This window comes from Eubalaena glacialis, chromosome 3 (assembly GCF_028564815.1).
Source record: "Eubalaena glacialis isolate mEubGla1 chromosome 3, mEubGla1.1.hap2.+ XY, whole genome shotgun sequence".
In the NCBI taxonomy this organism is placed as follows: Eukaryota; Metazoa; Chordata; class Mammalia; order Artiodactyla; family Balaenidae; genus Eubalaena; species Eubalaena glacialis.
In genome coordinates, this window is record NC_083718.1 from 187041924 (window position 1) to 187259026 (window position 217103).

General features: G+C 44.9%; 6 protein-coding genes and 1 non-coding gene across 9 annotated transcripts; 2 read left to right on the forward strand and 5 right to left on the reverse strand.

Annotated features, from left to right (window-relative positions):
• Nucleotides 1-4759: 4759 nt before the first annotated feature.
• Nucleotides 4760-143487, reverse strand: PEX14 (peroxisomal biogenesis factor 14). Of its 3 annotated transcripts, XM_061187107.1 has the most exons (9): nucleotides 143441-143487; nucleotides 126125-126172; nucleotides 91893-91977; nucleotides 32852-32980; nucleotides 15554-15639; nucleotides 12329-12431; nucleotides 11064-11161; nucleotides 7730-7821; nucleotides 4760-5967 (listed from the first exon to the last, which is right to left on the reverse strand). In XM_061187107.1, exons 1-9 carry the CDS (start codon nucleotides 143474-143476, stop codon nucleotides 5520-5522), a joined length of 1125 nt encoding a protein of 374 aa, XP_061043090.1. In that variant the 5' UTR covers nucleotides 143477-143487; the 3' UTR covers nucleotides 4760-5519. The 3 variants fall into 3 exon arrangements, with proteins under 3 accessions (XP_061043090.1, XP_061043092.1, XP_061043091.1); XM_061187109.1 differs by lacking the exon at nucleotides 32852-32980; XM_061187108.1 differs by lacking the exons at nucleotides 126125-126172; nucleotides 143441-143487 and adding an exon at nucleotides 92497-92596.
• LOC133088957 (large ribosomal subunit protein eL32-like) lies at nucleotides 132498-132888 on the forward strand. Its single transcript, XM_061187110.1, is given in 2 exon segments — nucleotides 132498-132793; nucleotides 132795-132888. Coding segments are annotated over 2 exon segments (390 nt in total).
• Nucleotides 143488-145178: 1691 nt separating the features above from the next.
• DFFA (DNA fragmentation factor subunit alpha) lies at nucleotides 145179-156725 on the forward strand. The gene is made up of 6 exons (XM_061187111.1): nucleotides 145179-145340; nucleotides 147621-147782; nucleotides 149420-149562; nucleotides 153744-153933; nucleotides 154154-154302; nucleotides 155243-156725. The coding sequence occupies exons 1-6, from the start codon at nucleotides 145202-145204 to the stop codon at nucleotides 155453-155455; spliced, it is 996 nt and encodes a 331-aa protein (XP_061043094.1). The 5' UTR covers nucleotides 145179-145201; the 3' UTR covers nucleotides 155456-156725.
• Nucleotides 155807-155879, reverse strand: LOC133089315 (small nucleolar RNA SNORD77). The gene has a single exon (XR_009700687.1). It is a non-coding gene; the product is annotated as a small nucleolar RNA SNORD77 (small nucleolar RNA).
• Nucleotides 156726-161605: 4880 nt separating the features above from the next.
• CORT (cortistatin) lies at nucleotides 161606-166902 on the reverse strand. The gene is given in 4 exon segments (XM_061184126.1): nucleotides 161606-161891; nucleotides 162918-163112; nucleotides 163114-163218; nucleotides 166888-166902. Coding segments are annotated over 4 exon segments (534 nt in total). The 3' UTR covers nucleotides 161606-161672.
• Nucleotides 166903-168143: 1241 nt separating this feature from the next.
• On the reverse strand, nucleotides 168144-178981 carry CENPS (centromere protein S). Its single transcript, XM_061184996.1, has 5 exons — nucleotides 178838-178981; nucleotides 175765-175888; nucleotides 174940-174973; nucleotides 170202-170268; nucleotides 168144-168517 (listed from the first exon to the last, which is right to left on the reverse strand). Exons 1-5 carry the CDS (start codon nucleotides 178889-178891, stop codon nucleotides 168377-168379), a joined length of 420 nt encoding a protein of 139 aa, XP_061040979.1. The 5' UTR covers nucleotides 178892-178981; the 3' UTR covers nucleotides 168144-168376.
• Nucleotides 178982-192126: 13145 nt separating this feature from the next.
• Nucleotides 192127-207536, reverse strand: PGD (phosphogluconate dehydrogenase). The gene is made up of 13 exons (XM_061184995.1): nucleotides 207415-207536; nucleotides 206741-206816; nucleotides 205863-206042; nucleotides 203489-203554; nucleotides 202703-202821; nucleotides 200928-200997; nucleotides 198131-198265; nucleotides 196327-196516; nucleotides 193621-193751; nucleotides 193264-193397; nucleotides 192742-192841; nucleotides 192475-192597; nucleotides 192127-192377 (listed from the first exon to the last, which is right to left on the reverse strand). The coding sequence occupies exons 1-13, from the start codon at nucleotides 207420-207422 to the stop codon at nucleotides 192258-192260; spliced, it is 1452 nt and encodes a 483-aa protein (XP_061040978.1). The 5' UTR covers nucleotides 207423-207536; the 3' UTR covers nucleotides 192127-192257.
• Nucleotides 207537-217103: the final 9567 nt, after the last annotated feature.

The following is a 217103-nucleotide window of genomic DNA, read 5'->3' on the forward strand; positions in this document are numbered from 1 at the left end:
TTCCTCCTGGCACGCAGCCCACAGGCTATTTACATAAATATGTTTGTAACAGACGCGAACATATATACTTTTTTCTGTCTCATTAAAATGTTCAAGTTGGAACTCGCCTATTGTTTGTGGATATCTCGATTCTGTTAAATAAAACAGTGACTAATTTATGGGATAAAACACAAGTTCAACAAATTAAAACCATTACTGGAGCTTCCCAGGCCCTCCCGCAGGGCCCGAGGGGAGGCAGGGAGCCAGGCCCAGAGCGCAGCCCGCCGCCGCCGCCGCCGCCGCCGCCGCCGCCGCCGCCGCCGCCGCCGCCGCCGCCGCCGCCGCCGCCGCCGCCGCCGCCGCCGCCGCCGCCGCCGCCGCCGCCACCGGCTGGGTGGGTGGTGCTAACACAGGGCTCCCTCTGGGCACTGCTGCGGGGCCGGGGAGACCCCCCCCAAGACTGCCCCCTCCCCAGCGGCCCCCAGGCCTTCTGGGGCCGGATGGACCTCAGCGGACCCATACGTGGTCAACAGGAGGCCCAGCCTAGATGAGGGCAGGGCCAGCTTCCAGGCTCGGCTCAGGACAAGACGGGGCGCAGGGAAGGGGGCGCTGGGTCTCAGGGCAGCCCTCAGCCGAGCCTCAGGGAGACGCGGGCCTGTGACACGTAAGCACGCTGCGCGCAGGCCAGCCCGTAGCTCTCAGTCCCAGGCACTGCCCACTGAGACCGTCCCCCGAGCCCACTGCGACCCCAGGAGGGCGGGGGGCCCGCCCCAGGGGTGCGGAGTGGGCCCAGGCCGCACCGTGCTTGCTCCCTGTGGCTTGTTGGGCTCGGTAGGAATCGCAGTAAAACATGTTTTCATTCCGGAATTTAATTAGCTGTGGTGGTGTGATGCTCCTACACCCCAACTGGGGCAAATTCAAGAGTTTTGTAACCTCTTGGAAAGAGCCCGAACCCGCGCTGAGCTCAGTCGCCTGCCCACCTCCCACACACCTGGCCCGGCTTAGGTGCTACCAGCAACTGAGTCACCCAAGGGAGTCGGGCCTCGGCATTCACAGCCCACCTGGACCCACCGCACCGGGGCAGTGCCCTCCGGGCGGCGTGGCCCGCGCGTCCCGTCACCCCGGGCACAGACAGCCTGTTGTTCTGCTTGCCTCCATGAGAGGTGGCCTTAGCCCAGGGCACAGGGGTAGTGGAAGTGCTGCTGCCCCCAGGAAGGCCTCCAGGAAGCAGGGCCCCTCGGACCAGCTGGAGTCCTGGGGACCTTGCCGGGAATGAACAGGGCCAGGCCTGTGCCACCCTCGCCGGGAGGAGCCGCTCCACCCTCTGCGGGGGGGCAGACAGGAAGCGCCTCCCAGGGTGCACAGCCAGCGCAGGGCCAGACCCAGAGGCTTCTCTTCCTGTGAGCCCTGCACCCACGCCACTCGGGGGAGACACCGGGACCTTGGAGAGTCCAAGGCTTCTTTCCCATCAAAGGGCCCCGAGGCCCTGCCCAGAGCCTCCCTGAGGCCCGGCTGCCACACCCTGGATCTACAGGGCACCCTGGAACTAATGCCCTGGAAACATCCTCCCAGAGCTGCCGGGCCGGGACGTGGAGGGCTGGGCACCTGAGTTTCCAAGATGTGTTTTAAAATGTGACCCCTTCACTATAAGGAAGATCCTCCCAGGATCTGTTGGGCAAGGAAAGGCTGCAGGCATCCTCATGAAATGATAATAAAATCTCATCTCCTCTTCCAGAGCAGTATGAGCTTTAAAGTGCTTGATGGAAGTAAACTATTAAGGTTTGTTCACTATTCAGGGAAAAGCACCCGACACGACACGGCTGGAGATTTAAACTCCTCTCTGAGTTCGAGCGTGTGCCTGGAGCCCAGGGCGGGGCTGGGGAGCAGGGGGAGGACGTGCCAGCTCTCGGTGGAGAACGTGGCGGTCACCCACCAGCACCGCGGGCACCCTGGAGGTGTCTGTCCTTGGCGGGGGGTGGCCGATCCCCGGGGTGGGAAACACCTGTGCAGCGTGAAGGAGCAGGGGCCAGGGAGGTGCCCGGACAGGGAGGGGTCAGCCAGGACTGGGTCCACCCTCAGGTGAACTGGAGCCACGGCAACCTTTGGGGTTTCACTGGCGCCTTCTTGCCTGCTTTGTGTGAGACTCCGACCCTCTTCTCTGGGTGCCTTGGCAGAAGCAACTTCAAGCAAACAGACAAAGAAACACTAAGGATTAAGTAAAGTCCTGAGAATCAGGTTGTCGGCCAGTCTCCCGCCTGCTCTTCCTCCGCCTCGGGCAGAACCTGTCTGGGTCTGGGGCAGAGGCGGTGTGAGGCGGGGCTGAGGCTGGGGTAGAAGCTGAGCCTGGGGCAGGAAGGGACAGTCACCAGAGGAGAGGGAGGTCCTGGGCCAGGCCGAGAACCGGCACCTCGCTGTCCTGGCTGAGCACAGCGGGAGGCCAGGAGAGGCGCCTTCTAGAGAACCCCTCTCCTCCCACCTGGTGTGAGCCCCCGAGGACACGCGCTTTACTTTCAGTGAGACAAGCCAAGTCACACAACACTGAAGAGGAACTTCCCGTTTTTATTAAAAGAGAGAGAGAGAGAAAGAGACAGAGACGACGTGTGCACACCTGTGAACCGAGTGGAGGTGGGAGAGGAATTCTGTATCCTCTAGCCCCTTCAACAGCGATTGGATGTTTTAAACAGCTGATGTGTGCTCCCATGGTATGAAAAAAGAGAACATTTACAAACTCAGCATCCCTTTCCCCTGACCCACAACGCTGCCCTTCCCCGCCAGGGTGTCCCAGGACACCGGCTGCCCGGCTCCTGCGGAAGGAGGCCGACCCGGCCGGGCAGATGGCCGGGCAGCAGCCTCGCCCGCTCCACTCCGGGGGCGTCGCAAAGCGCCGGGGAGCCGGGGCTGCCTGAGGAAGGACCCTGCCCAAGGCAGAGCCCACGAACCTCCCGGGGCCAGCTGGGAGACCTCGGGGGCCAGAGGGCCGTCCTGCAGCCTCTGCGCACTGGGCGAGTTCTTTCTTAAAAGACTCTTTACAAAAATACTTTGTAATTGAGTTTAATAATCTTCTCCCTTCCAGAAAGGGCCTGACAGGCGCTGCCTGCTGCTCACTTCTGCCCCATTCCAAATATTTTTACCTTATTTGGATGAAATGCATTATTTTTCTAATGAAAGGTTTTTTTTTCAAAGGGCTGTTTTCTCTCCGTCCAGCAGCTGCCTTTATTAGGCAGCACTCACGCCGTTTTGGGGAGGGGTTTTTCCCTCCCTGAAATCACGCCAGACTCTCCGTCCTCAAAAGCTGAAATCGGGCGCTCAGGACCCGCAGGGCAAAAGGCCCCCGGGCCCAGGTTTTCGTCCCTTTCTCCCGCAGTGAGTCCGGGGACCTGCGAGACAACCGACCCCCCAGGTTGGGGAAGACACACCCCACAAGGTCCCCCGAGTGCCCACTGCCCCGCGCCAGCAGCTCTGGCTGCGTCTCCGTCCCAGGCTATCTGCCCTCTGCCCCCCTCCCCCAGTCTGGTCCCATTGCAGGAGGGACCTCTGCAAAGTTAGAGGCCGCGAGAAACGGTCACCAAGTAGAGGGGGAGACCCCGAGACGGCCCACGCGGGACCCGGGCTTCCATTTCCCGAGGAGGGCAGAGCGGGGAAACCCCGTCTCCGGCCCCCGAGGCCCAGGGGTGCTTCCAACCGAGCCACCAGCCCTCTGCTTGTCATCCCAGGTCCGTCTGCCTGCCGGGCTCCTGGACGCTGGGCCCCTCGTCCAGACCAGGCTGGGAGCCCCTGGGGATGGAGAAACCTGGCTTCTTCGGTGATGGCAAGAGGCAGAGGTGACTCAACGGGGGGGGGGGGGGGGGGTCTCTGCTTGCCCCTAGGGAGCACGAGCCGGGACATCACGTGAGGTTATGAGCATCAAAGACAAAACCTGGGAAACCAGGCTGGAGGGCCGGATACTCAGAGAGTCAGGGCGAGGGCCCCCTGCCTGAGCGCCAGGAAGGAGTTTACCGCGGGAGCCCGAAAAAGGGGCCTGGGTAGGAGGGGTAACGTTTTCTGAGACAAAACAGCCCCCATGCCAAGTCTCTCACCCTCGGCCAGCGGCTTCCTCCCTCCCCAGGGCCGGGCGGGTGGGAGGCCAGCGCTGCGGTCAGGAGGCCGGGGCCTCCCCGGAGGGTACATACCCGCTGCAGCTCCACCTCCGCGGCGGCCGGGGTGCCTGCACTTTTTCTCCAAAGCCCGTGTCTACACGAGGCACCGGACGGGGCCAGGCCCTCTGACCCCCGCACACTGGGCCACAGCACTGGGGGCTCGAGGGAGCCGAGTGCGCCCGGGAAGGAGCGTCCCGTGCTGTTTTTCTGGGTTTAGCTAAATGCTGTGTGAAGGGTAAAGGGAGACAGGGAGGGTGAGAGGGAGACGAGACGGGGGAGGACGAGGGAACGAGACACACTCTCCTGGGAGCACATGCATCCATTTAAGGAAGGTGAGCTCATCACACTCCACACCAGGTCTGTATACAGTAGCGTGAGGTCCCTTTCCTCCTGGATCAGAACGTCGCCTCCAGCAGCCACTCGGGACCAAGGACGAAACCCTCCAGCTGTGGGTGAGCGGCTGCGACACCTGCCTTAGGGGAGAGACTGGCCGAGGGAAGCAGGTTCTGCCCCCATCAGGCCCACCGCAGGGCTGCCGGGCGCCGCCCCCACGTCCCCTCCCCGGGCCCACCTGGCGCGGCCTTGGCCGAGATCCACCCCTGGTCACGGGGTGCCGTGAGCAGACAGGGAGCCACAGGCAGGAATTAAATAGTGGCAACTCATATTTATTACAATTATATACAGTCGTATCTTATATTCTGAAACCTATACCTGATCACACAAAAGAACACGTGTTTGGGGGGCAGGGCGGGGCAGGGGACAGACAGGAAGGCCCTGTGCCTGGCTCCTAGTGGAGGTGGGACCACAACTCGCCACGGCAGTAGCTGAGCCACGATGCGGCAAGCGAATGGTCGGGAGCAGCGTGATGTCGTGGGTGGCAGACGACCGGGCTGCGGCTGTGACGGGTGCACAAGGGTGGCATCGTCTGGGCAGGGACTGGCTGGGGGGCCCAGGGGGCCCTCGCCCAGAGGGGAGCACAGGGCCGCTGCTTTTGGGATCACGAGAGCGCGGCCCCCTTGGTCACTGGCGAGAAGCAGTGAGGGAGCCGGGGCAGAGGGAAGGGACGGCAGACGCCAGGCCCCGCGGCTCCTCCTCTAGAGGGTCAGGAGTCAGGTAATAAAACTACCTCTTGTCATGCACGGCGTTAGGCTGGCTAAGACGCCCAGCAGACACCCCTGGACGGGACGTCTGTCTGGGAGGGGGCTGGGGGGGCTTGAGCCCGGAGAGTTCGGAGCCCTCGGCCTGACATGAGAACAAGGTCAGAGGCCTGTCTGTCTGCGGCGGGCGGGGTGGACAGGCTTCGGCCCTGACGCCGCCCAGGCCGGCGAGGCTGCGGCAGCCCTGCCCCCGCCCGGCCCCAGGCCACGCCCTGCACCTGGACCACCACCCCGGCCGGCCGGCCGCCTAGTCTCGCTCGCTCTCGTTGCTGGCGCCCTCGGGCCGCCGCAGCTTCTCCACCTGCTCGTTGATCTGCCCGTCCCCGCCCCGGCGGTCCTCCCTCTGCACCCCCAGGCAGCCCTCCTCGTCCACGCGGCTCACGTCCTCGTCCTCCTCGTCCTCCTCGTCCTCCCTCTTCTCCTCCTCGCCCTGCACCTCCATCCGCACCTGGTCCTTGACGTCCACCACCCCCTCGCCCTCCTCCTGGGGGCCCAGCAGGTGGTACGTGGCCGTGGAGCCCTCGGGGCTGTGGCCCTCCTTCACGGGCGAGGACGACGTGGACTCGTTGCTGACGGGCGAGATGTCACTGCTGCTGTGGTGGTTCACGGCCGCGGGGCTGGAGGGTGACGGGGACTTGACCGGGATCTGCCAGGAGGGGATCTTCGGGGCCGACGGGGAAGGGGGGAACTGCCTCCTGTCCGAGGAGGGAGAAGACGGCAGGGTCACCCTCAGCAGAGCCGCCCCCTCCCGACCCAGAGCGCTCACGGAGGCTGAGCAGCCACCCCAGGGCCACTGAGCAGGGGACAGGGCCAGGGGACAGGCTGGAGCTCCGCCGCCCACTCCCACCTCCCCTCCCTCCCCCTCCTCTGGAAACAAGGCCTCTTGGCCCGTTGAGGTGCGAGTGGCTGAGACGGAAGCCAGAGGCTCCGGGGCTGCCTGCAGAGCCCCCGGTCCACTCAGGGTGCCTCCTGGGGTCCCCTCTGCCTGGGGCCAGGCCCGCCCTCCCTGGCAGCTGCTGGACACTTGGCTCTGGGGGCCCTGCCATGCCCTGGCGCCCGTTCCCTCCCGCCCTTACAGCACTGTCCCAGCCTCCAGCCCTGGGGGGGTGGGGGCAGCGAGCAACGGTGGGGAGCCAGAAGCCTGGGAAGCCAAGACCCCTGGGCCTCCACTCTCACTTGCCTGTGGCCTGGGCAAAGGCAGGGGGTGGGGGAGAGCCTGGCCACTGGTCTCGGGGTCAGACCCAGAAAGGTAATGCTGGTGACCTAGCACTTTTCTAGAAAACCTCCGAGCTCCACACTTGACAGAAGAGCCAGTTCTCCCTCCCACTCCTGCGTCCCTGCCCTGCGTCCTGGGCCAGCAGCCAGCCCAGCCCAGACCTGGGAAGCCAGGTCCGCTTGGCAAGGGCTTGGAAACCAAGCTCGAGGACAGGCAGGATCACCCCTGCCTGAGCTGGGTGGACAAAGGCCTGCTGCCTCCTGGGCTGCCCACCAGACCACCAGCTCTGGCCCCGGACAGCCCTTCCACCTCAGACCCTGCCACGCGGAGCGCACAGTCGGGGCCTCGGCGCTCACCGTGTCCCCAGCGGACAGCCCTCTGGTGCCCCAAGCTCAGCCGTGCCTCTCTTAAGGCCACGCTCTTTTCCCCACAGACAGCCTGGAAGTGGGTGGCTTGGAGAACTAGGTCCTCTGGTTGGGACCACAAGACGCTGCCAGCCCCCATCACTGACCTGGAGTGAAGGCCGCCGCCTCACTCAGCCCCCACTAAACCCCAGGGCGCCCTGCAGGAGGGGCGGCCCAGGACACAGGACTTTCAGTTTTAAAAACAGACGGGCCAGGGCAAGCCCGGACAAGCTGGTCACCCTCCCGTCAGGGCTGCGCTGGTGCTGTCCCTGCGGAGGGACTGCAGAGTGAGACCACAGGAGCCGGGGCGTGGGGAGGCAGGCACTGCGTCTGCCTCTGCCTTGAATCGTAGGGCTCTTCAAACTGAGCAGGAACAGAGACCCCTGGCCTGGCCCTCTGGGGGGGACCTTCTCTGGGACCAAGCTGTCACTGGGAGGTCCAGCCGGGGCTGAGGACAGGGGAGGAGATGGCCCTATCTGGAGGGGTGGGGATTCTCTCCTCTGCTCAAGGCCCTGCTTCTCGCTCCAGCTGCCCTTGACTGGGTCTTGACAGGACCAAGTGACTGTATCTCAAAACTCGTGGGCACTACAGACTGTCACCCCAAGAGCGGGGAGGGAGGGGCCTACCGGGGAGGGAAGGTGGAAGCGCAAGAGATTCCCAAACTCAATGCCTGAATCACACAGCTCAATCTGGGGTGGGACGCACAGGGGCCCCCCCAGGGAGACGTGCCCCCCCCCACCGCCCCCAATGGGTGGCGGCTGGATGGGCCCCAAGAGCTCCCTCCCCCAAGGTGAAGTCAGAGAGCAGAACAGAAGCCCGCGCCTTTTCAGCTCCTACCTATTTAAAAGAAGCCCTTTCAAGGAGTTAATTTCCGACTTGAGTTCGCTGATGTTCTGGGACTCCAGGATCCAGTTGGTGGAAGTGGTGGCCTGAAAGTCACACAGGGGACAGAGGATCAGAGCGGCACCTCCTCCCACCCCTTGAAGCTCAGACTGCTGGGGTGGCAAGGAGGACCCCGGGGGGATTCCGTGTCCTGCATGCCAGCTGGGAACCCCCTTGGTTCGGTTCTGCTGCGGCCCATTCAGGGGTCTGCCTGCCTGGATCTCTGTTTAAGTGACGACTCCCTTAGAACAAACATTCCCACAAGTCTATTTGGATAGCTGACTATATTAGGGAATCATGACATGCATTCAGGTGTGATAGTGGCATCCTGGTTATGTAAAATAAAACATCAACAACAAAAGAGCCCTTATCTTTTATAGATACACACTGAAGTGTCTGAAGTATGAAATGATATGCTGTCTGGGATGTGCTTCAAAATCACCTGTGGGTAGGGGTACGGCAGGACGGGCCCGAGGCAGCGGCTGCAGCTGTGTAGCCAGAACATGTGGGCTTGCTGTTCGGCCCCGCCATTTCCAGGTGTATTTGAAACATTCCATTAAAACAAAACTATTAAGATAAATAAATTCCATCTCTACAACAACTACTCCCTCCACCTAAGTCCCTCTCCCTGCAGAGAGATCACACACACACACACACACACACACACACACACACACACACACACACACACACACACACACGGGAAACTCTGGGGCTGGGACAGGCAGCCACCTCAACCACAGGTACCAGGAGCCTGGTACCTGGAGCCACCTTGGAGGGTCAAGGGAGACACCCGAGCACCTGCCTGGCCCATCCCCCAGCTCTACTCTCAATCATGCCCAGAAGGCAGGCTTCGCCCAGGATACCCTTCCCCACGCAGCTGTAACGTCAGGCCACGCACTGGGCGCCGCTGTCTGCACAGCCAGGAGCCGAGGGCCAGGCCGCCCATCTGCAGCTGTTCTTTGGGATGACCCTGAAGGTTCAGCAGAAAGAACAAAGACGTCCTGGAGGAGGGCCCACAGGGGAAGCAGCCACAGGAACCTCAGACAAACGCCGTCCTTCCCCGCACACCTTCCCCTTTGACACTGCTTTCTATATAAACTTCAGACGACCACACCTTTGTTTGGCAATCTTGCTGGGATAGATGGAGAGGAGGTCCCCCAAGCGGCAGCTGCCTCGGCCAAGCTGCCTGCAAAGTGTTTACGGGCCAGTCCCAGGTGTGACGGCCTCGGGTGCGTGGGCCTCTGCCTCCGGGTACAAGGCCCCCGCCGTCTGCCACAGAACACCCGGGCCCTGAGCTCAGGAGAGCGTGGGGAGCCCCAGGCTGGCAGCACGGAGGGGCCCCGCACATTCCCACCAGCCTGCGGGGCTCTAAGGTGGGGTGAGGGGTGCTGTGGGTCCTACCTCGGCCGGCAGCCCGGCCCGGCTCTGCAGTGGGAAGCCCCCTCCGCGGGGGCTGCAGGCCTCAGGAAAGAGACCCCGGGCAGCCTCGGAACGAGCGCACACAGGCGCTCGGCCGCCCTCACACACATCCCCTCGGGGTCCCCACTCCAGACCACCAGACAGCGCAGACCCAGGAGCCACTGCTCTGGCCTCTCTGAGACCTTGAAAGCTATAGCAGCCCATTAACAAGGGAGCAATTTCCACTCACCGGCCTACAAAGGACTCAAATTTCCAAACGCATATGGTGCCAGATGCCAGGATTTAGAAATAAAATCTGACATCTGGGGCTTTTTAGCCAGTCTCTAAAAAACAGTTGTAGAAAACTCCCAGCCTTCAGTTTTATGTAGGTTTTTTAATTACTGAATGCTCTTCTTTTTAATTTTTTACAGTGCTGCAGTAGGGGTTTGGAAGCCAGATATAAAAACTTACATTACAGCTGAGAAAACACAGCTCAGAGTCTTTGGTTTATGGGGTAACCGAAGCCTTCACACAGATGGGTTTAGACACCAGTGAGCACGGCTCCAGCACAGCAGAGAAGGAAAGGGGCTGGGGGCGGGCGGGGGGGCATCAGAAAAACAAGCACGAGACACCCTCAGAGGCGGCGCTCAACCACCGACGCTACGCCGGGCCCCTCCCCTCCTAAAATGCAACATGTGGTCTTAACCTTAATGCTTAAGGTCTGAAAACAGTTTTCCAATTTCTGGAAAGGCTTCTGGCCACTGGCAGGCTGCCACTCCAAAAGACAATGGAGGAGAGGTGGTCGCAGGCCGTGACCGCCTCCTCGGCTGCTTTATGGGCCGCCCGCCCGACCGCGGGGAGCGTGCGCGGTGGCTGGCGGTGGCCACTGGCCTCTGTGGGTGGGGTACCCCACGAGAGGACTCTCGGGGACCCCCTTCACAGGAGCGCTGGCTCACACGGAGTCGTGCACTGGGGTGGGGCTTCCTCTGGGAGAGCTGCTCGGAGCGAGATCCTTTACAGCACGGCTGCGTGGAAGCAGCCAGAAAGCAACCTGGGAGGCGGGGATGGAGTGGGGAGGGCAGTGGACGCCCTGGAGCCACGGGACCACTGTCTCCCGGGCCCAGTCTGTCTCGGGAACACCCTGTCACACACGCACAGAACCCAGACCCAAAGCCTGCGATCCTGGGGCTGACGGGAGCCAGGCTCTGTCCTCAGTGGGGACAGGCAACGAGGGAGGTGCGGTACAGCTCCCTCTTACAGACAGGGGACAGCAAGTCGCTTGTCTGCGGTCACACGGGTAGCACGGGGCACAGGAGAGCCTGAACCCCGGTGGTCTGATCCTAGGGTCTGATGTTGCCAAGACAGCTCCAGATGTGCAAAGTGAGGCAAGGAAGCCACCTCAGTCGACCCCAGGTGGGTCTACACTCCTCTGGGGGTTACCGGATCCCGAGGCCGGGGTTTGGAGAACCCACCCAGGGCAGCATTTCAGCCCAGGGTCTGGGCACACTCCTCCCACCCTGTTCCCTGCAATCGCTCTTGGCAACTCCAGGACCTCTGACCTAACTTGCGGTGGAGACCATCCCGTGTTGACACTGGCCACCACCAGATCTGGGGCGTGTGCTGCCACGGGAGGGCCACAGGCACAGAGCTGCTTTTTCTCCCTCCTGTTGGGAGGTGACACGGAGACAGAAAGGACAGCCTCTGTCACTGAATGCCACACCACCCACACGGTGACCGCCTCCTGTCTCTACAAGGGCAGGGTCACCGGTGTCAGAAGAGACAACATCAGACCCCAGCGGACGCAGTGAACTGGGCACAAAGGACGGGAGTGAAGAGCCGTGCAGGGCAGACCCGGACCTAGAGGGACCAGAGGGTCAGGGACAAGTACCTTGGCTGTGGCCAGTTCGTGGGCGAGTTCCTGGACTTTCTGCTGCTGCTGAATCAGCAGCTCCTGGACAGAGGCTAAAGTCATCTGTAACTGAGTCACTGCGAGGAAAGAGCAGTTGCATCTCTGTTAAATGATACAGATTCTTCCTTCTGTCCACACACCTATAAGCTGCTGCATCTAATTTATCTGCAGACATTCCCCCCCGCCCCCCCGGCCCGTGCAATCCATATAATTCATCTGCACTCTGGGGCATCTACCTGCACTGTATCTAACCTCTAGTATTTCTACTTTATCTTTCTATTGTGTAGTTGTCCGTGGTCAACAGTATATCCGTCCAAAACCTCTCCCCTCTAATTATATCTGTTTATGATTCGCTTGGCTCTTGCAACTTCCATCCTGCCTGCATCCCCCATCTCCCGGGCCTCCCCACGCCACTGCAGAACTTATGGAAAGTCTCCAGTCCTGGGAGAGAGACAGCTCAGTCCACAGCATCCCGGAGTGGTTAGAAACTGCAAATCCCATTTCCTCACTGCTCCTTCCTGCCCTCCCCACCCAACCCAGAGGCTGCTGGAGCTCCCGGTCCACCGTCAGCCTCCAAGGAGACATGCCAGCAGGGCACGTGCTCCAGAGGGTTTCCGAGGGCTTCACAAACACGTCCCCGAGGGACAGACTCCTGCCTGGGACAGGCGGCTCTCTAGTTTGCCAGAGTTTTTAGATGCAGAGGCTCCATCTAGTAAACAAGTTTATAAAGGAGAAAACCACCTCTGGCGCGACAGGTCCCAGCTAATCTGGGCCATCACTGGGGCACCAGGTAATGAACGTGAGCCCCGTGGAGTCGATGACAGAGGAGGTGGCCGGGGTCCCTGGAGCCGCAGTAATTACAGCCTCTCTTGACCCTGTGTTGGATTCTTAGAGGGAAGGGGGAAAATTGCTGAAAACCCCCCTGAAAACCTCATAGAAGCAGAAATTAAAAATGAACTTTACAGCCCTTAGAAAGGCTGTCATTTTATTCCCCTTATTAATATTCTGAGGTTGGGAGCCTTTCCGTAAAAACATAATTAATTGAGGCCGCGCCGACAGTAAACAAGCAATTTCAAATTAAACCGAAATGACGGCGGCTTCATTTGCAAATGTGAACAGATTCTCAGAGCAGATAAATGAAGTCACCACATAAAGTGGAGACGGAGGGGAGAGGGGAGGGGGCAAAGAAGGGGCTGCTCGGAGAAGGCTTTGAGGGGTGACTTGATGGAGCCATTAATCTTTACCTGTCTGTGCCACGCTGCCACTCAGCTCTGAGAGACTCGCCTCCATCCTCTCCAGTTGCTTCCTATCCTCCCGGCCGCCCATGACGAGGGGTAGCAGGTACTTCTGCAAGAAGCAGGGTGCGCGTGAGGAATGGGTACGTATTTGGGATACTCTTCAACAGTCTCTCAGATTCTGCCGACCAACTTTCTCTCCGGCCAACCAACTTTCTCTCCATCAACCCTGGGTTTCGGAAACCCTACGCCAACACCGTAAATGAACAAGACATCCGAAAATTACGAGGCTGTGATTACAACCACTTAAAAAAAAAAAAAAAAAACTCTGTCTGAATCAGGACCAGAACCAGGGAACAGGGACACAAAAAGTCAATTTGACCCACTACGATGGAGCACTTTTTGGTTCCTTTAGATTTTTAAATGGTGCTATATACAATACTTCTGTGTCCAAAAATACTCAAAATTCTACTTTAAAAGTTGTATATCATAAAAATGCAAAAGGTTATACAAGAAAGTGATACCACTGGTGGCTTCCAGGGGGGAGTGGGAGGGAAGTTTGCTGTACACTTTTCTGAACCTTTAACATTTTGAACCACGTGAATGAATTCTCCATTCGGAAACAAACGAGTAAAAATAAACAAAAAAAATTATTCAAGAAACAAGATCAAAATCCACAACAGATTTGTGGGACCTTTGGCTCTTTCACTAGGAGGGGATAATAATATCGGTATTCCGAGGCTGCCTAAGGAGGTCACACCCATTCTTCTTCGAAAAGCCTTGATTCCTCAGAACAAGCTTCCTTCAGGTAAGAGTTAAATGCAGCCAGACTCTCCCAGAACTGAGACATGGGGCAGAAGGGGGAGCAAGGGGCAGAACCAGGAGAAACTGACCATGGGGGAAAAAGGAAGCTGACGCTGCAGGGCAATCTCCAATGTTCTGAGAATCTCAGAACATTCAGGAAGAAGGCAGACGGGGCGCAGCTGGTAACTGACTGCCTGCTTGGAGGTGTGAAGGGATAGAGGTGGGCAGCAAGGTGCCCGCTGGGAGAGCTGGACGAAAGAACATGGGCTCCAAACTCCAAAAGCTCAGGACGTGGTGCCCCCCATCTTAGGAGCGTGAGACCAGTCACCAACTTTACTGGGATGGCACCAGGGGTGGCACAGTGCAGGCTTGGCAGGTGTAGTAACTGGCAGGTGTGACCAAAGGAGACTTTGGTTCTTACTCCATTCGGGCCCCAGACAGGAAAAGACAGCAACTTCTCCATTAAGGCTTCTGTACTGGGGAAGGGAAAGGAGGTCTCTCACAAGGGGCCTGTCAGAGAACTCATTTCAAGAGCAACTCCTAAGTGAAGATCACTATTTAGCATACGTATAGAAGCATTTTCTATTTTGCAAAATGCTTTTCAACCATCGTGTGAGTTACTACCCACAGCTGAGCCGAAACTCATAAAATGGAGCCTTACGTTCCAGGTTGAAAATTTCCTAAGTATAAAAGTCAAGAAATTCTTACACGTGTAATGGACTAAAAATTCCATTTCCAAGATCAAAAAATGCCAAGGAAAGGAACACATACACTACCCCAGCCTAAATCTTTACATATTTATAAAACAAGGTGACAGCTTACCTCTCCTTTTTGTTTTTTAATTTAGCAGATGTTTTTTAAATTCTCTTGTCACCATCGTGACTGATCTTTCAACGTCTCTTCTTTTTTTAAAGCTGAGACTAAAGATCAGAGCTTCGTGGAAACAACTGATGATGATATCTCTGCTTTGCTCCAAGGGGAGCTATGCTTTCTGTCTCCACCAGATCACAGGCCGTCCAAGGGCAGCCATGTGACTATCAGGTACTGCTTAGTAGAGCTGGGACATTGATGTGAGAATCCTGTCTTAGCATATTCTTCTTCTTGGTGACTGTATGCAGTCAGTGGTTGGAAATAGGCTTTCAGCCCACAATGGCGTCAGAGGGAGAAGTCCAGGACCCAGAACTTCTTGTTTCTGGATTTCTAACGTGGAGATTTCCAACTTCAAGAATAAATGTTACACTGAAAAGATTATATTCTGCTACTACTCTGTCACTAGCTTTTGCACTTAAGTGAAAAATTAAGAATCCCAGAGTGCAATGCTGAAACACGTTTCATGTGCTAAAAGTTAAACATGGGGGGACTTCCCTGGCGGTCTAGTGGTTAGGACTCCGTGCTTCCACTGTAGTGGGCACGGGTTTGATCCCTGGTCGGGGAACTAGGATCTAGCAAGTTGCGTGGTGTGGCCAAAAAAAAAAAAAGTTACAACATGAGTCTGGATAGTCATTCAGATTCTTTTTTAAAAATCTCCAAATCAGAGATGGAGTCGCAGGTGGCCTCAGAAGGAAAGGGGCTTCTCTTTCCAGGACCAGCAGAGAGTAAGTCCTCCAGCCACTCTTTTACCTTTTGTCTCTGGGGACCTACTCTGGCTCTGCATCTTCTAAAAAAGACTCAACTTGCTTCAAATCAAAGTTAGTAGCTGGTAATTAGTATCTGATTAGTATCTGGTATCGAGGAAGTAAACGTTACTTCATGCCTGCAGCTCCGTTGTAAGCGATGAACTCTGGGATCCTGAGGGTTGACTACGAAGTCCATGAAAAACCCTAGGTTTACATGGATGCCAACACAATACAGAGGGGGAAAAGGTAGATCCTGTAAATACGTTCGTACTGAGATTCTCAAGGGCGTGCAGAGCGCTTCCTGTGTGCTGGGCGCAGAGCACTTTCCAGAGGAACACTGACTCTTTTCAGCATCACAACAGCCTCGTAAGGTAGATACTATTGTCCCCATTTCACACACGGGACCGCTGAGCCTGCGGTCACACAGCTGCCAAGCGGCAGAGCCAGGGCGCAACACAGGCAGCTGGGCTCCAGCGTCCATGCTCTTAACCGCACGTCATTCTGTCTCTCAAAAAGGTCTGGCCTGCTCAGTTCGTGCCAGGCACTATTCTAAGTACCCGATGTGGCTCGTGGATCGACGGGCCTCGTCACCCTGTGCAGCAGGGACTTGGAGGGGAGATGCCGAGTCCAGTAGATGAGGCGGGTCGGAACCAGCCAAGCGCACCCACCCGGGTGGGAGCAGGACCAGGACTTGACCTGGACGCCCCTCAGCGAGCGAGATCATCAGGGCGCTCGGCCTCTGCAGGCAGGCCCACTGCTGCCCCCGGGCTCAGGGCAGCGCCAAGGGGGTGCAGGGAGGGGCAGCTTAGCTTACCTTGTAGAGCTGGTGAAAGCCAAACGCTATCCCTGCCATGATGATGGCCAAGGCGCTGTAATCTCTCCACCGGGAACCCGCAGGACCTGAAGTCGGGGGAAAAGGCACGTCAGGAGAAGAGGCACTGGCGCCCCCCCGAGGCAGGAGCGCACGTGGATTCAGGCTCCTCGTCTCAGTCGGGGTGTGTGTCTCGTGCTCAGATGAGGGGTGAGCATCCGGATGCGGCTGGGCTGCGTCTCCCTCCTCCTCCCAGGCCCCTGGACTGTGCAGCTGCCGTGCGCTGGTGTCTAGAGGGGCTGAGGCCCGGGGTGGGGGGTGGGCGGCAGAGGCGATCTGAAGACCTAGGGCACGGGTTCCACTCTCGAGGAATAAAGGATCCAGTGAGGCTGCCATGAGCACACCTAGGCGTGCACGAATATATGTCCACACGCCCTCCTATGTGAGCTTGGAGCCACCTCAGAGCCAGGGCAAAGGCTGCATCACCTGTTTATTCAACCTTATGAAGCCCCGACAGGGTGCACGACAGTGTCGTAGGCACGGGTTACAGTGGTGACGAGAGCCCTGCCCTGTTCTGTTCTGCTCTCACATTGAGCCTGGTGGAGAGGAGACAGCCTACCAACGACCGAACGAGATGGCTCCAGACAGGGATCGAGAACACCGAACGGGACCAGGAGAGAGCGCGGATGGCAGGGCCTCGGTGGAGGAGGATGCCGAGACCTGTGTGGTCCCGGGCACGGCGTTCCAGGCAGGGGCCAAGGAAGTGCAAAGGCTGAGGCTGACCTGTGCTCAAGCAGACGGGGGAGCCCCTGGGCTTCACCCAGGGTGAGGGGGCTACTGCTGGCCAAGAGACAGCAAGAGCAGAGAGGGGAGCGGTGGGGGGAGCGGGGGGGGGGAGGTGGGAAAGGCTGGCCTGGCGGTGAGCCCACCCAAGGAACCTGGCCGTCATTTCACAAGCAGCGGGGTCACTGAAGGCTCTGAATCAGGGAGTGACGTGGTCAGCTCTGTGTTTTGGGAGAACATCAGGGAGCACCGAGGGCAGCTACAGGTGGGAGGCCGCGAAGGCAAGAAAGCAGGGAGAGGCTACCGCAAGAGGCCTCCAAAGGCAAGAGGGACTGAGCCCAGGACGGACCGTCTCAGGGGATCCGGACACGGGCAGCCGGTCTTCATGTAGGATCAGGCCCTTCGGAACACAAAGTCCCCTCCAACCCCTGAATGAACTTCTAGTTCCAGAGGAGGAGAGGAGAGTTTTCTACTTCATAACCTTCCCCATGAACTGTTTACGAGTGCTTTCAGGTCCATAATCTGATGTGACGCCCAGCGATTCTGTCAGGCACACGGGAAAGCACGAGCTCCACCTGGAACGTCTACCTGGAGCAGCCACGTCCAGGCCACCCAGCTGCCTCCTCTCAAGGGACCAGCCACTGGGCAGGGGGCGGCGGGGGGGTGGTGGTGGTGCATGGGTCACTGTTTCCAGAGCCATCAGTGGTGCAGGACACCACCAGTCTGTGGGCTCAGACCAGGTGCCAGGACAGTGACCCAGAAGGCACCCGCCCGAGGCACCTGCTGCGACAAGGACCTGGGATCTGGAAGTGGGTCTCGGAGAGAAGGTGAGGGAGGAAGAGCCACCGCACTCCACACGCGGCCGGGCGCCACATCTCCTCCGAGACGGACACCTGTGGCTCCAGCCGTCCCCCTCCCCTGGGCCTGCAGGTACCAGCCACGTCCTGGCGCTTCATGACCAAAGGAGCGCAGGAGAGGGGCGGTTCTTAAAGTCCTTGGCAGGATGTGAGCACATGGGGAGGAGGGGCTGCTGGCATGCAGTCTGATCGGGAATCCAAGTGGCAAAGACCTCCAAGGGGGCGAGGAGGATGCTCCCTCCTCCCTGAGCTGCTGAAGGGGGCTCTCAGGAGGCAGAGACGACAGTGATGGGAGAGCCTGGAAGACTGTCTCTCCCTGGCCACCCGACCCTGCCCCCGCCTGTGGATTCCACGCGAGTTTCCCAATGTGGCCCAGCCCAGAGTCTCCTGCACAGACTGTGATCAACTCCCTTCTTGAGCTTACAGTTTTTGAATAGGTAATACACACTCATGGTCTAAACATCACGCAGCAGACGTCAGTCTACTGCAAAGAGGCTTCCTCCACCACCAAGAACCACTGTGTTAATAGTTTCTTCTTTATCCTGCAGAGAATTTTTATGCAAGTATGAGGCAACACACATAGGCATTATTTTCCTTCTCTTTTCCCCTATTTCTCATTCTTCTTTTTTGCTAAAGCTGCATAATATTCCATTAAACCAATTCCCTATTGATGGACATTTAGATGATTTCCAGTCTTTTCCTATTTCACACAATGCTGCCATCAGTGAGCGTGTACATATGGCATCTCATGTACATGTACAAGTCCATCTGTAAACGTGAACTCCTAGGAGGCTGGGCCAGAGCAGTCTGAGATAGCCCGCCAAACTGTCCTCCACGGGGGCTGAACCAGTTCATTCCCACCTGTTTCCTCACAGCCACCCCAACATAATGCACACACACAGATTTCTGCCAGTATTAGAGCAAAACAACAGTACCTCCCTCTAGCTTTAATGTGCATTTACCTTATTACAAGTGAGGACTGAGCAATCTTTTCATCTGCATCTCCTTTTTGGTATACTGTATGTTCCCTACTTTTCTACTCAATTTCTTTATTAATTTCCTTCCTCAATTCATGGAAACTTCTTATACAAGAGGGAAATTAGCCCTCTGTCTGTGAAAGGAGTTGTAAAAATTCTTCCTAGTATATTTTTCTTTTGACTCTGCTTATGGTCTGCTTTTTGTGGCATAGAGCGTTTTCATGTTTACGTAAACTTATCGATCTATTCTTTTACGAGTTCTGGGGTTTGGGTCACGACGAGCCAAGACTCCCCACTCCTCTCCAGGGTTGCACAGTGACACTCAGGGTTCACATCTACACACTGTCTCCAGAAGGGAGCTCTGCTGCTTTGACCTGCAGTGAACACCCCCATCCGATGCGGAGCGACATAGAGAAGAGACCGCTGATCGTGAAATGGAAAACTCTGAGACCACTGAGGTAGACCTTTCACTGTGACCCTGAGAAGCCAGGAGGCTCCAGGTCCCAAGCAGGCACCTCTCTCGGCTCAGCCTGCTCTGCTCTGAGTGCCTTGATTCCAACATCTGGTGCAAGTTCATTTTTAGGAGGAAAAAGCGAAGACAGAGTAACCTTGCCACTTTTCAAAAGAGTCGCTGTCGATTGAAGCCCCACGCTGTTCCGTGGGGCTTCAATCCACACCCAGAACGTCCATCTGTGCTGCAAAAATCCCCAGAGAAAGTATTCAAAATGGGCACGTGTCCAGAAAGTTCTACTCACCAGTGACTTCTCAAATACCCACTAAATATCTTACAGGAAAACAGTTGCAACTGGGCTGAAAACTGGACCAGAACCCAAAGTTTGCTGCATCCTTCTTCTTTCCTGCAAACACACAGTGCATGCCTTGAGAAGTGCAGCCCCTCGTTCCGGGTACCAGAGCCGAGGCTGAGCAGATGCTGGCAGGTCAGGAGTCCAAGAACCAGGACCCCTCCTACAGCTGCTCCCCCCTCTCCAGAGCCTGACCTCCTCAAGCACCAAGAAACACCTGTGGCTCCCTGCCGGCCGCACCTTCACCCCCGCACTGCTCCTTGTTTCTGCCGTGCTCGCGTTAAGAGCATTTTATTGCCCCCTGGTTTTCATTATTAATGAAAAGGGACCAGAATGATCTTTCCTAAAGTTCAGAGAGTCTATAAAGACAAGAAGCTGAAATGCCATTTTACTCGTTTTGGAGATGTGTGATACAATCCCGTCTTGTGGCAAAATGAAAAAAGAGAAAAACTAAGACGGAGATAACTCTTATCCACCGCACGCCTTTCAAGGGGTACAGACCAGGGCAACTGAGAAAGCACTCGGCATGACCCCAAACTAGCTCAGACCCCAGCCACGACCACCGGGAGCCCTCCCTGCTGCCCACCCTGGGGCCAATTTTTTCCAAGCCCAGTGCAGACCCCCAATGAGGGAACCCAGGGCACCTCGGAGCTACAGCCTCTTGTCACTATGCTCCTGAATGTCCAGAAAATACAGTCAAGGGCAGAAAATAGGGCCAGCTGCTCTTCTGCTCCAGCTCAAAAGTAAGGGAAGTGGAATGAATGAGCTTTTCAAAAGCTTCAGTGCCTCTAGCCTGACAAGGACGCCCACCTGCAGACAAGGCAGACTGGGGGCCAAGCTGGCAAGAGGCCTGGTTCCACACCACCACCAGATGGTCCCAAAGACGGTTTTCTCTTCTCATCAAGCACAGACCATCTGACTGAAGGTGGCAGAGCTTTGCTAGATTTTTTTTTTTAATATTTTTATTATTTCACTTTTAAATGGTGAATTTTATGTTAGCTTTCTAGATTTAAAGAACCCAGGGGCAGTGAACATTGATACATCAGTCATAACAGGTGTCTGTCAGCGAGTTTCTCAGAGACACCAGCATAATAAAAATGAAAAGACTCAATAATTTTGACATTCTTAGGACAACAAGAGAAAAGGAAGAACTTGAGTGAAGTTTGGGAGGTGTATGGGCAGAGAAAAATGACTTAGAATATACAGAGAAGGCTTTAAGCAAAAAAGGGTGCCTTGAAATTGTGACATACAGAATGCGTTGCCTTGGGTGCCTGCCTACATTTTTCCACAGGCTTAGGAACAACAAGGTAAATAAACAAGTTCGTGAACTCACACCGTTTACCCAGGCCTACCTGTCAGCATCACTGCATGAAGAGAATCAGTAATCTCACTCATAGGATAGTTTTTTTGACTTCTCTTGTGTTGCTAATAATTGTGGCAATTCAGTGCTCGGAATAATCTCTCTACATCTTGTCACTTTGCCTATCTCGATGAGGTAGAAAAGAAAGACAACTCAAGTTTCATCAGATTTATCAAGGGTCTTAAAGATTTTCTAGCCCAAATCGCTCAATGGACAGATGGGGAACAAAGACTCTGAGATATTATGTATATGCCTGTAAGGTAACAGGTAGTTCGTGCCAAATTAGAACCTGGGTCTTCTGAATCCCAAACTAGCACACTTTCCACTGTTACACATGTATCATCAAAGGACCTTTAAATAGTAGAACTCTATTGAAGTACCACTCTCTATACTTCTGGCCACTTAAATAAAAATTTACTGAAATCCCCAAAAAACAAAAAACAAAAGATGAAGTACCCAGGGACAATGATATTTTTTACTGTCATTCAGATTCCAATTGTCTCCAGCACTCGCCCAACGGGCTTGACTCGCCAACTCGCCGAAAGGCCCAGCGCTTCACCAGCACCTCATGGCTGGCCTCTCCTGAGGAGGAACAGGCAGTCGGCTGCGGCGGCATTTGTCATCCTGCGTAACTGAGCATTTCTGGGACTGCCTTCATGTCTGAGGCTGCAACGATGTCAGAGGTCAGACTACTGTAGGGGGAAGAGCGTCAGGTTCTTCGGAACTCAACGCCTTCCTTACCCTCCCAAGGACGCCATCAACTAGCCTGAGCTCTGACAGTGTCCACAGGGCCTGCCTGCCCAAAAGGCTAGGGCTTCCAGTGAATCCATGGTGTATGGCAGCCGCCTCAGGGGCAGGAAAGCTGAACCCCAGGGCTCCCTAACCCTTCACCGAACACCAACTAAACCAACATTACTCAGTTCCTTTACTTGTATCTCAATCTACCAAGAGAGTCTCACCTAGCAGGCGAGAACAGACATCACCAAATAAGGACACACATGTGGAGCGGGAATCGCGCACACAACACAGCATGAAACCACCGACTCAGGGACTCTCGGACACCAAGGAAATCCCACAATCCAGTAAAGAGTCATCAACAAAAGAGAGCTGAAAGCGGTCATGAAATCATTCTGCTGAGACAATCTGGATCCAGTGATGTACTGGCTGACTACAGGGAGACGCTATCAAGTCCCTGGGGAGGCTGGCAGCCTGAGCACAGGGCAGTGGCAGACACTGGGCAAGCCTAGCTGCGGTCCCCTCCAGGCTCTTCAAGGCTGCAGCCGTGACTCCACACAGCAGTAGCTTCTCAAATCATCCCATCAGCTTTGTTCGCAAGGCACGCTGAAAACTGAATGATGAGAGGCGCATCCACAGTGAGGTACTGGAATAAAGCCAGTCCGCCAGATCAGTGCTTGTTACAGCAAAGGACTGCCAGGCTAAATGCACAGGGAGACTGGTGACCAGCTGAAAGGTACCACAGGCCGAGCTGTGGATGGATGGCTGGCAGCGGCCAGAAAGACAAACCGACCCAGAGCACAGCAACTAGTAACAGAGCAGCTCTGCTCCGAACAGAAGCACCTGGGCAGCCTGGAAGGCAAAGGCACCACAGCAGCCCAACAGAAATCACATCTGAAAACCCAAGGCCTGTCTTCACATGAACGTCCTGTGAAAGACGATTTTTTCCACTTCTCATGGGCTGCAATGCTATCAGCAGTGCCATCTTTAGGCAGGAAGGACACTGAGAGGCATATCCATATCCTCACTCACAGACTAAAAAATATGAGCTCTAATTAAACTGTAAGAATTCAGAAGAGTCCAGAAATGGACCCACGCTTGTGTGGTCAACTGATTTTTGACAAAGAAGCCAAGGCAGTTCTATGAGAAAAGGATAATCTTCACAACAATTGTGCTGGGACAACTGGATACCTGTAGGGGGGTAAAAAATGAACCTTGACCCTTTCCTTACACCATACATAAAACTTAACTCAAAATAGATCATACACCTAAAAAAAAAGAAAAAACTGTAAGAAAACAGAAAACACAGAAGAAAATCTTTGCAACCTTGGGGTAGGCAAACACATCCTAAGATACAAAAAGCATGAACCAGGGACTTCTCTGGCAGTCCAGTGGCTAAGACTTCGCCTTCCAATGCAGGCGGTGCGGGTTCGATCCCTGGTTGGGAGCTAAGATCCCACATGCCTCCAGGCCAAAAAACCAAAACATAAAACAGAAGCAATATTGTAACAAATTCAATAAAGACCTAAAAAAAATGGTCCACATCAAAAAATCTTTAAAAAACAAAACAAAAAAAAGCATGAACCATAAAAGGAAAAAAAATGATAAAATGGACATCATCAAAATTTTAAGCTGTTGCTTTTCAAAAGGCACTGTCAAGAAAATATCTCCATAAGCTGGGAGAAAACATCTACAGAACATATATCTGATAAAGGACCTGTAACCAGAATATATAAAGACCTTTTACAACTCAATAATAAAAAGACAAACAAGGTGATTTTTAAAAGTGACACTTCACAAAAGATACATGAATGGCCAATAAACACATGAAAATATGCTTGACATCACCAGTCATTAGAGAAACACAAATTAAAAGTACAATGAGATTCTACTACCTACACATTAGACTGGTTAAACTTAAAAACTGAGAATACCAAATGTTGACAAGGATGTGGAGCTACTGAAATTCTCACACATTGCTGACGGGAATGTAAAATGGCACAACCAGGAGACTTCCCTGGTGGTCCAATGGTTAAGACTCCACGCTTCCGCTGCAGGGGGAGAGGGTTCGATCTCTGGTTGGGGAACTGGGATCCCACATGCCTCGTGGTGCAGCCAAAAAATAAAAATAAATTTTTTTTAAAGAATAATATAGAAAAAAAGTTAAAAAAAAATGAAATGCCACAACCATTTTGGAAAATAGGTTTACAATATCTTACAAAGTTAAACATACACCTAACATGTGACTAAGGCATTCCACTCTCAAGTATTTACCTAAAAGAAAGGAAATATCTGTGCACACAAAGACTTATTGTACACGAATGTCATAGAAGCATTATTCATAATAGCCCCAAACTGGAAACAACCCAAACAGCCACCAATGGTCAACGGATAAACAAATTGTGAAATAACCATACATCGGAGTCACGGGAGTTAGCAAACTCTGCCCAGGTGGCCAAGTCCCACCTCATCCTGCTTTTTTTTCAGCTGTGAGCTCAGAATGGTTTTCATATTTTTAAAGGATGGGGGGTGGGGGGGTATATGTGACAGAAACGTGTAGTTCACAAAGTCTAAAATATTTTCTACCTGGATCAATCTCAAAAGCATTACGTTAAGATACAAAAGACTATGCGCTGTATGATTCCATTCACATGAAATTTTAGTCTTTCGTTATAGTACATGAAACTATAGTATTGGTTACACGAGGTGAGTTACAGTATGTACAACTCATCAAAGTGTACACTTAAAATGGATTAATCTTATTGTGTATAAATTATACTTCAAAATAGCTGATTAGAGGGCTTCCCTGGTGGTGCAGTGGTTAAGAATCTGCCTACCAATGCAGGGGTCACGGGTTCGAGCCCTGGTCCGGGAAGATCCCACATGCCACGGAGCAACTAAGCCTGTGCACCACAGCTACTGAGCCTGAGCTCTAGAGCCTGCGGGCCACAACTACTGAGCCCGTGTGTCACAACTACTGAAGCCCACGCACCTAGAGCCCGTGCTCCGCAACAAGAGAAGCCACTGCAATGAGAAGCCCGCGCACTGCAACGAAGAGTAGCCCCCGCTGGCTACAACTAGAGAGAGCCTGCGTGCAGCAACGAAGACCCAAAAATAAAATTAAAAAAAAAAAAAAAAAAAAAAAGCTGATAAGAAAAAAATTAAGAAGCCAGAAATATAGAACTGCCATATGAGTGAGCAATCGCACTCCTAGATGGCTACCCAGGAGGAATGAGAACATACGTCCACACACTTGCCCACACACGCCCTCAGCAGCATGAGTCCTGTGGCCAAAACTGGAAACAACCTAAATGTCCACCAACTGGTGAACTGACAGACAAAATGTGGTCCATCCACACAATGGAATACTAGTCAACAATAAAAAGGAAGGAAGTAGTGCTACATGATACAACACGGAGAACCTCAAAAATATGCTAAGTGAAAGAAGGAAGGTACGAGGGATCACGTACTGTATGATTCCATTTACCTGAAATGCCCAGCAAAGGTAAATTTACAGTGGTGGAAAGTAGCTTAGTGGTTGCCTGGAGCTGGAGGTAAGATTAACAGTAAATGAGCACAAAGGATCTTATTTGGAGAATGAAAGTGCTCTAAAACTGACAGTTCAGTAAAGTTACTAAAAATCATTTGATTGGACACTTGAAATGGCGGGTTTTATAGTATGTAAAATATACTTCAATAGCTTAAAAAAAATTTTTAAATAAGGCTAGAAACAGACCCATGTATATATAAACAATTGCATTTTGATAAAGGGACACAAAACTCACTGGGGACAGCATAATCTTTTGAACATCTGGTGGTGGCACAAGGGGACAGCCATTAGGGAAAAATGAACCTTGGCCTTCAAATTACACCATACACAAGTTAACTGATAGTGAATCACAGATCTCAACATAAAAGCTAACACTATAAAACTTCAAGAAGAAAACACAGGAGAAAATCTCTCCAACCTTGGGGTAAGCAAAGGCTTCACAGGTAGGACACAAAAACCATGAATTGTTAAAAAAAAAAAAAAAAAAAAAAGATAAATGGATGTCATCAATTTTTAAATCTTTTGTTTTTCAAAAGGCAACGTAAAGCAAAAGAAAAAGCTAGCCACAGACTGGGAGGAAATACTAACCATGCATACACCTGACAAAGAACTTGAATCTAGAACATATAAGAACTCTTCCAACTCAATAAGAAGAAGACAATTTAAAAAGGACAAAGATTGGAACAGACACTTCACAAAAGAAGATATGCAAATGGGCAACAAGCACATAAAAAGATGCTCCACATTAGTCTTCACAGAAATGTGAACTCAAACGACTGAGTTTCCACTACACACACATTAAAGCTGCTAAAATTAAAAAAACTAAAAATAGAACTACCATATGACCCAGCAATCCCACTACTGGGCATATACCCTGAGAAAACCATAATTCAGAAAGAGTCCTGTACCAAAATATTCATTGCAGCTCTGTTTACAATAGCCAGGACATGGAAGCAACCTAGGTGTCCATCATCGGATGAATGGATAAAGCAGATGTGGCACATATATACAATGGAATATTACTCAGCCATAAAAAGAAACGAAATGGAGGTATTTGTAATGAGGTGGATGGAGTTAGAGTCTGTCATACAGAGTGAAGTAAGTCAGAAAGAGAAAAAGAAATACAGTATGCTAACACATATATATGGAATCTAAGGAAAAAAAAAAAGGTCATGAAGAACCTAGTGGTAAGACGGGAATAAAGACACAGACCTACTAGAGAATGGACTTGAGGATATGGGGAGGGGGAGGGGTGAGATGTGACAGGGTGAGAGAGTGTCATGGACATATATACACTACCAAATGTAAAATAGATAGCTAGTGGGAAGCAGCCGCATAGCACAGGGAGATCAGCTCGGTGCTTTGTGACCACCTAGATGGGTGGGATAGGGAGGGTGGGAGGGAGGCAGATGCAAGAGGGAAGAGATATGGGAACATATGTATATGTATAACTGATTCACTTTGTTATAAAGCAGGAAGTAACACACCATTGTAAAGCAATTATACTTCAATAAAGATGTTTAAAAAAAAAAAGACTGAGAATACCAACCGTTAGTGAGGATACGCAGCAACCAGAACTCGTACGCTGCTGATGAGAATGTAAAATGGTACAACCACTTTGAAAAACAGGTTGGCAGTTTCTTATAAGGTGAAACTTACACTTAACCTCTGACCTAGCAATTCCACTCCTAGACATTTACGCAAGAGAAATAAAAACAGACACAGACTTGTACACAAATGTTTAAAAGAGCTTTATTCGTAACAGCTCAATACTGGAAACAGCCCAAAGCTGGAAGCCCATCAACTGGTAAATGGATAAACAAACCACAGTGCGTCCTAACCATGGAATACGGCTCTGTGATAAAAAGGAGGCAACTTCTGATATGCACAACTTGGATGGAGCTCAAAATCATGATGCTGAGCGAAAGAAACCAGGCGTGAGAGGGGACATACTGTGTGATTCCATTCACGCAAAAACCCCAGGAAAGATAAGTCTAATGGGCAGCAACAGAAAGCAGACCAGGAGTTGCCCCAGCGTCAGGGCGGGTTGGCACTGGCTGGGAACAGGTCACGGGGAATCTTCTGGGGTGCCAGAATGTTCTACAGTGATGATGGCTACAGGGCAGCGTACACTTGTTAAAACTCAAATTGTACAACTAAAATGGATGCATTACTTTATGTAAAATATACCTCAATAAAGCTGTTTTTTGTTGTTGTTTTTTTTTAAGTCTGTTCAGATTTTTTTTTTTTTAAAAAGAGAGAGAGCTAAAAGAAGTCAGCAGTGACTGAGAACAGTACCCAGCAGGGTGGGTTCTAAGTTCTCTCTCTGCTCAGTTAAGCAGCTGAGACCAAGGAAAGAAGCAAGAGGTAAGATTTCTAATTCAACTTTTTAAAGGTACCCTGTATTATTTGATACTTACAAAAGAATATAACATTTAGATAAGTTACAAAACATGATAATAAGATGCAATCCTAAACCCACCTACTTTACTGGTTAAAACTTTCCAAATACCATGGAAACTAGCCACATCTTCCTCTTCACTCAGAGGTAACCATTATCCTGAATTTAGTGTTAATTCCAACTCAAACTTTCTATGGGATATAAAAGCTGGGAACACGCCCACCAGAACAAGGATTGCATTTCTCAGCCTTCTTGCAGACAGGTATGGCCACGTGGTTGAGTTCCAGCCAATGGGGAGAAAGGGGAAGGGATGTGGGCGATTTCCAGGAGGTGTCCTTAGAAGGTGACTTGCCCTTTTCCTTCCTTCTCCCTGTTCTTGCTTGTTGGACAGCAGAGAGGACAGCCGGTGCTAGAGCAGTCACACTGGAACACAAGCTGGATGCCAGCCAGGTGTGAGGGACGCAGGGGTCCCTGAGGACCACAGGGCCAGTACGGCAGCCTGGACTGCCTATGTTTACTTAGAAAAAGAGTCCTTTGTTTTGTTTAAACCACTCTTATCTGTTGCAGAATCTTATACAACCAGCACAGGCTGCACTCAGCACAGCCATGATCCCAGCCACCACCCACACCAAAGGCTCTTCCAATGGTCTCAGAAATCCAAGGTAAGGATGTCTCCACTCAGCCTGTAACGCCTGCCCTCTTCAACATCCACACGTGGCATTTATTTGGCATCCACAAGGCATCACACTGGGCATTGCACAAAGCAAACAAAACGGACAGGTGCTGGCCCTTGACGAGCTGCTATTCCAAACCAGTCACATGGACAAAAGAAGAAAAATACCATTGCCTCAAAATTAGAGAAATGTTTCCTTCATATACAAACCAGTAACTTTCATGTAGCAAAAAGTGAGATTTGTGTGCTAAACCGACAGAGAAATGGAAGAGAGAGAGAGAAACGGGAGAGAGTCTTCCCTGTTTAGTTCTTGGTGGGAACAGAGAGGCTGTTCACAGCGCCACCTCCGTTCACACTCACCTCCAGAGTCACTTACACCCTCCCCACCCCCAGCTTCTAGATGCCTCCATGGACCTGCTTCCTCCAGAAGGCCTGGCCTGAGATCAGCACCCTGGGGGTTCCTTTGTTCTTAACTCCAGAAAGCTCTCACCATTCACACCATACAAGATGGCATGGGTTAGCCCTTGCTGTCCTGCCCCAAGCATGGGGCTTCCCTCTACATTAAACCGGGGCTTCCTGAGGCAAGGCCTGTCCTCTACTTCTGCGGCCTGCTCTACACAGAGCACACAGGAGGCCTCACTGACTGGCTACCTGGGCATCAACCCCAAGAGTTGATGGTATTACTCGGCAGCCTTGCAATTCTCAAGCACACGTCCACCATCATTTATTCATTCAGCAAGTGTTTCTGGAAAACCTGCTAAGTCAGAACCTTGGGCCATAGAATAAAAAAAAAGCCTCTGAGCTCAAGAAACTCACAGTTTAATAGGAAGTGAGTAAACATTTCAGTGTAGTGTGGTGGCGAGCAGGGGGCTGATCAAGGCAAGGGGAACCTCCATCCCAGTTGGAATGGAGGCATTTGAAAGGGAGTTACGGGCAGAGCATCTGGACACCTGTTGCATCCAGCACACACCCAGCGTGTCTTCTCTAATTCCCCACGCAGCATCTGCTCCGATGGTACAAATAATTTTAATATTAGTCCAAGAATAATACAGTCAAATAGGTAATACAGCCTCAAAAATAATTACACAATGCATTTCAAAGTAAAAAAGCCATGTGATTTTGACTGTCCTCCGTCAGGGTGATGACCTGGCGGCCACCTCCCTCGGGTCATCTCTTCTGACACTCCTATCCCATGTTGCAGCCGCTCTGACCATCACATGGTTTCACGTCCATGTGGCTTTGCTTTAGCTTGGATGCTCCAGTCCATCCTGTCTGGTCACTGCACCAATCATGCCCCAGGTCCAGTTAGGCAACTCCTGCTCTCTGAGGCGCCCCTTCACCTTGTCTGTGCCACCATCCTGGGCTGACCTCATAGCACTGCTGTGTTCCCTTAACTGTCTTCCCTACTGGACAGGAGGGCTGGAGAGAGAGACCAGCCAGGCCTTAATCGTCCCATCCCAGGGGTCCGGCACAGTGCCTGGCACACAGCAGGCATTCAGTAATCAATGCTCCCTCAGGGACCTAAGACAATCAAGGAAAAGTTTATGTTACTAAACAGGGCCAGAAGAGAAACAAACTGAGAAAGAACACACAACACTCTCTCAGGATTTCTAATGAAATGTCAAAGCCTTTCACCAACCTCAGACATTTACATCCTATTTTAAGAAGAGGCAACTGAAGCTGTAGGTCAGTCTCTGAAAAAGCCTAAATTGTTTACCAAAGACAGTGGGGGGGTGGGGTGGGGAATATTTAAGCCTAAGAAAAATTATTATCATACAAAATTCACACTGGTCTTGCCTGTATTTCAAAGCTACCTTGCTTTCTTGTCTCTCTGGAAGGAAAGAAGAAAAGTCATCTTAGAATGAATGAATCAGTCAAGCATTTACAAGGACTTTATGTTCAGGACTGTGTTAGGTTCTGCACATAGACACGCACACTGATTCCTGCTTCAAAGTCGAACAAAAAGAAACCAAAAGGAGAAACAGAAGATGTCAAATTTCCTCTTGCATCCCGGCCTGACTTTTCCTGAGCTCTACCCGACTTTCTTTTAAGCCCTGACAACTCTGGTTTATTCTCACACCAGGTGACACCAAGCTTCCCCTGGTGTCAACCTCCTCCCACTTTCACAAAGCCTTCTCTGACTTCTCGAGCCCACATTAATTTTTCTCTTTTCTGTATTCCTGTGGAGTTTCTTGTCTGTATAATTAATTTTGGCATTAAATCACAATGTCTTATATTATTATCTTTTTCTTAAGAGTTTATCTTATCTCTCCCAGAGAGCCTGTAAGATTCTTAAAGATCATGTTTTGAATCTCTCATGACACTGTACTGAGCATATAGCAGGTTCTTAATAAACTGATGAACTGGTACCATTTCTGGTAGGTCTCCATGTTCTCTTTGCTGACGCTGGCATTCACTAACATCTCAAGGTCAACCACATTCACCAAAAAGCAGAGATATCAAAAGAGGCACCGAGTGGGACACCTGCCACCAAGCAGGAGGGCGGGCAAGTCCAGAGGTGACGATCCCCGAGCACTGGCCTCCCAGGGGTGGTCTCGGAAAAGCCACGCTTCCGGGAGACATGAGTATTTGGGGCTGAGCCCAGAAAATCCCATTTTCTAGGCTTGGGCTCAGAGATGGAATGTCCTTAAAAAGCCAAGAAATGGGAAGGAAAGGGCTGCCTGAGCTCCAGATGTAAAATCTGCAGGAACACACATGAATGGAGGCCATAAATCCCTCCCAGGACGCAGACAATGCCTCGGTGATAAGCATGCAGATTGCACACCTAGTTCAGAAACTCCCCTGAGTTTGCTTGTAATTAAGGGGGTTAGAAAGGTAAAAAAAAATATATAAACCCAATTAATCATTTAAATACTTAAAGTCAGATTTTTCCCTCACTCCAGGATTAGTATATTTCATAACGCCAGCAGCAGACAGCCCTGGTTTTTACTGGGGTTCATTTTAGAGCATGTTTAAACTAGTCAGATTGAGTGATGCTTCCAGCAACTAATCGCATGTCAAATAAAAGATATTTTATGTAATAAATTACTGCTACAAGTAATTCAAATGTCATTTATCAGTTTTATTATCAGTCAGGCAAAGTCTTGTTTCTCTATATTAATCAAAATCAAGCTATTTTTTTTTTTGGAGTAGTTTTGACACCTCTTGGCAAAAGTACAGAAGTGAAGAGGTAGAGTCACCCCCAAGCTGAGAGGAGCGGGGTAACGGTACAAGAAGAATGAAGCTCGAGGGTGACAACTAAAAAACTCCAGGTATTTAAAATTACCATTACCATTGTTTTTATACTAGCGTCAAAGCAGGAAGGAGTCTGTCTCTAAGAAGACGTATTTTATTTTTAGGGCTGGGAGACTCTTAAAAATACTCCTACCTAAATACCTAAACTCGTAATGCTTCTTCTCAGAGACATCTGGGCAGGAGAGTGATTTAAATGACTGAATCGCCCCTCCCAGCCCCATTCTTTTGCCTCTTCAGAAAGACTAGCAGTTTAACCCTTTGTGCCCACTGAAAGTAGGCAAATGCATGATGCTTTAGGCCAACTCTGTGACCAACAGAACAATTTGTTCTGAGCAAGAAGTTTCCAAGTAGCGGAGAGACCTGTTTGGTATTAAGCCATGGAGGAAACAGCTGGAATAGAACAGATGTGCATTTTAGAAAATTCTGCACCCCAGCTGCCACTGCCCGTCCTCAACAAATCCCATCAAACCCTGGGCCCAAGGACACAACTGAAGAAAAAGTGTGGAGACTTAGCCTCTGGTTTAAAAGAAACACAGAGACTATGTTTAGTGACCCAAAGCGACACAATGGATCGAAAAGAATGTCAGCCAGGACGGAGAATGAGTCCCAGGCTGACAAATAGCTGCCACTGACTCAGCAGCCCCAGTATAAGGCTCATCACTGAGCACTGGTCTCAGAGGTCACACGACACCAGTGGTTTGTTAGACAAGGCGACCACGGATGAGATCAACTTGAGTTCGTGCTACTTGGCCTCACCCATTCAGCCTTTTCCAGAGAGCAAAAGAAAGGTGATATCTAAACGAGACCTGTGACACACAAAGCAGATTCTAACCTATTGCCTGGCCCCCGCGCTGTCTATACGGACAACTGCACTTCCCTAGCTGTGGGAAGGACGGCGAAGTGGGGGCCAGAAGGCAGTTCCAGGCCACGTGGTGGGGATCAAAACAAGTCTGGCATTTTAAATTGCGCCTTTTAAAATCTGATATCTGACACTTTAAAATCATGTTCTGAAAAAAAGAAAACTTCCGAGATAGACCATTAAAATGAAGACAATTACAGAAAAGGCATTTTGAAAGACAGCAGATCCAAGGCTGAAGTCTTATGTTAAACACACAAAACTGAGCAATTTTCCATTGCTTTGGAGTCAATTTTAACCTTTTTAGGTTTTTCATAAGTGACTTAAAGAAGGAGTTCTGCCTATATTTTGGAAGTGTACATTTATTACTAGCTTAAAGAAGCTTTATTGCTAAAAGTAGCTTCCATTTAAAAACAACAAAAACCTCTCATGGGTCACGTTCTCATGTAATAATTAAAAGCTGCATTCAAAAAGGACCTTCACATTTAATGTGAAATTCTCTAAAAGATTGCCACTACATAAATATACATGGTATAGCCAGGACAAGGAAGGAAGGAAGGAAGAAAAGGAGGGTGGGGCGAGGAAGGCTAGCCTAAATCTACTAATATTAACTTTAAAAGATAAAACTAGGAGACAAGTTATTTCAGTGCCCAAACAAGAATGCACCCATAAATCAGATGTTCATGTTCTTATTAGTGAAACAGTAACATGCAAAAAGCACTGATATAAGAAAACGGAAACTGAACCAATAAATACTTTTACAGATTCCTGCTTGAAACCAAAATACTTGAAACAATACAATAAACTCATTTATTCTGGTACCTTGTGTCTTAAACCTTTGTCACATACTTAAAAGTTCGTCTAGAAGAGGATTTGGGTGTGTCACACTCTTTTGGAAAAACCCAAGAGCCATCTCCTACTCCCAGCCCCCCCCCACCCCACCCCCACCCCCGTCACGCTTGCTGAGTCTGGGAGACGTGAAGCGCTGCCCTTTGGCCAGAGTCCTGAATCCCAGGCAAGGTTAAAGCCAGAGTTTGAGCGGGTGACTTACTATATGGCTGCGCAATGAGGTGAGGGGGCTGGACAGGCACCACCTGTGTGGCTGGGCCCAAGGACGCAGGCTCATCGGCAGCCGTGCCCGACTGCTGGAAAGCCAAATCAATCTCTTCATCCGTCAGCCCTGGGGGAGAAGAGGACATAACTGCAGGTGAGTACCTTTTGCCACTGTCCATGGCTGCAACGAAATCATTTGAGAAAAGACCTTAGAGTCACAGGATGCCTAGCATCCTGGTAAGTTGCTTCCCCGATTTCGGATTCTCTGGAACCTCTCTCAGCTGCAATTTAACCTTAAGCGACAGAATATTAGCCTCAACACTGCTTCCAAATGTGGCTCATTCAATTTCCTTAATTTATCCTTGAGTTTATTGCTGCTTTTGAAGTCTCTCCGTACTGCAATTCTCCATTCTTCCCCCGAAAACAGATACCATCAACTGCAAATGTGGCTCATTTTAATCTGTAATGGTGTTAAAAAAAAAAAGAGGGGAAAAAACTAACAATAATGCATGAAAACAGACAGGGAAACGAAAAACTAATTATTGGGTGAGACAACTAATTAGTCTAGATCGTTTCTGAAGACGGGAATAATTTGCTTTATTTTATGACAAATGCAGAAATAAAAAGAAAAATCAGGATTGACTGTGATTAGTATGAATGGGATATAGAATGTAAAGAAGAAAATAAAACAAGAAAACAGATCAAAACAAGGCCAGGCCCAAACTTTCAGATGATTATTACTCTAGACTATCATAGGCTGCCTATATCGCCTTTGGCTAGTTTTTCTTTTTCCTTTTTTTTTTAAAATCCTCCCAACACTCTAAACCACAGTGCACTTGGGACATCAGGAAATTGCAGGGCGCCATCTGCAGTGGCTATGACATGTGGAGAGGCTTTGCCCAAGGAGGAATAAAAGGCAAGTGAAAAACCCAGGAAGACGACATTTCCAGTGGGCGCACAGCTGGAATATTTCAACAGGTCGGAGGCAGACCAGGGACGCCGGCTCTGGGGGAAGAGGATGAGGGCACTGACCAATCCAGAGCATCTGCACAAGGAGTGGCGCACAGGTGTGAGAGAGACTTCCCCACAGGGCAGCTCTGTGTCGCAGGGGAAGCAACCGTGTGCACAAAAGTGCTCCAAGCGCTGCGACTGGGAGAAGCAGGTGGGAGGTCACTGCTAGTCTTTGCAAAAGAGCACTCTGGCCGGCCCGAGCTGTTCTGGGAATCCCGACATGCAGTCCAGCCACAACACAGAACTTTTAAACTACAGCCAAGAGCTCTTCCACATCGGGCCGGCAGCTCTCCATCAGAGGCCCGCAGCATGGTCTACCTGTCCCTGGGGGAGGTGAAGTACGAGGAGGCTCTGAGGGTCAGCATCTCCCAAATCATGGTGCCTCGAGCTCTGTGCCAAGGGGCTAGCCGGCGGAGCCCATTAATGCTGTAAGCACAGCACTGCCCCACACCACGCTGGCGTGTGAGTTGGCTGCAGCCGCCCCTCAAACTCTTCATGCCCCACCACAAGTGGTCAAGGGAGAATTCCTGAACTATTCTAAATGGCCCTGGACCCTCTCTTCTCCTCTCTGCACCGAGCACTCGAGGTCCCTCCCCACTTAACACTGCATCCCTTTCCCTCTTTGCCCTCAGCACACGACAGAGCCCGCCAGTGGTGGGCGAGGCCACACCCCCGTGGAGTCTCAGTGCTGCTGGGTCACCCGAGCAAGCGCACCATCCTCTCAACAGACTGACGGGGCAGAGGAGAGGCTGGCAGGGGGCAAAGAGGATCATTTACTGGCGCTTGACACCTTCAAATACAAGAGCTGAATTTGAATACGTGGGGCTAGCCAGGGGACGTTCCTCCTCCCTAAGCCCCCAGCTTGCTGCAAAAGGACCGCTTTACTGTGATGTCACCTCCCAAGGACAGGGGCAGGACAGACAGACGAGCCGGGCAAACACAGCGAACACGCTTCGCTGAGCAAATGCCTCCCAGACTCCAGCCCAGGTACTGACTGCCAGTCACTCCTTCTTGGCAGAAAGGGGAACCCCTTTCAGAGTTCTAGTAGGAAAGACACGGTTTTAACCAGTCATAATCAGCCACGAAAGAAGACAGTGGCACATGCGGCGTCAGCACGAGCTGCTGGTCACTGGTACACAATGGGACTTCATAAACCTGGTGGTTCGTGTGCCTTGTCAGCCACTGGCTGCAAATGAGGATAATTTTCCCAAAAGGAGCATTCGGTTGCATTCTCATTTTCCCTTTTGGCTCTTTCAAATATAAACAAGTACAATAATGTTTAACGCTGGGGAAATATACAGTAAGTTACAGGCTGTGCTGCAGCCCTGAGAGCTGGAGCTGGTTAAAGGGACAGGACTCCCTGACCACTGTCCTGCCCTCTGGCCCTGAGCTTTTACGAAGCCTATTTTCCTAATAAGACATGTTCCTTGCACTATTGCAGCCAAGCCCACTAGTGAAGCCCCAGTTTAAAGGGCATCAGCACTTCCTTCCAAGCTCTTGTTTTATACAGATCTTACCATTTGATGCTCTAAACTTACACTGGCTGGAATTCTGATATCCCTAGTTCTCTGAAGAGTCAGGATTTTGATTTAGTTACAGAAAATGAATCATTTTTCTTCTTTTTTAAAAAAATAAGCATTTTAATGATCTCACTGAATAAGATAATTTCAGAGCTGGGCCATTATCCTAGCATTGCCCTTATTTAACAGATTAAAAAACAAAAACCAAAAAACTGAGGGCTAAGGAGGGTGAAAACTATGCCTCAAATCATACGAGTAAAAGCCTGGTGATGCCAAATGAAACCCCAGCCCGGTGACTTCCCACTACAGCACAGAGTTACAACACATCAAAATGATGCCTAAAGTCTTCAATCTTGTTAAAGAAAATATGAGGACTAACTTGTCTTCCCCCAGCCCCCCCACCCACCGGCACCCCATCCATAGGTAAGAGCCAGTGAATGCTGTTTTGGGGCTATCCCAAAATAACACAGGAACCTAACACCTGGGTCCTATTTGCAAATGACACCTGGACAACTTTTTGAACACTACCAGAGTGACAAGGGTAGAGCGACCTCATCTCCTTCTAATATTCTAATCAAATAAATCCAAAGGCCTCTCACAGACTGGTGCCTACGCTTCCCTTAGTGGCCTTTTCCTCTGGAGTGTCCCCAGCTTCGGGAAGATTGACTCTACAAGACTCAAGTGATTCATCTGGGACTCACAGAGCCTGAGGTGGGGTGGAGTGTCATTCCTCTCAGAACATAGCAGGTATCCATCCCGTCACCAGCTCCTGGCGCTGAAAGGACCCTGCCTTCAGGGATGGGGTACTGCCTTAGGGATGGGGTACTGCCTTCAGGGACGGGGTACTGCCGTAGGGATGGGGTACTGCCTTCAGGGATGGGGTACTGCCGTAGGGATGGGGTACTGCCTTAGGGATGGGGTACTGCCTTCAGGGATGGGGTACTGCCTTCAGGGATGGGGTACTGCCGTAGGGATGGGGTACTGTCTTCAGGGATGGGGTACTGCCTTCAGGGATGGGGTACTGCCGTAGGGCCCACACATAAGACAGCCAGGTTCCCACCCACCGCCACTGAGATAAACAGTGGAGAACTTAGATTGAGACCTTGCAGAATCCAAAAGGTTAAAAGGAATAATAAAGGAAACTGCCAGTTGTAAGTGAATTATATTTGGCTCTGAAAGCTGAGGCACAGGCTATATTATAAAAGGCAGCTCTTTGCGTTGTTTACCATCACCCTGACTAATGCAGACCTTTTTTTTTTGTTTTAAATAATCTCATGCAAATTAGACACACACACTTCCTTCCAGTTGATTGCTATCTGCAAGGAATAATCTAACCGCAGAGGGACTGAGCAAGGGCTGAGCAGAGAAGAGACAGGAGGAAAGGGTGTCACCGTCCTGTGGCAGGCAAACCTCCTCCCCTCCCATCCCTGCCTCACATGTCCTTTAGCTGCTGCCTTTGGAAGAATTAGCCAATTTTAATAAAGCCTAAAATTTTCTTTTAGCACTAGCACTTTGCATTTAGATGTTCTCTCAGTAACTTCACCTCTGCTACTTGGTGATTCCAGGAGCTACCAGCCCCTCCCCCAGTCTGTGACATTGACAATTAAACTATGTTCTTGATAGAGAGCAAAACTAAGAAAGCCCTGCTCGGTTATTCCATCCACTCACTAGCTTTACTCAAGAGGAGGAGAAACGGACGAGGGGACTTGTCCAAGGTGAGCAGAGGAGCAGGATGCCTGCCTCTCTCATTTCACCTTGAAGACCACAGCTGCCTGATCTGCAAAGCCGCGCTCAATTCAAAGGGAGCCGTGCAGACGAAGACCCAGAGCCAGGACGGACTGCTAGTTCCCTCGGTTCTCTGGAATCTACTTCTCCAAACAGTTCCCTTTCCCAGGAGACTGCCCCTGTGTAGATGCTGGGCCAAGGACTTCTCTTCCATCACTTTCTCCAGGGTGGGATTCTTTTAAAAGAACAGAAACAAGAGAGCTACATTCTATTGATTAATAAAGCCCCGTGTTACTGCTGCAGCAGCTGAAGTCAACGGCCTCGGGGCTGCCACACCTGCTTATTTTTATCCTTCAGAAGATAAACAAAATTGTTTAAAGATTTCTATTAAAATGCAAACAAAACCAAACCGGTTGACTGTGTGAGCTGCAGCCAACTGGCTCACAGTGCCGCTGGGTCCTTTCCCACCACTCAGCTCAGACAAACTGGGCACCGGGAAGGGCTGACTTTTTTCTGTGGGACTGGCGGTGCAAGGGCTTCACAGAATAAGGAGTCTCAACGCTCTCTCCAGTGACCGCTGGGCACTGCCCCAGGGCCTGGCTCCATGCAGGGGAAGAAGAGAGATGACAGCAGACAGCAGTGTTCTCTATATCCCTCAGGTCAAACAACCACCAGGACAGCAGGGTTAGGAATAGTTTGGATATAAGCAAGGTGATGAATGCCTGACAGCACCTTCCGGCCCAGTCCGAGTATTATAATAAAAATGTGGAGTCTGACAGGAACTAGGGAACAGGGCCAGAGGGCCAGTGGCGACGGGCAGCAGTTACGGGCTGGCCACTCGGCCATCTTCCTCCCCCACCCCGTCGCTGTCCCTCTATTTACAGGACTTGGGAGATTCATCTGGGACGCAGGGAGACTGAGCAGGGGTCACCTCTCTCGGAACACAGCTAGTTATCTACCCAGGCACTCTGGGAGGAGATGAGGCAGAGAAGACAGCTGGCTAAAAATACTCCCCAAATTAAAAGAAAAATCAACTCTCTCAGAAAAGGTTAGGGGAGGAGAAAGGGAAAAAGTATTTTTATTTTATTTTATTAACATTTTGTTGGAACAGTGGAGTACAATAAGGACTCTCAGAGCCTCTAAAAGTCGTTGGATGACCTGTAGACCCCTATTTCCCAGTGCCTTGTATAAAATTGAATTTTTTAAACATAAATTACACGTAATGACGACACTGTAAAAACTAACAGTAATGGAAAGCTGTGCTGTATTTCATTAGCCTGTATTATTCCGTGCCACCTGATCCAGCCGGGCCTTGTTTATGAGTTAGTGTGTTAGCAGATGCCGATGGAAGCATTTGCTTCGACCTTGCTCTTCTCATTGGGGCATGAAATTACGACGGCAGCACCTTGATATTACAGCCATAAATACAGTAAACTGCAAATTTAAGCCAACGGCTCCTATTGTCTCTGAACATAAAGCTGATCGGTATTTATTTAAAAGGAGAACAAAAAAAATATTATATATCACCTTGTTTATGGGGCCTCCCCCACCCACTTTCTTGTCCCCTCCCCCCAGCCCCCCAACCTAATTCACTTGGTTAAAATATTAAGCAAATAAGCCAAATGCTTTCTTCTCTGCTGACTGACTATTCCCAAGCAGCAAAAACAGTTTTTGAGAAAACCAGTTCCAAATATCATCACCCTGAACGAGTTTTTATAAAAATTGATCTGATGGTGGGTCCCGGTTCCCACCATCTTGATGTTGATATGTAAACTCAAGAACAAGACTTGACACTCTCCCCACTCCTTAAATAAGGAAGTTCAAACAACAGGAGGGAAAGTTGCTGATGATGCCCTGAAACAGAATGTCCTCTCAGTATCCTTCTAAAAATCATTAGGCAGAAATGCTATTTCAAAAAGCAGCAGGGACTTCCCTGGTGACACAGTGGTTAAGAGAGAGTCCACCTGCCAATGCAGGGGACACGGGTTCGAGCCCTGGTCCGGGAAGATCCCACATGCCGCAGAGCAACTAAGCCCATCCTCACAACTACTGAAGCCCATGCTGCGCAACAAGAGAAGCCACCGCAATGAGAAGCCTGCACATGGCAACGAAGCATAGACCCCCGCTCGCCGCAACGAGAGAGAGCCCGCATGCAGCAACGAAGACCCAACGCAGCCAATAAATAAATAAATAAATAAATAAATAAATAATTTTTAAAAAAGGCAGCAAAACACTGCCTCATGCCACCTAAGGAAAGAAAGATATCTAATCAAGAATATAATTCTCATCTCAACACAGAGAGCTGGGAACCTCTCATTAAAACTTGCACCAATCCCTCCTTATCCCAGGGGACCATAAAGATATTATATCCTTTAAATACATTAAATGTGCAAGAAAAATAAACACAAAGACAAAAGGACACTGGATATCACCCAGCCACGTTGAGTATAAATCACCGAGTAAAAAGCCAGCGCAAAATGTACTGCACTGCTAGCTTAGGGACTGAGCAACCAGCCAGGCTTGGTCCACCGTCAGTCTAAAAGGGAAGGCAGCTCTGCTTTCCTAATGTCAGTGGGAGAGGATCTCTGTGCCGCTCAGAGAGGCAGAAGAGAGATGTAAACTCAGCCAAATCCAAGTTCTCAGGTTTCAAAGGGTTAGTGGTGAAAACGGCAGAACAGCAGCAGGCAAGCTCCGCAGCCACTACCGGTGAAGCATGCAGAAGGATGATCTTAGCAGAGCACTAAATGCAAGTTCTAGGGAGCAGTTTTATTCCAAATCAGACAGGATGGGGTCATAGAAGCCAGGGCCCAGTACTATCAATGACATGGCCAAATCAACCAAGATCAAAAGTTTTTGCACATTTACTTCCAATACGTTACTCTACAAGGTAGACGGACTCCCTTGGAGCCCTAAATTATTTCAGCCACACTCATTGAGCTTAGCTCCTTCCGCATAAGGAGGAAACTTCCCTATAAAATTTATTGAGCTTCTCCGGGGAGTAGTATAACTGGTGAACAAGACAGTAGTGAGCTGCCCCTCTGTGTAACACAAATTGAGATCTCTCATGTGAAAGACTGGGAGGGTTTCCAATCAGCATCTGTGATGTCTATTTTTACATCTATAGTCTAAAGGTGTTTTTTTTTTTTTTAATCCCTCTCTGCTAAATTAAAAACAAAAACAAAGAGGAGTTGCTCCTCATATTTGATCATCAATTCCAAGGCACGACAAACATTGCTGCCAGCTGTCCCGGACAGCAGCGTCTAACCCTGCAGGGTCCTTGGCAACAGGCGGGGAAGTCAGCCCTTCCCACAGTGCAGTGAACAAGCCCTAGCGAAAGGAACTATGTCTTAAAGACTGAGGAGTAGGATAATCAGGAATCACTGCTACTTGAATGCCAAAGGCCAGGAAAGCCAAACGTATGGTTGTACATATGTGGAAAAGGCAAGTAAATAAATACCTTTAACTATACTTGAAACTTGCTCCTTTTAGAAGAGGCAGTGAAGTTTTTTTAAAGAAAAAGAAAAATTCACCTTTGACAACCAAAGTAATTCAGATCTGAAAGAAAAGTTGAAGCTCATCTAGTCTATCTCCTGTTCTTTTTGTTTCCCTTTCCTTCTGTTTTACAGATCAAGAGAAGAGAACATGGAGAGGGGCAGTGACTTTACTCACAGCCATGGTGAGCCCAGGGGCAGAACCGGACTCCCAACACAGGGCTCTTTCTACTGCTCTGGAGGGGTCACGAGACAGCGGCCTGACATGCCTGCTCCCCACTCTGCTACCTGACACAGCACATTTTAAATAAGCAAACTCTTAGAACCAACCACCTCAAAGACGAAAAACGAAAAGGACATATGGAACATGGGGAAAACCAGGTGAAGGGTACATGGGACATCTGTGTTAAATAAAAGAATCTATGTATGCACACACACAAACACATCTATGTAGTTGTGTGTACATGCATAAAATAAAGACAGACAAGAAACAGGTAATACTGGTCCCAGATGGAGAGGAGACTGGTAGCTGGGGACACAGACTGAAGGCAGACTTTTCACTGTATATTCTTATGAACTGTGTCCCATGTGAACATATTTCTGATTCAAAAGAATAAATTAATTTTTAACAACAAAGAAAATAAGTGGAGGGAGAAAAAAAAAACCTTAATTGTGAACAAAATCACTTAGAATGGTTATCCTCATTTTCTGGAAGAGAAAAACCAAGACAGAAATAGGTGCAGAGACGCACCCAGGAGCAGGGATTAGAATGACATCCGCAGTATCTAATTTCTTGCTTAACCCACTGTGGCTGTACCCCCAGCAGCCAAGTACAAGGTGGCTTTTTTTTTTTTTTTAATTGTGTTTTTAAAAAGCAGGCATCTGTTCTATTTTGACACATCCTGGCTGCCCAAATGTTTCTTTCAGCTCTAAATATTTGCTTCACCAATGGAAATGTTTCCATCACTGCAACAAAACAAACATTTGCTTTGGGATGGTAGGGACAGCCATACGCCGTTTCATATGTTACTTGAAACGGCCTGATTTGGGAAACAACCCTACTGTAGGACGCAAACCTAGGTGGAGACTTTTGTTCCTTAAAGAAAACCCCGTCACAAGAGTTCCATGAACCAAGGTACACTCTTTGTCACTTAGCTGAATGCTACAAAAGTTCAATGTTCGTGTGGGGTTTTCTTTTACATCTTGAATCTTAAACATATAATCAGAAGGTTTGTTATCTGGCATTCAACTTACTTCTTGAAGTTTTAAGTTACCGTGCAGCTATCAGATTTTTTTTTAAGTCCTCATATTATTCTGATATGAACACATTAAAACATGTTATGTTCTAATAGGTCAATACATTATTTTGTCACCGCCTATTTGTGTAGCTCCAATGAATCTCGTATTGGTTGCTATTGTCAACATTATTAGTGTAGAGATAAATATTAAGTACTCAGCCATATCTATAAATATTTGAGTGCTTATTTTGCTAAGCAATGTGAGAGAGCCAAGACGTCATCTTCCCGATGACGGGAAGCTTAAATGGCAGCTTCCCTCCCCCCCCCCCAATTTCTCCCATTGGATGAGTACTTTGTCTATCTTCTAAGTACAATATAACACATGTAATATTATGATATGTAGACATATGATATATAATACACAGATATATCTATCTATTGATAAAAATAGCACGTCAACTACAGAAAACATGGAAAATAAAGGAAAGCATAGAGAAAATTTAAAAATCACTCATATTTCCCCTCTCCAACCATAATAACAGCCAAAATGGACTAAAACCAAGTGTCAAAGAGTTTTAGGAGCTCTTCACTTTTTTTTGGCTGTGCCGTGCAGCTTGCAGGAACTTAGTTCTGCGACCAGGGATTGAACCCGGGTCCCGACAGTGAAAGCGTCCTAACCACCCTAACCACGGGATAGGGAATTCCTGAGGACCTTTTTACATTTTTAACTCTTTGAATCCCAACACTACCCTGTGCAGGGCCATGGAGATGCACAACGCCAGGCCCCACGTCACTGTGTTTGTGGCATCGTGGACCCATGCAGCTCATAACCCAAGTGGCCACAAGTGTCAACAGTGCTTTATTCTCCCCGCCTCGCAGATGGGGAAGCGAGGCGCACGGACAGTAAAGCCACTCCCCGAAGGTCCTGGTGCCGCGGGCAGGGAGCAGGCTTCAGAGCCCAAGTTCTTCCTCACAACTCCACACAACTCAAGAGGAGACAGTCCAAATCTCTGTTCCAGTTGAAAGGGACACTGATATCCCTGACCTCTAGCATATCACTCACATGTATTGGTCAAGTTATTAAGACTGAATTTTTTCAAATTAAAAATGATTTTTGCATGAGAATACCCAAAGCTGGCAAGGGTGCTGTGGAAGAGCAAACTGAGCAGTTCCTAGAAGACAATTTGGCACTCTATCTCAAGAGTATTTAAAAATGTTCATACCCTTTGACGATTTTACTCCTAAGAAATAATAACATAACATAGTGTAAGACTAATATACGAAGATGGCTTGTCACCATATTTTGAATAACAGCAAAAAATGTAAACAACGTAAATGTCCAAAGAGAAATGATTAGACAAATTATGACATATTTCAGTAATGTAATATTATTCAACTGCTCACAGTCATATGAACAATTTTTGATGGCATGGGAAAATGCTTTTGATACATTAAGACATAAAAAAGCAGGTGCTGTTATATTCATTCATAGCATGATCTCAATTATAATACATTTTTAAAAAAGCACAAAAGGAAGCAGTTTTGCATCATTTTTAACTTAATCTGAATTCAACTTATACACGTTCAGAAGGAAGAAGTGAAGGAAAAATTACACTATCAGCGGTGGAGAGGGGTCTACACTGTCATTCAACAAGTGTTGTATCTTCAAGTAAGCATGAGACAGGAGGTCTGAATTTACTGTCCGCTCATCAGCTCATTCCCACACACCCTGGCAGTCTGAGCACCCTGCTGCAGGGTGTTTTCTCCCCATACATCTTGGCACCCCTATGCAAAGCCAGCCATGTCATCTGGTGTCAAACCAAAGGTCTAGTTCACTGTGAAGGAAACTGTGGCTACACTGGCCTTACTGAAAGGTAATACACCAGTCCCCTGCGTCACATCTTCCTAAGGGATTTTGGATATTCTTTTAAAAATTAATATTTAATAGATATATTCCCATAGTACAATTCTGTATTCTAAAATGCAAAAGAGTGAAAAGTTAAGTCTCCTTCCCACTCCTGTAACCAGGCCACCTAGTTATATCTTCCAGAGGCCACCACTGCTACTAGTTTCTTATATATCTTCTAAAGGTAGTCCATGAATATGAAAGTGCTTTCATATATTCATATATTTTATATATTATACATGCGTATGTGTGTATTTATGTGTACACATATATATTTCTAATACAAATAATAGCATGGTATAAATACTACTCTACACCTTGCTATTTTTAATTACTATATCTTAGAGAGCATTCCATGCTATTAGTATCTATAGAGCCCTCCCACTCTATTTAACAGCTATAAGGTATTCCATCATATGGATGTACCACAACTTAACTAGTCCCTTATTGAACTTTTACTGTTACAAACAAAGCCCCAGTACAATGCCTTGTATGTGCCATTTGTACACGTGCAAGTATGTCCCTGGAAGTAGACTCAAGACAGGTGCAGTTTAAATTTTGATAAATACTGACAAACTGCCCTTCTTAGAGGTTATTTCCCCTTACATTCCCACCAGTGTGTGCGTGTCTGTTTCCCACAACTTTGCCTACATGATCTTATCAAAGCTTTTTATCTTTGTCATTCTGAAAGGTAAAAAGATGGTCTCACTGTAGTTTTAAATAAACATTTCTTGGTGTTCTACAAACATACAGAAAAGCATGCAAATGTTAAGTGTACAGCTTAATGAATTTTCACACAGTGAGACATCCATGTAACTACCACTCAGATCAAAACTAGAACACTTTCAGGTGCATTCCTCTTGTTCCCTCCCAGTGGCCACTTAACTTCTAATACCACAGGTCAAGTTCACTTATTTTGGAGCTTTATATAAATAGAATAACACAGGAAGCAGTCTTTTACAAAGGGCTTCTTTCACTCAACATTATGCTTGAGAGATTCATCCACGCTGTTGCACACAACCATGGTTCTTTCACTCTAACTACTGTGTAGTATTCTTATATAGGATAAGAATGAACCACAATTTATCTATTTGTTTCCAGTTTTGAACAATCTATAATTAGTGCTGCTATCAAGATCCTTATACCTATATTTTAGAGGGGAACTGCTGGACCATATGGGGTATGCATATTATCAGCTTTAACAGATACTGCCAACAGTTTCCAAAGTGGTTACACCAACTCAGACCAAGTTACACCAACTTAGACCAAGAGTACATCCAACACCAAAGCTCTTCAGTTTTTTCAATTTTAGCCATTCTGGTGGGTGTAAAGTGTTATCTCATTCTGATTTTAATTTGCATTTCTCTGTTGACTAATGAGGTTGAACATTTTTTTTTATATTTACTGCCTTTATTGGTTGGGTACAGTGTCTTTTATATATATGTATGTATAATATTTATATACAACTATATAAATATGGTATATTTACCTATATATAATATAGAAAGTTTGTTAATTATATTGTTAGAATCTTGATTGTTTCGTTTGATTGTACTACCAATTATTGAGGATGATGTTTCAAAACTTTCCATTATGATAGATTTGTCTAGTTCTCCTTTCAGTCTGTCCATTTTTGCTTTGTGTATATTGAAACTACGTTACTAGGGACATACATACGTAGAAATGTTAAATCTTCCTGGTGGTTGACCATTCTGAAATTTCTTTATTTCTCACTCCACGTTTAAGTCTATCTTGTCTGATATTAGTACCAGGTTACTTTGGGTTAGTGTTTGCATGGTATCTTTCCCCATCATTTTACTTTTAATCCTTTGTCTTTTCATTAAAGGTGTGTTTGATGAATGGAGCTTAGTTGTGTGGTTTTTTTTTTAATCCAATCTTGACAAACTCTGCTTTTAATGGAGTATTTAGTCTATTTACATTTAATGTAAATACTAAAATTTTAAAGTTTATATCTTTCATCTTACAATTCGTTTTCCTTTTGACCTGTTTAATGTCCTCTTTTCTCTCTTCTTGCCAACCTTTTAAAATTCAGTTTTTCCCTCTACTAGCTTGTAGTCGAGGTGGGTTTTGATGGATTTCTCCACCATCAAGTTACTACCTTCCCTTTTGTAGTTGTTAGATAGCTTGGAGGCGGGAGATACCTGGCTATTTCTCTTTGAACTTTCACCCTCTAATTTTAGCACATGTCAGTAGATGATCTTGTCTGCAGTGATAATTACTGTGGTATTTGATGGGGGACCCTCAATTTTTAAGAGTAAAAAGGGGTCCTGGGCTTCCCTGGTGGCGCAGTGGTTGAGAATCTGCCTGCCAATGCAGGGGACACGGGTTCGAGCCCTGGTCTGGGAAGATCCCACATGCCGCGGAGCAACTAGGCCCGTGAGCCACAACTACTGAGCCTGCGCGTCTGGAGCCTGTGCTCCGCAACACGAGAGGCCCGCGCACCGCGATGAAGAGTGGCCCCCCGCTCGCCGCAACTGGAGAAAGCCCTTGCACAGAAACAAAGACCCAACACAGCCAAAAATAAATAAATAAGTAAATTTTTTTAAAAAATCAATCTTACTATTAAAAAAACAAAAAAGGGGTCCTGAGACTAAGATGTGTAAGAAGCAGTGCCCTAGATATCACCGTACATCCTTGACTTACTGAAGTTCCATATAAATGAGAAATTTACCACTTCACCAACAATTCTAACACTCAGAACACTTTCACTCCCTCCTACCACCTTTCGTGTTATTGCCATACATTTCAATCATACATGTATTTTAAACATTATTTTACACAGCCTATATTCATTTCTTTTTGCCCTTTCACCAGCCTATATTCATTTCTCTTTGCCCTTCCTGTATTTGTGTCTTCAAGTAGGATCATTTTCTTTCTGACTGAAAACTCCATTAGTGTTTCTTTCAGTGCAGGTGTGCTGGCAATGAATTCTCTCAGTTTTGTTTATCTAGAAATGTATCCTTCACTTTTGAAAAGTGTTCCATTGTGAAATAATTTCAGACTTAGAGAAAAGGTGCAAGAATAGTAGAAAGAACTCTCATACCTTTCACCCAGATTCTTCAAATCTTAAATTTATTACTTTGTACTATCACTCTCTATCAATCTGTCTACATAATTATTTTCCCTGAACTGTTTGAGACTAAGTTACAGACATGATGCCCCCTTTCCCCTAAATATTTCAGTATTCCTTTCCTGATTTGGGGAGGGGGGAGTACATGCTCGTACATAATCACAGTATAATTATCAAAATCAGGGAGTGAACATTGTCAAATTTACACCTGTAACTCAGACCTCTCCTCATACTAATCCATGTGTCCACCTGACACCTCCACCTGGACGTCTACTAGCGATCTCAAGGTTAGTATGTCTAACACTGAGCTCCTAATCTTGCTCCACCAAACTGCTCCGTTCCTAGTTAATGGTAACTCCATCCTTATAGTCACAACACCAAAAACCTTGGAGTTATCCTTAATTTCTGCTTCTCTTTCAGGCTCCAGATCTAACAAATCAGGATATTCCGTTGATTTACTTCCAAATAACATCCAGGGATCTGAGGACTTCGCCCAGCTCCGACCCTGGCTCTCCAACTGTCCATTCTTAACACGGGCATCCAGGGTGATCCTGTTAAAGCTTAAATCAGATTATATCACTCCTCTGCTTAAAACCCTCTGATGATTTCTCATTTTACTAAAAGTAAAACCGAAGTTCTCACATGGATCAATACTCACTTCCTGTCGATGCTGTGACCTTACCTCTCACCATGACCCACCCACCTTGCCTACACACGAGCCTCCTTTCTGTTCCTAGAATTTGCCAGACACGCTCCTTCCTTAGGCTTTTGCACAAATGGTTCCCTTTTCCCAGAACTCTTTCTCCCCAGAAATCTGCATGGCTTCTTGCTTCCTCATTTTCCTCAAGTTTTTACTCACATTTCATTTTAGTAGGGCCTTTCCAGAGCACTCCATTTAAAATTGCAACCGTCCAAGAACTCGCTATTGCTCTTACTCCACTTAGACTCGATTTCCCTTTTGTTGTTGTTTGCTAAATGTTTATTTATTTCTTTGGCTGCGCCGGGTCTTAGTTGCGGCATGCGGGATCTTTAGTTGTGGCACGTGGGATCTAGCTCCCTGACCAGGGATCAAACCCAGGCCCCCTAAATTGGGAGCGTGGAGTCTTAACCACTGGACCACCAGGGAAGTTCCTCGATTTACCTTTTATTCTACTTATTGCTGTCTCTCTTCTTCCCTGACATTAGAATGTAAGCTCAATGCAGACAGGGATTTGGGGTGATTTTATGCACTGCTATATTCCCAGTACCTAGAACAGTGCTCAGGTTCTATTGGTACCCGGCAGATGTTCAATAAAACTATGTAGAAAGAATAAATAAATAGAAACCTGATATCGAAAACACATAAAAGTAATGCTGCTAAGGTTTTGGGAGAGCCAGGTAGAGCATGGAGAAAACCCAGAGTCCCACCTTCTTGATCCCCTCTTTGCCCCTGAAGCATCTCTTTAGAACCTCCAAGGAGCCCCAGAAAAGAGCGTACAAACTGTTGCCATATACTCACCCTGTGCTAAGGCACACTATTTTGTTCTTCAGCCCATGACATGCTTTGCACTCTCCAGTCTTCTGCCCCTGGGGCTCCACCCACTGCAGTAGCTTTCTCCCAGGGCTTCTCGGAGCTTGTCAGTTGTTCTGGGTTATCTCTTCCACCACCAGAGCTTTCTCTGATCACCCCAGCCAGAAGCATTTTTCTACAGTGATTACTATCTATATAATATTTCTCTGGTTGTCAAACACAGCTGGCTTTGTAACCTTTCTTTTGTCTCGTACGGTTTTCTAATGTTGCTGAACTTCACTGTCTGCCTATTCTTTGCAGTTTCCCCCGAAGCCTGAAACACTGACTGACTTGAAATGGGCATGCACTGAGTATCCGTTCACCGTGTAAGTGTCAATAAAGCGTATTCGTTTTTAGCAGACTGCAGATTTTTAGTAACTCTAAAGAGGCACTTGTAACAATTAGTGAAAACCCTTTCTTTCTTTCTTTTAAAAAAGACTTATTTATCATAAAACTCATTATCACTTTTACCATTAACATTTAACATTATTTCTGAAGTTCTATCCCATGCAATAAGGCAGGACATAAAATTGAAATGTCTAAGAACTAGAAAGAAGGTCACAAAATAATCAACTGTAGACAATATGACTATATATCTGGAAAAATCAATTAAAACCACAAGAAAGTTTAATGAGATGGCTAGATACATATTTTTTAAAATTCAGAGATTGGTTCAAGATGGCGGAGTAGAAGGACGTGCTCACACTCCCTCTTGCGAGAGCACCAGAATCACAACTAACTGCTGAACAATCATCGACAGGAAGACGCCGGAACTCACCAAAAAAGATACCCCACATCCAAAGACAAAGGTGAAACCACAATGAGATGGTAGGAGGGGCACAATCACAATAAAATCAAATCCCATAATTGCTGGGTGGGTGACTCACAAACTGGAGAACACTTATACCACAGAAGTCCACCCGCTGGAGTGAAGGTGCTGAGCCCCACGTCAGGCTTCCCAACCTGGGGGGTCTGGCAACAGGAGGAGGAATTCCCAGAGAATCAGACTTTAAAGGCTAGTGGGATTTGACTGCAGGACTTCGACAGGACTGGGGGAAACAGAGACTCCGTTCTTGGAGGGCACACACAAAGTAGTGCGTGCATCAGGACCCAGGGGAAGGAGCAGTGACCCCATAGGAGACTGAACCAGACCTACCTGCTAGTGTTGGAGGGTCTCCTGCAGAGGCGGGGGGTGGCTGTGTATCACCGTGAGAACAAGGACACTGGCAGCAGAAGTTCTGCGAAGTACTCCTTGGCAAGAGCCCTCCAGAGTCCGCCATTCACCCCACCAAAGAGCCCGGGTAGGCTCCAGTGTTGGGTGGCCTCAGGTCAAACAACCAACAGGGAGAGAACCCAGCCCCACCCATCAGCAGACAAACGGATTAAAGTTTTACTGAGCTCTGACCACCAGAGCAACAGCCAGCTCCACCCACCACCAGTCCCTCCCATCAGGGAACCTGCACAAACCTCTTAGATAGCCTCATCCACCACAGGGCAGACAGCAGAAGCAAGGAGAACTACAATCCTGCAGCCTGTGGAACAAAAGCCACATTCACAGAAAGATAGACAAGATGAAAAGGCAGAGGGCTATGTACCAGATGAAGGAACAAGATAAAACCCCAGAAAAACAACTAAATGAAGTGGAGATAGGCAACCTTCCAGAAAAAGAATTCAGAATAATGATAGTGAAGATGTTCCAGGACCTCGGAAAAAGAATGGAGGCAAAGATCTAGAAGATGCAAGAAATGTTTAACAAAGACCTAGAAGAATTAAAGAACAAACAAACAGAGATGAACAATACAATAACTGAAATGAAAACTACACTAGAAAGAATCAATAGCAGAATAACTGAGGTAGAAGAACAGATAAGTGACCTGGAAGACAGAATGGTGGAATTCACTGCGGCAGAACAGAATAAAGAAAAAAGAATGAAAAGAAATGAAGACAACCTAAGAGACCTTTGGGACAACATTAAACACAACATTCGCGTTATAGGGGTCCCAGAAGGAGAAGAGAGAGAGAAAGGACCCGAGAATGTATTTGAAGAGATTATAGTCGAAAACTCCCCTAACATGGGAAAGGAAATAGCCACCCAAGTCCAGGAAGTGCAGAGAGTCCCATACAACATAAACCCAAGGAGAAACATGCTGAGACACATAGTAATCAAATTGGCAAAAATTAAAGACAAAGAAAAATTATTGAAAGCAGCAAGGGAAAAACGACAAATAACATACAAGGGAACTCCCATAAGGTTAACAGCTGATTTCTCAGCAGAAACTCTACACGCCAGAAGAGAGTGGCATGATATACTTAAAGTGATGAAAGGGAAGAACCTACAACCAAGATTACTCTACCCAGCAAGGATCTCATTCAGATTCGATGGAGAAATCAAAAGCTGTACAGACAAGCAAAAGCTAAGAGAATTCAGCACCACCAAACCAGCTCTACAACAAATGCTAAAGGAAATTCTCTAGGCAGGAAGCACAAGAGAAGAAAAGGACCTACAAAAACAAACCCAAAACAATTAAGAAAATGGTAATAGGAACATACATATTGATAACTACCTTAAACGTGAATGGATTAAATGCTCCAACCAAAAGATACAGGCTTCCTGAATGGATACAAAAACAAGACCCATATATATGCTGTCTACAAGAGACCCACATTAGACCAAGGGACACATACAGACCGAAAGTGAGGGGATGGAAAAAGATATTCCATGCAAATGGAAATCAAAAGAAAGCTGGAGTAGCTATACTCATATCAGATAAAATAGACTTTAAAATAAAGAATGTTACAAGAGACAAGGAAGGACACTACATAATGATCAAGGGATCAATCCAAGAAGAAGATATAACAATTATAAATACATATGCAGCCAACATAGGAGCACCTCAATACATAAGGCAACTGCTAACAGCTATAAAAGAGGAAATCGACAGTAACACAATAATAGTGGGGGACTTCAACACCTCACTTACACCAATGGACACATCATCCAGACAGAAAATTAATAAGGAAACACAAGCTTTCAATGACACAACAGACCAGATAGATTTAATTGATATTTATAGGACATTCCATCCAAAAACAGCAGATTACACTTTCTTCTCAAGTGTGCATGGAACATTCTCCAGGATAGGTCACATCTTGGGTCACAAATCAAGCCACAGTAAATTTAAGAAAACTGAAATCAAATCAAGCATCTTTTCTAACGACAATGCTATGAGATTAGAAATCAATTACAGGGAATAAAAATGTAAAAAACACAAACACATGGAGGCTAAACAATGCGTTACTAAATAACCAAGAGATCACTGAAGAAATCAAAGAAGTAATCAAAAAATACTTAGAGACAAATGACAATGAAAACATGACGATCCAAAACCTATGGGATGCAGAAAAAGCAGTTCTAAGAGGGGAGTTTATAGCAATACAATCCTACCTCAACAAACAACAAACATCCCAAATTAACAATCTAACCTTACACCTAAAGGAACTAGAGAAAGAAGAACAGACAAAACCCAAAGTTAGTAGAAGGAAAGAAATCATAAAGATCAGAGCAGAAATAAATAAAATAGAAACAAAGAAAATAGCAAAGATCAATAAAACTAAAAGCTGGTTCTTTGAGAAGATAAACAAAATTGATAAACCATTAGACAGACTCATCAAGAAAAAGAGGGAGAGGACTCAAATCCATAAAATTAGAAATGAAAAAGGAGAAGTTACAACAGACACTGCAGAAATACAAAGCATCCTAAGAGACTACTACAAGCAACTCTATGCCAATAAAATGGACAACCTGGAAGAAATGGACAAATTCTTAGAAAGGTATAACCTTCCAAGACTGAACCAGGAAGAAATAGAAAATATGAACAGACCAATGACAAGTAATGAAATTGAAACTGGGATTAAAAATCTTCCAATGAACAAAAGTCCAGGACCAGATGGCTTCACAGGTGAATTCTATCAAACATTTAGAGACGAGCTAACACCCATCCTTCTCAAACTCTTCCAAAAAATTGCAGAGGAAGGAACACTCCCAAACTCATTCTATGAGGCCACCATCACCCTGATACCAAAACCAGACAAAGATACTACAAAAAAAAGAAAATTACAGACCAATATCACTGATGAATATAGATGCAAAAATCCTCAACCAAATACTAGCAAACAGAATCCAACAACACATTAAAAGGATTATACACCATGATCAAGTGGGATTTATCCCAAGGATGCAAGGATTCTTCAATATATGCAAATCAATGTGATACACCATATTAACAAATTGAAGAATAAAAACCATAGGATCATCTCAATAGATGCAGAAAAAGCTTTTGACAAAATTCAACACCCATTTATGACAAAAACTCTCCAGAAAGTGGGCATAGAGGGAACCTACCTCAATATAATAAAGGCCATATATGACAAACCCACAGCAAACATCATTCTCAATAGTGAAAAACTGAAAGCATTTCCTCTAAGATCAGGAACAGGACAAAGATGTCCACTCTCACCACTATTATTCAACATGGTTTTGGAAGTCCTAGCCACAGCAATCAGAGAAGAAAAAGAAATAAAAGGAATACAAATTGCAAAAGAAGAAGTAAAACTGTCACTGTTTGCAGATGACATGATACTATACATAGAGAATCCTGAAGATGCCACCAGAAAACTACTAGAGCTAATCAATGAATTTCGTAAAGTTGCAAGACACAAAATTAATGCACAGAAATCTCTTGCATTCCTATACACTAATGATGAAAAATCTGAAAGAGAAATTAAGGAAACACTCCCACTTACCATTGCAACAAAAAGAATAAAATATCTAGGAATGAACCTACCTAAGGAGACAAAAGACCTATATGCAGAAAACTCTAAGACACTGATGAAAGAAATTAAAGATGATACAAACAGATGGAGAGATATACCATGTTCTTGGATTGGAAGAATCAATATTGTAAAAATGACTATATTACCCAAAGCAATCTACAGACTCAATGCAATGCCTAACAAATTACCAATGGCATTTTTTACAGAACTAGAACAAAAAGTCTTACAATTTGTATGGAGACACAAAATACCCCGAATAGCCAAAGCGGTCTTGAGGGAAAAAAACGGAGCTGAAGGAATCAGACTCCCTGACTTCAGACTATACTACAAAGCTACAGTAATCCAGACAATATGGTACTGGCACAAAAACAGAAACATAGATCAATGGAACAGATCAGGATAGAAAGCCCAGAGATAAACCCACCCACCTATGGTTAACTAATCTATGACAAAGGAGGCAAAGATATACAATGGAGAAAAGACAGTCTCTTCAATAAGTGGTGCTGGGAAAACTGGACAGCTATATGTAAAAGAATGAAATTAGAACACTCCCTAACACCATACACAAAAATAAACTCAAAATGGATTAGAGACCTAAATGTAAGACCAGACACTACAAAACTCTTAGAGGAAAACATAGGAAAAACACTCTTTGACATAAATCACAGCAAGATCTTTTTTGATCCACCTCCTAGAGTAATGGAAATAAAAACAAAAATAAACAAATGGGACCTAATTAAACTTAAAAGCTCTTGCAAAGCAAACTACAAACAAGATGAAAAGACAACCCTCAGAACGGGAGAAAATATTTGCAAATGAATCAACGGACAAAAGATTAATCTCCAAAATATATAAACAGCTCATGCAGCTCAATATTAAAAAAACAAACAACCCAATCAGAAAATGGGCAGAAGACCTAAATAGACACTTCTCCAAAGAAGACATACAGATGGCCAAGAAGCACATGAAAAGCTGCTCAACATCACTAATTATTAGGGAAATGCAAATCAAAACTACAATGAGGTATGACCTCACACCAGTTAGAATGGGCATCATCAGAAAATCTACAAACAACAAATGCTGGAGAGGGTGTGGAGAAGAGGGAACCCTCTTGCACTGTTGGTGGGAATGTAAATTGATACAGCCACTATGGAGAACAGTATGGAGGTTCCTTAAAAAACTGAAAATAGAATTACCATATGACCCAGCAATCTCACTACTGGGCATATACCCAGAGAAAATCATAATTCAAAAAGACACATGCACCCCAATGTTCATTGCAGCACTATTTACAATAGCCAGGACATGGAAGCAACCTAAATGCCCATCGACAGACGAATGAATAAAGAAGATGTGGTACATATATACAATGGAATATTACTCAGCCATAAAAAGGAACGAAATTGGGTCATTTGTAAAGACGTGGATGGATCTAGAGACTGTCATACAGAGTGAAGTAAGTCAGAAGGAGAAAAACAAATATTGTATATTAACGCACATATGTGGAACCTAGAAAAATGGTACAGATGAACTGGTTTGCAGGGCAGAAATTGAGACACAGATGTAGAGAACAAACGTATGGACACCAAGGTGGGGAAGCGGTGGGGGGGGGGGGGGGGTGTGGGGTGGTGGTGTGATGAATTGGGAGATTGGGATTGACATGTATATACTGATATGTATAAAATAGATAACTAATAAGAACCTGCTGTATAAAAAAAATAAATAAAAGAAAATTTTTAAAAATTAAAAAATAATAAAATTCAGTAGCACTTCTATGCATTAGTAAGAATTTAAAAGTAAAATGAAAAGAAATTCCTTTCACAGTAGCAACAAATTTACTATGAAACAAAATTACTATGAATAATCTTAAAGTATGTTAGATGTATATAAAGAAAATCTTGCAAAGAGAAATAAAAGGATATGGAAATAAGGGGGAAAGCCCTCTCAAACTAATTTGAAAAGTTTGACACAATTCCAGTAAAAATCCCAATTATTTTAAATTTTCTCAAAAGTTTTAAAAGCTTATCTTGTATAAGCACATAAGAATGAACAAATAAGAATAATAAGGAATGTTTGGTAGCTCATTCTGTCTCCTCTACTAGATATTTAGATATCCTTCTTTGTATTTATTTTAAAACTCGTTCCTCTAGGGATTACAGTATGCATTCGTAACTTATCAGAGTCTACTCTGAATTAATACTGCACCCCTTGGGCTTCCCTGGTGGCGCAGTGGTTAAGAATCCACCTGCCAATGCAGGGGACACGGGTTTGAGCCCTGGTCCGGGAAGACCCCACATGCCGCGGAGCAACTAAGCTCGTGCGCCACGATTACTGAGCCTGCGCTCTAGAGCCCGTGAGCCACAACTACTGAGCCCACGTGCCAGAACTACTGAAGCCCGCGCACCTAGAGCCCGTGCTCCGCAACGAGAGAAGCCACCGCAATGAGAAGCCTGTGCACCGTAACCAAGAGTAGCCCCCGCTCGCCACAACTAGAGAAAGCCCACGCGCAGCAAAGAAGACCCAATGCAGACAAAAATAAATAAATAAAATAAATTTTAAAAAAAATACCGCACCTCTTTACATATTAAGAACCTTAACACTATACATATTATATGTGCCAAATTGTATGCAATACATTTTATTAAGAATCAATTTCATTTACATTCTCTTCTGTCTTTGTGTTAGTGTTTTAATGTTCATCACAAATACATATATGTGTGTGTTATAAATCCAGCAATATCTTGTTGTTATTGCTTTTACATAATTTAAGAATAAAAATTAAAACTGTTTTATAGCTACTACCGTATTTAATATTCCCCATGCTCTTTATTCCTTCAAGATCCAAATTTCCATCTGGTATTATTTTCTCTTCAGTGTGAAGGTCTTCTACTGATATTTATCACAATACATGTCTGCTGGCAACAACTTCTCTCAACTTTCACCTAGAAATATATTTCCTCTTCATGTTTGAATGATATTTTCACTGTGTGCAGAATTCTAGGTTGACAGTTTTTTCTTTCAGCATTTTGAAGATATCATTCCATTGTTTCCTGGGCTACATGCCTTCTGACTGTTAAGTCAGCCATCATTCTGATCACTGTTCCTTTTATCTTTTTTATTTTATTTTTGGCTGCGTTGGGTCTTCGTTGCTGCGCACAGGCTTTCTCTAGTTGCGGCGAGTGGGGGTTACTCTTTGCTGCAGTGCGTGGGCTTCTCATTACAGTGGCCTCTCTTGCTGGGGAGCAGGGCTCTAGGTGCATGGGCTTCTGTAGTTGCAGCACACGCGCTCAGTAGTTGTGGCACGCAGGCCCTAGAGCGTGCAGGCTTCAGTAGTTGCAGCGCATGGGCTCCGTAGTTGTGGCTCACAGGCTCTAGAGGGCAGGCTCAGTGGTTGTGGCACTCGGGCTTAGTTGCTCCACGGCATGTGGGATCTTCCCGGACCAGAACTCGAACCCGTGTCCCCTGCATTGGCAGGCGGATTCTTAACCACTGCGCCACCAGTGAAATCCCCTTCTTCATCTTTAGCATCCAGCAGTTTCACTATGATATACCTAGATGTAATTTTCTTTGTATTTATCCTGCTTGGGGTTGGCCGTGCTTCCTGGGTTGCTCTGTGTGTGGGTATGTTTTAATCAAAATTGGAAAATTTTCAGTCAACGTTCTTTGAATTTCTTTTCTGCCTCATTCTTCTCAACTTACAGGACTGCAATTACCCATATGTTAAGCAACTTGATATTGCATCACAGGTCACTGAGGCACTGGTCCTATTTTTTCAATCTTTTTTCCTCTATGTACTTTAGTTTGGATGATTTCTATCAACCTGTCTTCAAGATCATTGATCCTTTCTTCCCTTGTGCCCAATCTGCTGTTAATCCCATCCAGTGAAAGTTCAGTGACAGGTCTGATATTCTTCAGTTCTAAGATTTCCACTTCATTCTATTTACATCTTCCATATTTCTATAGCAACTCCCCACCTCTTCACCCTTTCATCCATTTTTTAATGTATTTTTAACATAATTTTTCATTGTTATTTTACATTTTTTTTGCCTGTGAGTCTACTTCTATTGATTGACTTTTCACTCTGAAACAGTCACAGGTTCCTGTTTCTTCATCTTCACATATCTAGTAAGTTTTTATTTTATACTGGACATTGTGGATGACAGGCTATAGAGGCTCTGAATTTTGTTTTCTCCTTCTAAAGCACTGAGGTTTATTATAGTAGGCAGTTAAATTACTGGCAGATCACCTTGATCTGGGGCAGGTTCAGTTTTGTGCCTTCTTTCTTTTTTTGTGCTCAGTCCTAGGAAAAATGTCACAGTCGTACAATGTAGTGTTTGCTTCTAAGGGGTAGTCCTTCTGGGATTTCAAAGGAAAACCCAAGGAGTTTACCAATACCCCCTCTTTTTTTTTTGGCTGCGTTGGGTCTTCGTTGTTGCGTGTAGGCTTTCTCTAGTTGTGGCGAGCGGGGGCTACTCTTCGTTGTGATGCGCGGGCTTCTCTTGTTGCAGAGCACAGGCTCTAGGCACGCGGGCTTCAGTAGTTGTGGTGCACAGGCTTAGTTGCTCCACAGAATGTGGGATCTTCCCAGACCGGGGATGGAACCTGTGTCCCCTGTACTGGCAGGCGGATTCTTAACCACTGCGCCACCAGGCAAGTCCCTACCCCTCTAACTTGATAAGACTCAAACTCTGAGCTGCTGGTTGTTCTCCTGTGCCTTCAAACAATGTTTTAAAATATTTTTCCCAGAATTTACATTTGTTATTGGTGGGAATATTAGTCTTATACAAGCTAGTCAGTCAATACTGAAAGCCAGAACTCTAAATCAGAATAATTTTGAAAGAGAATGATAAAGTGAGCCTTGTTCTTGTACATATTAAAATTGATGATAAAGATATAGCAATTAAAACACTGTGGCATATAGTGTAAGAACATATAGGTCAAAAAAAAAAAAAAAAAAAACCAAAATAGATAACCCTGAAAGGGAACTTGTTATATATACTGTTATATTAAGGAAGCAAAACAAAGAAAAGGGGAAAATTACTTATTTATTTGAAGGACTGTTTTGGGGAAAGTGATAATGAAAGGAATTTCACTTCATATCACTTCTTTAATTTCAGGATTAAAGAGTTAAATACAAAAACATAAACCATAAAAATTAAAATAAAATGTGGGTGAATATTAACTTATCACTGGGTTTGTATTTGTGGGTAAACTATTAAATCTCTCTTGAGAAAGAACCTAGTTTCTTTCTCAAATGCAAGAAGATGATAAAAAAATACCTACCTCAAAAGGTTTTGGATTAATAAAATAAGGGCACTTAGCTCACTGCCTGATACATAATCAGGCCCCCACAAATGTTAGCTGTTGGTATTGTTCTTACTGTAATTATTATTGTTTAATAATTATAAGGAAGGAATCTCTTTCATAAAAATAATAGAGGAAATATCAGAAGATTGATAGATTTGATTATGTGAAAATGATCACTTTTATATATTAAAAAACATAAAAGGCAAGGAACAATGGGGAAAATGTTTACAAACATGACAAAGAATTAATATTCTTAATATATAAAGGGCATTTAAAAATCAGTAAGTAGGGCACTAATAGCCCAGTGGAAAATAAAGGATTGGATAAACATTTCTAAGAAGAAATAGACATATTTTAAAGGTTCAATTTTGTTATTAATCAAATAAATGCAAATTAAAACAATCTGAGAAAGTGGTCTTGTTGCTGCTGTTTTGTTGCTTTTCAGAGACCAGACACATTTAGTATATTGAGACAGATACTTTCAGACCCTGGTAAAGGAATTAGTATGGCTATTCGGAAAACTAATGCTACATAACCAGAGTCTTAAAAAGATCATACCCTGTGATTTAATACTTCACTTCAGGATTCTATTTTGAGGGAATATCAGACAGTGCTATTTGCCATTTTCCCCTAATTCCTATAAATAAAAAATAAGAAAGAAAGAAAATAAATTAAGTACTCATCTCAAGAAGCTAGAAGAACATCAGAAAAATCCAAACAAAGTAGAGGAAAGGAATTCTGTAGAAGAGTGTTTTAAATTTTCCAAGTGGCCAAATTTTTCTTGTAGGGCTTCTTATTGTAAATTTTAGTTATACTGCCTTATGATCATAGAAGGGGAGTTACATGATTTCTGCCTTTTGGACTTTATTGAGATTTTTCTTTGTGGCCAATTTACATAACTTTTTGTAAATGTATCATGGGTACTGAAAAATTGAATATTCCCTGTTTTATTTAAGATTTTATATATTTATATATGGAATGTTTATTAATGATGTCACCCAGTTATTTCATATTCTTATTTACTTTTTGCCTTTTATTAAATTCTGAAGTGTGTTAGTATCTTCAACTATGTGGTTTTAAATTCTTCTTATATTTCTAATAGCTTTTGCCTTATATACTTAGAATATTTTTAAGTGCATAAAGTTTCATGATTATGTCTTCTAGATGGAATTAACTTTGTAATGGTATAAATTGACCCTGCATTCTTAATACTTTCTAACCTGGAATTTCTAATCTGCCTAATATGAATACTGCCAACTCTGTTTTGGTTTGCATTTGCTTGATACACCTTGCTCATCCCCTGTTTTTAACGTTCCTATGTTGTTTTGGTTTAGGTGTATCTCTTATAAACAGCATAAAGCTGGCCTTTGTTTTTTCCTCAGGTTTTACTGAGTATGGGATCTGTCTTTTAATAAGGGTTTTTTTTTAATCCTATGAGTATTTATTGTGTTCACTGCCCCTAGTTTTATAGTTTGTTTGTTTTTCCTTTCCTGACCTTTGCTGATCTGATCATTTTTTCTTCCCTCTGAATGTGGCTTAAAAGTTCTAAATCCTATTTACCTCTAGTATAATAGTGATACGCCCTAATTTTTTTTTAATTGCAAGATAATAAACTTTAAGTATATAGCTTGAAGAATTTGTACATATGAATACACTGTGTAACCACCACTCAGATTGAGATTCAAAACATTTCCCAGCACCCCATAAAGCATCCCTTCCCATCTACACCCTCAAGATAACCACTGTGACTCTGATCATCAACATTAGTTTTATCTGTTCTTGAACTTCATATAAATGTATGTATTCTTTTATATCTGGCTTCCTTAACAGAATTCTTTAAGATTCATCCATGTAGCCGTACAGACTGGTAATTTATCTTTTTCTTTCTATGTAATATTCCATTGTGTGTCTATACCATGAATTACCCATTCTTCTGTTGATCGACATTTCCCCCTGGTTTTGGCTATTTTAAATAAAACTGCAACATACATTCTTGCATGTTTTTTTTCCTGGTTATATACACTCATTGCCTTTGGGTCTATATCTAGTAATGGAATTGCTAGGGCACAGAACAAGCACGTATTTAACTTTTGTGGAAAGTGCCAAACCATTTTTTCAAAGTGGCTGCACTCCCACCAGCAATGTATGACGGTCACAGCTGCTCCACATTCACGTCAACACTTGGTATTCTCAGTCTTTTTAATTTTAGCCATTCTGGTGGCTACATAGTGGTGACTTACTGTGGTTTTAAATTAGATTACTCTGATGAGTAATGATGTTAGGAATCTTTTTATATGCTCATTAACCATTAAGAAATGTTCTTTATTAAAATACCTGTTTAAGCTTTTTGTACACTTAAAAAAATTAGGTTATTTGGCTTTTTCTTCCTGCTTTCATTCTTTATATATTCTAGATATAAGACTTCTTTCAGACACCTATATTATGAATAACTTCTTCCAGTATAAGGTTTGTCCTTTCACTTTCTAACTGTTATCTTTTCATGAATAGAAGTTTTTTTTTATTTCGATGTAACCTTTTTTTTCCTTTTATGGTAGGGAGCTTTATGGCCTAATTAAGAAATCTTTGCTTACCTCATGGTCACGAAGATATTCTGCTGTGTTTTCCTAGAAGCTTTATAGATTTACCTTTCTCGTTTATATATGTTGTGAGGTAAGGGTCAAAGTTAATTTTTCTCACATAAGTATCTGATTACTCCAGTAACATTTTTCAGAGCAGTGGCACATTCTGTTAATTTATTTATTCATCAACATATAATTATAGAGAGCCTACTAAGTCAAACATTGTGCTGGAGTTGGAGATAAATCAGTGAACAGGATTAAAGCATCACTCTTGTCCTCATGGAATCCAGTGAGCAGTTTATTAACAAGTTCGGCCTGTCAGCTCTTAATTTCAGAAAATTCTTGATCTAAGGAAACAGCTGAGTAAAATCTCTTTAACTTATATCCAGTATCTAGCCACCTGACTGCACTAAATTAACTGAAAACTCCATGTTCTACTTCATTTTTTCCCAAATATCCTACAGATTGATGGTGGTTGAGAGATGGAGCACAGATAAAACTCACTCCTTTTGATATTTTTCTGATTATGAAAGCAATATTCAGAAATTGAAAACAACCGTTTAAACAGAGAAAAGTTGAAAAGAACCAGATAAGAAAAATCACCTACATGCCCACCATCTAGAAGCAATGAATATCTTGAACATAACAAGGAATCACACCATAGCTGGAGACTCTAAACTTATATATACAGTGAAATTTTTATAGTCAAAATTGCTCTTGAAATTTCCTTTTAAGGAGACCTCCAGTTGGACATGGCAGCTTGAACACATAGCTCTGATCCTGATTTTAACTCATCCTACATTAACATGCTAAAAGGGATTCATGCCCAGAGACCTTCCAATCAGTTTTTTAAGGCCTCTCTCTTAAATAACAGACAGCCAAGGAACACCAGACATTTGAGGGAAACCTTGAAATGACAATCAGAGCTCCAAGAACACAATAAAAAAGAACTCAGAGGAAACAGAAATTACTTAGAAAACAGAAGAAAATAATAATATTCTCAGAGAAAAAAAGATGTTGCATTCAAAAAACAAGAACAGAATGCTAGAAGAAAAGGAACATTCTGAGAAAAAGACATCACAATTTACTGTAAATTAAATATCTCAGCAGAAAAAAGCTTTCAAGAGAACTACTGGAAGATAAAATTTTCAGAGGATAACTATTGGAAGGGACTGTTCACGAAGTAGGGCAAAAAGAGACAAAAAGATGGAAAACAGGAAAGAAAAAGTTTTTTAAATATTTGAGGGTCAACCCAGGACACAACATCCAACTACCAGGAGTTCTAGGAAAACAGAACACAGAACACAAAGGAGAGGAAATTATTTTTAAAATAATACAAAACTGAAGGATATGGGTTTTCTAATGAAAGGGTCTACCAAGTGCCCAACACTGAATGGGGGGAAAAAAAAAAAGAAAACCTCCCTGATGCACATCACTGTGAAATCTCAGAATATGTAGAATAAAGATGAGAAGTAGGGACTTCCCTGGTGGTCCACTAGTTAAGAATCTGCCTTCCATTGCAGGGTACGTGCGTTCGATCCCTGGTTTGGGAACTAAGATCCCACATGCTGCGGGGCAACTAAGCCCACACGCCGCAGCGGAGAATCCCGCATGCCGCAACAAAGATTCCGCTAACCACAACTGAGACCTGACGCAGCCAAAAATAAAATAAATAAATAAATTTTTTAAAAAATGAGAAGTAAAGTTTTCAAAGGAAAATAAACAGTTCACATAGAAAGGATCAGGAATCTGAATGGCATCAGACTTCTCAGCAGCAACACTATAAGATTAGAAGACAATAGACCGTACCCTCAAAATTCTGAAGAAGTATTATTTCCAATCTAGAATTCTAAACCCAGCCAACCTAAAAATGACATACGTAGGTAAATTAAGAACATTTTCAGAGATGCTAGATCTAGAAAAGTTTACCCCTCATGCACACCTTAGGAAGCTTCTTGAGGGATCTGTTCCACCAAACCAAAGAAGCAATCCAAGAAAGAACAATGAAAAGAAGCCAGAAAACAGGAAATCAATCACAGGGGAAAGAAAAAAGGACTACCCAGAATAGTAGTGAAAGGATGACGGCTACACAGCACACCTAAAAAGCAAAAAGTTCAGACTGGAGCAGGAGGGCAAATGGCACCAAGAAAAAAAAAATAAGTTACTTGATATTTTTGACTGTACTGAGGGAAATTTTACAGCTCTGGCAGGAAGTCTGAAAATTAATAAGTGGCAAGTACCCAGAACACTAAGCAATCTGCCCCACCCCTCAAATAGTTAAAAAAAAAAAAAAAAAGCTGAATATTTCCTTAATACGATGGGGGGGGAGTGGTAAGGAGGGAGAGGAAGGGAGGGGAGAAGAGGGGGGAGAGAAAGAGAAGGAGAGACAGAGGGGGGTAAGCACTTGTATATACGTGAGTTAGCATCACCCTCCAAGGCTGACATCATGTTGTGGGTTTTTTTTACAAATTTATTTATTTTATTTATTTATTTTTGGTTATGTTGGGTCTTTGTTGCTGCGTGCGGGCTTTCTCTAGTTGTGGCGAGTGGGGGCTACTCTTCCGTGCGGTGCGCAGGCTTCTCACTGTGGTGGCTTCTCTTTTTGCAGAGCACGGGCTCTAGGCACGTGGGCTTCAGTAGTTGTTGCTCATGGGCTCAGTAGTTGTAGCTCACAGGCTCAGTAGTTGTGGCTCGTGGGCTCTAGAGCGCAGGCTCAGTAGTTGTGGCGCATGGGCTTAGTTGCTCCGCGGCATGCGGGATCGTCCCAGACCAGGGCTCAAACCTGTGTCCCCTGCGTTGGCAGGTGGATTCTTAACCACTGCGCCACCAGGGAAGCCCTGACATCATGTTTAACAGGGATTCATAAAAGCATGTCACTTACAGCAGAGCAAGGATGCTCACAAAAGCGTCACATTTATTTATCACTTTTCTGGAGGTATTAGCTAATGCCATTGGACAAGAAAAGAAGAGATAGAAACAGTTGAAAAGAAGAGGTAAAAATATTATTTCCAAATAGTACCTGGAAAACTAATATGAATTAACTGAAAAAAGAAAAAAAAACTTACTATAAGCAATGTAAGTATTCTGTTAGGTGCTTACATTCAAAATTAATATATAAAAATCACCTTTGAATTTAAAAACTAGATGAAAGACATAATTAAATAATAGATACTATTCAAAGTAGCAACAAAAGACAAAATATCAAGATAGAAATTTCAAAATAAATGGGCAAGATCTGTATAAAGACACCAAGGAATACTAAAGAAAACCTGAATAATTGGAAAGGATTACCTTATTCTTATATAGGAAGTGTCAATATTATAAAGATGTCATCTGTCTTGAATCAATATATAAACATAATGTGATTCCAATTTTTAAAACACCAACAGTCTTTATTTTTCTTTTTTAACTGGGCAGGCTAGTTTTGAAAATTATACAGAAAGTAACAAACAAGAAGAGCCAAGAAAATTCTGAATAACTGAAAAGACGATGAGGGAAGATTAACTCTAACACATAATAAAACATAAGATAGTGTGACACTGGTACACAAAGTGACAAACCAAACAGAGCAGACCCAAAGGAATCAAATGGAAACTCCATCACCGTAAAATGCGCTAATTCAAATTAAGAACTCAGTAGATAGGTTTAACATCAAACTGGACATAGCAGAAGAGAGTATTAGTAACTAGAACACAGGTCAGTAAAGAGAAAGAAGAGAAGAAGGATGGACAATACAGCATAGAGCACAAAAGATACATGAAACATGGGAAAATGCTCTAATGTAATTAAAATTGGAGTCCAAGAAAGAGAAGTGAAAAGGAGCAAGACAGAAACAATAGAAAGACAAAAGACATAATGGTCAATAACTTTATAAAACAAAAGGCAATCAAGCCACATATTCAAAGGCTCTATGAAACTCAAGCAAGATAAATGCAAAGAAAACCACCTTAGGGAAAATCATAGTAAAACTGCTTAAAAAAAACTGAGAGGAAAAAAATTTTAAAGCAGCCAGAGAAGAAAAAGACATATTAACTTCAAAGGAGCAATAGTAAGACTGATGAATGACAATGGAAGCCAGAAAATAATGAAATAACATATTTAAAGTGCTGAAAGAAAATAACTGCCAATCTAGAATTCTACACCAGTAAGAGTGTATTTCAAAAGTGAAAGGATTAGAAAATCAGCATTCAGCAAGCTTCATCATAACTGATACGAGGCAACTGATATGAGGATTCAGCAACCTTCCTAATAATTAAGAATCATTAACGGATCCTAAAAATAGTGAGTGAAAGTTGATGAAAAACAGGATATTTATATAGTTTCAAAGTATCTCTTCAAAAGACACTTAGTAATTACAAAGGGAAGAATATAACTTTAGAGTGGAGAAACCTGAGAGATACCACCTCAACCAACAGACCAAAGTGAAATCACCAACAGTGGAACAAATCAATGTCCTGTGCCTCCTGATACAATGCACTGAGAAAGACAGTATCACTTTTGCAGTATTCCTACGAAAAATACATGAACTAAATCTAGCCATGGGGAAACAGCAGACAAATCCAAACTGAGGTAAGGTACAAAGCTAGCCTATATCCTACAAAAATGTCAAGGTCATAAAAGACAAAGAAAGTTCCAAGTTAAAAGAGGCTAAAGAGATACAAAAATCATATGCAACTCATACAAGGACGGGCTGGACTGAGGACTGGAAAAAATTTTTGTTTGTTGCTATAAAGGACATTACTAGGACAACTGACTAAATTTGAGTAAGGTCTATAAATTACATAATAGAATTTTATCAACTTATTTTCCTGATTTTGATACACACACACACACACAGGTGTGTGTGAAAAGTGTACATGGAGGGAGGAGGGGGGAGGGGGGAGTGAGGGACAGGAGGAGGGAGGGAAAAGTGGGGAGAAAGAGAGAGAGTATATGAGGAAGCTAATGTTAACATTTCAGTAATCTGGGTGAAAGGTATATGGGAATTCTTTGCACTACTCTTGCAAATTACTTTAAAATATTATTAAGTATTAAAAGGATCATTTCAGAATATAAAAGCCCTTTAGAAAGTGAAATGAAGTCATTTTCAGACAAACAAAATCAGAGAATTCATCAATAGCTGACCTGTACTAAATGAAATACTAAAGGAGTTTTTCAGACAGAAGGAAAATGATCCTTGCTGGAAGTGTGGAACATGCAGGAAGGTACAAGGAGCAAAGGAAAGAACAAATTAAAAGAAATATTGACTACATAAAATAATAATAATGTCTTGCAGGGTTTGAAATCTATTTGGTACTAAACTGCATAAAATCCGACAGTAACACAAACGACAGGAAGCAGGTAAAGGGAACTGAAGTATTCTAAGGTGCTAGCACTGTTGGAAAGTGATAAGATCCTCACTTATAGAAGACTATGTAAGTAAAAAAATGCATACTATATGCTTATTAGGGAAATGCAAATCAAAAGTACAATGAGGTACCACCTCACATCAGTTAGAATGGCCATCATTAAAAAGTCTACAAATAATTAATGCTGGAGGGGGTGTGGAGAAAAGAGAACCATTCTACACTGTTGGTAGGAATGTAAATTGGTGCAGCCACTATGGAGAACAGTACGGAGGTTTCTCAAAAAACTAAAAATTGAGTTGCCATATGATCCAACAATCCCACTGCTGGGCATATATCCGGAGAAAACTATAATTTGAAAAGATACACACACCCCAATGTTCATAGTAGCACTATTTACAATAGCCAAGACATGGAAATAACCTAAATGTCCATCGACAGATGAATGGATAAAGAAGATGTGGTATGTGGGACTTCCCTGGTGGCGCAGTGGTTAAGAATCTGCCTGCCAATGCAGGGGACACAGGTTCGAGCCCTGGTCCAGGAAGATCCCACATGAGCAACTAAGCCCGTGCACCACAACTACTGAGCCTGAGCTCTAGAGCCCACGAGCCACATCTACCGAAGCCTGCGTGCCTAGAGCCCCTGCTCCACAACAAGAGAAGCCACCACAATGAGAAGACCACACACCGCAATGAAGAGTAGCCCCTGCTCGCCGCAACTAGAGAAAGCCCGCACGCAGCAACAAAGACCCGATGCAGCCAAAATTAATAAAAGATAAATAAATTTATTTAAAAAACACATTAAAAAAAAGATGTGATATATATGCACAATGGAATACTACTCAGCCATAAAAAAAGAATGAAATAATGCAATAAGCCAGAAAGAGAAAAACAAATACCATATGATATCACTTATACATGGAATCTAAAATAGGATATGAATGAACTTATTTACAAAACAGAAACAGACACACAAAAAAAATTATGGGGCTTCCCTGGTGGCGCAGTGGTTGAGAATCCGCCTGCCAGTGCAGGGGACACGGGTTCAAGCCCTGGTGCGGGAGGATCCCACATGCCGCGGATCAACTAAGCCCATGTGCCACAACTACTGAGCCCGCACGCCTGGAGCCTGTGCTCTGCAACAGGAGAGGCCACCGCAAGGAGAAATCCGCGCACCGCGATGAAGAGTGGCCCCCGCTCGCCACAACTAGAGAGAGCCCGGGTGCAGCAACGAAGACCCAACGCAGCCAAAAATAAAAATTAATTAATTTTAAAAACCCAAAAACCCCCACAAACTTACGGTTACCAAAGGCAAAAGGGGGTGGGGGAGGGATAAATTAGGAGTTTGAGATTAGCAGATACACACTACTATATATTAAATAGATAAACAACAATGTCGTACTGTATAGCATAGGGAACTATATTCAACATCCTGTAGTAAACCAAAATGGAAAAGAATATGAAAAAGAATATATGTACGTATAACTGAATCACTTTGCTATACATCAGAAACTAACACAACATTGTAAATCAACTATGCTTCCGTAAAAAAAAAGGTGGGGGGGGGGAGGATGCATACTGTAATCTCTAGGGCAGTAGTTCTCAAACCCCTTCGCAGTCTTAGAAAGTATTAAAGACCCCAAAGAACTTTAATTATGGGGTTTATTTTTTTAATTAATTTTTATTTGGAGTATAGTTGATTTTACAATGTTGTGTTAGTTTCTGCTGTACAGCAAAGTGAATCAGTTATACATATACTTATATCCACTCTTTTTTAGATTCTTTTCCCATACAGGTCATTACAGAGTATTGAGTAGAGTTCCCTGTGCTGTACCGTAGGTTCTTATTAGTTATCTATTTTATATACAGTAGTGTGTATATGTCAATCCCAATCTACCAATTTATCCGTCCCCCCACCCTTACCCCCTTGGTAACTATAAGTTTGTTCTCTACATCTGTGACTCTATTTCTGTTTTGTAAATAGGTTGCAGGTATCATGACACTTCAACCCTAGTTACTTCAGCATATGTCTCTTAAGATAGGACATTCTCCCACATACCACCACCACACTATCCCACCTGAGAAAAATTAACACTAGGTCCATAAGTCGTCTGATAAATATATTCTATACTTAAATTTCCCCAGTTGTCCCCAAATTTCTCTAGTAGCCTGTAATCAGGGGACAATTTGGGCTCATGCAGGGCATTTCATAGCTGTGTCTTTTAACTACAACCGTCCTCTTTCCTTTTTTTTTTTTTTTACACTCTTTACACCTTTTATTATTTTTTCTAACATCTTTATTGGAGTATAATTGTTTTACATTGTTGTGTTAGTTGCTGCTGTATAACAAAGTGAATCAGCTATATGTATACATATATCCCCATATCCCCTCCCTCTTGTGTCTCCCTCCCACCCTCCCTATCCCACCCCTCTAGGTGGTCACAAAGCACCGAGCTGATTCTCCCTGTGCTATTCGGCTGCTTCCCACTAGCTATCTATTTTACATTTGGTAGTATGTATATGTCACTGCCACTCTCTCACCTCGTCCCAGCTTACCCTTCCCCCTCCCCGTGTCCTTAAGTCCACTCTGTATGTCTGCATCTTTATTCCTGTCCTGCCTCCAGGTTCTTCAGAACCTTTTTTTTTTTTTTTTTTTAGATTCCATATATATGTGTTAGCATACGGTTGTCCTCTTGCCTTTTCTTGTCTTACTTGTCGTTGACTTTTTTGAGGTGGTCGGGTCAGTTGTTTTATAGAATACCATACATTTTGGATTTGTTTCACTGTTTCCTCTTGATAAGATTAAGAGTAAACATTTTTGGTGAGAATGCTTGATAAGTAATGTTGTGTACTTATTACTGCATCATATCAGAAGGTGAGAAATGTCAGATTCTTCTTATTGTTGATGAGGTGACTACCAGATCTCTCCATTGTAAAGGTATACGCCCCACTTTGTAATTAATAAGTAATCTGAGAAGTGTTTCTTTGAGATCATATTATCTTGTTAATCAACAACCTTTCATTCAGTGGTTTTAGCATCCACTGGAGATCCTTGCTTGAAATCAACTATGTCTTTGGCATTTTTAAATATTATGATTTTTCTAATTTTATGATTTCTTAAGCATTTATTATCAGTATCTTTAAAGAAGAGCTTTCTTACCTTCCCTCTTCTGTCTCTTGCTCTTCCTTTCGTTTGAGTATCACTATATACTCTTTATTTCAGAGGGTTACCACACTTTTTTTTTAAGGTTACACTCCATTTACAGTTATTACAAAATACTGGCTGTATTCCCCTGTTGTGCAATACATCCTTGTAGGCTATCTTACACCCAACAGTTTGTACCTCCCACTCCCCCACCCCTTTATTGCTCCTCGCCCCTCCCCACCCCCCAGTAACCACTAATTTGTTCTCTAAGCCAGCAGTGAGACATTATTTGCCTTTTTCACTGTGTGGACATTTACAGTGATAGTGTAAAAGCGGTGGTAGGGAAAACTACTGGCTTCTCACTGTATTTCCTGTTCCTGTGCACTTGCAGTCTAAAAAAAGCCCATTTCACTTAAGATTGTCTTTGATGAAAGAGTAAAAATGATAAATTTTATTAAACTTTGCCACTTGAGTATGCATCTTCTTGATATTCTGTGTGACAGAAAAAAGTACTTCCACCGTGTGCTGAAGTACCGTGGTGGGCCCGTACACACACCCAGACAAGCACTTGGGCGACTGTTTTGAGTTGAGCTGACCTAGCTGCTTTTTCCTTGGATACCAGTTTTACTTGAATGAGGGGCAGAGAAACTGTGATAAGTCAGACTTTAGTATTTGGAAGATATTTCCTCAAAACCGAACAAAGTGAGCCTACTGTTTCAAGGAAAACATACTGACAGTATTTGTCGTCAGTAATAAAATTAGAACTTTCAAATGAAATTAGAATTTTGGAAAACGTGTATCCACCACTGTGAGCTAGGCAGTTTCCCAATACTTAAAGAATTCTGATGAGATCGTGGTGATACTGAGGGTGCTTTTTTCTATCTTGTATAGTATGTGAACGTTTGGAAGCCGTGCATACCTTAGTGAACTGATATTTTCCTAAAATCAACGCAGGACTCTACAAAATTACACGAGTAAAATATACACTCAAAGTGCAAGACAGACAAAGGGACTTTAATGCAACAGGATATCCAAGTTTACTGATATGGTTTCAGATACCACATTGCATGATATCTGAAGTGTGTGTCTGTGTGTGTGTGTGTGTGTGTGTGTGTGTGTGTGTGTGTGTGTAAGACAGTGAGAGACAGACAGAGAAAGCAAATGTGGCAAAATGTTAACAACTGAGAAACTGGAGAAAGGTATCTGGGTGCTCACTGCACCATTCAATTTTTCTGTAAATTTGAAGTTGTTCAAAATAAAAAGATGGAGATAAAAATGAGGTTGGAAAGAGTATAAGCAGTCAAGACTTTATCCTGTAAGAAATGAAAAACTACCCCAAGTTTCTGTGCGGGGAAGAGACGAGCTAAAAGCAGAGCTCGGATCTTACGATCTGGTGGCAATGCACAGAGGGGACCAGACGCGGCGAGACTTCAAACACCCATGCCCTACCCGCAACACGCCACTGCTCCGTTGTCACATAATCTGTGCCCTGAGGACACAGAGGCTGCCGTTAGTATACCTGTCCTTGAGACGGGGATGTATCCACTTCTGTAGAACAAACAGTTACTTTGATGTCCCACAGTATTCATGTTTTATGTGCTCTTTCAGGCAAAAATGTGCCCTTTCCTACTCAGACCTTACACGGTTTGTAGGAAGGGCTGCAGTGGTGCGAGCAAACATGGCAGCTCCGATGATGAACCAGCGCCCCTACATTCCGCTCCCTGGTGGGGCTTTGTTTCACATGAGGAGCAGTGACTCTCAACATCTACTCATTAAGCTAAACTGGCCAAGTGACTTCTGGAAGCCACGTCCACTGTCAGCTCTTCTGCCTGAAAAAACAGAAATAACGTTGACTTTCTCCTCTGATACAAAGCCACTATGAGCATGTCAAACAATTTAGAGCAAAGAATAAATACTGGCCAATACAGGTGAAAAAGAGAGTCCCATGGAGAACAAGAGCTTTGAAAAGCCTAGGGATCATGATGATTATTTCTCTTCTATTTCTTTTCTATTTCTATGCCCTTCACTTCTAAATTAATGCTTTGAAGAGAAGGAGGTAATGAAATCAGACCCATTTTACTCCTTGGGCACACGTATTCAATTAATACTGTTCTGGAAGGCCCAGCCAAAATAATTATAAAGTCATGTAACACTGGAAGTGAGAAATATTACTATTTTTCACATGATATACTATTGAGAAGACCTAAAAGATCTGATAAGAACAATTAGGACTACTAAAGAGAATACAATGATGACTTTTAAAAACAAAGACATCAATAGCTTTCCTAAATATTAGCAAAGATCTGTTAGAAAATATAATGAAAGTCAAGGTCCCACAGCAACAATAATAAATAAAAAATACTTAGAATTAAAGGAAATGCGAACTTGCGGTTACCAGGGGGAAAAGGTGGGGGAGGGATAAATTGGGAGATTGGGATTGACATATACAGACTACTTTATGTGGAAGAGATAACTAATAAGAACCTAATGAATAGCACAGAAAACTCTATCCAATACTCTGTAAGGCACTATTTGGGAATAGAATCTAAAAAAGAGTGGATATATGTGTATGTAAAACTGACTCACTTTGCTGTACAGCAGAAACTAACACAACATTGTAAATCAACTATACGCCAATAAAAAAATTAATTTAAAAAACTTTTTTAAATTTTAGGGATTTCCCTGGTGGCCCAGTGGTTAAGACTCCGTGCTCCCAATGCAGGGCACTAGGGTTCGACCCCTGGTCAGGGAACTAGATCCAGCATGCCGCATCTAAAGATCCTGCGTGCTGCAACTAAAAAAAAAAAAAAAAAAAAAAAGAAAGAAAGAAAGAGAAAAGATCCCACATGCCGCAACTAAGACCCAGCACAGCTGAATAACTAAATACATATTTTTTAAAATAAATATTTTAAAATAATTTTTAAATAAAAATATTTAAATATAAAAAAATAAAGGAAATGCACAGCAACTATGCAAGAACTTTGTAAAATGTCACCAATGAAGAATAGGTTTTACTTTAAAGATACACCACATTCATGGAGGGAAAGACTAACACACTGCAAAGATGGCAATTCTTTCCAAAGTCATTTCTATTTTGAATCATAATCAAAATTTCAAAAGGATTTTATTTTTAATTGGCCATGGGCAGGGGTAGGGTGGGATCAAGAAGGACAAGAGGAGACGTGATAAAGTGATTCTAAAAATGAGTTTTAAAGTATACAAGAGCCAGAAAAGCCAGGAATATTCTAAAAAAGAACAATGAAGAAAGAGTACAACTTATAGTAACAGATAAAATGTGTCACAAATCTCTAGTAATAAAGACACTGCAGTATTAGCAAAACAAACAAAAAGTATATCAAAGAATGTCCTTGATCACACATCAGTATTTTTAAGAGTCTAGTACATGACAAGGGTGACAGGTGAAATGGGTAGGGGAAGACATAGATTGTTCAATGAATACTACAACAACCAGGTTGGTCCCGAGGAAAAAACTCTTATATTCCCTGTTGCTCTACTAACAACAAAACAAATTCCATAAAAGAAAACTAAAACGATAAAAGAAACAAACAGGCAAGTACTCTAAGCTCTTGAGGTCGGGAAGTTTCACTGCTTAACTGAAAGATGAAATCCTGAAAGCCGGCCGGCGGGACACCATGGAGCTGGAACTCACGCTCAGAGCACTGACCTTAGGTGCTGAGGCTGGAAGCTGCGGCAGCCTCTTTAGGGGGCTGTTCAGCAAAGCACAGGAAAATGAAAACAAGCCCATTTTCTTTTCCAACTCAAAGGATTTTACCCTATAAAGGTAATCCCAAAAAGTAAGAAAATACCCATTTCTCAAGGATATTAGAGAAGAGTTGTTATAATGGTGAAAAGTGAAAATAACTCAGATGTCCCTCACGGGGATGGGTTAAAATAAATTATGGTATATACTCTCAGCAGAATACCTGGCAGTGATCAAAACTGATGATAGAGATCTATACTTATGGATATGAAGTTATGTCTAAGACACAGCAGCAAGTGGAAAAAACAAAAAGGACGGGAAGGCAAAACCCAGGGCGATTTCCTAAATGACTTAAGGTAGTTCCAACAGAAGCCAAAAGGTAGGGAGCTCTAAACCTCAGCTTCCAGATTTGCACCTTCCCTCTGGCCCAAGTCACAGTCTCTTCCAGGTGACTCAGTCTCTCAGTCTATAAAATGGGGATAAAAAACACCAGAACCACTATCATCCCCTCCACTGCCCCCAGGGCGCTCTGAGGATGAATCGGCTGGTATCTGTGAAGGGTGCTGCTGCACTGAGCTATTACAGAAAATTTTCCATCAGGCTCATCAGCTCTTTAAGTTCTTAAGGAAAACTAAAGTTTTGATGAAATGCCCCAAAGACAAGCAAGCCTGGTAATAATGAACCAGGAGAAACACTGGCAACCTCCCCCGCTCCCCCGGCCCCGACTCAGGCGCTGAGGCAGAGTCCGGGTTTCATCAGCACTCCCCCAGGATGAGCTTAGTGCACACCACGCCTCTGGCCCTCCAAGGGGACGATTATCACACTGTAACCGGCATCCCCAGGGCTCCTTATTAGTATAATAGAAACCCTTCCTGCTGTCACAGGGACCACAGAGACTGGGAGCCTAAAAGGATCACATTTGTCTCAGCACTCCTCCACCCCCCAAGTCACCAAAGAGCACATCCCCTAATGAGGGGTGCAGGAACAGGTGGGCAGGCTCCCCTCTGCCACGCGGCAGCCTATCCTGTGGAATTCTGACTGCAGCCGCCAAGCTCTGAGAATATCTAGAGAGAAATGCAGCAGCTTCCAGAGGGGCAGGGCATGAACAATGCCCCAAACGCCAGCCAGGGGTACAGAAAGACAGAGGTTAAGCCACTAAAGCGGGCAGACAGGACACAGTGCCAATCTCTGTCATTCACATAAACCCCAACACTGCCTCACGGCACAAAAGGGACCCTGCCAACAGCAGTGAACACTGGCAGGGGACCCCTGTATGGAGAAGGTTGCCTGTAAGCCATCCCTTTTGCCCAGTGCTCTGCGAAATGTCCACCCTTCCCAAGTGCCAGCCCAACAAGCTGTAATGCTTTGTCCTGGAGAGTCTGTGCCGTGCATTCTCGAAAATTATTCCGCTTTCTTCCTTCCCCTAATTCCTGTGTCTCTCTTTCTCCGTCTGTCTCTCAAATCTATTCCTGTGAGTCCCAGAGGGCCAGAATGAAGCAAGTTCTACTGTTCTGAGGCAATGCCCAGCCACAGGTGACGCCGGGCTCTTCTGAAAACCTAATGAACGGGCAACGGCAGCTTGTGTGCTTCTTGACAGCACACAGGTGCTGATAAATATCGACCTCCAGGGTATTCCCGGTAAACACAGCCCCAGCCCTGCACCCACACGAGCACAAGCGCACGCACACACACACACACACACGCGCGCACACGCACAGGCACACACTCACACCTTCCCAGCTCTGCTCTCGCACCTCGAAAACAAATTATTTAACTATTCTCTTCCCTGAGGATTAGAGCTCTAATTTCAAACACACAGCTCCCTGGCTTGTCTCACACATACAGCATATTCTGATAGGTTAAATGCTGCCGTTTAATTACTGTAATGAGAGGTGCTTTTTTTGGGTTTCCTTAAAGATTGATTTTTCCCTGTCTTGTTTTACACTGAAAATCATTTTTAACATGTTTTTCTCTGTAATTTTCCCCATCCTTCTCCCCACTATGTACATAGGGAAGGAGGAAGGAGGAAGGAGGAAGGCTCTTTAGGTCAATGTCTTGAAGACTCTACCAGAGGTGAATGGATAACAATCCCAAAGGTCCAAACCATTCATTTAAAATTTTTTAAATTTAATATTTATTTACAGTTTTTAATAAAAAAAAAAAAGCAGAAGGAAGAGGCGAAAGCCACCAAAGCGAACTGCTATAGCGAGGGTCTCAGACAGAAATGGTCAATGAGAGACGAGGTAGGGCTGGTGTAAGTTGTTGGGGGAGGCGGTCAGTCCTGCAGGTGGTTTTAATGAGGAGGCGGGAGGGGTGAGACCCAGAGATGCTCAGCATGTGCTTTAAAGCAGCCCCAAATCAAGCAAGGAGGCTGTTTTCCGTGGAAAGGCTAGACAAATGAGCAAGGCGCCTACAGAGAAGAAATCTGCTTTCAGATATACTTAAAAGTATACAACCTATATGCTTTTCGAAACTGCAGATCACAATTCAGTGCCAACACAAGTAGACTTTGGCCCCAGGCATGGAACCGGATGGAGCTGCAAGGGCATCTAAGGCCGCAGCCCTTGGGAAGGAAGACTTCTCCAGCTACAGTGCCTGAGAGCCCTATCGGAGAGCTGGACCAGCGCCAGAGGAGGAGCCTGAAGAAGCAAAACGCTCTCCTCCATCCCTCTTACAGGTGACCTGGAAATTAGTATCATCTCCCAGGAAGTCGTTTCATGTACTAACCAGATCTTTTTCACCCTCACTCCTGTTGGAGCTTCTGACCGCTGGGCTCTCTGCCTTAGCTCCACACCTTTTTACCCCTCTGACTCATCGATCTGTAAGAGTTAAGGTACCGAGAAGGCCACCTGCTACCAGAAAACCAAGGCGCCTGCAGGGTCAGGTCATTGTAACCACCATGTCATCCAGTGTGCGGGGAGCCCCTGGAGGCCACATCAGCAAAGCCACCTGTCACGAACGAAAAGATCAGAGGGAATACATACAAACATGACAGAAATGGACGAACTCAGAGAAGAGCAAACAAGGAGTAGGTGACGGGGGGAGAAGCGGCTTTCGGGAGGATGTTTTCAGGGGCAAGTGGGAGCAGCAGCCCACGACGACCACGGTCCAATTCAGTGGGACCCTCTTCTTGGCAGGAGAGGCAGGTTTCACCAGGAAGCAGTGACAGGCTTCTCACCGAGAAGCCATTTCCAGATAAAGTAACACTTGCTTCACAAATGCCATCTTCTCTTTCTTTAGAGAGCCTCAGATTTCAGTGAAACCACTGAACAATGTCTATGTGGAGAGAGTAAGCCTACCAGTCACCCTGTGGAAGCAACTCTGAGAGCCAGGGGACCTACACTGCATAGCTTGACGATGACAGTGACACAGACTGACTGTGGTGCTCCGGCCGCAGAATCCCTGGCCACGTCACAGGGGCCTACAGGACTTCCCTTCCAGGCCTCCTTCCCTCATGCCATCTGACTCTGGGTCCAGCACTCTTCCCAGGCCTTCACTTGCTCTCCTCCAGGCCAGCTCCCCAGGCCCGGATTCCTTCCTCTCCTTCACTCCTTGATTCCATTCAGCCACCAATTCCTGCAGATTCTACTTCCTCACTCTCCCTAATTCATCATCCTCTCCATCCCCACAACTGCCCTTCTCACCTGGATTCTTGCAGTGAACTCCTAACTGCCCACCCTACCCAAAGAGCAAGCTTCCTGAAACACAAATAGGATCCGTTACTATGCCACATAAAACCCTTCAATGGCTTCCCCACTGTCCACACAATAAAATCCAAACCCTTGCGTTAACACATGTAAGTTCTGACCCTTGCCTACCTCTCCAACTTACCAGCCTCCTTCCTGATTCTCCGGATCACTTCTTCCTTGGAGATTACGTTCCCATCCCACCCTGGCGTGGATTAAAGTCACCACCACTCCCCAAACCCTGAAGACTACTAACCCTCTGGGAGGACTCCTGTAAGGGTAACCTCCTCATTTTTTAAGCCTTCCCTGCTAGTCCTCCTCACCCACCACGAAACTGATCACTCCCTCTTCTGGGCCTCTATACCAATACCTATTACAGCACCTGTAACATTTTATCACCCATCCTACACTTGTTTGCATACCATGGAATCTCACTAGACTTCTAATGTTAAACTTTATTTTTGTAATTTCAGTGTTAGCATAAATGTTGGGACATGAAGAAAATGTACATTTAATAAATGGTCAGTAAATGGATGGATGCATGATTTTTCCACTATGTGTCATACTGCCTCTGTATGCAAAATTGTCTGGGAACCAGCAATTTATACAAACACATGTATAGGTATGTAGATAATAGATATATGAAAAGGAGAGATAAACTCCAAAGCAAATGATTCTAAAAAGCAGATAACTTAAAAGCTCTGACGTTTCATTTTAAATATGCATTACAACTTCCTGATTGTGCTTCTGTTAGACTAACATTAAAATTAGTTTGCCTCGTGATCCCACACTGGTTGGAGAGGGAGCAGAGCTACAGAGAATTAAAGGAAAACTGGTTTAAGATTAAACTTTTGCAATGAATATTCACAAGTGAATAGCTGAGAACTAACTGTACCTGTATACTCTTGGTTCAGCATGAAATCCTTTTAAACAAATACCTACCATTCCCTCAAAACAAACAGTAATTATGGTAAGGCCTTGTGAGCATTCAGCATACACGATATACATTAACTGCCCTGGAACCACCTGGAAATAATCTCAAGGCCAAACCTGTGCCACTGGGGCAAGGCTTCCTAACGTGCCAGACTCCAGCGTTCTGTGCGCTGACATCCGAACTGAGCGAGGCGAGCGCTGCTCCGTGGAGGTCCGACTCCTGACAGTGGATCTTAAAGGTGAGGCTCGGCAGCTCAGGAGACAGTCGATTTAATCTGGTTAACATCGTAAAAAGGGACATTTCCACATGGACAGCAAGGACATGAATATCACGTGTGTATGGCAGAATTATAAACGCATTTTTGGCGAAATTCAATAAAGCTGATTCTACTGCATAAGGTCAGCAATTTACTATAAAAAATGATATGATTGCAATTTTTAATATAACCCATGTATTTGCTGCAAGATGCTCTAGAAGACTGTGTAACGTAACCGTTCGACCTCTCCGCCGGTGCAGAGAGAGCCCTATTTACCCTTTCCTGTCCTGATAAAAGGCCCCATACAGAACACCAGAGCCAACGGCATTCTCTAACAGAACCATCCCCCGCAAGTGCAAGCCTTCCTCTTCTCAAACATCAGGACGGACTCTCTGGGTTGTGCCCTTGTGGAAGGCAGCAAGAAGAAAACCTCCAGAACTAAATAAAACTAAAATTAAATTCATCTTCTATTCCTGATAATAGAAATGTATATGAAATGGCGTGGGCAAAATAATTTCATTTTTAATAATATGATTCTTCAGGGAGAGCACCCTGGTCCACATGAGCAGACGGTGCATTGAAATTCAATGACTCGGTGACGACAGAGACCCGTTCCTCAAATCTGGTGGACTTCCGTAAATCTCCACGCTCACATGCACATTTTTTGAGGAAATAACTTGGTTACTGTGAAGATTAAATGAGCAAATGCATGTGAGAATGCTTTTAAATTATAAAGCAGAATACATATGCTGGTGGTTATTATACAGGCTGTATCTATCATCTCAGGCTTGCTTATAAATTACAGTAACTGTATTACTAAGTAGTTCCTACTGTCTCATCACCAAGTTCTCTGAGGGCATGGACCACTTGTGTCCCAACTGCACTTAGCATAGCGCTCTGCAGACAGTAGACTAGGAATGCATGGTGAATACAGCTGAACTTGGTAACTGATGATATGAAAGATTCCAGATTGGGGGATATGAAACTCCAACAGAACCTTTTTTTTTCCAATGGCATCTCCAGATGGAAGCTGCTGAGAGGCCCCTCTTCTTTTCACTCACAACTACAGTCCCACCATGGGTTCCTGGATCAAGTCAACCTCCTTTCCTTCCTTGGTGTCTTTGAGCTGGCTGTCCCTCTGCTTTTGTTCTTCACATTCTAGTTTCAGCAACCCCCCCAAAGCAAGCCTTCCTCAGCCCTCCCAATATTCTCTGTCGTAGCACCTTGCTTACTTGTACAATTTTTCACATTTCACATTTCTGGGGGAGTCTGTCTCCACCCCAGAATGCTGCTTTATTTACCATTATAGTTTCAGTCCCAGGACCAGCACAGTAAAAAATATGCACTCAATAAATACTTGGATGGATGAACGAATGAATGGTAAAACTCTTTCAAAATCAGGTATTAAGGGCTTCCAGAGAACAGTGCTATTTTCTGTTATTTCTATTTTAGTACTTAGTCTCCTCTTTCCAGGACTGTGTAAAGGACAGCCTTTGAAAAAAAAAAAAAAAGTAAATACCAGAAATGAACTCAAAAGAGGTCATCATGAAACTCCGTATTTACTCTCTTCCAATTACATTCCGTACAAATTAGCTCCGTTTGTAAAAGTTAAACTGATTTTTTAAACTGCCTCTTCTTCAAACTCAACCTGTGTTCTTTCGGCCAAGACCCCAAATTTTGCAATTAGAATAATTTAATTGACAATTCTGTTTGTGACTCACAAAGCAGGAGAGGGTATGGCTTTGTTCTTCAGCTTCACAGGTTCACCACTGTCGGTGGCAAAAATATTTTTCTTGTTGGTTAAGAGTACAGATCCAGCTTGAAGCCAAAAACAGAGTGCAAGAGAGTCCCATTCCTATGCACTGTAGGTTTCACTGAAAAGATGACATTTATGTGGTTGTGATATTTAATTTATCACCGGGGGTCATGATTTTTTTCCCCTGAAATGCCATGATAAGGTAAACTTCAACTTTATGAATGAAAGCCTTTGCAATCATTTAACAAACTGAAAATCTACACAAAATTTAAAGACCACCATACTGCTAAAGACAATCTACTCAACAATCTAATTACAGAAAGATTACTTTAAAGGGCTTTAAAACTAAAAAGAATAATTAACAGTAAGAGACTAGAGCATTCCCAAGTCTTCTGACTGATGAAAGGGGTGAGATCTGAGAAGACCAGCTCCTATCAGAATGTTTTAGAAACCAAACACAGGTCTGTTTAAAGTTGGAATGGAAAAATCAGTACAGTCATTCAGTTCTCAGCGCAATTTAAATATAAGCTGGTGTGTGTGTGCATGTGTGTGTAAAAAGAGAGAGAAAGAGAGAGAGAACGAGAGCCCCATCGCTCTACTTACTGAAGACCTTTAGTGAGTTACCTCTACTTCAAAACTGGAAAGAACATAAAGCCGTTGACTGACCAACCCAGCAAGCCTACAATGAAAAGTACGTTTAAAATAAAAGCACGCTAACTTATGCTCCACAAATCAGATACTCTAATACACACACACACATTTAAAATAAAAGCACGCTAATGCTAACTTACGCTCCACAAATCACATACTCTAATACACACACACAGCAGCAGCAAATTTATTTTTATAAGGCATAGACTCAAAAATGTTAATATAACAATGGATTAGTGAATGAATACTATCCAAAGTTAATTAAAAATCTTTCTAATTATAGTCCAATCAACATAAAATATGTTTCAGTAGATGGCCTTAAGTTCTACCTTATGCTAAGTTTCAGAAGTCCCTCCCTACTTCCAACATTTTCCAGCAGCTCCAACAGACCCACGTCTCACGTAGTCCCTCTGGTGAAAACTCCGTTGCCTACCCTTAGCAGACAAATCTCATTAGAAGAACTCACATCCCCAAGTGAGGCCAGAAAGGAGGGATAAGTATTCTTAAAATCATCTCAGAAGGCCAGTGGTGATACAGAACACATCAATATTTATCTCTGGAACAAACTGGAGATACATCACTACTGCTTTTCTTAACAATTAAAGGCCCAGTTCTTCTCGAAAACAACAAAAACAGTTAACTAAAAAAGTATCCTTTCCTCCTATATATACACAGTTTGCTCTGTGTTGAATGAAATACTTTATATTTACACATAAACCACTGCCACCTGCTTCCAGACTGAAAACACGAACTCTCTTTTGGCTGACTCTTTCTGTTAGCATGGTTTGCAGCAAAATGAATGCTTCCCTCATTTTGTAGGCTGTTATCGAAACGGCTTGGAAAATACCAAGTTAAGCCTTCAGTGAGAAAGAGGCTTGTGATATAAATGTGCTGGCACCCTGTGTGGGGGCAATTATGTTGCATTTGTGAATCTTTTTTCTCCTATGGGTTCCTTTCCTCTGATCGCACTCAGCATCCACTCCCACCTCTTTCCAGTGGGACTTCTGATACCAGAGGTTGGAACACTAACAGCAACACTTCCCAGACTCCTCGGCTACTAGAACTCTGGCTGGGAGTTAGGTGCACTCACAGGTGATTCAGAAAGTGGAAATGAGGCAAAAGACCTGTACCCGCTGCATCTGAGGCTGCAAACACCAGGACATTGTCAAGCAAATACTGGAAACACCAAGGTTTCCTACTACAGTGTCCAATCTCTAGCCTCCAGCTTCGTTCATGAGGGTCAAGAGGCAATTCTGTCAGAGGTAGAAGCCAAGTTCATATTCCAAAGTCCTGTCGCTGTTTTTACGGATGTCAGGACACAATGACTGCAGTGGTGGCAGCGGTGACTTCCTGATCTCTAGAACACAGCAAAAAGGGTGTGCTCTTGAACTCAAAAGTTCCAGTGGTAGCCTCCTAATTCCCTACTTTCCTGGCTGAGCAGAGGGGGCAGCTTTCCCAGCAAGTTAGTCCTCCAGGGTCTGGAAGTCATTCCTGGAGGCCTGGCCTTGTGTCCACTCCTCCGGCCCTTTCATAAGGGAGTAAATGCCTAACTTCTTACATTAAATTCCTCTCTGCTCAGAATTCCTAGAGGCTCCTGTTGCATGAATTTTTATGATACCAACAAGTTTACCTTTTTAACATAACATTACAGCAAAATGATTATGGCCTATTAAGAATATACCTTCTAAGAGGACACACACTGTTGATCACTGTCAATGGTAATGAAGCCCTTATGTTAGTGCCCGGCACTCTGCTAAGCGCTTTTCACATTATTTTCATCTAATTCTTACAATAAACGTTCACAGTAAATACTGTCATTAACCCCACTTTACAGATAGAGAAACCACAGCACAGTGAGGTTAAGTATTTTACCCAGGGCCACACAGTGAGAAAGTGGTGCAGCTGGGATTTGAACCCAGGCAGTCTATGCCCTATTACATCCCAAGCTGAAGTATTTCAAACCTGACCTATTATTTAGTTACTCCAAAAGAATGCTTCCAAAGCCATGTGGTATTAATACTGAAAACAAATTACAAGTATAACACCTGCAGCTTCCTCTTCTCCAGGCTCAAAACGCTAGGTATACTCATCCACCACTGGTGAGACCACAAGATGGAATAACCACTTTTGAAAACAGTTTGGAAGTTTCTTAAAGAGTTAAACATATAACTACCATATGATCCAGACAGTCTACCCCTCAGTACTGGCCCAAGAGAAAAGGAATTATATGTCCCTACAAAGATTTATACAGAAATGTTAATAGCAGGTTTAACTTTTGATAGCTAAAAACTGGAAACAACTCAAATGTCCATCAACAGGTGAATGGACAAATTGTAGAATACCCAAACAAGGGGATACTATTCAGCAAGAAAAAGGAATGAACCACTAACACATGTAATAACATGGATGAATCTCAAAATAATCATGCTGAGTAAAAAAAAGCCAGACCAAAAAAGGGATGCATACCACACAAGTCCATTTATATAAAATTCTAGAAAATGCAAGCTAATCTACAGTGAAAGAAAGCAGATCAGTGTTTGCCTGGGAACCAGGGTTATTGGGGGGCAGGGGGAAGAAGAAAACAAAGGGGCATGAGGAAACATCTGGGGGGTGATGAGTATGTCCTTTTTTTTTTTTTTTTTTCCCCACACCGCGTGGCATGCAAGATCTTAGGTCCCTGACCAGGGATCGAACCCGCACCCCCTGCAGTGGAAGCGCGGAGTCTTAACCACTGGACCGCCAGGGAAGTCCCAGTGCGTTCATTTTCTTGATTACAGCAGTGGTTTCACAGGTACATATACATAGGTCAAGTTTTTTCAATTGTACAAATCAAATATGTATAGTTTACTGTATGTCAGTTACACATCAATAAAGCCTCTTAACACAATATAACAACCCTGAGGGTCACCTTCAGTCCCATCTCCTTCACCTCACACATCCCATCTACTACTGAGTGTGGCTTACTCCTTTTTTCTACCATGTCTGTGGTTCTGTCCTTCCTTTCCAGAAAGCAGATTGTATAGTTCAAAGAACTCTAGTCAGAAGACTTGGTCCTAGTTCTATTTCTGCCATTAATTTGCACTACTTAACCTTTCTGTGCCTCAGTTTCCTCATCTGTAAAATGGGAGATTTAAATCATGTATTCATTCATTCAACAAATATCTATTAACCTGCCTATAATCACGGAGATTACAGTGAAGAAGAAATTAACTAACATATGTGTTTTGTAAACCACGAAGTTCTCTACATAAATATGTTGTCATTTCTATTTCCATTTCTACTGCTACCCTCCACACCTAACAAAGGACTTGGCAGGAACTTCCTTGTAGTTGGTCTTATCATCGGCAGGCCAATTCAGTTTAAATACAGAGCCCAGAGTAATGTCCTCAAATAGAGTTTCACAGAGTTGCAACCGGTTCAGAAAGTGTTCTCAACTGTTATTTATAATACTGAGTTCTAACACTGGCTCCTCGCTCACTGCCCGTCTCACCAACCTCGGTTCTCTTCTTTTTCGAGGACCCCATGGGCCAACCCAGCTAACTGCACACATGTCTCTGCGTGAGCCTCCCGTCGCTAACGATGCCCTTCCCGCTCCTCTCTGACCATCTATATCCACTGCCTCCCTCAATGTCTAGGTCAAAACTGAGCTCTGCTGACCTAAGTAACTTTGAAAAAAGAGTGTTTTCGCTGGATTCAATAAGACTAAAGACAAAAGAACTGCATATAAACACTGTTTATATAAACACTAGAGTACTGGGTAAAGGCCTATGGGATAGCAATTCTGAAACCATTTTACAGGTATGTAGGATTGAACAAATAAACAAACTGTAGACTTAGGGAAAACTGACGTCCTTTTGAAACTTTCCCCAGTAAGTGTCTTCTAACTCTCGTCACCCAGTCACTTAACCCCTCGTTCATGAGCCCCTGACCCAGGCTGCTATGTCGCTGCTGAGGACGCCAGGAGGGTGAGACGTGGTCACCCGCCTTGAGGAGCTCACAGGCCTACCGAGCTTTATACTCCATGGCTCCCTCATCAGATTTTGCTGATTTCTGAGGTACTGCTATGTTTCATGGACAGACATGGAGAGGGTTGATAAGCACTCAGCATCCATTCCCACCTCCCAAGGAGCTTCTCGTCTGTAAAACAAGTACCTCATTTTCCTTTCATGAAGCCCTAATGTAATAAAGAGTACTCTGCACACACCAGGCACTGAATAAAGGCTGACCACCTAACCTATGGCCCAGGACCCACACACATCCAACTACGACAAAAGAAAACTAAGCCATACAGTGGACCCTTGAACAACACGGGTTTGAACTGCGCAAGTCTACTTACACGCGTATTTTTGTCAATACATACTAGAGTACTACACAACCTGAGGAGGGCTGAATCCATGGATGCTGAACCTGGATACAGAGGGCAGACTACAGGACTTGAGCTTCCATGGATTCTGGTATCCCTGGCAGATCCTGGAACCAATCCCTGCTTGGATACTGAGGGATGACAGTCAGCCCTCCATATCCAGTTTCACATCCACAGATTCAACCAACCATGGATCAAAAGTATTCGAGAAAAAAATTCCAGAAAGTTCCAAAAAACAAAACTTGAATTTGCCGAACACAGGCAACTACATCATTTACATTGTATTGGGTATTATAAGTAAAATTAGAGATGATTTAAAGTATATGGGAGGATGTGTGTAGGGTATATGCAAATACTATGTCATTTTATATGAGAGACATGAGTATCCTTGGATTTTGATATCCTTGGAGGTCCTGGAACCAATCCCCCATGGATACTGATGAACTGTACTTCATTTGAAAACAGGTACTAACTTTCAAGTTTCTGAAGCTTTCCATTTATTTGAATGTTTATTTTGAATCAAAAATTAAATTTATGAGCCCATATCCCTTCAAAAAATGGGAGTAAAAAAGGATTCTTCTAGAAAGAAAGCATTTTTCATGTAACCAGTGACCAGAATGTCCCCTCAGAATCCAAATCTGTGCTAAGTGTTAATAATAATTTGTTACACTGTTTTCTTTTTCTCTTATTAATTTCTGTCTACCGATAGTCATGTTTATATTAGAAAACAGTTTTATTTTCTTGGGGGGGGGACATGATCTCCTGAAATTTTAAGAAAACATATATGCAAGAATATTCACTGAGGCATTGTTTGAAACAACAAAAGACAGGAATCAACCTGAATGTCCACTAACTTGGGACTGACTCAAACATTAATCATGATACAGGAATACAATGGAATACTACACAGCCACTGATAAGAATGAAGCAAATCTGTATGTATTAATGTGGAATGAGTGCCAAGATACAATGGCAAGCATAAGCTAAAATGTGAAATACGCTACCACTGTATTTGAAAGGTGTTTATGTTAATAAATATTAACGTGCTTTTATATGGATAGATCTTTGGAATGATACACAAAAACTGTTCATAGCAGCATCCTCTGAGACAGAGGATGGTGGGGGAGACAGGAGCGAGAGATGACAGGAAGACTTCTTCTTCACTGTTTGAATTTTTGAAACCATGTACATATCTTACCTTTTCAAAAAAAAAAAAAAAAAAACCTTAAAAAATACTACTGTACATGACGGTGTCGCTTTGCTTTTCTTTGTAATATTGTTCCAGGCACAAAAGTTAAGAAAGGAAGAGTCATTCTTCATTTTCAGAGGAAATCTCAAAACAACTCAGTAAATCTAAAAGAGCTGGTTCCCCCTCCAATCTCCTCAGTGCTACTGTCCCCTCATCGCAGGGTGAAGTGTAGAAACCCACTTGACTCAGCCGTCTGGCAGGGAGCAAGTGCTACCAGCTCCCCCTCTGAATGGGGAAGCCACGATGTTCAGCTAGTCTGGCTGCTCTAGCTCTCATCCTGGATGCTGAGAAAAATCTGTGGAGTTAAGACAAGTTTGGATAACAAGGGAAGCAGGAAAATTGATGGGGGGAACACCAGTCAGTGTGATGAATAGGCTGGTCCAGAACAGCAGGTGACGGATATGCAGATGCAAGACTGGCAGGGAAGGAAGACTTCCGTTCACAACAGATGGATGGAGATGCTCAATCATCCTCGGGAACGCGTGCGGCTGCCACACACAGCCCTGTCTGCGCCGGCTCCGGCAGCCCTCCCTCGCCTGCAGGGCACAGCCTCCCCGCCAGAGACCCTCTGCACTGGACCCACGTCAGGGCAGGGCAGGGCAGGGCCGGGCCGGGCCGGGGGAGTGCGAGCGGGCAACGTTTGAGGAAGATGCCACTCGACGACGGCAGGCTGAACTCGCGGGGACCAACTGTTAGTGGACTTCTTCCCCCGGCTTCCAAAAACACCTGCTTTGTCTCTCTCGGTAGCTCTCACTCCTGAGTAAAGCTTATATGGCCTGAGGGGCTGCCCAGGACGTAGGAATTCCAGTGTTAAAACCAGGACAGCCCTGGGTAAACCAGAACCGATGGTCATCCTACTTACAGGCCACAGTCCTCCCCTTTTTCTCTCCCTCTTCATCATCAGTGAGAGAGAACCTAGATCGACCCAAGCTCCTAACTGAGCAGAAACCCCGCGTGGAGGGTCCCAGTTCCCTCCAGCCACCCAAAACTAGCAGAGAGCTAAGACACAGTAAGAAAACTCATCCAACCCCGTTCTCTTCTCAGAACGGGAACGTCTCTTTAAAATGTCCATGATACACAAGGCTCAATTACTCCCGAAAATACAGGAGTGAATCCACATCTTGATGCCACAATCCACATCTCTTTCACAAAGAATCAGAAGGGCCCGACAGTCCCTCACAGAGCCGACACTGTTCTTTCCAGCTCAGCCGCAGGAGTTTCCGAGGACGAGGAAACGGCCCGCCCGTTCAAGCATGGGGTGGTGGCTGGCAAGCTCTTCGTCCCCCTTCCCCGCCCCCTCCCCGCTATCCGCTGGACCCAAGCTCTAGAAAAAACAGCGTTATAAAAATACTCTGGCTTTACTAAGACACATTAAAGAATTAATTATAAAGCAAAGCTCAAGGAGAAAATTAATTTTAGAAACACATGAGGTTACAATTTTTTTTCCTGGAGATGGGGGAGGAAACACAGTTATTTTCGTTTTCATCCTGGGGGCACAAGCTGGGAGCTGTCCAGTCGATAACCTGGCCATCAGAACAAGGTTTGTAATTAAAAGGTCAGTGACCTGGAAAGCCAAGGCCCCACTCCCAGAGCTACTCAGTAATGATGGAGCTATTAAATTAAGACTGTTATGAAATCAATGCTAAAAAAGCTTTCATGGTAACGAGATTCCATTCAAGGACATGCAAACTACCTCATGAAATGGACGTAAATGATAAAAAAGAAAAGTAATAAAAGAGAGTTAAATTGAAATCTGTGTAAGAATTCACTCCCCCTTAAAATACTCCAGTGACAGAAGCCCTTCACCTCTACCCCACTACCAAGGTGAAGACCATCAGGTTTCTTCCTCAAGCTCATTTCCAGCAAGGAGGCAGTTTTGCTACGGGGGTTCCGCTTCCAGGAACAGAAGAAAGATAAGATCTTGTTTCACCTTTTAGAATAAGAAAGCATGGTGGTGTGTTTTATTTGTTTTGTTTTCCTTCACCCTCCCTCCACCCCGGACTAGTTATTAGATGAGGGAGAATACAGCCCTTTTCTTATACACTTGAGAAGGGCACAATAAGCCAAAGGGTCAGCCAGCACCACCCAGGCCCTACCATGCAGAATTACACAAAAAAGCAGATGATGCTCAGCTTTTTTCTAGAATCCTGTTTGGCAACAGATGTATTACAGGGGGCTAACAGACGACTCTGTCTTCTCCCCACCTCATCTACCTCTTTAACCGACACGAACAGGCATCGCTTCTACCCACCTTATACCCAGCCTGCCAAACGTGTCTGCAAGCAGACTGCCTCCTGCATTTTGTGGTCGGACAGGGTGTCAAGTCAACATAAGCCTACTGACAACAATGTCCAAGCCTCTAGCTTTCCGGACTGACCCTACTGCTGTTTTTAAGTTACTCCAACCTCCTGGATCGCAGCCTGCTGAAAGCCCCAGATGTGATCCCTGCCTGGCAAGAACGGCTTCTATATATAGACCAGTTCTATGAGGGCTTACACCCCACACACAGGCCAATTATCTTCATGTGTGGTTGACTCTGCAGTTGATGTCATCTGCAGAATCAAGCGGCTGGAAGGAAAACAAAAACACTTATTCTAATACTCTGAAGGTGAACAGCTGCTTTGCTCTTGCATCCAAAAAATTCCCGATAAAAGAAAGAAATGTTGTAAATTACACAAACTGGCAGTAGAAGCTTCAAAGAAAATGATAAATGATTCTAATAACGTCATGTTTCTCATTAATGACTCCATGTTCAGACTTTAAAGCATCCAAAAGAGATCTCGAAGAAACAAAAACAAAAAAACACTAACACAAAAGACCCTTGCAAACCAATGCTCTTCCATCCCTATCCCATCCACTGCCCCCGGCCTCCCCAGTCCCAAACTCAGAGGGCTCACATTTAACCTGTCGGTAACAGAGGGGACGAGGCCCCTGCTCGGGGCTGCGGCTTCACAATAAAACAAACTCAGCTGATGTGCCTAAAGTAACCCTCATTTTCCACTGAACTGACATGCACTACAGGGGCCTCAATTTCTATATTAAATATTAAATAATATTAAAAGAAAAACAAAATTGGATTTGCCTTTTCAGGAAAGAGATGTTTATTAAAAAAAAAAAAAGAAAGTCGAGATTATAATTCAAGACAGTGCTCCAATGCAATTCCCCGAAGCGACATTTGCTAGGAAAAGCCAAGACTACAGTAGCTGTGAGCTCGCCCGAAGGCAGCGCTCCAACCCACCACTGCAACGGGTCCTGTGGGGAGACGGGACCGGAGGATGCCAGGACCTTGGTCCCTCCCCTCAAGACACGCTCCGTACCCCCAAAGACCAGTGAGCCAACTCCCTTTCCTTCCCAACTGCTGTCAGGGACAGGGCAGACGCGCTCTTTCACAACAGCCCCTCCTCCCTCAACCCATCAGCGATGGTGCCAAGCTCCGGGATCGTGTATGCCTGACCCCAGGAACTGCCGGAAATGTGAAAAGTGAAGTTTAAATCCACAGGGGGCTCTTCTTCCCCAGATGCCGATCAAACCTTGGAATTCTCTGCCCAGGAAAGGTCCTGCTAGAACTTACCCTACTGGGATGCAACTCGGAAGCAGATGATTACTGACTGAAGCAGCGTTTTAGAGGATGATGGAGATGGGTGATTAAGTCCAGTGACTCCAGGTTTGAGTGTGGGGTAAACTCTCTTTAGAAGAAGAAAGGTAGGATGTCTCTCCAGTTTCCTGCTGCCTAAAATTCTAAAAACTCTAGACCACATTAAGGGTCGGGAAGGAATTCTGCCCGCTCTGTACCAACAAATACCCATCTCCTTCAGGTCTTCGCTGCCATGTCACCCTCCCTGAGGGACACCTTCTAATCACCCCACTGAGAAGTGCAACCCATTCCCACACAGCACTGGCTGCGTCTGCCTTCCCCTGGTAGAACTGAAGCTCTGAGAGGGCAGGGATCTTGTCTGTTCTGTTCTCAGTGCAGCGTAAACACTCTTAGTTGAATTAATTAATTGATTGCTGTTTTTTGGGGGTTTTTTTTTAAGGAGCAACAAATAATAACTGTACAGAACAGTTTCTACAGTAATTATTAGCCAACTAAGTCAAAAGAAGTATTATTTGGCCCAGAGTTTCTCTCTCTTTCTTTTTTTCTCTCCCTCTCCCAGTCAGGGATTTATTAAAATTAAACAGATTAGATGGAGCTCCTGATACTCAAACTGCTCAGCAAAGCCTGCAGTGGGGAAGTGCCGAGCAAACACCAGAGACATTTGTCTCTAAATTGCTCTAAATACCTTCTGCAAATGAAATTCTAACCCAGCTGCGTTTGAGAGAAAATGAGGAATAACTGGTCATTGTCAGTGGAAGAGAAGATCAGGCAGTTATAATATTGCACAATATACTGGGGCGAAGGATCTCTCGGCAACCATAGATTTTGTCTCAGGTTACCCCGGGTAATCAGCACAGCTTTTAGGCTCAGCTTTCCCCAGCTTCAATGCTCTGATGAGAGAGCTGAAATCCCTAAGCTTTTATGATTAATTACTCCCCATAGGTACACATATTTCAAGGAAAAACTCTTTTACGGCATGATGGCTGCAGAGTGGAGGGGGCCGGCCAACGCACTCCAAATTTTAATAATCTCCTACTGATGGGGGCAAGCAACACGCCGCCAGGAAGCGCCCAGCACCCCTCATCATCAACTCAGTCACAGGGACCGGCCTTGAGGCTGCCTCTAAACAGCTGCCTGTGAATGAAATGCTTGGGCTGATTCTGCCCAAATCCTGCGAGCGCAGCCCTGGGACCGGGTTCTGCAGCATCACTTCAGTGGGATACCGTGGAGCAGACCTAAGAAATACCACCAAACCACACTGTCTTCTATTCCAGCCACTAATGACTTAAAGCTCAAAACCCAGAATTTGGAGGCCGACATTCCAGTTCCTTAAGGAAAAAGAGTTTTGTTCAGTGGGGGTGGAGAAAACTCACTTCCCTCCCTCATGGTGTTTAAGGGCCTTTAAACAACTTCCTAGCTTTCCAGAAAATTAAACGTTCAAAGAATGAAAAGTCAGATTTCTTTTTTTGTTTGATTTGGGTTTTTTTTTATATTTCGCAAAAAAAGAAACATGTCCTAAATTTCAATAAAACCAAAATAGATTCTGTCTGCTTCGGACAATATTGAATTTGTCAAGATCCATTTAATCCCTGCTTACAGAAATACCATAAAACCAGTAATTTACCACTTCAATCCGTACATCAGACTGACCCCAAGCTTGACCTTAACCTGACCTTGTGTAGTCATCTCATCTCCCTCGTCCTTCATTTCTTTCTTCCTCATTCTTTACTGAAGCAGCTGACCTCCTAACCTAAAGCCAGTCATTCACTATCAGAAGAACAGACCAGAAAGCAGGAGTCCTCCCCAGGCTTATCCATGGGCCTCTTCTGCTGCTGAACGCTGCCTGTGCCGGGCTGTCCTGGGCTAAGTTGTTGGCCTACGTCTGGTGCTCACAATTATTTGAATCCTATCACCTCTGCTCTACTGTAAGGGAAGAAGCTGCATCCCCCCGGGAGGCTCCCCTCACCCCCACCCGTACAACAGTGGGACAGCTATAGGAGATCATTCATCAATACTGTGGCTTCCATCCGCCCTGCCCCCAGCCCCTCTGTGCAGGCCACTGCGCAAGGCCACGGGGAACCTGTACCTTTCTTCTTAAGGAATGCTCTCCTGGTTGCAAGTGGGCTATGGCGGACCCGAGAATTCTGCAGAAACTTCACTGCCGTGGCAATCTGGTAGGGGAGATAAAACAGAGAAGAAAAGTAAACGTCAGTAGTCTGCATTTCAAGATTAAAAATCCTACAAGTTTATCCCAGGTCCAGAGAAATAAGCACAATACTGTGGTCAAATTAACCACTTATTTCTCACATTTAAAATCTGCTTAAATAAAAGACTATGTTGGTTCCCTACCTTCATTGGCTTCCTGTAACTGGTTCTATCAAATCTAATCCCCTCGGCCTAGCTTTTAAGAGCTGCAGTAATCTTTTCCTGTTCTCCCCGTTCGAGCTGATTCTTCACACTCCTCAGCAGGCAGCCCTCCCCTGACCATGCTTACCCACGTCGCTACACCTGTGCCCACACCATGCCCTTTTTCTCGAAGGCCTCCCTTTCCTGCCTCTACCTGTGTAAACATCACACACACAGCAGCAGCAGCACAGCCCTTCCACAGGCTGTGTTAACTCCTCGAAGCCTTCCCTAAATAAGCAAGCCATCTCTGGTCTCCCCACTCTCTTAAATTCTTCAGTGCTTACAGTATGCACCATGTAACTGAAGACACAGTTGCGTTGTCTTCTTATGTTCAGGCTGCTTCCCCAGCTATGCTGCTAGCGTCTGAAAGGAAGAGACCATGCTGTAGAGACAGAGACTGGCAAAGCGCTGAGCGTACACTGGCTGGGAAGGCTTCTGTAAGACACAACACACAGAGCCACTCACACTGGTCCCTCTTATGCAATGGAGCTGAATTCTGAAGAGCCCTCAAAGGACAAAGTTTGGGGTTTCAGGGCTACAAGCTGGCAGACCGACAGATTATCTACCTACCTCTGGTAATGCTACTATTTAATGAAATCTTCCTACCTACGAATGAGCCACGTAGGGGATGGAAGGAAAACTGTTGATGGTGTTAACCTTCACACCGCTCAGCACACACGAAGCGCGTGCTTGCACGCCGCCTGTCTGCTCTCCACCCTGGACACTAAGTCCAACGGGTGGGAAATGCCAACCTGCCCCCGATAGGAAAGGGGCCATTGTAAATGACTGGCATTATTTATCTCATCAAAACCAAAAGAATGATGTAGTCTCAAGATACAGGTAAAGTCAACAGGCCCTGCAGTTCACTCGTAAGTTGTTGAAAGAAAAAATTTCTAAGGGGCCAAATATAAGGACGTTTCCTAAGATCCTTCAAACTAAGGGCAGCAGTTGAACAGAGATTCAAACAGAAAGTACCGTGACTATAAACGTAACACAAGTCACAAATCTCCTCTTCATATTTTATATGAATTTCATCTTGAGACCAGACAGACCTCTCTGGTAACAAAAGACAGGATAAAGCAGAAAGAAAAAAAAACTTCGGGGCAATTCCCTTATATACTTTCCCTGGGATCCCTCCATGGGAGGCTTGCCTCAGACCCTCTCCCTCAAGGACGGACTCAGGTACCCAGACTGGCAGATTTGGGCCTGTCAGTGATAAGACACACGAGTGCTCCTTGAGACTGGTTAGAATCTGTCCAACGCTGCGAGTGTATTACCCACCATCATGAACTGCAGTGACAACCAACCAGTTCTGGACTAGAGAAAAATCGATGTTCAAGATTTTAGAACCCCAAAACTATATACGCACCCCCGAGCCCCTCGACCAGATCTCCTCAGGTTGCACCGAAATCAAGAAAAATCTGACAAACATCAACAAAACAGATGTGTTCTAACGAAGAGATGGGAACGGGGAAAGAAAGAAGAGAGAAAAAGGAAAGGGAGTGGGGCGAAGGAGGGAACGGGAGAGGAGAAGAAGAAGAAGAAGAAGGCAGATGGACGCGCAGAGGAGATGGAACAGAAAGGAAGGCGAAAGAAAACGGAAAGGGGATAAGAGCGAAGGGGAAGTGGCGAAGGAGAAAAACAAGAGGAGGAGAGGCCTAGCCACAGTTACACCACCCAGGCCCCACGGGGTCAAGGCCAATCTGCACAGCTCAGATGCCTCGGGGTTAATCGTTCTTCACCTGGAGAAAAAATACACCTTCAATGCACAAGACAATGATGGCATTTGCATCGTGCGGCAGGCTCCACACGCCCTGGTACGTGTCCCAGGTGTCAGAGGAACTGTGGACAAGCAGGTCTTAAGCCAGAGATGCTGCTGACAGCACAGCTCCTGACATTCACCGGTAGAAGTGTAAACCTTTCCTTCCTCCTTCCAAAATTTTCCATGACAGAGAAAGATAACAGAATCCCACCACTAAAATGCACAGGTTTCACCTTGCTTTTTTAATACAGTCCTTGGTATATGCATTTCTGGTCAGAGAGCAAAGTTCTGATGGGTTTAATGGTGCACTCAATGCAGTGCTTGGCGCATTCCATCAATTTTTTTAAAAAATTGCATCTCTTATTTCTTTAAATACATTAATCAGCCTAGTGTAGGCAAAACGGATCCATCGGACAATGCAATAAACATGAATTATCATCTATCCAACACGCATAATGGCTTAAAAATACATAATAGCAGGTGTAGTTTAAATGATTAGTTATTACACCTGTGGTGGGTCTGATTCAATTGGGAAAAATCATCTTTAATAGGTTAAAAGGTTTAGATCACCATGCTTTCCTTAAAGTGGCTGTAGAGAGGGAATGATGGAGTGCTCTGTCATTAGTAATTCATTTAAGAAAAACGTGGGGGATAGAGCAAAGAACAGCATAAACGAGTGAATCCAATTTAAACATCAGGTAAAGTAGAAAACACCTTTTAAAAAAGCAAGATAAATGAATTTGGAAGGGAGGCGAAATTGACGTATTTATTTTAACGGGAACTTGACAAAGTCCCGGCACACCTCAAACTTGCAAAAATATGAACAATTTCTTTTAAAGTTTCCATTCACTAATTTCAAGCCATATAAAATAATACTGCCAAACACCTACATAAAGTATATTTGGGGCTTGTTTACGTTCCTCTTGATCTTCGTCTGAAAAAGCAGGCGACAGGCAAATCACATATTTAACAGCACCGATATCACTATGCCAGATGCAAAAATATGAAGCATCCAAACTAACAGCCTCAACATAATGTGCTTTATAAGAAAGATACCCAGATATGAAAACCCCTCTCCTTCCGCTGATTATTTCTTCAGCTACTCTTTACTCTTCTCCTCTCCCCTTGTAAGGACCTGGCACTTCAATAGGGCGGAAAAGGGCCCGTCCAGCATAGAATTTTACAAGCCCTATGATTCGCACATAGACGGTAGAAGATTTCCCAAAACCTTTCCCCATACTGCAACGATCTGAACACTCTAGATAACTGACAGTGCCCTCGGTTTGCATCTTTCACTCGACTATTGTTGGACACTTTTCATTAACTTCATGAAGCGATTCAACTGACTCTTCCCTCTGCAGAGGTCCAATACACACAACACGCTTTTGTTGGGTGAAATGATGGGGTGCCTGCTGCTTGTCCTGTATTATCGTTTGATTTTCTAATTAGGAGATGAATGTGACTATTCATGGGTTATATTTGTGCCCAACTAAATTACACAAATTCAGGCCAAATCTTCCGCCTCAATGTCAAAGATGTAAAACGGAGGCGGGAACTTTATGGCACACATTGTGGGAGTGCAGCAAGCCAGGGAAAATTCTGGTGCAAAGCACCTGATGCCGTTGTTGAAGCCACTTGCTGTTGAGTCCGTGATCAATATGGAATTGGCCTTCCTTTCCCCTTCTCTTGCACTAAGGGAGTTCTTAATGAGTGCACGGTGAATTACCAGTAGCTGGTTTCATAAAAATAAAGATGACGAACTCAGAAGAAAACAGAAGCAAAGTTTCTCATCACCCTTATTCCTGTGACCCTCTGTTCCGCCTCCCTCCCTCAAAAAGCAAAATAAAACAACCCTGTCACCATCAACTCCGCAATTTTAGGGAAATTTGTTAATTTTCACCGTTCATCACTTGAAGCTAGAGATAAAATCAAGGTGCAAAGAGGAGTAAATCCTTGCCTTTGCAGTGGTTACACTGGAGTGACTGCCAGTAACCCAAGAAAAAAGGAGGGGACTTCAGGTTGAAAAACACCTTTGGATCCAAGATGATTGGCCAATTGAGAGAAATCTGTGTTTGAGAGACCAGGATTTGTAACTGTATAAATCAATGGAATACAGGATACTCAGGGGCTATCTACGATGAACTATGTGCTGTTAAATGCGTTGTGTAGGGTAAGTAATCCCTGGTGAGAGGAAGCGAGGTTCCTGACAGTCCCCGCTGAAGAGATGCTTCCTAGGTGTTTTCCACTCTCCTACAAAAGACCTGCACACTGTAATCTCCAGAATGCACACTGTATTTTCTGCACAAGGGGGACGGGAGAACAGAGCTTGCCTAATAACGAACCTGAGGTTGGAGGGAGCCTTGGCACTTTGCACCTGACACGTAAACCTGATGCACTGTCTCCAGTGACACATATTTGGAATGTCACCAGTTCCGGCACTCCTGTGTGCTACATACACATCCACCTCCTAAAAATGTGAGCATTCATTAGCCATTTTAAAATATTAAAAATATTCAAAAATTAATGACACTAACAACCAAAGCCAAGTCCTTTTTAACCCAGACAGATCACAACTAGAGGGCAAAAGAAAATGACCAACATGCGGGCCCAAAACCCCATTCCAACACTGCAGCGCCACACGTGCGCGTCTGAGAAGATTAAATTGCCCGTGAAAGGTTCCTACGCTCGTACTCTGAAGTAGATAGATACCCAGAATCCTGTTAACAAGCGTTAGACCAAAGCCAACTTGAGGTTTAACAAGGACTGACTATAAAAGCCGGGCAGTGCCTAGAACGAGAGAACCCTCTTCAAACAGAAATGCTGCGTTTTAGTAAGAAATCAGTACTCTGTCAGGAGTTCCCTGACAAATATGGTCATCGGTGGCACAAGGAAATAGGTGCAAAGCAGCTGTTAATCAGAGAAACACATCGTAGAACGCTGATGCTACTAGCACTCGTGAAAAAATGCAACGGGCTAATTATGAAGCTATATATCTCACTAAAGAGGCCGTGTTCCTTGAGACTCCAGGCAAAGTACTCTCGGATCCAGGGTGCTAGGACAACATAATTCTGGTTTTCTGCATCCAGAATTCTTTCTTATCTGCGGCTGACAGTCCCAGCCAGGCTCACCGTGGTCTCTCACTTCTACCTGCCCTCTTTCTAGGTAGGGAACAGGCCGGGGAGGGCAACCACCTGAAGCAGCGGCATCCCCAAGCCACATTCCAAGATGCTGCACAAGTACATCCAAAAGGTGTCAGATCCTAACGCAGAATAAGAGAAAACCTACGAGTATGCAAAAGAAATGTCAGAATCATCCTTCTAAGTGTGGCAGGAGAGCTGCAGTCAAGGAGAGCTGCCCCTAGCCGCCAAAATGAAAAGAAAAAAAAAAAAAAAAAGGGAAGAAGAAGAGGAAAACAGAATATAGAGACTGCTGCATTTGAAATCTCCAAGGGAGAAAGGGAGTCTGGCAGAAAGCTGCTCTCAGAGTGTGAAATGCAACTCAGGGAAGCCGAGGGTCTAGCAGGCAGGTAAGAGGGGAAAGTTAATATGCAGAGGAAGGCTCGATCAGCCAAAATTCAATACGATCCTCTGCAAGGACAAGGAGGAACAAGGCTCCCCGAAACCAGACTCGTGGGAGTGGGGGGAGGGCACCACGCCCGCTTGGAGCACAGCCACTGGAATGGCAAGAGGGGAATAACCTTGAGCCGGCCGCGCCGAGGCGGCCGCAGCGCGGAGCCAAAGTGCCCCCTAGCCGTCGCGCGAGCCCGAACGAAGTGTTTTCACTCGGGGGAAAATGAAATGTTTTGCAAGATGAAACAGAATGAAAATTGAGGTTTTAGGTAATTACTAGTTGGCATTTACATATCACGGGCTGGTTCAACACCTATTCATTTTCCTCTTTTATTTTCAATTTTTTAAAATTGCTCATTAAAAATGAACAGATGACAGTGACAGGGATTTTTCCCCCCTCTTTCTCCTTCTCTGAGGGTTACAAAATCAAGAGGTACTTTTCACCCGTTTATCTACAATTCACACACACACACACACACACACACACACACACACACACGGAAAGGTATGTTTCATTTACATCAGAGGGGGAAAAGGAGAGGGAAAAGTCAACAAAAGCCAGGAAGTTCAAAAATAAAGACAGTGAATTGTACTTGAGCCAGCCTCCTGCACCTGGGAGAGCAGTGAGCTAGCGAGTGCCCTGGCGCTCAAGGAGTTAACGGAAAGAGCCTCTCTTTCAACTTGGAATTTCCTGGGTTTTGTCATTGTATCCTTCCCATTGTTGATTTGGGTTACAACCCTATACTAATTAAGCTGTGGGCCCTAATTTCCTTTGTTTTACTTTCCTCTGTCCTTTTGTTTTTCACATTAAAGAAATAAAATATCTCTGGTAGAAGTGCACGAGTTGACATGATAGAACACAATATTTGTTAAGGTCTATTGTGTAAATCTGCATGAATTCCACAGCATGCATTACTGACCCTAGTCTCTCTTAAAACACATTGATATATGTAGTAAAAGCCTTTATGAAGAGTGGCAACGTCATATGCACAAAAACTACCTTCCCGAGTGAACTATCTCTGCATGTAAATTTTTCTTCTCAGCCCTAGTTAAAAATACTGCATGAACTACTTGTCAGAATGTCATTGTTTTGTTATCTTAATTAAACTAGTTCTTCCAGAAATGTATGTGGAAATAAAAAGCATCTTAAGCCAACAGGCACTATTTAATACCAAGTGACAGTGATTTTAGGGACACAAGGGTGACTCTGGAGAGTACTTTGGGCGCCAACCTGCAGCCCAGAGGAGCTGGTGCTTGAGTAGCGAAGCCTGACAAGCAGAGCTGCTGATGCAGAGGGCAACCGTAACTACGCCACGGAAAGCGCTGTAGTGCACATGCTGGCTGTAGAGGAAATAAAAACCCTTGTTTCTGGGTTGAGAAGATCAAAGTTCCTTTTTAGGAAAGGCTGAGAAGGAAAAGGATTTTCTCCTTCAGGGAGAAAGAAAAGCAAATTTAAATGCCTGTCCCCATGCATCCCCACCTGAATTTAGATAGCAGCCCCTCTAATTTTTGATGCAACCAACAAAGCAGTTACCCAAAGAGGAGAGAAAAAAAGGATGACATTTGCCTTTTCCTTAGCTTTGAAATCCAACTGGCAGCAAATTGTTTGAAGTCCTGTTTAGAGAAGAAACCGTAATAGCCTCCATACTGAAAAGAGGAGGAAAATGCCATTATACACGGATCACGGTAGCAGTGACCTCAGCAGAGAAGGCAAGCGAGCTGGCTGCAAGTTGGAGGGGTGGCGGGCGTGCCAGGAACAAAAAGAAAAAGGTTTATGTGTGCCAGCACTGTGTGGCAAGAGTTGGGTGCTCGGTCCCAGGAGACACCAATAAAAGGCAAGGAGTTCGATTTCCTAACACGGTGCCTTTCAACAGCGCGTTGACTGCTCCTTTTTTCCAGTTTCCCTTGCTTTTGTATTTTCCATATTCTTCTAATTCCCCTGCCCTGTTAAAGAGGAAGCAGAGAGCACCCAGGCTTCATGCTGTAAAATTAATGAAGGTGTCAAGCTGTTAAGCTGAATCACTCCAAAGGAATGTAATGACTCAGTGTCCAAGATGCTCCCTAGGAGAACTGTGAGCTCACTCAGTGGCGGTGGCTGGTGACTCCAACACTAAAAATACGTAGCAGACAGTGCCCAGGACCTTCCTAATGATACCACTGCCTCTACTTCCTAGTCCCTTTCTCCCCACCACAAGTTGAATTTGATGCTTTCCGAAGGTTACTTCTCCCAAACTCCAGCACCTTCGCATGCTCAGCAGACGAAGCTTCAGTTCCCACTTCTTCTGAAGTCAGGCCAGACAGAGACTGGTAAAGCTCTCTCTAATCGTGCACTATTGAGATGTGGGATGACTAGGGAGGGGACGAAGATGGACAGTGGCACCTTCACGTGTCAAGGTATCACTGGGGGTTAGACGCTGAATAGGTGACCACCAGGTGGTGCAGGGCGGGGTCCCTTCACGATGGCTGAGCACCTTCTGCTCTGAGGGCAACAAGATGGGCTCCTGGATTCCAAGGAAGATAAGCTCTGGATCAGGGAATTCTGTCTAGCATCCCCCCACACAGAGCAAAAACCTAAAACCTTGAGGAGTCGCTAAATGGCACTCCTACCAGACATCCTACAAGAAAGTTGGAGAAAGACTAAATGTTAAAAAATAGATTTGAATACCAAAAAAGTAGTAGTCACAGCCCAGAAACAGCTCGAATCCAAAAAGATAGCAAGAAAAAACTTGGAAATGACAAATGTGGGTAGCCTTTAAATCGTCTTCAGATCCTCTAGAAAGCAGAAAAAAAGCGAACAATTAAGATCTGCTGCTAAGAGAAGACCACCAAGTCCTGGTTCCTGCTATTATCTTAGATTTTTCTATGGCCTGAGGGAAAAACTAGAAGTACGAGTTCCAAAGGTATGATTCAGAATGGAGAGAAAGCTGGCACTCAAAAATCTTCAAATTTACAGTAACAGGAATTAGAAACTGTTTCTATTCAAACAGTCAAATGAAATCAGCTCCTCTCAGGGGAAAGTCGTCCTCTTCACCAAGCACACTGGCCCCTGGGAGTGCACAGGAACAGATCCTCTGCCAAGATAGTAAGATCAGGGGAACCAGCTCTGGCAGCAAGTGGGGTCACATCCGTATGAAGTAAGCTGGTGGCCAGTTCAACTGTCTAAAACAGGGTATCTAACATGGGTCAGGCCTCTCTCGCCGACTTCAGGAGTAACTCATCCACACGAGTGTAGCACAGAGAAGCAAGACAAGCCATGCCTCTGACACGGATGATGAATGAGTCACCGCTTTTTACACATCTTTCGGAGGCACTGCGATAAGGACTGTGGAACTGATTCTTGTACCCATTGTCAGATCTGTACCCACAGACTGTCTTTAGCACCAAGATGTAAATTTGGAAGAGAATCTGAATCAAGAGATATCAGTCCAGTCGCCTCCTCTGATAAACCCCAATTTAGAAATTTTTAGCTCAGCAAAAAAATCCGCTGCACACAGCAAGAATTAAATGGTAATCATCATGGCTTTGAACCATTCAGTAACCTTTCACTAAACACCATAAACATTCCTATTATCAACAACCACAGCTTCCAATAAACAAATACACTTTTAAAAATAAACGATTCAACAAAGGCCTATTAGACACCAGAGCCATCTTGGCCATGAGGCTCTCAGTACAGGTCTCCTACCGCTAACAGGAAGATAAAAAGGAAGGTCTTCCTGCCCTCCATCTGATGTTCCTAGCAATCTTGGTCACCTAAAATGAGCATGTATTTTACTTACCATTAACGCAAAACTTAAACAGTTTTCACCATTAAGCAAATCCGTCCTACTGAGCACCCTCTTCCTCCTCTAAATCAATGGGAACTCATTTCTAATTCCTTCCAGCTCTGTCTGGGAAACAGAGAGAGGTTCACTTTTTGTTATCGTTAAGGATTAAGAATCACCATCCTGCTTTGCAATCTTCTTGATTCTCCACATCCCAATTGTGCTAGGGTGAAAGACTTTGAGATCACAAAAATCCCTACATCTCCTCAATTTTGGCAAAAGCTTCCTGAGACATCACTCATGGTTTTCTGTTCACTGTCCTTTCTCTCTCTCTTCTTGCCTGTTTAAACACATGGACACAGAGTTATTAACTTTTACAGGAAAACCAAATAAAATAATGTCGAAGCAAAAATGCGGTGATGTCAGGCTGCTGCTAGCACCATTCATCTGTGGGAATCTGATTAGCGCTCTAGTGGCAGAGCTACCTGGAAAAGTGCTCACAATCAAATAAAAAAATGATACCAAAACATTAACCTGATGGCTAAAAACTCCACATTTAAACAGTTAAAGTAATAAAGGAGCTTTTATTGAGTATTTTTTATATTTCATTATGCCCCAAATTGACGAGGACTCCCGGATACATTTTCTAGACTTTTGGTTCCTCAAATCAAATGCTCTCTTGGACTTTTTTTTTAAACTAAAAGGAAACAGCATTTCTTGTAAATTTGAATGAAAGGATTAAAGCTTCTCCTACAATATCAATATCAGCCTTGAGTGCAAACACAGCCAAACACTGCAACAAACAGAAGCCTTTTTTGGTTTATGTACTTTTTTTTTTTAATATATTTATTTATTTTATTTATTTTTGGCCACGTTGGGTCTTCGTTGCTGCGCACGGGGGCTACTCTTAGTTGCGGTGTGTGGGCTTCTCATTGAGGAGCACGGGCTCTAGGCACGCGGGCTTCACTAGTTGTGGTGTGTGGGCTCAGCAGTTGTGGCTCGTGGGCTCTAGAGTGCAGGCTCAGTAGTTGTGGCGCACGGGCTTAGTTGCTCCGTGGCATGTGGGATCTTGCCGCACCAGGGCTCGAACCCGTGTCCCCTGCATTGGCAGGTGGATTCTTAACCACTGTGCCACCAGGGAAGCCCTGGTTTATGTACTTTAATCCTATACCTGCCCACAGCCAGCAGAGAATTTTCCTCCATGATTTTACCTCACACAAACGCTCTATTTCCTCATTCATACACATTTTGCTCAAAGTTTGTAGGGAACAGGGACTTCCCTGGTGGTCCAGTGGTTAAGACTCCAAACTCCCAATGCAGGGGGCCTGGGTTTGATCCCTGGTCGGGGAACTAGATCCCACGTGCATGCCGCAACTAAGAGTTCGCGTGCCGCAACTAAGACCCGGCGCAACCAAACAAATAAATGTTCAAAGTTGGCAGGGAACAGAACGTGGCAGAGTGGCAGGGCAGAAAGCGGGCCGGGTCTCAAGAAACCTGCATACCAAGTCCAACCCTGACGCTATGCCCTCAAACCTGGCCCCTCACGCCCCTGCTCTGTGCCTCAGAGTCCTTCATTTCTGTAAAATAAGGGCTTAAATAGATGGCCTTCTGGACCCTCCAAGCTGCATCATTTCATAATTTCCAGTTGACTCCAGCAGGCAGCCTATGATACCTAGGCCAGGGAAATGGGCGAGGGTCAAGGACCAGAACCAACCATTTGGGAGCTCGGCTCTCCAATCTCACCCAATCAAAAAAAGGAGAAAACCAACAAAGAAGGGGAAGGAGAGAGGGAAAGAGAGAAGAAATCGCTGTTGCCAAAAAAGAAATGACAAATTCCACATATATTACACATAGCAAGGATTTATTCACACTACTTACTATTTATTTCATATACAAGCTTAGTTAAATGGTGTCCAAATCACAGAAGATTAAAAACCGCAAATGAGAAAGGAGAATTGAGCCAGCTAGTAGGAGATACTCACAGACCAAAGACCAGATAGTGAAAAAAGCCTAGCAACAAATGTCAGGAGAGAATCATCTATGAAAAGCAAACAGAAAACTCAAAAAGTTTATCAGTCCGGGGTCATTCGGCACAGATGGAGTCATTCAGAGGAGGGGCAAATACACCACAGATCTATATTTCAACAGGTTTTGAAAATAGAGCTACACTTCCAACACAATATAAACATGTACATCTAAAATGATGATACTGAGTCATCAGGATTAAATTATAGTCTACTCTGCCTAATAAAGCGAGAAAGCATATAACCCATTTTATGTAATTCCCAGCCAAAAGTTTTAAAGTGTTTTGTTTTGTTTTCATATGGATCTCGATGGCCATCTGGAAAATGTGGCTATCCAGAAGGACTTATTCCAGGAGGGTGGCAGAGATGGTGGCTTCCCTGACCTGAACAAAAACAGTTTTTATTCAAGTTAGTTAAGAAGCAGGAAGCCAAAGATTAAATAATGAATAGTTACTAAGCATTCACTGGGTCCACACAGCATACCAGGCACTTAAAGAACCAAGAAGAACAAGCAAAGATGCTGCTTTTGCAGTTACAATCTAGGACAAGGAAAGCCATCCGGCTCCATACATGACCTAGGACTCCCCTCTTCAACGACCTTGACAAATGATCAGTGAGCCTCCACTCAAATGCTTATAATGAACAGAGAACTCACTCTCTTAAAAGATGATCAATTCATTTTCAGGAGTCCTTCTTTAAACTGAGTTGAAATCTGCTTTCCTGAACCTTCTATCCATTGACTCTAGTTTTCTGTAGGAGAATACTACTAACTGATCCACTTTTTGAAATAATGCTGGGTAAGGAATGAGGATAGGCCTCTGTCACTTGGCTACCTTTTCTATAAAAGCATTTCCCTTACTCTGCTTATTAACTAAATGTGAACACCCATTTCACTGTATAACAGTTTCATGCTCTTAAGCTTGGTAAGAGCAGCCTTGCCCTTTCTGGGAGAGCCAAGGCTACACCTGTAATGTCAGAATGCATTAGCAATAATAAAGGCCACAGTAATGCAAGAGACGACTTCATACACACGTCATTCCAGAATGGCTAAATTCAATCAAATACAGCAGTGCTTCCTACAATGCTATGATCACCGGGGCCAGCGCGTGTGACGTGGGCCCACTTACTGGAAGCCGCTGGAAAGAGAAAGTGAGCGCTCTGCTTTGAGACTGTAATGGACAGAGTTTTTACCAGCCCATAAGTGGTTTGGCATCCTTCTTTCCCAGGAATTACCTAGAAATTCATTTAACATCTAAAGACTACAAATGAAACTTCAGAAGGCTAAAAGTACGTGAAGAAAAGGGCAGAGGGGCTCGTATTCTCTCACCCTCATCTTTAAGATATATGATCCTTATGGAGAGAAAAGTAAACTCCCAGAAGGTGGTAATCAAGAATCAAAGCCAGGGACTTTCCAGGTGGCGCAGTGGTTAGGAATCCGCCTGCCAATGCAGGGGAGACGGGTTCAAGCCCTGGTCTGGGAAGATCCGACATGCCGTGGAGCAACTGGGCCCGTGAGCCACAACTGCTGAGCCCGCGCTCTAGAGACCCCGAGCCACAACTACTGAGCCTGCGTGCCACAACTACTGAAGCCTGCGCGTCACAACTACTGAAGCCTGTGCGCCTAGAGCCCATGCTCCGCAACAAGAGAAGCCACCACAATGAGAAGCCCGCGCACCGCAATGAAGAGTGGCCCCCGCTCGCCACAACTAGAGAAAGCCCACGCACAGCAATGAAGACCCAACACAATCAAAAATAAATAAATAGATTTATATTTTTTTTAAAAAAAGAATCAAAGCCAAAGATGACCTGGTCTTAATTCTAACTCAGTCACTAACTTCTTCAGTAACTTTCAGAGAGTTGCTTACCTTTCCCGTTTCTGCTTCCTCATCTGTAAAATGGAACTATAACCGCATAGGGACTCACCGAAGTGTTACAGGGAATAATTAGTTAGCATTTATATAATACTTTTGATCTTCAAAGTAGCATTATTAGACTATAAAGTAGAGTAGACGTGGTTTGAAGAAATCTTTTTAAAACCTAAAATAAAGTATGCAAGCAAATTCAGAGAAGCAAAACAGGCTGACCTCATCTCCCAACAGCCAGATCCCTTTACCCCCATAGGCAGCCATTTTCTGCCCTAATCTGTACTTGCATGTAGAGACAATGGTATAAACCTTTTATTGGGAAAACTGGAGGAGGTGGAAAGAAGAGAGAAAGGAGAAAGAGAAGGTTAGAGGAGAGGCACTGAAGAAAACATAAAAGGGAAGAGAGATAAGAAGAGAGAAAAATAAGGGGCAAGGGGCTTCCCTGGTGGCACAGTGGTTAAGAACCCCCTGCTAATGCACGGGACATGGGTTCAAGCCCTGGTCCGGGAAGATCCCACATGCCGCGGAGCAACTAAGCCCATGTGCCACAACTACTGAGCCTGCGCTCTAGATCCTGCGAGCCACAACTACTGAGCCTGCATGCCACAACTACTGAAGCCCACGTGCCTAGAGCCCGTGCTCTGCAACAAGAGAAGCCACCGCAGTGAGAAGCCCGTGCACCGCAACGAAGAGTAGCCCCGGCTCGCTGCAACTAGAGAAAGCCCGCGCGCAGCAATAAAGACCCAACGCAGCCAAAGATAAATAAATAAAACAAATTTTAAAAAAAAATTTTTAAGAAAGGGGGACAAGAAGGGAATAGAAAGCAGCAAGAAATAAAGAGAGGCAAATCCTAACCCCTAGAAGAAGAGCAAAAACAGGAAGAGAGGAAGACAAAGAAAAACAAAGAGAAATGGAAAAGAAAACTTCATTAGGGAACAAATATAAAGTGTATCCTGTTTTCAAAGAAAAAAGAAGGTTAAATTTTTCTTTAAGTTAATTAAAAAAAAAAGCGGAGGACAAAGAGCAGAGGATAGAGAAAGAGAACATCAAGCTTTAAAGAGTATGTCTGGAAACCAGAAAGCTGGAAGGGAAATCATTAGCAAGTCCACAGTGCGTCTACAGTGATACTGCGTGGATCAATTCATTTAACGCTGCCCTGTACATTTACAGAAAAGTACCTTTGATATAATAAAGGCTCATAAACACGCAGAAATTGGGTTAGACCCGTTTCGAATTCCTGCCAAACAATGGTTCAGAAAAATGAAGCTTTATTTTAATTAGCTGGACTCATGAGTGATTTGATAACAGCAGATGCTGCCTGGATGCTTTCAGCTTGATGGGCTCCACATACATGAACTTAGAGTGGTTTTGATGCAATTAGGTGTTTCTTTCTGTTCCAACATGCCAGGCCCTAGGACCAAAACCTATGTGTAGCCCCTACATGTTACTATATTTATCTACATGTTAATATTTCAAATCATGAAGATGAGAAAAGTGACCACATAATAGAAGTAGAAAAGTAGTTTTCAAAGTCACTGGTGAGTAGACGAAAATATTCTCATGATGTATTTTTTCTTTCCACTGGAGAAAGAGAAGTTGGGTAGCTGAGAAAAAGCCACACAGGGCAGCATCATATAGAAGTATTTAAAGCCAAAGCTGAGACACAACAGACTGTGTACTTCCAATTTTGCAATTCCAGTCCAGTGTTACGGCAAAGGATTAGCACTCTTAATGCACAGCCTGACCTGGGACTAAGTGGCCTTCAAAATGTTCTTTGTAATCAGGCATCCTATTATAATCCAGCTCACCGCTCCCTGAGACAGGTGGTGGTGTTCAGGACCGCAACCCTGCAAGTCCAAGTATTTCCACCAGGTGCTTTCAAGCTGGGCACCTTACTGCCCCTCTCTCCCTTTTAAGCACTCTCTCTTCCAAAGAGCATTCTGTTTGCTTTTCCCACAGCACTCACTGCCCTCTCTGCTAGGACCACTTAGAGCACCACCACCCACATGCTCAGAGCTGCTAAAGGACCTGCATAAAGCCAGAGCGGCTTCCAGCATAGGGACTCGCCTAATAGGAGGACTCGATCCGTTAATTTTCTGTCAGTTTGTCACAGCTGGCCTGAGAAGGGGAAGATTATGAGAAGGGGTGTAGGGAGAAAGCTCTCTACTAGGTGTGCCACTAGTCTTCCTGAAATTCTGAATCAGGCTTTCAAAATCGTTCACCCCCTGCTGAATGACAGGTAGTACAGAGGGTGGAAAAAGAGAGACACCAGAGTTTTGACCGACTCCCTCGCACAGAAGCGGGGGGGGGGGGCACTTGAACCCCACCACTACCACCGCAAGCGCACAGGGAGAAACACACACACCCTCACTCTCTCTCTGAGAGGACAAAACAGACATGACGACCTTCACACCAGCTCCCCTTCGCTGGCGCTAACAAGCTGAGCACTGTAAATCAAGGATGAAATCCCTGTGCCAGGAAAGCAAAGGAGAAACATTTCTTCCGTAAAGAGCCCAAGGATACTGCCTGCTTCTGAATCAGCATTTCAGGGCAAGTGTTTGGAAGGCAGGAAGCTCCATGCCAGCAACTGAAGGAAAAATATGTATTTATTATATATAGCAGGCCTTCTTCAAAAGTTATTTATTTCACAAAACCACTCTGCTAAATAGAGGTTTCAATCTAATTGGAACTGCAATCTGCATACTGTAAACGCACCAAATGACAGTCTTTGAGATTTTGTTCTCCTCCACAGTTTATGGGTTCACAATTAGTAGATTTCCCAACATACATACAAGAATGTAAGAGTACAGAGAAGTATCCTTTAAAATATATATAGGGACTTCCCTGGTGGCACAGTGGTTAAGAATCCGCCTGCCAATGAAGGGGACATGGGTTCGATGCCTGGTCCGGGAAGATCCCACATGCCGCGGAGCAACTAAACCCGTGCGCCACAACTACTGAGCCTGCGCTGTAGAGCCCGCGAGCCACAACTACTGAGCCCGCATGCCGCAACTACTGAAGCCCGCGCGCCTAGAGCCCGTGCTCCGCAACAAGAGAAGCCGCCGCAGCGAGAAGCCCGCGCACCGCAATGAAGAGCAGCCCCGATTCGCCGCAACTAGAGAAAAGCCTGCGCGCAGCAACGCAGACCCAACGCAGCCAAAAATAAATAAATAAAATTTTTAATGCTTTAAAATATATATATTGTATAAAAAAATTTTTTTCAGCCCCTTGCAAACCCCAGAGGAGGGGCAGAGGGTCCAAGCTGTGAAATGGGAGGATGCTTACAATACCTCCAAGGAGACAAAGCCAATCAGGGGAAAGGAGGCTGGGGGCAGCTGCCTGAGTGTTCAGGCGCACAGGCCTTTGATGAGCCCCCATTCACCACTAGTCTTTTCTTTCCTTCCTCGGAAAGGAAAGGAGGGAATCCCTACTCATCCTAACTCTCTCCACTCCTATCCACATCCCAAATGAGCCATGGTTAATTAACAGAGATGCAAATAGTCACGGACTGAAATAAAGGTTTTTAACAAGAAGTAAAAAAGAGACCTTATAAATCATACAGAAAAATAAAAAAGAAGAGGGAGAGAGAGAAAGTATCCAGAGCAAAAGGTCACGCTACCAATAACTGAGGAAATGAGAAAGAAAAGGGACAGGTCAGGACTTCCCAAAAGGTCTAAAATTGTCTGCTTGCACCTCTGGGTTCACATCAGAAAGTGATTTATGACAGAGGAGACACTGTTCTGGGGAAGAGAGAAGTGGGCACCAAGACGCTGGAGCCCCACATGCGCCCAGGACTTATCTTCCCAGATTGCATCCAAATTAACCTTCTGCTCCCTGTTCCCCTCACTCATTTCAAAACAAAAATTATTTAATTGTTTCAAACATTGCATCCCTAGAGCCCAAAGATATCCTTTGCTTCCTTAAAAACTAAGCATCTTCCAGTTTACGGCAACTCCTTTCTGCCCTCCATGCTCTGACAATGCCAGCCTCTGTCACAGGGTGTAACCTTTATTTAAAAAAAAAAAAAAAAAAAAAAAATCAGAGCTTCAGCTTCCCATTTAAAAAAAAAAAAAAAAAAGATAGAAAGATAGGACAAATAAATATGAATTTGAAGGGGAATTCTGCCAAAACCCAAACCTCCCAAATCTGGTTCAGCCACATTCTTGCCCACAGCCTGTACTTCTCGGTGCCTCCCTGCATTTTTCAAAATGCAGCTGCACAGACCTCTTAAAATTCAGATTTCTAGCACCTATAATTACAGGGCGCTCGAGCCAGGCTCCTTTAATTAATGAACCTGACTCCTCTCTCTTCCAAGGAAATCTGCATAAGGGATGTATCACAGGGGTGAACTGGCCCCTGATCAGTGCTATCTGCTCTCTCTGCCGGATGAGCCAGCACTGCACCTCCAACAGGAGCGCGAAGCTGCCCCCACCCCACCTCCACCATACAACCCGATCTGGCACAAGCCCATAATGCAGTTAAGGCCATAAGACATTTCTTGGAACTTAAGGGAAGAGAATGATGCTTTCCTGGGTGTGACCAGCAAAATCCAAAGAGAATGAGATTCTCCCCGGTTCGAACGCTCCCGATTTTACTCTCTTCCCTCTGCCGGGATGAGAAGCAGAGGGTGCAGGCAGAAGCCACTGTTCAAGGCTGGACAAGCAACAGAGGGAGCAGCCTGGGCTTTGAAAACTCGGGAAAAGAAATGAACACAACAGGCCTGGGATTGACATGCATCCCAAAGCTGAAATAAAACTGGTAAGAAAAGCCATGTCTCTTTAAAGCAAAACAAGTGGAAAGGGGTCATGATATTAAGGATACTGTTCACAGGTCTGGAGAAGAATTTGAGCACATCCCAAGGACGATATACTGACCTCAAGAGCTGTTCCCAGGTGGTCCTCACTGATTCTTGATACTACTCCTTTCTAAGCCAATACCCGATTAGTACTTCTTAAAGAACTGGTTTTCCTTCTGGCTGCTCTGGGCAGCACAGCCTAATGCTGTCTGTATCTGCTGCACATGCCAGGACAGCCTATAGCCACTCTCCTGAAAGTGGTTAAAAGCTGGCTTGTAACCGTGTTCGCTGGAAAGGAGGCTGTCTTTGGCTATAACAAAGACTGGAAATGGTTGCAAACAAAGCCACAGATGCCGGAACAGACAAGGCCTGGGTCAAATCAAGACGACCCCAGGTAAAGTTTCAGGTAGGAGATCTGAGATCCAGTAGAAGATGCCAATGGATTTGGCAATAATAAAAACAGGTTTGGTTCAGTCACTACCATCTGATAACTGTTTCTCAAGGGTCCCTCAGGCCCACAGCAAACCCAGTGGGGCAACAGTTGTTTTACTGACCAAATAAACATACCTCTTCTACAGGTAAAGCTGCCAGACTATGTACCCAGTAACACCCGGTCTGAGGTTTTCCCAGTTTCTCATTCGTGATTTGGGCTATAAAAGGAGGCTAAGGAGCTACTGGAGAACATCACTGGGGTCGATCAATGAAAATTTGAGTCGTGTTGCCCTAGCTTCTTAGTTCTTCCCAGGGGACTTTACAGTGTAGTTGTCAAAAACTAAATTTGATCATTCTGTATTCTGCCAGGAAAGGGGGCTTTAACGTTCCAGTGACTTTCTGCCGTTGCGAATACAATTTCGGAAGAAAGGGGAAAAAAACAGTAACATCAGTCTATCCAATGGTTAAACCCTCAGATTAAAACAAGGCATGATCACTGATGGCTGAGTCTAACTCCGTAGCGCCTGTCTTGTTTCCTGGCACGGCGACCTGCCATCGTGATGGCCAACCCCCAGAGGCTAACACCATACACCATCTCTGCTTTCCCACTAGATCTGGCTCCAAATCCATCAGCATATCCCAGCCTGGATCCACTGCCCTCGGTGCTGCAGTAGAGCTCCAGCCTGAGAGCACGACTGACCGACTGACTGTAGGAGCCACTGCTTCCGTGTTTCCAAACCACAAGCAGCCAGAGCTGGGTGAAGGATTTTTTAATTTGCTTTGGTTTTCCAACCAAGACATTCTCAAAGTTCATTGTTCTTTGAAGTGGAAGCATTTAATTTTCGAACAAACAATTGGAAGCACAGGACCAGAGAAAACGCAGAATCGAGGACGAAGGTCAGGATATGCAAAAATAAGGAGCAGGGAGGTAGCTGAGTTCAGGAATGTCCAGGGAGTCTTGGCATGGGAGCTCACACCAGCCAGCCAGGCACTCTCTTCCCAGGGTGTCTCAAGGGGAAATCACCCATCGATCCTAGGACACACTGGTTCTAGGACCAATCCCTTACCTCAGAACAGCCTCTGCCTCAAATTCCTGCTTGCGCTTTAATGTTTAAATTATTAAATGCATTAATGTATTTACATTATTCAAGTCTTATGTGCATTTTTCTAAGATAATTTATGTATAAGAGTTTGAATGTCCATGACTGTTAATGTCTACAACCCTTCCTGTTCATTATCGATTCTGGAAGAAAAAAAAAAAAAGTCCGAGTTTTAATGCCTTATTTTTAATGTATTAAGAGTCTGAATAAGTGCATTCTCTTTCTTCTTTTGTGATTTCATGCTTTAAGTAGTGCATTTATTAAACTGACACAGTAGGAACTGTGGCGAAGCCTGGCACGGCCCCACGCCGCGGGAGCCGCCAGCGGGAGAGGCGCGCCTGCTCCTCTGCCACCAGCGCTCGGCACTCTTCCCACCTCCGCGAGGCCAGGAGGGCGGCCGAATTTCGGGCGTGCAAGGAGATTTCTCTTCCGCCTTTTTAAAGCTCTTGCCCAGGCCCTCTCTCCTTGGTAAGTGGGTTTCCAATTAAGGTGGAACTTTTCTGCTCATCAGAAGCCCTCCTCTGGTGTGCTCCAGCTGATATCCAAACAGAGCTCACGGTCAGCACACAATTTTCAAGAACAATCAAAATGCCTAGCTTAGCATGGCAACAACAGCCAACGAAACAACTACTTTTAAAGGGGGATCTCAAAATGCAAACATCTCAAACAAACGACACCTCCATTTAGGCAGAAAAACAACTTTCTTTTGAAATCCAGTTTCCCCAGCGTAACAGCCCTCTTTCAACTATAGACAATAGAGCGACAGTGACACCCAATGGCCTATGAGTTCATCCCAACTGAGCATTCCCCCTGGCTGTCCCCAAGGTGGGTCTCAGGCCCAGAGTTCCTGTGCCAACATGGAAGCTAGAAGGAAGTATCAGCTACTCATCAAGAAGCTGAATTGCTAATGGATAAATTTCTTGCCGCTACATGGAACACACACACAGTTATGTAATCATGCACGTGTGTACAAACAGCACATCAGAGCACGCGTCTGTACAGTCTTTCTGGCGGGTGACGTGAGCACGCGCGTACGTGCGCACACCCAGATGCACAATACGTGGACTCAGCCACACTGTACAAATCAACTTGGAGTGGGAGAAAAGACGCCAGACGTAGTTCACTGCTGTTTCAGAATCTGACTCCGCCATTTCAAATGTCACATAGATATATACACACACACACATACACGACAAACTTATAATATGTATACGCTATATGGGTTTTCAACATACTTTCTCCTTTTCTTTTCTTTTTTTTCCCCATTTCCTTTCTTTTTTCTTCTTTTCTTTTTTGGCTACTCATTACCATTCTTTAACTGTTACAATTTATATCAGCATATAATGTTAAATAATTACAGGGAGCGGAGCTCACTCTGGTGAGGATATAAACGCGCTGTGGGAATCTACAGATTTAAACAAATAACACTCTCAGCAGGGGGTGAGCAGATGAATTAGCATTAATATCTTGCCTGGGAGATCCCAGTGCACTGGTACTGCTTAAATACAGATCTTTTCTGTAACAGTCAATATGACAGCTCCCGGCAATACGGCCCCTTGCCCTTTCCCAGTCAATATAGCAGCCAGTGAAAACAGAAACGTCCCTATAGCAATCAGTATAGCAGCCAGCTAAAATAAACCCTTCCCTTTTAAGGGCTATATAATAGTCAGCTAAGTGGAAGAACTGGCACCCCTGCTGGATGGATCAGCAGAGAAGCCAAGGAGTGAACAGGCCACAAGCACTCAGTGATCCTCCTGCTCCTCCAAAAGGCCCGCCCGGGAAGGGAGAAGACATCCACAGGCAGGCAATCCGGACGGAGCCTGTGAAGAGACACTTGGCAGGCTGCTCCTGGTCCCAAGGAGTAAAGGCGCAGGGCACCCCTCACTGAGGTTTAATTAATATGGCCAGAAACTCTAGAATCCTTGTTCAAACTGTCAGCTGGAACGAGGGAACATCTCTCTCCAGTGGGGAGTGAGAGTATCTTGATTTGAACCCCCGCTTTGCCCCTGCCCTGCTCCCACCCTAGCCCCAGAAGGGAAGAGTATTAAGTTAACAGCCTGTGGTTTTCTATTTTCCAGCAGCAGGAATAGTGGTTGTGTCAGAAACAGACATCGAGCCAAGTGGGTGAAAACACAGCATTCTATGTTGAAAGCTCCCCTGCAGATTAACAGAACTCATGTTTAAAACTCACAGCCATCAAATTTATTAAATACTGTAATGATATCATATTTTCCCCCATTCACAGTATAGAAAATACTCTCCTTCCTTAGAGACATATAAGAAAGAAGTTTTACTGCAACAGAATTCAGAGGATGGCTCACTCCGAAGGCCCAAATAGACCAAAGGCCTTTAAAAAAAAGAAAAAGAAAAACAACAAGGAACATTTAAGAGAGGCTCCTGTGCATCTGAAGTAATTGTTCTTTTTCATTGTAACTAGCTACTTCTAAAATTAGTTCAGTAGGATTTATGAATTTGATAAATGTGGAATATGACCACTGCCACCAGTGCAGGTTTCCCACAAATACTCCTGAAGTTAATGCTGGGATTTGGTTATGCTCCAAAGCAGATGAACATCAGGGACCCACCCCACCTTCATTAAAATTCCACAATCTGTCTGCCATCCTTTGAGTAAATCCACAGAGGGTCCCTGTTTCCCTGGCCAGGTGTTTAACACCCAATGATGTTCAAGTCATCAATCAGGTGACTCAGTCAAGTGCCACAGTGTCAGAAACTGCAGGAAGAAAGATCCGACAAGTCCTAGTTTGAGAGCTCAAGTCCTTAAAAATTTAGATCCTGACACCCCACCTAAGCCGTAAGAATGCTCTCTTTTACTTCAGGAATTCCAGGTAAATGCCATCTTAGGAGAGAAAAAGGTTAATAAGATCAAGGCCCTCTCCTGGCAATCAACATTCTGTGTAGGAACCCTACAGGCCGTCCTAAGAAAGCCTAGCAATCTTAGTCACACTGTGATCCTGGTACCCATTCAAGGGAGGAAATGGATATGTGGAGAGACCCACGATTTTGCAGAATGCAGTATCACAAAAAGTGAGTTCCTGTTACGCTTTGACATGGCATTAGCCTCTAGAGCTGAAACCAGTGAGTACTTTATAAAATTCAATGTACGTGGATGTTTCCATTTCTAAACCACACACAAAAACTGGGGGGCGTAGACTCTCAATCCGATGGCAGTAAACCTGGAGAGAACTCATCATGATGTTAGCAGAGACTACTTCAACTACAGATGCCATCACGATCATCATCAAAGCGGTGGGCGGAGGGTGGGGGGTGTGCAGGGGAGAAAGAGAGACAAATGAAAGGGAAAATAATTATGAACGGGAAGGAGAAAAGAGAGACATGAAAGGAAAGATCACAGATAACAGAAGAGGTAACAAAATAAAAACAGAAAGACGAAAACCTTACTTTGGCATTTACAGTTTAAAGGTTTCAGGGCATTTTATGAAATGACAGTTGCAATAAAACAAACAGAATGGTGAGTCATCTGGTTTCCAACTTCTGAGTCAAAAGGGGCTGTTTCTAGACAAACTACAAAGCAGCACTGCTGCCTGCACACTTAACGATGCCTATCACAGCTACAGAACAGGATGTGGAGAGAGAGAACGGGGAGGTGGGAGTGAGCACTGTCTTTGCTGGTCCCAGTGTCACTGTGAATAAAGACTGTCAAGATTTAAACCATAATAATGGAAAGGCTATAAAGGTCTCAGCCATAATGTTTCCTCTGATGTTCCCTTTCATAAAATGCCCGCTTTATGTTGCCTACGTGGCAATGGTACACTAAACATCTGCGTACCAGTGGGAATGCTGCACCCTAAGTTCCCAACGGGCAGCAACTGGGCACTCCAGCCCCTTGGCTCACCATCACCATCTACATAAGTGAGCGCGCGCGGGCACGCACACACGCACACACACACACACACACACACACACGCCACAAGCATGTGCTGAGTGCCTACATCCTGCTGGGAGCTGAGGGACAAGGATGTGCGCCCACTGCATACAGGGTTCAGCAAGGGGCCTAGGTGCGAAATACCCAGGAAACAAACGAAAAACGTATTCTGCTTGGAAATGTGGCCATACAGCACAGGGACTCCTTTGCCACTTCAGCACCTAGCAGCCCTACACAAGAGCTTGGCAGCCTAACAGTGAGACGCAACTTTTCCCCATCCTGTGCCAGAGCAAAGTGGATAAGCTGGAATACAAATCAGATAAACGCTCAAAAAGGGGGCTGAACTGGGCACCCACAAAGACTTGCCTTTACTTGGACTCGGCAGACAAAACTATACAGAAAACCGCTGGTTTCAAGAGAATCTTTCATCTGTAGCCTGCCACCTAACCATTCTAGGCACCAGGGAGCCGCAAAGAAAACAGAAACAAAACCTCTCCGCGTTAATACTGTGTAGACATGACAAAGAGGCAGGAACTAAGAAAGGACAACGTGGACGTGCAAACCACACATAGGGATAAAATGAAGTTGAAATCTGTACATCAGGGAGACTGTGTGATGCAATTAGGGAAGCCAAGGTACAAAGTTAGGAAAGGACCGATCTGGTCAAGCCCAACTCAGGGGCAGATGCAGAATGGTAACTCGGGTTTGCTGGGTAGGCGGCCAGTGCCAACCACAAACCATCACCGGGCTGTTCTCCCTGTTGACCTATAATTGGCGAGTCTGTGATAGAGCTACCAATTATCGTTAGACCCCCTGTATTTAGTTCACAGACAAAGGGAAGCAGGAGAGACCAGTTAGTAATGAGTAAGTAATGGCCACTAAAATACATCGTATTTTACTGAGCTGCTTCGGCAGGAAAAGCCATTCAGAAAATAAAAAGTGAAAGAATAAAATAAGCTAGAGAAACTCAATTTTCTTCTTCCTTCCTCCCAAAGCCACAGTTAGGATAAAATGAGGTTTGTGCAGGTTAATCCTTATGAGGTAAGAAAAAAATGATTAAATACATTAAAAAAATCAATTGTACATTAAACCAAATCCAGGAACTGCCAAAACAAACGCTGCAGCGTTCCTCCAGCCGGTATTAGCTCTGCCGGTCTGGTCAGCAGGGGATACCCCACCGGCCGGAGCCCGCTGAGGTAATGGAAGCTGAGCAGAGAGGAAGGGAGAAAAATGGAGCTGGGAGGGGCTGGGGAGGGGTGCGGAACCACAGACCTGGATTTCACCGGAATAAAGTTATTCCTAGACAGTACAAAGGAAGAAATAAAGAGTCTTATAAATGGGGCTCTGGAGACCAGGCTGAATTCTTCAAAAATCCAATAGAAATAACAATAATGATAATCATCATCGTTTGATAAACAGAAGTTATAAACCACTTTGCTGTCAAATGATCTGCCACTATTTCTAGTTATTTCTTCTGTTCATTAGCAGATTCTATTAACCGCCATTTTTCAGCGAGACAACAGAGAGCAAGCTGGAGAGGTGAGGTTAGGAGGCGGGCCTCTGTCTCTGAGGAAAGCCACTCTCGGAGCCGGGATGGAAGCTCCCACCCTTCCTCAGCATGCCGGGGTCCTCAGGGTCCTCGGATGAAAGCCTGCAAGAAGGCAGAGCCCGGGAGCACTGGTCACCAGCTCCTCCCACGGTGGAGTCAGGACTGAGAAGTCTCAGCTAGTCCTAGATGAACCCCACAGGGCTGAAACGTGGCGGCCTATTTACTTCTCCGTGTGTACCGCAAAACTCCGGTTCTGCCTGCAACCAGCCCTTCTCCCTTCTGTCCCCTGCTTCAGACAGACAACTGGAAGAAGACCTGAGAGTCAGGGCCACGGTGAAATATGTGCTTCTGGGATGGGGGTAGTCAGTCGTTCACTTCAACACGGCACAAGCTGGCCATATGCACCTTGGGCCCCAAAGGCTAAAAGGATTGGCAAATCCAGAGTTTCCTCCTTAATGTGCTTATGAAATGAGTCATTTAGAATTGAAGAGAAACCTCCGTAAGCCCGGCTTGGGAGTGAGGCTGGGGAAAGTTAAGGCACATGCTGACAGGAAGGACAGATGATCAACCACACGACAGTGGTGTTCCCAACAGAATAAAGACCCGTGTCCACAGGGGAAAGTTTCAAAGCATCCAAACAGTATTAGCGTGGGTTATCATTGGCAACAAGTAAGATGTGACAAGAAGATTTTACTCTCCTGAAGACATTCTCCTATCTTCAAAGCAAGTGACTTTTGCCGCCTTAATCCTGACAGTGAAGGATTTGTGGATGTTGATGGGGACACAGATAAAGGATTTATCTGAGGGGGCAGAGAAAGCAGAGACGGAAGATCCTGAACACTGTGGTTTCTCATGAGGAGTCAAAAGCCGAGCGCGCAATTGTGGACCCTTCCCTCTGCCAGCAGGAGAGGGAACGATAAGCGGCTGCTGCCCCCTAGAAGCTACCAGGGACATAGCACCTTGCTCCACAGACAGAGATGAAAGATCCTATTATCTCGCCTCCATCCCGTAGCCTGTCATTAGTGAGGTACATGGGTGCAGAAGCTTCCTCCACGCACGAGGAGGCCCACATCACCTCTGATAAATTAACAGGTGCCTTTTCAACAGCTAAGATGCATACAAAAGACTCCAACCAGCCAGAGCGCGTGAAGGCAGAGGCTTCAGAGGAAGCACAGACTCACCAGGCAGCACCTGAACGAGCCAAAGCCCTCTCCCAGACTTCTGTGCTCTGCGAGGCGGGCACACTGCCCCTGCCTGCTCTCCCACCCTGCTCAAGTCTGACGGAGAGAAGAGCTCAGCAGTGCGGGCGTCAGGGTTTACATCCCAGCCCTGCCGCTGACTAGCTGTGGGAACCTGACTGCCCTGGGCTTGTTTCCTCACTGTAAACTGAGGAAGAGTGATCCTCGCCGGTTTGCTGGGATGAAACAAGATAACAAAAATAAAGGAAACCAGCACGGAGGCCAGCACATCATACGGCAGAAGTCCTCCTGGCCTATGTGATCAGAGCTAGCAATTGGTCAGTTAACTGAAAAATCAGTTAAAGCAGGGAATCATTAAAAACGGGGTCTATCTACATACCTTAAACGTTTCACATTAACTTAAAACCTATAAACAAACCTGCAGTCATTTGCTAATCTTTTGATGTAGAGCCAAGGCCTTTTCTTTGAGTGTGGGACCCACAGCCTGGAGTTCCCAGACGTCTTTCTTGCATAAACTTCACCCATAACACACCCTTCACAATTTCTAAAGCAAAGCGAGCCCTTAAAAGACATTAGCAAAGCAAACTGAAGTACAGAATACTTCTAGATTGTTAGGATCTTCCCCACTCACACCTAAAAAGACAGCAACCTTTTTAGCAATTTGCATTTACCAAAACATTCAGCTTAGTTTTCACAGAATCCTCTTTTTACATTTGTGTTTACATTTATAGATCACTCTGTTCACATTATATTTCACCTGTTTATAGCATATTTAACAAAACTGCCTAATTCGCTAACAAATCAACTGGCCCACGGGTTCAAGACAAGCTGACGCCCTCCTGGTCTGCAGAAGGGGTGTGGGTGTGGATGTGACCAGCCAGGAGCTGCCCAGTCAAGAGCACCCGGCACCATGACAGTGAATCAGTTTCTAATGAAAGCTCTTGACACTTTCTTAAAAATATGTATTTATTGGTGCTGCCACTTCATTTCACAAGAGATCTGATGTGAGTCAAAGAAAAGGATACAGCAAACAGAAGGTATGAGGAAAGGGAAAAAAAAAAGATGTTTAATGAACGCTGTTTACTCTTCCGCTTCTCCATCAAAACCCATTTTCAGCAAACTGTGGAAAAACTAAACCATGTATATACGTATGATCAACTTGTGTGCCTGATTCTATCAGCAGCTCCTCCCCTCCAAGCTGGAAAAGGCAGCCCTGCCCCTGAAGATGCTCTTGCCATGGCCTGACTGGACCACAGCGGACACACAGAGAAAGGCCTCTTGGTGCTACCCCAGGGCACCACCCCGCAGACTCTGTGAGCACAAGCAGGAGACCGGGGCCACCAGGGCCACCGAAGGCAAGAGGCCACAGAGGTGGCAGCACGTCTTCTCCCCGACAGGGGCAATCTAGCCCCATCCGGGGGGCCAGGAGTCGGCTCCTGTCGGCCTCAGGGTTAGGGGGAACCCCACGCAGATTTACTTCAAGCATCACTCAGCGTCGGCCCCGTCTCTAGACTGTGCAGACAAACTCATAATGGCAGAGAGAAGATTTGTGGAGCAACAGGCATAAATCTTGGTTATAACTACAAACCATAAAAGAAAGGAGAGCTGGGAGGGAAGGAGGGAGGGCCACAATCGCGTCCTTCTCCAAAGCACCACTTTATCTTCCCGCAGCTTCTCAGCGCAGAGTGGGGTTAACTACAAGAGCGGATTTTTCAAACCCAAATTGGTCTGCATGGTTTGACAATGGGCTAAAATATTTTAAATTGAAATTATCCTCAAAAGCAGAGGGCACACGGCTGCCCTAAGTATGACATTCAGTGCTTCACAAACTGGGGGCTCGTAGGGGATTTGCTGAGTTTGCCACATGGAATACCCACCTTTAGGTCACACTTTAAAAGCAGCTTTTGAGTAAAAATTCTTTCAAGTAAGATAATGACTGATTTAAAACAACAGAAAAACATTTTCAGAAGGTCACTCTGCCCAAAAAAGAGCTCTATACATCCCATGCCCAGCCAACGCCCGGGTAGAACTCTGAGACTGTGTCTCCAGGACGAAAGGGAGAAAACGAAACCTCTTCTCAAGGAATGAGTCTGGTGACAAGATGAAAAACCCAACTCCCCTGATCACTGTGGCTCTGAGAAAAGGCACCTGAGCGCTCAGCTTCCTGGTTCCCACTCCAGACTGAGGACACTGTTCAGTTATCCAACAGTCAGGGCCTCTGATTACAGAAACGACAGCAAATATAAAGTGTTACCACGAAAGTCAGAAACCCAAAACATAAACAAAGCTGAATAACGATCTCAAATTCCATTTCTCTAATTATTACTCCTAAGAGTTTCGATTCATCTAATAATCATAAGGATACCTTAAAACTGAAAACACAACCTCTTCATTTACCTGAAGGAGGAAAGAACTGAAAGGGCACCGCCTCGTCTACTCAATAAACCTTCTCAGTCTGTAATAGGAAGGACGGAGTAGGAAGAGGCAGTAATTTCAAAATCAGTAAGTAGCCTAGAGATTACAGAGAAGCCACCACCCAGAGACGGAATGAGGCTTTTCTCAAGTCCATGCATTTCAGCATTTAGTTCTCTCCAGTTTCCTCCCCGCATCTGCAGGACAGGCGGGACTCTCAGGCACCCTCCCAACAAGGGGTGCCAGTGTTAAAAGAGCAGCGGTTTTCCACAGGTGATGAGAGGGGCGTGGGGAAGGAGGAAAGCCAACATTTCCTCCTACCTAGGTGCCCAGGCCTCCAGCCCAGCACCCGGAGTCTGGACGCACGGCAGCATCCCAACGGAGGAGTACCACCAGCCCCACCCTCTGGGTGCTGACACTCGATTTAGGTTCCAAGTTTCTCACAGCAGCCGTGAGGGGTGCCTCCTGCTTTGGTACCATAAGTACCAAATCTGCAGATGATTCACTTTTTACAAATAAATAAATAGAGCATACTTAGGATTATCCCTATAATATCACCCCCAGTCACTGCCTCTAGGCAGACCCTGAGTGGGAAACAAGAGGTGGAGATTACAGTTCACTTCAGCAAACCTAACTCTGCTACACCCACAGAAATCAACCACTACAGACCCTTTAAATAATAATGCTTAATACTTTAGATTTGCCATATTTATTTATTTTTCCTGAAAAAATGACAATTTCCTGAAATCTCTTAAGTGGCTAGTTTTATTACCCCTGTGCTTGTAAAACACTTTCATGAATACACTATTAAAATCAATTTTATTTCCCCACCAAGTGCTTTGAATTTTGTAAAATAAATATATGTGTGTTACATGTTCTGGATATACACATACACACATATGTACGTTGAGTATACACAAAGAAATGCATTGAGCATGTGAATGTCATTCTTCAGAAATGTTTTGGTGGGGAAAAAACATAAGAATCACCTATCCACAGTGAGCCCACCAACAAGTATACCCAAGTATCAATACTTGACCCACAAAAGATACAAATATAGGGGAGACTGTGCCAGAAGTACGTGCGAGAGGTCTCCAGGAGACAGGCAACCAGCCACAGCTCTCCTAAAGAGAAGCTCACAGACTAGCTCCCTGAATTCATCAAGATATTAATGGCCTTTTGATTACCAGCCTCCGGTTAACTGACTTAAAAACCAAAGAGAAAATCTTCGGTGTTCCAGGTATAAGGTGGATGAGCTCCCCAGAAGGGTGGAGATCAAACACGTGATGCAGAACCACCCCCTCTCCCCCTCAAGGTTCTGTCTTAGCCTCAGGGAGAAACCTGAGGATACATGATACTTCCGTACTTCAGATATGTGAAACCTAAAAAATTAAAAATTAAAAAAAAAAAAAATGGAACTCAGGGGAGGGTGGGGGGAATGGGTGAAAATGGTCAAAAGGAACAAACTTCCAGTTATAGAATAAATAAGTCATGGGAATGCAATGGTTAACAAAAAAAAGAATTCAGCATACTAAAAATATTAATCCTAGGGAAGGTGATAAAGTAGAATTACCATCATCATTTATAAAGGTACATTAATTGTGGTTTGGGATTATTTTGGTAGAGGGGTGCAGGGAAAAGGATAGAAACAAAAAACAAACAAAAAAAACAAAAAACAAAAACAAAACCTATACCTACAGGTTAGAGGAAGAGAAGATTCATCCATTAGAAAGAAGTTGGTGTCAAAGAGGAAAACGCTGAAATTCTAGTTTAGCCCAAATCCGTAAGTGTTGTATAAAGTAGGTAAGCAATAGTATTGCTGAATATTGAGGAGCTTGTTGTATTAAAACAAGGGAGCATATTTACTGCTGCTTCAAATACCCTAAACTCACATGACTAGAAGGACTCTCAAGACATTACTTAACCCCTGTTTCTGTGTCCAAGCAAGAGAGGAACCGAGTTACTCCACACAGACAACTGTCCACCCATTCTTACAGATCTATTGACTAGGCAGGACTTGATCCTGGCGGAGCAGTGCCGGGACCGACCCAGAACCTCTGTGACGGCCCGAGCACATGCCCACACAGGTGATGAGAAATCGCGGGTCTGTGGGAAACTGACAGAAGGTTCTGAACGAGTCTGGGAGAAGCTAGAGGTCAGTACTCTGGAGCTTGCCCTGGGAGGCAAAGTTCAGTGAACAAAGTATAAAGAAAAAGTAATCAGCCGTTTTAACTCTGGCAAAGAGTTTTGTCATTAACAATCAGAGAATTTCAACTGGGAGTTTACAGAATTCATCAAAATGAGTCTGTTTACCAATCACCAGCCCTGAGGACATCATGACATTATAGAGCACTTATCCCACTAATGTGGCCAGAGTTGCTGGGTTGGTTCTTTCGGGAGCGGAGGAGGACTGAAGGGGCAAGAGAAGGTACGTGCAGTGTCACTATGCGGCTGGAATCAAGACCAGGGGACGGCTATGAACACAAATGTGTCAGTTAAAGACCACAAGACCATACTTATCAACTCAAAATCACAAGCCAGTTTTTATAGCCCAGAGAGGACAGATATGAAAATCAGGCCCTCCTTCCCTAGCAAACAGAGCAAAACAATGATGCAGACACCCAAATACATCCACCGAACAATGAAACTTGCACCGTACTGACTAATCAGTAGAGCCTCTTTTGTTGTAACTCACTTTTTTAATAAAGGGAAAAATTCTTCCGAAGTGCTCATCTAGTTCTGAAAACAAAGAACAAGATTATTTGCCTTCAGCATCCCATGCTTAGCCTTTTTAGTGTAGAGAACAGGCAGCTTCCATTAAGGAATTTTGTGGAAAATGTGCACCCCACTCAGTTAAAAACAAAACCAAAAATAACTGAGCACGGTGCTCCCTCAACACTGGACTATCCTATTCCTCCAGACCTGGCCTCAAGTTTCACAGAAACCATCCCTAAGCACCCCCTACCCCCAGAGAACTCTTCCTTCTCTGAATAATGAGGGCTCTCTTATACTCCCAGCCAGGCAATTCTGCACCAAATTATACACAATTTTGTACTGTTTGCTAAAATTATATACAGCCTTGTGCCATTTGCTAATTGTTTCGCGTGTAACAAATGCATTTTCTTCCCCAAATAAGATATATAAATTACTTGGGAAGAAGGCTTAGCTTTATTCTTCAATTGTCTGTTCCTCCTGAGCACCCAGGAGACAGCTAACACACATGGCCGGAGGAATCTCCCCTGGGAAGGTGTGACTTGGGCTGAGTGCCTCGGGGCTTTCTGTGGGTGGGCGCTCCCAGCCCATCACTTCTCTGGCACCCTATGACTCTCTCTCCGGCCCGCTGCCAGTTCACAGTGGCTCATCCTCTACCCCCGACCTGCCACACAAGCCGTCACTAGCCCTCGGAGGCTTCTCTGCCTGGCACCCTCCCACTGCCACTCCCAAGAGGCAGAAGTAGCTCACACAAGACCATACAGCTCGGCTGGTGCCCTCATTTAATCAGGCTGCTGCAAATGGTTGACCAAAAGCAATAAGGGCATGACTGAGAGACTGTGGGAGTTTAATATAAAAAAATTAATAAAAAAAAAGACGGGAAGGAGGAAGGGTCTACCTTTTAATAGGGCCCTAATTACACAACTCATAGGATCAACCCAAATGAGATGGGAGTTTATTTCGGGTTTTTTTTTTAATTATTGTTTTTTTATATATATATAAATTGCTGCTATGTGTTTTCTTTCCTCTGAGCAATTATGCAGCAAGTACGTAAAGAGGGGAAAAAATATTAATTAAATATAAGGTTATTGTAGAGTTAGCCTTGAGAGAATGAGTCTGAACTCTGGACGATCGCAGGCTACTAGGGTTTGAAGACTGCTCAGGGCCTCCCAGAAAAGAAAGAAAGAAAAATACAACCAACCAACAAGCAGATGCAGAGTACAGCAGGAGAAGAGCAGTGCGCAGAAACACTAGCAGAGCCAAGGGGCTGCAGGGCTCCAAGTACCCAGAAATCAGCGCGGCTGCCAATTGCCCAGGGCTCATTGCTAGAAAGAATGCCCAGAAGTTTATACAATCATGCCCCAAAAGATGGTCCAGCCACTCTTCTGGTGATCAGTAGTTAAATCCGTAGATAAAAATGTAAAAAGAGACTGAGGAATAAAGGACTGAAGAGGACTAGAGTGTTCAGTTTGAACTTTAGTCCGAAGCCATCCACAACTTCGGCCTGAGGGGCACTGAGGCAGGCCCCACGGGAAACAAGTTCCCTACCTAAGGGGCTGGCAAAGCGAAGGCTCCTCTGGCTTTTACACCACTGAGACGGCAAGGAAGGACCCAGGCAATACCAAAAGAGAGAAATGAAGCCACCAGGGAGTGGTGGGAAGCGAGCTGTACTTGGAAAAAGCAGGTGACATGCAGGACAACAGTGCTCCCCTCAAACAGTCCTGGCAGGGCTGGTATCACCCAGGCCTTCCTCCAGCTCAGTCAAATCCAACTTGCCTTCTGCCCTGGAAAGTCTTAGCACAGACTAAAATTCAGATTTGTGCATACCAGCTAAGGGCCTCACGTCATCCCCTCCCACTACTGCCAGAAGGAGAGGGAAGAAAAACAGGTGAAACTACAGGCCCTGCTGAAACAAAAGCTTGGCGGTACATCCCTAAGCTTGCTATCACTATTCAAAGAAAGAAAAAGCTCTGAAAAGTTCAACCTAAAGCTGGCCCCTCCATAAAACTTATCTGGTTTGTACAGGTCTTTTTTTTTTTTCTTTTTTTTTTGGCCACACCGTACAGCTTGTGGGATCTTAGTTCCCTGACCAGGGATTGAACCCGGCCCCTCGGCAGTGAAAGCACAGAGTCCTAACCAGTGGACCACCAGGGAATTCCCTGTACAGAACAGGTCTTAATACCCAGCCATCAGGATTTGCAGCAGGCCTTGAAATGCAAAATACAATGAAAATGGGGTGGGTGGGCGGGCGGGCAGCGCTCTCACTCAGACCACCAAAGCAAAAGCACTTTGTAAAGAAAATTATCTTCAGTACTTAGTAGGCCTTTTCCCTATCAATAGTATAAGCAGATAATGTTGGAAATGAGTATCACAAACCTAATTACTGACCAGGCAAAAATGGAACTCTCTCCCTTATCTGTTCTTCAAAGGCCACCCGAAGTGCCCTCACCCTGAGGAGCAGAACGGCTATTTCAGACAATCAAGCAGCTACTTGGTCAGGCCCAGCAACCTCGCTCCAGCTCAGCCTCCAAAGGTTTCAGGCATCCCACTAATTACCACTGATTCAAACAAGTAAAATGGTGCATCACCACACCTGGGGTGGATGCTTTCCGTTCCAGAAAAGACCAGGCTTTACTAAGGGGAGATCTCGCTAATCCCTGAGTGCCAGAAGAGGAATCAGAAGTCAGAGGTCACTCACGGGCTGTCTCCACAGAGCACCTACTCCTAAAGGGGCACTACTGATGCAAAACTATAGGAGCATAAGGTTTCTTGAAACTCAGTATTTTAATTATTAGAAAATTATACTATATATCATGGTTTCTTACCAGCGGCTCTCGAGGCGCCACATTTTCACTTCCTGGAGTAGAGCTTGGCTGCAAAGAAAAATAAAAACAAAAGTAAGATCGCAGTGCCACCCAATGGACATCAAAAAAACGAAAGGTGTGCCATTCTCGAGCAACACACACAAACAACTACTTCTCGTATTTCTCACCAGTTTTCCATACCGCAGAGTGTTCTGTGGTGGGTTACCTGTAAGAAGCAGCCCGAAGAGCCTGAATTTGCCAGTGAACACGAAGAGACTGTTTCTGGGTTTACTGTCACGGCACCTCAAGAAGGCTGCATTTAGCTTAGGAGGGCCCCGGCAGCTGAGCAGCAGGGGCTGGGGACCATCACAAAATCCGCAGCAATAGGAAAGTCCACAAAAGGCTTTAAGTGAAAGCCAAACTTCCCTTTTGCCATGTCTCCCTGCCACACTGACCAGCGAGAGCAGAGCAAAAGTGGAGAACCAGATTCAGCCACAAGGGGGCCCCAGTTGCCCACACTCAGCATTTTCTCTGGGCATCTATTTGGAGCCAAGGAAGCAGCAAACTATGGACACTGGTTCCTATTTATCACCTGTCACTAAGGATACCAATCCCCAGTAGTAAAGAAAACCGAGTTTAAATCCTTTCCGTAAATAAGCTAGTGACAAGCTGACAGATAAACAGAGCAACCCACAGCCAGGCAGCATGTGGCCCACTCGCCTGGCCCTAGTCTGTTTCCTTCTCTGGATCTCTCCCCTCACCCTCGCACTTACCTTCAACCCTTGGCTGATCTGGCCAGGATTCAGAGAAAGGGAGAGATAGAGACAGAGACAGAGACAGAGACAGACAGACTGGGAGGAAATCTACAAATCTCCAAGAGAAGGAAACAAGCAGCTTGAGAGAGTTATGATTAGTTTACTGTTACTGATGTTCAAACCAATTTCCAATTATCTACAGATAATATCCAGACAAATGAGCTAATCTGTGGGTCTCAGGAGCCAGCCTCCAAACTCCTCCCAGCTAGTCAGATGGCAAGTGCCAAGCCTCCTGGGAAAAAGGATAGAAGGTGGAAGAGGAAAAAGTCCAGTCCACAGAGGGTCCCCAAAGATTTCCTCATGCCCAGTTGCTACCACACAATGGGCACAGGGCACAGCGGCAAGGACTCTGCTGGAAGGACTCTATCTCCTCATCCAAAGTCCTGTCTCAAGAGCCCCTTCTTCTGCCAGGACAAGAAGGTCAGCCAGCATGAAACTAACTAGAAAGTGTAGAAACTAACTAGGAAGTCTCAGAGGACCTGAGCAAGCTTTCCCTTCCTCCCTCCCCCACTGTCCCTCCCTCCTAAGGTTCCAGGCATCAATAAGCTCATGCGTTCAGATCTCTAGCCCAGACCCCTCTGAGTCCTACACCCAAGTGCCTTCCTGCCTCCTCTTGGACTTAACAAATCCCATAACAGATTCATAATCCTCTCCCTCCGCCACATGTGTCCGCTTCCACTGTTCCCTGTCCGGGTGAATGTCACAACCTTCCACCAAAATATGCAAACTAGAATCCAAAAGGCCATCCCTGACAGCTCTTCCCCTCACTTGCCAGAGCAAGTCCTGCCAATACGCCTTCCTAAATATCCGTGGAATCAATCATCCACTTCTCTCCATTTCTTCTGCCATCACTTAGGTCCAAGCTTCCAAAATCTCCTGCCTGGACCACTGCAATAGCCTTCTAATCAGCTCACGCACATCCATGCTGGCTCTCTTCTAATTCATTTTCCACACAGCAAACAGACTATCACTTCAAAACGATAATCTGATCTCATCCACCGACCCACCCCAGTAAACAACAACAACGCTAATACAGAAAAGCCTTCTCAGCTTGGCCACGCGTCTCCTCTGACTACATATCAGGTCTGCGTGGCACCACGTACCCCAGCTCTGCGCAGAACAGACATACTGGCCTTTGCTTCCTCTGTCAATGGGACTTTGCTCCAGGTATTCCCTCCCCATCCCTCTGACAATCTGATTCATCCTTCAGATTTCAGTTAAGTCACTTCTTTGGGGAAGCATTCCTTCTCTGACAGCCATGACACGGTCAAATCTCCCTAATACACACTCACACCGTATACCTCTCCTTCAAGGGCTGGGCAGAACTGCAACTTTAAGTGTGTGATAGCCGATCGATATCTGTGTCCCTCGCCAGATTATAAACTCCACATGGGCAGAAACTGTCTGTGTTTGCTCATCACTGTATCCCTGGGGCCTAGGACAGTATCAGGCATAGATTAGGCCTTCCACAGATATTTGCTGAATGAATGAATGGGCAATAAAGAGCAGAACAGATTTGGTGTGAATGGGTTATATCAAGTTCACTACCTTCCTGAGGGCTTCCTTCACTCCATTTGGTAAATACTAAGTGCTAACATTTATTTAGCTCCTTCTTCATTTCATTCTCATAATAAATGTATGAAATTATTGCTGATGAGGAAACTGAGGCAAGGGAGGTTAAATAACTTGCCCATGATGACTCAGGTAGTAACTGGTACTAAGATGATTTGAGCCCTCCAACTTAATCAAAATAATCGAGTTTTGTTTAGACTACATTTTATTAAGCAACAACCTTAATGCTACCCCATAAATAATAATGTAGGTTATTTGACTAGATGAAACAAACTAACACAAACAGCTTTAATATTTAGGAAGCCTGATTCTGATTTAAACCAAAACTTTCTTCCTGAGATACAACTAATCACTGAGTCATTATCTCCAAGGAACTTCCCTTAAAATTAGTTCATCCTCTGAATAGCTAATGTCTGCCAGAGGAAAAACTTTAAGCAATATACAGTACCAAGTAAGTCTCTTTCATCGTATACCCTTCTGTACCTTTCTAAACTGTGAGCCATGTAAATATATTCTGCTTTAAAAAATTAAATACTACAAAAATTTTAAAGGAAGCTTCCCTTTCATCCCAATAGCCTCCTCTTCCTTGGGGACACAGCACTGATGTTGGCTCCTTATATATTCTTCCAGGGATATTCAAGGCGTATAAGAAGCACACATGTGTGTGCATATCCCCACCAAGGAATTTAAACAGCAACACTCTCCAAATTCTTCAAACCCTGGCTTCACAGAGCCTTCTGGGGTCTCAGCACACCAAAGCCCAACCTCCAAACTCAATCTCGGAGGCTGCTTAGAAAGGAACAAGCATTTCCGCACCCGTATTCCAACTTACGGTACTGTCTGAGGTCAGTCAGACCTTACCAGTGAACTCACAGAGGACTTCTCGCCAACCTGGGTATTGCCCAATATGATTACATTCTAGATGATTCGCCAGCTCATGCTGAAATATCTGTGATCTAAAATGGACCATCCCCATCTCCTGTCTGTGTCCTTTAGAAAACTATGTTTTGATGACCAAGACAGCCTTCATTCCTCTTTACTGCTCTGCACGTTGATTTCCTTGATAATAGCATCTGAAATTCTTCATTATATAACTAGTTTATTATCTGTCTATCCTTTAAGTTCTTTGAAGGCAGGCATTTTACCACCTTAGTGAAGGCGTATCTTTAACACTTAGAATGTCACTTGTACTCAATAAATATGGGCTTAATTAATTTTTTTAATTTAAAAAATTAAACCAAAGGAACCACTTTATATACATAAGCCAAAATGAAGCAAGCAAAGGACCATAGCAGTGTCTTTCCCTGGAACATTTCACCTACAACAAACCACAAACCTGGCCACTCTCAAAGCAATGTCACGACCCAACGGTTCTCAACCCTGGGGCACAATCACCCCCGCAGGGGCATTTAAAAATGTGTGGAGGTGTTTCTGGCTGTCACAGTGACCAGGGAGTCCCATCGGCATTTAGAGGGGAGAGGCTTGGGAGGCTAAATATCCTGCAATGGACACAATGAAGAACTATTCCATCCAAACACCAACAGGACCCCTGGGAGAATCCTGACCATTCCGCTTCCTCATAATGAGGAGGAAGACAGACTCCCATCTTTTACATGACGCTGCTTCAAAAGAGGGCAAAGGCCTGAGCGGGCAACTGCTTGTCAGAAGCTGAACTAAGCTCACACAGGTCCATGAGTCTCACCAGGCCAGCTTTTGTGAAAGTCCAATACTTCTCAAACACCTGCCCCTACATCGACCCCCTTTTAAGTGGTCAAGTCTATTTTCCAGCCTGAAACAAATCCCTACAAATTAAATTCCAACTTAATCCTGAAAAATCTTGACAGGGTGGTTTATGGTTTTAAAAATAATAATAGTAATAGTAACATTTAGAAATCACCAGCTGAGGAAGAAGTAGGCTCTAAGGCAATCCGCAGTCAGGATCCTCAGGGGCCAGAATGCAGAGAGCAGGCAGGAAGAAGAGAAAAAGCATCAGAATGCTTTAAAAAACAAACAGGCAAACAAAAAAAGGGCACAGTGGCAGAGAGAGAAATGCGTCAGTTTGGTAGAGACAAAAGGCGCTCTCACTCCTGCTGTCCAGGCACTGACCTTCCCCAGCCAGGAGGTGTGCCCACGTGCTGACCCTGATGCACAGCAAAGATCAACTGCACACACAGCTCAGATCTGAGCAACCAGAAGAACACTCAGTTCCAGGAGCGCTCATCCTACACCTGCCAGCGACTGTGTAGCTCTGGGTATGTCCTAGGCAAGATATGGCCTATAGTTCTTTGCTGGGAAGAATAAGATTCAATTCAACAAATGTTGGAGAGGCACTGGTATGGTGGCAAGTGCATGACCTTTGGCATTAATCACTGAGGGGCTGCGGGTATACTGGTCAACCTCTCTGAACCTCAGTTCCTCATCCACGGGAATAATGGGAATAATACCAACACCCCACATTCAGGATGAGATGAGGATCATGGAAGTTATATCATTCTTCTGCTCAAAATGAACCAATAGAGTCTGCCCTATGATGAAGTAATAGGGACCAGGTTTACCCTCCCACTGTAAACAACTAGAAAACTAAACAAAATAAATGACACCACTGTTTGTAGACACTGGACAGCAGGCAATACAGGACTTTGATTCCTGACAGAACAGAAACATATGATATGAGCCCTAAGACCACCCTGGCTTCTGCCAGGTTTCGGCACATTTCAGACCAAGGAGCCAGGGCGGGGGCAGTGGTGGGAGGGGGGAATCCCAGCAGATCACTGCAACAGATTGAGGAAACAGACTGGAATTCAGGGAGGCTAAGTCAGCTGAAAGGTGCAGGACAGAGTTCCAGAGAGGAGGGAGCTTTGCAGAAAGAAAGCTCCAGAAGTCTGCACAGAGGTTTCCTTAAGTCTCTACTGGATATTAAAATTTGTACATGCATAGAATGACACTCCACGAGACTGAAAAAAGATTGATGAAGAAGCTGCAAGCTGAACAGTTCCCAGAACCCTCATAGGTCTCACAAGTCCCAAGCACCAGAGTGGAGCATCCTCCCTGCTCGATCAGGGCATTTGGTAGAGACCTGGAAGGGCCACATCTTGGTGGTGGGGGGGGGGGGTCAGATCACCCCTAGGATAAAAGTGACCCTAGATCAGGACTTGAAAGAATCAGAATGAACCAAAAGTAACCTAATCACCCACCAGAACAAAACTCAACACTCTTTAAAGTAAGATCACAATCCAGACCCTCAACGATGTAAAATTCACAGCACCCAGTACCTAATCAAAAATCTCAACATGTGTCAAGAAGCAGGAAACTGTGACCTATAATAATAAGAAAAATTAGAATAATTAGCAAACAAGAGCATTAAGACAGGTGTCATAACTTTATTCAAGAATTTAACTCATTTAAAAAATACAAATATCAAATCATGTTGTACACCTGAAATTAACATAACGTGGTATGTCAAGTAAACCTCAATAAATAAAGAAAAGAATTTAAAGGAAAACATGATCATAGTAAGGAGAGAAATGTGAGGTATACAAAGAAAGTAGAACTTCCAGAGATGAAAAAACATATCTGAAATAAAAATTTCACTGAATGGTAATGACAATAGGTTAGATACTGCAGAAAAATCAGTAAGTGCACTTGAAAACATAGGAACAGAAACCGAGCAAAATGAAGGACAGAGGGGGAAAAAAGACCAAAAAAAGAAAAATATTTGAAGAAATAATGGCTGAAAAATGTCCAAGTTTGATGAAAACTACAAACTCACAGATCCAAGAAGCTCAACACACTCTAAGCAGGACAAACACAAAAGCGACTAAGGTACACCATAATCAAATGCTAAAAATTCATGAAAAGGGGAAAATCCTATAAGTAGCCAGAAAAAAATTAACCAAAATTAAGAATGACTTCAGACTTCTGATCAGCAACTGTGCAAGCCAAAAAAAATACAACGGAACAGTATTTTCAGCTCTTCCTTGCCGCTGCCTACAGAGGTGGCAGCCACCATGGCTGTCCTCAAACCCCTCGTGAAGCTCAAGATCGTCAAAAAGACCAAGAAGTTCAACCCACACCGGTCAGACCAATATGTCAAAATTAAGCGGGACTGGCAGAAATCCAGAGGCACTGACAACAGGGTGCGCAGGAAATTCAAGGGCCAGATCTTGATGCCCAACATTGGTTATGGGAGCAACAAGAAAACAAAGCTCATGCTGCCCAGTGGCTTCCAGAAGTTCCTGGTTCACAACTTCAAGGAGCTTGAAGGGCTGCTGATGTGAAACAAATCTTACTGTGCTGAGATTACTCCAAGAACTCAAAGCCACTGTGGAAAGAGCAGCCCCGCTGGCCATCAGAGTCGCCAATCCCAACGCCAGGCTGCACAACAAAGAAAATGAATAGACAGGTCATGTGCACATTGTGTTTGTGTTTAAAAAAATAAAAACTCAGCCATCTGAGATTTCAAAAAAAAATAGTATCTTTAAAATGCCCACAGAGGGCAGGGCGGGGCGGGGGGGGGGGGGAAATACAACATGACTGTCGACCTAGAATTCTATATCCAATGAAAATATCTTTCAAAAATGAATACAAATTAAAGATTTTTTCAAAAGGAAAAAAAAAGCTAGAATTTGTCAACAGTATACTTGTACCACAAGAAAAGTTAAAACACTCCACTTGGGGGCTTCCCTGGTGGCGCAGTGGTTAAGAATCCGCCTGCCAATGCAGGGGACATGGGTTCGAGCCCTGGTCCCGGAAGATCCCACATGCCACGGAGCAGCTGGGCCCGTGAGCCACAATTACTGAGCCTGCGCGTCTGGAGCCTGTGCTCCGCAACAAGAGAGGCCGCGATAGTGAGACGCGCGCGCACTGCAATGAAGAGTGGCCCCGACTTGCCACAACTAGAGAAAGCCCTCGCACAGAAACGAAGACCCAACACAGCCATAAATAAATAAATAAATAAAATTTAAAAAAAAAAAAAAAAACACTCCAATTAAAAGGCAGAGATTGTCAGACTGGGTGGGGAGAAAATGCAAGATGAAGCTATATATTGCCTACAAGAAACCCATTTAAACAAAAAGACACACATAGCTAAAAAGCCAAAGGATGGAAAATGATATACCATGCAAACACTAATCATAAGAAAGCTATAGTGGAAATATTAATCTCAGGCAACTTCAAACTAAAACATATTACCAATGATAAGCAAGAACATTTCCAAAATAAAGGAGTCAATCAAGAAGACATAATAATCCTGTATAAGTATGCACACATAATAGTTTCAAAACACATAAAGTAAATCAGACCGTATTTAAAAGATAAAAAGACAAATCCATAGTTATAGTTGGGGACTTTAATAATCTTCTCACCTTAATCAAAAAGTCAGTAAGGATACAGAAGACCTAAATAATATTATCAACCAACATGGCCTAATAACATTCACAGAACACTTCACCCAACAGCAGCAAGATATACATTACAGTTGACCCTTGAACAAGGGAGTGAGGGGGAGCGACCCACACACAGTCAGAAATCCGCATATAACTTTACAGTTGACCCTCCATATCCAAGGTTCCCCATCCACAGACTCAACCAACTGCAAACAGTGTAGTAATGAAGAATGTATTTATTAAAGAAGCTTTTAAGTGGGCCTGCACAGTTCAAACCTATATTGTTCAACGGTAAAATGTATTTTCAAGTTCATAAGGAAAATTCATCAAGACAGACCATAAAATAAATTTACAAGACTTGAAATCATATAGAAAACGTTCTCTGATCACAATAGGATTAAACTAGAAATCACAGAAAAAAATACGGAAAAATTTCAAATGTTTGGAAATTAAACAGACTTCTAAATAATCTATGGGTCAAAGAAGAAATTACAGGGGAAGTAAGAAAATATTCTGAACTGAATGACAATGAAAACACAACACATCTAAATTTGTGGAATGCAACTAAAGCTGTGCTTAAAAGGAAGTTTACAGTTTTAGTTAGTCACTTTAGAAAAGAAGCTAGAAAAATAAGAACAAATGAAACCCAAAGTAAATAGGAAGAAATAAAATTTAAAACTTACAAACAACAGAGGAAAATCAATGAAATAAAAACTGGTGTTCTGGGGCTTCCCTGGTGGCGCAGTGGTTGAGAATCTGCCTGCTAATGCAGGGGACACGGGTTCGAGCCCTGGTCTGGGAAGATCCCACATGCCACGGAACAACTGGGCCCGTGAGCCACAATTACTGAGCCGGCGCATCTAGAGCCTGTGCTCCGCAACAAGAGAGGCCGCGATAGTGAGAGGCCTGCGCACCGCGATGAAGAGTGGCCCCCACTTGCCACAACTAGAGAAAGCCCTCGCACAGAAACGAAGACCCAACACAGCCAAAAATAAATTAATTAATTTAAAAAAAAAACAAAAAACTGGTGTTCTGAAGAATACTAAAATTGATAAATCCGTATGCAGACTGATCAATTAAAAAAGACATTAATTTCCAATATTAGGAATGAAAAAGGGGAAATCTCTGTGTATTTTATATACATTTAAAAGATAAGGGAGGGAATTCCCTGGTGGTGCAGTGGTTAAGAATCCACCTGCCAATGCAGGGGACACGGGTTCGAGCCCTGGACCAGGAACATCCCACATGCCACGGAGCAACTAGGCCCGTGCGCCATAACTACTGAGCCTGCACTCTAGAGCCCGTGAGCCACAACTACTGAGCCATGTGCCTCAACTACTGAAGCTCGCACACTACAGCCTGCAACAAAGAGAAGCCACCACAATGAGAAGCCCGTGCACCGCAACAAACATGAGCCCCTGCTCGCTGCAACGAGAGAGAAAGCGCACGTGCAGCAACGAAGACCCAACGCAGCCATAAGATAAATAAATAAAAATTAAAAAAAAAAAGATAAGGGAATATTATGAAAAACCTTACAAACAAATTTGACAACTGCAAATGACTGCAAATTCCTTGAGACACAATATGCCAAAGCTGACCCTAGGAAAAAAACAGAAAAGCTTAATAGCCTTGTATCTGTTTGTAAAATACATAATTAATAATTTAAAACATAATTTTAAAATACTTAATTTAAAAAGAAATTAAGGGACTTCCCTGGAGATCCAGTGAGTATGACTCCATGCTCCCAATGAAGGGGGCCCAGGTTCAATCCCTGGCCGGGAAACTAGATCCTGCAAGCATGCCGCAACTAAGAAGTCCACATGCCGCAACTAACACCTGGTGCAGCCAAAATAAATAAATAAATAATAAAAAGAAATTAAGTTTACAACAAAAATTTTAAAAGAAAACTCTAGGCCCAGGTGGCTTCACTGGTGAATTCTATCAAACATTTAAGAAAAAAATTATAGTAGTCTTATAATAAACTATTTCAGAAAGTACAGTAGAAAAAAAAGGTCGGGGGGGTGGGGGTTCCCTGGTGGCCTAGTGGCTAGGATTCCAGGCTTTCACTGCCGTGGCCCGGGTTCAATCCCCAGTCTGGGAACTGAGATCCTGTAAGACGCGTGGCACAGCCAAAAAAATAGGTAAAAATTCCCAATTCATTCTGATAGGCCAGCATTACCTTGACAACAAAACCAGACACAGATTTCACACACACACACACACACACACACACACACACACAAACTATAAATCAATATCCCTCATAAACATAAATGTGAAAATCCTTAACAAAATATTGCCAAATCAAATCCAGCATTATATATCAATAAAAAGGGTAATACATCATGACAAAGTGGAATTTATCCAACAAATGCAAGAGTGGTTTAACATTTGAAAAATCAATCAACGTAAATCACATATTAACAGAATAAAGGAGGAAAACAATAGAATCAACTAGACAGACAGCAAAAAGAGCACCTGACAACATTCAAAACACATATGATTAAAAAAAAAACTAAGCAAATTAAAAACAAAAATTGAATCCCCTCTACTAGATAAAGGGGACCTTCAAAAAAACCTATGGCTGGGACTTCCCTGGTGGCGCAGTGGTTAAGAATCCGCCTACCAACGCGGGGGACATGGGTTTGATCCCTGGTCTGGGAAAGGCCCACATGCCGTGGAGCAACTAGGCCCGTGTGCCACAGCTACTGAGCCTGAGCTCTAGAGCCCACGTGCCGCAACTACTGAGCCCGCATGCTGCAACTACTGAATCCCGTGCGCCTAGAGTCCGTGCTCCACAACAAGAGAAGCCACCGCAATGAGAAGCCTGTGCACCGCAACAAAGAGTAGCCCCTGCTCGCCACAGCTAGATAAAGCCCATGCACAGCAATGAAGACCCAACACAGCCAAAAATAAAAAATTTTTAAAATTTAGAAATTAAAAAACCTATAGCTAACATCATATTTAAACATGAAAGATTGAGTGCATTTTCCCTAAGATCAGGAATAAGGCAAGAATGTCTACTCCCAATATTTCTTTTAACATTGTACTAAAAGTCCTGCACAGTGCAATAAAGCAAGAAAAACAAAGGGCATACAAATTGGAAAGCAAGAAGTAAAGCTGTCTTTACTTGCAGATGACATAATCATCTACAGAGAAGTAAGGAATCTACCCAAAAAACTATTAGAATTACAAATAAGCTTAACAAGGCTGCAGATATAAGGCCAACAAACTCAATTTTATTTCTATATACTAGCACTGAACAATTAAAAATGAAATTTAAACATAAAATCCATAAATACAAAAAAACGAAATATTTAGAGAGAAATTTAACAGAATGTGTACGTGACCTACATGCTTAAAACTATAAAATACTACTGAGAAAAATCAAAGACCTAAATGGAGACATATATCATTTTAAGGAATCAGAGGATCAATATTGTTAAGATGTCAATTCTCTCCGAAACTGATCTATAGATTCCACACAATCCCAGTAAAAATCCCAGCAAGCATTTTGTAAAAACTGATAAACTGATTTTAAAATTTATATCGAGATGCAATGGACCAAAGCTAAAACAATTTTGAAAAAGAATAAAGTCAGAACACTTTACACTACCTGATTTCAAGATTTACTATAAGGCTACAGCATTCAAGACAGTACGATTGACCCTTGAACAACACAGCGGTTAGGGGTGCTGACCCTCCGCACAGTCAAAAATCCACATATAACTTTACAGTTAGCCCTCCATATCTATGGATTCAACCAACCATGAATTGTGTAGTACTATAATATGTATTTATTGAAAAAGAAATCCAAGTATAAGTGGACCCAGGCAGTTCAAACTCGTGTTGTTCAAGAGTCAACTGTATTTCCTTCACATTAGGAGAAACATAGATAAATGGAACAGAAGAGAGTCCAGAAATTAACCTATTATATACAATTTTTTTATTTTTGACAAAGATGGCAAGATAATTCAATGGAGAAAGGGTAATCTGTTCAACAAATGATGCTGGAATAACTGATACCCATATGGGGAAAAAAAAATTAACCTCAACCTTTACCAATAAGCACAAGAGCTGCTTAATGTTATTTGTCATCACAGAAATGCAAATTAAAACCACAGTGAAATACCACTACATACTCACTAGAATGGCTAAAATTAAAACAGACAGACACACACACACACACACACACACACACACACAAAACAGACAGACAATACCAAGTGTTGGTATGGATGTGGGGCAACTGGAATGCTCATACACTGCTGGTGGAATGAAAAATAGTACAACTTTGCAAAACACATAAGCAATTTATTATAGAACTAAACATACACTTATCATGTGACCCAGTAAATACACTCATAGGTATTTACCAAGAAAAATGAAAACGTATGTCTTCACAAACACACTTGAATATTTATAGTAGCCCCAAACTAGAACCAATCATGTGGGGAAAAGACTCTAAGGTGACTGCCATGATTCCCCACCTCCTTGTATTCATGCCCTTGTGTTGTCCCCTTGAGTGTGGGCAAGGAACTATGACTTGCTTCTGGCCAACAGAGTATGGTAACAGTGACAGAATGCATGTAATTACATGCATGTGGTTACAATATCTAAGACTGTAATGTCCACTTGCCTTTGGGGAAGCAAGTGGCCATCCTGGGAAGACCCATGTGGCAAGAAACTGAGGGCAGCTCCTGGGTGACAGCCAGTCACAAAAAGAGGTCCTCAGTCTGAAGTCCATAAGGAACTAAATGCTGTCAATAACCACATGAGCTAGGAAGCAGATCCTTCCCCAGTCAGGACTCCGACGAGATCACAGCCCTGGCAGACACCTTGACTGCTGCCTTGTGAGACTCAGCTGAACTGTGTCCTGACTCCTGACCCACAGACACTGTGAGACAATAAACATGTGCCGCGTTAAGCTGCTAAATTTATAATAACACTGTTACGCAATAGGTAATTAATATAATCCAAATCCATCAAGTGGTGAACAGATCAACAAACTGTGGTACAGCTATACAATGGAATATTACCCACTAATAAAAAGTAATGAATTACTGAGACATACAATATAAATTTCACAAACACTATTATGAGCAAAAGTGAGACACAAAAGAATATTTACATTATGAATACATTCGTATGTAATCCTAGGAGAGACAAATATAATCTATAGTGATAAAAAGCAGTTCAGTATTCCTGAGGCCAAAGGCTAGGATTTACTGGGAAGCAGGGTAAGGGAACATTCAGGAATACTGGAATTGTTTTGATCTTGATTGTGGTGGTGGTTACACAGGTATATACATTTGTCAAAACTGACCACAACACATCTATTGGAATTCCACAGTAAAGCTTTTGGCCACAAAGACTTGATCACTCAAAAAGCTATTAATCTATGGATTTTAAGTCAGGATAGGGGCAGCTTTGGGGGATTGGCTAGTAATGGGAGGGACGCCAAGGAGGGTTCTGAGGTCCCAGTAACGCTTGATTTCTTGATCTGAGTACTGGTTACACAAGTGTGTGCTCACTCTGTGAAAATTCACCAAGCTGGACACATAATTGGTGTACTTTCTGGGTGTATGTTAAACACCAGTAAAAAGTTTAAAAAAAATTTTAAAGGCTAGGGAGTCATTCTAAATTAAAGCATACTAAAGAGACAAATCAATGCACTCCCTATTTCTTCACTGGATCCTGATTTTTTTTTTTAATTGGAGAATTTTGAATGTGGTCTGTATTAGTAAATAGTATTTTATCAATACCAAACTTCTTGTGTGATAATGGTATTATGGTTATGTAGGAGAATAACCTTACTCTTATGAGAGACAAGATGAAGTATTCTAGGATGAAATATCATGATGTCTGTAACTTACTATCAAATCCTTCAAAAATATATATATATAAAGAGACTGAGATAAAGCTAATTCAGCAAAATGTAAACAGTGTATCTTGGTGAAGTTTTTATGGGAGTTTTAAAGGAGTTCTCTGTATTATTCTTTCAACTTTCCTATAGGTTGGAAACTTTTCAAAATAAAGAGTGAAGGGAAAAATATCTTGTTTGAACTACTGTTATTCAAGAGTTCAATAATCTTCCAAAACTGCATACAGAGACTTGGAGAAGGAAACCAACATTCACTGAGCACTTAATATGCACCACACACTCTTAACACCTGTGACTTCAGTCAACCCTCAAATGGATTATTAATCCCATTTTACAGAGAAGAAAACTGAGGTTCAGAGAGGTAGAGTGACAAGTCCAATAGTAAGTGAGTGCTGGAGTTCAAACCAAAGTCTGTCAGGATACAAGGCCATGCTCTTCCACTCCGTAACATCTTTGCTGTACTCTTCTCCCTTCCCTGCCTCTGTGTTTTCTCAGTCCAAAATTTATTATATCCAGTGAACCTGAACAGATTAGAAATCTACATTCCGTAACAATTCTCAATATTCAACAACCGTTAAACAATCAGATTGAACCATGCATCTGCCCTTCACTAAAGACAGAAAAACTGATGGGAAAGTACAAAAATAGGGATGACATTTCCCGTTCCTATGGGCCATAACACATACAGACTAGAAGGGACTTTGATAAGAGATTAGCCATACAAAACCGGGTAATGTGGAGTACACAGGATAAGCAATAAATGCAATTCCAACAGACTGTTCTGAACACAGCCTAAAAAGACTATACAATCATGAAAAAGAAAGTATATCGCTGAAATCTAAAAGGCACAAAGGACAGCTAGGATAAACACCAGCATTCAGCGTGTTCCTTTAAATTTCAAGGAAATTACTTCCGAGCAAATAAAAAACCAACCTCAGTGGACTGGTGGTCAACATATGAAATTTCATACCCCCAAAAGTGTTTTAATAGGGATTGAGAAAAGGCTTAGATGGTTTGTAAGTGAAACTCCAGAGTTTACTGAATGGAATAATAATAGGTAACACACTGTGTCAGGCACTGTTCTAAAATAAGTTAATTCATTTAATCCTCAGAGCAATGCTATGAGATAGGCACTAGTATTATTCTTATTTTACAGATGGGGAAACTAAGGCCAGAGAAGTTAACAGAGAAGTTAAGTAACTTGTCCAAGATCACACAGCTGGTTAAGTAGTGGGGCTAGGATTCTAGCCCAGTGGAGATGGCTTCAGAGTCCATACTTTTAACCACTGCTCTACACTGCCTTTCAAAGAAAGAAATTGTTGGTTATTTACCCTTAATCTTTCAAAATGAGAGACTGATGCCACACGGCCAACTAACAAACTTTCTATGAGAGACAGAATACTGCCTCAGTCCCACAGGTGTGATGCATTTTTCTCAGACACAAACCAGGTTTGGAGGAAACACCCAAACAGTTCGTTCTTTCAGTTCCACTCTGCTTTTCTGAAGAAATGGGAAACCCACTGATCAGGACTAGAAAACGAAATGAGAAGCAATTGCTAAAGAGAGTTGGTTTACTTTAAATGTGTGCATTTGGGGCTTCCCTGGTGGTGCAGTGGATAAGAATCTGCCTGCCAATGCAGGGGACAAAGGTTTGATCCCTGGCCCGGGAAGATCCCCCATGCCACGAAGCAACTAAGCCCATGCGCCACAATACTGAGCCTGCGCCCGTGAGTCACAACCACTGAAGCCTGCGTGCCTAGAGCCCGTGCTCCGCAAGAAGAGAAGCCACCGCAATGAGAAGCCCGCGCACCGCAACGACAAGTAGCCCCCGCTCGCCGCACTAGAGAAAGACTGCGCGCAGCAACGAAGACCCAACACAGCCAAAAATAAAACTTCTTTTTTTAAATTTAAAAAAAAAGTGTGCATTTGCAGCTTATTGTCAGTGACAGAATTTGGCGTGAAGCATTCAAGTTTTTTCCCAAGCTGCCAGCATTTTCTGATGCAATCCCATCTCTATCAGCTTTGGAAAGGAGGGCAAAGAAAAAGAGTTGAAAACCAAACAAGTGCTGGCCCAGCCCCCTTAACGAACCTAGATCCCTTGCACGTGTACAGAGAGGCCAATTTCCAGAACCAAAGGAATCCTTGGGCACTACAAAGGCTCCGAGTGGCAGAATTTTTAGTAACCTTCACAGCACTGGCAAACTATATGTGCTGGCATCCTTCAATCCCAGCCTATGGGCATTCCTAACACGTAACAGCTCAGAGAAACCTAGATTCTGAGAAGCCTCAGCATTTCAGCAAGCTAAGTGGGTTAAGGCAGGAAAGGAGGAACCACCCCACCACCAGGACACTCCCCACACTCCAGAATTTCCGACAGTGAGAAGACCAGAATCAGCCCTAGTTATTGCTCACATTTTACAATCTGGACATCTCTCTGAATCATTCACTCTGCTAACGGAAGCTGGTCTGGGGAACTCACAACTCCTCTATGTGCAATTCCTGTAACAGAATTATCATGAAGAATAAAAGAGTAATAAGAAACACTAAGCCGTATTCTTCCAAGGAAGGAACTGAAATACCAGGAGGCCGCTGAGAAGTCCACAGGTGTATTCAAGCAGGTGAGAGATAAGTGATGAGGTCCAGGTCGAAACCATTTTCTTCCTCCTCTGTCTAATCTTAACTAAACTTAAACATGTAGGGCTAACTAGTGGACTCACACACAGCCGGGTTCAAATCCAGGCTTAATCAGGCAAATGATCTGGGGCACGTTACAGACCCTGCAAAATGGCGGTTAACAGCCCGTACTTCATAAAGGTTGTAATGAGCATTAAACGAGATAAGCGTAATTTGTCCTCCGCATGACAGCACACACTCCGTAATTGTAAGGTACCGCTAACCCCATCCTCCTCACCTCAGCCCACCCCACCTTTGGACTACAAACGCCTACAGAGGCCTTAGCATCCACTGCTTCCTGGCAGCAGACGTACAGGCATAAGCACTGGTCCTCAAGGTCCCCCGACCGGAGTGGGATTTGGCTGAGTCTGTGGCTGAAAAGCTAGAGCCCCTGGCCAAGAAAACCTAACTCTGGGCAGCAAAGACGGATCACCAGCCAAAAGCTCGGTGGCGTCGGTTGAGTGAGTCTCCTTCCTACCAACGCACTGAGAGGGTCCAAGTACATTTCCCACCCTCCAACTTGGCAGGGGAAGCGCAAAGGTGAGTAAAGACAAAGAGGCTGGCAGCGGGGCCACCCAGGAGGCTGAGGCTGCGAGAGAGAGGGAACCCTGATGGAATAAGGCCCATCCCGAGAGAGAAGGGCCGGGAACGATCCGGCCTCTCACCCCTCTCCTCAAGCAGGGGCCCTCGCAGCTCAAGCCTGGGGGGCTTCTCAAGAATCCCGCCACCGACCTGGCCAAGCACAAGTGGGACCCGAGGGACCGACAGGCGGCAAGTGGGGGCCCTCGGGCGCCCCCGGGCCCCTGCTCGGGAATGTGGTCAAGGAGGGGTCACGCGGAGAGGGGCCGGACGGCGAGGACCTGGGGAGGGGCGGGACCCCGGAGGGGGCAAGAGGTCGGGGCCCCCGGCTTCCGAGGCTCAGGGTCCCCACCGGGCTCCCAGCCACCCGCCAAGCGCTCCCTCCAGCGGGGTCCCCGCCAGTACGGCGGGGCAGCCCCACTCCCCTTACCTGGCTCGGCTGCTCTGCCTGCTCCGAGGACGCCATCTTTCTGAGGCCTGACTAGTCTATCGCCGCTGGGCGAGGCTTCTCCCAAGCGCCCTCGCTCTCGCTCTCTCGCCCAGACTAAAGTAGCCGGAACTGAGCTGTCGATAGGGGACACCCGGGGAGGAGAGGGGAACTCTCACGTCCCCCACACCGCTCACTCTTTCCATTAGGTCTCTGCTTTCCAGCAAGAACGATGCCTGTCCTTTTTGCTTTCTTATATGTATATTATACTTATTGAATTAAATCTCTGCCCATCTTCACGGTGCCTTGGGCACATGTAGGGACACCCTAAGTATTTAATAAATGAATGAATGTGAAGAAACCTGGAAATTAATTAATTAATTAACTGATGGTTCAGTTGGGTGCCTACCATTTGCCAGGCGCTTTGGTAGCCGCGAGAAATAAAAAGATCCAAGACTCAACCCCTGCTCTCAAGTCTAGGCCAAATACACACACACACACACACACACACACGCAATTACACCTTGGAGCTAGGAGTCTGATAACGGTATGCAGGTCTACTAGGAGAACTCAGAAGACGGGGCTTTATGGAGAGGAGAGGCTTCTACGAACCGTTATCACTTTATAGCGGTTGAGTTATTAGATTTTAAGCTAATTGTGAAATTATACGAAAGGGTTGCATACATTAGAACTAGCAGTCAGTTCCATTGCAGTTGTTTTTTGATCAATGATGGTGTATTCAAAAGGGTTGCCTCAGTTAACAATTCCTCCTACCAAACACTTTTACATGTCTTTTTCTCATAATATCTGATTTCCTTTAATAAACAAAATATGAAAGAGATTGACCCTGAATGAATACGGGCTGATAATTATTCCTTGTTTATATAGAATGCCCCCTTTCTAAGCAAGCAAACTTTCTGATAATTTTTTAATTATTATTTTAATCTTAAATGTTCGTTTTTCAGGAGTGAAAAACACAGACTTTCCCATAAGTGACAGTATTAGAACAAAGACAAATATGTTGTCAAGCAGCATCTGAACAATCTCAACAGTGATGTGGTTCGCATTTACCCTTTTCTCTCTGATTTCTTTGAGACCTTAATGTTTAATCTAGTTATTTAAGCATTTCGTTCCGAGGTCCCAACCCAATCTGGAGAGCTGAAGCAGGGAATCCAAAGAGTGGAAATGTGCGAGTATCTTATGTTTCTCTGTTATGTTTTCAGCCAGACTGAAAACTACACTCAACAATTTTTGAAACTGACTTCCTTCAGATCAGCGTGAAGGTTGGGACATTTTATAGATCTGTTCAGGTTGGAAAGGAAAAACAAATTAACACAGTACAATGACACTGCTTTATGTATTAATATCTTGCATCTATCTATATATACAGAAAGGAGTGCTCTAACAATTCAAGGGAGTATACAGGCGTGTCCTTCATAATGCAAAATAAATCCCTATTGACCTCATTTTGAACGCGCGAATGCAACTCCTTAATATAAGGCAGAAAAAAAAAAACACCTCCGGGGTCTGAATTGCGCGACCTAAGTCGGCTTTGAACCCACAGACTACAGCTCCCGGCATGCCCCCGGGGCCACAGGGGATTAGCTGCAACTAGAACTACATCTCCCGGCGTGCCCTGGTCCCACGCGTGATTTGCTACAGCGAGAACTACATCTCCCGGCATGCCGCGGGGGGTGGAGTTGGGTAGGACTCCCGCACCCAGCCCCCCTGACGTCAGCGCGTCGGTCAGGTCAGACCCAGAAGATGATGGAGGTGGCCGGGGGCCCCAGCGTTCCAGAACCCAGCGAGATCCGGGCTCTAAAGCAGTGTCTCCTGTGCCGCAACCACAGCCGGGAACAGCACGGCGTGGCGGCCTCCTGCCTCGAGGAGCTGAGGAGCAAGGGTTGGCACGGGACGGGGGCGAGGACTTGGGGGGCCGGGGGCGAGGACTTGGGGGACCGGGGCCCGGGCTGAAGGGACCCGGGACCCGGGGCCCGGGTTGAAGGGACCCGGGGCCCGGGCTGAAGGGGCCTGGGGAGAGGTGGGGATGTCCGGCGGGGCAAGGCGGGGTCAGGAGAGGCGACTTGGGGTTTCTTGTCGCTCAAGTGGAGCCTTGGAACAGAGATGACTCAAGTGGGTATGGCGACTTAGCAGTTTCATAGCGTTTACAGGCGCTTTAACTTAATTTATCTTGTGTGAGATTCATATGGTGGAGAGGCAGACGGGAAGCAATATGCGAATTAAGACAGACTCTACTTCGGTGCTTCGCCTCAGATGACTCAGATTTTGGATCGAACCCAGTCCAGTGTATTCCTGCCACTCAGGCTCCCTAAGGTGGTACTGGGGCCCCCAGCTGAGCCTACGGCGGGGTGGGAGCGGGTTTCCACAGTCAGCTCTGGCAGGTACCTGTGCGGTAAAGAGGGAGCTGTTACCGACCATCCGGGAGGGCCAGACAAGGCACGTCTGTTGTGAGTAACCGAGTTGACAGAAATTCTGAGCCGCATACTGTTGTTACTAGCTGCCTGACCTTATACTTAACCATCTCTCCATCCCCAGTTTTCTCTTCAGCAAAGTGGGTGTATTTCCAGCCCTGCTCCACAGGATTGGGAGTCTGGAAGGAGATGATATGTTCAAACGACCTACATGTTGCTGGCCTGTAGCAGTAAATTGCTTACTCAAAGAAGTTCTATTGGTTAAACGTGTGTGTCATCCCCGGGCATGTAGTGGACGTCTGTGTCAGCATGTTCAGGGCTTCCCCCAGAGTCACCAAGCCCAACAGATATCAGACAGATGTCTTTCAGAGATGCAGGAACAGCCAAAGCACTCTAAATGCTTTAGTGACATGGCTTTTGCCATATAAGTGTTTACATATTTTTTGCTTGGCATGAAGTTGCTTAAGTTTTAGTGCCCCTTCAGTGCAGTGGCTGATTGCATTTGGCACAGAGGCTTGTGTAAGTGCTTGTGTTTCTGGAGCTCGGCCTATACAAGGCTTGCTGTTCTATTTGGGTGGAAGACAGCATTGCCCAATGATCTTTGTAGTCTCTTGGCTACTTCTCTGCCTAGTCTAGTCCCATCAGCATTTTAGGCATTGCCATTACTCAATGGGATGGTACAGACCTGCCCTGGACAAAGCCTCTTGCCCAGTGATCATAAAGATGAAAAGCTACTGTTACAAACTTCTGCCTTCTGCTTCTCTTATACTTTCCTATAGGTTAGTAAGGCTGCAAAGAAAGATACTGCGAGAACATAAAGTCATTTTTTTTTCTTTTCTTTTTTAAAATTTTCTTCTTTTCTTTTTCTCTTTTTTCTTTGTGACATTTGACACGTAGGAGAAGTTGAGTAGACCACTGAGGAAATGAATGAAAGACTGCTTGTTCTCAAGGAATCAAATCAGACTTTGGTTTGTTGTTCATCCAAGTAAAGGCTCAAGTGCCTCCTAATGTGGGTGTAGAGCAGCTGGAAGAAAAACACATTTTCAAGAGCCAGACTGTGTGGGTTGAAATGCCGGCTCTGCCACTTACTGTGTGACCTCGGGCAAATTACTTAACTTCTCTGAGCCTTGGGCTTGACATCCGTAAAAATGGGAGTAACAATAGTATCTACGTTATAGGATTGTTATGAAATTAAATGTTGTATGTGAAAAGCACTTAGTACAGTACCAGGGACATGGTAAGTGTTATATTAGTGCTAGTGGTCATCATTATAGTTATTACAGTTATTATTACCAGGGATTTTTCTAGGCTCTGGGGGCATACTTTTTTTTTTTTTAATTTATTTTTGGCTGTACTGGGTCTTCGTTGCTGCGCTGGGGCTTTCTCTAGTTGAGGCAAGCGGGGGCTACTCTTCGCTGCGGTGCGCGGGCTTCTCATTGCAGTGGCTTCTCTTGTTGCGGAGCACAGGCTCTAGGCGTGCGGGCTTCAGTAGTTGTGGCACGTGGGCTCAGCAGTTGTGGCTCGCGGGCTCTAGAGTGCAGGCTCAGTAGTTGTGGCACATGGGCTTAGTTGCTCCGCGGCATGTGGGATCTTCTCGGACCAGGGCTCAAACCTGTGTCCCATGCATTGGCAGACGGATTCTTAACAACTGCGCCACCAGGGAAGTCCCGGGGCATACATATTGAGAGTGCAAGGACAGATGTAATTTCCCTATGGATACTTGTCAATTACCAATATTTTATTCCTCTCAGCTTGTGACATTCTGGCCATTGACAAGTCCCTGGCACCAGTCACCCTGGTCCTGGCAGAGGATGGCACCATAGTGGATGATGACGATTACTTCCTGTGTCTTCCTGCCAACACTAAGTTTGTGGCACTGGCTGGGAATGAGAAGTGGGCTTACAACAATTCAGGTAAGAAATGCTGGCCGTATGTACAATATACCATCCATCATGATTTATTTTACTGCATAGGCACCTGGTTGCTGTTTGGCTGGCTGTTTAAGCATTTATGCAGCAAACATTTACTGAGCACCTTCTGTATACCAGAGCGGTGCTGAGTCTGGGGATGAAGATGAATGAGATGGGCTCAGTTCTCAAATAACTCACAGACCGACAGCAACTAAAACGCAGCAAGGCAGAGAGATCTGTGCCGCGGGTGGGGTCAGACTGTCTGGTCTGAATCCTGGCTCTGCCATTTACTAGCCGTGTGACCTTGAGCAAATTATCTAACGTTTCAGCCCCGTATTGAGATAATAATTACAGTACCCGTTTCCTAGCGTTGTTGTAAGGATACTAGAACATAGTACATATCAAGCCAGGGCTTCTCAACAGTACTACTGACATTTTGGGCCGGAGAATTCTTTGTTGTGGGGTTGCTGTCCTGTGTCTTGCAGGATGTTTAGCAGCATCGCTGGCCTTTACCTACTAGGTGTCAGTAGCATCTCCTCACCCTAATTGTGACAACCAAGAATGCCTCTAGACATTGTCACATGTCTGCTGGGGGTGGGATGGGCAAAATCACTCCCAGTTGAGAGCCACTGATAGAAAGCATTTAGATCTTACCTGGTACACAGTAAGACAAATAAATATTACCTATCACCATCATTAGCATCATCCTCACTGGAAATACAAAGGGAACTAATATTGACGGGCAAGGACCAAAGAGCTAAAGAAGTGTCTTGAGGAAAGTCCCTAGGCCACTAAAGTGAGGAAGTCACCCTTCAGCAATGGCTTTCCCAGCCACCTTTGTACTCGGGCCCAAGGGACAGCAAACAGTGGCTGCAGCTCCTCCAGTCAAGGATAAGACCCATCCCCAAGCACAGGAGAAGTGCTGATGAGGATGAATGATTTGGGATACAGAAATAGAACACACCCACAGACACAAAAACCAACCTAAAGGGAAGTGTGACAGTATCCTGGGTATGCATAAGCATACATTGGATTTAAGTGGCTTCCTTCCATAAAAGAATACAGAGCAGTTTCACACAGAAATAAATGGAAGATGGGGACTTCCCCGGTGGTCCAGTGGTAAAAAAATCCACCTTCCAATGAAGGGGATGTGGGTTCGATCCCTGGTTGGGGAACTAAGATCCCACATGCCACGGGGCAACTAAGCCCTCGCACCACAGCAACTGAGCCTGCACGCCACAACTAGAGAGCCTGCATGCCACAACTAGAGAGCCTGCATGCCACAACTAGAGAGCCCGCGTGCCACAAATTACAGAGCCCATGCACTCTGGAGCCCGCACACCACAGCGAATGATCCCTCATGCCAAACAAAGATCCCCGCGTGCTGCAGCTAAAACCTGCTGCAGCCAAAAAAAAAAAAGAGAGATGGAAGATGGAACAAGAGGGAAAATTAAGGTCCTAGATGGGGATTGGCTTTCCCATGAATCCCTGAGAAAAGGTGCTTCCTTCACCATCGAAATTATTATAAGTGATCTGTCGGAAGGATGTGCTGACATCCTCGAGGTCTGAGTTGGAGGAGGAAGTGAAAACAGCACTTCCGGTTAATCTGACTCTGACTGGCATTTTCTCCCATGTGTCAGATGGAGGTACGGCTTGGATTACCCAAGAGTCCTTTGACGGAGATGAAACAGACAGCGGGGCAGGGTTGAAGTGGAAGAATGTGGCCAGGCAGCTGAAAGAAGACCTGTCCAGCATCATCCTCCTGTCCGAGGAGGACCTCCAAGTAAGCCTCCTCCGCAACCCATAGCCACGTTCCTCCGGCCTGTGCTGCCCCCAGCGCCTTAGTTGCCATGCATCCTGCCATAATAATTTCATCGCTTCTTAATTTTTAAGTAATTCTTAGATGACAACCAAGGTTCTTCATTTTCTAATTCTCTCACCTAGAGTAGGAAATTTTCACCCCTCACCCTGCATCAGAATCACCAGTGGAGCTTTTTAAAAACACAGACGCCAAGGCCCCACCTAGACCCATTTAGGCCCAAGGCGTGGGTCAAGGATGTACTGCTAAAGAATGCAGATTAAATCTTAGCTCCATCTCTGTGACTTTGAACCGGTAACTTAGCCTCTCTGCTTATGTTTCCTCTCCAGTAGAATTAGGATAAAAATAGTATTGTTAACTCAAAAAAATATTTATTGAGCCCTTGTCATCTGCCTGACATGGTTCTATGCACAGGGGTACAATGGTGAACAAGCCAGACACAGTCCCTGCTCTAATGGAACTCAAGTCCTGGTGGAAGGAGGCAGACAAAATAAGCAGCATGTCAGACAGGGCAGTGTGCCAAGAGTGATGGGAAGCCTCCTGAAAGGAGAGGTGACCTTTTGGTAATTTTTTAAACTTGTATATTTATTTTGAATAAATCATATTAATACCTTCAACATGGTTCAAAATCCAAGAGGTATAGAAGGATACACAGGTAGCCAGAAAGTAAAACAACCCAAATGTCCGTCAGCTGATAACTAGATAAATAAAATGTGGTATATCCAAACAATGGACTATATTATTCAGCCATAAGAAGGAATGGAGTATTAATACATGCAACAACATGGATAAAACTTGAAAACATTATGCTAAGTGAAAGAAGCCAGACATGAAAGGCCACGTATTTTATGATTGCATTTATATGAAATGGCCAGAATACACAAGTCCGTAGAAATAGAAGGTAGATTAGTGGTTGCCTAGGGATGGGGTTGGTGGGGAGTTTTGAGGAGGAATAAGGAGGAACTACTAATGGGTACAGTTCTTTCTGGGGTGGTGAATATGTTCTAAGACTGATTGTGGTGGTGATTGCACTATCACAAGAAGACCACTAATTATACTGAAACCCACTGAATTATACACTTTATATGGGTGAATTGTATAGTATATTAACTATATCTCGATAAAGCTGGGTTTTTTGGGGGTTTTTTTGGCCACGGGGCATGTGGGATCTTAGTTCCCTGACCAGGAATCGAAGCCACATCCCCTGCCTTGGAAGCATGGAGTCTTAACCACTGGACCATCAGGGAAATCCCTCAATTAAGCTGTTTAGAAAAAAAAGGATATACAGGAAAAGTCTGACTCCTGCCCCCAGCCACCCAACTTCCCCTTCCTGGAGACAACCAATCTGTCAGTTTCCCATTCCAGAGATATTTTATATACAAACAAATAAGTGTTTTCACCTCCTCCCCTATATCACACAAGTGGAAGCATCTCTACTCTGTTTTAATTTATTTATTTTATTTATTTATTTTTGGCTGTGTTGGGTCTTCGTTGCTGAGCGCAGGCTTTCTCTAGTTGCAGTGAGTGGGCGCCACTCCTCGTTGCAGTGCGCGGGCTTCTCATTGCGGTGGCTTCTCTTGTTGCAGAGCACGGGCTCTAGGCATGCGGGCTTCAGTAGTTGTGGCACACGGGCTCAGTAGTTGTGGCACACGGGCTTAGTTGCTCCACAGCATGTGGGATCTTCCCAGACCAGGGCTCAAACCCGTGACCCCTGCATTGGCAGGCAGATTCTTAACCACTGTGCCACCAGGGAAGCCCTCTACTCTGTCTTAAAGAAAGATTTGGAAAGTATTCCAGATCAGTTTATAAAAGACATCCTCACCTCTTTTTCACCACTACATAATATTCCATTTCCTGCCTGTACCATGACTTATTTAATGAGACTCCCCCACCGGGGGACATGTGGGTTGTCATCAGTCTTGCTATTCTAGTCAGTGCTGCAAAAAGCTTAGATCAGTGTCATTTTGCACACATGCTTGTGCATAGAATAAATTCATAGAATTTAGTTGAGAAACATTGGCAGGTCCCAAGAGGAGACCCTGAAGGACAAGAGGAAGCCTGCCATGGAAAGGCTGGGGCCAGAGTGTTCCAGGCAGAGGGAGGGCAGGAGCAAGCTTGAATTTTTTCTTTCTTGTTTTTTCTGTTTTATGAAACAGAAAGGGGGGACTTCTCTGGCAATCCAGTGGTTAAGACTCTGCGCTTCCACTGCAGGGGGCGTAGGTTCGATCCCTGGTTGGGGAACTAAGATCCCACATGCCCCATGGCCAAAAAAAAAGAAACAGAAAGGGGTCCTGAGATCCCTTCGCATCCCAACAGACTAGCATATTATGATACCCCTAGAATAAGGAGCACAGCAGTCCTTACCGAAATAGGGATACCAGAATGTAAGTGAGCCTGGCCCTGACAGCTAGGCTCCACAGGGAAGCTTAGGACAGGCGCTTGCAGAGGCTGGCCGCGCGACAGGTAGAGGAAAGGTACGACCGTCTCGGGGACCATGGGGAGTGAGAACAGATGGGAGCGAAGGGAGGAGCACGGGGATCGATTACACAGCGTCCTGAGGGTCAGAACTAAGACTGACTGATCCTTGGGACGTTATTAACTGCCTTGCCTCATTCTCCTCATCTGTGTAAGGTGGTGGTAATACTAGTACTTACCTCGTAAGGTTTGTACTTCTTGAATTTTGAACCTTATGAATGTACATTAATACTTGTTCGAAAATAGATGCAATATGAAAGCTAAGGATAACTTATAAAGTCACCTCTTCAAAGAGGCCTTTCCCAATCTAGAGCAGCCCTCCTCGTCACTTTCTGTCCTAAGAGTTTTACATCCGTTTTCTCACTGATACATGGTAAGTGCTCAAGAAATGCAAACGCTTATTATTGTATTTCTTATTAAGCTCCATATTCTAATCTGCAGCTGAAGTTAGATTTACTCTCCAAGAATTTCAACAGTTTGATCTTTTCTCTTATGAAGACTATTTTTATTTTTTATTATTTTTTTATTTTTTAATTATTATTTTTTTAAATTTATTTCTGTCTGCCTTGGGTCTTCTTTGCTGCACGTGGGCTTTCTCTAGTTGTGGCGAGCGGGGGCTACTCTTCGTTGCAGTGCACGGGCTTCTCATTGCGGTGGCTTCTCTTGTTGCGGAGCACGGGCTGTAGGTGCACAGGCTTCAGTAGTTGTGGCATGAGGGCTCAGTAGGTGTGGCGCACGGGCTTAGTTGCTCCACGGCATGTGGGATCTTCCCGGACAAGGGCTCGAACCCGTGTCCCCTGAATTGGCAGGTGGATTCTTAACCACTGTGCCACCAGGGAAGCCTTGAAGACTATTTTTAATCTAGTGCTGTATATGCCAAAAGATTGAGCCTTCTTAAGATCTAGGGTATGATAAGTGAGGTCTCCCTTATTTCACAGACTGAACACGTCATTTAAAAGCTGAGTAGTTTATATTTGAAAAATAGTCGTTCAAAGTACGAACATGTATAATAAAAATGTTTAAGGTTAAAATCATCAGAAAGACTTTTGCTTGAAACAGCCTCATACTGATTCATTGTACAAGTGATCATACACCTCCTCCTTTATATTCTGTACAATGTACAATGGGTTATTTAATATCAGGATTTTGTTTTGCTTTAATTTTTATTTGGAGTATAGTTATTTACAATATTGTTTTAGTTTCTGCTGTACAGCAAAGTGAATCAGTTATACATATACATATATCCACTCTTTTTTAGATTCTTTTCCCAAATTGGTCATTACGGAGTATTGAGTAGAGTTCCCTGTGCTGTACAGTAGGTCATTATTAGTTATCTATTTTGTATATAGTAGTGTGTATATGTCAATCCCAGTCTCCCAATTTATCCCTCTTCCCCCTCCCCCCCAATAACCATAAGTTTGTTTTCTACATCTGTGACTCTATTTCTGTTTGTTTTGTTTTTAATGAGGCACTAAGGCAATATTTTCCTAATTTTTTCACCAGAGGAAAACTGAAAAAATTATATGCCTCTTTCCTGACTTTCAGGCAGCCATATTAGGTAACTTTGGGAACTAGATGAAATGAGTCTGCGAAATTGATGTATTTGAGAGCTGTAACATCACGTTTAGAAAGTACTTTCCGATTTCTTAAAGTCCGTATTTGTTTGTCAGATGCTTATTGATGTCCCATGTTCAGAGCTGGCTCAGGAACTCAGCCAAAGTCGTGTCGCAGTCCAGGGACTCCAGAACACCCTCCAGCAGGTCCTTGACCAGAGAGAGGAAGCCCGTCAGTCCAAGCAGCTCTTGGAGCTTTACCTCCGGGCTTTGGAGAAGGAGGGCAGCATCCTGTTGAAGCAGCAAGGTAGGATTCATCGGCTGGGGGAGCTACACTGAGAACTCAGTAGAGCCTCTCCTTGAGAGAGAGCCAGATGCTTACCATGTGGTCAAAAACAGTGAAGCCACAGCTGCTGACATCTTGAGATGACAGGCCTCTGTCTGCCCAGCTGATTGCTCTGGCTGGATGTTGGTATGGCTGTATGTGTACATGGTGTGCTGATCTCTGTCTCACATCTGCTTTGCAGAGTCCAAAGCTGGCCTCGGTGATGAGAGGGATGCCGTTGACACGGGTATTGGAGAGAGCTCCTCCAAAATTGCACTTACGAGCCAGATCCTTACTGCGCTGAAGGAGAAACCCGCTCCAGAGCTGAGTTTGTCTAGTCAAGATTTGGAGGTGGGCGAGCACCAGGGACCCTGACCTTTGCAAGGAGAGGCTTGTATCAGGGTTTTTTCACCTCTGCAGACCTTGAATCATAGCTGTCAATTTGCCTAGTATTATATGCAAAGCATTTGCAAACATCTCATTTAATCCAAATCTTAAACAAAATGGGTGCACTCCCTCAGATCATCGAACATTATTTTCTGGTCCAAAGTAGGTAATGAAATGTCTGACCCCGACAGGGAGGAATAGCAGGACTCAGGCTTCTGAGATGCATCTACCAGTGGTTGAAAAAGATCCATAGGCCATAGAAGCACATAAAATATCCTTGAGAAAGGCCCACTCGAGGGGATCGTCTTGCACTCTCAGACCAGGGAACTGGAGGCTTGATGAAGGGAACCCATCAAAGTGGGTGTTCCTTCTTTCTTCCTTTTTTTTGGGGGGAGGGGATTTGCTGTAGCTTGTGTTTTTGTTTCATCAGTTGTTTCACAGTTATTTTATTTTATTTTATTTTTGGCCATGCCGAGTGGCATGTGGGATCTTAGTTCCCCGACCAGGGATCGAACCTGTGCCCCCTGCAGTGGGAGTGCAGAATCTTAACCACTGGACTGCCAGGGAAGTCCCTGGGTGCTCCTTCTTATGCTTCACCCTTGTCCCTGTTCCCAGTACTTCCTTGGTGTAGCTAGAAGGGAAAGAAGCTGTACTGACTTGAGCTTGGCTAAATTTCCTGTGTGCGGAGGACTTTATTGTTGCTCCAAGTAAACTACTCTCTAGAGGTCCTTTCCTGTTGGTGTTGTATGGTGAGACGAGGCCTGTGACAATTGAATATGAAGGAGACCTGGCATTTCAGCATAAAGACATGACATAGACTGATATTGCCGATTCTCACCCCCCTAAAGAAAATCACGAGAGCAGCAGAGGTGCTGGTTCTTAATGGTTCTTACTCTTGCCACAGTTGGTTGCCAAGGAGGACCCTAAAGCATTGGCTGTTGCTTTGAACTGGGACATAAAGAAGACGGAAGCTGTTCAACAGACCTGTAATCAGGAACTTAGCCTGCGCCTCCAGCAGGTACAGAGCTTGTATTCTCTGAGGAGCATTTCAGCAAGGAAGAGTTTGCTGCCTGGAGAAGTGCAGAATCCCAAACAAGCCAAACGAGACCCCACATAGCTGGCAGCCAGAAATATGCCAAAGAAAACCTTGGGTTTTGTGTCAGTGTCAGTAAATACCTTCAGCCTAATCTTTGTAGCTCCCTACATACTCCTCTACCCCCTGCCTTCCAGAATGTTCTCCTGGAACAGGCTGGAAGACGGGCTTCATGCCCTTTCCAGAAAAGCTATTCCAGATCTCCGCATGGGCTCTCCGACCTATTTTGAACCATAGAGCTGCACCAGCAATATCCCACCTCCTCTAATTGCAAGTTCTTATGTTCTCTAACAGTAGTTGTAAAGGGCAGGGAAAAGAAATTGTCATATTTCAGACCCACTATTCTTTTTTTTTTTTTTTTTTACTTTTTTTTTCTTCTACATCAGATAAATGGTATATCTATCTCTTTCACAATTCAATCTGTTGAACTATGCAACCATCATAGTAATAGACCCACTATTCTTATTCTAAAGATGGAACGGCAGAATTTTAAACACAAATAACAGTAGAGAAGATGACATATCAGAGTGTTGATTATGGCCACAATCTTGTTTCTCAAGTTAAGGAATTTTTTCGTTTGTTTTAAAGGCACGTATTAAATTTGCAGACCATAGGGACATACAGAGTGTAATTCACCATATCTAATATCTAATTCAGTATTGTGAAATTATATGCATTACCACTGTGAAACTTTTCAGTTTTCTAATGTGTTTTATCAGCAGGGGGTATAAAAAGGTCATTAAATCAATCTCCATAAGATATGACTCCAGGTCTCCCTGGGTGCAAAGCAGAGACTTCTGGTTTATATTCCCCGTTTCTGTACACGCTTGTTCTTCGGGTTTTGTAATCTACAATGCAGTCTCTCTTGCAGGGAAAAGATAATTAGTTACTGACTTATTTGACTTAACTTTTTAAGCATCTTAGAGGAAAATAGAATGCTATTAAGAGATACATTGGCTAATTATTAAGTAAAGAAATATAACAATAAGTAAGTCCTAGGGCGAGGGAGAGGTACAGAAAACAAACAGAACAAAAAGAACTGTTTCCTTCTCCTATGCCCTTCCTCAAGGAGGACTCAGACCTACTCAGCATACTCTTACTAATGCCTTACGCTTTTGCTTCTCACTTATTAGCCCGAATATTTCTTTTTTAATAGCATATTTTATAATGCCTTCTTAATTATCCTTAAATGAAAGCCAGAGCTGGTAACCTACCTATGTGCATACCTTCATCAACATAATACCCCCAAATGTAGTATTTCAGAAGAAATAAAGGAAAATAATTTCCAACAAAATGGTGTGTATCTCAGTATGTCACTTTCTGGAGATGACCATACGAAAGGCACAATGAAGCTGTCAGATGCGTGTACTTACCCAATGAATTACTGTGAATTTGTTAGAGGCAGCCAGGCACGGTGTGTAGTGACTGTCAACTCAAATACCACAAGCAGCATTGCCATTTGTAATGGGATTTCCCAAAACAGTGATGTTCTGGACAGAGTAACACATCTATCCGTGATTTACAAGGTGGCTGCATTCTTGACAGATCCAGGGAACGTTAAAACTGGAAAAAATACTTTGTATTTACATATAAAACAGTTAGGTTTGGGGCTAATTTGGAAGAGGTTTTCATCCCTATGAACATCCAGAATGACATAAAAGTCAGGTAGGGGGAAAAAAGTCACACGGGATATGGGATGATTCTTCGTTGTGTGGAACAGTCATGTGCTTTGCAGGAAGACGAGCATCCCACTTCCCACCCCACCCACTCAGTGCCAGTGGCAGCCTCCAGGTATTGAGGCAACTGAAAACAGCCCCACACATTTTCAGAATGCCCCTGGAGGGGCAGTAATGCCAGTTGAGGATTTTTATAGCAGTTTGTAGTCTGTTCTGTGCCAGCACCTACCACATTGGAGCCTCAAAACTGAGTGAGCTAAGCAGGGCGTGGCCTGTCGCCTCTCATTTTATGCATGAGCAAAGTTGTGCTCAGGGAGGGTCAGTGACTTGCCTCATGTCACAAGGCTAATTGGAGGGCCAGGGTTCAAAGGCAGGTCTTCTGGTTCTAATTCCAGTGTTCTACTTATTTGCATTTTCTCTTAAGTCCACATACCCTTTCCTACTCTACAGCCAGATGACTGGTTTTGCTAATACCAGTGCAATGCGTTGGAGTCAGCTCCAACTGGAAAAGGCCTAATATGTCTGCAACATGATTGATTGCCCAAAGATTTCTAACTGTAGTCATTGTGCTGGTGGCGTGAGAGAAGTAAATCAGCCTTGTGAACGCTGTGTAGTTAGCCCAGTAGTAAAGGAAGCCTGTATTCCAGAAATAATAGAAGAGCATCTCTATTCACCAATTCTGTCAACATTTCCATCTTTGCCCTGCTGAATGAAAAATGTTTTCTTCAGTTATTTCTGTCAAATGCACAGTAGAGCTTTAGTTGACTGGCCTGGGTGTTGGTATTGGTCTTCTGTACTTGAAACAAACCCACCAAGCATCTCAGCTGCCTAGGAGAGTGGAAAAAGTACTATCGGTTTTGGAGTGAGACAGACCCACGTTGAGTCTAACCTTATGGGACAGTAGTTTCCAAAAATGTAAGGTTAGCCTAAGGCCCCAAGATTGAAAGGGTTAAATGACGTAAGTATGAGGAAGAACACAGAACCCAGCACAGAGTCAATGTAGGGAGTGGTTCCCTTCACCTCCCCAGGGCCAGAGATGGGGGCAGGAGCAAAGACCTTAGTCTGCAAACCCTAGACCAAATGTGGAGTGAGAGTTATTTTGCCCCAGCTGCCACTTACCTTCCTTACACCACTGTGCCTCCAGGCCTTCTAGAATAGAAATGTAGCAGCACAGCAATATGTCTAAAAATAGGAGAGGAGAGAGAGAGAGAGAGCAGGGCATGCCTGTTCTTATGTTAGGAGAAAAGAACGTCAAAGAAAGCAACTGGGGCTAATGAGCTCTACATTAGCCATATTCCGTTCTTTCAACTCAAGTCAAATGTCGGTCCCCATTAGGCAACTGGCTTTGACAGGAGCTGTGCTAATTACCACTTACCAACCTTTAATTTCTGGGTAAAAGCAAAAGGAAAAAAACTAATGGATTTTTCATTTTCCAGAGAGAAAGGAATAAAATAATAGTAGTCTGTTAAAAAAATACATTAATTACAAGAATTATTAATGTGCCTTTACTAACCAGATTTTTTAATTTCCTAATTATCTAGTCTTTTATTATCTTTTTTTTTTTTTTTTGCCTTCAGGGTTTTTTTCTTTTTTTGGTGTATTTATAGGGTTTTGCCTTAAATTATTTTGGCTATGTCTTATATTACTTAAGGTTTTTAAGTAATAAAGGGGGGGGGGTGGAGTCCTCCGTCCTATTCAGAAGCTTCCAGTGAAGGGAACAGATTCACTCCTCCCCAGGAGCTGCATTAAATTTTCAGATTGCAGATCCTTAAAGTTAGCTGTTTGCTCAAACTAAGTCAGACAACACTTCCACAATTATAAGGAAGTGAACCAGCAGGTTAATGCAGGGCTATGGGATTTTCTTCGGTATTTTCTAATATCATGTTACAAGAACTATCACCAAGAAAATTCTAGCTTTTTCTCCAGCTTACAATTATTTTAATAAGACAAACACGTATCTGTTCATTTAACTATTTAATTATAAATAGAAAGGATAATTTCGTGTTAATTTTTATTAGGGTTATGAGAAGCTAGAAATAGTAGGTTGCCCAGCTGTCCTTTGCCTCTTCCTTCCTAGTCTAGAAACAGAAAGCTTCCTTCTTTTTCAGAGCTAAATGACATTTCCTCTTCTGATTTGTTCAAAAGCGAATCCCTATCTCTATCGAAGAAGCTGCTGTTATTAAGATGTGGGTTATCCCTTCAGCAGGCGCTGTCAATTCAAGGTGTTTACGTATCTCCCATGAGCTCACTGGTCTGACTTTCCACTGAAATGGTTTGCTGTCAGCACTGACATGTGAATACTCTGAAAGGATTTCTGTCGAATGCTTATGCCACATCAATTCTTCCTTAGCAGTTAAGGATCTATTCTGGTGACAAATACTGGAAATAAACGCAAGAGAATGAATTAGAAGCTGTCCAGGTCTTGATGTCCTAGATCTACACCTTTGATTATATTGAACTACACAAAGGTAGACTTTAAGATGGTAGGAAATCACCCTAATTTACCCATTTTACCCTAATTTATTAATCATGAGCATTTTACTCTAGTCTAACATGCAGTTGATGCCAGTTAACATTTTATCAAGGCCCCTGAACTAAGGTAGGCTTAAACTTGATGAATTTCCTGGCAGTGTCATTAGCATAGCTTCATTTCCTTCAGATATTACTTAGTTAAAATTTACAGGGCCATCCCTGGTGGTCCAGTGGTTAAGACTCCGTGCTTCCACTGCAGGGTCACAGGTTCGATCCCTGGTCAGGGAACTAAGATCCCACATGCTACACGGTGTGGCCAAAAAAAAAAAAAAAAGTTGCAATCTCCAGTCTTAAGGACTGTGTATGTATGACCCCAGCTGAAACTGAAAAACAGTGAGCATGCTTTTCTTCTAGAACAAACTTCAGTTCTTAAGGTTAGCTGGCCTTTCAGGCAGGCATCTTCCACCAGTGCACTGACCCAATTACTGGTCTCTGAAAGCTGCTGTGTTTGGAAATGTGGATGCTATTAAGGCACTTCCATCACATTATACTTTACTCAGCTAGTAATTATGAATATGAGCTCAGCTCTGTGGAAAACAGAACGGAACGGTCAGCAGTCATACTCCGTGAGCCTGCTCCCCTGGTGTCCAGAGAAGAAAATATCACAATGCCCTCCAGCCAGCCTTTGCCGGTTTTCCTGATAATAGCCCTGACCCTCAGAAACTTTCTGTAACTCCAGGTTTGAATCTCTAAGCTTCAAAGTTTAGCATGTGAAAAACCTCACGCTGGAAGTTTTCTTTAGAGTCTGTGATTCAAGAGCCATAAACAATATGTGTAATCAAGGAAGCATTTCAGGGCTACAGGGGAGAACTGAAATTTGATTAGGGTTTGGAACTGAGCACTTGTTTACTCCTGCCTCCATCTCAGGGGACCCAGATGCTGGTCCACATGGGGCTCGACAGTTGCTCTGCATTATATCACACAGAAAGGAATCTCCCCCTCATTTACCCACCATTCACTCACTTCTGTGGGAAATTACTGAGGAAAGGGGAAATATAACAACTATACACATATCATATGCATCGGTCTCCAAATGAAGTCCGGACCCTGTGACTCTGGAAGTCCTTGTATCAGCAGTGGAGGCAATCAGGCCACAGGCTAGGCAGCAGCACTGCTCACTATGCTTGATCTGAAATAAGCCTGACGCTCTCCTCCATAAAAAGAATTGTAACAAATTAATATTAACTTACTAGTTAAAATTAGTACAGGTACTTTTTAACAGCAGTTTCGAATGTAACTTTTATAAGCATGTCAACATGATGTTGTCTACCTAATAGCGTGACATTTGTTTTTAATTTTAGCTAAAACATGAGGAACAATCATTTTGTTCTTTGAGCATAATGTTAAAAATTGCTTTTGGGACTTCCCTGGTGGTCCAGTGGTTGAGAATCTGCCTTCCAATGAAGGGGACGCTGGTTCGATCCCTGGTCGGGGAACTAAGATCCCGCATGCCACGGGGCAAGTGAGCCTGCGCACCGCAACTAGAGAGAAGCCCGCGCACCATAACGAAGAGCCCACGCACTGCAATAAAAGATCCCATGTGCCGCAACTAAGACCCAACACAGCCAAGAAAATAAATAAATAAATAAATAATAAAAATAAAAATAAAATTATTTTAAAAAATTGCTTTTAATAGGGGAAATATTGTTTAAATTAGACAGTTTATATCAAAATAAACTCTAATGTTATTCTGAACACGTAAATATGTAGCTTTTAGCTATTTTAAATCAAAGCAAGGAAGACAAGGACAGAACAACCTGTAAACACATAATGAAGGTGGAAGGAAAGCCCCATGGCTGCATTGACAATAACGGAAAAAGCCACAAAAATCTTTATCAAAAATACTCTCTTTGGGTTCCAAATTACTCAAGACACTCAGTATTGGGTGTTTTTGGAGTTTAAATAAAAGCTACTTTTCAAATTACACGAGAAAGAGAAGACAACTGCATAAAGAAGAAAGATCACGGCTGATTAATACATTTTATTCAGATCCATCGTTACACTTCTTTGCATGAGTAATTATGGGTGCGGTTTTATTTGCAGGAGGAGAAGGTCTTCCAGAAGAAATTCTTGCAGGGCGTTTTATCTCGGCGCGTGGACTGTTGGAGGGGCAGGACTTCCTGCCGTTTGGACACCTCCCTGGCTTCCCCTCCTACAAAGGACACTGCCCTGGCCTGGGAGGCCCACTCATACCACCACGCAAGGAAAGTCAACAGGCTGTTCTTCTTTATTTCTGCCACTTCCTGCATATGCTTTTAAAAAGAAGCAGAGGACAAAGGAAAGACAAATCAACCACCTGGTTCAGCCAGCATTAAGATACATAATTCCTTTAAAAAAAAAAAAAAAAGCTCCAGAACAATAAATCACATTTCTATTTAAAGGATGTTAAGAGAACACCTTAACGAAATTGCTCTAATTAGAGAAAAGAAGTTGAAAATTTTCAATCAAGGAAAATCTGCTTGTTTTGCCCCTAATCTTTGCTGAGGTTCTTAATTAGAAGAGGTCAAGAAATCTATCAGTTTCCCTGACAAGTGACTGGCAGCTAAGAAGCCCCCCAAGGTGGACCAGGCTAATTTAGCTTGGTTTTCCCATCTCTGGTCTTCCTCCTGGCTGTCCACAAATTGCTTTTCGAGACAGATCAGCTTGAAACATTATATTCTGGCTTTTCAAACTCCTTAGAGAGCTTCTAGGAGTAATCTGATGATGAATGACTTGTCTGGAACTCAGCTGATAATTTCAGAGAAAAATCCATTTTTAATGGTCAACTTTATGTACTCTTTCTTGGAACTTTTTCAAAATGGGAAAAAGAGAAAAATACGTCATGTCATGAAATTACAAATTCTCACAATGGAAAACGTAATGATGTCAATTAATCTGAGCCAGTGAGAACATGTGCAGTATATATAAATTAAGATTCTAGAAGTATGTGTGACTAATACCACAGTGGCAGCTCCATGATTGCACTGCAATAGACTGGTGTAATCACTAAATGTTTCAAAGACTAGCAGCTGGAGATTGCTAGCTTGAAGAAGCTCCCCTTAGTGTCAGAGCTTTCTAACAAACTTCCTAACAACTGAAGGTAAACAAGAATCAATGGTCTATATGGACATCACGGCGCAGGGCAGCTGAGGGGCACACTGCGGAGTCCAGCCCTGCAGCCTGTCCTGTACACACACTCAGCCGTGGAGATGCTGGGGAATCCGTAGGGGTGGCCAAATGTGCCAAGGAAAGAGACAGCCCACAAGTGGGTTAGCGTGCGGCCGAGTCGGACTACTCACCGCACTGTCGTGGCCGGCGAGGCCGCCCTCCGGGGGAAGGGCAGCGGTGGCCCCCGAGGGCAGCGGCGGCAGCAGGAGGCAGAGGGGCGGCAGCATCCTGCAGGCTGACTGGCACTTCTCTCCAGCCCTGCGGCTGCTCGTCCTGCTTGGCAGCCCCGAAATCAGTGTTTTGTGGACTTGGGTCTCTTCTTTGGAGACCAGGGGGTTATTTTAAGCTCAACCTGCAGCTGTTTTTTTGTGTATATGCCTGTCTAAGGCCTGTACCCCCTCTCCCTTCACACTCAAGCAGTGACGCATAAGCCTGAGCAATCAGCGCCCACGAAAGTGCTTTCGGATTGGATTTAACCCCTTCATTAAAGCCTCAGATCTCTTCCTGTGTTGAGAGTGGATTTGCTCCTACTTTAGAATGCAAAGTGCGCTTGCCTCTGAAGAAGTTCTACCTCCTCGTAATTATGCCCAAGCAAGCAGGAAGCCATGAGAACAAAACCAAGTGATTTAACATAATACAAAATTAGCCTTGGATAAGGAGCTTAAAATCTGCAATTTTGCCCACGTAAAAGTATGACTGAATCTGCTTGGGCAGAAGAAGCAAGGAGACGGTGAGGGCTCAGGGAGCCGCTCAGCACCCACTGGTCTCCAAACCACAGGCAAGGGCGACCCGAGTGATGGTTCCCCAGCACCACCTCCCCGCCCAGCAGGCCAGACACTGTCCTCTGGCCCAGGCCTTCCCAAACTGTGACGTGAACCCAAATCACCTCATTAAGATTAAAATGCAGATTCTGACGTCATGGGTACGAGGAGGAGCCGAGATCCCACAATTCTAATGAGCTGACACTAGAGTAACCAGTGTTTTTCATCTGCTGCTGGCCACTCACTAGTGGCTCATAAACTAGCACTTTTTTTGAATGAAATAAAAATTAGAGGGCATCATGTTGAGTAAGGATAAATACTGCTGTGTGTGTGTGTGTGTCTGTGTGTGAAGTGTAAAACGTACTTCTTACTGAATGCCCTGCACTTCACCAGCTCCTGGGGCCTCCTCTCCTCCTTATGACAGCTCCGCTGCTGAGAACTCCAGAACGTGAAGCCCTCTGTGCCATGCCACCTCCTGGCTCCTCCTGATGGGTCCCAGGTTCAGAATCACACAAACAAATGTGCAGACCCTCTTCACCTAACTGAGACAGCTAGGAAAATCTGAAACATCCACCACTAACCTACTAAGGTGACCAATGTCAAAGGCAAGGTTCTAAATGGAAGAAAGCAACCAAAGAACTGACAGCGCTTTCCAGAAGTGAACATTGAAGCTTTCGGTTTTCCAAGATCCTGGTTCACACCCCTTCACAGGGAAATCTCAACCTTAAATTTCATTGCATCACAGGCTTGTTGTTTAAGATTCTAGGTAAAATCGGCACGGCCTGATGACCCATGGATCATACGCTGCATATAGCTTAGTCCTTTTTTTGGTACCACAATAAATTTTTTGCCTAACTCCCACAAATGGTGTTAAAAATGTTCAGATATTCTTGCAGATGAGAAGGTCATGGCAGCTCAGCCAGCTTCTTATAGCCTTAGTATATTTCCCAGATTTTATTCAATGGCCTCATTAAACACTGAGCGCCTGGCACGTGCCACCTAGAAGTACAAGAGAGCCACATCCTCCACCCCGACAGAGTTGTTACAGCCCCGCTAAGGGGCAGGATACACACTCTGCAAATGAGAGAAAAGTAAATTTTTGGTGCAAAGAGGGTTATGTGCTGCGGGTTGGAGAAGGCTTCATGTGATCTTATTACTGACCGTTTTCAAGGAGATGGCAACATATCGTAGTACTTCAAGGTGACGGCTCTAGACCAAAATCCTGGTTTTGCTGTTGAATTAACTTTTCTAGGGCCTCGGGTTCCTCATCTATGAAATGGGGATAAAAACCGTACCTACTGCCTACCTCACAGAACTCTGTGAGGACCAAATAAGATCATGATAAGCACCTAACACAAGTAGAAAGCACAGAAGGCCCTCACGATAGGAACTGTTACTAAGAAGATACCCTAAATCCTTAGTCCTTCCTTCCCCACAGTATAAAGAAGAGCTCCCTGCCACAAAACGTTGGAAATCTCTGGTTAGAGCCATGAAACTCAAGCAAAGGCTCCTCCTCACCACCCAGCACATCTCAGACTCGGGAACAAGTACTCGGGGGCGCCTGCCTGCCGTGTGTGCACAGCACTACACAAGGCACCCACCACCATCCGCCACCCCAAAGCCTGCCCACAGGGAGCCGACGGTCTAATGTTTTATGCAAGAACGTGTGCTTCTGAAAAGAAGTACCACGGGAACTGTGACTGAAGGAACACAGTACCGTGTGATTTCGAAAAAGGGAGATTGTTTATTCTAAATGGCAGAAGTAAGACCTAGATAGACGGTGGAAGACTCTTCTTCATATACAGAAGAAACTTGGCAACCATCAGTGTCCAATAACAGAAAGGGCGCTCTGTCCCTGAGGAATTCAGCAGAGCCCGGGGAACCACAGTCAGCAGTGCTGCAGAAGGGGTTCCTACTTGCTGGGGAGATTGGACTAAACGACCTCTAAGGGTTCTTTACAGATTCTGCAATTCAGTAAAGGTAGTAATCGGGTCCTGATTACGCTTTCCCAGACACCTAGGTTTCAAGGTATCAGCTGTGTATGAGCCAGTGTAGACCTACCCCAGCGCATTCCAGCTGCTGCTGTGTGTAGAAGGGGATGCTTTGAAACTTCCCTGGATCGTTAACTGAGTAATAAAAAATTAACACAGGATCTTTTATTTCAATTTTTTTTGAGGAATTGGTGTAACAAGGAAGACAACAAACATTATAAATGTAAATTGCCCCAACTACGCTACCAGGCCACATTTATGTCAAAGACATCTGCTGCTTTACACGGTCAATCATCTGGCTACATGGTTAATAAATCTAGTTAAAGTTCAGATGAGCTTCCAGGACTCTGAGGAAGCAAGCCTGTGAGCAAGAGCCCTCTACCACTCCCTGCTGCCACTGTCAGCAAAGGTGGAACTGGAAAGGATGACTGACATCACATGGACATTCCGGAGTCAACTAAACCCTGATCGGAACATGCGGTGGGCAAGAGGCAGCTCCTGAGAACTCAGGGAGTAGACTCAGCCATTCCATACAAAGTCTGGCCACCCCTGTGTTATAATCCCCGAAAAATGTGTTGTACTACCACTTGTCTAAAATATGAACAGGTCATACATAAATGTGCCAAATAAACCAAAAGATTACGTGAACATCAAGTCAACTTTCTCATCTGGCTAGAAAACTTCACGTCAAAATACCCACGCCAGCCAGGAGGGGCCCTCTACAACCCTCTAATCAGGGACAGGACACCCAGGGCGCACACGGCTTCATCATTTCTAGTCATGCGTATTCTGAGTTTCTGGAGCTACAGAAATCTATAGAAACAAGAAGCGTTATAATGGTTCTACCAATTTCCTTTTATTGTCGCATATAACATTGCTGCGAGAGGTATTAACTCTATTTCACTGATAAGAACACAAAGTTTCAGAAAGTCGTACAGCTATTAGAGTTATGAAATCAGGATGCAAGTCTAGATTTGTCAACCTTTGGAAAGTCCACAGTATCTAGTCTCAAAACTCTCCGTGATGAGGCGTGTAAAGACAGCTTACCTGAAAATGAAACTAACTGCTAACATACAGATCTTTGGCTGGAATGTACTGTAAGGACGGAAGCCTGCATGATTCACATTTCTTTCACTGATGTGACACAAAGGTGTTACAATTATTATCTGAGACCAAATGATTAGTTATTTGCAGAACCTGAAACTGTGAAGTTTGAATTCAACGCTTTACTATGACCATAGCTCAGCATCTCCTTTTGAGAGTTATCGACTCTGGGGTATCTTTTGCTGATCATATCTGGGCATGGATGGTATAAATTCCATCCAGCTGCACGCCCTTTTCTCTCTCACCCAGTCTAGAGTCATCACTCCAAACGTGAGTACCATCTCCATTGGTCAGTAGATCCTGGGTGGTTGGTTAACGTCTTCAAGCTCCAGCGTGCTCATCAGTAAAATGGGAATAAACAAAAAAACCCTGAAAAAGTTGTGAAGAAGTATATGGAGCACCCAGAGCAGCACCTGGCACACAGAAAGGGCTCTGTAAATGCCAGTCCCTTTTCTTTACTCCTGTTGCCCCAATAAGGAAAAGGCATGCCCTGGACCCCTAATAAACCCCAAGGAGAAGACAGCAGACCTGGGACTCCTGGAAGCATCATCTCTCACAAACTAAAACAGAGGACACAAAACTGAAGTGTTTTGGAGAAGTAGTCGGGTTTTCCTCTCAAGCAAAACTTCTGCCCAGTATAATTACAAAATAGCCAGAGAAAAGTCACATAAACTGTGTTTCTGGAGAAAATCACCTTTAAAATGTAAAAAGGACCATTTCCAAACACCCACCCTTTTACCTTGTGATCACAAGTGACGCGGGTTTAAAAAACAATACTGGAAAAAAAAAAAAAAAAAACAATACTGAGGGGCTTCCCTGGTGGCACAGTGGTTAAGAATCCGCCTGCCAATGCAGGGGACACAGGTTCGATCCCTGGTCCAGCAAGATCCCACAGGCCGTGGAGCAACTAAGCCCATACGCCACAACTACTAAGCCTGCGCTCTAGAGCCCCCAAGCCACAACTACTGAGCCCACGTGCCACAACTACTGCAGCCCGCAAGCCACAACTACTGAGCCAGCACACCTAGAGCCCGTGTTCTGCAACAAGAGAAGCCCGCGCACCACAACAAAGAGTAGCCCCCGCTCGCCACAACTAGAGAAAGCCTGCACACAGCAACGAAGACCCAATGCAGCCGAAAACAAATTAATTAATTAATTAATTAATTTTTTAAAAAATCAATATTGGTAATCAAAAGAACTAAATAGGGAGTTCCCTGGTGGTCCAGTGGTTAGGACTCGGCCCTTTCACTGCCATGGCCCCGGTTCAATCCCTGGGCAGGGAACTGAGATCCTGCATGCCACGCAGGGCAACCAAAAAAAAAAAAAAAAAGAAGGACTAAATAAATATAGCTTTATTCATCTTTCAGGGACTGTCAGCCTGAAAACTTATATAAAAGAATGAAAAAATAACTATGATTTTTGCTTGAAAAAGTCAACGATATGTAATTGCTAACACAATTTTATTAATTGCAATAGATACAATTTCCAATATATACCATTCAAACACACACTTTTTTCATGTGCTTCAGTAAGACATGGGAGTATTTTGCTTAAGAGTTTCCAGTTCTCTTTTAAACCACCTTTTGCAGTCAGTGACTTGGAGAATACAGTACAAAAAGACCCCAAGCCTTTTTTTTTTTGTTATCTCCACTTACCCTTTCAAAACCCTTTGTTGGCAATACGTGTTTTTAGTGGCTCTACCTGAAGGCTGCTTTTTCCAAACGGCGACAGACTTTAATTCTCACTTTCCACTACACCAGCCTCTGCTGGCTCCACTGAATTTTTGTTTTCATCCTCTAACTTCTTTTTCTTCTTTGCTTTTCGTTCCAGGTTAAACTGAGCGATGTCTTCATTTTTCTCTGTGATGTATTTTAGCTATAAAAAAATTTTTTTAACTACATTTTTATCTGGTTGCAAAGCCATTTATAAGCCTAAGGGGAGAAAAAAATCTACACCGTTTCCCAACCACTCCCACCCTGGGTTACATTCCTTAGAGTTAAACACAGCTTCAAATTTTTTCTGGAAGAAGGAATCAACCTCAAAAGTCAACTCACTGCTACATATCCTACCAAACAGGTAGGAGTTCCTTGAAAAATCAAAAGAATTAAAACTTGTAGCTTACAGAAGGCATGCCAATCACAAATATACTCTACAAAGCACAAATATAGTCAACGTGCCCCTAAATTTATGCAACTAAAATTACTGAGCAACTACTGTGTACCAGAGACTAGAGATACAAGGGAAATAAGACAAGGTCCCTGCCCTCAGGGAAGACTTGTTCTAATGCACAAATTTAGCTCCAACTCTTCAGTAATAAGTTTCTGTCAGATGAAAAAAAAATTAAGAATCCAAAATAAAAACAACATTCTGAAGTAGACAAATAGGCACTAAGCAGGAAACTTCCCAATTAATAGTCTAAGATGACTTGCACTGACGATTCCTTGGCAAAAGATAGAAATTGCTCACTGAAGCTGACCAAGTAACAGTTATGACAGGATTTATGAGGAGAGAGAAATGTCTTTTCCACTGATACACGGCACCACGAGGCACCTGAGCTATTTACTTAGGAATCATATCATCCTTAACCTTGACTTAAACTTTGGAGAAATAATATTAGAAGAGCAGAGATAGAGAACAGCCCAGTGGAAACAGCACTAGATTCAGGGTTCAAAGGTTAAGGTTAAGCTGTCAACCAGAAAACTTCCTATTTAACTTTGGGAAGTTACTTAACTCCAGTAGCCTAGCCTGTAAAATGGGGCTATCTAGTCATGTTATTGAAAACCCTCAGAGGGTAGTTGTGAGCTTTAAATAATATATGTAAAATATTATCAATAAAAGTCCTGTGTAAACTGCCAAATGCTACACAAGTTCCTTCATTCAGCAACTACTCGTGAGCACCTACTGTGGGCCAGGCCCTATTGTAGGCACGGCAGATGCAGCAGAGAAGAAGGGGACAAAAATCCCTGCCCTCGTGGAGCTCACATCCTGGGGAGGAACGTAAAGTATTTTAACTGCTAGGATCAGACTAAGTCAGGAAACCTCACAGGTGTCCTGGATCTGCCATCGGCCACAGCTACTAGCCTGGGACGATCACAGCATCACCTGTAAAATGAGGGCTTGGTCAAGATGATGTCTAGACTTCTTTGAAAAGACAGACAATGTGCTCAATTTCCTGCACATCCCAGATGTACAGATACTCTTTCCATACCTGGCCCAACAGAACTGTGGGCACCATAACGAAACTATCCCCATACACTCTGGCCTGCGACCTGTCTCTGACATCATGCTCCAAATGAAACATGGGACCAAAGTTTTGAGATATTACAAAAAAGGCAAATTATGAATCCAGAGAGCACTGATTAGAAAATTTCAAATTGGCTTAGTAAGATCCATCATAATGAAAGAAAGCCTATAAATTACAGGCAGGTCTGAATGGTTCAAGCATCTCTCGTTTTTAATGCAAGGTGCCCTGGGGAATCACTTCATGGCTGCAAGTGATTAATTGGGAATAATGTATTCAGATGGGAAAGGGGAGTGAGGAAAGAAATTCATCTCTCACCAGTGAATTACTCCTCCTGGCTAAGAGCTTCACATCTTCAGTGTTAATGGTGCTTCTTTTCGCATGTCTGCAGAAAGGGCAGAAACAATTCACCAAAATGTTTGGTATTATTTAAAGTTTTGATGAAACACAGAAGTTCATGGCCAGACTTCACACCAGCAAGGATCTCTAAGTAGCCCATCTTTTCAGATTAAGGTCATTAAGCAACAGTGACACAAAAATGAGTGAAGTGACGAGCCAAGATACCAACTAAATAAAGGGACTGAGAGAAAGCAGAAGCCCGTCTGTCCACTTCCACCTGAGGGCCAGCGTGCTTGGAGAATATGAGCAGGGGAAGGAGTGAGGGGCGTTAAACCCTTCCCAAATGGCCTGCTTGGTCACAATGGACACAGAGGCCACCACACAAAAAGCAAGAAGCAGGTCAGTGAAGCACCTTCAGTGAAAAGAGAATGACACAGAGCTCATGATACAAAGATCGTCTCTGCTTAAGTAGACGTTAAACAGAAGAAAAGAGAATTTCCATGAAGCATGGCTTCACTTACACCAAGGTCCTAAAGCTCTTCTCCAAAGCCTACATTACAGGAAAAAGCTTGTGCAGGTGTCTCCTAACACCCCATTTCCCAACTAGGAGATAACGCATCCCCCCGACAACAGCCCAGTTAGAACAAAGAACATCCTCTCAACTGGAGTCTGTTTCTTGCTCACAACACGGACTCAAGTTCTCGTCCCAGTCCTCCTATGCCTGCTTTAAAAGGTAATTTGAGATAATAAGCTCTATTCAATAATTTATTACTCTGATTACACCCTTTCTTGCCATTTCTAACTTCCTCCAAAAATAACTAGGAACTTTGTAAGTAGGAATAAGGAGGAATCTTTGTATCCTTAATAACTATCAAAGTGGCCAGCACATAGTAAGTCCTCACTGTTGAGTTAAAGATAAAATCACAGAAATTATATTCCATAATTTGGCCAAGTTAGTCTTTCACATCCTGCTAAGTGTGAAAGTATCATGTGCCATCTCATCATGATTGACAATATCTGCCTGTCCTGATATAATACCCGTGTCAGAAGATAACTTCTAACTAGCCACCTGCAAGGACCAGAACAGAGGAAAGCGGGGAAAAAAGTCAGACAGAAGGTGACAGAGAACTTCCCTGGTGGCACAGTGGTTAAGAATCCACCTGCCAAAGCAGGGGACACGGGTTCGAGCCCTGGTCCGGGAAGATCCCACATGCCGCAGAGCAACTAAGCCCACGCGCCACAACTGCTGAGCCTGTGCTCTAGAGCCCGCGCGCCTACAGCCCGTGCTCCGCAACAAGAGAAGCCCCCACAATGAGAAGCCGGCTCGCCGCAACTAGAAAAAGGCTGCACGCAGCAACGAAGACCCAACGCAGCCAAAAATAAATAAATAAAACAAATTAAAAAAAAAAAAGGTGATCATATAGCAGCCACAAAGTATGAAGCCAGTCCACAAGTTCCCTGTGTGCAGGACATTAGGTGCCATGGACACACCGTGGCCTTCATCTCTATCACACGATCAGGCTGCTCTGGCGGTATTACCGCCTTGGTAAAGTGCCATACAAGGAGTAGGTAAGAGGAAGCAGCACACTGAACTATTCACAGAGTAAGATTAGCTTATCTGTTCACGAGAAGCATTTAGGAAACAGCAGAGTCAATCGTCTCCACCACTCAGCTTGTCATCTGGTTTCTCTGCACCATATTCTTTATTCTTTTTTTAAAATATTTTTTAATTTATTTACTTGGCTGCGCCGGGTCTTAGTTGCGGCACGCCAACTCATAGTTGCAGCGTGCCAACTCTTAGTTGTGGCATGTGGAATCCAGTTCCCCGACCAGGGATCAAACCTGGGCCCCCTGCATTGGGAGCATGGAGCCCTGGCCACTGGACCACCAGAGAAGTCCCCTCTGCACCATGTTTTAATGTTACCACTTTCCCAGATGGAGGAGCAGGTATATCCTATGCCAGCCACTGCACATCAGAGATTCTCCTAAATCAAACCTCTGGCTCCAGAAAATTACTCTAGGGAACGTAACAAAGGGATTTTTCATATAACACTTTTAGCAACACAGGTTTCAAAGATTATTCCCAAAATGCCCCTAGAATTTATTTACTGTAGAATATCTATCTTCTTCAAAATGTTTCATCTTTAACATGTTAACAACATTAGGTGACTAGAGATTTCAAAGCTAAATAAGGGAAATTCACAACTTAGATTGGGAGATGATCTTCCAAAGTTTACAGGTGAATTGAGTTTATAGTATTTACAATTTAAATGCATTTTATTTCATAGAAACAACGTTACAAACACTGGTTAGGTTCCCAGCCTCCAAAGACTATTTAATATATAGCCAACCTGAAACAGTATGTATTTCAGACTTCTCAAACTGGGGTAATCATATTGTAGTTCTCAGGGCAGGGACTATGTGACAGGGAAAACCCAAAACCACAGGAAAAAGCTGACCTTCTGGGAACATCAATTTTATTCAGTGATAAACTTTAAAACAGGATTTTTTATATGAGAGCAAACTGGACTATTTTGAAAACGAATGTAAAATTAAGACAACGGATGAGTCTTCTAAGAAAATCTGTGCCTGTGTTCGCTCAGGGTCCTTGGGAGGACGTCTGAGGCGCCCTGGTGCACCCACGTGAGCACCGCAGAAGAGGAGGCACCTCCTAGTAAAGCCTCACTCGGAGAACATAGGCTGATACCCTTTACACAGACTCCTTTACTCAAAAGATGACGTCCTTCCTTGTGGAGCTGACAGTCTAAGTGATACCCACACACCACTCTGCCCCAGTGCCCAGCAAAAGGAAATGGACTTAACGTAACTATAAAAAACACAGGGATTCCCCTGGTGGCGCAGTGGTGAAGACTCCGCGCTCCCAATGCTGGGGGCCCGGGTTTGATCCCTGGTCAGGGAACTAGATCCCACATGCGTGCCGCAACTAAGAGTTCGCATGCCACAACTAAGGAGCACACGTGCCACCACTAAGGAGCCGGTGAGCTGCAACTAAGGAGCCCGTGAGGCACAACTTAGGAGCGTGCCTGCCGCAACTAAGACCCGGCGCAACCAAATAAATTAAATAAATTAAAAAAAAAAAAAGACAATCATGGGAATGTAATGTACAGCATGATGACTATTAAAAAAAAAACTATAAAAAACACAGAGTACCTGAAAGCTTAATGTGTTACAATGTTAAATAGTTCTAATTTCATTTCTTTTTAAATTTTTAAAAATCTCTGTAGGTTTTTTTTTTTGGCTGTGTTGGGTCTTAGTTGTGGCATGCTGGATCTTCATTGCTGTGTGCAGGATCTTTTAGTTGCAGCATGTGGGATCTAGTTCCCTGACCAGGGATCGAACCTAGGCCCCCTGCATCGGGAGTGGGGAGTCTAATCACTGGACCACCATGGAAGTCCCCTAATTTCATTTTTACTCCTAGTATTTAGAAGTATTTAAAGTTTTTCATTGTCTTTTCCCACAACTAACACAGAAATGGCGAGGAAACCCACACCTGAGGGCTTGCTACAGGCATCTAGTGGGTAGAGGCCAGGGGTGCCACTAAACACCCTAAAATGCACAGGACAGCCACCACCAGAACAAGGAATTATCCAGTCCAAAATGTCAATAGTGCTGAGGTGATCTGTATTGATAAACTCTATGTTCAAATCAAATAACCATTTGTCTACTTATTTACATTTTTGTGTCTTCCTTTGTAATATAAAGGGCTCATATTTTTTAAAAAAAGAAGAAAAGAAATGGTAAGTAAAGGTAGTAAATGTATTTCGCAGGAGACTCAGAGTGGGGGTGGGCACGAGGCACAGGTAAGGGGCAACCGCCTGAATTAACAATGATAAGCCATATAAGCTATCTGTATCCTATATATTATCCTTATCCCTTCTGGCCAAGTTGAAGATGCTAAGCGGTTTTTAGGGACTCATACACAGGAATAGGAAAGATTTAGAGCCTGACCTCTGAGAACCTACTGCTGTAATTCATTCAAAATATCCATCGGAGAAACAAAGAGCTAACAGGAGCAAGGTGAAAAGCATGGGGTGTGGGAGAGGCTGGCACCAAATCAGAAGTGGGAGCAAATTAGAAAGCTTTGGCCCTTTCAGGCCTTCCTCATTCAAACTGCTTCATGAAAGCAATTTGTTGCAATTGTTTTCAATTACCTGCAGTACTAATTGAAGAGAGGAGCATAAATCACCTGTAAAAGCGAACACTTTACCAGCTGAAAGTAAGTCACACACTTTTCAAGGAGCGTGTGTCTCACTCGTAACAAGCTCAGCAAATGCAGGGCTGACGGGCCGCGGGCTGTATTATCCCGACACCTGCGAGCTTCCCCGCGGAGCACGATGCAGCCCAGCCCGGGCGCCCAGCCTCACGCCCCAGCACTGCACCACCTGCACAAATGGCCTTAAAAGCACAGGCCCTGTGCACAGAGCCCTGGAGACATGATTCATACCTTTTTAACCTGGAACTGAATAACTTTGGTTCCATTAACAAAAAATACTTGGAAAGCTTCAAAAAATGCCAAATCAAGTCTGAATGGACAGTGATTAAAGCAGATGTTACCTTCTTACAGAATCATGACTGGAGGCTGAGCATCCACAAAACACAGGGGGAAAAAAAGCTAAAGCTCTCCTGAAATTCACCACCAGATGGGGTGTATCAATAGCATGTAAACAAAGATCCCACAATCAAGCTCTCTACCCACCTTGCAAACATTTCAAGGTCTCTGGCAAAATTTTCTGAAAGAGAAAAAGAGATGTGCTTTAGCCACCCTATAGCAATTTTTTTTTTTTTCAGCAGTGCTGCATGGCATGTGGGATCTTAGTTCCCTGACCAGGAATCGAACCCGTGCCCCCTGCTTTGAAAGCACAGAATCTTAACCACTGGACCACCAGGGAAATCCACCCCCCATCTCAATCTTATTTCAGAGGGAGAAAAGTGAAATCTCAATGTCTACAGTAAGTACAGTGACTAATACAACAAATCCTTTTAAAGGTGAGAGGAGGCCCTTCAGGCAGGTCCATCACTGGATTCATTATGACCTCCTTGTCCTCCCTGGCCCCCTCCACCCTTCATTACAAGCCTTTGGTAATTGTGGCTACACCTTTCCTTCCTAGAAACTATCCCTAACTTTAAATTTTGCTACGAGTTAGGGCTTAGGAGGACATTAATCTCCTCTGAAGTCAAGCAAATACCAAGGCTGCAAGTTCAACTGTCAAATAAACTGTGGGTGATATAAAAAAGTTATAAAGCAATGAAATTTATGTCTAATGTTCCCGGCAGTTTAAAGCACAATAAAATAAAGGTGCTGATGCCCCCGTGTTAGGGTAATAGAAAGAAAAAAAAATAGTTCTTTCCATAAGCTATCTGAATCTTACGGCCGATAAAAGAAACGTTTCATGAACGGTGTCCAATGATAATGTTCTCTGTCTGCTGGTAAGACACGCCACGGCACCCCCCCGCACATTTCTCCCAGGCAAATCAACCTCTGGGCTTTCTATACATCTGTAGGAAGACCGTGGCTGCATACCGCACTGTTGAAAAGTCACCTCCGAAATCGCTGCAATGGTTTGTTTGCTGAACTGCATCTCTTTGTCCGACGCAACTTCCTCACAAAGATGGCCAACAGTGTAGTGAACCGCTGCCTTTAGCCTCTGAAGCAAAATCAAAACACTTTGTGGGTAAGATTGCAAATAAGAGCTTTTCACATCTTAAAAAATTAAGATCAAGGAGAGGGTCTGATTCCTTCACCTGAAGGAATCCTCACCCTGATTCCTTCAGCACTTTCCATAATGGCTGACTGACTTTTCAACTGTACTAAAAAATTAATGGGGCCCTCTGGAGTGTGACTTGTAGAAACATTACCTTCTAGTTAATGGTTATGATTTAGGTCAAGTAAAGGTAAGGAATTATGATGGCAATTCAGCAGGGAATGAAGGCAGACTGGTACTTGGGAGGCATCTATGTGACTTTACTCAGTTATGCCACATTTATGTGCCAAGTGCCTACTGCGTGAAGGCGTGTGCTAGGTGTCTGGGCAACACAATGAAAAAAGACAGGGATTTCTGCCCCCATGTGGGGGTTAATCAAGCAAATGCAAAAGGACCCCGTCCCCGTGCTTCAAGTCCTTGCCAGCCCCAGTCCTGCATGAGACAGGACGAATGACCAGGACAACACAGGGAAAGGCTCGTGAGGCTGCATTGGACCCTCCTCTGATTTGCTGGTTTGCTAGCCCACCTCAACAGGACCCTCACTGCTCCTCAGCAACCCTTTCAGGTACTGGAAAACATGCCTCTACCCCATGCGGAGGAGTAAAGAAGCAAAACAAGCTAAGCCAAGGTCTCCGTCTCACGTGAATAAACTTGCTGAGCCCTGTGTGGGCTCCACCTGTGCTGGAAACAGAGCTGAAGTGGACATGGTGACAGCTGAACCCAAGACAGTATCAACTCTACCAGCAAGTGTTCATGGTAGAAGCAAGATGAGGAGGAACTGCAAAAACACAAGTCCAGGACCCCAGAGTAGAGGCCAGGCAGATAAGCAAGGGACCTACGTTCCTTAGTTTCAGATGTCACAAGAGTAGGTAAGTGGAGGGCATTGGTGGGAGGAGACAAAGAGACCACCACCCTGGGAGGGATAAAGACCCTCCAAGGGATCTTTTGTAGGTATGTGTAGAGGTGAGGTTAGGGGTGGGGGAACAGGACAGGGATCCTTCCGACTGCTCCAGAAGTTTTCTCTGCCGGCGCCTACCCCCACCTCCTGGAACGGGCTAAGTGCCTTCTTCGATGCTGAACACTGAGAGGCTAAATCTCTAGACTCTAAACTCCTCGAGGGCAGGACCCTTCAAGTGTTGTTCACGGCTGTCCACCTAGTGGCAAGAACAGCTGGCTGAGTGAATGGCTGGATTCCCCCCCCCCACCCCGGCTCACCACTGCATAGAGAACGAGGTTCAAATTTCTCAGTCCATCTTTGCAGCCTTACTCACTTACTCAGTAAGCGTTGTCTATTGAGAGCCACGCTCTGTACTAGGGGCTGAGAACACAAAACTGAAAAGGACAGTCCCTGCTCTCAAAGAGATTATCTCCCACCACACCTGTGCCATGAATGGACTCCTGGAAACCACCAATGTCATGAAACACAAAGAAGGTGGAGAACCGTTCCAGGGAAGACCGGAGCCAGGACCACTTGATGCAAGGCATGATCCCTGACTGGATCCTGGATGATGGAAAAAAGACCACTAAAGAACATCTTTGGGGGCTTCCCTGGTGGTGCAGTGGTTAAGAATCCACCTGCCAATGCAGGAGACACGGGTTCAAGCCCTGGTCCAGGAAGATCCCACCTGCCCGTGGGCCACAACTACTGAAGCCCGCGCGCCTAGAGCCCGTGGTCCGCAACAAGAGAAGCCACTGCAGTGAGAAGCCCACGCACCACAACAAAAAGTAGCCCCCGCTCGCCGCAACTAGAGAAAGCCCGCGAGCAGCAACGAAGGCCCAATGCAGCCAAAAATAAATAAATAAATAAAAAGGAAAAAAAAGAACATCTTTGGGACAACTGGGGGAAACTGAATATGGACTGACATTAGATCATAGGATTTTATCAATATCAAACTTCCTGAGCGTGATCAGAGATTATGTCACAGAATGCCCTTGTTCTTGGGAGAAGCATGCTAAAGTATTAAAATTTAAAGATGAAGTGTCAAGTGTATTTAATTCTCAAATAATTCCGAAAAAAGGAGCAAGGGAGCAAATACAGCAAAATGTTAATCGGTGAATCGAGGTGAGGGGCATATGGGTGATGAATACATTATTCTTGCAACTTTTTCTTGAAGGCTTGAACTTCAAATAAAGGAAGGGAGTGGGTAAACAGCGTCTGAACCTTAGGAGCTCATTCCCGCGTCTCTTCGGTTAATCCTCCCTGAGGTTGCCAGCCTGGTTCTTGGTTTTCACCTCTTTACAACACTGTTCTCACGCCTCTGCCACGCGGTATTTATTCCGGTGCTGACTAAAGGACTGGATACCCATAACTACCCCGAGAGCTGGTTACTATCACCCCGATTTTCCATCTAGGAAAACTGAGTTTGGGCAGAGTCAACACAACCCTCCGGGCGGAGTCGAGATTCGAACTCACATCCGATGGGCTCGGGAGCCGGACGGCCTGGATTTGCACCAGGGTCTGAGGCTTGTCTCCTCGCGGGCAGGACGGAGAGCGCACGGGTTACGGGAGCCAACATTTTAGAGCTTGTGCTGCGTGCCAGGCGCCTCACAACGACCCTGTCCGAGGAGACTGAGGTTGCCCCAAAGCCAGAGGGACCCCGGCCGCCGGCCTCCGTGGAGCGCCGCAGGAACTTCCACGGACTCTCCCTTCTTGCGCCGCCGCCCGCACGCTCCGATCCGCGATACCATGGAAACCGCCTCCCAGCACCCCCCGCGGCAGCCGAGCCGGCCTAAGCGCAGGCGCCAGGCGGCCGGAGCCGGCCCGAGCAGGCCCGAGCTCGCCCTCCGACCCCGGCACGAAGGCGAGAGCGGGCGGAGGCAGGGCCTTTTTCTCCCCTGCACAATCTAGACGCCGTCCTCCCCCAGCCCAGCCAAGACCGCATTCTCCTGTACCTGTTGGTAAGAGAATCGCTGCTGCTCCTCGGCCCCCTTCTCCTCCTCCATCATCACCGCGAGCGGATCCTGGCAGGCGCGCGATGACAGAAAGAGGCGGTGGCCGGGAAGGCCCAGTCGGATTTTCCCGCCACGGCGCCGGGCGACGGGCCGCGCGGGGGGCCAAAGCGCGAAGCTGCCGCCTGCCTCGCTCTCGGCCCCTAGCGGTGGCTCTGGGAAGGGCGCCTCGCGGCCAGTCTGCTCCCGCCCCGCCCAAGCCGAGCTCCCCGGGGACCCCAGAGCCAGCTCTACGCGGAGCACAGTGGGCAGCACCGGCTCCTGGGGAGAGAGAGAGAGTGTGTGTGTGTGTGTGTGTGTGTGTGTGTGTGTAGGGACAACGGTACACAACTCTGTACCAGCTCCCGGAAAGAGTGTGTGTGTGTGTGTGTGTGTGTGTAGGGACAACGGTACACAACTCTGTACCAGCTCCCGGAAAGAGTGTGTGTGTGTGTGTGTGTAGGGACAACGGTACACAACTCTGTATTGTAAGTTACATGCGGCTGTAACCTTGGTGTGCCTTGCAAAATCCAGTGTGGGTTTTTGTAATTCTGTAGTGTCACAAAGTAAGACCACGGATAAATGCTTGATGTCTATCCCCTTCAGCGAATAAGTTGCTCACCCCATTGCCAAAGGAATATAGCTATGACCCGAATGTTGGCTGATTTTCTTTTACGTTAAGAGTTAAGTGAAATAGGGGACTTCCCTGGGGGTCCAGTGGTTAAGACTCCACGCTTCCACTGCAGGGGCGCAGGCTCCATCCCTGGCCGGGGAACTAATAAGATCCTGCATGCTGTGCTGCGCGGCCAAAAAATTTTTTAAAAAAAAGTAAAGTGAAACCCAACGTTGGATCTTCACTGCTTCCAAACTTTCTTCAGTTACTTTCCTCCTTCCCAGCTGCACTCTTTGGAGCTTCACTCACACGTTGATGACATGAGTAAGGAACTTCTCTGCCAAGTCGAATAACAGTGTCAAGTACTGGAAGAGTAGTTCCTCAACTTGTGCTATTCATGAGGTAAAGGCTGCAGACACCATACACATTCAAGTTTAATCTGCATTATTAACATATTCCCCCCTCACTTCCTTAAGTATACAGTCAACAAGGAATTAATTTGTAGATCTGTAGATTTCCTTGGTGTAAATACTCCCACCATGGCCGATTTCAAGCCACCAATATGAGGAAACTGAACTCAGCATTTGTTACCAAACCAGGTTTGTGTGCCCCAGGAGCAGCAGGCCAAACATGGAGACACTGAAGTTTGCAGCAGAGAGTGTGTTGATGACGTAGATCCTCACGGAAGGAGACAAGAGAACAAATCTCAGGCCCGCATCCCAGAAGGCCCGAGGCTTGAGATATTTATGGGATAAAGAAGCAGGGTGGTCTTAGGTGTGGGGAAAGGTGATCGGAGGCAGGGGAAAGGTGAGGCAGTCAGTATTCTGCGCAGGCGCAGTTTCAGGGTCGGTGGTCCGAACTAGTCTTAGCTGGTCTGAACTGGGCAGGAGCCAACTCCAAAGTTCGCGAAAACAAGCCCCCCGTTACTATAGTGACCCATACGTCAGAAGCGTTATCTATAAGGGCAGTTTAGAAGTCTGGTGATACATACCTAGGCAATGTGAAGCTTGGAGGGGATGCAGTTAGAGAATGGAAAAAAAAACAAAAAACAAATAAGCAGGCTTAATCAGTAAAGGAGGCTGCAAGCAGAGGGGTTTCTAACAGGCGGTTCCCTATCTGCTGTTCGGTAGGACACACTCAAGGATTTCTGCTAACCCTGTGGGGCACGGCCTCACAGAGAGGAGATGCTGCACACCGCCAGTCAGACACAATAGATGGAAAGAACGGCAAGAACGTAGATGATAAAAAATGTGCAACGTAGTAGCGTAATTAAGAAGTGATGACTTTTGAGTTTTTACTACCTTTGTTTTTAATACAATTTATTTAAGCCCAAACTTATGGAACTTAGTTCTTAATAATGGCTGTGTTTGTTTCTAGTTTTCAGTACTCCTGAAAATTTAGAAATCAACTCTCACCGTAGGAACTGGCTCTAGCACACTGCTGGCCTGGCACATAGTAAACACTTACTGAATCAAAGTTGAAAGAATGCATTGTAAAAAAAAAAAAAAAGAATGTACTGTGTTGGAATCAGTTGTTAGATGCAGACCTGAGTGCCCAGCTCGCTGAGTTCCAGTGAGAGCCCCAGAGCCGGGTGCACGGTGGGTTTCACTGAATGTTTGTTGAGGATCTGACTCTCAGCAGCATCTCAGTGAGTCCTGACAAAGTAGAGGCCCCCCAATTGTTTTAAAGAAATTTGACTTAGATATATGTAGAGGTATCCCCTGCTTTTGAAAGTTTGCACTAAGCCACTGCACTTTTATGAAGTTCTACATTAGTATGGCAACGGCTTTTTTCTCGTAAAAATGAAAATTCTCTTTGAATTTCTTTCGGTTAGCGAAAACAGGTACTAACGCAGGGCTTTCATAAAAGCAAAGTGGTGGAACTCGAACTTTCAGGAAGGGGGGAAACCTGTATATTTCTAAAGCCTTATTGCAGTCATCAAGGGGAAAATCGTATTTTTGGACCTCCTCACACTTCTCTTACAGTTTAGTGCTCTGTTTATTTATTTTTTATTTATTTTTTTAAGAGTTTTTTTTTAAATTTATTTATTTATTTATTTATTTTTGGCTGTGTTGGGTCTTCGTTTCTGTGCGAGGGCTTTCTCTAGTTGCGGTGAGTGGGGGCCACTCTTCATCGCGGTGCGCGGGCCTCTCACTGTCGCGGCTTCTCTCATTGCGGAGCACAGGCTCCAGACGCTCAGGCTCAGTAGTTGTGGCGCACGGTCTTAGTTGCTCCGCGGCATGTGGGATCTTCCCAGACCAGGGCTCAAACCCGTGTCCCCTGCACTGGCAGGCGGATTCTTAACCACTGCGCCACCAGGGAAGCCCTTGGTTTTTTTTTTTAAAGAAAAGAGCATATGCATCTATATGGGGATGTGGGATATTTGAATGGAACAGAAAAAGAGCTGGGAGGATACATGACAAATACAGTTAAATTCTGAGCATGGGTTGAAGAGAAGGCAGATAAAGGCACTCAAATTTTTCACTTTATATATTTCTGTATTCTGAATTTTTTTTTTTTTTTTTTTTGTCTATGCTGGTCTTCGTTGCTGCGTGCGGGCTTTCTCTAGTTGCGGTGAGCGGGGGCTACTCTTTGTTGCGGTACGTGGGCTCTTGTTGCAGAGCACGGGCTCTAGGTGTGCGCGGGCTTCAGCAGTTGTGGCACACGGGCTTAGTTGCTCCGCGGCATGTGTGATCTTCCTGGACCAGGGCTCGAACCCGTGTCCCCTGCATTGGCAGGCAGGTTCTTAACCACTGCGCCACCAGGGAAGCCCTGTATTCTGCATTTTTAAACGAACTCCAGCCCTCGGACCAGGCCTTGGGTTCAGAGCCCAGCCCCTCTCACAAGCTTTGTGACCCTGATCAAGTCAGAACCCCTCCAAGACTCAGTTCCCTCCTTTATAAAGTGGGGATCATAGGACCAGCCTCACAGAGCAGTTGTGAGGTTTAAATTGCCTCACATAAGTGTTCAAGAAACAGTAACAAAAAAAAAAAAGAAAGAAAGAAACAGTAACAGTTATTTCCCAGGCAGCGTCTGTGCTTTTTACCTTGCACGGTATCTCACTTTAAAGCAGCTGCTTCCCAGGCTGAAAGAGCATTATTCCAGCGACACGTGCAGAATACCCTAACCCTTTAGGGTCTGAAGAGAGAGGTCCAGGGCTGAGGTATTACGTTACAGAAAATGGATGTACACTGACCTTCTGAACAACACGGGTTTGAACTGCACGGGTCCACTTGCACAAGGGTTTTTCTCAATACTAAATGCTACAGCACTACACGATCCACGATGGGTTGAATCTTTGCGTGCCAAACCACACACTTGGAGGGCCCACTATAAATTATACGCAGATTTTCAACTGCAGGAGGGGGAAGTGGGGATCGGCACCCCTACCCACCCACCTCTTGTTCAAGGGTCAACTGTGGTTGGTTGGGACTATTTTCACAGGATGAAGAGCTGGCATGTAAACTGGCCAGTAGGTGTCAGCATTGCGCCGACAACGCCCTCTTGCCCCTTGGTTAACACTCACTGAGCGCTGACTTGCTCCTAGCTGTGCCCTAGGTGCCCTGCCCTCGGAGGTGGGTGCTGTTACCCCCATTTTATATATGAGGGAAGAGTGTCCCAGAGGTGAAAGGACTTTGTCAGAGGTTGAACTGCTAGGAGGTGGTAGAGCCCAGATTTGATTATGAGCAGCCTGGCTTCTGAGTCCACATTCTTATCCTCTTCTCTCGTCCCACTGCCCTCACCATAAATAAGGCAAGGACACTGCAGGTTTCCTGAGCCCCTTCCAGCTGCATTAAATAGGGTACCATAAATGTTTAATCATTTATTTTCCCTAAATTTGCACTGTAAAATGCTGATTCAGAACTCCATCTCCATCGGCTATTGTATGTATTCTAGGAGCTCATGAGGTCAGGACTTTCATATTCTCTCGCCACTAAACAAATGGTTCCCAGCACGGTGCTTGGCACATAGTAGGTGTACAATAAATCTGCCAATGAGTAATGCATTGTACACATTGAGCAGTAAGATAGTCTGATGATCTCTACCAAGTAAGAACACAGAGGCCAGGGGAGGAACCAAGATGGTGGAGTAGAAGGACGTGCTCTCACTCCCTCTTGCGAGAGCACCGGAATCACAACTGGCTGCTGGACAGTCATCAACAGGAAGACACTGGAACTCACCAAAAAAGATACCCCACATCCAAAGACAAAGGAGAAGCCACAATGAGACGGTAGGAGGGGCGCAATCAGAGTAAAATCAAATCCCATAACTGGTGGGTGGGTGACTCACAGACTGGCGAACACTTATCCACAGAAGTCCACCCACTGGAGTGAAGGTTCTGAGCCCCACGTCAGGCTTCCCTACCTGGGGGTCCGGCAACGGGAGGAGGAATTCATAGAGAATCAGACTTTGAAGCCTAGTGGGAATTGATTGCTGGACTTCGACAGGACTGGAGGAAACAGAGACTCCACTCTTGGAGGGCGCACACAAAATAGTGTGCGCATCGGGACCCAGGGGAAGGAGCAGTGACCCCGGGGGAGACTGAACCAGACCTACCTGCTAGTGTTGGAAGGTCTCCTGCAGAGGCAGGGGGTGGCTCTGTTTCACCGTGGGGACAAGGACACTGGCAGCAGAAGTTCTGGGAAGTACTCCTTGGCGTGAGCCCTCCCAGAGTCTGTCATTAGCCCCACCAAAGAGCCCAGGTAGGCTCCAGCGTTGGGTTGCCTCAGGCAAAACAACCAACAGGGAGGGAACCCAGCCCCACCCATCAACAGTCAAGTGGATTAAAGTTTTACTGAGCTCTGACCACCACAGCAACAGTCAGCTCTACCCACCACCAGAGCCTCCCATCAAGCCTCTTAGATAGCCTCAACCACCAGAGGGCAGACAGCAGAAGCAAGAAAAACTATAATCCTGCAGCCTGTGGAACAAAAACCACATTCACAAAAAGATAGACAAGATGAAAAGGCAGAGGGCTATATACCAGATGAAGGAACAAGATAAAACCCCAGAAAAACAACTAAATGAAGTGGAGATAGGCAACCTTCCGGAAAAAGAACTCAGAATAATGATAGTGAAGATGATCCAGGACCTCGGAATAAGAATGGAGGCAAAGATCTAGAAGATGCACGAAATGTTTAACAAAGACCTAGAAGAATTAGAGAACAAACAAACAGAGATGAACAATACAATAACTGAAATGAAAACTACACTAGAAGGAATCAATAGCAGAATAACTGAGGCAGAAGAACGGATAAGTGACCTGGAAGACAGAATGGTGAAATTCACTGCTGCAGAACAGACTAAAGAAAAAAGAATGAAAAGAAATGAAGACAGCCTAAGAGACCTCTGGGACAACATTAAACGCAACAACATTCGCATTATAGGGGTCCCAGAAGGAGAAGAGAGAGAGAAAAGGACCCGAGAATATATTTGATGAAATTATAGTTGAAAACTTCCCTAACATGGGAAAGGAAATAGCCACCCAAGTCCAGGAAGCACAGAGAGTCCCATACAGGATAAACCCAAGGAGAAACACGCCGAGACACATAGTAATCAAATTGGCAAAAATTAAAGACAAAGAAAAATTATTGAAAGCAGCAAGGGAAAAATGACAAATGACATACAAGGGAACTCCCATAAGGTTAACAGCTGATTTCTCAGCAGAAACTCTACAAGCCAGAAGGGAGTGGCATGATATACTTAAAGTGATGAAAGGGAAGAACCTACAACCAAGATTACTCTACCCAGCAAGATTCAGATTCGATGGAGAAATCAAAAGCTGTACAGACAAGCAAAAGCTAAGAGAATTCAGCACCACCAAACCAGCTCTACAACAAATGCTAAAGGAAATTCTCTAGGCAGGAAGCACAAGAGAAGAAAAGGACATACAAAAACAAACCCAAAACAATTAAGAAAATGGTAATAGGAACATACATATTGACAACTACCTTAAACGTGAAAGGATTAAATGCTCCAACCAAAAGATACAGGCTTGCTGAATGGATACAAAAACAAGACCCATATATATGCTGTCTACAAGAGACCCACATTAGACCAAGGGACACATACAGACTGAAAGTGAGGGGATGGAAAAAGATATTCCATGCAAATGGAAATCAAAAGAAAGCTGGAGTAGCTATACTCATATCAGATAAAATAGACTTTAAAATAAAGAATGTTACAAGAGACAAGGAAGGACACTACATAATGATCAAGGGATCAATCCAAGAAGAAGATATAACAATTATAAATATATATGCACCCAACATAGGAGCACCTCAATACATAAGGCAACTGCTAACAGCTATAAAAGAGGAAATCGACAGTAACACCATAATAGTGGGGGACCTTAACACCTCACTTACACCAATGGACAGATCATCGAAAATGAAAATAAATAAGGAAACAGAAACTTTAAATGACACAATAGACCAGATAGATTTAATCGATATTTACAGGACATTCCATCCAAAAACAGCAGATTACACTTTCTTCTCAAGTGCGCACGGAACATTCTCTGGAATAGATCACATCTTGGGTCACAAATCAAGCCTCAGTAAATTTAAGAAAATTGAAATCATATCAAGCATCTTTTCTGACCACAACGCTATGAGATTAGAAATGAATTACAGGGAAAAAAACATAAAAAACACAAACACATGGAGGCTAAACACTACGTTACTAAATAACCAAGAGATCACTGAAGAAATCAAAGAGGAAATCAAAAAATACCTAGAGACAAATGACAATGAAAACATGATGATCCAAAATCTATGGGATGCAGAAAAAGCAGTTCTAAGAGGGAAGTTTATAGCTATACAAGCCTACCTAAAGAAACAAGAAAAATCTCAAGTATACAATCTAACCTTACACCTAAAGGAACTAGAGAAAGAACAAACAAAACCCAAAGTTAGCAGAAGGAAAGAAATCATAAACATCAGAGCGGAAATAAATGAAATAGAAACAAAGAAAACAATAGCAAAGATCAATAAAACTAAAAGTTGGTTCTTTGAGAGGATAAACAAAATTGATAAGCCATTAGCCAGACTCATCAAGAAAAAGAGGGAGAGGACTCAAATCAATAAAATTAGAAATGAAAAAGGAGAAGTTACAACAGACACCGCAGAAATACAAAGCATCCTAAGAGACTACTACAAGCAACTCTATGCCAATAAAATGGACAACCTGGAAGAAATGGACAAATTCTTAGAAAGGTATAACCTTCCAAGACTGAACCAGGAAGAAGCAGAAAATATGAACAGACCAATCACAAGTAATGAAATTGAAACTGTGATTAAAAATCTTCCAACAAACAAAAGTCCAGGACCAGATGGCTTCACAGGTGAATTCTATCAAACATTTAGAGAGGCGCTAACACCCATCCTTCTCAAACTCTTCCAAAAAATTGCAGAGGAAGGAACACTCCCAAACTCATTCTATGAGGCCACCATCACCCTGATACCAAAACCAGACAAAGATACTACAAAAAAAAATTACAGACCAATATTGCTGATGAATATAGATGCAAAAATCCTCAACAAAATACTAGCAAACAGAATCCAACAACACATTAAAAGGATCATACACCACGATCAAGTGGGATTTATCCCAGGGATGCAAGGATTCTTCAATATACGCAAATCAATCAATGTGATACACCATATTAACAAATTGAAGAATAAAAACCATCTGATCATCTCAATAGATGCAGAAAAAGCATTTGACAAAATTCAACACCCATTTATGATAAAAACTCTCCAGAAAGTGGGCAAAGAGGGAACCTACCTCAACATAATAAAGGCCATATACGACAAACCCACAGCAAACATCATTCTCAATGGTGAAAAAGTGAAAGCATTTCCTCTAAGATCAGGAACGAGACAAGGATGTCCACTCTCACCACTATTATTCAACATAGTTTTGGAAGTCCTAGCCACGGCAATCAGAGAAGAAAAAGAAATAAAAGGAATACAAATTGCAAAAGAAGAAGTAAAACTGTCACTGTTTGCAGATGACATGATACTATACATAGAGAATCCTAAAAATGCCACCAGGAAACTACTACAGCTAATCAATGAATTTGATAAAGTTGCAGGATACAAAATTAATGCACAGAAATCTCTTGCATTCCTATACACTAATGATGAAAAATCTGAAAGAGAAATTAAGGAAACACTCCCATTTACCATTGCAACAAAAAGAATAAAATACCTAGGAATAAACCTACCTAGGGAGACAAAAGACCTGTATACAGAAAACTATAAGACACTGATGAAAGAAATTAAAGATGATACCAACAAATGGAGAGATATACCATGTTCTTGGATTGGAAGAATCAATATTGTGAAAATGACTATACTTCCCAAAGCAATCTACAGATTCAGTGCAATCCCTATCAAATTACCAATGGCATTTTTTACGGAACTAGAACAAATCATCTTAAAATTTGTATGGAGACACAAAAGACCCCGAATAGCCAAAGCAGTCTTGAGGGAAAAAAACAGCTGGAGGAATCAGACTCCCTGACTTCAGACTATACTGCAAAGCTACAGTAATCAAGACAATATGGTACTGGCACAAAAACAGAAACATAGATCAATGGAACAGGATAGAAAGCCCAGAGATAAACCCACGCACCTATGGTCAACTAATCTATGACAAAGGAGGCAAAGATATACAATGGAGAAAAGACAGTCTCTTCAGTAAGTGGTGCTGGGAAAACTGGACAGCTACATGTGAAAGAATAAAATTAGAATACTCCCTAACACCATACACAAAAATAAACTCAAAATGGATTCGAGACCTAAATGTAAGACCGGACACTATAAAACTCTTAGAGGAAAACATAGGAAGAACACTCTTTGACATAAATCACAGCAAGATCTTTTTTGATCCACCTCCTAGAGTAATGGAAATACAAACAAAAATAAACAAATGGGACCTAGTGAAACTTCAAAGCTTTTGCACAGCAAAGGAAACCATAAACAAGACGGAAAGACAACCCTCAGAATGGGAGAAAATATTTGCAAACGAATCAACGGACAAAGGATTAATCGCCAAAATATATAAACAGCTCATTCAGCTCAATATTAAAGAAACAAACAACCCAATCCAAAAATGGGCAGAAGACCTAAATAGACATTTCTCCAAAGAAGACATACAGATGGCCAAGAAGCACATGAAAAGATGCTCAACATCACTAATTATTAGAGAAATGCAAATCAAAACTACAATGAGGTATCACCTCACACCAGTTAGAATGGGCATCATCAGAAAATCTACAAACAACAAATGCTGGAGAGGGTGTGGAGAAAAGGGAACCCTCTTGCACTGTTGGTGGGAATGTAAATTGATACAGCCACTATGGAGAACAATATGGAGGTTCCTTAAAAAACTAAAAATAGAATTACCATATGATCCAGGAATCCCACTACTGGGCATATACCCAGAGAAAACTGTAATTCAAAAAGACACATGCACCCCCAATGTTCATTGCAGCACTATTTACAATAGCCAGGTCATGGTAGCAACCTAAATGCCCATCGACAGACGAATGGATAAAGAAGTTGTGGTACATATATACAATGGAATATTACTCAGCCATAAAAAGGAACGAAATTGAGTCATTTGTTGAGACGTGGATGGATCTAGAGACTGTCATACAGAGTGAAGTCAGTCAGAAAGAGAAAAACAAATACTGTATATTAACGCATGTATGTGGAACCTAGAAAAATGGTACAGATGCACCGGTTTACAGGGCAGAAGTTGAGACACAGATGTAGAGAACAAACGTATGGACACCAAGGGGGGAAAACCGCGGTGGGGTGGGGATGGTGGTGTGTTGAATTGGGCGATTGGAATTGACATGTATACACTGATGTGTATAAAATTGATGACTGATTAAAAAAAAAAAAAAAGAATGGAATGTGCCAGGAAAAAAAAAACACGGAGAGGAGTTGCTGCCTTCAAGCCTATAGAAGAGCTCTCACCAGGAACTAAATTGACCAGCACCTTGATCTTGAACTTCCCAGTCTCCAGAACTGTAAGAAATAAATTCCTGTTGTTTAAGACAAAAAAAAAAAAAAAAAAGATAGTCTGATGATTAAGTGCATGGATTCTGGCACCAGATTGCCGGGGCTCAAATTTCAGTTCTGCAGGAGCTATGTGATCTTGGACAAGTTACTTCACATCCTTGGGCTTCATCTGTAAATTGGGGATAATGGTAGTACCTACTTCAGAGGCTGTTGTATTAAATGAGTAAACTTAAAACAGTGACTGGGAGCTTCTCTCGTGGCACGGTGGTTAAGGATCCGCCTGCCAATGGAGGGGACATGGGTTCGATCCCTGGTCCGGGAAGATCCCACGTGCCGCAGAGCAGCTAAACCTGTGCGCCACAACTACTGAGCCCATGCGCCTAGAGCCCGTGCCACTGCACAGAGAAGCCTGCGCACCGCAACGAAGAGTAGCCCCTGCTCGCCGCAACTAGAGAAAAGCCTGCGCGCAGCAAGCAACAAAGACCCAATGCAGCCAAAAAAGAAAAAAATAAAGAAAATAATTTAAAAAACAAAAGACAGTGCCTGGCACACACTCTGTTAGCTATTATTATATTCTTATATATTCCATAAATACTGTATGAGGCCCTCAGGAAAACCCCCAAATAGGGCCAGAGTTCTCAACTTTCCCATGTAACAAATTGTCCTTTTCCAGGGAAGCTTATGTGGCAGATTACATTTGGGAAAAAAAAAAAAAATCTCCTGACCCACATGCTCTTCTAGAACTTTGCCACTCTGCCATCAAGAGGTAAAGCCTAATACTCCTTCCCTTGAACTTAGAGGGCTTATGACTCACTTGTAACTGATATAGTGTGGCTGAAATAATGCTGTGTCACATCCATGGCTAGGTCTTAAAAGGCAATGTGGTATCCATTTTGTTAGCTGGAACACTCCCCTTTGGAGCCCTGGGCCACCAAGTAAGAAGTCTGCCTAGGCTAAGGCCACGTGGTGAGGCCGCTGTGCACCTTTCCAGCTGGTAGCCCTAGCTGAGGTCCCAGCCAGCATCAACCGCCCAATGAATAATGGAGACAGACACCTCCAAGTGATCCCAGCCATGGAATCACCCCCAGCTTTCAAGTCTTCTTAGCTGAGGCTCCAAGACATTGTGGAACAGAGACAAGCTGTCGCTCCTGTACCCTTCCAACTTCCTGACCCTCAGAATTAGGGGAATGATAAAAATGGTGGTTATATCACACCACTAAGTTTGGGGTGGTTTGTTACTGGAACAGCATATCTATTACTAAACAGTGAACATGTCTGTGCTAACATACATACTAAACATAGTATATACATCCTGACGGTCTCTCTACCCCTCCTAAAAAGATGGCTCCACATCTGCCTCAAAGAAATGTAACACCTGTATATCCCCTGCCTAAAGCCTCTGCTGAGAGGTCCCGTCTGCTCCCTTGCCTGATCCATATGTCTTAACTCCACTGTGTCTCAAATGAAGCAGAAAGAAAGCAGAAAGATAATAGGCCCACAGTCTCTGCCAAGGGAGGCCCTTTGCTGGAATGGCCACCAGACTGTCCCTGTGGCATTTAGGCTGGACAGGACCTGGCTGGGGGCAGAACCCGTCCGTGGCCACCTCTATCCACTTTGAGAATTGTTCAACCACCTCACCTTCAGCAGGAAGTAGGTAATAGTCAACCTTAAATAGTATTCACTGTGTGGCAGACATTAATTTTTCAAATAAGTCATGGGATGTAAAATTCGCAAGGCATGAAATCATATATAGTAAAAAAAAGCCTCCCTGTCAAGGACCTAGGCAAAGGACGGTTATATTCTTTTAACGATAAAGGAGCTTCCGTTTATTTTGCCCTGACTGTGCCATAATGGCCTCACCTGGTTGCTCGTTAGAAATAGAGAATGTGGGGCCCCACCCCAGACCTGCTGACTCAGAATCTGCCTTTTTTTCCCAAGATCCACCCCCTGGCAGGGTGGTGGTGAAGGGGTTATGGCGGTAGTGTATTCAGTTAAGATCTGTCTATCTTAACATACACACTTGAGCACACAGAGGAGCCCCGCCAGGAACTTTTTGAGGGCTGGTTTGCACCCTTCCCTCCAGAGTTAATCATTACCTAACTTTGCTGTTCCTGGTACTATTATTGAGGTCTTTTCTTTCTTTCTTTCTTTTTTTTTTTAAAGAAAACAAACAGGAAAATATTTAACAAGGCTAAATAAAGGAAGGAAATAAACGAATTCAAATGTAATGAAACCGGGTGCACATCATTCTGCCAATGAGGATGTGGCTCAGTGTGGATACGGTGAAAATATTTAAGAATCTGGAGAAGCAGCATAAATATGATTTTTCTTTTTTTTTTAAATTTTTATTAAATAAAGGGAAAAGGGAATTCAGCTGCATGATACAAAGGCTCCAGTTTGATCAAATTCCACAAAAACCTTTCCCATCTACGTGAGAAGAGCTCTGTCTCCCTAACCCACGGGGGACACGCGGGAAACACTGCCTCAGGGAGCTGGCTCTCGAGGTCGCGCACACGCTCAATTTCTGCTCCATCCCAAGAGGCGAGGGCAGAGGGCGTGATGGTTCTCACAGAGCTACTTTACAAATAAACTCGGGTTGACTCTTCAGGAGTCTCTTATGACACTTTATTTTCAAAGATCTGAGCAGAAAGTAGGGCAAAGGGCCATGTAAGCAGTGCTGTGTGGCAAGTGGAATGTACCGGTCTGTGGAGTTGTGGCACGTAACAGAATCTGATCAGGCGTTGTATGAAGACGAGGATACGCTGCCACCGTGGCCTGTCCAGTTGGTGTGGATAAACTGTCCCGGCTTGGCCAAGAGTTCATAGGTGTGAGCCCCAAAGTAATCGCGCTGAGCCTAGAAAACAAGAAATGGGTTGGTTATAGGACAGAGGCAGGCACATGACCCTAGGTACCACCCAGGTTAATGTTCACCACCTACTCCAAAAGCTCACCTGGATTAGGTTGGCCGGCAGCATCTCGTGTCTGTATCCATCATAGAAGGAAAGAGCAGTGGTGAAGCAGGGCATGGGAATGCCTGTCTGGACACCAGTACTGACTGCCCGCCGCCAGGAGTCCTGAGCAAAAAAGCAAAGCCAAAGACTAGTGATTAGCTCACAGAAAAGACAACAGATTTTCATGCATAAATGAAAAAGCAGACACCCCCAGAGCAAAACCCACTGAGACAGAATTCCCGTACCACCCAGCTCTGGGCTACATACCTGGCAGTTTTCCACAGCTGACTTAAAGAAGTCATCTAGTAGTAGGTTCTGAAGTCCTGGGTTTCGATCAAACGCATCTTTTATCTTTCCTAGGAATACACTGAAATAATCAAGAGGGAAAACAATCAATGAATCTTAACTAGCAGGCTGAACGCCTGGCAGAAAGCAGGGGAAGTAAGTGGGAAGCTGACAGATACAGGGTACGCGAGGTACGAAGGCACCTGTCCCCCCATCCCCACCAGCTCGCTGTATGTGCCGTGAATACAGACAGCCCAGGTCCCGAGAGGTGAGGGCCGAGGGCACAACCGTGCTCACAGAACTACTTTAGACGGGGCAGGGTGGACACTCAAGTTAGAATAACTGACGTGCAGGAAGAAAGTGAGATGTGACCCCTAAACCTGCCTGGTCGCCAGCGTCCCAGCAGGAGGACTCACTGCACCAGTTCCAGGGAAGCTGTCCCCGAGAGCGCCCGAAGACCGCGGCGCTCCCGCACGGCAGGCGGCAGGCCCCCCGACCACTCACCTCCTGATGATGCAGCCCCCCCTCCACATCAGGGCAATGCCGCCATAGTTGAGGGTCCAGCCAAATTCAGTGGCTGCCTGTCTTAGCAGCATAAAGCCCTGAGCATAAGAGATGATCTTGGAAGCATAGAGGGCCTAAAGGAGGGCACAAAGACTCATCAGAACTGCGGCTGGCCCACGGCTGCCTAATCCCCCCGCCTCCCCGCCCCGCAGTGCAGCTCTAACGAGGACACGGTTTAGGAAAGGCTGCAAAGCAGATCAACGGGCAAGGCTGGACTGACCCCACGTCCTCCCCGTGGCCTCGGGGTGTTCTCCCCGCCAGTCCCACCCCCGCTGCCACTGCGGGGCGGCACCCCACCTTTCGAATGTCCTCCAGGAATGATTTCTTATCTCCTTCGAACTGGACCTTTTGAGGCCCCTTCAGCTTTTGGCTGGCTTGAATCCTCTCGTCCTTCAGAGATGATAAGCATCGAGCAAAGACCGCTTCTCCTACGTGGGGGGAAGGGGGAGATAACAAGTCACCACAACTCACACGCAGGACCTGAGGAGGAGCACACATGAGCCAGAGAGGACGAGGGAGAAGAGCAAGGGAGCACGAGTTCCAGTTTTACCATGAGCTGGAAGTCTCAACCTTCGGCCACAAAGGTTAACCTGGATCAGAAAGAACTTTCATAAAAAGCTCTTAACGGTTAATTTGAAAATGAAAACTCCAAGTCAGTCTTCCAACATAGACACGTATTCAACCTCAAAGATCACCATGAACTTCAAAGGGGAATTTTAAGGGGAAAAAACGAAGAGCAAAACCACTATTATTAAGAATTACTCGGGCTTCCCTGGTGGCGCAGTGGTTGAGAATCTGCCTGCCAACGCAGGGGACACGGGTTCGAGCCCTGGCCTGGGAGGATCCCACATGCCGCGGAGCAACTAAGCCCGTGAGCCACAACTACTGAGCCTGCACGTCTGGAGCCTGTGCTCCACAACGGGAGAGGCCACGACAGTGAGAGGCCCGCGCACCGCGATGAAGAGTGGCCCCCACTCGCCGCAACTGGAGAAAGCCTTCGCACAGAAACGAAGACCCAACACAGTCAAAAATAAATACAATAAATTACAAAAAAACCCCAATCCATTAAAAAAAAAAAAAAAAAAAAAAGAATTACTCAGTGTTGGTCCACCAGTAAAATTTCAGTTTCATTTGTGAGGACTTTAATTTATAAATGGTCACCAAAGACTTCATTTATTTTCTTTTGAAGCACTAATACTCATCCCTTTGAAACAACGAGTACACTGAGACTTCACCCTTCAAAAAACTCCATTTTCTAATTCTTACAGTTTAGTTTTTGCTATGTCCATGGTCACCATTACAGTTTCACAATTTTACTTCATTTGAATAAAAAATATTTCAATATGGTTTTTTTTTGAGGGGGGGGGCTGTGCTGTGCGGCATGTGCAATCTTAGTGCCCCGACCAGGGATCGGACCCGCGCCCCCTGCAGTGGAAGGTGGATTCTTAACCACCGGACCACCAGGGAAGTCCCCAATATGGTATTTTAATATTAAGATATTAGTATCTTAAAAATTATCACTTATAAATGCTTGCCCAATTGATACTTTATACAATTAGAATAAATTAACCATTTTTTCCCCCAACAGACAAAATGAAGTAAAACCTTTGGGACTAACAGAGGACTTTATTTCTGAGGAAAGGGTTCTGGCCATAAACTTGAGAGCAGGTGTCTCCCTGCCCTTGTCCTTGCTTGGCTCTCTGGGCTCCTGCACTGCACACACATGATGACTTAGCATTCCTGGGCGGAAGCTTCACAAGACAAAAGGCAGGAAGAGGCGAGTGTGGTGTAACCCTCAGGGGTTACCTAAAGATTAGCTGGAAGACTTACTTCCCCATTAGTTCAACAAACAAGAATGGCACGCAGCCAGGGAGGAAGCCTGCCTGCCATCAGCTGGAAGGTAGTGTACAAAGTCTCTGAAACAAGAGGGTAGGACGCTTTTTGAGGCAGTGATGAATAAACTGCTCCCAGTTATTGCGCCCTTGGGCCCCCGCCCAGGGTAGCACTCAGATTAGCTAAAAAGCAGTCAGCTTCCTTCTCTGCAGAGCTGGACTAAGCAAACTGCTTCCCTCCTTACTGTGCCTGCAACTACCCAGTCCGCTGTAAACACAGTCAGGCATAATTAACAGGAAACCAAAGGCGGGAGGAGACTAGGGAGGGAAAGGCAACCTATGTCTGGAAGAGCCAACAAGAAAACTTGTTTTATTACTACAGGGGGAACCATTCTGCCAGGAGCAAAGATCAGCCTTCATTAAGCAGACCAGGAGCCTCCCTTCATTCTCCTTTTCCAATCTTGACAGAACGTATCTATTTTATTCTTAAAGAACCATCATGTAGTTTTGTTAATCCCCTTATTATTTTTGTTTTATTTCTGCTTTTGATTATTTCCTTCTCTCTACAACTTTTTGAGTTTGATGCTTAGCTCATTAAGACAAGACAAAAAACATGGATGGGAAGGATATACGCTCACTTCAGGACAGTAGTTTTCTTCTAAAAGAAGAAGGGGAAGGAATTTAGGAAAAGAATAGTAAAGGACTGGAAATGCTTAGGTAATATTTTATTCCTCAAATATCTGAGGAAAAAAACCTCAGCAAAATAGTAATAAATGTTGAGTACCTAAACTTTTATTATTCTGTGAACTTTTGTACGAAAAATTCCATTACAGTTAGCTTCCCTATTAGAAAGATCTTAGGTCATTGACTATAATTTCATCACTAATGTTAAAACGATCCCCAAAGTCAAACTGGGTAAGACAGGTAGTAACTTTTGAATTTCTCTCAAAGCTCACGTGACTGGCAGAAGGATTATAAAGAAGAGATTCAAAAGCAGCTTCAGCCTCTCTCACACTGTCAACTTATTCAAGTGCAGACAGAGCAGACCGCACTCGGAAAGCCGACGAGGGTTGAACAGACTCTCTGAGAGATCTGGTAACTCTCAGTTGCCTGAAGGACATCAGGGTCAAAACAGTGAGATGAAAAGGTTCAATCCAAAGCTGAGTGTTACCGATGAGGGTGACGGGGACGCCGTACTCCAGGGCAGAGATGGCGGTCCACTTCCCGGTGCCCTTCTGCCCCGCGCTGTCCCTGATCTTTGGCAGCAGGTGTTTGCCGTCAGTATCTTGGAACCTGAGAATACTGGCTGTGATCTCAATCAGGAATGAGTCCAGCTCTGTCTTATTCCATTCCTCAAAGGCCTGTGTGCAGGATGTGAAAGAAAACAATGTGGGAGAACCTAGGATTATACCGGAGATGCTCCCTTAACCGATTCATCCCTTTCCCATGTAAATATTGACCGATGCTCACAATCTGCTCAACACAAACAATAGGAGGCTATCAGGCTCCTGTGCAGGACACCCGAACACTTCTACCACCAGCTGACTTTTACGCTAACCAAGAGTCAGCTGCTTCTGATTTCAACCTGTTCATGCTGTTTTCTGGTCACCAGGCCAGTGCTTTCCTCAGAGTCAGGTGTCCCCTCCCCTCACTTGGGTTCTCGTACAGTCACTTTCCTTGGTCACCTGACCTAGAGCAGCCTCTTCCTCCCGTTTATTTTTCTTTATAATAGTGATCACGAACAAGTTTTACATATTCAGTCATTACTGTCTGTCTTTCCAAGGTCCATGAGGGCAGGGACTTTGTTTTGTCCACTAATATATCCCCAACATACAACAGTGCCTGGCACTCATATTATGTAAACCAATTAAATATGAACACAAAAAGAAAAGCAATGTTTCTATGAAAACTAAGTCAAACTGTTTTGGAAAGAACAATAAAGGCAAGTTAGTGAAACAAAATAAGTGGGGATGACACAATTTTTTTTTTTTTTTTGGCCACACCTCATGGCTTGTGGGATCTTAGTTCCCCAACCAGGGGTTGAACCCAGGCCCTTGGCAGTGAGAGTGCAGAGTCCTAACCACTGGACTGCCAGGGAATTCCCAACACAAATTTTAAAATTAGGAGGGAAAAGAATGTAAAAAATCTGGAAGGATTCTGCAGTGTGCCTTGCAAGTGTCTTTAAATCATGTTCCACTTGAAATAACTGAAACTACAAATTCTAGATGATAAGAAAGTTGATTAGAATGCTAATCAGCAGAGCCACACTTAAAAGAAAAAGGACCTGGCTCTCCATGAAATGATGGGTGATTGAACGTACCTTCCTATATTTTCAATTAAAATAAATGTTTGCCTAGTTAATGATGCTGAGGTATTTAGAGAAAACAGTACAAATGTCTGCAGTTTACTTTGAAGTGTATTTTTTTAAAAAGATAAAACTGATAGAGGGATGGACAGATATTCGACAAAGTAAGCAGAGTAAAATGTTAATGGTAGAATCTAGGTTGTGTGTATGTAAGTGATCACTGTCAAATTCTTTCAATTTTGTTGTATGTTTGAACATTTTCAGAATAAAATGTTGGGGGAAATGCTTATGTTTCCCAACTCTGACAACCTTTTTGGACAGCTGTCTAACAGCCAGTCCCACCTGGATCAGAAAAGCAAGCTTCTGCGGCACCTCCCACATGGGACCATCGGAGGATCAAACGAGACCAGGCGGTTAAGTGACACAGGCCTGACACACAGTCAGGGTCCCTGAGTGGGAGAGACGATTACACCAAGAGTCTCTGGGAACTTCTGGCTTAGTGACTGGCTATCAGATTTTATGGTCCTGTTACTGAGAGCTTCCCTTAGATTAGGCTGAGTCCATCCAGGCCACCAGAATGACCAAGGGAAAAAGAATGAGGAAGGACTTATCGTCACCAACAAAGCCTTCTCACCTGAGCAGCACTCCCCACCCAGGGCCCGGGACTCACCTTCGCCATCTCCTTGTGCTCCATGCCCAGGACGTCTTTCATCAGGTGGTAGGCCTCGCAGATGAGCTGCATGTCTCCGTACTCTATCCCGTTGTGCACCATCTTCACAAAGTGTCCTGCCCCCTCGTCCCCCACCTGTTAGAGCCACAAGCGCCAAGAGACCTTCAGGGAGGCAGGAAATAGACCAGAGAAGCCCACATCCAGTTCTCTGGCAAGGCTCCCTCCCCATACAAAAAATAACAGATACGAACAAATATTTATAGTATTTTCAAAAGAAGAATCATCATATAACAACCTAACACAAGCCTCAATCCAGCACGATGCTATTGTAAACTAACTCCAAATTCATTCCTTTAAAGGTTTTTCAAAATCCCCAAATTCACTGTTAAGTACCCACAGGTCTTTAGCCTACATTTTCCATTCTTTCTCATTGTTATTAAAAGTAACTCCCCACTCCCCAGCCCCCTCCCACAAGTAAAAGGAGTCTTCTTTTTCCTGAAGTTATTTTTCTAGCAACCACAGGTGAAAAGAAGCTGGCTAATTAAATCACTTGTACTTTGAACAATACATAAATGTACTGTAGTTGTAATGGCCACCGAGAGATAAATGACCTCAGATGCAAGGTCTGCCCTCAACCTTGTAAGCCCAGAAATGTGTTCTTGCCAGGGTCCCACAACTGACAAGGTACTGATTTCTAATAAAGCTGGCAAGATGTATAAAATCAGAATACCAGTCTGTGAATTTATAATGAGAAATTTAACTATGTTTCTTAATGGTTACAAGTGTTAGTCTGATCAACACATTCTGTCCCTGTGGACAAGCTAGATTATCTGAAAACTGGTTGGAGGGCAAGAAGTCAGAACAAGGAGAGCTCTGCAGTCAGACACTCCCGTCACCATGACAGGGATATGCCTGCCGGTGGACCAGCGCTGGCAGCACTGCTGGGGTGGATGCTGTCACACTGCCACCCTGACATAGAGACTTCCTCCATCTATGTTTCCATGGCTGGCCTACCCTTTCTGATTTTTTTTTTTTTTAATTTATTTTGGCTGCGTTGGGTCCTCGTTGCTGTGCGCGGGCTTTCTCTAGTTGCGGCGAGCGGGGGCTACTCTTCGTTGTGGTGCGCGGGCTTCTCACTGCGGTGGCGTCTCTTGTTGTGGAGCACGGGCTCTAGGTGCACAGGCTTCAGTAGTTGTGGCACGCAGGCTCAGTAGTTGTGGCTCGTGGGCTCTAGAGCGCAGGCTCAGTAGCTGTGGCGCACAGGCTTAGCTGCTCCGCGGCATGTGGGATCTTCCTGGACCAGGGCTCGAACCCGTGTCCCCTGCATTGGCAGGCAGACTCCTAACCGCTGCGCCACCAAGGAAGTCCCCCCATTCTGATTTTGACACTTTCTTTGGCCATGAAGTAACATGGCCAATAATACCTTGCTTCATCCCTTCCTTCCTGTAACTTCAAAACTGAGCTAAGGGGTGCCTGCTTTTAGTATCCATACCAGTTTTTTCTTTTCAGTAACCTAAGAGTAAGGCTTGGGGTTATGGAAAGTCAACAGGAGTTGATCAAGATACACAGGCAAGTACTGTTATTTTCCTCATGATTATGTCCTAAATGTATCTAAAAAGAAGTTACTGTCACTGTACTTTTTTTTTTTTTTTTAACCGTAGCAATGTATTCTCAAGGAACAAAAGCTCCCTTCCCAATCCTTCACACTAGTGAGAAAATTACTCAGTCCTCTAAATCACAGCACCAGCGTCTCTCAACGCTAAGCAGGTTCTGACTGAACTCAGTGACCACTGGTTAAAATGTGAGGAGCGGCTTAGTCACCAGGCACTGTCAGGCCCGGGGGGAGGCCTCCCCTCATCCCCCGTGGGCCCAAGTCCTCATTTCTTCTCTACCTTTTATCTCATATAAAACAAAACTAACATCATACAAATGGCACGTAGAGTAAAATTCAAGGGGATCAGGAGCTAAAGAGAACTTGGAGGTCATCCAGTCCAACCCCCATATCTGACAGATGAGAAAACTGAAGCCCATGGAAGAAAATGACTTGCCTAATGTCACACCGCTAGTCAGTGGAGAGCCAGAACAACAACTCAGGTCTCCCCTGCCTAGTGTTTTTTTTTCATCCATGGGATGGACTGAGGCTGTAACAAGGGATAAAATTTATTTTACCAGCAACACAAAGTATAGGAAGGGAAAGAATGTGCCTCGGCCTCCTTCACATTCAGTGAGGGCGAAGAGCTGCAGCTTACTCTGTTCTAAGCACACAATACCTGCCCCAGCGAGCAAACTCCACTTTTGATTCTGACATTCTCTCTCTCTTTTTTTTTCTTCCCCCACCCTCTTGACATTCTTTCTTTTTCTTTTCTTTTTGGTTTTTTTGGCCACGCCATGCGGCTTGCGGGATCTTAGTTCCTCAAGCAGGGATTGAACCCAGGCCACGGCGGTAAGAGTGCAGAGTCCTAACCACTGGACCACCAGGCAACTCCCTTGACATTCTTTCTTTAGCCATGAAGTAACATGGAGAAAAAAATCTTACTTCACCTCATCCTTCCTGTTCCTTTTTTAAGGAATCCATATTTTAGATGAATTGAGAAGGGCTGCTTTTAATATCAACCTCCAATTAAGATACAAGGACATATACAATTGACGCATTTTCGGCATCGGCTGTGCTAGTGACGTAAACATTGAGGCGCTTATGTCACAAAGCAAACCGCTGGGACCACGGTGATCCTTGCTCTGCACCTGGTCATGCCGATGCCCGTGGCGCCAACTGGCTTCAGGGGGGCCCACAACGTACCCAGTCACAGCAGGGTTCTCCAGTCCCCACTTTTGCAGCGATGCCCTGGAAGATGGCCTTGATGTGGGGCCTGTAGGAAGGAAGTGGGTGGTTCAGCTGCTGACAAGGGGAGGCCTGGGTCTCCACGAAATTCTCAAGGACTCCCCCCCACCCCCCAACTGTTTCCTTTCTAGCGGGTGGTGGAAGTGCCCACAAAAAAGTAATGAATAAGCTAAGTCCGCAAGGTAAATCAGTCAGAGGCTGCGGACTATCTGATTTGAGACAGAAGACAAAAAGGCTGGGTAAGAGGGTCAGCAAAGCCCCAGAAGAAATTTCTATTGCACTATCAAAAGCAGCTGTGATTCCAAGCCGTGCCTGTAGCGACTGCTTCTGTTAGTCTGGATGTCTGTTATCAAGCACAGCAGGATTCTGGACAGACAGAACCATGCAACATTTCCAAGAGCTACATTCCTTATCATCCAGAGAAAAAGCAACTGTTCTTCATTCCTTCCACGCCTCCCCTAGGAGTACAGAGTAACTCCTGACACGGTTCCCTACTGTTCCTCACTTTTGACCAATAAAGCCTTCTTCACAAAAGGGTTTCGGTAAAGACACAAAACCTCACAGGGCTGCAAAGTGAACGCTCAGGAGGAAGGGGCTAGGGTAGCTACATCTTAAGCTTTTAGAGCTTCCCTGAACTTTGACTGTTTCAGGTAAAAGTACCATTTCTGCTTCTAACAGGTCAGTGTGAGAAAATGTATTAATGAGAACTAGAGCACCTCTGTATATCAGACTTTTTCATGTGTATTGTCTGCATTTGTAACAGCCCACTTAGCGGTACCCCAAAATATTTTTAAGTTTTTGAGAAGCAGGAAGGCCTCTATGTCTAGACTTTAACATACTGAAGAGAATCCCCAGACTTAATCATTAGGGAGGTAATTAAAAGACTAATCTTCCCCAGTCAACCCCTCACCTTTGGGGATTAGGTTTGATCACTCCTTACTTTAATGCCTAATATAAGTCTAGAATAATCGGAAACCAAACTCACTCGGAAAAGCGCGTTACCTTCCCACGTCTCCCTCAGGAGGATCCTTCCTTTTCTCTTTCTTTCTCCTCTGCTCCATCTCTCTATCATCCTCTATCTGGCTTTCTCTCTTCCTGCAGTCTCAGCAGCGGTGTTTCCCTCAGTCTACATTATGTAGAATTAATTACTTGCATCTTTTCATTTTAATCCTCTATCCCGCTCATCACCCCCAGCCTATGCCTTATACAGCCCTCCTGCTACATCACCACCAAACCATCCCCCCTTCTGCGGCCAACCCGTCCTCTTACACACAGCACAGTGAGCAGTGTAAAATTTGTTTTTTCCCGAGTCAAATAAAAATTTTCCACCTCATTCCCTGGGACGAAAGAGGCCCTGTCTGATTTCGCCGTTACTCACAATGATTAAATACACCGAGCATGAGCTGAAGAGGCAGACCTTGCTCCTAAGTCCAGACAGTGCACAGGACGCTATCTGAGCTGCCTCGTTAAAGCCTCTGAACGCTTGAAGCCTATTTAGAACTTCCATTATTGGTACGAGAGGAAATAACAGAAGAAAAAAGGAAAGGAGGAACAGGCACATGCGTTATGTCAAAGCAACAAAATGCATACATAAAAGAAATATTTCCAGCATCTCCCATCTCCAACACTCAGACTGCACAGAGGAGATCGGGTGGCAGAACTGCTCACAGCTCACCCGTTCTCAAGGTTCAGGCTCTCTGTGCCGACGCAAGGGTGGTGCCTTTGGTACTCACCAAGCCTCTTTGTTCCCTCCTGGCATAAGTGATGGGCCATACCGGGCCCCGTCCTCTCCACCACTAACTCCGCTCCCCACAAACAAGATTCCCTTGGCCTTGAGGTCTCGACACCGTCTCTACATGAGAGAAAAAGAATTTTGTCATGCTTCCCTAAAATCAGTTTCTCCCACTGAATGAGAAGAGGTATAAGACAGGTATGGAGATCCCACAATTGACTTAAATGACCCAAGGATCCACGAATAACCTGGTCATTCAAGAAATTTAATCCCCTTTCTGACTTACTAATCCCCTCTGTTTGGGAATTAAAAAAAAAAATCCATGGAAGTTTAAGATGGCTACCCTGTCCTCAAAGGGAAATAATAAAGCTAAACATACATTCTCATTTTACAGGAAAAGACCTTGTACAGTAAGACTCAATGAAGAGTTGGTTTAATACAAGCATGACTTAGGACTATTTGACACGTAGATACAGGGACTTCTCCCAGCACACGAGACCATCAGCACAGCGGTGCTCACCCACGTTGCACACTGATGTATCACGGAGTGGCGGGACAGGAAGGGAAGATTAAGCATAAACGCCCAGCCTGCCGTATCTAAGCAGCAGTCATTCTTTTGAGTTACGTGTGTGACCAATGAGAACCTCATCCATCAGGTATGTCTTGATGGCCAATCCCAAAAGAGCACCACAGAAAGACGTCTACTCTTCTGTCACATGTGCAATGCTGGTACTTTTTTCTAGAATGTTCTCAGAACCTGGAAGAATGTGGACTGAAGAATGCTTACCGTGGTATCCCTATATTCAGAATTTCCTCCATCGATGATGATGTCACCAGTGTCCAACAAGGGTACCTGTAACCAGACACCAGCATTAAGGCGGACCAAAAAAATGAAAGACAAAAATAAACATACCTTGACCAATTAAAGCAAACAAGAATTTATCCCAAATAAACCCTGTCTGAAAGTATACATATATTATTTAATCTTCAACAATCCTCTCTGGGGCTAGAGCTAGACCCTATTTAAAAGCTCAGGGCAGGCAAACCCAGTCAGAACTCTCCACAACCAAAATAATTCTTTTTAACTAAGATTTTTACAACAAACAAAACCTACTTGGAAAATTTTGTGTTTCCAATGTGTACCACCTGCCTGATTTTTATTCCCAGATTGGATTAGCTCTAAAAGACCTATAAAATCTCTGCCTAGAACAGAGTAGGGGTCCAGTAAATATCAAATGGTTTTGTGTATGAATAAACAATTTGATCACCACCACCTGGAGATGGCAGCAAGAGACCAGGCCTTGAACAAGAGTATCTTCCTACGCCACACCAATCAGGCTGGCTTTATTACTGTATTCATTATTCAATCTCCCCCAACAAGGCTCCAGGTAACATTACTTAATATTGTCCTATGCTGAAGAGTACTCTACCATTTTTCAGTCCATTCTGTCTGTAGCTGACCATAGGCAGCTTGGCATCTTACTACACAAAAAGTCTGGTGTGTCCTTTATCACAACGTTCTTCCTTTCTAGGTCTTTTTTTTTTTTTTTTTTTTTTTTAACGGTAGCATACTGGTTACAAATTCCTCTCCCTGTAGAAACAACCCCACTGGTAACATTACTCCTCTGGGAAAGGAATGTTCATCCCTTTCCTTTGTTTATTGTTACAACACTTCTCAAAACAAAACATTTCTTCCAAATGGCTAATGCCTTGGTTTTTTCAGAGCTGATACTGTAGAACTGTTTTTGAGTATCTATGGGATTGGCCAAAAAGTTCTTTCAATTAAAGACTACGTTGTTCAATAAAGTTCTTGGTGAAGATAAAAAATGTCTTTTATTTTTACTTAAAACCGAACGCGTTGGCCAACCCAATAAATAAATTATTCCCACTGATTCTCCTTCACCCATCTGCATTTTTTTTTTCCTGAGGGAAAAGCACCCCAAGGCTGCAGGGCACTGGCAATGAGTTTGTCTCTGTTTACTGATGGTGAGGGCAATCCTCCTGGTTAATACAGTGTGATCTTCCCCCAGAGGTATGTTGAGGAAAGGGGCCCTAGAGGCGTCCCCCCAGAAGCTTATAGCAACAGCGCTTTGACCAGAAGCTGCCGGGCACGCTCCCTGGGGAAAAGGCAGCTGTCCCTTCGGCCCCTCCTCTCCCGCAGACACCCCAGTGGGGGAGTGGCCATCAGGCCTCCGGTGAGAACAAGTTGGGGAGAGTACAGATGGCGGTGACCACGAACAAATGGGTCCACTATCCCCTGGCCCTGAGGTGGCGGAAAGCCTAAATAAGGGGTCAGACTACAATGTGTCAAAGAACCAAGATCAGCACCTCCGTGACGCAAACGCCCCCTCAGCTGATGATCAGAGACCAGAACTGCACTGAGGCAGCCACCTGCCACAGCACGGCCAGCACCACCCAGGTGCCTACTTTCTTCTTCCAAAAAAAGATACATTTGCTAGGACTCCCTAAGGGGATCTCTTGTCATTTATATTAAATGATACAACAATTTGAGAATTGTTGCTTTATAGGAATACTGAGAAAGATGAACTCTATTTCTAAATTTGGACAGTAAGGTTTAATAGTGACTAGCACTAAACATTCATAATACACAATCAAAACTATAAGTTTTTTTTTTTGAATACCAAAGATAGAGCTCACTGAGATTACTACTGTTTCTCTTCTGGTTGATAATGAATTCTTATGGACGTGTCTCTTGTCGTCCTCAGAATTTGATATACTAAGAATTATTACCACTTGAGGGTATGTTGTTACTTAACTGGTGTCAGTCAAGTTAACCAACACTGAGACTTTTAAGCAACATTTTGTCAGAACTGAGCAGATCATATCCAGAAATTGAAAAGGGACAAAATTTCTTAAGCAAAAAGAAGTGAGGGACTTCCCTGGGGGTCCAGTGGTTAAGAATCCGCCTTCCAATGCAGGGGATGCGGGTTCGATCCCTGGTCGGAGAGCTAAGATCCCACATACTGCAAGGCAACTAAGCCTGCATGCTCTACAGCCTGCGTGCCAGAACGGAAGACCCCGCGTGCCGCAACTAAGACCCGACGCGGCCAAAAAAAAAAAAAAAAAAGTGAAATAGCTAAAGGAAGAGAACGAGAGACGTTCTGTCACACGAGTAGCAGCGGGGAGAGAGCTGGCCTCACCAGTTTTTTAATGAAATCATCGACGGCCTGACCAGCCTTCACAAGCAGAATGATCCGCCGAGGCTTCTTCAGCTTGGAGACCATCTCCTCCAAGGAGTGCGCACCAACCACCTTGGTGCCCTTCGCCTCATTGGCCAAGAAATCATCAACTTTGGAGACTGTCCTATTAAAAGCACAGACCTAGAAGGACAAAAGGCCTGATCAGGAGATCTGGGACACACAAGACCTTCAGACTGAGGACCAAGTGACAATGGAATTTCTATGCAGCCCAAGGTTTTGGGGAGGTAGGACCCTGATTCTACCTTTTCCCCACCCAAGTGCTGACTGATCACCGTAAAGTTAATTTTAATAGGATGAAAAGGCACAGAACTGAATATAGGCAAATGTCAACTGCCCAAAACTTATCAGGCTAGATAGAATCTGTCGCTATTTGGTTAGGACTCAAATCTGGGAACAAGCTAGTTCCAGACTGTTATCTTCTGTCACTGATAATCCTTGTATCTAAGCCAGTTTAGTATTCACACCCGAACGTCCCACCAGATCCCATTAGGCAATAAAGTCAGAAATCTATACTCCCAGTGGGATTTCTCCTCCTTAGGATACCAACAGGTTTATTCAAGGCTGCAGAACTGACAGAACCTGCAGATACATTTAGCAGGACTCTTCTTCCTCAGAGAACTGTGGAGCTGCCCCTCCCACACCCACATGTAAAGTGGTGCTTCTCGATCTCTTGCAAAAATGTCCTAAGCAGCAACAGAGCCCATATAAAGAGAAGCATGTTCCAGCTTATATGGGATCTTCGGAATCAGAACGGTCACCAGCACTCAGACTAAGGCAACAAGAACCCCTAAGGGAAGAGTGTGCCCCTCCTAACTTACCACAAAGCCGTGGTCGTTCATGTTCAAAATTAAGTTCTGGCCCATGACAGCCAGTCCAATCAGGGCAATGTCAGCTCTGAAAGACGGCAAAAGGAACAAAGGAAACTGTCAGTTGCATTTAATTCATTCCAAGTCAGGGACCCAGAGCTTTCTAGCTTTTGCTGTGATTGATAACTCGTCTTAACTTTCCTCTAACCCCCTCCTCCCTTTTGCACTTTAGATCCCGGGCTTGCAGCTTTCCGTGAAACTCCAGGCGGGCCACCCCGCTCTGCCACTTCACGGGTCCTCATGTTCTCCTGGGCCAACCAAACATGCCCGCAGGAGGGGGTCCACGGCACGAAGCCTCTTCTGCGCTCTAGCCGAGCTGCTGACGACTCGTCCCAGGCCTCCCGTCTCCCACAGCCGGGCCGTCCAGCGGCCCAGGCTTCCCGCGGCCACGCCTGTCCCTTCCCCTCCCGCCCTTCCTAGGAACCGGATCCGCCTGCGCCGCCGCGAGGGGCAGAGGGGCTGGGTCCGAGAAAAGGCGAGGCCGCGGGGCTGGCTCGGGGTCCGGGGCTCCGGGCGCCACGAGGCCGGGCTCAGGCGACCCCCGGGGCGAGGCGACGTCTGGGGCAACTCCGGCCTCCGCGTCGGCCCTCGGAAAATTCCCCGGCCGCCCGCGGGCGGCCACTCACTGGGCCATGGCGGCGGCGGCGGCGGCGGCGGCAGAGCGGGCTGGACCGAAGAGAGCCGGCGATCAACGAGCGCGCGGCGCGGACGACCGGGACTGAATCCCTCTCCGGCTCGCCTCCCGAGGCCCAGGCCGCGGCTTTCTAGCGCCGGCCAATCGCAAGGAAGGGGCGGAGCCACGTAGCCACGCCATTGGTCCGCCCCGGCGCCTGTTAGACCACCTGAGGCAAATGGACCCGCCCACTTCTAGGGCTGGCTCAGGAGAGCGCCGAGCACATCGATGCCATCTCCCCAAAGAGCGCGGGGGCGTGGCGCAGGCGCGGGACGCGGGGAAAGGCGGATGGGGCCGGGCTCTGGCTCGGGGCAAAGGACACTGAGGGCGTGGGCTCTGCTCCGCGGCTCGGGGCGGAAGGGTGGTGGCTCACGTCGGGCCGCGCTTTCTAGTATAGCGGGTACTTGGACGCCTGTTGTCCAAGGGTCCATCACTTCTTCCTCCCGTCGCTGCGGTGCACTCTGGGGTTGACGCGTGAAATTGCCCCACCCGGGCAGGGTCCGAGGTGTATTCTTGTCCGTGGGCACGTGTGATGGGTGCCAGGAAATGTTGCTCCTCACCACGACCTTGTGTGGGAGACCTTTTTGCAGGTGGAGAAACAGGCGCAGAGAGAGCAGGCGGGGAATGTCCTTGCTGGGGTGCGATGGGGCCCGGCTTTGGAGGTCGTGTCACTGAACCCCTTCCCGTACAGCTGAGGAACTAGAGGCGACGTGCTGGTGAATGGCGGTCCAGGGCATGAAATACGCATCTCCCACGTGCACGGTCCACAGTGCACGAGGCATCTTAACTCTCAGCCCTGAACCCTGCCGCCTCCGGTGCAGATGCTTGTGAACAAGGCTTAGCTCCTCCGGTGCGTTTTAGGGCTTTTGCTTTCTGTGAACGCTTCATGTCACCTAACAGTGCCTTGCACATAGTAAGTGCTCAACAGATGTTACATTACTAGAGTCACTGCAGCTAGTTAACGGCTAGTTAGTGGCCCAGTTGTGACCGATTCAAGGCCAAGGCTATTTCCATCGCACCAATTGCACAGGTTACTTTGTAACATAGGTTTTAACAGATACTGTTATAGCTTCCATGTAAGCAAATGCCCCACTATAGCCGGGTTTTTTGCGTTTTTTTGTGTGTTAATTAAATCACAATATTTTTAAAGTGCAATTGTGGAATCTTACTCTGAAATTTAAAAGCGATATCTAGTGCAGTCCACTTTATCTAGTATGTAAGTATTCTACATTAGGGTTTCTCCACTAGAGACATTCTTTATGCAATTTGTTCTTTTCCTTGAGTTGCTTCCACATTTGCCTGTTTTGCACCAGCCAGACCTTACACTCCTGAGGGTATAGTTTTTCTTTTCTTTTTTATGCTCCCATTGCCTGGCCCGACACTCATGAGCTGTGGATGACTCACTGCACAGATACCCAGGGGGGGCCAAGCTTAGCACAGAACTTCCTCCTGTGGGCAAGGGAGGTCCCTGCCCCATGGGTTCCGTCCTTCACTTCTTCTTGCTTCTGCTGTGTGCAGAAATGTATAGCTGTAAGCAAGCCTAATATTTATTTTAAAGCTGTAAGCGAGGTGCCCAGCTGCCCTCAGCACTTCCCTGAATGGGAAAGTGAATAGGGAGATGTGAACCGATAAGCCAGGCAAGCCAGAGAGCAGGCGCTGACTGCCACCGCGAGCCCTGCACTGAGACCTGGGCCTTAATCCCAACACTACCGAAACAGGTCACTCGGTAGCTTTGGATGAACCAGGCTGGCAGGAATCTTGGAGCTCTCCCAGCCCGGTGTCCCCAAACTCCAGTGTGCAAGGAGGCTTATTAAATGTGAATTCTGATACCACAGGTCTGGGATAGGCCAGATGTGCATTTTATCAGGACCCCCCCCCAGGTGATTCTGAGTGCTAGAGGAAACAATTCTCAAAGGGTGGTCAGGGGGCTTCCCTGGTGGCGCAGTGGTTAAGAATCCACCTGCCAATGCAGGGGACACAGGTTTGAGCCCTGGTCCTGGAAGATCCCACATGCTGCGGAGTAACTAAACCCGTGTGCCACAACTACTGAGCCTGCACTCTAGAGCCTGCGAGCCATAACTACTGAGCCCGCGTGCCACAAGTACTGAACCTGCGCACCTAGAGCCCGTGCTCCGCAACAAGAGAAGCCACCACAGTGAGAAGCCCGCACACTGCAACGAAGAATAGCCCCCCCTCGCCGCAACTAGAGAAAACCCGCACACAGCAACGAAGACCCAACGCAGCCAAAAATAAATAAATAAAACTTTTTTTAAAAAAAGGGGGTGGTCAGGACCTCTGGAAGCCCCTGCAGGGGAAGTGGAGACAAAGCTATTTCCATGGTACCAGTAAGACGTTATTTGCCTTCTTCATTATCATTCTCTCACAAGAGTACAGTGGAGTTTTCCAGAGACTACATCACATGTGATACGGAACAGATTAAATGTAGAAGCAGATATGAGAATCCAGCTGTCTTAAGCTGTAGGACATTAGAGAGATTTACAAAATTGTCAAACAATTCCACTCATCTCGCTGCATTTCCTTTTGTTTTGGGAAACTGTTATTCCGAAGTTTCTGTTTTAATTTTTAAAATGGTAAATAATAATAGACATAACTCATATAAACAAAAGCTCTTTGGGTCCTCAATAATTTTTAAGCGTGTAAAAGGGTCCTGACATCAACCAGGTTTGAGAGCCACTGATCTAGCCCAACTCATATTTTAGGGATGAGGAAATTGGGGCTCAGAGAGCCACGACTTGCTGAGTCACATAGTGACAGACACTAGAACTACCTTGTGGGATGGATTGGATGCTCTCCAAGTCCCTCTCAATAAAACCTGGGACTGGGAGACAGCCTCAGTGGCCGGATAGTACGTTGTCCCAGAAGTCAGATCAGATGGCTTCTCAAATGATCTGGAGTGTCTTTCTTGGAAGCTGCTTGCTGGAGAGGGAAAAGCAATGGGTTTTGGTGTCAACGCTGGCCTTAGCTGGCTCCAGTTCCATTTCTTTCTAACTGTGCAACTGGGGCAAGTTATCGAATCTCAGAGTTTCCTCATGTGTGAAACAGGAATGACAAAGATCTCACAGGGTAGCTCTAGGGTTAAATGAAGCCAGTGGGACTTGTGTCTAGTACTTAGTACTCATACATTAGTTTCTACCTTTTTTTATGAAAGGGACTCAGAAAGGAGAGACATAAACCATAGTGGAAAACAGGACTGACAAAAAATTTCTCCCAGCTTCCCTGTGAAAGCTTCTGGGGAGAGAGAGGTAGAAGAACACATTTGCAGCTTCTTGCCATGCTCCTGAGTAGTTTCCACAGATCAAGCTCAGCTGGTGCGAAAATGGTCCGTTACTTGAATTGTTTGCTGTCGGAAAAATTCCCACTTGACAACACGCCCATGCATTTCACAATATCTATCTTCCTGATCCAAACACATCATCCCAGGCGTCTTCTCCTCTTCCCCATAGTCATGACCTCTGTTCTACACCCCTTTAGGGCACCAGCACATCCTATTAAAGGTGCTTTTTTCTCCCCAGAGGATCCCAATACAGTGTCTGGGAACATGCGCTAAGTCTGAGCTTGGTCCACAGGGCTGACCAATGTGACCAACTTGACCAGAGTGGTGAAACAGCCCTTTCTCTGCTAGATCTCCAGCCCAGATGATACATTTTACTTTCAAATTCAAGCACCACAGTCCTTTTTTTCACAATACACAACAGTGTGAGACAAGGACTCACCTCTGTCCTCTTCCCTTAGGCTATGTTACAGACACTGAATTACTTTCTGGTTCCACAACAGGGCCTGGGTCACTGTTTTGCCTGCCCTTGTCCTTGTTACCTCCCACTGCCTTGCAGTCCTGGCTCACAGTTTCCTCTCTTTTCCCAGGATGACTTGGACGCCTCCCCCGACGTGCCCACAGCACTGGGCTTGTCGCTGCCTTCGTTTCTATCTCCCTCACTGTGCCATCAATCCGAAAGGACAGGGACCATGTCTATCTCCTTCCTAAGTGTATTTCTATCACCTTCCGATGCTCTGCACATAACAGATGGCCACTAACTGTTGCTGTCCAATGACAGTTTTGTAAAAGGGGCACCATTCAAGCCAGTTGGTCTGGGACAGTCCTTGTTCACACCTGTCTTCTCGCATAGTTTTAATAGCAATCCTTTTCACTCTCAAAATTGTTCTGGCTTGAATGATAAATTATGTTGGTATGCTAGTTTAAAATGGTATTATTTCTTCATAGTACTGTACTTAAAGAAAAAAGATTTATTGAAGTATAATTTATATGCCAACGATTTCATACATTATAAAAGTGTACAGTTGGATGATTTTTAGTTAATTTATACTGTTGTGTAACCATCACCACAATCCTTTTTAGAACACTTTCATCACCCCAAAAGTTTCCAACACGCCACTAAAGTGCCTGTTTGTAGTCAATCTCTGCTCCCACCCCAGCCCCAGAAACCTGGAATCTATTTAATGTCTGCACAGTTTTGCTTATTCCTAGAAATAAATGGAAAAATATGTAATTTTTGTGTCTGGCTTCTTTCACTTGGCATAATGTTTTTGAGGCTTATCCATATCATTGTATTTATGAGTAGTACATTCCTTTTTATTGCTGAGTCATATTTCATTGTGCATAATTTTGTTTATCCTTTTATCTGTTGGCTATTTGGATTGTTCTAGGTTGGGCATTAAAGAATAAATAATTGTTTTGAACATTCATGCACAAATCATTGTGTGGGCATATGTTTTCATTTCTCTTGGGTAGGTACTTCGGAGTGAAATTGCTGGGTTATATGCTAAGTATATGTTTAACTTTTTAAGAACTGCTAATCTATTTTTGAAGTGGCTATACCCTTTCCCACAAGCAGTGTACAAGGGTTCTAGTTTCTCCACATCCTCGCCAACGCTTGATACTATCTTTGTGATTATAGCCATCCTAGTGGGTGTGAAGCAGTATCTCATCGTGGTTTTAATTTGCATTTCCCTAATAAGGTTGAACACATTTTCAAGTGCTTACTAGCTACTCACATATCTTCTTTGGTGAGACCTCCATTCAAATCTTTTGCTTGTCCACTTAAATATTAGAATAGACTTATATTTATAGAAAAGTTGCTCAGTTCAGAAAGTTCCCTTATATAGCCCTCACCTAGTTTCCCCTATTGTTAACATCTTGACACTACCATGGTATATTTGTCACAACGAAGAAACCGAAGAAACCAACATTGGTGTTAATACTATTAACTAAACTCCAGACTTATTATTTTAAGTACCACTTTTCCACTAATGCACTTCTGTTCTGCTTCCATCCAGAACATTATGTCATCATGTCTCTTTAGTTTCCTCTGATCTAGGACAATTTCTTGTCTTTTCTTGTTTTTTATGACCTTAACAATTCTTAATTCTAGGTCCTTTGCCATTTCCATATACATTTTAGAGTCAGTTTGTTAATTTCTACACAAAATGCCCCTAGGATTTTATAGGGAGGGCGCTGAATCTGTAGATTATTTGGGGGAGAACTGCCATCTCCATTGATTTAGATCTTCTTTGCTTCAGCAACGTTTCATAGTCTGAGTGTATAGGCTTCGCACTTCTTTCATTAGATGTATTCCAAAGCAACTTTTGTCTTACTGTGGATAGAATTTTCCTAATTTCATTTTCAGATTGTTCATTATTGGTATACAGAAACACCTAATATATGTATGTTGATCTTCTGTTTGGAGACTTTGTTACCTGCAATCATGTCATCTGTGAATAAACACAATTTTACTTCTTCCTTTCCAATCTGAATGCCTTTTCTTTTCTTTGCCAATGGTAGTGGCATTTTGATTGGGATGTTTAGTCTATTTCACGTGTAATGTATACTGTCGATATGGTTGGATATATGGGTCCATTTTGCTATGTTTTCTATGTCTCATGTCTTCCTTGTTCCTTTGTTCTCTTTTTACTGCTCTGTTGTGTTAATTTGTATGTGTGTGTACTACCTTAATCCCCAGGTTGATTTTTTCCCCTCTAGGTTGATTTTTTAACTATATCTTGAGTTATTTTCTTAGTGGTTGTCTAGGGATTACAATATGCATCTTTAATTTATTACAATGTACTTCAGCTTAATATTGAACATTTCTGGTAAATACAGAAACTTTACTACAATATAGCTCCATTTTCTCGCTGTCCCTTTTTGCTATTACTGTCATGTATTTTTTATCTGTATATTGTAAGCCCAATAATATGTTGTAATTACTAGTTCAAACAATCTTAAATTTTTTAAGAGAAAAAATATAAAGTGTCTTATATTTAATCATGCATTTATCATTCCAGAGATCTTCATCCTCTTTCAGAGACTGGATTTCGTACTTCAGCCTTGTAGCAAATGAGAGAGACTCAGAATCAGAAAATGCAGAGAGTAGCTTCAAAGAGGGCAAACAGAGCAGAACCTCCCCAAACTCCTGCCATCCTCCAGGGGCTAACAATCTGCAGGATCCTTGACTGCAGGGCACCACCTCCCATGTGTCCTGCCTCCTTCCCCGTATCAAAATAAGCTAATGCTTATGGAAGTTCCTTGGGAATTTCAAGTACTGTACGATTTAAGATACCATTATTAATATTGTCTAATTTGAAACAAGAAACTCAGCTCAAGGAAGTTGACTTTCTCAGCTAATTAGTGGCAGAACTGAACTTTAACCCAAGTTGACTAGGGCCGAGCCCAGCACTCTTTCCTAATCAGATTAGCAGGCCATAATTATGCAAACTCACAGAGACATATTTTCACAGAGAAATTGGGTATATCTGTATGTTAGAGACGTTTAGTTGACTTTAAGTGGATAGGTAAGTTGAAATGAACTTTCAATGACTAGTTTGGGAGATCAAACAGCACTTGTAATAATTTTACAGGTAGAACTTTACACAATTGCTTTCTTCAAGATAGACTTTGTACCTCTCATAACTTTCAACTTTTTTGCAACTATTTCCGTTTTCTGTGACGCTTGGTTACAAGGAAAACCTACCATCAGATTTTGCTGCAGGAACAAATTGATTGCTCTAGTCTGAGATTTGGCAAAGGAGAAATTATGCTGAGTCAATGTGACTAAACATCTGGACACACCCAAGTTACCACTGCAAAGCATCATTTTAGGCAAACATGTTTAAATATCTAATCAAACAGCCAATAATTTTTTCTTCTATTCCTAATGGTACATGCTACACGGCCTTCTCATTTCTTTGTTAAAGTGCTAACAACCAGCAAAAAATACTGCTTCCCAGCATGGTTGGAAAGCTACAGCAAACTGGCTTAAGGAGAGCAGGGCTGGGACAAAGGCAACTCTCCCCAGAGATGAATGGGGTAAAGCCAGGGCTGGCTGGGGCCAGAGCTTCATGCGGACCTTTAGTTTTTAGAAAACCCTCAAATTCTTGGCTTTTAATGCTTAAGTCAACTCACATTATTATTCATCTTAACAATTTTTTGCCTTGCTCTAATTCTCCAAATCCCAAATCAAAGCCTGGGCAGGAAGTCTACAAAAACCACCCTTCTCTGCAAACCTCCCAAGGCTGAATCCTTTGTTTGACTTACATAAGAGGGTGTGTAAGTAACATACTAGCTGGGGCAGATTTGAAAATCCCGGCTCTGACCCTCACTTGCTGTATAATTCCTGCAACTGAACTCAAATGGCTTGTTTGCGGAGTGGGTAGGAAGAGCGATTTTGAAAAAACCCAGAGATCATATGTTCTAACGCCAGAGTGTACGCGTGTGATGTGCTCAGAAAAGCTAGAAATTTAAGACTGTGCAGAGACCAGAAGTTTCTCTCTTTTTTTTCGGCCATGCCACGCGACATGCACGATCTTAGTTCCCCGACCAGGGATTGAATCCACGCCTCCTGCAGTGGAAGTGCGGAGTCTTGTCCACTGGACCACCAGGGGAGTCCCCCAGAAGTTTCTAAAACCAAAAGTGGAATGACAAGAAAAATCAGATATAAAAGTAATGCATTAAATAAACATGTACCGTTCCACAGGACCTCCTGATGTTCTATACTGTCAGCTTTGCAAGAGCCATGGCGACGACGTGACCCTGGATGAGGCCCAGGTGTAAGGGACAACCCGCTTTATAAGAACTAATGCAGTTCAAACAAAAAGTCCAATGCAGTTCAGGAAGACTTGGCCTAGAGTTGACCAATGAGTCTCAGGGAAAAACCAATGACCAGGAGGACCCGCGAAGGCTCCTGTCACTTAGCTCCCTGCTTGGGGGCTGCCTACAACTTGGTGTTGCCTCCTGGTACCGCAGATAAACAGCACTGCTCCCCCAGGACCCGGGGCTGAACTCCCCTCTCATGCCCCTCCAAGCCCGCCGGCCACCTCCAGGGGATCACGCCAGCAAACTCTCTGTTCTGGTCTCGTCCCACCGTCAGGTTTTCCCTTCTAGTGCATTCATCCCCATCAGCAGACACACATGCTGGGCTACCGCCTTCCTTTAAAATAAAAACCTCTCCCTGACCTCTTGCCCCTCCCCCCCGTATTACTCACTCAACCTCTTCTCCTCCCACTTTCCCTGGCACCTACTCTGGGTAGGCTTTCTTCCGCACCACTCATGAAGATGCTCTACTCGCCGACGACCTCACCAGAGCAGAGGCACTCCTGATGTCTCCTCCCATGTGAAGTGAGCGCTGTTACTGGAACATTCCTGCTTCCGCCAGCCCGTCACAGAGGGCCAGGAGAGAAATGAAACTGCCTGAGTTTGGGAGGAGCCCCTGGCATGGCCAGCCTGACCACTTCTTCCCTCTCTCTGGGGACCTTGGCTGCCATCAGGGAACCTCTTGGTTCACATGGAAGCTTATGAGAAATGCAGGGTCTCAGGCCCCACCCAAGGCCTCCGCAGCCAGAATCTGCACATAGTATGACCCACAGCACAGGGGAATCTTACGCACATTAAAGTTCAAGATGCACTGCTCCTGGCCCTCTAGTTCTGAGGCTCGGTATTAGGGAATTCATTTACCCACAGACATAAGCCACATTCTCTAATCATAGCTTTAACAGTAACGAAGGTGATATTTCGATCTCCTGCCTTATTCTTTTATTAGTTGGCTCTGAAATTGGGAAAAAGTGATGGCATTCACTGGCTCCCTCAAACTTCCTAGACCTCCCTGTTGCCAAAACCTGTGGTCACTGCTCAGTTCTTATTTTAACCCGTCAGCTGCTCTTGACACGGTTATCACTTCCTCCATCTTCAAACACTTCCTTAACTTCACTGCCAAATACCACGCTCTCCTCACAGCCACCTCTCCTGGTCCTTGCTGTCGTCCTCTCTTCCTACTGCTCCAGGCCGCAGAGCCCTTGGTTCTCACAGCTACTCGCTCCCCAGATCTCCCCACCTCTTGCCTTTATTGTCACCTTCACGTGACAGTTCCCAAATGTGTCTCCAGCCCCCACCTCTCCCCCTGAATGCAACTGCCTCGTGGACCAGACATGCAGGTGAACACGGCCACAACCAAGTCCTCTACTCAGAACCACCCCTCAGCTCTTCTAGAACCTCCCAGCCTCCTTCACCCTAGGGAACCGCAAGGCCGTCCTGTTTGCTCAGACACACGTCCTGGGAGTTTCCATCCTCCTTTTCTCAACATGCAGTCCCTCGCAGACTCTGAGTTCTAACAGTGA

What these genes read in the sequence shown, in the direction of transcription:
- PEX14 (XM_061187107.1), bottom strand. Translation starts at nt 143,476, where the DNA reads ATGGCGTCCTCGGAGCAGGCAGAGCAGCCGAGCCAG. An exon ending in AGGCAGAGCAGCCGAGCCAG is followed by an intron (nt 126,173 to 143,440) that starts GTAAGGGGAGTG and finishes TTTTCTTTGCAG; the next exon opens with CCAAGCTCTACTCCAGGAAG. An exon ending in GCTTTCACCAGCTCTACAAG is followed by an intron (nt 12,432 to 15,553) that starts GTAAGCTAAGCT and finishes TGCTTCTTGCAG; the next exon opens with AAGTACCTGCTACCCCTCGT.
- DFFA (XM_061187111.1), top strand. Translation starts at nt 145,202, where the DNA reads ATGATGGAGGTGGCCGGGGGCCCCAGCGTTCCAGAACCCAGCGAGATC. An exon ending in CGAGGAGCTGAGGAGCAAGG is followed by an intron (nt 145,341 to 147,620) that starts GTTGGCACGGGA and finishes TATTCCTCTCAG; the next exon opens with CTTGTGACATTCTGGCCATT. An exon ending in GTGGGCTTACAACAATTCAG is followed by an intron (nt 147,783 to 149,419) that starts GTAAGAAATGCT and finishes CCCATGTGTCAG; the next exon opens with ATGGAGGTACGGCTTGGATT.
- PGD (XM_061184995.1), bottom strand. An exon ending in ATGATTTCATTAAAAAACTG is followed by an intron (nt 203,555 to 205,862) that starts GTGAGGCCAGCT and finishes GTCTGGTTACAG; the next exon opens with GTACCCTTGTTGGACACTGG. An exon ending in TCCTGGAGGACATTCGAAAG is followed by an intron (nt 193,398 to 193,620) that starts GTGGGGTGCCGC and finishes GCCCTCCTTTAG; the next exon opens with GCCCTCTATGCTTCCAAGAT.
- CENPS (XM_061184996.1), bottom strand. Translation starts at nt 178,891, where the DNA reads ATGATGGAGGAGGAGAAGGGGGCCGAGGAGCAGCAGCGATTCTCTTAC. An exon ending in AGCGATTCTCTTACCAACAG is followed by an intron (nt 175,889 to 178,837) that starts GTACAGGAGAAT and finishes ATTTTGCTTCAG; the next exon opens with AGGCTAAAGGCAGCGGTTCA. An exon ending in CCAGGAGGAGTAATTCACTG is followed by an intron (nt 168,518 to 170,201) that starts GTGAGAGATGAA and finishes ATTTTTTTATAG; the next exon opens with CTAAAATACATCACAGAGAA.